At 38.7% G+C, this 220,622-nt stretch overlaps 4 protein-coding genes across 5 annotated transcripts; 1 reads left to right on the top strand and 3 right to left on the bottom strand.

The window, feature by feature from the left end:
• Nucleotides 1-1,036: 1,036 nt before the first annotated feature.
• Nucleotides 1,037-142,745, bottom strand: slc35f1 (solute carrier family 35 member F1). Its single transcript, XM_036582084.1, has 8 exons — nt 142,423-142,745; nt 80,253-80,428; nt 54,812-54,939; nt 36,347-36,506; nt 35,164-35,320; nt 30,621-30,673; nt 18,486-18,640; nt 1,037-2,690 (listed from the first exon to the last, which is right to left on the bottom strand). The coding sequence occupies exons 1-8, from the start codon at nt 142,548-142,550 to the stop codon at nt 2,466-2,468; spliced, it is 1,182 nt and encodes a 393-aa protein (XP_036437977.1). The 5' UTR covers nt 142,551-142,745; the 3' UTR covers nt 1,037-2,465.
• Nucleotides 142,746-171,477: 28,732 nt separating this feature from the next.
• Nucleotides 171,478-186,514, bottom strand: nus1 (NUS1 dehydrodolichyl diphosphate synthase subunit). Its single transcript, XM_036582083.1, is given in 6 exon segments — nt 171,478-173,690; nt 177,269-177,368; nt 178,107-178,194; nt 178,196-178,260; nt 180,828-180,950; nt 186,009-186,514. Coding segments are annotated over 6 exon segments (816 nt in total). The 5' UTR covers nt 186,358-186,514; the 3' UTR covers nt 171,478-173,599.
• Nucleotides 186,515-189,379: 2,865 nt separating this feature from the next.
• LOC118815743 (nephrocan-like) lies at nt 189,380-193,394 on the bottom strand. Its single transcript, XM_036582080.1, has 3 exons — nt 193,165-193,394; nt 190,377-191,278; nt 189,380-189,779 (listed from the first exon to the last, which is right to left on the bottom strand). Exons 1-3 carry the CDS (start codon nt 193,357-193,359, stop codon nt 189,380-189,382), a joined length of 1,497 nt encoding a protein of 498 aa, XP_036437973.1. The 5' UTR covers nt 193,360-193,394.
• Nucleotides 193,395-198,345: 4,951 nt separating this feature from the next.
• Nucleotides 198,346-219,437, top strand: gopc (golgi-associated PDZ and coiled-coil motif containing). Of its 2 annotated transcripts, XM_036582081.1 has the most exons (9): nt 198,346-198,837; nt 207,065-207,229; nt 208,216-208,239; nt 210,566-210,741; nt 210,860-211,025; nt 211,163-211,258; nt 212,320-212,484; nt 214,114-214,288; nt 215,756-219,437. In XM_036582081.1, the coding sequence occupies exons 1-9, from the start codon at nt 198,583-198,585 to the stop codon at nt 215,872-215,874; spliced, it is 1,341 nt and encodes a 446-aa protein (XP_036437974.1). In that variant the 5' UTR covers nt 198,346-198,582; the 3' UTR covers nt 215,875-219,437. The 2 variants fall into 2 exon arrangements, with proteins under 2 accessions (XP_036437974.1, XP_036437975.1); XM_036582082.1 differs by lacking the exon at nt 208,216-208,239.
• The last annotated feature ends 1,185 nt before the right edge of the window (nt 219,438-220,622 follow it).

Here is a 220,622-nt window from a genome sequence, read left to right as displayed (position 1 = left end):
CTAAAATTCCTAAAGTAAAAGTTTCAAAATGACATGAAAATTACATTACATTTTTACATTACATTTCTTGTTTTGTTTAGTACTAATAACATCTTTATTTGTTCAGATTGCATTTCTGAAATCAAAGTGTGTGTACTATAAGGTAAAATGGGTTTCTTTACCACAGCAGTGATGGATTTACCTCCTTAATGAGTGAGCTAACAGGCCTAGCACATTATTTTTTACCAACATATGCTATGGGTAATTTTTACATTTTAAAACTCTTATTTTGTTAAATTAATGCTTCTAAAGTAAGATGCAGTGAACAATGATTTGTGATCATATACACTATTCGAAGCAGTAAAACTTACTTTTAGGAACTCTAATTTACTATTAATGGAGCAATGCATCATTCTTTTAGTAAGACCCAAGAACACAGAACAGACTGCATGTAATCCTATGACTAGTCTTGAATATTTTTATATAGTTATCGGCTTCCGTACATCATCCACTTTCTCTCAATCGGAGGAACACCGGGAACTGAAGCTGGAACCTTTAGAGTATTTTTTAGCTATGAAAATAAAAGATAAACAATGATTTTGTACAAACACTTTTGGTTAATACATTGATTTAGAAATATTTAGCTATAATTTACAAAATAACCTGAGTGCATGATGTTACTGTAATGTTTCTAGGCCTCTGCAAGAGACCAATGGTACAAGATCATTTTGCGACTGACCTACAGCATAAGGCTGTGGAGGTGGTTTTGCACTTAGTTTATAAACACATTTATCAAAAAAGGGAAATGCTTTAAAAGCATTGTTAGTCTGTCATAGGCTATTAGTATTCTGTCATGTGAGAGGGATTTGTGATTTTCATCTTCTGTTAATCATATCAGTGTTCATATGTTTACAGTATGAGCTATATCTTATACTAGACTTTTGTAAAGTAAGAGTCCACCTTAGCACCCATATACTGAACACTTAGATTGACAGAAAGAGGAATAGTAACAATAGCAACGTTGCAGTGGTATCTTACACATTGAATCATTTTCAGCTTTAAGACAAAGATACTTTATTTAAAGCGACAACTCAGACACATTAAGAATCCAATATTTAAATGACAAATAAAAAAGTCAAATGATTTTTTAGAGGATCTGTTCAAAATAACTTTATACATAAATTTTATCCAAATGTGAGAATACTTAGGACTATGATGCAGCTGATGATCAGCCATAAAACAAACTAAACAAAACTTGGGAAAGACAAGTTCATTAAAGTTATTTTTTCTTTTCTTTTCTTTTCTTGTCTTTCTACAATTTTACAATCAATTGCTAGTACACATTTCATAATTAACACAAAGTGTTGTATATTTTCTTGACTGAATTAAAAGGAAACAAAACCAACCTAAGACATTCATTTTGCTTACTTAAAAGGATAACAACCAAGGAGAAACGGTTAAACAGCTAAAATATAATTGATGAAAGAGTCTCATGTTTTGTGTGTCTTCATTTTGTTCTTCAGAGGAATACTATCTAGAGATGGCACCGATCTGCAACAATGGGCTGATATCAGCAGAAATTTCAGACTGGATAGATATCAGAGGGAAAAAAAGAAATGTTGAATTCGATCCAATACTTTAACAAATCTAGCCTGAAACAGCACACAGCATTGTGGCCTCCTTTAGATGCTCTTAAATGCACTTTACATGCGCTTGACAGGGCAACCTGCAGCAGCGGACACACACAATATTTTAGCATGTTTTTTTTTTTCCAATTCAGTAACGCTACATCTTTCAATTTTAACCAAAATTCTTACATTGTGCAGCTTTAAGAGAAGTGGTTCAATTAAAAATGGCTAATTTTAGTAGTTTTTAAAGGAGAAATAATGGATTGATATTGGCCAATACTCAAGACTCAATATCAGTCTCAGAAAAGTAAAAGTGGTATCAGGCCATCTCTAACAATATCCTTTTTTTAGCACAGATATCCTCTTGACAACACTTGGTGTAAAAGTGATCTGTTTAACCAACAATAGCTATACATGGCAAGGCACTGGCTCTTGACAAATCAATATGTAACTGATCATAACTCAGCATTGCTGTTTTCCAGAAGACCAAGATTGAGAGAAACAAGTCAGAGGCAAAAACTATTCATGAGAGTAGCAAGAAAATCCATGTAAAAATTTCAAATACATTGAATCTTTTGTGCTCATATAAGAAAATAAAATAATCACAATGGCGCATTTGCACAAACAGTCAGCACAAATCCTTCTAAACACTTAAACTGTTGCAGGGGTTTGGGGGGGGGGTCATGTCTATACGTGGATCTGAGAAAGTCATTGATCACTGCTACCTATTCACAGTTTGTGATCACAGTGTACTTGTTTGCTACGTGGTTATATACATCATTCAGTGATTATCATCATTCACTTTCTACAGACTGTGGGAGGGGCAGTGGATGATTAAATCGGTAAAGCTCCATCCTTTCAGGCCACTCGAACACGAGGCTCATCCTCTATCTCCTGGCCCAGGCTGCTGTAGGTCACTGAGGGCTCCAAGGGCCCCACATTCGGCGTGTCTGGAACAGCGTTTCCTGCGTTGCGGAACTGTTTGTAGACGCGAGGATCCTGCGCTACGTAGGTAGATGATGAGGAGTAGAGCACCAGCCCAAGCAAAATGATGAAGAAGGACAGCAGGTAGAGCCCTGAAAACTAAACAGAGAGAAACAAATTTCTGAGCTTAACACAAATATATATAAACATCAGCCATATATTGAAGTATTTAAACTTGTCAGTGAGATTTAGGACACAATATGACCTACTGTGAACTATAAACATGAACAAAACTTCACTCTGTAGCTGAATACTACAGGTTAGACAGGTATTATACTGTACGCTATAGACTTTCCGTAGTTTCTTTTTATAAATTACTGTTAACGCTGAACTTGGTGTACATTTGCCTGCGCAACATACATGCATGTGAGGGGAAGCTGGAAGTCAGAATTCAGACAGCATGAATTGTCTAAAATAGCTGCCCCTAGCATTCAGCTACACAACTAACTTGGTCATTTTTTATAGTTTACAATAAGTCATACTGTGTCCTGAACCACATCAAGTCTGCATGACCTTAATAAAGACCTGGATGTTTGAGAGATGCTTAAAGGGGAATTCCACTGATTTTTCAAAAAATTCTGCAAGAGTGATTGAGATGTAAATAAAATCATTCAGAGTGGTTTGGTGTGAAATGGTTCATTGTAGAGACTCAAATTTCTTTACAGTGGTGCTGATAGGAACCATGGTTCGCCAAGTCTACTACACAAATATAGTCATTTTATTTATTATCCAAAACCACCAGTGAACCTACATGTGTCTTTATATGGAATATTGATGATGGTAAAATAGTGGTAAAGAAAATAGAAAATTTTGCCTTAGAACACCCTTGATGTATCCCTCCAGCATGAATAGATTAAAATAAACTGATTAGAATGTTTTAGACTAAAACTTTGTGACAAAACTGATCAGACTGAGTATTTCTTATAATTTAATGTTATACCTTTTTGTGATGGAGCTTTTAGAGGTTGCTATCACCATTACTGAGAAAAATTCTGACGCTGTAAGTTTCTCTAGAACAGAGTATTTCACACCAAAAACTCTGAATGACTTTACACCTTAACCATTTAATTACGTAAAACTTTTGAAAAATTGGTGGAGTTCCCTTTAACAAGACCTGGAGGTTTGAGCAGGTCAAAAGAAATTTTAGGGATGTAATTATGGCAAATTCACTTCTAGCATTTGTTAGCAATATTAGCTTCGTAGCTCAAGTTTAATGCTAAAGAAGTAAATGAGCATTTTGGAAAGAGCCAAACTAATCTGCAATGAGGCAAATTCATCACAAAGAACTTGTTTACACCTGATATTAACATCTGTCCGAAGTGATCTGGTTATGTGGACAGCAAGACTTAAATGTGACCACTTATGATCAGATTTAGTAACTGCAGGAAGGATGCTGTGCACATTTACTACATCAGACTCTCTCAGTGTTTGTCATTATCATCATTGCTTGTGTGCTTGTAAGGACTGTCAGACATGTTAAGATTGCACAGATTGTTAATGCAACTTATTAACAAGTTGGTGGTGGCAGGTAGCCCAGTGCTAGAAGCCAGCAGCCGGAAGGTTGTGGGTTGAAATCTCAGGACTAACTGGGTATTCTGCTTGGCAATGCTGTGCTGCTTCCAGACTCGGCATAGTTAAGCAGCAAAATTGCAGGATCCTTGTATGGTGTAACAAACAAAAAGCAGAAGAGGAGACTAAGTAAGAATGTATGCAAATCTGCTTCTGTCTCACTACACTACAAATATTATGTGGTCATACATGTATCAGACCCCTTGTTGGCCAGTTGCTTACGTCTCACTACACTACAAATATTATGTAGTCATACACGTTCCACCACTTCTTGGGCAATGTATCAGATATCGACCTTGACTGAGAAGTAACCCAATGTTGATGCTGCGTAAGAGAACTAGAGAGGACAAATTTCATTTTATACAGCTTGCTAAATAATATTAAACAATTTACGTGAGTAACATTTTATTCTGTTTTGTGGTTAAAACAATGGATTATGATGGGATACAGTAGAGCAAATTCCCCACTCAGTGAGTCTGAACTCACTGCTCATGGTTGGCTGTCTGAAGTTTCTCCAGCAGGAGGCACACAAGTTGCTTTTGTGGGTGTCATTTAAAAAGAAGAAGAAGAAAGAAAGAAAAAAGAAGAAATATCCACACCAGCAGGAGCTCATAAATGCACACCTGTACACAGTTCTGCCCACTTAATGCCAGGTGTGAACTGGACCTCAGAAAAATGTGTCATTAAAATTACTTCTAAAACAAAAGCCTGGGTGTGGAAACCCAGAATGTGACTCCAGCATACATTTTTCAACTAGATTCTGTCCTACGTAGCCCAATGACAGCTAACGTAGATGTCAGTTCTATTTCAAGTGAAGAGCTAGAAGTAGGTCACTTTAGGGTCACATATTGTGCTCTCTAGAGTATGGACACGTGGCATTCAGAAATGGAATCCCCAAGACATGACTATAACACCATTTCTGGGAATTAGTCGGTGTAATGAGGCCATGAAGCCATTTCATCAGTCTAGAGGGACAGATCTGTTTCAAACTCAAACCACGTTTGGCTAAAGCAAACTGAAAATAATTACTGGGATCTGATCACAATGATGAATATTTAAATATTTATGCCAGCAAGACATGGAAGAAGAGTAAATGGTTTGTGTTTCTTTCAAAGAAAGAGAAAAAAGAAAACACCACATCCCTAAGGCAGCAGGTCCATCTAAATACTAAATCACTACAATAATATATGTACCAGGCCAGGGGAACATCAAAACTTTATGTTTGTTTTGTCTTCTGCTATTTTATTCCCTCAGAGAAGCTGCATCAATGAATATCTGCATATACTGGATTTCTGGTTTATCAGGTACACCTGCCTTTTAAGTTTACTTTGTAGGTGTATAATTACTGATTGTAGCCCATCTGTTGTTCCACAGTTTATCAGCCCCTCTCTACACCATGCATCTGTGCAAAGGTGCCACGATTGGACCACTGTAGTCACTGTGTAAGTGGTGGATCATTTCTTCATTTAAGTAGATATACAGGTGTACCTGATAAAACAACCAATGAATATACACAGATAGCTTCTTCACAAGGCATTACACCTGTGTCTGGAGTCCTGTGGGCAATAATTTTATTTTTTCAAAGCTCAAGGTCGCCTTAAAAAGAATCAAAAATAGGCCATCAATGAAACACAAAAATATCGTAAGGAACACAAAACAAGCTCTAGAGCTCTAAAATAGCTGAGCTAAAAGAGGTAAACAAAGGATCAAATAATACACCAACATTATGGATTAACTGTGAAGGTTCAGTAATAACTCTAATAATACCTAGGGCAAAATTTGATATGTTTTGACACCATACACTAGGGGGCAACTAGCACATCACTGTTTTGCATTTATTTTAAGAATGTTGGGATTTAGACAGTTCTTTAACTACAATACATAAAATACATTTCATCAGAGAACTGGGTGGCAAATCAGCAGTGGTGCTAACATAAATCCGGGTGTCACTGGCATAACAATGAAAAGTAACACCATGCTGGCCAATGATTTGAAGCGGGGGTGTCCTATCTTCGGGCACAGCCTGCCCCTCCATTGTGTTTGAAGGGTAATGCACTGACACTAGGAGTGAAGCCCCAGAGTGAGTGAGTAACACAGTTATTTCAGCTGCTTTCATGGAGCTGTGCCACAGCTGCATGCCCTCCGAGTGCACACAATATCAGCATCTCACCACTACAGACAGACAGAGAGAACCAAGAGGGAGCTGGCATAAATGCACATACACATGCCTGCACATGGGGGAGGTGAAACATGATATTATTATTTAACAACAGATCAGCCATTGTTCTTCTTGTCAAATTCCTCACTTTGCACTGGTGTTTGATGGTATGCGTCCACTTGCAACTTGGCCTCGCTGCATCCTATTCATTTCGACAGAGGGCTCTGCCGCATCAGAATCACTTTATTTCACCAAGTATGTTACACATACAAGGAATTTGTCTTGGTAAGTGCACACATGTATGACATGTAACATACCGAACAAACCAAACAAGCACACAGACTAACAAATATTTCTCTAGCGATAAATAAAATAAAAATTAGAATAAACAGAAGAGGCAATGTAAAAAGTGCTAAAGAGATGTGTAAATGTCTGTACGTATGCGGTTATTTATATATATATATGCAGGCCTGAGCAGACACGTAACTATTATACATTGAATATTACAGAATGATGTGAACATTTGTAAAAAAAATAATATTTGTATGTTACAGAGGAGTAATACTGTAAAACAGTAAGGGAGGTTTGTCAAGTTCAGTCTAAGTTTAAAGTGTGAGGTATCCACTGTGGTTAGTAAGCGCTACAGCTCTGGAGAAAAAGCTGTTAGCCTGTCTGGTTATGCTGCCCTGAATCTTTCACCAGAGGGACAGTGGCTGGAAGAGGTGATGTCCAGGGTGAGAGGGGTCAGCTGTAATTTTGCGAGGGAGGGGCAGTTGGGCCTGAAGTTCACCAAGTGCTTGACTTCCTTTCTTATAGACAGACTCATCACCATTTGCTATGAGGCCCACCACAGTGGTGTCATCTGCAAACTTCAGAATCTTCACAGCTGGTTCCCTAAAGACACAGTGACTGGTGTAGAGACTGAAGAGAAGGGGTAAGAGCACACAACCTTGTGGTACTCCAGTACTGAGGGTCCAGGTTCTGACGTGTGTTTTCCTAGGTCTCCTATTCCATGCCTGTCAAGATGCTGTAACATGAAGTGCAGGTCCAAGCTAACCGTGTCATCGACAGACGGCTCTGCACGCAAACTGCATGGGCTCCAGCAGAGGGCCTTCAGGGGTCGTATTACAGAAACATCCTAAATGTAAAATCTTATCTGTTTATTCACCATGGCAACTTCGGTTAGGACTGAATTTAGGACACAATCTATTACAGAACAACAGTTCCTAAGTTCATAATCTTATCCTAACTCCAGATAAGACAATACTATAACAGAAGAACTAGTACTAGTAACTACAAAAAAAATTCTAAAAACTGTCCTAAATTAAGGACAACCCCAAAGGTGCTGTTTTAACTGTTTCTACCATTTTATGCAGTGACAGGCAGCATAGTTCACTATATATCTCACTAGCATAATGATGTTAGATGATAGCTCATACACCAGCTAAAGCATTTGGGAAAAACTGAAATGGGGGAGCATTTATAACATCTTGATTATGTGTTTACGTTTCAGCTGTGTGCAGATCTCCAGTTGCTTGGCAACAGGCATGACAGTTGATTATCAACTTCAATCAAGTAGTTTAAGATTTCCTGACTTGAGATCAGATGCTGTAAGATAAATTTCTAAATTAAGATTTAGTCCTGTAGAATTCGTTTTTTTTTTGAGGGACTGGTGGTAGATATGTTGCAGCATGTGGGAACAGAGCAAAGTTCCAGTGATTTGCTGAAGATATTTTTGAAAATCCATGCTAATTGGTCACAGTAGTGCTTTGGGGTGGAAGTCTGGCCCCTTGAGCTGTTCTCACCTTTGGTCTACTGAAAAGCCTGTTGACGTCCTGCTCGTTGATGGTGAGATGAGCAAGGGGCAGAGGTGAGAGAGCAGGGTGCCTCCTTTTCCCTCTGAAGTTGTCTGAGGTCAGCTAAAATCCATGGTTTATTTCACCCATGTTGTAGTTGAAATGCAGCTGTCATTGCAGAAACTGTTGTATGACGTAACTGTGTCCATGTATTCGTCTAATCCGTCTGTCGCCTCTTCAAAACCAGTCAAGTTTGTGGATTCAAAGCAGCCCTGTAGCTTTTCAGTCTCTTCACTGGTCCACCTTTTCACTGTTGTGACAACAGACTTGCTGGTTTTAAATTTGTGCCTATATGTTGTGATGAGGTGGACAACACTGTGGTTAGAATGCCCAATAACCATGCATTTTTAATAGTGGTGTTAATAGTACTTTAATAGAGCCGAAGAACCTAGATGGCTGCATTGGCACGGGTCTCCCACGCGTTGTGTTTGTTTTTGCCTGTTAATGTTGTCCACTGAACTGTCAAACTCAGTCAGATGGAACAGTTACTGACCTTCAGGGACTACGTTTCACCTGATATTATTCTGCTTATACAAAAACCTTCAAAATTGTTTGAAATCCTCACAACAGGTGTGCTGGCTCTGCTAAACCTGGTGAGGAGGCGGCAGAGAGGCAGACAGGCAGGCGCTCATTCACCTGAGATGACGTGGCCATCTTTATGAGATCGTCTTTATTCCTCTTCAATCTGTGATCTCTACGCAACAAAATGAAGGAACTACTTCTGCTCATCAAAGCCAAAAAGGACTTTTCAACTACATCTGCCCTCTGCTTTACAGAGACCTGGCTTTCTGATCTGACCCCGCACAGCACGCTGCAGGGTCACCCAGCTTCCAGCTGCACAAAACAGAGACACAGAGCTCACAGGCAAAACCAAGGGAGGAGAAATCTACTTCAATGTCAACAAACCCTCGTCACAGCCCTGTTAAAATCATGCACTCCTCATCTAGAGTCACTTTTCATCAAGTGCAATCTGTTCTACTTTCCCAGAGACTTTTCTTCTTTCATTTTGGTCATTGTCTATGTTACACTAGGGGTGCAAGAAACAGATGCACAGAAACTTCCGGCCAATCAGATATTGAAAGTAGTAGTAATGAAAAACAGAACTCGGACTTTCTGTTCATCATTCCGGGAGACTTTAACAGCGCAAATCAAATGAAGGAAATGCTCAAGAACAGACAGCATGTCACTTGTGCCACAAGAGACAGGAACATTTTTGGACCACATCATACATCAGTTTCACAGTGCATGACTAGTGGTGGCAGAGCTCTCCATTGAAATGTATAGGACGCGGAGAGGTGAAGTTGCAAGTGGCTGTATACTGTTTTTCGCCACACGGTGAGGCAGATTCCGATGAACTGCAAACCATGCAGCATGCAATGCGGCAGAGCTCTCCACAGAAACAAACAGGATGCAGCAAAGTGAAGTTGCAAGTGGACGCATACTGTTCTTTGCCACAAATCACGTACCGCATATTGCAGCAGAGCTCTCTGCTTAAATGAAATGGTGAGACAATGTTGCAAGTGGATGCATACTGTATCTGCCAAGTGGCGAAGCAAATATTGCTGCACTACAAATCATGCACTACATGATGCGGCACAGCTCCCCTTTGAAATTAAAAGGATGCAGTGAGGCAAACTTGCAAGTGGACGTGTACTGTGAGCAAATTTTAACCTAATGAAAATACTGTAACTGCTTCAATGCCTTTAGCCAAACAGGCAAAAAGTGGGCCAGGCTTCATCACAAATAGCAAACATTAAACATAATTTTCCCCGAAGGTAAAGAGGGGAAACCTTGGTTCTGTTTCTCTTCTTTTAACCCATGACTGTTTAACATAATAATGAAAATATCAGTTTTTTTTATATTCTCTGTTGACTGTGATGATTTGTAGGATATAGTTTACATTTTTCGATCAGGAAGGCAACATTTAAACCACATGGAGCTCCAAGGTTAACTGCTAAGGTAGCTAGTATGCCTGTGAGCTTAAGCGAGCTAACTTCCTAACTTATGTTTTTTGAAAATTATAAAAGCATAAAAAGCTCAAGTCGATTTTATTCCCATTACAACCTTCTGTGTGTCACTAAAGCCAATGAGAAACTGCCTCAGATCTGTTCGATATGGTTCCTTCATGACAAAAACGACATGGAAACACCCACCAGCTGTGAGCAGAGGGATTCGCCGCAGCAGAATGCAGCGAGGAAAAGTGAAAGTGTACAGTGACAATTAAACAAGTGGCAAAGGTCGTCAGAGAGGGTTCACTAGTCCTAAAAACTAGTGAGACTGCAATGGTTTATCATGCAGAGAAGACATGTTTTTCACAAGATGATAAAACAGCCTTAGTCCTGTTGCACTTCTGCACAGAGTTAAGGTTTCCACCTGTATGTAGACTACTAATTACTGTGACTCTGTACACAGTCATAGTTATTAAATAAATAAATAAATGAATAAATAAATAAATTAGGATAATAAGAGATTGCAGCAGGTTAACATGGATTATTCTCAAACGCTACAAATTAAATGCTGTTGCGGAAAAGAATTGCTGTGCTTAGAGCGACAATTCTCACAACCACAACATAGCAATATCTTGCCTGCTGGGATTCAATTTAACTTCCACTGAAGTAAACACTGAGAGTCATATCAATGCAGACCACAGGAAACAAATTAGGCAGATAGTTCTGTCAAGCCTTTCATTAACACACATGGAAACAGGCCTGGACCGTCTGCCCTTGCAGCAGTGCAGATATATGAGATGGTGAAAATGCAATAACTAGTGACGAGGAATATTTTCCACTTAAGCTGCTGAGGTGTCAGGATGCTAATTTACATTTATCAACTGGTGCTAGACTCCAGCATAACTATGATAAAATGGCTGCTATTTCAAGCCTGAGAAATTGTGTCCCTTATTTCTAATAAAAAAAAGCTTAAGGAGAATGGACATGTAACCATTTTCAATAAGGCATATGGATATGAATCTATCCCATAAAAATGTCTCCTCATAAATCATACCACAATATTCGGTGTGTCTTACATGTCATTTTTCAACAAAATAGTTTCTTTATAGGCTGAAGAGTTATTACGGTGTCCCAGAGATAGCTGTATGTTAATGAAGGCTTTGACTGAAATGTCTGTGCTTACCCAAGCTCTCTGCTGCAGTTCTTCTGGCCCACACTGAGGGAAGGCAAGGTCACCTTTACTATATCCAGTACCTTACTGCACTTGGTTAGTCACAACTTACACCTACTTTGACTAAAGACAGAGAGTAGTGTTGTAAATCTCTATTATCCCAGAGATGCAAAACATCTGAGCTCAAACCATGAGAAATAATGTGTACATTGCATATTTAAGTGATAGAGATACAAATGACTTCATAATTTGAAAAGGAACAAATGACTCTAAGAATAAGGTGCATTTACATGTGTACTGGGTAAGCCATGTAATACCTCCATTCAGTGGGACCAAACATAATTGGATAAATTAACATGTCTTGGGTAATACTGTCATGTTAATATATGCAGATCATTAGCAGTCAATGTCTGCCTGAAGGCTGCAGATATTACAGTGGCAATTCTAGGATTTTTTTTAGGTGGAGCCATAATAGGCCCATAGTTTCTGTTCAGGGCCCAAATAAATGCCTTAAGTTCCAAGAGCTCCATAATTTTCTCATAATATCTCTAACACTTCATTAAGCATTAACCACACTACTGATAGAGATCAGCATTTTCTCTAGTATTTTTTCAGCAGCAGTGGTAGGCCGGACCGTTGTTTCAAATTAAAAGCCCTCTACAGAGTTTCACAATTGCATCTGAAGCAGCGGCAGCAGTGCATATATATAGCGGGAACACTGGGCATATATGATAAATTATTTGGTGTGTTTTACATTCAGTAGCAGACATGATAAATTATCTAATCACAAGGCTGAACATTTCAAACCTACCATATTCAGATATGCAAACTTCTGAGCAGAGAAAAAGGTAACACATTCAGGGGCTTCAGAGGCTTGGTAACCCCAAGGAAACATTTTTGTGATTTTAGTGGAAAATTAAGCATTCTGGTGGACTTGGAGAATAAAATACAGGGAGAGAAGTAACTGCTATAGAATAATTTAGTTCACTGAGTTCAGCAACAATGAAAACATATCAAACAAAGTCGTGTCAAAAATTGTAATGCTTTGGCAGACATCAGTTTTTGCCTTCTCCTCTGCAATTATAATAAATAGAGGCATTCTAAAAACTCCACTTATCCTTTGTCTTCTATTTGCTAAGAGGCCTATACTGACTCCATAAGGCACGTCGTGCTTGGATCCGTTGGACCCAGAGGACGAGCACTTAATGGGCCTTTCAGCTTTTCACTAGGGTCAGTGTCCCTGTGGCCCCTCCCCTGGACCTGCCCCTGAGATATCACCAAATACTGTATATTTGCCATTATGATGCTCTGCCAGTCCTGTAAAGTTGGTCTTCTCAGTTCCTGTCTTTTTAGAGGACTTTTTGCCTGCAGTTGTCTCTTCAGTGAAATGCATGCTCAATGGGGATCAGGTTGAGTGATTGACTTGGCCAGATAAACTACATTTGTACTTGGCACTCTGTAGGATCGCTGTCCTGCTACAAGGTGAAACGTCATCAAGTGAATGTTGAGGCAATTGGTTTGATCTGAACAGATGGTACTGTTCACTTCAGAATTCATCCTGCTGCTGACATTGGCAGCCACATCATGAATAAAAACAAGTGAACCAGACTTACTGACAGCGTTACATGGCATCCTGCTTCACAGATGAAGTGGTTTGCTTTGAATCTTCGATATTTACTTTTTTTATTTACTTCTCTTTCCATCACTCTGTACCAGATTACCCTTCATACTACCTGTCAATAAGACTTCGCCCCAGAACTGAGTGAGTTTTTGATGCACTTCTTAACAAACTGCAACCTGACATTTCTTGAGGCTTAGCAGTGGTTTGCTTCTTAGGGTAAAGTCCCTGTGGTCTTAATCCTTGTCAAATAAACCAACACTCTAAAAGACACCTTTCTATAGGGAGGTCAGGTACTGATGTTGTATCCACTTATACTGTTTTGTGTCTGTGCTGTTATCCAGTGTCGACCAGAGGAGGATGGGTTCCCCTTTTGAGTCTGGTTCCTCTCGAGGTTTCTTCCTCCTGTTGAGGGAGTTTTTCCTTGCCACTGTCGCCAAGGCTTGCTCACTGGGGGCGTGGACCCAGATTCTCTGTAAAGCTGCTTTGTGACAACATCTGTTGTAAAAGGCGCTATATAAATAAATCTGACTTGACTTGACATGTTGGATGATTAGCTCCGGAACACAAACTCCACTCCATTTCATCCCAAAGGTGTCGGCTAGAGCTCCATCACTGCAGAGAACGCAGTTCCACTGCTCCACAGCTTAATGCTAGGGGTCTTTATACCCTTCTAGTGGATGCTTGGCTCAGTGAATGGTGACCTTAGGCTCATGTACTGCTGCTCCACAGCATCCTATTCTATTGGCAATGCTTTTCTTGGGGTTATATGTAAGTAGCTGAATTCACTAATTAGAAGAGGTGTCTAGATACTACTGCACATATAGTGTTTTCACATCCTACAGATGTACCAAACTGTTGATTCTGACACACTTAATGTTTTGGCTCAATGTCTTTATTCTGTTTTTTGATGTTGAGAGACAACAGCAACTCCACAAATGCCAAATCTAAAATCAACTCTAGATCTGTTTTTGCATGAACTAATGATGCAACAACACACAATTAGCTAAGAAATTAGCACAAGTGCACATCCATTTCCAATGGAGAATAGACTACTGTGTATCTATATAATCTCTTTATCTCCTTTCACGGGGATCACCTGAAAGATTGGAAACATACAATCATCCTACCTCTGGGAATTTCTGTCACAAAGCTAAATCTGTTGCAAAGAGCTGTCCCTCTTAAATGCCAAAAGTTAACCTCCCATCATCTGGCAAAATGAAGTATGATTAAGAGGCAATGAGGCCAGTAGTGTTGTATTTAAAGTCCTTTAGAGTCTTGAAGCCCCACTGTGGATAGAGAATAAGAGCAGTTAGCTCATTTCGCTCTCACTGCACAGTATCATTATCACTGTCAGAGAGTCATTCACAAGATCATTACTAGCCACCAACACTCCAAGACATACATGCTAAAGGCTGTTGCCTTGTTAACAGAATGTTCTAAGCATGTTTTGTGCTCAGTGATCTATATTCTTAATTGCTACAATGCAAAACACTCATGGGTTCTCTTGTGAATGGACAGGAAAGAAAAGGTCAGTCTTTTAATCCTATTAATAGAAAAAAAAACAGCTTCAATAAACTGCTGTTCTAGGCACTTCAAATGCCTAGCTTGGCCTTGATTGCTGTAGGTAAGTAGCTGATACAGCATCTCTCCTTTTTTTTCGCTCCATTGTCCAGAGGTTGAGAAAATGCCGCAGACGTCAATGCGCACCAGCTATAAAACTAATGAGCCACGCATCAAAATGAAAGCCAGCACACGTTAGGACCTGAAGCAATATGCACACCAGGGCCAACTCATCATTTCTCATTAGACAGCATCATGCTTTTTTCAGTGCAAGACATAAATGCATATTTATGAGCGTGCTCCAGTTTCTAACTCATTGTGGCATTGATTCAGACCACAATATTTGCATCCATCAATCACCAGGTGTGCTTTTACATCAGATACCGGTATGAAATTTTCAATCAATTCGTAAACAAACAGAAGACCTTTCAAACCAAGCCCAGCAAGAGTCTCATAGGTTACATGAATATTAATGTACCTGCAGATGTCAATGAAGCCACTGAAGCCTCATCCCCCTTGGAGATCCCACACACAATTAGAATGTGGTGGGGCAAGCTTGAGCCATGTTTATTATGATGCTGAACTAACTACTCACATCAACCAAGCCATTTCAGTTCAACTCAGCGAGTCACGATAATCAACATGCATACACTGGTTAATGTTATTGTTTAGTGAATCTGATTTAAAATATTCTTTTATCACAGACCTCAAATTAGAAAAATTAGGATAGTATGTGAAACAAAAATGATAAAAAAAAATGTTTGACATGAATTCAATTAAAAACTGTACAAAAGCATGAATTACCTTAATATACCTTCATTCCAACTTTGATGCCTGCCACACATTCCAAAGAAGTTGTGACAGGAGCATGTTTACCTCTATATCACCTGTCCCTTTAACAGCACTTAATAATCATTTCCATCAGGCCTTTTCAGATGAGCTCAAGCTTGAGTTGGTGGTATTTTTGGACACTGTTGAAATATGGCTTCTGCTGTGTATAGTACAGTTTTAACTTGAATTTGTGAATACAGTGACAAACTGTGTTTACTGACAATAGTCCATGTGCTGAGATCCATCACAGAAGCATACTGGTTTTTATTGCAGTGCATGGTCGTTCAGTTGTGTTTTTTAGCCTTGCCCTTTACACACAGAGATATATCTGGATTCCCTGAATCTTTTGGTAAAACACAGAGGGCAAAACAGACTGATGAGCACGTGCCATTTGCCCTGATATAATTTGAAATACCTTTCCTCAAATAATGTTAATTAGCGCAAAGGTCTGGGCAACACTCCGTGGTCCTAGATCACTGAAACAAAGTTAAGAAACAGCGCTGATCTGTGTAAACCTTCCTGGCTCAGCATTGATAATACTATGCAACATAGAGGGTGAAATACCTAAAATCCTTAAGAAGAAATTTCTTCTTAAAACCCACTTACGCAGTTTTCATGAAGATACCAATGTTTTCTTATTTGGGATTTGTTCTTAGGTAAAAATAGAATCTACAAACACTCAAGAGCACAAACGTGTGAACAGTTCTGCGGTTTAAGAACACGCCATGAATATGACAAAGACATTTTTAGGACCTTTCTCAAGAACAAATTTTGGAAGATATTGGTGAATGAGGCCCATTTTCGTTTTTTTGGCAAAGTAGTGAGCCTCGACCCATCCTTGTTCATAAACAACTAGACTTTTCCTACATGCTCCTTTAATACCCAAACATGGCTACATTACCTGTTTAAGATGGTTTTAAACATTTCACAATGTTCCTGGTCTTGGCCTCCGTTCCAACTTTTTTTTTTTTTTAACAAAAATCAATGAAGTCGAAAGGGCAAAACATTAATTATGTTGTCTTTGTGCTGTTTTTGTTTCAGTAACAGTCAAAGTGGATTGACTGCTCTCTGTTTCTGTTTACTTTTCATGTACTGTTTCAAGTTTTCTGGAATTTATGTTTATAAGTTCACATCTTAACTGCAGAGAAAGGTGTAGCACATGTATCCAAGATTTAACAAGATGTGGAAACTTGCTGAGAGCACTGCTCTATGTAAAACTGCTCGGCGTTCGCTAGACTTTTTTAATTTGCTCTGTCAGAGTCTAGACTGCTTCAGACTGTCGTGGGAATCTGCCTTCGCTCCAGTGTAATTCTGAACAATCTTTCCTCTATCTGTCTCCAATTAGCTGCAGATTACTAAAAGCAATATGAAAGCATATCTCCCAGAAGGTCCTTTACCACAAGAGTGCACGAAAGGTCAATCAGAAATATTAGTCCTCGGCAAATATGAGATTATATGTATTCAGCACATGGAGATGGACTAGAAGGAAGACAAAGTGTGTGAAAAATGCCTGACTGCAAAACATTCCACAGCCCAACAACACCCAACAAAATGTGGAGAGACAGAGAGAGCGCCTAATCATATTGGGAATGGCTTTGGCATTCAGTCCATGGCCCGACCGTAGATGGTCTTCTATGAATTGAAATGAATTAGAAGCATTCTGCCAGCCTTTGTTACACAAACATAACCTCTAGTCTGTATGCACTGGTCACAATGGAGGGGTTTGGTCATAAACACACAAAAGTTCCATCATATGAATTATATAAAGCTCTGCCATAGACCAGTAAAGCAGATAGGAGTACTTCATCTCTTTGCTTTCTTCTGCAATAACACTACTGTGAAAGCCAACCAATATGCTGTGCAGCCCTTGTGTCCAGTAGTAACATTTTGAGGGCACTTGGATCGATTGGCACGTGTCATTCGCCTTGATACATTCTGGAATATCCTACCTCAAATAATGCTGATTAGCACAGTTGACTATAAAACACTCAATGGTACTGGATCACTTTCTGATGGAAACAAAGTTTTGATCTGCGCAAACGGGCAACCTTTCTGGGTCAGCATTCTGATTCACAAGTTTGCAGAACAGCTTGGCGGATGAGGAGTGTATAAAAGAGATTAACACACAGGCTGTTTAATCCCTCAGTTTTTTCCCTCACTGTATGTCTGGGCACAAGAGGGCCCAGAAAGAGATTAAAATACTCAGTTTGTTATACTGTATGACAAATGGCTTTGGTGTGGCTGCTTCAGAAGTAATGATGGTGTCCAGAGATAGGAATTCACACTGTGGCCTCATCTCAAAAAAGAGGAAAGTGCTTCTGAAATCCTCTGAGAAACGGCTTGAGCGGCTAGTAATCAGGCTGCACCCTCTCAATCCTCAAAAGCCTGTGAGCTCAAAGCCTGAAGAGCAGCATGAATCAGATGGATGGATGGATGGATGGATGGATGGATGGATGGATAGATAGATAGATAGATAGATAGCAGATAGATAGATAGATAGATAGATAGATAGATAGATAGGCAGGTGGATGTATACATAGATAGATAATTAGACTGACCGATAGATGGACAGATGGCTGGATCGATACATACATGTATAGATGGATGATAGATGAATGGATAGATAGACCATTGCTGACACAGGTATTCAGTTGTTTACACAGAGTTTGTATAATCTCTATAGAAAAGTACTGACACATGAGCCTAAAGTCACCATACCCAATGCTAAGCGTCAGCTAGAGGGGTATAAAGCCCCCCAGCACTGGGCTGTGGAGCAGTGGAACTGTGTTCTCTGGCATGATGGAGCTGCATCCAACATCAGTACCAGACCTCACTAATGCTCTTGTAAAGCCCTCCCCCAAGAGTGGAGGCTGTTACTGCAGCAAAGGAGGAACAAACTCCCTACTAATACTGTTGATTTCAGAAGAAACGATGGATGAGCAGACATCTTGTTATGTTTCGACAAACAGCACAGCTAGACAGCAGAGCAGAAAGACCAGCAAACAAACAACAGTAAGAGAAAATAAAGAAAGACTCCAAAGAATGTGGGGAATGTGCACAGAATTAAAGTGGGCATAACTGTATTTGTGAGGACACAAAGCCCAGTGCTTTGAAAACACACACATACACATGCATACACAGGCAGAGCGAGACAGTTAGAGCACAAAGAACACACTCACCTTGTACTGGAACAGGAACAAACCACAGAAGAGGCTGTAGAGATCAGCGGTCAGCAGGGAGAGGTTGACCGCTGTTGCGCTGGTCCTTTTGATGACCACAGGCATGAAGCTGTACAGGCCAAACATGCAGGCGCTGAAGCCGATATACAGGAGTCCTAAGGACAGTCACATAGTACACATGGTCAATTACAGCTATTCATAATTCCCGATTACATTGACCAAGGGTAAAATCTGAAGTTCACTGTTTACCCTTAAGTCAAGTTATTACTCTCATTGTGTAATTACACAATTACATTAATTACCCAGCAACGTAAATCATTAGTGTTGCATTTGATTGTAAAGCTTTTTTTCTTTGTTCTTTCTGCAAAACAAAACTGTATGCATAGCAATAACTTTTCATCAGATTCAAAGCACAATAAAATATCTCATCTTCTATTTAACAAAACAAATGTGGGTTTAAATCGAAATAAATCTGCACTTTCGACGGAGCTGCTTTCAATGATATTAAACCAATTCTGTTGCCAAACCAATTTAAACCAAACCAAATTTAAACCAATTTTGTTTGACAAAGTACTGTGTAGAAGTTAGTTGCCACCTTTTGGCCATTAAATACAAATTATTCTTTTTTCAGCATCAGGAAAAAAAGAAGAAAACTTTTTCCAAAAATATGTTAGTATTTAGTGTGTCCAGTCTTGGTCAAAGCTTCCATTTTTTTCAGAAGACTTACTTTCAGTTATTCAAAGAAATCTACAGGGATATTTGTTAGAGACCTTCAAAGTTCAGTCTGAGAAGTTGGTTTGCATTTTCTTCTTCTCATGATCCATGTAATCCCTTCTCTTTTGTTTTTCTCTTTTCCATTTTTCTCAGTAACAGCTCAGCACTGAGTTGTCTTTTTATAGTGACATGTAGCATCAACACAACTGCTGAATTTCAGTTTACTTCTTTTGGCAATGATGTGTTTTAATTTATGTGCAACTGATAATATAAATTCAAAGCACCTGTGTGTTTCAGTGAGGGGGAAGAAGAAAACATAATGTTAAATACTGAGCAAGGTATCTATATACTGAACTGAAGTGCCACAGAAATGTAACTAGTAAGATAGTAAGATATAAAAGTCACTGACGTCATGAAGGACAGAGGGGTCATTTTGTGCAGAGATGTTTTGTTCATCATTCATTTAGCACAGGCGTAATAGGATTGAGCGTCGCCAAATAATCAAATTAGCTGCTTGTGCTCTCAAGCCATTCATCTCAAAATGCATCTGTAAAGGACATGACTTTTATTTCCACAAATGAAGACGCGACAGAGCTGGAGACAGATTACAGTCATTTGTTTTGAAACAAAAAAGTAAACAGCACCAAAACGTTCGTCGTTCCACCACGGTCATTTCCCAATTCAACAGTTTCAGTAAAAGCAATCAGAATCATATTGAATTAGTGCTCGCTTTGTTTTTTCAACAATATAATTATGTCCTGGGCTAAAAACAATGCTGTTTTGGTGATGTCTTGTTCTGGCAAGGGAAAATGGACATTACTCAATACAGCAGAGTTGGTTCCTCAAAGCAAGAATGCCAGACCTTTGCAAAAGTCTGTGGACATCTTTTGGTGGACAATTTTTATAAGCAATGTTTGATTTTCACTGTTACTTTTCTATTAATATACAAAAGTTATCTGCAAATGTTTTGTTAACATAATATAACTATGTGCTCATCCTTTTGTGTACATTTACCTTCATCAAGTGTCTTTTGTGGTGTGAAGAAGAGCTTTTGTCTAAATAATTATTTCTAAATTATTGTTAAAAGCACATATTGAAGCTCTTACTTCAAAGGTGGCTTGAATACCTGAAAGGTTTGAGGCTTTATTTCCGAGGTGGGACTTTTACCAGTTTTCTCAGTTTTCACCAGAGATGTCCCTGCACTTTTGATGGGCAGCATACACAGGTCTCAACACTAACAGCCACACAGTTGCCCTTGGTAACCAGTTTTGGGCAACTGGAAACCCTTTATGGCTTCTAGTTGCTCTGGGACAAATTTTTTTCAATATTTGACATTTAACGACAATTAAAAACAAGAAAATATGACACCACTCAAAATCAAATTTGCTGTAAAGTTGTCTTACAGTCTGAATCACTTAACACTGCGACTGCATGCAACACACTGTGGTGCAGCCATGTGTGCAAAGATGCATCTATATGCCAACGTACAGGCTGTAAAAATGGCAGCCATATTGTCATTTTCAGCAACCAAAATCTAGGTTTGTATTGAGCCCACAGGAAATCCTCATTCAAGCCCTCAATATAAACATAAGTTAACACTGCAAGACCAGATCTACATGTTTTTTGGGAAATTGCTTACAAAGTTTTAGTCCCCTTAGAAAACACAAAAGTATCAAGATGATGTGGCCAATTCTGCCCCCTACCAATCTGGGAGGTGAAGGCTAACATGCTTCCTCCAAGACAAGTGAAGCATCACTGCATCTCTTCAAACTGTCACTAACACTAGTCACTGGGCAGCTCAACACGCTTGAAGGAGAACACTAACACTGTATTGACATTACAGCGAAGCTATGGGAGCGGCAGCAATACAAAGCTTGTGGAGAGAGCAATAAAAAGATAAGCTTTCCTCGACTCTGTGCAAACTATCGGACTGATAAAATGTGCCATGGTGTGTTATGTCATGCATCCATGCATCATGTCCACACTGCAGTTAGCAGGAAGACATAAAGCGCATCCTCCTCTACTGTCCATGTTTAGCTGTTGGATTAACAGTAGATCCTATTCTATTTGTCCTCTGTTGCACCCTATTTGACTGCCACAGTAACACAGGAATGCACAGTAGTTTGTACAGAAAGACCGAGCTTTTCCAATGCATTGTAATTTGCGCACATTCTGCGTTGAGGCTGCGCCCGTATGTCCATCTGGCGCTCAGTCTTTTAGACAAGTGCTAATGGTCTGTTACCTTTCAGCGTGAAAACAGCAAGTCTGTGAAGATTTAGTAGTCTCACACTAAACATGATGAATAATGTTGAAAATGTAATTTCATTAAATTTATATTAGGAAACTGTAAAAATGAACTTGAGCGTTTATCTGTGCTCCCACTGCAACACATTCCATGTGGCATAGTGGCACTTTGTGCTGTGTGCAGTGGCCTTTAGACAGTTGCGACTATTGGAAGCTCATCATGGTTGTGCCTCACGCACCCAGACACACACACACACACACACACACACACACACACATATTTAGTCTGGGACTCGCAACTACTGAGCCCCAGTGCAGAAGCCTTCATGAGTTATTCAAATGCTTCGTATACTTTGTGTAGTGGTCAAAACACACCAGAAAATGGCGAGCCGCCACAAGTTTTACATAAAAGAAATGTCAGATGTAGAGCATCCATAGACTAGGCTTTAACTGTGCTCTAAAAGACTCTGCTAAAGAGACATCAGCACACACATTTGAATATCATGAATATTCAGGACAATTTTATAATTAGTTGGCGCTAATGACTACAAATTTAGCCACATTCCAGGGCATCGTCTCTGAGAGCAGCGTTAACTCTTTTGATCAGGATATGTGGCAGTGAAATCGTTTTCTCTCCCAAAGGGATTCAGAGCTGCTGTGTGTGGGTTGAGATATGACACATTAGCAAGTAAACATTTCACCAGACGACCTAAAGCCAGGCCTGCCCTTTCTCAGCTTTTCCCTGCAGCTACCGTTCCTCTGCACTTTCCCACTGCATGCCCGGACTTTATTAGGCATCAAGTGATGATAATTTAGGTTATGGCACCATTAGGAAGAGTTTTTACTGTGGCAGATAAGTTTAACTGTGCTTATCTGTACTTGCAAAGAAAGAAGAAATTATACATTTTAGCAAATGAGAATTTCTTAAAGCAATTTATATATGTCTATGCAAGTGTGCAATAACTTTAAAGGTCCTGCACAGTACTATTGCTTCTCACTCAAAAAAGACTAAGATTATCTTATATTTATGCTTTAGCACACTCACTGTGCACTGAGAGTTCCTAAGATGAACGCTGTAGTTTTAAAATATTGTTACACTGCTCCTTCACCACTGTTTCGAAATTACACTTTATTTGAGTAATCTTTGATGCCACACATTATGCTAACTGACTAGACAGAATCACAGACTACCTAATACTGCATATTCATGAACTGTGAAATCAACTCGTCCGCCCAGACAGCTCTCTATCTCACGTAGCTAGTGCGAGACGCGCCTGTTTTCACATGCTCAGTTTTGGGGTACAAGAGGGAGTACGGTCACTCTAGAAGTTTTTAGAAGTTCTTAGAAGTTGAAGAGTCTGTTGTGAGCATTTTACTGCAGACTCATTTAAATTTGGTCTCAGTACAGCTCAGGATTTGCCAGCCGACTGAAAAGGAACAGCTTCCCCCAAACACTCAAAGTTACTGCAGGCTGTGGAAGAGAATACAAGTTTTTTTTTTTGTAATAATGGCTGTCATGGCTCATTTAGCTCCATACAGCACAAGCACAACTTAACCAGCCAGTGTGCTGACAACTAGCGAGCGTCCAGCATGTATTCAGATCATTTTGTAGATACACAGCAAAAAATACAAGCGAAAAGCAAAACTTAGCTTTCTTTCAGAAAAGAAACTTCACTTCTGCCACCCTGATTTCACATAAAATGTTCATTTACAGATTTAAAAAACTTTGTTGCAAGATAATATGGAAGCCCATTTCTGCCATGGAAAAATTATATAGCTATTTAGTAAACCATAACAATGAATTTCTCACAATTTCGACTTAGTATCTCATAATCAAAACCTAGTATCTCATTATTAAGATTTATCATCTCATAATAATCACTTGGCATCTCAATTATGAGAACAATTAAATAAAATTAAATAACTTATGAGGTAAAAAATCATTATTATGAGACTAAGTCATATGAGATCTTAAGTCATAATTATGCAAAACTCTCAATATTATGCAATACTAAGTCGAAATTATGAGAAGTTAAGTCAAAATCGTGAGATAGTAAGTCACAATTATGACAAACCTTCTCTTTTTTATGACATATATGACCTATATTCTTTTTTTATCCAAGTGGAAGAAACAGGCTTATATAGGATACTGTTATGCCCACTGGCTAAATAATTCAGAACTGTCTAGCTGACTAGCTGTTGCAGACATGAGTTGAATAGCTAACACTAATGTCTGACCCTAAATAGCACCACTGAGAAGCTGCTTCAAGCACACAGGCACATTTTCTAGTCCTAACAGGGCTAACTCACGTCCTAATGCACTGAATGGGCTGCATTTTTGACACTGAATCAGCTTCTAACTAATATGCAATACACTGGAATCCCCATCATACAGCAGAATGGTAAAAGGCAAGAGAGAAAAAGCAAAATATGAAACAATCATTTAAGGCCATTTTTGGGAAAAGTTTGAAAAGTAACCGAAATACATGAAACGGTTTATAGAAAATAAGTATTTTTAAAAAGACATTAAAAAACAACTGTTCTGGTTCTTTTTCCAATATTTCTTCAAAAACTACAGAGCTGAACAAACACTTGACAAAAGTACTAGGAATATGCCAAAGCGCACACATTTTATCCCCTTGTGATAGGTCTGTCACTATCATGAAATTTTAACTGACGATTAATTGCCATAGAAATAACTGCACCCAACAACTTAGTTGTTTTTTTGTCCACTATATGCAGATATTAAGGTACAAGGCTAAAGTGGCACAATTAGTGGATTAGCCAATGTAGTTGCTTCCAATAGACGACAGAAACAGCTCAAGCTCAAATAAACAAACATTACTCACCGCTGCCCTCTAAAGGTGTTATAGCATCAGTCAGATCTTGTTTGTTTTTTGTTGCCCCATGTTGTGTCTCAATAAATGAGGTTTTTTCTTTTGTCTGCATGTATTTGCCTCATCGCAACATATAGAGTTGCACGCAATTCACATTCTGTTTGTTGCAACGTAAACATGATTGTACAAGTTAACCACTGTAGAAAATTAATACACTTAATAATTGCAATCAGGCAATTATATATTATAAAATGGATAGTTCAGGTCCTAAAATGTGATTTGAAGCCATTGTAAAATCCACGATATACACTTACCTATAACCGCCTAACAGCAACTGAATTGTGTTTTACTGCACCACAGCACGAAAAAACCCTTGTGATGTTAATGGAATAATCCTTGACTCTCATGCTGCTTGCATAGACCACAGAGTATATTGATGAAGTAAGAACGTGTTTTTTGTTTAAACTGAGGGGCTGGTGACTTATGTTCTTAACTAGAACTAGGCTGGTCAGCTAGCTAACAGGCTAAAATATAGCTAACAGCCTAAACAACTCCATCATTAATACCACAGGCTTGAATTAAAGTACTTACGGTATGATTAACTATAAAACTGCAATATAAAAGTCTAAAAATGTCACTTGAATGGATTACATGCTTTAAATATCCGTGTTTCAGTCAGAAGTAGCGTCAAACCCTGGCTGAATCCCAAACAGCTCCATACTCCCTAAACAGTGTTCTAGCTATGAAGGTTTAGATAGATTCATGAAATGACTGCAATATACAGCAATGGGCGACCAAACGTCCTCCTCGATACCATACTCTAAAGGAACAAAAATTCATGGCGGAATACTTGTTTATGTCGATTGTTATTAATAATAACAAGTTAGTTTCTGAAGAACTGTGTATTTTATCATATTTTATGTTTAGTATGTGCAAACATTTGGAAAAGAAAACTGTCACATTATTTACCTTGTAATATTTTTATCTTACAATATTTATCTTTGATTACCATGAAGATAAATCTGGTTAAATGAATAGCGCATAGTTGTTTTACGGTAATAAAACCTTCGTAGGTATTTTTCTAATTTCAATATCGAAAGAAGGCAAGGTGTCCCCAAACCTTTGACTGGCAGCGTAACATTCAGTCAACAGTTACAGCCATGTTTTGCAAGATCAAGCTGCCATTATTTTCTAGGGCAGCACGCTCTTGGCTGGTGACGTCTACTCTTCCAGCACATGGCGCTATGTTTGTGATGGCAGTGAGAGGTAATGACTCTGTCCCCCCTTGAGCGACCACAGACTCACTAATGTCACTGTGACAAGACAGAGTCCCCTGAGACACGGCCCAAATGCTGCCTTTGGCATGGCCCAACCGCCCAACAGCACACGCCAGGAGCTTGGGGATGAGCGCGGAGTCAGACTTGGCATCATAAAAACAGTGAAAATACGAGCTGGATGGCAGCTTCTCCACCTCCATACTGAGCCTCAGCCAAACAACATTTATCAGACTGGTCTGCTGTACGCCGGTGTGGAGCTGAAGAGGAGTGGTGCAGGGGCGGTTAGGACATGAGATGATTTTACTGGCATTTTAAATGGAGCAGTGAGGGTGGGTGGAGAGGTCAGACAGGGACTGTGGCGTATAAAGTTGAATAAAGAACTTAATATTGATATACGACTTGGATACTGCAGGAGCGGATGAATGTTTAGGAAACTGCAAGCTGGATGAAGAAGCAAAAAAAAAACCTCAAGGAGTTTTACTGACCGTCTACAGTGATGCTTGAAAGTTTGTGAAGGATTCAGTAGGTAAACTACAGCAAGGGGTATAAATGTAAATAAGTAAATAATCAGCTGTCATGGTCTGACTAAGGACGTGACAATGCACGTTCCATTTTGGTCCATTTTTGCAGGCCACATGAACTTATTCGACCAATTACTGTTGCCTCTCATTGGCAATGTCAAAAGGATTAGGCTATACATACTATACTAATGATCAATCAATTGCTTCACTGTTTTAACATTTCATTTAGTATGGTAGTACGCAGTTGTGGCTTTACTTTGTCTCCTGCTTCATCATGTGTAGTGATAGCATCTCCAAAAGCAGCTCAAACTGGGATTAGGAAATCTAAGCTAATGAGGTTTCAGCTCCTGAATAAGGAGGTAAAACTCTCCATTCTTCTTTCACAGTTCTAAAATGTAAAGTAGCCTACCCAGTGACACCGTTTGCCCCTTTTTGTGAGGAGCAAATGATGTCTTTTTGCAATTGAAGTCATTCTGTCTGTTTGTTTGTTGCTTTTGTGGCATCGTGAACTTTCAAAAAAATAGCGTTTCTTTCTCACTATAGCACACACTGATCAGGCATAACATCCTGACCACCTCCTTGTTTCTACGCTCACTGTCCATTTTATCAGCTCCACTTACTATATAGGTGCACTTTGCAGTTGTACAGACTGTAGTCCATCTGTTTCTCTGCATACTTTGTTAGCCCCCTTTTACCCTGTTCTTCAGTGGTCAGGACCCCCATGGAACCTCACAGAGCAGGTACTATTTGGGTGGTGGATCATTCTCAGCACTGCAGTAACACTGACGTATTGGTGGTGTGTAAGTGTGTGTTGCGCTGGTCTGAGTGGATCAGACACAGCAGTGTGGCTGGAGTTTTTGAACACCTCAGTGTCACTGCTGGACTGAGAATAGTCCACCAACCAAAAATATCCAGCCAACAGCGTCCTGTGACCACTGATGAAGGACTAGAGGATGACCAACACAAACTGTGCAGCAGCAGATGAGCTACTGTCTCTGACTTTACATCTACAAGGTGGACTAACAAGGTAGGAGTGTCTAATAGAGTGGACAGTGAGAGGACACATTGTTTAAAAACTACAGCAGCACTGCTGTGTCTGATCCACTTGTACCAGCACAACATGCATGGTCCGGGACTATGTGAAATCAATAAACATGAGAATTGCTGGTGTGCCTGTAAACAGGACTATAAATTGACTAGTATTTTACACAACTCATGTAAATGCCTTTGCTTGGTCCAGTTTCTTAGACTAAGAACTTAATCGTTCTATTGTGCACATGTACACATTGTCTTTCAAAACCAGCTCCTGCCGCACCTCCTGTCAGTCTGGTTCAGCTGCCCAGGTACGGAGCACCACATGATGGCTATCATGTGTTTACTGCCGGGAGAAAAATATCTCACACAGCAGAGAGGAAATGTGTTGTATGTGTGTATGGTGTTGAGGGGGAGTAGACAAGAAAAGGAATCAATCCCCTTCTGCAACACCTCACCCTCCTACACATACAGAACTAAAAACACCAGTTTTTATTTAGCCCTGCCTCTCACAGCACTCTTGTCTCCTGTGGCAGCCCCATTCGAAGCCAAGAGTCAAGATCAAGAAGAACTTTACTTTCATCTCATTTGCAAGAACACAGCGAAACAAACTAAGGCCCTTGGCATAAACATGCATCCAGCGTGATCCGATCGTAAGTGGACAGCACCAAGTGCAGATGTGAAATGGGTCTAATATATTCAAACCACTTTATGACCACATAACATCTGTAGTGTGAATGCTGGAGTATCCAGATGTGCCCACAACAACAGTAAAGCTTTTTTCTTCATCCTCGCTCACTTTTATTAATAAGCTGTGTTAGTAATTAACCACTTTTCTATACACATGAACAAGGACTCACTCAGTCACTAAATGTCTGACAAGAAACATAGCAAGAAACTGACGATCATGTGTGGTCACCGGAGAAGCAATCAAGACAGATGGAAAGGCCAGGAGTAAACAGCTGTATTTCTCACAGTTGTGATCAGGTCAGTCAGTACATATTACCAGGTTTTAACAGAGCCTAACTTGAGTTTGGTGGAGGAATGGTTAAGGCAATGGGGTTGTTTTTCAGGGGATTGACCTAGAGCCCTTAGTCCTAGTGAAGGGAAATCTTAATGCTTCAGCATACCAAGGCATTTTGGACAATTATAATCCTTTTCTGTTCCAGCATGACTGTGCCTCAGTACACAAAGCAAGGCAGAGCTGTGTGAGTTTGGTGTGGAAGAACTTGACTGGCCTGGAGATTACAAACTAGGCAACATCAGTATCTGACCTCACAAATGCTCTTCTGGATGAACGGGCAAAAATTCCCACAGACACTCTCCAAAATCTTGTAGAAAGCTTCCCAGAAGAGTGGAAGCTGTTATAGCTGCAAAGGGGGGGACCAACTCCATATTAATACCTATGGATTTAGAATGGGATGTCATAAAAGCCCCTGCAGGTATAACGTGTAGGTGTCCCAATATTTTTGTCCATACAGTGTATGTGTTTAAAAGTCTTGATATGTAAAATGTATAAATTTAATAGAGTTAGGGAATAACAGAAGTTTGGGGGGAGGGGCCTGAAACGCTCCTCTTTCCAATCAAGTGCCTTATATATTTACATCCTTACCTTCCACTCCCTGTTCCTCAGTCCCATGACAGTCCTACCACAGTTACAAGAGGGGTCCAGCCTTCTACCAACAGGCAGAAGCCACCCTGAACCCCAGTCCAAGTTCTCAGAGGTTACCCCCCCTCCATCAATCAGTCTTCCCTCATCTTACCACCACATGTTGAAGGCATGGTCCAAACTCGCAAACTGAACATTTATGGCAACAACCAGCTACCACATCATGAAGTTTAGATTGTAAACTCACAATTTCTAACTTTATCTACCATTCAACAGTGGTCTCTTCGCCAGCTAGTAACGCTATCTAACTGAGCTAACTGAGGATGAGCTCTGTTCGGATTTGCTGCATACTCCACCATAAAGGACTTTGGTAATGAAAGTATGACTCCTACACACAAAAAACACATTATACATGTATAGACAGCAGTGTAACCCATGACTGAATATTACTGGCTTTAAATTTAGTACAATATGCAGCATTTAGAGTACAGAGTTCATCATTTTATTACCTGTGTAATGTACTACATAGGCATTTTTTCAAAGCCATCGTCTCATAGCCATTTCAGATATGTTGATGGTAGAATGTAAGATAGAAGAGTCCTCCTGTGAACTCCAGCAGCATCAAGCAAGCGACAGAAAGATTTCAAGCATTTTGATCACTTGCTCACACTTTAATGAGGCGAGAGACTATAATGATGACTTATATGAGCAATACACCAATTGTTGAGCAATTGTTTTTATCCCCTGATGGCTAATGGTGCTTTGAAGCCATCCAGTAACATCTGCCACTACTACATCCATATGGATGGCAGAAAAATAACGTAGCTCACTGGTGTTACATGGGCCCACTCACACTTTGTCTGAACATCATAAACTGCTTAGGCCCACTGGGGTTCTCTTCACTCTTTAGAAATGTATAATAGGCTTATGGAAGAAACAACGATAAAATATATTATGTCATACTTACCATGGGAAGTGTATAGTAGTATAGTATGTAGTTTGTGTATAGGAAGAACCGGTACTGAATCAAGTCAGTGTTTATCAAAAAATAAATGAGTAAAGCATGTTAATGGCACAGTGTGGCTTGTTGGTTACAGGCTCTGGGTCATTGTGACTTTGCACCCACAGAGGTACCAATGAGTGAGTTTAAATGCACTTAAATCCAATCACAATCAGATTTCTGCAGTTATCTGATTATTTAAATGGTCGTGTAAACAGCCTACTCTGATTTCTTAGATCGGAGTAAGGTCTAGAAATTCCATAAAGAGATAGAGATTTTACTCTTATTTTGATTTCTTTCAGATTACTCAGTCTGCGCATGTGTGAAAACAGACTGCAGTACCAGAAATAAGCAAGCAGTGTTTAACACAGCACCTGTCAGATGGCAGCAAAACACTGTCGGAGCGATGCTGAAACCAACTACACGCATGACGAAATGGAGAATTTAAATATTCATCTTCTAGATGATGTATGTTCATTTTTTCAGGTAAAGAGGTGCAAAGTTTTCAAGAAAATGCGGAATGAAGTTTGAGTATTATCTTACATTCACATCATGTCTTCTGTGAGTTTATTGGCCAGTTTTAAAGAAGAAATCTGATTATTGCCTGACTCATGTAGATCTGGAGTTTTCTGATCTGATTACAAAAGTGCATGTAAACACGTTGATCGGATTACTGACAAGATCTAATTTTCTGCACTTAGTGTGGTACAGTGGAGCACATGGAAAGGCAAGTCTTGTGCTAACTGGCTAACCAATTGTTAGTGCAAGACAAGGGCCTTTGTTTGCCTGACCCCACAGAACATATGATGAAAACATAAACAACACAGTTCATTCAAACCAGTGTCTTACAATAAATTACAATAAAACAAATACCCAGTGGCTGTTCAAAATGATGGCTTACCTATCTGCCAGTCCCACTGCACCTTCAGCAGCTCCTTGTGCTCCATTATGGCTCTGAAATAGAAAAAACACTATTCACGTTAGCCACAGGTGAACTCAGCAGAGCAGAGAGGAATATCTGAGCAGCTGTAAAAGAAAAACAGTGTAGGCTCAGAGGCCCTGGCCACATGCTTCACTCTGACAGGCAGGCAATCACTGTTACGAAGTGCAGGGTGACGAATCCTTGCTGTCAGAGCACAGAGCGGTCAATCCCTCCGCCCTCCCGGAACATTTCAGAGGGATTTCTATTGACTCGATTCGTCCCGCTGCAGAGCGTCTTCACGGCACGCTAACAATCAACCACAGCACACCCACATACAATTGCGCCGGCACAAGAAACAATCCACACAGGCATCAGGGCTTCTCCGGAGAGGGATCACCGGGCTGCAGCACTGTTGCCAAGGTTACGGAGTGATCGGCCAGCGGTGTCGGAAAGAGCAGCGGAGAGAGAGATGGTGTTTAACTGCATTCAGCAGCTTCATCCAGGAGTCAAATGGGGCAAAGGACTTTCACTGACTATATTCACATTACAGCGCTGAAGAGGCACAAATCAGATCTTTTTGTCGAAATGTGATTTTTTTTGGAGCTGTGTGAACACAAATTAGGATTCATATGCAAATATGCAAAAATCGAAGTGTGAACCTTTAACATAAAACACACATAGCATTAACAAGCATTGCTGGAATGATCATCTTATTTATTGAAGGAAAAGTTTATATCAGTCCTGTGAAAAAGTAATTGCCCCCTAAACTTAGCAACAACTGCAACCAAACCTTTCCTAAAACTAGAGATCACTTATCTTTGCAGAACTGCTTTAATTCAGACACACTTGGGGGCTTTCTGAGCATGAACTACCCATTTAAGTTTCTGCAACAGCATCTCAATGAAGTTCCAGTCAGGACTTTGACTAGATCACTCCAAAACCTTTATTTTGTGTCTTTTAAGCCATTCAGAGGCTGACTTGCTTTTGCGCTTTTGATTGTTGTCTTGCTGCATAACCCAACTGTACTTGAGCTTCAAGTCACAGACTGATGACTGGACATTCTCCTGCAGGATTTTCTGGTAAAGAGCAAAATTCATGGTTCTGTCAGTTATGCCAAGTTGCCTCGAAGCAGCAAAGCATCCCCACACCATCACACTACCACCACATGTTTCACTGTTAGTGTGATGTTACCGTGGTATACTGTGTTAGCTTTATGCCAGATGTAACAGGACCCCTGTCTTTCTCTTCTGTAGAGTACTACTAACACATACAAAGCGATCCACACACATTACTCTCACTATTCACCATCTACACTGGTTACCTCTTTCCTGTACAGTTCTCTTTTTCACATTTGCAGTCCTTTAAGGTCTTGCTCTTGCATATCTTTCTGAACGTCTTTATATTCCTTCTCGTACTCTAAGATCCTCTGGCAGTAATGTGCTTGCTGCACCTCATACTAGACTTTCCTCTATGGGGGAAATCTAGTATGAGGACATTTAGAACTATGGCTGCCACACTCTGGAATGCACTCCCCCCCAATTTCTCTGTGAATGCTCTTCTGTAACAGCCATCAAATCTCAGTTGAGGACCTACCTCTTCACTCTCACCCTCAGCACTATTCCTCTTCTTCTACTTGGTAGTTTTTGAAATGTTTAAAAATTCCTTGAATTTTTTGTAAAGCTTTCCATTATATAAATGGAACTAACAAACTAAGAAATAATAAAAAATAAATAATATACAACGAAAAAAAATGAATGAACAGAATACTTCCTTCTAGGTTTACATTTACAGTAAAATTCATACATTATACCAAACTGTACCAAATGCACACAGTATACCACCCAGTAGTTTACAGAGAGCTTCACACAGAGCTAATGTTTTGTTACACTGTCCGATTGACATAAAAACACAAAACATTTCCATATGTCTGCCTATTTAGCCTACTCCCCCTATTCAAACTGAAGTTATAAGTAGTGTTTCAGACTGGACTGCGTTTTTACATGAAGCACAATACAGGACAGCCGGCCGAGCCAGAACAGAGATCATTACATATACCAGTTTTAAAGGCACCATAGTAAAAACAGCCGGTTTATTTAAAGGGATAAAGAGAATTTGGAAAATGGTCATGTTAAACTTCTTTTTGGTACATTCAACCATAAAAATTATAAGTGGACCTCAGGTGAAACAATGAAATACAAGAAAAATGTAGGATACGGGCCTTTTTAAGTGACTTTCTCCTGCAAGACATCTAGCCACTGACTCTGTAAAGGGGTTCAGTTTTGTGCCAAATTCTACTAATGGCCTTTTTACTAGCTGTGAGAAGTATTCTGACCAACTATTAGTCCTTCAACACAACTCCTGAAAATACTGACCAGGTATAGTACAGGTACATCTCTTTTAAAGCTGAATATCCCTTTTCCTAAACCAGGTAAAATTTAAAACAGGTCCATGATTCACATCTAAACTGTCACATGGATCCTGTGTCATCCTGCTTGCTTTTATTTTTAGGAGTAATAAAGAACTACACTAATTTGAGCAGGCTCTGTGCTCTATAATGATTTCTATACTGATAGTGCAGCATTAGCCATGGCCAGCCTCTGACATCTGACTGCATTTCAGTGTAATTACGGCAGAGATATAAGCGGCTGGCGTGAGTAAACAGCCCGGCTGGAGTGTAAATATAGCAGGATATAGACGTTTGTGTGTTGTGAGTGCTTCAGTGGGCTGGCATGGAGAAGAAGAGCGGCCGGTGGTCTCAGCTCCAGCTGGAGGCTGCTGGGAGCTTGTTCGGGGGAAGTGAGGGATCCAAATGGCCCGTGCTGGCGTATGGATAGAACGACTGGGGAAGAACACATTTCCAGTTGGCTCAGGTTTGCGAGATGTTTCCAGCTAGTTCCAGCAAAGGCCAGCTGGCTGCAGCAGAAACAGAAGCATTCAGGAGGAGAAGCACACTGTAGTGCAGACACAGCTGAGAAGGAAATCATGTGACCTCATGCTGACAAGGGCTTGCAGCTTGTTCGGAGCGGTCACTAGAGTTTATACATCTGAACCCCACTAAGGAACATACTGCACATTATCAGGCTCTATGTGAGTGAAATGGCGCACTGCCATTCAAAAATGTGGCATCACCTGTAATTTTTAACATTTGTTTACTCATTTACACAGAGACCCCATTGTGACGCTGTGTAAAATTGAAATAAAACAGAATGCAATTCAATTAAATATCGGGTTTAAATGACATGCAAATCATTTAAACCCTATATTTAATTGAAAATATTACAAAGATATTATATTAAAAAACATCAAATGTTGAAACTGAGAAATATTATTGTTTTTTTTAAATATATGCCCATTTTGAATATGATGCCAGCAATATGTTTCAAAAAAGCTGGGATGGGGGGCATGTTTACCACTGTGCTGCATCACCTCTTCTGTTATGCCTTGTGCACTAATGCATCCCCATACCATCATGGATGGCTTTTGAATTGTGTGCACATAACAAGCTGGATGGTCCCTCTCCTCTTTAGCCTGGAGGATGATTTCCAAAAAAAAATTCTAATTTTGATTCGTCAGACCACAGGACACTGTTAGGATTAACCACAAGCATAGGTATGACATGACAGTGGAATCAGCCAATTACAATTTGATTTCCAAAAGGTGGGACCAATTTCATGAGGAAAAAAACGGCACGGTAGGCCCTCTCGAAGGTCTAGACACCTCAGTGACTATGAAAACGAGCAGCCGCCTAATCAAATGGAAAACGCAACTCTATGCTAGAGCCCTCTACTGAGTCCTTATGAAACTGCTACGAGGTAAAATATATGCTAATATGTCTATCAAAATCTTCAAGTAAAACATGAAATGTCTTTTAGAATCTTCATATGTCTGTGTTTAATCTAGAACAGCCAAAAATGTTGAATAATTTAAACATACTCAAGTGAATGAACGTAGAAAGTGAATGTCTGAACAAATAAGCACTTTGAAAAGTTTGTTTCTCTCCTGGTAATGTTATTGAGTAAATGTAGAAGTATTCAATTCAATAATACTCAAGTAAAGTATCTTCCAATATATAACTTTAGTATAGGTACAAAGTACTCGCACCTGTGTTTTGTCTAGCTTAAAAAATAACAGGGTATCCTGTTCAGAATATCTTAGTTCTTCAGCATTTACTCACAGAGTTCCTTCTGCATGTTGACTCTTATTCTGAAGGATGGGGCTAGGAACTGTGAATGCTGCGGTTTTTGTAACAGAGCTAGAGAGAGCTAGACTAACAATAGGAGCCATGAGCTAGCCTGAGAACTATGCTTTCCCCTTTCTGTACACTGTTTTTGTGAGTTAAGTCAAGTAACACTAAGTTATAACCAAGAACCTTGAGTCGTCCAAGCTTCTTGTGAGAAACCCTGATGTCACAATATTTTTAACTATGTCAGCAGGGTCAGTTGAAGCTTAGTGTGCAAAGTGTACTTTCTGTATTTTTTCTGCTGTGCTCAGGACGGAGTAGACATTGCAGAGTGACACTCACAGCTGGATGCCACTGAAGAAGGAGCCGAAGAGGCCCATCATGCCTAGGAACTCTACACGGCTCAGGTTCTTCACGATGAACTCCTCACACACATTAGAGATGCCATACAGCGTGGCGCCGGCCAGAACCAGCAGGTCCCCCAGCAGCTTATGGTCTCCTGGAGGGGAGGAGATAAACATAATGTTAGAAATAATGTTGGGAGAATTAATGTGAAAAACATAGAAAATCTTATGCAGAATTTGGTCTCCCCTGGTCAAATCACATTTTGCACATACCATATTTCTTTTTTTTTTTCAATATGTTAAATTCAGAATGTAAATACAACATGAGATTTGCATAAGACTGCATTCCCAGACAGCCTTTGGTAAACTAATCTAGTTCAAATAGGGCTTAAGATGCAACTGTGTTCTTTGTTCTTCTGTGTAAGCTTGCAGAACACAGGGATTTCAATACTTATGCAAACAGCATATTTCAGTTTTTCATTTTCTTTATAATATCTGCAGATAACTTATTTTGGCTGTGGAAATTCAGTGTTGGAGCATTTGAGTTCGCAATAAAAATACATATTGGAAAACAGTGTATCATTTGTAATCCAGGAAATGTTCATTACTCCCAGCACACAAACATATGCCTTAGAAATACTACACTGCTATTAGCTCTTCCTCAGCGCTAGTCTCACTGGTATCTTCAATTTGGAGAAGTAGTAAATGTTTACAAAAATGAGCTGCACAGTACAAATATTGCTTTCACTGAAGTAAATAAGCAGTATTTTTACTGAAATCATCTAGAATAAATGAACCGCTCACCAAAATACATCCTAACCTTCCCTTCCAGTGCATGACATTACCTGTGTTTGCTGTGCAAAATAGGGGACTGATGAAATAACAGCTAATAGGCATCGTACTGTTAAAGAACAAGACCCTTGTGGGTAAATTATTCCACAAAATCCTAACCCAGAGGACTCCGGTCAACGCTTTCATGCGCTTTTCATAAGACCCGGGCCTTGGGGAAGCTGGCTGAGATATTCTATAGACAAACCTCAGCCATCATTCATATTTAATAACAAGCAGAGATTCAAGCTTTCCACAAGAAATCTCAGTGAGTGCTGAACACAGCTGGGTATGAAATGCCACACCACACTGGGGAGTTCTGCATGCAGTTTTGTGCTGCTGGATTCCCTTACCCAGCCCCTGCTGTCGTCCCACCAGCACGTCGGCTCCCACCATGCAGCCCATGCCCAGCAGGCACACGCCCACGCCCACAAAGTGCACCACCTTATACCTCACCAGCAGAAAGAACCAGGACAGCAGCAGAACGACGGGGATGACGAAGCAGTCCAGCAGCTGAGGAAACACCAAGACAACACATTAGCCACACAACTCCAGCAGTGAACTCCAATGCTAAAGCAAAATCGTCTGTGGAGAGATGGCCCAATATCACTTTCGTTTCTGGTGCTGAAACCAGACCACAAGCCACTTTCAAAAACCGCTGTCTGTGAACACAGTTGGTCACTGCATCCACAAACGCAAGTTAAAACTCTACCACTACTTTTAAGATGGGCATGTTTATCTCTATGGCCACTCTGGGTATAAATCTCTGCAAATCATCCTAATATACAAATATGGGCAAATCACAGTTGTAAACATTTTTTGTTCTTTTCCAATTACAATTTAGTAGAAAGTAAAGTCATTCCAGCTGATTTCCTCTTTCAATTTTAGCCATTTCACCATTTTGTGTCTGTTCCAGTGCTGAAAAGTTGAAAAAGGCTGCACTGATGTAAATCTTTGATCTTGCCATGGAGGAGACTCAGGAGACCAGGGTTCGCAGAGAGGATTTTATTTCAAAGATAGCTCTGTCCGTCTCTGCCACCAACATCTAGTCTAAACAGAAGTTCAGACACACAGCTCTTATACCTCATCATTGACCACCCCCCCTGGGGCCTTAGGTACAGTCATAAAAGACCACAGTCAGTGTTCTCATACATTTAGATCCTGTTGTAAAAGGTGCAGGGTTGGCCTTCTCAGATCCTACCGTAAATACATCAGTGTTCCTAGAGTCCCAGGAAGGCCAAATCCTCCTTGTCGTAAGGCAATTTGTTGTTATGGTTCAAACAATGAGAACAGAACACAGTTGACTTACAAGAACTCTTCAGCATTAATACTGCAGCACAATGAATAACAACTAAAACAAAGGAAAAAAGAACAGAAAACCAGAAAATAAAACAATTCCCAAAGTGTTTGTATAAAGACTTTGTTCACACTGCAGGGCAAATCAAATTATTTTCTTGTATCTGACTTTTTAAACCAAAAGTTCAGATTTTAAGTTACAAGTGATCAGATCTGTAGTATGGTCAGAGTATGTAGTCACATTTGTTTGTATATCCACACTGATTGTAACAAGGCACACATGTATATGTTGGCTAAGTATGAGCAAACCTTAGCAAACCTAATGATAATAATTAGCTAACACAACGATCATGCTATATTTCACAACAGCGTTTCACCTTATATTAACTACAGCATGAACAGAATGAGACATTAGTGTAGGTTGATCTGGTTAACAGATGGCTAACATGCTATAGGCTCTAGCAAAAATAATCAGACAGGATTTAAGTCCAAATCTTTTAATGCTCAAATCAGATATGCTGAAAAATCAGATTTGAACCGCCTGCCTGAAGAAGGCCTTTGCTGTTTTTGTGAAACGAGTTTTCACATTCTCAAAATTATGGAAGTCCAGAGAAGCCATGGGGTAGTTATAATTTTCTGGATAACAAAGGTTGTTATCTTGAGGTCACAGATAATTAACTCGTTGTTATCTTGAAATAATGAGTAACTTATCTTGTTTTCGTGAGTTATCTTGAGATGATCAAGATAATTTACTCGTTATCTCGAGATAACAACTTTTGTTATCTCGAGATAACAAGATAACTTACTCATTATTTTAAGACACCAACTTATTTTAAGATAAGAAAGTTGTTCACAAGATAATTAACTCATTATCTCCACATAACAACCTCATTATCTAGAGATAACAAGATAATTAACTCATAATCTCAAGATAACAACTTTTGTCATCATGAGATAACAAGATAACTTACTCATTATTTCAAGATAACAAATTAATTTAAGTTGTTATTTGAGATCACAGGATAATTAACTCGTTATCTCAAGTTTACAACTTATTTCAAGATAACAAAGTTGTTATCGGCCGCCTCATGTTAAACAACAGAGTACTGATTTGTCATGCTCACATTTAAAAAGCTGAAAAACAGATTCTAAGCCAAATGAGGCAGCATCTAAATGATTTACATATGCAACAGAAATGATCTCTGAATGAAGGGTTGTGTTTAATACATAGTGAAGTCAAAGGTAAGGGAACAATGTTCATTTCGTGCTGCTGTAAATATTACTATATCGTGAGATTTGCATGTCTGACTTCACAAAAAGCTTAATGTAAGCTACACTTTCATACAACACAGCACAACGCTTTGGACAAATGAATACACTCACAGATTTCTGACTGTTTGAGATTACTATTGAGTTCAGTGATCAATGTCTGTATCAGCTGACAACACACAAATAAAACACTAGCAGACATATTTTAAAACAATGACAGCAATAAGTAGAAAAAAAGTGAAAGCTGTATTGATGAAGGGCCTAAATAAAAAAGTAAAGAGTTCAGGGGATAGTGTTGGGGGGCTTGGGGGTGGGTTGGCTCATGTTTTTTTTATCAAATTCTACAGGTTTTCCATCACTCACCTCCATATTTCCCATAGGACACATATAATTGAAAGCTGAGTTTTCCTCACTCGCTGGATATAAAGGTGTTTGATGAAGTATGTCAACACTGATAAAATGTAAAAAAAAAAAAAGTAAAAAAAACACTCCTCAGTTCAAAACAGACCACAGCTGCAAAAACAGCCTGTTTCGATTTCACTTTTTGTAACGTTACAAAAAACAATGAATTTACACACATTTACACATTTACACAACAATTCAGCCCACTGTAGTTTAGCCCCACCCATTCACACTAAAAGTATAAGAAGTGCTCCAGTCCATACAACTTTTTGAATAAGGCACAATACAGGACAGCCAATCAGAACAGAGATCAGTGACAAAAACGGCTGATGACCCTGAGATGAACAAGAGAGCGATAAACAGAAGATAATAAGAGATAAAGGGCCTCACTCACCAATATCTTAAGTTTTTTCTTATATTTGATCTTGAGAAAGGTCCTAAGAAAAAGTCTACATCAGATTCATGACAAGTTTTCAAACTACAGAATTGTTCGCACCTTTGTGCTCTCGAGTGTGTGTAGATTCTGTTCTTACCTATGAACAAATGCCAAATAAGTAAAGATTAGTGAATGTCAGAATATTTGTGAGAACTGCATAAGTGGCTTTTAATAAGAAATTTCTTCTTAAGGTCGGTTGGTGAATGAGGCCCAAAGAGAAGTTAGTCAAGGGAAAAATATAAAATACATGAAAAATGTAAGATATGGGCCCCTTAAGGTGACAGATATGCACTCATAAAAAAAGAGCATTGGGTCTCATTCCTCAACTTATATAGTTTCCATGAAGATTCTGACATTCACCAGTGTTTTCTTGCTTGGGATTTGTTCTTAGGTAAGAACAGAATCTACACACACTGAAGAGCACAAAGGTGTGAAAAATGTTGCGGTTTAGGAACACATCATGAATCTGACGCTGACTTTTTTTAAAACCTTTCGCAATAACACATTTAATAAAAAACTTCATAAGATATTGGTGAATGAGGCCCATTGTGCTCTGACGAAATTACAAACACCAGTAGCAGTGCTTTTCTGACCACTCTGCGGCCATATCCCATAGAATTAGAAGTAAAACGTGCTGGCGGCTGAGTTAAAAATGCATCATGTGAACATGCTTCTTTAGATGAGTATTTGAATGTTTGAACACTTCTGTTTGAGGCAGAGGTTTCCAAACTGTTGAAAGTGCATGTTCTCTGCATGATCATGAATCAGATTCAGTTCAGGATGAATACTGCAATCAGAATTACCTGCTTCTGCCTAAATGCTGTAGCTGAAATCAAGAAATATTTTATCCTTTGCAAATGATGAACTCTGAGTTTATCCATAAAATTAGTGTTTCATTTCTGCGAGATCTCCCCCAAAAGCAGTGATGATTATCTTAATGGTTTTATTCATCTTTATAGAGACTGCAAAAGTAACAGCCAACATCTGCTCTTACAGCGTCCTCCACAAATATTGGCACACCTGGTAAACACGAGCAAAACTACCTGTGAAAAACATTCTTTATTACGTATCATTTAGATTTTGCATTTAAAATAGAAACAAAAATCCAACCTTTATTTGGTGTACAATGAAAGAAATAAACTAAACCTTCTCATGAAATAAATCCTTTTCTCAAATCTATGTGTGCCATAACTGTTGGCACCCCTAGAAATTCTTATGAATGAAATCTAGCTGAAGTACACACTTCATCATGATCATTAGTAAAGGAAGAGGCTCTATTTAGAACCATGAGTTCTATACAGAACCATTTCATGCTGAAAGGGTCCTTTGCATGGTGAAATGGTTCTTCAGATTGATGTAGAATGTGTTGTAGGTAGTTCTATAAAGAACCTTGAAAATGGTTCTATATAGCACCAAAAAGTGTTCTTTTATTGTTACAAGCTTGACATCGTAACAACAGAAGACGTGTTAAGCACGCTTTGCTCGTGTCCATTATTTGTGGAGGACACTGTATCTATCACATCAACACATATTGGTATATTGGTATATTTGAACACACAATGCCAACATACTTATAATAACTAATACACGTAAAATATATCCAAATGCAACCCAAAGCATGAGGATAATAAGTCACAGCAGTTTTTTCATTGAAGAGAAAAATAAGTGCTAATTAATACAAACCAAGACTGCAATGAATTATGGAATTATGGGAAATACGTCCTGTGCTGCAATATTTTTATTTCTTAAAGCTGCTGTTTAAAAAATGTTAAACTTATCTGAAACATTTCTGAAAATTTACAGTTAAAACCTGACAACTATGTCAGTCAGCTCTGTGTATCAAAACTAGAGGTGTCAAACCAGGTTCCCTCTGGATCACAGCTCTGTAGAGATTAGTGTTTTCCCTCTTCTAACACTCTGAATTCAAATCATGAACTCATGAACGCTGGTTTTATTAGATGATCAGCTGAAGCAGGTGTGGTTAATGAGACAGAATACTAATCTCAGGGTTGTGGCCCAGAAGGAACTTAGTGTGTCAGCCTTGATCGAAATGTAAGAATAATATCTAATAACTAGTATAACCTTTAAAATATATATAATAAACAAATAACATATACTTGTAAATATTCTTATGTATTTTATATACAATCATAACTTATACAATAGAGATTTAAATATTATAAACTAAACATCAAAAGGTATTTTTCTATGTTTTCAATATTTCAAGAATTTTGTAGCAACAAATGTCACAGAAAAATGCTGTAAAAATACTGTAGGAAACTAAAGAAAAATACTGTAATTGTCTACTTTATAATGATTTCTTTTTAGGTTATCCACCTGGAGATTAAATCATTATTTTTAAAAAATTATAATTATGAATGTATATTTGAACAAATTCAAGCTTTTAATATTACCTGACCATTACAAAAACGACAAACATCATAGATCATTTTGTGTATGCTAAATTACTACTCTGTGCTCATGATATTAATCACCTTTACGCAAATATCATTTGGGTAATTTATGAAAGAAATTCAGCAACAATCAGTCCATCAATATATACAAGCATTTAACTTTTCTTACACCTGCTTGTTTTGAAGTCTTTGGGCAAAGCATCTCTTAATATCGACAGAGTTTATTGCGTTGGGTGTTACAGGGTGGTGGAGAAGAGAGGGAGGTGTATGAGGGGGAGGTTTATGGACGCAGAGGAGCCATCAGCCCTCCATTCTGGGAAGAGCCAGCGGCACTCAGTGACGGCTTTAAAGAAGCACCTCCAGGGACGAGTTCTAGATGGGCTATGAGCAAATAAATTAACCTGCAAGACAGCTAAATGGCCTGTCGTACATTCAAGACTGAGAGCACTCTGAGGGGCCTCGCTGCCGTCCTTTGTTGAATGTCTAAGCAGTAGGAGTGTGTATAAATTCTTGTGAGAAAAAGTTTGTGTATCTTTTGTAGTTTATCGGGATTTCGGTAGGACTGGCTCTTGAAATCTTATCTTATCTAAGACATAGTAATAAATAAAGACAACGCCTGAGGGTCAGGTCCATAAATATCCAGTAGTCAACAAAGTTTTTGTTATTTTGGCTGTGGACTCCAGCATATTGAAATAAATAATGAATATGAGCTCAAAGTGCTGAGTATTCACAACCAAATTGGATGTAGGAATTACAACTATATTCATACATAGCCCTGGCCCAACTGTTAGAGGCTCAAAAATAATTAGACGAATAGCTGCTCAGCTGTGTGTTATTCCCTCATTATTTCACTCACAAGTAAGCATTTGGATGCATTTGGAACTGTTGCTGTTAACTCTCAGTATGAAGTCCAAAGAGCTGTCACTGCCAGTGAATGTACCAGAATGATGAGAAGACTATAGATGAGGGAAAAAACTGCTCATAGTTAGAAGCATATCACCTCAGCTGTCAAACATGGTGGAGGTAGTTTTATGGCATAAGCATGTATGGCTGCCAGTGGAACTGGTTCCCTCATTTATTGATGATGTGACTGAATGAATTCTGAAGTGTATAAAGCTATATCATCTGCTCAGATTCAGTCAAATGATTCAAAACATATTGGACAGCATTTCACAGATGGACAATGAACCGAAGAGCACTGTGAAAGCAACCTGAGACTTTTTAAGGCAAAGAAGTGGAATGTTCTGCAATGGCTAATTAAGTCAGTTGACCTCCATCCAATTGAGCATGCAATCCACTTGCTGAAACCAAAACTGGAGAAAATCCTCCAAGAATAAAAAGAACTGAACTGAAGACAGCTGTGCTAAAGGGCTGGCAGAGCATCACCAGGGAAGAACCCCAGCATCTGGTGATATCTAGGGGTTTCAGACTTCAGGCAGTCATTTACTGCGAAGGATTTGCAATCAAGTATTAAAAATGACAATTTATGATTGTTACTTTGTCCTGCCTGTGCACGGGACAACAGTGTTAGCCAATTTTACTATATCAATTAGTAAACATTGAATACAATATCATAGAAGTTTTGCTGTAAATTATTCATTAATCACTGATATATTTTAGCACATAGTATTTTGTTGTTGTTGTGCTGTGTCTAACAACATTCTTTAATTGTGGTAAAATCAATGTAATTCATGGTTTCACTAGGCTTTTTTCTTCCATTTCTTCAGTTTGAGCTGCTCTGTTGTTGATTATCTCCCATGTTTTGGATTATTTTCATATTTGTTTTCTACCTTTAAGATCACAAGTACGAAGACTTGGTAGCAATCTTCTGTAGAATTACAAAATACAGCTGGCACCCTCATCAGCAGTTACAAGCTGTTTAGGCCCTGAGGCAGCAAAGCAGCAAACGACACTACTTCCACCATGCTTCACAGTTCAGATGAGGTTTTTCCATTAGCATGCATTGTCTTGTGTCCTCCAAATATGACACTATACATTTTCCAAAAGCTCAACCTCTGTTTAATCTGTTCACAGAATATCTTTCTAGTAATGTTATGGAACATCCAGATGGTCTTCGGCAAAATAGTTCTGGAGAGCAGTGGTTTCCTCTGTGGTAACCACCCATGAACACCATTCTTGTTCAGTATGTTGCTTAAAGTAGGCTTATGAATGCAGACATTCTAAGGTGTAAGGGATGCCTGCAGATCTGTTACCTCAGGGTTCTTATATATAATTATATTATATAAAATAATAACAGTGATTCCAAACTTTTGATCCACAGAGCAGCAAAATAAAGTCTCAATTCCTGACTCACTGGCAGGAGTGGGAAGTAGCAAAGTACTTTTTCACTGTATGTTGGCAAAAAATATATGGCAGGAAGCAAAGATGGTGTTTTGTGTTTGGGGTGGTGGTGGAGGGGCTGTTAATTTTAAGCATCACAAAACAATGTACACAGTGACACCACATAGAATGACTGTCCCATCCAGGTAAAAAATTTTAAGCATCTGTACTTTACTTGATATTTCTGTCACTTAATACGTTTTACTTTTACTCACCACATTTCACAAGAAATATCTGCACATTCTACTCACTGCTTTTTACTCTAAGTTTTATTTTTACTCTAAATATTATTTTTTATAATATTTAAGTAACCTGTAATTATAAATAATGTGTAATTATAAGTAACCTGTATTCAGGCACCACATTAAGCACCAAACTGTTAGCAAATCAAAATCCTGCTCTTAGAGAATTTTTTGGCTTGGTTTGCTCATGGGGGCTTGGAATCGGATTTTTCTTTAAAGCTGCTTTGTGACAACATCTATTATAAATAAATAACATATAATATATAGCATACAAATAATCTTTCACTTGGCTTGACTTGTGAAAAGGAGGGGGGCCTGTGGATGATCCACTGCGATATATATCTGCATGTTTCCACAGGTCATCTGTGATTGGCTGCTTCTACAGCTACCAAGAACACGAGAAAATGATGAAAAGAGAAGCAGCATTTAATTAGAGCAATAGTGGCAAGCAGAAAGGTGCAAATACATCAGAGAAAAAAAATCAATCCATGGCCTCACCTGACCTGGTTGGCTCAAAAACAATTATTGGTGTACAAAACAAACAAAAAACAATACAAAATTGATATTCAAATCTGTCATTTGTATGATTTTGCTGATCTAGCATAAACCATTATTTATGCTTAATGTCACGGTTGTGCACATCTAGTAAAGAACACTTTGCTTCAAAATTAGAATTAGAAATGCTTTTTAAATAAATACTTTCACTTCTTTACTCTAAATACATATAGGGGCACGCACTTTTATACTTTTACTTGAGTAAGAAAGTCTAAACCGTACTTCATCTTCACCTGACTATTTTTTTTTTACCAGACTCCTTTTACATAATCCAATTTATGTCTAACATGAATAAAAGTTGAAGTACTATTCAAAAACCTCAGTGTCAGACAGTGCTGAGAATGAAGAGGGATATTTATGACAAACCAGTCACGAAACATCAAACATACCTGAATTACTGAGACAGGAACCGTGCTACTTTACTGCAGACTGTTTTTATTATTGTCAAAGGGCAGCTGAACAGAGAGACAATACCTTTGCGGGTACTGCAGTGGACGACGAGAAAATAATAATTATGGTGACATTGTTGTTCTAGTCTTACAAATGCCAGAAAATGAATGAAAACTGTATGATTACCACTGGCTCACAGAGGTGAGACTATTTAGTGACTGGTCCAGTTCTCATCTCTTTCACATACTGAATCTCACACTGCTTCCACTGCCTCCAGGTTTCATCATACGTTTTAGATTAAATCTAAATGCATGCAGCATAAAAGACATACAGAGACAGACAGACAGGGAGTCAGAGAGAGAGAGTGATGCTCAGTCATAATGGCCTATCACATCTGCATTCTGGACCCTTGCCAACCTCCATGACCACCCATAACAACTAATCATCTCTCCTTAATAGGCAAATCTTTCACGGTGCGGCTCCTGCGTGCGGCTGCTCATGCCTGAATATTAATATTAATGAGCCATTGTCTAACCTTGTTAGAGTTTGTATAAAATCGTTACAATGTGTTGTGCTTATTCTCCTCCCGAACCTCAGGGGGATCCGCAAAGATAGTGGCAAGTTCGGGAAGCCTGAAAACTTTCCTTTACCAAGAGAAAGAGCAGCAAAACTGTAAGATTTCTGGAGAGTGGGAGTGCACATTGATCTGTTCCCTCTGTCAGATAACTAGCAAACAGCCTGACCTCATCAAAAGAGCTGTCTTGTTACCACGGGAAGGTGGGAGCATTCCTGACTAATTGAGAGCTGAAAATATACCATCTCCTTCACACCTTTTCCTGCATACAACTTGCTTGCGACGTGAATCAGAGTGCGGATTTGTGTCATTCTGTCGACGGTTCTGAGATGCATTCTTATCTTAATGTCATTTATTCAACATTATTAAAGCTATTCACTGTACCGGAAATCATATCTTATCGTGCCTGAAAGAAAGCTCTGCCATCCATTTTAGCAGGAACAATGGCCTGTCTTGTTCTTGTGCAATTTCCTAAAAAGGTTAGACTGGATGATTAACTAAAAATCCATCAGCTGTGGTTGCTTCAAGATGAAAAGAATGGCTAAAATTAAATCTGCAGGCCTTTTAGTGGCCATTCAGAATTGAAATTCTGAAATAATATGATCAAATAAAATATTTTTTCCTGTAACTCAGATTTACAAAGACACTGTTAGCTTTCTGTGTGTAAAATGTTGAGCTGTTAGTGAGCAACGAGGAGTAAAAAGGGGAGGGGTGATAATCCCCTGCTGTAAAAACAGTACACACCTCTCCACAAAGAAGACAGCACAACTGCAGCTTTCTTTATAGTGAAAAAAGAGGGAAAACTAAAAAAAAGCATTTCAACACAATAAAAACAACTGTATACATGTTGATGTGTTTGCTCACCCATGAACATGAAAATCCAGCTCAGGTCCGGTTTTGTAAGATATACATACTTGATCAAAATATGTTCCTTTAGCATTATTAAAGAAAAAATGCATAGCAGAATAATTGAGGGGCCTCCAAAACATGCAGAAATTGCATTGATTAAATACACTTAATCCACTACAGACATAAGTTGAGTGATGCTTTATTATCAGCAATACTTAAACTGAAGTCATGATAGCCATGCCAGTGGTGCCGAAGCCGGTGATGTGTCTAAGTGGGGCCCTGGGTGGCAACAGCCCTCTTAAAAATTGGACTGACTACCATGTTGGTTCTTTTTCGGAATCCAAGTGGTTGTGTTCCTCTAAAGATTCCTCATTTAGATTCTCTGCACATGTTTAGCTTCAAACTGCACGACTTTAACTCTACTGGAAGCGACACGAAATGGCTTGCAAAGCGGAATGCTGTGTTTTCATGAATGAAAACCCTCTGGGAACGTTTTGTGTGCTTCTACTGGCATGATGTTCACGACAAGGCAAAGACACTCGCGTAGCTGAAAGACTGCAATCACTGCAACTGCTAACCTAGAATGTAATTCTGTTCTTTAACTACATAAAAATCACATCAATGTATATTATAGTACATAATTTCTTAAAGTATAAAAAATGTTATAATGATAATTACCTAACCTTTTATCATGGTTTATGACATTAAAATTATATTGCATTTAAAAAATATGTTTTAATATCATAAAGATACATTCTGAATGTCATCGAAATAGCACTATGTGTGCAATATTTACTCTAAAATAATCAGTAAAAGAAAAACATAATGCATAATGATGTTAACTGTTACCATGTTACCTGTTGCCATGTTACCATGGCAGCAGCGCCGAACAGACGTTAAAGCCTGTAAACGGTGGAAAAGCAACACATCTCAACTTTTTCGCCTTCATCTTGCTCTTATAATGAACAGCTGAGAGCTGATCAGAGTTAATTATCTTTGCAGCGAAAGCTCGTTCTGCTAGGTAGTTTGTTTGCTGATGATGCACGTGAGGCATGTGATTCATTCACTTGAGGTTACTGAGTAGGATGTGGGCATGCGGGTCATTTCAGGACGCCGGTTCGTTCACATTAATGACAGATTTAAATCACTTACATTAACGAGTGTGAACCATCCTGTCAGAGAGATCAGATTTGAGCAAAAAATCAGATTTGAGCAATGAGGCTTGTAATGTGAACGTAGCCATACAGGACTATTAGCAGTCCTGCCATAGAACACTGAGACCTCTACCAAGAACTGTGAAGCTGCTCCAACATAAAATATAGCACAGAAAATACTACCTCTACTGTACAGACGTAAATATGGCATATCCTGCACTGTCATATACTGATCATGTATATGCCATGTCAGCCATTATATAACAGTGCTTAATGTGAAGACCTTTCCCTTTATTAGTAGCCTGTATTTATCATTTTGGACAAACAAAGCTTGCAACAAACATTTAGGCAGCTTCTTTTTTACTCTGTATGTTCCAGGTTTACAGTCATTCATTTAGTAAATATTTCAACTTTAAGTTTTATTGGATTGGCCTGTTAGCTCATTAATAGCCTGCTGAACTGCTTGGTAACAAAACCAGGTTCTTAAGTAAGCATAAGTTCGGTATAATTTTGTGCCTTTTACTTCACACACATGACGTTAGTGACCGCAAACCAACAGGTATATTTGTGAGAATGTGATTTTTTTCCTTCTCTAAGCTGGCTCAGGTGTGAGGCTTCACATTTTTGACTTATAAAAAGTTCACTGTCTGCTCCCCCTTCTGCCATGCTGTGGCTCTGTGCATTGATTGTTTACAAGCTCTGATCAGAAGAGGAACCGTATCATGTGATCAGATTGTGAAAGCGCAGGGAGAGTTTGTGAAAGAAGAGCTGATCTGGTTCTCTAGAAAGTATCTGGTGAAACTGTAACTTGTTAAACTAAATTGCAGTGACTGTTTTTCAGAGTGTCCAATTCTATTTTTTAAATGATGTAAAGGCATTTTTTTTATCTGCAAGTTTTTTTAGTCTAGCATGCATTCTAATAACATTAGCTTAGCTAGCTACACATCAAGCTCTATACAAAGTAATAATTCTAAAAATAACAATCAACACAACAATTAGTGGTCAATTGATGACTTTATTCTCCCTGGAAGACTAAAGAATTGGCTAAATTAGTTAAGCTACTATGAGACTGATGGTCTGACATAAAGGTTGGCTTCAACTGCAAAAGTTACTGAAGATATAGGAGAACTCTGTCTGCAGAAAGACACAAGTTCAAACAAACAAACATTACCAAGTGCTGCCCTCTAAAGCTGTTACTGCATCTGTTTGAAGCTAAAACTTTAATTGTTTTTGTAAAACCATGACGTTTATATGCTAGCCTATATAATGAGCTCCCCCACTCCATCGTTAGATTGCACCTCTGAAGTAGTGGACCAAGAGAAGACAGGCCAGCAGAGGCACAGTAAAGCCTCTCTGAGAGACCAACAGTGAAGAATCAATATCACCTTGGGTTATCACTGAGTAATGGTGGCCCTTTGCTATAGCTCAGGCAAAACTTTGTCAGTTAACACAACATGGAGCTATATTGCATGGAGTGTAAATTACATTCCTCATTATGGAAACAGCTGCTTGGAGCCCTGAGTGGCTGTCAGCTCTTGGCCGCTGTCTCTGGGGCTCTGTAGGGCATTGGAGAAGACCAGCATGCACTTCTGTCATGTGAGCTGACACACTGACACAAGTAGGTTATACCGCTCTCCACACACACAAACACACCCAAAAGAGTGGCTTTTAGCTACCAATAGCTCCACTTTTCAGATTTCTGATAGTTCATGGGGAGCGTGCATCATCGTGTCCAGCACCTGGGACCATTCACTCAAATAGCCATGAAGGATATGAGTGGTAGCACAGCGAAACAGACTGCGCTGTGCCATCGGTTTTGTGTCTGATGGGCAGACAGTTGTGCTGTTTTATACTGGACACTGCAAAGCTCTAAATGAGTGGATCAGGTTGACTGGCTGCAGTGACTGAAATCAGATACAAAACAAAAGTGTGTGATCAAGAGAGGAGGGCAATACAATCAAGAATAGTATTACTATACACCATTTAATGTTGACAATTACGTAAGTACTACCTGCATTTGCTAATACTGGTGGTGCTGGCCTTTGGCAGCCGTGTACTGCCGGCTCTGCGTATGAATTAAGAAAACTAAACCAATTCCATACTGGAGATGATCTGTTTTTGTTTGTTTACTTGGTTGTTTATTTATTTTTTTTACCTGTTCATAACTCTCATCTTGTTCTGACACATTTTCCTTAAACCTCTTTTTCTCTGCATAATAGCTAGCTAGCCAACTCTCCTATATGTGCTGCTGATTTGTGCTGTTGTGAGTGAATGGCTAGACTCCTCCTTCCTGCCAGTCTAGCAAGTAACATATCACCCTCTAGTGTACCAAAGTAGTAACTGTTCAAAGTTTGAACCTTGGATGCTATTACTAGATTGAAAAAAATGTCTAATTTCAATAATTGTCATCATTGTTTTATCACCCAGGCTTAGACACAAACACGTATATATGTGAGTTAAATGTATCTATGTACAGAGATACAGTGAGAGGAAAGTAGTGTTTAGACATTTATTTTTGTCATTATTTTTAAATGTTTTTAAAAATGTTTTCTGTTTTTTGTCTTTGTACTTATAAATATGAACAAAATTAAGAATGTATTTATAATAATAAATGATGCCACAAATAATTAACATTAGTATTTACAAAGTTGTTGTTGGCAATTACAGCTACAAGAAGTCTACAGTAAGAAATAATTAGCTTTTTGCAGCATTGTGGTTCGTGGTCCAATTTTTCTGACTCAAATTCTTCAAAGTTACAAAGACCCTCTGTTTGACTGGGAATTTCCTTTAACATCTCCCAGTGTGTCACTCTATTCATGTTTTCTTCACTGATGTGTAATGCCCCGGTACCATTTGCAGAGAAGCAGCTCCATATCCTGATACTCCCACCTTCATACTTCAGTGTCTGTGATCACATGTGCAAATGTCACGAAATGGCAAAGAGAGAGATTTAATATGAACGTCGATAATTTGGACCTATTTGCACGGACCTATTTGTACGACTCTTTTATAGATAAACACTGGCTTATTGTTCTGGAATGTCCCTTTTAATAAGAACCATTTTTAACAACAAATGTGAATTGGAAATATTTTTACTGTACAAAATAGTAAAAACAAAACTGAACAATATATAAATAACCTATATCAGTATTGCTATCTGGCAAAATGGTGCTAAATACTGAGTCATGTCTGAATCTACAAAGCTGAATTTGGCTTTTTGTTTGGTAGCTTTTTGTTTGAATTTTCCATTCTACCATTCAAATAAGAATCCAACTTCAACTTCATTGAATTTCTCATGGTATCTGTCCTATACATGTGTTCCATACACTCTTGCCTCCGAACGTTAGACACTGCTAGAATTTGGAAGATATTACAGTCATTCATGCTATCAGTCCCCCCTGGTCCATGGCTTGTTGATGGCAAGGCCCTGAGACTCAGGGGCACCTGGCAGAGTCAGGCAGCACCATCGATCTGGTGTCCATGTTATGCTAAGGCTATGGAAAATTTGAACAAGAAGCTGGCGAATGAGAAGCTGAGTTCATTCAGCCTCGTAGGAAGTCGAACGTTGAGAGACATTTTACAAGAAACTATTGTACTGTTGTTTAAGAGTTTCCTGTCAGAGATGCAAGGAAAGCAACTATAACTGAACTAAAGCTTAAAGCAGAGCAAACTAAGTCTGTGTTTTTGTTTATCTTTTTTAGCCTATGCTAGAGGCACATACTGAGACATATGTACAGCCAAGATGGTAAAATGGACAAAAAATGTTGTGGCTCCCAAGGCGGTTTGATTTTTGTTGAAAGGACAAAATGGCTCTTCTTAAAATTTGGGTCTGGTCTAAGAGACCCTGGTCTAAGAGAAACCATGCATGGCGCACCTGTCTGAGGATGATGAGTTGCAGTTCCGCGAACTTTCCACTTGCATATTATCGACCTAATTGTACTGACAAGGATGTTTAAAATCTTTGCTAAGTTATTGCTCTGTAGTGTTTTCCATTGGAATGTGCTTTAATAATGTTGCCTCTGAGAACTTCAAGAAGCTCCTTGACCTTCACGATTACTACTTGTTGTGTGAAATCTTTCAAACTAATAGCTCCATCTTTTATAATGCTACCAGGTGCAATTAACATGAGAACATTTTATTTTTAACCTTCATGTACATTCACATTTTAATATAGTGCCTGAATACATTTCCTCCCATCTGTTCAATTTTTGAAACACATCTTTGTTTATGCTTACAAATACATACTTTCCTGTTCACATTTATGAATAAAAAGTCTAAAGACATTATGTGTGTAAATTTGATGAGAACATGCACTGGACGTATACTAAATAACAAAAACAAAATTGTCTGAATATCTGTCTCCCATCTGTGTACTTGCCTGATAACAAGACATGACAAGACTTGTGTAATGCTGACTCTCTCAACCTACGCTATCTTCTGCCTGATAAAAGACTGCCCTATTTGATCACCACTTGAATCCTAAATCCTGGAGCTAAGAGAGCAGGAGTGATTTAAAACCAAAAGGGATGCCAGCATAGATTGCCATAAACACTAACTGTCCATATCTTTACAGCCACAAGGACTTTAGCAATAACTCCAGTAATGGCGGCTTCAGGAAGGGAGGAGAAAATCAGTAGCGAAAATCAATCATTCTCTCTATAGGACTCTCTAATAATCATTAAGACCTCCTCTGGCCACTAATCAAGGTCTGTTAGTAATGCTGTGAATGAGGCTGTTTCAGCACTAACAACATTTTAATGAAGACTAACCGACAAGCACAATGGGCACCAGCCAGGAGGACTGTAATTAGTAAACAATCTTAACACACCTAATCACAGCCGCTATTGGTCAGATCATGACTCTTGATCTTCTGGGAAATATACTCACACACAGTCTAATGCTGCATTCATGGCAAAGGGGAAGATTTACTAACATTTGCAGCATTGCAAACCTTGTTTTGCCATTAAAAAAATGGCTGTCACAATTTACTAACAGGGGAAACGTCTCTTTAGCGCCTGTGATAAGATGAAAGGGGTGGAGCTGCTCGTTTGAGCTTTTGCATCATTGAATGAGCATTTATAGAGTTTCGCTTTCAAAGCACAAACCACTGGGAGGAGGATATGATAATGAAGCACTTATTCTGATTCACTAAGGCTGATAGCAAATACTGACTGTTTTATATAATGTCTGAGGAAAGCTGGTCTCATTTTGGGTGCTAACATGCCCGTCGATGTTGTTGCACAGAGAGAAAAGAGAATTTGTCACAGACATTTAATAAAATCAGTTCATTACTGATCTCACACACACAGTCATACACACGAGAACATGCAGTGAAATGCTTATACCACTCTCCATTAACATGAAAAACATAATATACAATAGAAAATTTTAAGGTAGATTATAAAAGACAAAGGAAGAAAAATATAAAATATAAAAATAGAGGCATATAATAAAATACAGGCATATGTGTATGTAGTGTATGCCCTCACAGCAACAAGGGCCTGGGTTCGATTCCCCGAGCTGGGTGACTGGGTTCCTTTCTGTGTAGAGTTTGCATGTTTTCCCCGTGTCCACATAGGTTTCAACTGGAGATACTAAATTGCCCCTAGGTGTGAATGTATGTGTGAATGTTTATGTCTGTGTGTCTGCCCTGTGATAGACTGGTGACCTGTCCAGGGTGTTTCCTGCTTTCCACCCACTGAGTGCTGAGATAGGCTCCAGACTGTCTGTAATTAGTGCCCCTTTTGGTAAATCTGTCCTTAAGTTAGAACTGGGATGTTTCTGTCTTTCAAGAGGAAAAACTACAGCATGGCTGCAGCTTTTTAAATTTCATAATGAACCATAATATAATGGTGTTTTGTCAAAATATTTACATTTTTGATTTGTACAGTTACAAATTTATGTCCTTTTTTGCACTTGACATCCCACAGATGCAGAGAGAGAGAGATGTGCTGTAACGTTATGTAATAAATAAGGACTTTTATTCAAATGTTGAGTCACTAATGTTCACAGCAGTAGTGGACAGTATGACCAAAATATATATATTCTCTAATGGTTTCAGTATATATCATGGTATATATATACTTTTGAAGGAACTCTTTTAGGTGCTTAGGTAAGACTCTTTTAAAGATAAACATTGGCTCTTTTAATAAGAACCATTTTTAACAACAAAAGTGAATTGGAAATATTTTTACTGTACAAAATAGTAAAATCAAAACTGAACAATATATAAATAACCTACATCAATATTTCTTTCTGGCAAAATGGTGCTAAATACTGAATCATGTCTGAATCTGCAAAGCTGAAGTTTTTTGTCTTTTGTGGCTTTTTGTTTGGTAGCTTTTTGTTTGAATTTTGCATTTTAGCGTTCAAATAAGAATCCAAATTTAGCTTCATCGAATTTCTCAAGCCATTTGTTCTATACATGCGATCCATACACTCTTGCCTCTGAACCCCAGACACTGCTAGAATTTGAAGATATTACAGTCCTTCATGCTATCAGTCCCCCCTGGTCCACGGCTTGTTGATGGCAAAGCTCTGAGACTCAGGGGCAGCTGGCAGAGTCAGGCGGCACCATCGATCTGGTGTCCATGTTAGGCTAAGGCTAGGTCTAACCCCAAAAGACTTCAGATGCAGTAGCCTAGATGGCGGGAGGTAATCGAGAGGCTGCTGGGTTCTTACTTTCATTTGAAATGTGACTGGAACATCTCTGGCTTAGCCACCCAGCTGAACTGACTAATGTTAGCATGGTTTGCACTGTTGTGCATTGCGTCTGTATCTGAGTATATTTGTGGCATAGCAGTGTAATGGTGCTGATGAAACTTATACCTGAGGAAGAATTTCAACTGGTCTACCAGATGAACCAGTATAGTGCTCACCACTAAGTGACAGACTTACCTGAACGCTGGTAAGCGTGGTGTACTGATAGGCTTTAATGACCAAGTAGTTGGCCTCAATATCGATCAGGCCCAGGATCATGTACTTCCACCATCGTCTTTTCAAGATTGCCAGTAAGTTTTCCTCTCCTGCAAGAGAACAAGTCAAAAGTATATGTAAGTGTTTGAGATACCAACAGCGAAGGCCCTAGGAAGAGCCAAGAAGGCCCTGACTGTTCCCCATTGGTAAAATATGAATTAAAATTTTATCAGTACTGTACATCCAAGCCAAGAACCACGTGGGAATCTTTATTTTTAAAAGTGTAGCAAGTATTTCAAAGCTTGAGCTGAACACAAATCCAAGATTAATTAGCTCCACAGTCAGAAATGAGAGCAGATAAACTAACAGCACACTAGTAAACAAATAAAGACAAATATCTCTCTATGGGCTGTATACACTCTCTCCATCCATCTCTGGAGAGCAGATTATGCAGTACCGTATTTGCTTTCAGTCTGAAGCTTATGCCCAGCCAGAGTCAGCAGTAATCACTTGATACAGCAAGAGAAATCCTGACATGGAATAAATGCAAAGTTTTTTATCTAGTATTATAATTGGCGAAAACCTCTTCAGAGACTAAGTGGAAGGAGGCCCAGAGCCCATCTGGAGAGGAACAGTAATTGGGCACTACAAAGACATCTGCCCAGGCCTTCAGTCCAGTACAGCCTATGTACAGCCATGTGTAGAGGTGAGATGAAATGTAATTAGCCTCTTCTTGCCTCTCAGGAATTACAGGGGGTCGTGAGAGGAGCTTCAGTTCCCCTCCTCCTCATGTCGAGCCCAGGATGACAGTCTTTATCCAACTAATAATACTGCCATGTCTTACTGCCCTGAAGAAACAACCCACCAAGAATCCAGTACAGTCTCCAAGTATCCAGTTCTTTGGTCTACACAGTGGCAGTCACTGGATCCCGAATGATAGCCGTCATTGCATTTTGCATGTAAATTGGTCTGTTCCCATGTAACAGGTGGTTAGGTATAAAGACAAGGCTGCACAGTATAATGTTTGTAAATTAACAATGAACGAATGAATGAATGAATGAATGAACGAATGAATGAATGAATGAATTAATTAATTGAAAGTATTCATGTAATCTAAACTAAAACTGTACGTAAAATGTAAACTAAATTTAATTATTTTAGCCAAAATAATACAGGCCAATCCTAACCATGTGACATTATTCATTCTTTAAAAGAGTTTTAATATATCATAATATGTAGCAATACAATGGCAGTACTGGTATTTTATAGATAACAAGCATCCAGTAGTTCAATATTGGTCTACGACTGCTAGTCTGACTGCGATGTGATCATGTGAAAAGAATGGCTTGACTGAAGGTTTTAATCTACTTTAACTTAGCACGATTAAAAGTGGTCCCAGCCAATATTAGCCAGACTATTCAAAACAGATTTGGACATGCAAACAGAAACTGCAAATCCAAGTCTGCACATCTCTAATAAAGATAGGATGCAGGTTGAGAGAAGGTTTGGGGATGAATTTATGATAAAGATTTAGGTGACCATTGACTTCTAGTGTTTGTTAGTAATGTTAGCCTTATGGCTCCTGTGCAAAACTAAAGAGGCAAAATTTGGACATTAAACACATCTTGGTTGATTGACTACATCTGTGAGAAGTGGAAAATTGTGTAATTTGAGTTTTTCACTGAACAATTCCTTTAAACATGTCAGGGATAGAAATTATTACATATTTAAATGGAATTAAAATAAGGAACGCTGATATTTTCAAAACAGTGAGAAACTGAAGTGGTCGTTTACCGTGTATCTTTTTATTCATTATCATTATCACAATATCAGCCTTTGACATACTGATATCACAGAAGGCTGCACTATGCAAATGAGCCTCACATTTTTTTACTGTGTGTGTGAGCATACTGACTAATCCAGACAAGTTTTTTAGTGGGGGTTGGACGAATTAAGACATTCACGTAATCCAACAAAGGTAGTAACTTCACTCAGAATAATGCAGGTCAGTCTTTAACCATGTCATTTGATCTATTTCACCAATGTGTTTTACTATAAGGTGTACCACAATCGCAATAGGTATCAATATAAATGCTATAACTGCTGTCCAAATAAAAACAAGTACCTCCAACATAGTAATTTTACAGGAGAAGGCAAAAACTTACCTTTAATGTAAGTAATGTAAACAGATTTGATTACAGGTCGTTTTGGAGCATTTCTTTTGGTCTATTCATCATGACATTTCTACACAGTGTAATGGACAGAACAAAATCAACAAAAATAGAGAATTTTTTTTGGACAGTGACGATTTGCTACCATGCACATAAAAGGGACTAATCATGAACTAGACTTTTAAACAAATCATGTAAAAACCTATCAAATGTCTTGGCTCAGTCTAGTTTCTTAGACTAAAGACTTCAGGCCGTCAAGCTGCTGTGCACATGTAGATGTTTCCAAATGGTACCCAACACTATATTTAGTGTGTAAACTGCTCTCTTGGTCCAGGAGTGGATGCTTATGAGAAATGATAGTTAACCTGATGACAACTGCAGGCAGACACTTCATATTCAGACATAAACTTGCAGACTCATGATACGATCAGCTATCCAGTGTGCACTGAACCATGTCCTTAGCAAATCTGTCAAAATCAGCCACAATGCAAACATGCGCTGACCATGGGCTGTAAAAACCTAAACATTAGAGAGTAGAGAGTAAACATTAGCCTCCAGCCAACGGTGAAGGCAAATGTTCCTTTCACACATACTGCTACTGTCAGAAGATATCAAATATTTGAAAAGAACAGTAAAAGCTCTGAAGGCTCCATATCATGTAAAACCAAATTATCATTGCTTGCTTTTAAATAAAAGAGCTTGATGTAGTATGTAAGCATCGTAAGTTTAAAGTTGTAATTGTACCAATTCATTGTACCAAGCGTACCAATGGGTCCATGTGTGTTAATTAAAATGCAGTTTAGAATTTAAAAGTATGTTTTGCATCTCCATATGCCACTAACCCCTACCCTACACCCCTGCAACCAAATCATACGCTGTCCACTGCAGCTTTGACCTCCTTTCAATTATATATATGCTTTTTGACTTATGACTCCTGTCATTTTAATAGATGTCACTGCAAACGTGCATGAATGAGCTTCTTCTAGTGTAGCTTCATGATGACTTGCGTGGTAATAGCGCTCCCTGCTGGAGAAACTGCAGATTCCTAGAGATGTCCAAAGCCAGGCCCACATGATTTACATATTTAAAAAATTAAGTGCTTTCCAGCTTTATAGCAGAGTCACTCTGGAGCGCAACTATTACACACATTAAACATTATGTGTACGTAATATTTAATATTATTTGTTACCCTTTTCTGATCCTCCATAGACGGGGACCAGAGGAACTTTCTTTACTTCTGGTTTAAGGGCTAGAGCTGGCCGCTCCAGGGTAACAGCGGCTAGCTTGGTTGTTTTTACTGTAGCAACTCGTACTGAAGCAGGTTGACGTTCCAAAGCATGTTGGCATTTATTTTGAGTTCCATATACTCAAGCTAAACCCAATGTAAAGTAAATCAAGTAAAAGGTGAAGAGCAATGTGGCAGGTAAAGCTAGCATAGTTCTTGAAGCAACATGAAGCTTAATTTTCCTACATATTTAGCAAGCTGTTTAACAGTAAATTAGTCCTCTCTAGTTTCCCAACATGACAATTATCAGCTTTGCATCGTACATTGTATTGTTACTTGTCAATCAACAACAATATCCAATTAAATTGCCTTACAGACCAGGCATAATGCCCACCTATTTAGCCTACAGCAGTTTGGCCCTGCCCAATCACACTGAAGTTATCTGCTGTTTTTCATATACATATCTGCCGATGCTGATAAACATTTATTAAAAGCAGCAGTTGGGACTAAATCTCCCAGATGTAGCATTCTAGAGAAATATAACACTTATTTCTATAGGATTAAAAATGTTTAAGCAGAGTAGTCAAACATCGCCTACACATTCTGCCCCTCCAGAGTACAATAAACACCTCATCACATATTCTAAATATTACTATACCTACTTACCTTAAGACAACATAAAATATCATAAAAACAACACAGTTTTGAATTCATACACACTGATATATAACAATGCAATGCTCATATTGGGTAATGATCATTATCAGCTAGCACCTGTGTGCACAATAGACATTTGTCTGTAAATCTTAGAAACACATGCTGCAACAATAACTAGGAACACCACTCAATAGTAACTATCGTAAATAGTAAAATAGTAATAGTTTTTTTTGAGTTTTGAAACTTGGTATTGGATACATGTAAAGAGTATTATCATTCACCCGAAGAAGAAGCTACAGGAAATTGGTTTACTGGCACAGGTAAAGCCACTGGAGAGAGAATATGAACCTGTCCTAGGTGTAACAGAGCACTAATGAAGCCAGCTCAGCAGCTTTGACTCCAGACACACCCTTCAAACACATTCACACACACACACACACACACAGTCAGAATGAATGCTGCTGCTATGGGAACAAACTTTCAGACACAGTTTTTTTCTCTTTTCTCATATATACACCCACACTAGGCTTAGGACAGACACTTTGGTGTGTACAGCCTGGGGCTGAACTGGTGAACTGTAAAGCCTCAATCAGGATGTTTTAGAACTAAACTAGAGCACAACAGGTATGTTTTACCAGAGAAGGTCCTACAGTATCGTTTGTGCAGGATTTGACTGGCCAATTTGTATGAGATAAAGTATCTGTGTAATTTCCCCTCATTCCCAAAGATAGACTAGACTGAAGGGTGATATCCCATAATCCATCAACCATAGGACACACTCAATATCAATAGCAACACTCCACAAATCTGTCTCTTTTAGCAAGTTTTGTTATTCAAGTAGCATAAAGTGGATTAGAACAGCACGAGTATCACTGAAGGTGCTCCTCAATTACTATCATCAGACTGTAAAAACTACACATACAGTCACACTGGATTAAATCACTTTCCATAATCATTACTGAAAGACTCTGAAAACTACACACACTGCAGATTCGATTAGAATAAAATGATGGATCATGTTAATAATCACTTAAATTCCAGTACCACTCCAGGCAAAACTAATTCAGCTCCAATAGGGCTGAACACATAATTTATGATTTACTGTGTGAAAATAAAGTACAGATTTAAAACTGGAATCAGTTTGGAATGAACAATCCAAGAGCATACTGTTAACACACCTATAGCAGTAAGACATGACCACATCAGGCCTAGTACACATACAGAAGTACATCCCATCCTATGTATGTATGTATGGATGTATGGATAGAAGGATGGACAGATGGATGGGTGATTGTATGGATAAATGGATGGATGGATGGATAGAAGGAAAGCTGGGTGGGTGAATGGGTGGCTGGGTGGTTGGATAGATAGATAAATGTTTACATGGGCAGACAGATGGACAGATAAGCTAGCAAGGTTCCATCTTAAATCAATCAATCATCTATAGTGGTTCAGAACGTATGGGTGGATGGATGGATGGATGGATGGATGCGTGAGTGGGGATGTATGGATAGATGGATAGATTGGGACAGATTGGTTAGTGGATTGGTGATTGGGTGGTTAAGTGGATAGGTGGATGAATGATGCTTCTCACCTCTCATTCATAAGAATGTTACAGTAACGGCACATTTTATTACTTCAACGTTGACTAGCAGCCTGAGCAGATGTGTGACTGACTGAAGCCTTTGTGCTTTTTTTTACACCAGAAGGGGGAAAAAGCTATGACATTCTGAGAGGCCACTGAGCCTGAAGAAAACAGGTCCAGCCTGATGGAATCCACTGCATTAACCCTACATCCTGTTCAAAGATGAACCCTTCAAGAGGCTCTTCGTGCGCCCACTCATCTTCCTACCAGCTGCAAAGCCCACATATCTTCAAAGATTTTGAGGATGAACTGGCATATGGAAGAGCTGGTGGGGGGAGGTCTAAAAACCAAGGAAATCTCAAAGAGCCAAGAACCAGCACAAGAGAAATGGACAGCTGGAGAGAGAGAGAGAGAGAGAGAGAGAGAGAGAGAGAGAGAGAGAGAGATAACAAAGTGAGAGAGAAGGGGAGGGAAAAGAGAAAGAGAAGCAAGACATAGAGAGACAGAGACAGAAAGAGGGAAGGGGAGAGCAAGACGAGAGGACAGTGAGAGAGAGAACAGAGAGAGATGTGACAAAGTAAGAAAGATAGAGGCAGAAATAGAGTTAAAAGAGAGAGGGAGAGAGGCAAAATGTGAGTGAAAGAGAGAGACAGTGTGAGAGAGAGAGAGGGAATGGGAGAGAAAGAATAGAGAGGAGAGTGAGAAACAAAGAAGAGAGAAAAACAGAGGGAGAGGTGACAGAGAGAGAGATAGAGAGGCATCGAAGTAAAAGAGAGAGCAAGAGAAAGAGAGATGGGAGAGAGAGAGAGAGACAGAAACAGAGAGAGACAGAGAGAAAAGAGAGAGAGAGAGACAGAAACAGAGAGAGACAGAGAAAAAAGAGAGAGAGAGACAGAGGAGAGAGAGAGAGAGAGAGAGAGAGAGAGAGAGAGAGGAGCGCTTCATTTTAGTCCCACTAATGACTCAGCAGCAATATCGGTAGGCTGGAGTAATGATGAGGAGTTTCTTCATCAGTCCACTTTCCTCTGCCTGAGACACACGACCGTCCTTCACTATTTGAACATTTGGGACTCTCGCTGGTCTGTGCCAAGGCTAACGAGAACTCTAGAAATCCGGCATTCATCAGTGGCAAATACATTTTCATTCCAAGTTGTTCATCCAAGCCATTTGCCAGCTGAGCCACTCAGTGAAACCTGTACGAATGGCTTTGAGAAAAGGTAGAACCCTTAGCTGCAGACTGCCTAAAACAGCAGACGTAATGGACTAGCTAAAGGAACATTACAAACATTAGGTAAACTTCAATGAGAGTACATTAGAGATGGCACTAATGTGATACCCAGTACCAATATGGGGCTGGCGCCAACAGAAAAATGCTGAATCAGATATCCCAGGAAAAAGCATGAATACGATCCGATTCTGTAATGAACCCAGACTGAAATATGACAGAATTGCCTAAGTAGGTCATGAGATAAAAGTAGTCTTCAAGTCAACATGAACTGAAAAATCATAACACATAACGTCTGGGAACAACTCTGAGATATTCTGGGCTAAATGTGGATGGAAATGTAGACTTATAAAGGTTATTCAATATTATCAGAATATTCAGTGCATGTAAACACACTTATTGAGTCTACTCTGGATGTTAAAAGAGAAGACTAGAGGAGTTTGGGGGCAGATTTTAGAGGGAGCGTACCCTTGTGTGCCACAATACAGCACCCAAAGTTTAACAAGATGTCCCCAGATATGTGGTCTTCTTATGAGATCACGTCAAGACTAATGAGTTAGCAGGATGTTTTCTATAGGTGGGGTTGGTGTGAGGTGGAGATGAAACATGGTATTATTGATTAATATTGGAAAAGAAAAACGGGTACAATGCCATCTCTAGCGTAAATCAATTTTCAGGCTAGTAGTAGCAGATGAAACTGCTGTCACTCACTCTCATCCACTTTCTGAAGATAAGCTCAGTCTGTAGCGGGCAGGCAGATATTGAACTATCCATTGTTTTTCTTAGAAATCACTGCTGTTCATGCTCACCTTAGTGTTTGCAGGGTCTGCAGTGTACCTGAGTGAGATAACTGTTGTAAACTGGAAGAGTTGCATTGACACGGCACTACCGAGAGCTGAGCAATATGGACAAAAATACATGCAATAACTAAAAATGCAAAATAAACACCATTAATTACCATTGCAGCATTAATACAGGGATGAATCTGAATTTTCAAACAGTCATGAAAGTTTTAAAAAATCAAAATCTAATAATAAATTAAAATTTAATAGAAATTTTTATAAGCAGCATTTTTGGCAAAGCTTCTCTATAACAGTATAGATTCTTACTCGACTCCAACCAGGGAGCAGCGTAGAGCTTTGGTTTCACAATTTGGTCAGAGATTAGGAGTGCACAGAAGTCACGGTTCGGTTCACGTTGCGGTTTGGACAGCACGGTTTGGTATGAGTTCAGTACAATAGGAAAAAAAGCAACACAAACACCAAAAAGCATAAGGCTGGGCTTCTTTTCATTTATTTTGAACAGACAGTAGTACAAGTTACAGTTTGTTTCCACTGAGGTAGTTGATACAGCTTGTAGTGTGTAATTTGCACTCGATGGGGAAAGTCACTAACGTTAATTAATTTGTGCAGTGATGGTTCAACTTCAGTTGTGATTCTGAAGTTTGGAGCAGAGAAAACATTAGTAAGGCTTTGGGTTGAAGCTTACAGCTTAAGGATTACGCAACTATTTTTGGAACTTGCACTTGTGAAATTTGGTTCCACAATACTTACATCAATCTTCACACATACCGCGTACACCATACACCAAACCGTAACATCTGGACTATGATGTTCGGTATGAATACATGTACAGATACACTCAGTTCACACAAAATGTAGGCCCAGTTACACACAGTGAGAGGCAGATGATATGTATCTCAACCCCTCTTCATAGCCTCATAACTCAGATTAAGATTCAGGAAATACCTGAATCGTATTTCTGTGCTGTATTATATTTTTATTGTATCATAATATTGTAATATGAACATAGCAAAAAAGTCTTATGTGGAACTTTTTTTAGGTTATTTTTTAGAATAATGCTTACAAATTCGAATATCAAATTTGACTGAAATGCCCTTCCCTAAAAGGACGTTGCATTTGTAAATCCCTCAGTAATAGACAATCACGTCATAGCATCACTAGTGCAGGTGGCAAGAACATGTATTCAGGCTTCTGCCTGAACTTTCTTGGCCATACGCTCCTTTTACTCTTTTCCAAGACTGCTTCGCAAATGAGGCAATAAATTTGTACGGTAGCCAATTATAGATAATTGAAGTCAAATTATGATCTGAGGGAGGAGGAGAGAGACGGGGTCTATCTGAGTCACCCTTTGCACCTTTTCAAATGAGACTCACCAACTGCAAATCAAATAAATCAAAAAAGTAACACAATGAAATGTTGACAACAGTGAAAAATCTAATTAGCACCCAGTTCTTTTCCAAAATAAAGTTTCTTCGCTCAGAGCTTTCACAAAACTGCCCATGTGAATCATCTCATGCACACCAGCTCACGCGAGGAAATCTGCGGAAAGAACACATCCAGAATCTGCTGTTGAGAGCTAAAACCAGCCAAAGCCCTGCCACGTTCTCCAAGGTGGCATGAGTCAAAATAAAGCAGCGACACTCAAGAGAGCACGAGACACTCTGGATAAAAGCATCAGCTAGATTAATAAATAAAAAGAAGATTACTGCAGCTACAGACACACTTCTTTGGCAGCAATTACAGTAGGCCGTGTAGGGATAACGCAGAGACTCAGGGGGATGTAGGCCTTTCCAAGAGACCATTAGACATGTTCACAAACCTCCCACAACACCAATGCTACTGATCGTTTTCCCAAAGCTTAGAACGCTCAAAGCACGTACAGCCTCATTTTATAGCACACCAGAGCAAGATGAAAACACACTTCTGTACAGGGTAATTATTTATATGGAGAATGATGTGAAAACCACATTTAGGAACACCAACGCCAATGAAGTTTTCTGAGCTGAAATATCTTTTACTAGCCAAGCCTTGATAGTTCAGCAGCTTTAGAAATACGATGCCCATTGACTGGCTGTCAAAAAGTAGGTGATGTAATCCGAACCCAACATATTTAGGTGGTACTTTCTATTAAGAGGCCATGTTCCATTACAAAAACACACATTTTAAGCACCGAATGGCTAAAAATACACTCTTGAAAAAGATGGTTCTTCGAGGGTTCTTCAGTAAAGAAGGTGGTTCTATATAGAACCATGACAACTCGAAAAATCGAAAAAGAGCAATGTGCTGTAGATGGTTCTATACAGAAACTTTTTGAAAAGGGTTCTAAATCGCACCAAAAAATGTTCTGCTATATTTCCTAACAAAACCACACATCACAATTGTTGGCACCCTTACATTTGTGTGTGTGTGTTTTGTGCATTCTCCCTAACAGCAGTAAGTCTTCTCCTATAATGCTTGATGACAGTACAGACTGAGGAATCTGAGAGTACCCAATACATAAAATCTCTCCAGAACCTCCAGTGTCCTAGGTTCTCTCTTTTGGACTCTCTTTTTCATCTCATCCCACAGACTTATCACAGGGTTTAGGTCTGCAGACTCGGATGGCCATGGCAAAAGCTTGATTCTGCGGTCACTGAACCATTTTGTGTGGATTTAGACATCTGTTTTGAATTACTGTCCTGTTGCAAGATCTAACCATGACCCAGTTTGGCTTTTTTATATTAATTTAAAATGGAATCCATGATGCCATGTATTCTAGCAAGCATCGTCAAGGCCTTTGGAGGAAAAAACAGCCCCAAAACATCAAAGATCTTCCACCATACTTAAAAGTGGGGATGAAGTTATTTTCTATAACCATCTTTCTTTTAGCAATAAATCCATCTTGAGTGTATGTTTTGCCAAAAGCTCTATTTTTGTCTCATCTGAGAACAGGGAACCTGTTTCTACTCAAAGTTCCAATACTGTCTAGTGAACTCCAGGTGCTTACATTGGTGCTTCCAAATAGTTTACTGGTATGGAGGCAGTCCCTCAGTGTAGCGTTGGAAACTTGGTGACTCCAAAATGCTGCCATCTTCTGCAAATCTCCAATCCTTGGAGAGATTTTTGCCTGTCTAACCACCCTCTTCACTGTGCATGAGGTTAAAATGAGCAGAAGATCACTTCCAGGCAGGTTCACTACAGCTCTGGTTGTTTCAAACTTTCAAAAAGTATTGCCCTAATAGTGGATATGGACATTTCCAAGCATTTTTTCTTTATAGCCATTGCCGGAATTATAAAAATAAGAAATTAATTATGAAAGGCGACACAATTGTGTTTCATTTGTGTATTTTCTAACCCCGATTGATGAATGACTAAGAGAACTTGGCTTCTGTGGCTCCCCTTCTTTATATCCTGGGGCGACAAGGAGTCATAGATGACTCCTTACGAGTTCCCGAGTACTCATGTGGAATATAAATGAGAATGTGCTTCAGCTTTTGTTTTATTCATTAGAAATCTTTAAATAATTGTGATATATGGTTTTGTTAAGAAGTGTCTCTTTTGATAAGGTTTTTTTTTTGTTTTCTTGGACTGAATTTGTCTCAATTAAAGGTTCGATTTTTCTCATATTTTCAGTGTGACACTGAGCTTATCAATCACAAAGACAATAATCATGGAACAGACTGTACAATTGCAACATATGTATACATACTGGACACTATCTGCAATGCAGAAGACAAAGGCACTAGCCTTGCAATACTCCTACAGCTGGTAACACAAAATATCTCAGGAGATAATGAAGTGCATTGGCTTGTGACAGGTCTGCTGAAGCACCACTGAAACACAGAAGACCAAACCACACCTCAGCATCTCTCTCACTCTCTCTCTCACTCTCTCTCACACACACACACATAGGAGGGAAAAAAGCTTTCACACACAATTTTCCCCAATCGGATTCAATTCAGCAGGAGGCAGATGACTGCCAAAAGTCTAATGGAATCACTCCTGAGGAAGATCACACTTGCTCTCCCAGCCTGACACATGAACTGCATTACATGGCAACTTGTATGTCTAGTCAATACGGCACTGTATGTGATAGAAAATACCATATGCTGACATTACCACTCCATTGCATCAGGCATCTTCAGTGTCTCAGCTAGTTCATTCTTCAACCACAAAACTGCAGAGCTCCATGCTCATTTTAGATCCCTGAGTGATAAGGAGTCTCAAAATAATGAATCTTTGTACTCATTTGACAAACAAATCAGAACGCACACAGACCTCCATGAATAATGTAGTGCAAATGCCACTTAAATTGCTCTGCCATTGCCATAGCAATTCGCAGGTAGACATGGTCGGAATAAATCTCTGATTTAATAAGCTCTGATATTTGCAATCTGAGCGATTACTGGCTGCAAAGTCTCTCAATCCTCCCCGCATGTCAAAGGAAACAAATCTTAGCAGAAATAAATCAATACCAGGAGCATCCCTTCAAAGTGACAGATTGAGTAACGAAGTACAAACCCAGTGGGAGAGCAACATTAATTGGACAAACATCCTCGGCTGCTGAGATGATGCATCACAGAGAAATAGCTTGGCAAATTACCAGCTGTTGCTTTTCTTTTATGGCTCAAGAGCAAATGTCATTGCACAAATGAAACTTTCCTCGCCGCTGGGTACAGTGAGGTTAACCAGTCACAATGAGCATGCACCCAGTCTGCCGACAGATTAATCCCTTAAGAAGAGAGTGGGCAGCTCTGAAACAGCCTCCAATTACAATATAATATCACCTGGAACCATAGAACCACCACTGTCTTCCTTCTTAGAGACGTCTTTTTTTTTTTGTTCTAGTCAATCAGTCACATCTAGAATGACTGAAAGTTGACGTGGGGGTTCAAACAGTTCGTAACAGCAGCATGAGCCACTAATAAACATGTCAAAGTATGTATCGCTTGGAAATCAGCAACAAAAATACTTTCATTGAATCAGATGAATCTGGTGTATCTCAAAATTGACAGACAATTTAACTGTTAATTTCAACTGTCATTAAAGTAAACATGAATCATTGATCACAATGCATCTTCCTTCTGCACTGTGATGTGTGACAGAATAAATGCAGTATTAGGGAGCATCTCTGAGACAGCATTTCTCACAATGATAAGTCTGGGTGGTAAGAGGGGGAAGTTTGGATCGTACCTTAACCTCTTAAATGACCAGGTTCCACTCTAAGTTTTATTAGACACATCTATAACCTAAGAATAGCTCAGCCAGTTGACAATGAAGTCCCTTTAGTAACTGAATAATGTAAAAAGCCTGGGATTTTAAGGGGTTAAGCATATGATGGTAGTATGGGGTGGGGGGGGCTGTGAGGTGGAGGGAGGGGCGAGAACTCAGAACTTAGGCTGGAGTTCTGTGCAGCTTCTGCTTGGAGATAGAAGGACAAACCCCCCCCCCTCCAGTTCAGATAGAACAGAGGAACAGGTAGGAGATCGGATGTTGGTGGGGATTGGGAAACAGAAAGTAGAGACGGGAATTGACCCTCTGGGATCTGAGGGCATTTTCTCAATTTTTGCATATCTTCTTAAATTGGCCTTTAAAGACTTGTGGATCAAACATGATATTCATGTTTCATATAAAAATGCTCCATTATCTTTGTCGCTGCTTTCCAAAACCACTGCAGAAACTTCAGCAGCTGTAAATCTTTGCATGCCATTTTGCATGTGTCTCTGATGTCGACTCCATTAAGATGATGGAATGGAAAAGGCGACTCTACAGATTAAGGAAATATTTGAAGCATATTTCTGTGCTGTATTATTGAAAAGACAGAGAAACATATATAGAAGCATTGAATTTGACGCACCCGCGAGTCTGTGGACCCCAGAGGGTTAATAGCATGAGTTAGACTGGAAGAAGGAGGGTTTTAAGCATAGTCCTGCCAGTTATTTCATAACTACACTTAATATTTTTCTCAGCTCACCAGTGCATGGTGATATAATCCAGTGGTTTTCAAATCGGTCCTCCACATTTTTGCTCACTCACTTTGTGAATTTGGTCTGTCTGTCGGTCCCAGAGAAAGAGTTTGAGTACTATTATTGTTTTAGAGGAAGGCAAAAGTCATTACATTTTGATAAAAGATTGCAGGAAAAGAAGATAATGTGTCTTTTAAATGGTATGATATGATAAATCATGCTTAATATGACCACTTTGATATTAGGTTGACAATAAGAAATTTCTTGTGGTGGCTAAACACTCAGCTGTCTATTTAACACTGCTTTTCTTGGGCAGTCTTAAATGTTAGGCCAGACTTTCTTTTGAAAGACAAGCCTTTGGAGCCACTGAAACCATCCAGATGCCGCTACGTTAAATTTCAGCTTACAATTTTCCTGTAACGAGATGTCATGAACATCTCTGTGAGCTCCAGATGGGTGCCAGAGGCGGTACAAAACAGTGCATACTTGTTGTGTACCTGCATGCAGATCAAGATCTTACACTGACAAAGTGTTGGGATGACGTGTGATAAAATAAAAAGTGTTGGGAAGGCCATAGTGACTCTGAAGAACAGGAGAATGTGCAGGGCATCGACTAAGCAGCTGCCACAGACACCCACCCGCAAAACATGTTTCATCCCCACTCAGGACGTAGAAATATTCTGGGCAGAGAGACAAGACACCGACCCAGATGGGGCTGCTGATATTTGATAACTCGGCCACCTTATGAACCAGAATGGCCATCTGTTATTTGCACCCTCTGTGACATTAACATCATGCTGCAATGCGATCGTGGGTCAGTTTGCAAGCAAAGGCCTGATTAAAACAATCTAGAGCAAGATAAGATGAATTAAACATGGCATGCTGTTAACAACACCCAGCTTTAAGAAAATACAGTCTGCTAAGCACAAGGGAAACCGGTGGTGCTAATTAGCTTGTGAGCTATGGTGCTGAAGCTAAGGAGAAAACCAGCTGCAAGGTGTGGTAAGATGTTGATGATAGCTCTGAGCTGACAAGCTCTAGGTAGCTCCTGATATAGGCTGTTGGAGCTGGGGGAGAACCAATCACAGGTTATTCAGTTTGCAACAGACAAAGTTATGCTGTGCCATTAAGACACAGTTTATGTGCTATGTGTGACATCATGGGTATGGGCATTGGAGCCAGAGAGACAAATAGCTCTAGCTATGTGAAGTGTCCTCTAAGCAAGCAGCCTCCTCAAAGTGAATAGCATCCGAGTCTTCTTCAAAAGAATGTCTGAAAAGAGCTGGGCGAAATGGTAAAAATGTAATATCACTATACTTTAAGAAGTTTTCATGATGCATACTACACCACAGTATTTTTTTGACATTTGGTAAGTTTGGAACAGACAAAGTAGGGCCACGTTTAAAAAATATCAAAATCAGTGAGTGTGTTTACATGCAATTAATAATCCGATAACTGCAGAAAATCAGATTTTGTCAGTAATCTGATCATCACGTTTACATGCACTTGAGTAATCAGATAATGGGAAAAGTCTGGGTCTACATCAGTCAGACAATAATCGGATTTCTGCTTTTCAACCAGCCGATAAACTCACAGAAGAAGACGTGATGTAAGCATAAAGTAAAACTCAGACCCCATGCCGCTGATTTTTTCATTGCGCCACTTTACCTGAAAATACCAACATACATCATCTAGAGAATGAAGAAAATGTAAATCCTTCATTTCATCATGCATGTAGTTTCAGCTTCGCTCCAAAAGTGTTTTGCTGCCATCTCGCAGCAACGCTGCTTGCTTATTAACCGCAGTCTGTTTTTGCACATGCACAGACTGAGAAATCTGAAAGAAATCAGAGGAAGAGTTCACAAGCACAGAGAAATCCAATTACTGAACTAAAATCCAGCTCTCTTTATCGTATTTCTTAATTGGATTCCTAGACCTTACTCCGATCTAAGATATCGCAGTATGCTGTTTACATGACCATTTGAATAATCAGATAACTGGAGAAATATGATCATGATCGGATTATTGAGTGCATGCAAACGTACCCAATGAATATACACTGATTTGTATTCAATGTTTCACTGCGCTGCACTACATCCAATGAAACAAGGATGCTCTTTTTGTAGTCAGACATGCAGTTGGGAAGTGTTTTAAGTACTGATGATATCCATGATATGTCAGTAAAATATATGGTTACATACTGTGATCTAATTTTTCATGAAAGCGACAAATATTATCATAGTGTTGAGCCCTAGTCTGAGTAGGTCCTTTATACCGTAGACAGACCATCAAGGCAAGTTGGATAAGCAAAGTTTCACTGTTAGTTAGTATCAGTGAAGAACCACAGAGAAACCTTTGTCTGGTACAGTAGTTGTGAAAGGGTTAGAGCCAAGATGTGAAATACTGAGGGTCCTGGACCCCTCTAATTAACCTCTTGGACCCACTGAATGTCTCAAAATCCTGGAGGGTTTCTGAAAATAAACATATTATGTTGTTATGCTGTCCATTGGGATATATTAGATGCTCAAATAGAAATTCAGGGAAAGGTCATTGCTTTTGTCACTGGTATTCTTAAATAACTAGAGGCACAGCACTGGTCTGCTTCAGGGTGGCGCTGCAACACATTTGTAAGAGTTTGGTGAAAAGAGTGAATTGTTACTCAGTTCTCAAACCAAAGACAAAAGAGATGTATGAAGGTTTCACTTAAAGTGTGGAAGCCTACATCAAAAGAGAAAAGAGCATTTCCAGAAGAAGAACTGTTAAACCAAACATGTTGTTGCTATTAAAGCTAGCATCAACAGCACTAAGGTGAGTCAGTTAGCAGCCAGCCAACACTGGAGCAGCCAGTCAACATGGGACCCGAATATCAGGGGGTACTATAGCAAGGTTCAGTGAGGGCTGTGCACCCATGACCAACTATACAGACAAAGCCTTGAGAACATAACAATATAATTGGTAAGCATTTTCCAGTGATTTGCTCTCAAAATAGAGTAGGGATCATTCCACTACCTTGTACATGGTTTGCTTCCATGGAATTGTACAGAGCATTTTCAAGCACTAATCACAAGGTGACTGACACATAATCATATCCCAATGACGAGAACACATTTCACTTTACACACACAGATAGAAGGAATGGTACTCGTTCGTAGTTGGATAGTGACCAGGAATTAAATCACTTACATTTTTATTATATAATGAAAGTGGCTGGCAGTGGAGAGTGAACCCAAATAGTGTACCCAGGAGTTAGGGCCATTTATAGCACTAACTTGGGGTTGGGGAAAACTATATAACAGCCATCTGATGGAAAGGAGCTTGCTCACACATGCATAAAAATTTTTCCCCAGAGACAATCATTACTGTATAATGGCTACGATTTTACTGCAATATCGCTGTGCTTATGCTAATAAGTATAAATATTTGGATACTATAGGCTTTATCCATTTTTTGTAGTTTGGAAAAGGCAAGCTCAGGCCCCGGTTGTTGGAGCACTAGTACTGCACTAATAAATGCAAAGCAGTGACAGAAGCATAAACAAGGAGTCAGTCCATATAAAGGAGTATCAGGAAACCAAAGATATCAACCCAAGCTAGCGATGTCAGCCAGAATAATCCAAGGTAAACGTGGCAAAGATACTCAGCATGTCTTCCATTTATGTGGAGTATTTGTATAACTGGCTGCACTGTACATCATGTCACCGTGTGTCTTTGCACAAGGTATATCTATTGTGCTTCATGCTTCCTCTGCCAGTCAAACGGAATGAAACAGAATTCAAGCAGCACGTTCTGAAACCACTAACAGCTTCTGTGCGAGGTTTGCACCATTTTTCCACACGTTTTCTCGCTGCAACTGTTTTTAGCTTCTGTGTGATTTTAGCGGTTATCGGCGTTCGCTTGTTTCTGTTGGATGGGCTCCACCTGGCAAGCCGTGGCTCGCCGCTGACAGATTGGGAAGGAGAGCGCTGGCACCACAGTCCATTTGGTTTTGATTCCTCAAACAATAGGGGAGAGAACCATATGCTGGTCACTCATTGTTCTGTTGGAAGGTGGCTGCTTTTGCCCTGCTTGCCTTCCCCTCACACTGCTCAGGAGCAGATGGCAACAGGAGACACCACCCCATGTCTGTCATGCTAAACTTAGAATAACAGGACATGGAGGACTTTTCCCCCACCAGGAAAGGTGTGTCTTGTTGAAACTCTGTAAGCAACACAATTGCATTACTGACAGACCATCTATAAATTAAACGTATAGTAGCTGATGCAGCAATATAAGTCCAATAAGAAACATCATATCACAGTATTTCATAACTGATTGAAAAGGACTATGAGCAAGGGGAGGGAAAAAGACTGTGAGCCAGTTTTAATATCATATGAAAAAAACAATATTCCTGAATATCACTCCACATCATATGATACACTGTACTGGGCAGCTATACTCCAGATTGTCAGGAGTCAGCATGACTGAATGCTGCCTCACCCTGTTTGGTTCTGATTCTGGGCACTACTAACTCAGCAGTCCCTGGTGATTGGAGAGGCCTACTGGGTTAGCATATTTCAAGCAGATCAGCAATGTATTTTGTTCCAAGCCCATTTAGTGATTTACGTTACCGGTACTTGTTATATGTCATAACGCAACAGGTGTTTTGCCACACAACAATTATTCTAGAACATTACTCTAGTACAGAGGTCGGCAACCCAAATGTTAAGAAGAGCCATTTTGCCTTTTTAACAAAAATCAAACCACCTCGGGAGCCACAACATTTCACATCCATTTTACCATCTTGGCTGTAAATATGTCTCAGTATGTGCTAATGTACTAGTATAGGATAAAAAAAATAAGCTTTAAGCTTTAGCTCAACTATAGCTGCTTTTCTCACATCTCGGCAGGAGACTTTTCCACAAAAGTAGAACAGTTTCTTGTAAAATATCTCTCAAGGTTTTTGATTTTTTCTGAGGCTGAAGTCAGCTTCTTGTTTGCCATATTCTTGTTTGAATTTTCCCGCTCCACCTTAAATGTAACTGCTGCACTTTTTAAGGTGGAACGGGAAAATCTGAACAAGAAGCTGGTGAAAAACTGCAGCTTGACAGCTGTGACTTTTTAGTGTTTGACAGTTTCTCAATGCAGATTAAAGGCATCAGGAAACCAGCTGGAGTGATTATAAATACAAATAAACCCATTCTTCTCATCAATGTTCGTCTGAAATCTCTTTTTGCCTTTTTGTTAGCTACTAGCTAGACGAAAATGTTGTCTGGCTTGCTATGGTGACCAGCAGTCTGTGTGCCAAGCTTCAGGGTTAAAGATTGGAGAATAAGCAGTTATAGGCTACATGATCTCCAGCATTTGAGACCATTCATTGTTAAAACTGTGTTAGAACGCTAAGCAGAGCTTTACTTTACTGCAAAGGAGGATTATTTTATTTTAACCTAAAAGTCTAATCCTGCTCCGGAGCCATGTGTTGCCGACCCCTGTCCTAGAGTATGGTGCAATGATCTTCAGCGATGAAAAAATGACTGGTATATTAAAAAAAATGGGGTGAACGTGGAGGACTCATAGCATATCACCTGTCGCATTACATTATTTCTCATGACAAGTACTGGTGTTGGTAACATGACACTGTTACATTCCTATATTACATAATCTGTCCTGACAGCTCATAGCATGTGACATCTTCCCTGACATGTTAATGGCATAGCTATGTCCATGTTATATAGCAGGGTGGAGTCAAGTAAAGTGTTAGCCTTTAACACTACCGCTGCACTAACTAGACTTTGGGAAGGATGTGATGTTCTGTTGAGCATGTCGTCAGGCTGCAAGACAGGCAGACACCAGAAGCTCGTTCTTTACCATTTAGAAAACATAACATTCAAACTCACAGCCGCAGCTTTCCATACAAGCATTGTTACGGCGCAATGATCTTCAGCAAGGACTAACTAATCAAACCCTGATGAAGGTGGAGATGGTTCAGTAGGACTGAAAGATAAAAATCTTAAATCTGGCTACCTATATTGTGAAAAACAGGATTCCTTTATGTCATTCCCCAGTTAGACTGGTATAATATAAAAAAGGAACCTAGCTGTTTTTGGTACTGAAGCATGCCTGTCAATTATAATTACTATGTATACATGATAAAATGTTTCTATAATTTGGCCACAGTGGCATGCACCCCACCACTGATGATGGGCACATGCCACAGCCACAATTTCAATGGCTTGGTGTCTGGAATTGCCAGTGAAAATATGTCATTTCTGCAAATAGTGGTTTTGACACAAGGCCTGCAAAAAGAATGAAACTTGTAGCAATAAAGAAAACAGAAGATGGCAAACATTGGACTGCCTTACTTCAGAGGCTTTCCAACAGACTTGTCAAGTGACTAAAAGCTTTCACTGCTTTAATTAAAAGCCGTGCTGTGTGGATCTAGCATCTCTTCTGATCAGCGGAGCACAGTCCTTCTTAATTGCCGTAATATAAATCAGCTTTAATAACGGCAGGCGGGCCAGAATGCATTTCGCCTGAAACTTTCCTATCAGCCGTAGCCATTAGGCCAGTGTAATTAATAACTGGCCAGCCACATTAATATGAAGAGTCACGTCTCGTCTCTTCCGCCGGTAAGTGAGGCACTTGTGAGCAAGAGAGAAAAAGAGGCTTGGAGGAGAGCCAGTTTGCCCTTCTCCAGTTCCTCCTTTTTCTGCTGACCCCAATTCCGCAGCGCCACAGTTTAAATCGAATTTGAGCAGGGCGCAAAGGGTCACGCAGACCCGTGAGGTGTGGAGGAGGAGAAGGGAGGAGAGAGGAGACCCCATTCACCGCAGAAGTCTCAGTGCGTCGAGTTCCAGTCAATGTTGTACCGTCTGATCTGAATGCATTTGGAGGCTTACACTGAGACCTCAGCCCCAGAGCAGGACAGGGGTGGACAGCAGCAGCAGAGTAAAGCAGGGTGGACATGCATGCTGCCCAGTTTGCGTAGCGTATTGCTGTGTTTACTGAAGCGCCAATCGACACTCCTCAGTCACTGGGGCAAAACAAAAAGAGCAAAAGCAATTTGGCAGAGTCTGCTTGGACTCGCTGTCTCGATGGCTCGCCTGCTTTGAAATAATGAGTGTGTTCTGTGTGGACACACTGAAAGTTCATAGGATACAAAACTTTGCAGAAGTCTAATTCAATTTAAAAAGTACAGTGCAAACAAGTCAGAGACCGCCTTTCATTTATTTTCCAGTCAAAACAGCCACAAAATCAGGAAACATATTTAACAGAAAATTACACTAAATTGTACAATATTTTTTCTACACCTCCAGAGTTCAGTCTTAGACGTTGGTTGCATTTTCTGCTTCTCATTATCCAAATAATCCCAAACACATTCAGTGATGTTGAGGTCTGGACTCTGGGGTGGTCAGTCCATTGTTCTGAGAACACCAGCAGCTTCTTTGTTTGATTTCTTCTTTTTTATTTATTTTCTTTTCTCAGTAAGGGATTCTTGACAGCTACACATCCTTTCAGACCCATAGCGCTGAGTTGTCTTCTCACAGTGGAAAGATGGACAGAAACACCTGTGGATGTTTTCAGATCTTAATCAAGAGTGGAGCTTGTTTTCTCCTCTCTCTCAAAGATAAAAACTTTAAGTGCTGTTTATCTGATGGGGACAGTTCTGGTGGTCTACCAGGTCTTGCATGGTTGTTAGGGGTCCCACTTTCCCTGTATCTTCCAATCATTTTCATCATTTTTTTGAACTCCAGAATTTTTTTTTTATTTTTATTTTATTATGTTATTTTTATATCAAATCTTTTCAGAAATATCTCCTGAAAATAAATAAGTTGGAACTAACAGCCATTTTGGTCAGAAATTAAAGAAGTAAAGGGTGGTCTCTGACTTTTGTGAAGTACCGTAGGTCAGGCACCTTTAATAATGCCGAATTAAAAAAAGAAAAATAGAATTTCTGATCACAGAAACTGAATAAGTAAACAGAATGATGCATTGTCAGCAGTTCTGTGAAAAGTATTTACTTTTGTTCAAATGTTTGGAATCACTGTTTTCAATAATAAAAGACCGATTTAATTGCAGAGAAGTCTATAAAATTATACTGATGTTAGTCCTGTGCAAATTCACAGGCGTCAAATAATAAAATTAATATCCAGAATTCATCACATTTGAAAAGTGGACACTGACAAAAGTAATGTATATAGATAATTACAGTTTATTACCTGTTCAGAATTCCTGAAATAATGAAAAAACATTGAAAACAACTAAAATACCTCTCGGCGAATAGTCTGCAATATTTAAATTCACATTGTATAAGTTACTGTGTAAAAAACACAAACTTTTAAATAGAGCAAGTAATTCCAAACTTTTGACCAGCAGTGTAAATTAGATAAAAACACCCAAGGCTGAACTTCATTTGCTTTGTGAAGGACATTTTGAAATGAAAATGTGTCTCTGAAAAATAAAACACAACCTTGAAATCTAGTCTATCACCATCGCATTGTCTTACTCAAAAGTGTGAATTATTCATTGACTCCTAATTAACAGAGTACTGAATATATCAAAGCAGCTCCATAACCTACTTTGCCTGTGAATGATGAATTCTTGTGCATTGTTATAAGCTACTTATCAAATCTGATTCGCAATGAGCCACTCAAAAACAGAACGCTACATCTAAAATAATCATCCTCCCATGACATTTCAGGCACATCATAACAGAACCTGTCTGAAAAAAATATGATTTGTGATCACGAGTGCAAGGGATTTTATAGGACTTGCATCAGGGACACACCTTTCATTTCACAAGTTCAGATCTTTAAAAATACACTGAGACTTTTATCTGTGAGAACGTACTGAAGTTTCTCATGTGCGTTCTTGACATGCTGAAAGTAAGACTGTCTGGTTAGGAAAGTTCTTTCCTCTTTGGTACAAAAAGTAATGACAATACTCAGCATATATACAGTACAGTGCAAAAGTCTTGGGCAGCCATGAAAAATGTTTAGAGCTATTTATGTTGGCAGTTGCTGTGAAAATACAAACAAACATACAGACAAACATGCAGATTGTTACTAATTGTTATTGTTATTATAACTGTCATAATTAAGACTAATATTATGATTAAGATCGACACAATTTTTATTTTTGACTTTGATCTTCTTGCTGCACCGTATCAGTTGTCATTAAAGATGCTTTGGTCCATTCTGATGCCATTTCACCTCAAGTGATGCTTGCTGAAATACAGATTTATGTCAGTTGTCATGAAAGACTCACGTAGGTGCTATGTAGCCTTATGAACACAGCCCTTCAATAAAGTGTTACCCATTCTGCCTATGCGACTGTTGTGGAGATGAATGAGCACTACCCAAAAATCACAGAAGTGAGACACATCTTCAGAAGTTTCTGAGACACATTTCATTTAAATACTGGCACGTAAAATGTGAGCAAGCAGCTATTGTGCCTCAAGTTGGCTTTACTTTACGAGTCTACACTTAGTGTGACTTAGTCTCACAGGCCAGACGTGATCTCGCAATGAGAACATTTGGGAAAAATCATAAGAAATTCTGCTCTAAATACAGTTTGTTCCCACCATAAAAAGTCTGAGTGTGGAAATTCTAATCCAATCCAAATTCTCCTGAAGGTGGAGCTCAAAGTAGGGGGCCATGGAGCACATTGCCCAGTAGGAAATTGTGCCTGTCATTAGCACCATGAGTGTAACATAAGTTAGCATGGCTGTCGTGTGTGAGAACGGATTACACGTAGCAAAAAAAATGATCTCTTGTAAGCTATAATGTTCCATTAGCAAGCTTGTTTTGTTTGTGTTATCAATTGTACTACATACGTTAACAAAACAAGCTTGCTAAAGGCATTTTCTTGATTTCTGCATGTCTTCTTAAATTGGCCGTTACGGGCATTTGCATATAACATGATACTCATATGTTTCATGTCAAAATGCTTCGTTTTCTTCGTTGCTACTTTCTAAAGCTGATGCAGCAACTCCAGACACTGTAAACTCTTTGTACACCATTTCGCATGTGTCTCTGATGTCGACTTAATGAAGGGTTTTCGGCGTGATGGGTCAGTCCTTAGTGAGTGTCCATTGGTCAGTTTCACACAAATCCACCTGTTCCACACGGTGAGAGGCAGATGACGTGTATCTCAGCCCCTCTTCATAGCCTCATAACTCTGGATGTCACGTCTGATCTCGCGATAAGATGGAATGGAAAGGGCGACTCTACAGATTTCGAAAATTTCTGTATCGTATTTACGGTAGAGAAACATATACAGAAACATCAAATTTGATGCTGAGTTTGTGGACCCCAGAGGCTTAAAAAAACACAGACTAGGAGAATTTGTTGGGTGTACCTTTATTAGCAGTGGATTTTAGGTTATGTCTCAGATTGTCTCCAGTCGTGTGTTCTCATTATGAGATCACGTCTGGCCCCACGAGACTCACACAAAATACACTCCCACCATGTTTCACTCTGCGCCATTCTTGTTTTGAACTGATGTTTACAGAAACAGCATGTTCAAAACAGAGAGTGAGCAGCTACTGCACAAATGATAGAGCAATATGAAATCATAAGGTATTCACAGCAATATAAAATGGGTATTTCACATCAGTCCACAAAAAAACAAACAAGATATTAGTTCAGCATATACATTACTATAGACATACCAAAAATGAAGTGATTTTACTACAGAATACTAAAGTAGCTAACAGCCAAATCATTAGGTAGGTCAGTCAAACTGGATCATAATCAATATTAAACCAACTACAAAATGGTCTTTAAAAATTAATTGGCAGCCTAGCATATCTTCTGTTTTAAGGCTGTGTTATTATCTATAAAAATGCAAATATCAGATTGGATGCATACTGGCCGATACTTAACAGAGGGGAAAAAAGGTGAACCGAGACATCCCTACATGTACCATCTATCTGTGATATCAAAATATGGCCAAATACAAATCATCAGCATATGCAGTAGCTAATATATGAGGTTTTCTAATTGCATCCAGTAATCTTTGTCTTAATTAGTATCTTTGTATTCTACTTGCAATATGTATCGTTCATTATGATAGGAGACATCACTGGTATCAGTTTGTGCCACATCTTTGGGAACATCTTTTGTTGGAGTCTGAATAAAATTATCATGAAGGTCACCCAGTCTGCCTTGGGTAAGGACGTTCTTTTCAACTGCTTGTCCTTGCTTGTCTCTGCACATCTCGCGTCTGAGTACTTCCAACAGACGGAGGGAGCCGTGAGAAGAACATTTTGGTGATTGAAGGGACGTTTATGGCCACATAAAACAATAATGAAGATAAAAGTAACTCTCGTCACTCCTCTACTGCAGCCTACCTCAACCACCAGAAACATGTTCCTCTTTACTGTATTTGTTATGATTGTAACGTATTAATTATGACAATAATTCAGATTTTTCACCCACCATCAATCCAGCGACATCCATTGTTAAGCTGAAGGTAAATATTCACCAACATTGGTCTTTGTGCTCCAAACAGGCAGTCTGAAATCAAACATGACCTGCTGGACGGCAGGTATTCGTCTGTTGTTGCTCTGGAGCGGAGTTCAGAAAGCAGCCTCCACAGCATGACTGACAGATTTCTGGATGAAAACTCCCTTTTTTGAAAGCTCTGCTAGAGCTCCCACAGAGGTCAAGCTCAAAGGCATGAACAACTGCTTTCTCATAACTTTTGGTGTGAAACTTTTGGAAAAAGTTGAACTGCATTTTCTGACTATTATGGAAAATATTAGGTGTACTCAGTTCTCCTTTACTATCCATCTTTAAATAGCACGTTTTGCATGGTTTGTTGGCCTCCCTTACCTTGTCTTACTGCGAGCGTGGTGGTGTAGACCAGGAACAGCAGGATGTAGTTGAGAAAGCTCTGGAACACTGGAGTGTTGGCATGGTAATCAGTAGCCAAGTACTTGCTGGTCAGGCCAATCCCGCAGATGAGCAGCGACAGGACCTGGCCCAGAGCCAGAGTGAGGAGGAGTTCTCTGTGGAGACGAAAAAATACGGACAGCCGTTACTGCACACATTACAGCACAGGACACGAGCAGAAACAAGCAGCATACACTTTCACTGCTTATCTCAAAGAGGAGACAGCCTTTTAATCTCCAAGTCTAGTCTAATTCAGTCCACTTTCACAATGCATAATCACCACTACTGTGCAAGTCCTGACTTAAGAAGAACACCAGCATCATCTGACCATATTGTTGTGGTCAGCACCATTGCTAAACCCTAAACGACATTCTCCTTTGGGGCCACCATCAATCCTATCCATGTTATTTTGTTTGAATAAATGAACTGGAATTGTATTCATTTTAATCAGCAAAACTAAACGTTTAATTAATGCCATGTTAAAGCATTAATTAACAACATACAACAGAAACCAAAGAACTAAACTGGCTATATAAATCAAATAAATAAATAAAAAATATGGATGCCATCAACAATTAGGGATGTGCATTTTGAGTAATTTTGATATGCAGGTACCCATAAGAGGTAACTTTATCTAGATCACTGATCACTGTTTTTTAAACATTATTTTTATGCATCAAATTGTCCAGCAATACAGTGATGCAGTATAACGTTAGAAAGCTTGAAATCTCAGTATTCAATTCCTTTAAACCATTTTATGATCCACTATTCACAGAGATATCATAATCCCAAACATGTGGTCCTCATAACAAGGCAAGAGTCAGAGATCAGTTTAGAGATCTATGAGTCAGGTGGAAATAAACTCCTCCACTCTAGGCTCTGTTACTCTGTGTCAGTAACTCACACATTTATTGATGATTGGAAAAAACCTTGAGAGTTTTACCTTTCAAATGAGACCAAGATCATGACTGTAGCCCAAAGTATGTAGGAACAGTGCTCCTTTTACCTTGGGTGTGCCGTTGCAGGCAAAAATGGGGTGACAGTTAACAGGAGCGAATGTTCAGTTAACAGCGGAAAACAAAAAATATGAAATGAATATAGAGCTCCAGTGTTGCACAAAAAAGGGGCAGAATACAGAGGAATAGATTTTGTAGATCTTGTGGATTTTCTCTGTTATCTTATAGGCACCTTGAATGGTTAACCCTTGAAAAAAGAGCCCTTAAAAACACACACACTTGTGGGCCCTCTTATGGCTCAGAGACCCCTAAGAAATGACCCTTGGTGCTGTCTTAAAAAAAACTTTTTCGCACCATTATAACTTCCTGTTATATTGTTCATTGTTTAAAAGTTATTATTTTTGGTTTTCTCATACAGTGAGTATATACAAGTATATATTGGATAGAAACAACATTCCTCAAGGGCATCAGCGCAACAGACAAGACTAGATCAGTGTTTACAGCATAGTGCTATTAAACAAGACACTGCAATACAATACCGACCACAACACAATGCATGCAGGATTTATTAGACTTAAAGTCCATTTTTCTCTCAGCAATAGGAAGTAAAATGTATGAGAACTTGAGTAGTTTAAAAGAGTTTAAACTGCACAAGTATTAAAGACATTAAATAAGTGTAAAAACAGAGTAGCATAGTACAAGTACATTGAGACTGCTGAAAATACAGCAGTCTGAGTCATTTAATGGGACAACTTTATGACCCTGTAGGCCAGTATTCAGGACACAGATCACGTCTACAATAAATTATACTATCAATGAGGAATCTCTATTAAAGATCATTACACCTAATGTGTAATATATCAATATTAGCAATATTAACTTCACAAAATCAAGCCTATAAAATAAGCCCTTTAAAGGGTCTTAGCAACTAAATGTCCTGCAGGGCTGCACAACATGAATATAATACAGTTTAGGTCCAAAAGTTTCCAGACACAACTTCTAATCAGCTACTTTAAGGTGACACAAGTGGCGCACACACAGCTTGTATAATCTCCATAGAAAAGCACTGCCATTAGAAAGAGAGCCTAAGATCACCATGACCAGTGTCAGACATTGGCTATGAGGAGTTAAAGCCTCCCAGCACTGTTCTGTGAAGCAGTGGAAATGTGTTCTCTGGAGTGCTGGAGCTCCATCCAATACCTTTGGGATGAGTTGCATTTATGATCCAGAACTAATCATCCAATATCTGTACCCGACCTCACTAATGCTCTTGTGGCAGAATGCAATCAAATCCTCACTGCAATGTTCCAACAAGAAATGCCTTCCTAGAAGAGTAGAGGCTGTTACTGCAGCAAAATGGGGACGACCTCTGCATTAATACTCTTAATGCTGGATGAACAGATGTCTATAAACCTTGGAGTAAATTAGCAACACTAAGAGTGCAATAATGATCAACAGTGAATACACTGAGTAGCCCTATCTGCCAGGCCTAGGGCTCTAAAGAGCAGGTTATAAGCACCTTTCCTTTCCTTTCCTTTCCTTTCCACAGACAGCTATAGCCCACATCTCATATCCGTCAGCCCCGTGACCTCATAACCAGGCAGCCTCTCCAGAGCTCTCAGGCAGAGCACTTCCTGTCTGCTTTTATATCTGCGTCAGTGTGGGTAAACACACACTCACCGTCATTGTGATAAGCAGCATGGTTTCCGCTCTTTCAACAACAGGTGGCCACAGAGATTGAGCTTCCTCTGCCTGGAATTAAGACCACCGCCGGTTATTGCTGTGAGTGTGAGGTCATCGGAGACTGACCGATAGATACCTCTGAGAGAATATGTGAGTTAACGCTACACTTCAAAAGTTTGGAATCGCTGTTTTCAACAATATAAAAGTCATTTTGTTGCAGATAAATGTATTAAATTATTCTAATACGCTAGACCTGCACAACTTCACAGTTTTGAAATTATTAGGATGCTGCAAAAAAGAGAACATTTATAGAAAGATAAAAATCTTAAAATTAAAGTTCTAAAGTTCTAATGAAATGAATGCAGAAATGGTGAAAAATAGATCCCCTTAATTAGTTTTGTACTTCTATCTGAATCATTATTTCACTGAAGCAACAACACTTTAACCTGAGTGTGGATTAGTCTAGTCAACTAGATTAAAGTAACACAAAACGTGTTGTGGGTAACTGAACACACAGATATGTTAAAACAACTGTCACCTCAATTGCAAATGTTAAAAATATCTCAATGATCCTGTAGGTTTGTGACCTACAACCAAAGTCAGATGTGAAAACAATAAATCCTAAACATTATTTCAAAAGAAGGTGAAAAGCTACAGCCCTGGCTGATCAGGACTGTGTGGGCGTTTCCGGCTTCAGTGATTAGCAGTAGTGTAGCCAGACCTACGCAAACAGGAGCATCCACACATCCAAATATCATTAGCAGTGTGAATAGGTGGCTGTAATAGATGACAAAACGTTCAAGCAACATGAGCATTTGTTGGCTAAGTTAGACTAGCCACAAACTATGCAGAAAGAGCTCTGGAGGTGGACAGGCACAACTAAAAAGACTTTGGTTTTTTTGTGTAGGACAGTTGACAAGAAATCTGCCCTGATTCTGATATGGTAAAAGAAAACATGTTTTTTTTTTTAGTTTTTTTTTCAATTTAGTTGTATCCAGTTAGGACTAGTTAGGACTCCCCCAGTCACACAATACCACCAGCGCTAGGAGGGCGAAGGCAAAAACAAGCTTTCTCAGAGTCACGTAAAACCAGCCACCACATCTTTTCAACTGCCACTAATGAAACATCATTGGACAGCTGAATGCGCTTGGAGGAGAATGCTAACCACCAGTTCTGTTACACCAGCTAACAGATGCCTGCGCTGGCTAGCATCACACTGAATAATGGGGGGGAAATCAGAGGGCCATCCTACCCATCCAGAGACAGTGAGGACAACTGTGCTGTCTTGGACTCTCAGCCAAGGATGGCTGTATGATTACCAATTCCCTGATAATAGGGTCAATGCTTAGAAGGTTACACCACTAAGGTACAAGAGAACAGTTGGCATTAGTGTCTTCCAGTATAGTCCCACCCAATTCAAACCAAACCAGAAAAACAAAAAGAGCAAAAATATCTTAATCAAAATAACCAACATTGCTCCTTATTTGGCAGTCAAAAATACATTCATGCAGGAATCTACATCTAAAATCATAAACAGATAGAAAAGAGTGTTAAAAAAAACTTTAAAACACAAATTACATGTTGGTTTCAACACATCTGTTTTGATAGTGCCCTTTAGGCGGGTAGAAGATATTTTTCACAGAAATAAACTCTAAATTTTTAATTATCAGTCCACTACACAGAGGACAGTCGTGCACCGACAGATGCAAAAACACTGAAATTCTAAGATGCAAGTTCTAAGATGATGGAAAGTTCCACATAGCCTGTGGAAACAGATGAAGGTAAAAGTCGAGCGTAGCCTCAGGCACCCATCCACTCCAGCAGCCATTACTGGACACCAAGCTGACAGTTCAAACGCTCTAAAAAAAACACTGTTTCTTCACCTTGGTTACAAAATGGAAAGCAATGCTACATTTCTCCAGCTTGTTGGTAACTCTATTTGATATTAATCGAGGTGCTATTAGTTTTGCAGCACTCTGCTGGTTTGGGCGGTAATTGAGTGATGGCCAGTCCCGTGATAACAGCATTACTGTGATGGAGCTGATATCCTACAGCTCAAGCTGCTCTCCCTCAGGCTACTACAGCAGCTTAGCTTCTGATTTTCTCTCACGTTCGTTTAATTATGGGTCTACACTGCCGGCGTCACTGCACGCAAGTAAATGCAGTGAGAGTAATTACCTCAATCACATTAAACACCAATAAAGCAGAACAAACAATGGCATCGGAATGCAAAGGGCTAAGTATGGTCTGAGAGACTGTGCCTGCAAACAAGAATCTGATGTTCTGTGACAAATAAAGAGGTTGCACTACACAATGTGCTACAACCTAGAAATATAGAAGCAGACCGTGAATAAGCAAACTTACGAACAATGAATACAAAAATGTATCTCCAGAAAGGTAACTTTAAAGGAGAAGGCAAAAACTTTCTTAACATGTAATGTAGGTTAATGTAACAAAATTTCATTCTATGTCATTTAGGATCCTTCACATTTATCTATTTATTCTGAAAATGTCTCTCACAATGTAAAGGACACCTATGGTATTGATATAATATTAAAATAAATACAATCTGATATATATATATATATATATATATATCTTTGACAGCGATGATATTTATTTACATTGTTTAAAGAGACATTTCAGCATATTTCAACCTAAACTCTATCAAGTGCATTTGTAGTATATCGCTGCTGTTGGGACAAAACCTTGTATCTCCATTTTTGCCATTTTATATACATTTTATATTTTTTGACATAATCTGAAAAGGCCAGTTGCCCTTTATGATGTGTCAAAATTTCATGATGAACAGACCAACACAAATGGTTCAATATTGCTTGGGAAAAAATATTTCTCCATTTACTTCCATTAAAAGTTAATAACGTTCTCCCTTGTCCTGTAAAGTTACCTTTTCGGAACATACAAGACCACAGACAATAATTTCAACAGATTTCTTTGTACTTAAAAAATGAACAGAAAACCCATTGACTCAAAACACATTTATAATAGAAGTCAGTGGGCAGATGCTTCAATTAAAAGGGTGATTTGAGTCACTGGGTTTTCTGTTCTTTTTCTTTTCTGCTCTAAGTCTGTAGCATAGAGTGGTAATTAGTTGTAATGCTGGAGTATAGTTTTAACCTAAAAGAAATGTTTCCAGAATGTTCCATTATTTTGGAGTGGTTACACTACTAGTGTATTATATAGCGCTGGCAACAAACCAATACCAGGTATCAGTAACAGGCTGATGTCATCAGAAAATGCTGGATCGGATTTTTTAAAGCAAACAATGTCAGTATTGGAGCTGAATACTGTCCACACAAAACTGACCTGAACTGGCCCATCAACACATAAAGTGCCAAATAAAACCTGACAGGATACTGCTGGTTAAACTACAGCGCAGCAACATTAGACCACGGACAAATGAAATAAAAAATACACATAAAATAATATGATATAATAAGTTGATTAGCTGTCCACATGTATGTTTAAAGGGCCAAAGAACAAATTTCTCTCACTTTTTTGAAATAAAGTAGTTTATGAAAAGATTTCTAAGGCTTCAAAACATATCAGTTACTCTTCAGGCCACACAGTCCATGTATGGAGACTATGTTGCAAAGACAGCCCTTTTTTAGTTTATTGTTTCTGCAATGTCACAAGAACCAACTCACTTACATTTATCCACCTATTCAGCCTAAAGCAGGAGGCAACCAATCAAAACAGAACTCATTAACAGATATCAGTCAATGTTTTCGAACATCCCAAATGTTAAGTCTGGATAGACTTTCCATACTGTGCTGCTTTAACTTCTGCAAGTCTATATACTCAGAAGTGAGTGACTCCAGGGTTCAGATTAAAAACTGTTTTAAGGTAATAACAGACGAGAGGAAGAAACTCAGGGTTAAATCTGTGAAACTAAAAGTTAAACTAAAGCGGGGGAAGGCGAGTCGATATAGATATCAGTATCAGAAAAAAAGTGATACTAGAAAAAGCCTTCACACACTTAACACCTTTAGTCACATACTCTCAATATAGCACACCTGATTAAGTTGATGAAGCCTTCAGAGCATCTGAATGGAGGAATCAGGGAATCAGATTAGAGCTGCAATAAAACTCTGCAGGAGAATCAGCAGGAGCTCAACTCATTAACTACCAGTTAGTTGGGCACTATTGCTACACATGTTCAGCCAAACACATCCATTATTAACATATTACTTTTTATTTTTACAAAGTTAGTTTCCAAACTTTTAGCCTATAGTATATTTTGAAGGTGAAAGTACAAGACAGTGTGGTCTGAGAGATGACACTGAAAGATCAGACAGGAGACAATACAGTGTTACATAAGATCCTCTAAGTGCTCTCTTTATTATCCATGAAAGGTGTTATGTATTATGCTTAATCCAGTTGAAGTGCAGGTTATCACACATTACATCAGCAGGTTCAACCAGTGCATGCATTAAAGCCAGTCAAAAGAACAGTTCAGACAGAAACGCTGCTAACAGCCAATGCAAGTAAACTGCCACCAATGAGCATTACGCGAATAAGATATAGTACAGAGGTGGGAGTGTCTACTCGAGTAATGCACCACCTGTACTCCAGAAATGAGTACAAATCACGTCACAACATGTACTTCAGCCATTATTCCATTTTCCTAACTATCTACAGCTGTCCTAAGTAGATGCACTGTATCATTAATGTTGTCATTAGCTTGAGAATTTACAACTAACAGTCAACATCATGGCATAAAATCAATTTCTTTCTGTAATTTGTGCATGTTTTAATGCTCTGTTGTGCACTTGTGGGGATGAATGTGATAAAATTTTACAGACATGTCGATTTGCATGGGATTAATCTAATCTGAGGTGATTTCTACTGTTGATTTTATAGAAAGTAAAATAGTGAATTCAGATAGAACTAAAAGAAAAACAGAAAAACACCTGTAAAACTTACATTACCCCACCTCCTCATGTAACGTTTTGACGTTAAGGGTGGTTTCACATTAAGGTTCTCATGTTTCGTAGTAGCAAAGTGTCACGTAATAGACTTACTCACAAATATATAAACTCGCCACATTTTAGAGTCGTGCTGAACCAATAAATAAGTGTTTTACTGTATATTGTCTCTGTCTTTCTGTGATAAAACAAAACTAATGCCCGAACAGCATTCAAATCCTGGCACTTCCAACAGCTAACCAAGTACTCGAGTACCTATTTGAGAATTAAGTATAAAGTAAGTTAAATATCCAGAATTCCCCATGTTTCACAACAAAAGCCACATAATCTGATCCAAAAAGTAATCAAGTAAATACATAAGTACAGTGTATTATTGATCACTTGATAACTTTTGTTCACGGAATTCTTAAAATATTGAAGGAAACATCTAAAAATATCTTCGCAATATTTAAATGCACATTATGCAAGTGATTATTGTATGTAAAATAGCAAAAATTGTTAATACTCCCTAGTAATTCCAAACGTTTGAATGGCAGTGTAAATATGAAATTATCTCAGACAATATTACAACATTACTCAGCTCTAACACACCTGATCCAGCTCATCTGTTCAAACATTTCTGTCAAAGAAAAGGTCCAACATGCCCAACATAGGTTTGCATATTGCATATTCCACAGTGCTAGCATACTTAGTTGGGTTACTTTTAAGGACACCTAGCTGGCATTTCCATAAATTACTAAAAAACTGTGAGATATCACTCATTTACACTGGAATTATAAATGTTCAGGGACCGTCTGGGTTCTTCAGCTTTAAAGTGAGAATAAAGTATTTAGTATTTTGAGACAGCACCATGTTTTTGGTCTCGTCAGTCTGTGGAGATTAAATATTGAATACACACATCTGAGGCTTTCTCTGCATCTTGGAGAGAACTAAACCCACATGTGCGATCTTATTGTACAACACTACACAAGAGGTAAAAAAATTAGCATTTAGATAGAAACCAATTTGCTTTCCTCCGAAGCAATTATATTTCAGATGAAATATGGACGCGTTTTCCCTTTCTGTGGCTGTGTCAGACTGCCCAGAGTGGCATTACCTGGGCAAAGGTTTAAATGAATTTAGATTATAGCTACTGTAAAGTCTTTTTTTCTATCACAGGATAGAAAATGATTGAGGTTGCTATATAATAAAATGCTATATATTCAGCAGAGAGATTGATGAACACTTGCTTTCCGTCCCACAGCATGAGCAACAACAAAGACACAAATAATTCACACTCGGACACTTTACATGATCCAGTCATGCAAGACATCACTTTAGACGTCCTGATACCTCCAGTGAACAAAAGAGCATATCGCTGCCGTTGGAACAAAACCTTGTATCTCAATTTTTTCAGTTTTTGACATATTTTGAAAATGCCTGTAGTCCTTTACATTGTTTGTAAATTTCATGATGGATGGACCAAAAGAAATGGACCAAAATGATTTGGAAAAAAGTCTGGCTCCATTGACTTATATTAAAAGTAAAGTATGTTTTTTCCTTCTCCTGTAAAGTTACCATTTTGGAGATACGAGGTTTTGTTCCGACAACAGCGATATTCTCCAGATACTGGGTGGACACCAGCAGGATTTTGCAATAGATCTACATTACAATACTGTCCAAAAGTCAGAGACGACTTTTCATTTATTTAATTCCCAGTCAAAACAGCCATTAAATAAGGATAGTAAGTTATTCATTTTGTAGGACGTGTCTGAGGAGGTTAGATATAAGACTTAGAATAGTGCATTTCCTATAAAAAATGCAGAATGATTGTGCAGCGGAAGCTTGTTGCTAGGCGGTTGGTAAGGTGTTCCTAGGCAGTAGTTGTAAGAGGGTTGCTAAGTGTTTGGTAGTTGTTGTGAAACATGAATGGGAGTCTATGGGACAAACAAGGGATGAAAAACGACACATAGAGGAGTGCAGGTCAGTATGGCTGTGGATTAGAGCTTGGGGACCTACCCTGTGTGAGGGCATGCAGTTTTGTGGCTGTCAGGCAAAGAAATAATTGGGCTTGTTTGGGGGCAAACATGAATGGGATTCTAAGGGAGGAACAAGGGATGAGAAAAAATAGACAAACAGATGAGTGCGGGTCAGAGCAATATTGAATTCATGCTTGGGGGCCTGCCTTAAGATAGAATATACGAAACGGTGTCTTTCAGTCAAGCAGAAGTACAGTAGACAGATGTGCAATTTTTCAGCCCATTCATTCCTCTGGGAAAAAAATCATAATTTAATGAAGATCGTATGAAAATGTCAGATCAAAAAGCTGTATACAAGCACAACATCCCCCATCAGACTGAACAGTTGGAACAGTGTCAATATCTCAAAAACTGCAGGACGAGTTAACGGACAAAAACAGGAGTTCAATTAGTCTTAAAAGATACAGAGAAAGTGGGACAGATAAACAGATAAACAGTAGATCCCCTTCAGATAAACAGCACCTAAAGCTTTCATCTTTGAGAGAGAGGAGAAAATCAAGCTCTACTTTTGCTTCAGATCTGAAAAAATCCACAGGGGTTTCTGTCCATCCTTCCACTGTGAGAAGACTGAGTGACGACAATGACAATGCTATGAGTCATGCAATAATGCAAGGCATCATTTTAGAAGTTCTGATACATCCAGTTTACAAAAGAGCATGTTCTCCACATACTGGGTGGACACCAGCAGGGTTCTGCAAAAGATCTACATTACAGTCTTGTGATATATATACATAGCTATGACTATGACAGCACTATGAGTCAGCAAGGATGTGTAGCTGTCAAGAAGTCCTTACTGAGAAAAGGAAATAGACAAAAAAGAAGAAAATTTGCAAACAAAGAAGCTGCTGGTGTTCTCAGAACAATAAACTGAGATTGATTCTCCCAGAGTCCAGACCTCAACATCAATGAATGTGTTTGCATTTTTTGGATCTTGAGAAGCAGAAAGTACAACCAACTTCTAAGACTGAACTTTGGAGATTTTGAAAAACATCCCTGCAGATTTCTTTGAAAAACTAAAAGAATGTCTCCTGAAAAGAATGGAAATAGTTAGAAAGGCAAAGTGTGGACACAATAAGTACTGAAAAAACGTTACTCTATTTAGTTGTTGAGGCTTCTGTTAAATGTATTTTCCTTTCTTCTCTGATGTTGCAAAATGAATAACTTGTACTTAATGGCCTTAATGTATAACATTACAGTGAAGCAAATCTGGGCATTTAACTTGCTTGGTTGGAGCGTTAAGTCCAAACACACTCCATACACACATACTCCAACATACAGCTCAAAGGCTGGTCATAAAGAGTGTCTCTACCAGGGTAATAGGTCAAAACGACCAGAAGCCTGACAACTACACCTTTTGGACTTTTCACTTACTTTCCTTTGACTTTCTTCTTCCTTACACAAGTGGATTTCCTCAGAAATATTTTCTGAAAGATGGATAACTTGTGCTTAATAATCATTTAGACTGGAAATGAAATTAATGGCGGGTGTTCTCTGACATTTGCACAGTACTTTAAGTAGATATACCACTAAATCCATTCAGCTCAGCCAATGTAAGTACAGTTGTTACTATTCTCACAGTTTTGCCAGATGTGGTGTCTGCACACCAGATCTCGGAGGAGGCCAGAGTGTATTTGTTTGTATGTGTGGAGGTGCTGTGGTTGAAACTTCCTGCTCAAGGACATGGGAAGGGATGGGATGATAAGTGAGGACAGTAGAGAATATACAGCTCGTCTGCTGATGCAAACAGAACGAAAGTCGAACACTTTCACAGAGGTGCCTTTCTCTTCTGCCCTCCAGGACCATAAAACAGGGCTTTAAAAGCAAGCATGACAAATGTGTACCCAGCCTTAAAGGGGCATATCCTACAAAATACAAAACACACAGGAGTTTAGAATGGTGATCTGGCTTATTTGTGTTTCTGGAGTACAAAAGGTGCTGATTGACAGGACGAGGTTCTGAGGGACTGTGAAGAATCACAAAACAATCACATCCTCGGAAGCCAAAATGATAGATGGCTCATCTGGTGTAAGAAGACATCATCACAAATAGGACTACTTTGGTACGTGCATTTGCATTTGTATTTGCATCCTAAAATAGGACACTACAATCTGGGATATGTTCATAAATGCTGCGTATGATTAGAGGAAAGAAAACAGCAGAAACATCGAAAAGAAAAAAAGCACTAGTAGCTTTTTGTAGTAGTTTGAAGCCTTGGCCCACTTTTGAAAAAATGAAGCAGAAGAATATATGGTTGCCAGAGATACACGCCTTTGATCCAAGCTTTATGCTGTAAATACAGGATCATCAATCTGCCAGTTTATTATTTTTATTTTGGCCAATCTGTGTTGCAATTTTATGAGGTAAACAAGGTGAGGCAGGTGCCTGCACTATTGTCAATGTAGCACTATGTTTGATTCATGCTATTTAAGTAGACCAGTGTTTTTTCAATTGTTTCATGTGTTCATTTAGTCCACACAGCATGAGCTTCAGGTTAAAAAATAAAATAAAATTTGGCCAGAATCTGACCAAACAGGCCAAATCTTCAGAAAGTTACCTAATGTATTCATTTTTTTTTCATTTTTATATGTGCTATTGCTAAATTGTTACTTTCCTTTTAAATTTTTAGCAACAAACTATAGTGTAATTATTAAAAACTGTAATTATACATTTTAAAAACTCAATTTGAAACGTACTTATAGCCTACCTGAACCCTCCTAACAGACTCCCTACCTACCCACAGGTTAAAAAAAAAATAAAATGTGGCCAAAAAAACAATTTGGCTGTAAAGAAATCGGAATCAGCCATAACAAGTCATGACCAGTGCACCTCTAGTGGCTTTGTACTGATTCTGCATTAGCATGTTACTGTTTCCATCCGTTCATTCATGGACCCAATTACTTTCGTGGAATGAGAGAGACAGAAGGACAGAGCGTGTTACACACCTTCTGTGAGATCTGTGGCTTAAATTGGAAAATCAATTACATTACCTGTGAATATGATGCAGCTCATTTCAGTGTTTCACACGTTCATCATTAACCTTTTAAAGCAGGCGATGAGTCAGTCTGTCTCTGAGTGAAGAGCGGGGCTTTGAGCTAAACATCTACCTGTACGGAACTGACACACAGATCAAGCATGTTTTGAGGAATAGTCTTTGCACCTTCATGCAGAAGTTGCGATTATCTCCAATGAAAATCCAACAAAATCATGGTGTCATTTTATATTCTTTATTCATTAACCCCTTAAAATCACAGACTTATTACACATTAAGACTTATTATTATTTAGTAACTACAGAGACTTTAATTCAAACTGACAGAGCTATTCTTAGCTTACAGAAGTGTGTAATAAAACTTTGGGCCTGTCAGTGGGCCCTGGACATTTAAGGGGTTAAGTGTGGTTTCTATATTTTTATCTGATACTACATTTGTAGAAATAGTAGATTTTTTTTTTATTTGATGGAAAATTATTGCTACGTTTTTGTGGAAAAAAAAAACATTCTTCACATCATTTACATTAAAGCAAACATAAATAAAATCATATGCAAAGGTTTAAACATACCTGGTCACATTATGGTTGTTGATTTTCTAAGTGAAAATAAGTAAACACTTCCTCCACAGAGAACACACTTAAATATGGCACTTTTCTATGTATTTTCTATACACATTTTCTATTCATTTTTTGAGTTTAACATGGTGGAAAAAATTAAATATAAAACATAAAATGCACCAGAACTTTTGCACAGGCCATATTTGCACAGGACATTATGTTACACTCAATAAATAAACATTAATTATGCATTAAAATGTGCCTAACTGTGTTCTCTGTAGAGAATGTGTTCACTTCTTTTCACTTAGAACCAGGGGCCCCAAACGTTTGCACGTTTGGTCAGATTTTGTACAAAAGTGTCAGATTGCAAACCTGTTGTCGCTCCTAAGTGACCTTTTTCGGTCAGCAGCCGTGACACATAAATAAACCAATTATCGAGAAACTAACTGAATACACTTCAGCAAAAAAGATGGGCTGTGCATGATTTATAGACTGACTGAAAAAAAAACATTCAGGTTAATCTGGTGTGGAACAGTTAAACTGAATCTGATACGGCGACAGTTTTTGGCTCTATCTGTAATGGAACTGCTCATTTTAAAGGACATTTGGTACAAAGTTCAGGGCTTCTGTGCTTTACTTTGTTCTTAATTTTGCAGAACTGCTGTATAAAATCATCAGGACACTCAAGGTTGTGTGCCATCACAAATCACATCACGGCTGTGATGATCTACCGTACCCATCTTCACCTTGTGCCTGCAACCAATTCACAGCTATTCTAAGGGCTCTGTTTTATTGTGTGTCATTCAGTAAGCTAATAGCAATAAAAGAATAATTTCTAATATTTCAGAGACCATTCCCTTCTTGGTTATTCCAACAGAAAAACAAAGCGAGCTTGGCTGAAATCAACAGGGTTGTTTTTTTTCCGTAACAAAGGCAGATCACGATTCCAACTGCAACAAGCGGCACAAACACATCAAGGTCAATTCTTCAAAGGCTGTGTTCCACTGGTAATCTACGCTGACAGTCCTTTCTTTGAGAGAGCCGAGCAAAAGTCTACAAAGCTTAATTATGGAGCTGCTTTGGGGTCCCAGGACGACGGGAGAAAAGGGAGAAAAGACAATGTTTACAAGGATTGATTTTTTTTTCCCCCCACTTCCATCTCTGGGTGCCTTCCCCTCAGGACTGAGCCTGAAGGCCTGAAAACAAACGTCATTTTCCCCCAAATTACTCCTGTCCGGATCGATACGGATCAGCGGGGTGACCTAGGGAGACTCCTCTGAAGGAGTAAATATAGGCTCCATCAAGGGCTAATTTCATTTCCATTCATGGCAGGTACTGAGAGAGACGCCTTCTTCCCTGTAGATAGCACAGCACATCCACAACAACACAACAAAGAAAGCCGAGAGCCAGCAGCGAGAGAGCATGAGAGAAAGAGAGAGAGTTGGTAAAGGAGGGAGGGAGAAAGCAGCATTAATACTGATCAGTATAGGCGGCATTACAGAGAAGCAACTGTAAACGTAAGTAATTTTATTTTCTATTAACTGACATTATTTATACCAATACATTTCCTTTGGTCTCATTTCTGGGAGTTTGTCAACAGTAATTATAAAGCTTTTTTATACTTTTGTACACATGACACCCCTGAAAATGTTTTGACAGAATTATTGAAATGGTAAACACACTGTGAAAGAAGGCAAATAGCTGTAAATAAAAGGAACCTGACTGTAACTGCTTTTACAGATATATACTCATTTATAGAGACGCACCGACTGCAGGTTTTCTCTTCTGATACCAATTCCGATACCAGAACTCAGGGTATGGGTCAATGAGTAACAGTTCAATAACAGTTCTTCAATTTAATATCTACAGTACTGTACAAAAGTCAGATGTTTTTTAAAAGATGAGAAAATGAGACTCCTAACACCTGTACAAGACTTGGCAGATGACCAAAACTGTCCCCATCAGATAAACAGCACTTTCATCTTTGAGAGAGAGGAGAAAATCAAGCTCCACTCTTGTTTTAGATCTGAAAAAATCCACAGGTGTTTCTGTCCATCCTTCCACTGTGAGAAGACAACTCAGCACTATGAGTCTGAAAGGATGTGTAACTGTCAAGAGGCCCTCACTGAGAAAAGGAAACAGACAAAAAGAACATTTATACTAAAAACACTGAACCTGGACACGTGGAGTAAGGTTTTATGGACTGACGAGTCTAAACTTGTAATTGGAATTACTTGAAACTTGAGAAGCAGAACATGTAACCAACTTCTAAGACTGAACTTTAGAGGTGTGAAAAAATGTCTTTGAAAAAAAAAAACTGTAAGCAAGTCTCCTGAAAAAATGGAAGCAGTTATAAAAGCAAAGAGTAGACTTAATACAGAAAATCTGATCTGTTTTTTTTTTCATTTCGACTAAAACAAATGAAAGGGTGGTCTCTGACTTCTGCACAGTATTTTATGTACCTCACACTGCCTCTATGTGTAACTATGTGTAACATGAGGCTGTAAGTACACATCACTTCTGAACCGTGTGACACAGTGAGCTACTGGTGAACGCGCTGTGCAGTTTTATAAACATGAATAAAATACAGTACTGAATGTGGGTCAGTATCTGTGCTGATACAGTGCATTACTTTATACAGAAGTATTTTGTAATTTAACCGTTCTGCTAGCTATCACCCTATTATATTTTACAGTTTTCTGTGAGGGATGAAGGGTAACGAGGGAGAGAAAGTTCCGTATTTAAAATTACACTGCCACTCTTTGCGGGGAGTCAGCAGGGGGGGATGTATCATGAATACAGTAATGAGCTGAAGAAGCCCGCGAGCGCTATGTGTGAGTGGAACCGCGGTTAAGCCTTATCCACCTGCTTCCTCTCAGCTCCTCTCATGACACTGGAAGATGCCAGCTGCCCCCCGGCACCCAGGTCTGCCAACACATACACACACACACACATACACATGCTTGTTTTTATACAGTGTCAGGATGTGGGCTCATACATGTGTCTATATATAATAGCATTAGCAATATATATATATAAAAGTTCCTATATGTAATAATAATATGTCCCATAAGTATATATACATATACATATACAGCTCAACAGTATGTCTCATATGTGTACTTAAGTGTCTATATGTAATATAGATCTATATAACATGTCTTATATGTATTTTACATATGAAGTGTTTATTTGCAAAAAACAATAAACGCCATCCTTTAAAAACGAGCTGACGGTCATGAGTTATTCTTAACACACAGCATATTCTGAACCCTAAATTCGTTTTGTCACAAAAGCCATTACTGTTCACTGTCACAACACTGCACACAACACCAGTGCTGTTCTTGAGCGAAACCCAACAAATCTGTTCAGCAAATTCGAGTCAGGTGATGCAACACTGCCACAAACTGTTTTAGGCAGAATCTCAAATGGCTCCCTTCTCCCTACAACGTGCAGCATGTAGGTCTTAAAATAATGGCTAATACATCTAAACAGAGCTCAGTGTGTCTAACAGAGAACCACTTTGGATTCAGCCATGTGTGCACAATTCATACTGGACATAAAGTGTAATATTTTAGTTCAAGCCAAAATTTCTTAACTCACACAGTGCACTATAAAGAGAGCAGTGAGGCACTTCAGATTCAGCCTTAGGATTTTCTGAGGTATGATCTTATAGATGTTTAATATTGACCATTAATGCACTGTTTTTCTTAAATTTTCAGCTCTTTACCTGCTTGTTTTATGTTAAAGAATGTTAAATATTGCACTTAAAGGAAACTTGTATCCATTACATGGCTTTGTATACCTCTGAAACATGAAATGGCCATTGCAGTTATCTGCTTTTGGCAAAAAACAAAATTTAAATAAAAAAAAGTCATTGAGTTTTTTTTTACTTAATCAAAACAACCCAACATCAGTTTTATTGACATTACCAGGAGTGTACAATAAAAATAACATGATTTATGAAAATTCTTTAAAATGGAATTATGTTCTCTATTTATATATAAGTAACATTTGTATGTTTATATGTTTATTTGTATGTCTATGTAAGCACCTATATATCATCATATGTCCCATATTGTGTCCTAGTTAACAAGGGATGAGTCAGAATTTTCACATTTTTGAACAGTCTTGAAAGTCTAAAACTTGACTAGTAATTTTAAATTTCTGATAAGATAATCTTCTAATGCTATACTTTCTTATCGCTGCTGTCGGAAAAAAACCTCCTATCTCCATTTTTGTCGTTTTTCAGTTTTTGCCATAATTTGAAAATGGCTGTTTCTCTTTACATTGAATGTAAATTTCATGATGAATGGACCAAAAGAAACAGCCCAAAATTACTTTGAAAAAAGTCTGGCTCCATTGACTTACATTGAAAGTAAAGTAGGTTTTTCCTTCTCCTGTAAAGTTACCACTTCGGAGATACAAGTTTTTCTTCTGACAACAGCGTTATACTGAGATGAGATGTCTCTACCCCACCTGAGGGCAGTGAAGTGCCTGCGTATTACGTTTCCGTCAGAGGTTTTAAAAAGCCTGGGCCTGATGACAGTTAACTGAGTTAGTGTGGTAACAGCCCTCAGTAAAAGGAGAAACTCATTTACAATCAGACTGAAAAAAAAACATCATTCATTCATTTGTTTATTTCAAGCCAACATTAGCAACACACTAACATTTCCACACTAGCAGGGCTTATAAACATGATGCTGATCACTGGTTTGTTCCTGTTTAACTGTTTACTGTGGTTATTTTCCACATGGTGACCTGTGAAGACGTGGATTTTCTAACCGGCCTACATGCCTACATTCTAATTTGTTTAGTCTAATGAAAGAAACATAGAAAGTCTACTGCAGCCACCTAAAAGCTACCACACATAAGATGAGAACACTGTGCAGCACTAAGGTTAGGTTAGCAATCCTCAGTAACCAAGAAAAAATATTTTTGCCTTTTCAGTTTTCAGCTACACCACATAAGAAGCATTGCAAAAAAGTACAGATAAACATTAACTTCAAGCTCATCTCACACTCTACTCGTGTACATCGGCAGTGGTGTGTGCACCTTCAGTAAAACAATGGTGTTGAATATTTGGTGTGTCATCCTGATGCATCCAGTAACCCAATGTGGAACTCCTTACAGAAGGGAAATGGAATGAGGTACAACACAAACAACCAAACCAGTCCCTTACATTTGTTTTGAATGTTTTTTTAAATAATGGCTCCCAAATTTGAATATCAAATTTGACTGAAATACACATATCCAGCAAGAAACTATATGTCATTTTCTATGCCTAACTCTAAAATTAACCTTAGTGACCAATAAGAAATAGTTTTGCCCTTTCAGTTTTAAAAAAAGAATGTGGGGCTTTTCTAAAAGTCAAGCCCATTTGTTGGCTCTGTGGGTTAGCCCTCTTTTTGTCTGGTTTTCCAATAAAGTCAGGACATTTCTGTCTTTAAAATGTACAGAAACAAACATGCACACACATAACCAAGGATCCTACAGGCCTAAGCAAATGACGGTTTGACAGGAAGTAGGTCACCTCCCACCGGAGCTTGTCAGCTTACTCCATTCTCAATCGCACAGATAAATGTTTCTCGGAACATGAGCCGCAACGCATCGCGCCCGCATAATAGACGGTGCTCTTCCATAAAGCAGGGATTATATTTAGGAGAGTGACTCTGACGGCTGACCCAGCTGGGCGTGGTACAGACGGAGCTGCTGCTGTCCCTTCGTGCCATCTGTGCCCCTGCCACCATCACTGCCCGGGCCAGAGGTGGTTCTACTCCTACAGATAATCACCCAGATAAACATCCACTAATGGGGCACCTGAGAGCACACGCAGGGAGCAGGTAGATAAATTATACACTGCTCTGCAGTCTCTGTCTCAGCCTGGATCATACTCCATACTGCTCAGTATGCACCATCCACTCTCATTATTCAACTCTCCTCTCGCCCTCTCTCGCTACGTTCTGGACAACCTAATGCATGCTTTAATGGCAGTGCAGCACACTAGCATAGTTTAAAACAATAGTTAAGCAAGTTTGGTACTGAAGTTTGCTTCTCTAGAGGCTAAAGTAGCTAACAGGTCAGGCTGGGACTAGAACTGTCACAATAATTACACAATACGGGTGTAAATCACAAGTTTCATCACAATGCGATCCTAAATCGATTCTTTTAGCCAAAGATACGACAATTTTCAATACCTCAAAATTTGCTGTGGTACGATTTGGTGTACGATTTTCGTGGTGAGGACTCTTATTTTGATGGGCAGGGTTACGTACTGAGGTAAACTGTGGGCCTAGCAGTAACATCAAACAGAGTAGCCTAGCCTGCTGGCACTGAGAGCCGAGTGCCAGTTTCCCTTTGTCTTAGTTATGCCGTTTCTGAGTTATTCGGTAAAGCCGAGTTATGGACCAGGGGCTGTATAACACAACAAAGTCTGAAATCTTATCTGCTTAGTCACCATGACAACTTAAGTTAGGACTGTATTTAGGACAGAAGCTATTACAGAACAACAGTTCTGAAGTTCATAATCGTATCCATTAACTCCAGATAAGAAAACAGTATTACAGAAACAACCTAACTTGAAAAAAATTTTCTTAAATACTGTTCTAACACTAAGACAACCCCAGAGGTGTCATAAAGTCTGTTTTAACTGTCTATTTTGATTGTTTTATGCAGTGACAGGCAGCATAGTTCACTATAACTAGCATAATGACGCTACATTTATCTACACTGAAAACAAGGCTTTGACTTACTAGGATTTTTCTAACAGTGTTTTAAAAACCCCAGACACTGCAGACACGATTTTCACCATCCCCTCTTATTACCTCATGTTGAGGAAAACTGGTCACATAAAATATTACAGTGATGGTGGTGAATAATGAGGAGACAGAGCTGAACGTGTGTCTGTTTATTAGGAGGAATAATGTTAGCATGGTCAGCAAAAGCCTTTGGGAAATGGAAACTAAAACTGGAGAGCAGTGATGCTCTGACAAACAGCACTGACACAATACTCTTGATGTTTATTGCACTTTAGTTTTGTTTGACCTTTTTTTTACATCAGTAACGGTAGCCCCCCAGGGGCCATATTACAGAAACATCCTATCTTTTTGTTAAGATTTGACAGGTCAAGATAAGACTTTTCACAAATTCGAATTACAGAAACAAATCTTATCTCAATTTAGAAATCGTATCATACAGCATCTTATCTCAAGTTAGGAAATCTTAACTTACTTAATCGAAGTCGGCAATCAACTATCATGTCTGTTAACTAGCAACTGACCATAGGCGCACAGCTGAAACATAAACACACAATCAAAATAATCAAGTTGGTTAGCCAGACAGCTAGTGTTAGCTACTGTTACTGAGGTAAAACAACTGAGGTCAAACAAAGGTGTAACTGAGGTCAAACAAAGTTAAAGGGTGATAAACTTGAAGTTAAGAATATTGCGTCAGTGATTCGTGCTGTCAGTGTCGCCACGCACCAGTGTCAGTTTTACTTTCCAAAACACTTTAGCCGAGCGCTAACATTACTCCTCCTAATAAACAGCCACGTCCAGCTCTGTCTCCTCATTATTCACCACCGTCACTGTAACATTTTATCTGACAAGTTTTCATCAACATTAACACACAAAGGTAATAAGAGGAGATGGTGAGAAAACGCTGTGAGAAACAAGAAGCTCACAAGTTTTCATTGTATATAAATGTAACATCATTATCTTAATAGTGAACTGTGCTGCCTGTCACTGCACAGAACAATAGAAACAGACGGTTAAAACAGAAGTTAAGACACCTCTGGGGTTGTCTTAAAATTAGTCCAGTTAGGATGTTTCTGTAATACTGTTTTCTTATCTGGAGTTAATGGATAAGATTATGAACTCAAGCACTGTTGTTTGTGGCAGTAATAGCTTCTGTCCTCATTGAAGTTGTCATACTGACTAAACAGATAAGATTTTAGAGTTAGGAAGTTTCTTTACTACAGCCCTGGATCTATGACTTGTCTTAGAGAAAGCCCCTCACGCCACAATATGATGAAATTCCACTCAATCGAGCCACTGGCTTCAACACCGTGGTGCTTTTTCAGGTGAGCAGACAAGTTTGTGGTATAACCCGTAACGAGTATCTTAATTCATACTTTCATTGTTTGCAAACGGCAAAGGTTTTGTTTGTCTGCCCGTTATTTTTCCAGAACCCAAAACGTTTCCATATCCATTGTTACCAACAGGACTGTGTAAAACCTTGTTTTCTTGGCTGCTACTGCTCAGATGACTAGTGGTTTGCTGCTGCATCGTTAGGTGCTTTAATATGTGGACACAGACATGCATGCAAGGCTCTTTTTGGTGGACTGCAACAATCTTACACCGCATGCTGCCACATACAGCGTTAGGAACGGGCTGAGCCGAATCACGTGGAACAGGTTTGAAAATAAACACGAATGCATCAATGTTTGTACGTCACACCGATGACAACGCATTGGTTGCTATGTGGTCGATGCGTTTATACAAATTGATGGATCCCTTTTACATAATCGCAATAATGTAAGCTGATCTCAATTGTTGAAGTTAATCATAGTTATTTAAGCTGACTGCAGTCATTTTCCATAGTAATTCCAAAGATTTCACAGTTACATTATGCTGCAATAAACAAAATGTGTATCAGGTGTGTTAAGTTGAGGCAAATAAATGCAAATGAAAACACAAAGCAGTAAATGCATTTCCTAAAACACCATGGGACTATTAACTTGTTGCTCTAACAGGCGGCACCAAGTTAGAGTTTAGAGGGCAGCGCTGAGTAAGGATTGTTTATTTGTTAGCTATGTAGCTAATTCTGATGTTTTTAGCATGTATGCTAGCAGAATGAGTGTTTTCACTCTCATGAAGAACATGTAGCTGTGCTAAACTACACATAGTTCTGTGTAACTGTAGACAATCCGTGTTAGCTATTAAGTAAACATAACTAGCAAGTAAGGTGGCTAATCAGTGACCACTTTAGGACTGTATATTAATAGTTGCAAAGAATAATAAAAGAATATTAAATCATTAATCACAATTATTTATATGACAATTTATAACTTTTACTGACATTAATCATTTTTAACATCAACTGATTCTGTCTCACTTCTCGCTTTTTAAAGTTGTGACTCCAAACACACACAATCGTAATCGTTTCTTCTCTTTAAATGATGCACACAAAAGTGAGCTTGAGACTGCTACACATTCTCTGCTCAAGTAAATAAGTGAGTTCCAAAACCGCATGCACACGCTTTACACGTTCAAATAAGCAAAGTGTTTTCCATCAAGGTGCTCTGGAATTCAGCTATACATTCTGACGCAGAGTTTGTTTACTGTGGTTTTGGGACTTTCACTTCATGCACTTTAAACTTATGCCCCATCCATAACTGCAAACATGCTGGCGTTACTAAAATCCTGCTTTTTTCCCTCTTCCAAGACAGGCTACACTAAAATTTCTAATGTCTTTGGAATTGTGTGCACTTATTTTACAGAAGGGGAAACACAGATCTTACTTTAAAATTCAATTATGACATTTTGTGAATTGATCTGGATTCTTTCAAGAGAGAATTGAGATGCAGAATCGATTATTTTTCCCACCCTTACAAACAGGTAATGAAAGGTTGTACCCAACAATTAGTATCATGCATCAAGTACAAGTGTGTGATGTTTGAGGCAGGCAAATTGCAGAATGCTGCCTGGTGGACTATGAGTTTACATTACTTGGCTGATTACATTTTGGGCTGAGGGTAAATTATGTAAATTTAGTTTTCCAAACTATTGCTTAAATGGCAGCGCAATAGTGAAGCATCTACACAAACAAATCCTCAATACACTTGAAATACATGTTCAGAACTAGCTGAGGTCTTCAAGACGTCTTTTCTGCTCTAATAAAGGGCCGGAAAGTCTCCCTGTGGGGTCTCTGGGTCTGTCCCGGCTTTACCGAGGGCCTCACACAGAGCACGCTTCATTTAACTAATTCACCAAGGGATTAGGAGAGCACAAAGTGAATTTTCACAGGGGGAGAGAAAAGACCCTTTAATCTGCGTGCTGTCCGGTCCCTGCTTTGTTTAAAACATCAGTGCAGGGAGTCGACTGGCTGGTCTCACAGCAATAGAAGAGGGATTTTACAGCAGGCTAGGGAGCTGTGGTGAAAGGATCAGAGCACCGTTACAAATACCACACAAAAAATTCCACTGCATTCCCGCATTGTCAGGAGAGTCTGTCTCAACCCGGCAGTTATAGAATGCAGTTCCAAATCTTTAGGTGAAGTTCTAGTAAATTCTAATACCCAAAAAGGAATATTTCACACTACAGGTAAAAATGGCCCAAGTCCACATTACTGGTGAATTCAGTACCACAAATTCAGTTTTTCTGTTCACACTGCCACACGACAACCAAATTGGATTTGGGCCATTTTTACCTGCAGTGTGAATGTAGTCAAAGTTGGTGGGATGTGCTGGCAGGTGATGCCATTATTTAAAGCTACAGGTACATCAGAGTTCCAAATTCAGAGTATCCAGGACGGTTTCCATTCGCACCAGAGTGGGCATAAGGCCTTTTCAACCTTTTCACACACACACATCATCTAAACCGCTTATCCTTCTGGGTCGCGGGGGGGTGATGAAGCCTATCCCAGCTGTCATTGGGCGAAAGGCAGGATACACCCTGGACAGGTTGCCAGTCCATCACAGGGCAGACAGACAGACATATACATCCACACACACAATCACTCACACATTCACATTTTAGCATGTCCAATTGGCCTGACTGCATACCTTTGGACTATGGGAGGAAACCGGAGTACCCAGAGGAAACCCCTGCAGACATGGTGAGAACATGCAAACTCCACACAGAAAGGACCCTGGTCGCCCGGCCAGGAATCGAACCCAGGCCCTTCTTGCTGTGAGGCGACAGCGCTACCCCCTGCGCCTCAACCCAACCTACACTTACAAAAAAGGGAAAAAAAGTACAGATTATGTACACATTAACACTAATGCTGTCTTTCAAATCATAGCTCATGGTTTCTCCTGTAGTTTTTCACTCATTTAAATGCTCGGAGCTTCAAGCTGAAGCAGTCCCTGAAGATCCACCAGAGCTTCTGCGAGTCAGTGGATCTCCTTGTGCTGTTTGTTGAGTTTTTTTTTTAGCAGAATGGGATGTTATTTGAGTCACACTTGCTAAAAGAAAAATGATAATCCATCACTGTTACTACTTTAATTAATGTCTTCTTTCTCTTCACATTCTTCCCACATTCTCAGTGTTAAATATAAAAGTACATTGGATTTGATGTGAAGGTGTCAGTGTGTTAAACCAGTGTTGAAACTGGTGTTGTGTGAAAAACCTCACGATGAATCGATAAGCCATGCCAGAGTGGGTAATAATTATATCTAATTTCTGTACAGCGGATAGAGATTAGATGAAGCTGAAGTTAGCTCCTTACCACCATTTCCAGTTCCACCTTAACATACATACACATATACCTTGCTAGTATGTAACTGCTGAATTATTTAAGGTGGAATAGAAGTTTGACTGGCTAACATCAGATGTGAAAGATTAGCGTCTCAAATTCAGTGCAATAGTGTGAATCTGGTACTGGCTGACAGAACAGGCAGTGCTCTACAGATTCATTACTTTTTTCCATTTCTATGTAGCAATTTTCATATGTGAATCCTGTGAAGATGGACAGCAGCAGCAAAACTGTAAAAAACTAAGGTGGCACTGAGAAGACAATAATAAAGAAGCTACTTAAGGAAAACGAGGACATATCCGAGCAGGTGGCCAGTGAGAAATGCTGATTTTACTGACTTACTTAGCAAACATTAGTTCATAGCATATTGACTGTCATGATTATGTCACATTTAAGATAAAACTTTTTACCAGTTTTCATTTTATCACTATCTAGCTACCTGTGTGTATCAGGAGAAACACATTTGGAGTTTGGGGTGGGCTGGTCTGCATCATGTAACTCCTAGTGTCAAGTACCACTCTGGCCCTGTCAATAAGTGGTCCCCGTCCTACAAGCCACACATTTTTCACCATTAAGCCTCAAAATAATCAATCAACCAAGATGAGTTTGCTTCTTTAGTTCTGCACTGGAGCTACGAGGCTAATATAGCAAGTAAACAAGTAAAAATACCTAAAAAAATTATTTCATTCAACACCCATGAAATACCAACTAGACAAAATTCAGGTGAAAAGCTATAAGGATTTGCCTCTTCTGAACTAAAGACAATTACTCTAACGTGCACTAGAAGCACTTCACTTATACACACATGTAAAACGTGCAGATGCTGCATTTAATGATATGCAGGCAAGCACCTCATTTTGAACTTCCAATGACACACAGTAATTACCTTTAAAAAGGCTTGAGAGGTTAAGATCTTAATTGCTCTTCAAAGTGCAGTGGGGATGGTATTGCAGACAGCCCTGATTTGATCGCGGCTGAACAACGTGAGGCCGTGAAGCCGTTTATAGAGCTGAGACAGGTAGCGGGCTCTTGAGTGGTGTATAATGGGGGCAGATTTCATTTCCGTCAGGAGACCCTGGAGTGCATTCCCTCACACCCACCCTTCACACTCATACCAGCAGAAAACAACACAGCCCGTGTTCCATATGCACGTTGGTGGACTATCACACCATTGTGAAGAGCAGCCGCTCTGCCGGGGAATAACTCAACCGCTCACTTCATTCCAGACAGTGAGGCAGGCAGGAAATAAATGCATTGACTATACACATTAGGCTGTGGGCTGAGCCTCAAAAACGTTCATTTCATCAATCCCTGGCAAGAAACTATGTTCTTTTTTGTATTTAAATATTTTTGTTAACACAGGAAAAATGTTGGCAATAAAGATCAGCGTGCATCTTTCTAAAAATGCTAATGTAATTTGCAGTCTGTACAGGCAAAATGCCAGGACAACTATACAGGGAGATCCTATCAGAGCTCATCTCTGATACGTCGAGAGGAAACAGGCCAATCTGATTAGTTGGCAGTTACACAAGGAACATAGTGATTACTGCAAAATACTTTTTACTGCTAAATTATATTTATTATCTTTCTAAATTTTCCAAGAACTGCAAAAGGTAGGCTACAAAAGAATCACTATGAAGTGTCATAATACATTAAATTAAATGTCCTCTTAACACATTCCATGTTATCTAAAAGATTGCTCTTTAAGGGTTCTTTAGTAAAGGCAATGTCTATATAGAACCAAGAGTTCTATATAGACCCATTTCATGCTTAAATGGGTCTTTGCATGATGAAACGACTCATCAGATTGATAGAGAATGTGTTGTATATGGTTTTATATAGCACCAAAAAAGGGTTCTTCTGTTGTTGCAAGCTTGACATTGTACCTGTATTGTATGTAACAGTGTATTAACGAAAAGACAGAGAAACATATATGGAAACTTTGAATTTAACGCAAGAGTTCATGGACCCCAGAGGGTTAAATATGTATACATACACTCATATGTATATATATGCTAAATGATTATAGTCAGAGGCCATTAGTTTCCTATAGAACTCTTTTAGATCCTATTAGAAAACCATCAAATGCATCTAGAAACAAGCACAGGTCACCTGTTAAATCATTTGAATCCTTTACATTGTGGAATCAACCCATCCGAAAATAACAAAATACCAATAGAAACCCACCAGGAACCAACAGAAACTTTTAATAGTTGTATGTTTTTTAGCAAGGATGGAATCAAAATCTTCCAACTAGTAGCACCTGAGCGCAAAATAAAGTGTTGGCCCTGAAGTTAGGAGATTGTGAGTTTGATGATGCCACAGCCATCCCCAAGAGTGGCCTTCCCCTATCATTTAGCACGATGCCAGCCAATGTGGACATCTGTTAGCTAATATAAGAAAATTGGCGGTTAGTGTTCTCCTCCAAGCATGTTGATCTGTCCAATGATACTGCATTACCAGCAGTTTTAAAAGTGCTGCTTCATGTGTTTTGGATGAAGCATGTGCTAGCCTTCACCCTCCCAGCTTGGCAGCATTGTGTGATAGAGGGAGGCCTTAGTAATGCATGGAATTGGACATGATTAAACTGAAGAGAAAACTGGGTAAAAATCCAAAGGAAAAAATATATGAATATTCCACATATGAGGACCACCATTTGCACTTTGCAATGCATGGTGGGACAACAGTGTCCATCAACACCATGTTCAAAAATCAACTGGTTTTCAATATTTGTGTTGGATTTTTGGAGCAAACTTTGGTACTTTTAAATATACTACATAGTACAGAACCTGTAACAAAAAACAATACAAATGATTGCTTTGCATACAACTGGGACACAGTTAGAAACTTCTCAGGCGGACAGCGAAGCCAGAGAATCGGCTTTACTAATGCTTATGAGCGCCTCCGTTCCGCTTTATAATTCTACCATGCAGGAGCTGTCAATCAAGTGCCTATCAGGCCAAGATAAATCCAGTACTCGCTATTGTCTTTAATCAGTAAGCGTTGCGGTTAATTGTTGTAATAAGGCAGGCACCAGCATACAAAAATAATTTGTAATAACCTTGTCAACATGACAGGTAAGGAGTGGCGCTCTGAAAAAGGAGGACAGGCTGAAGACAAAGCGACAGCGGATGTCTTTCTGAAGTACAATGATATGCCAGCGCTCTTCACCAGAGTTAATTAATGGTTTCCGGTCTCGTGTAATAAGACGCACAAAGGATACGGTTCTTAGCTGAGCTGAGAAGACGTGACTGACAACATGGAATGCATGCTGTGAGACAAGCACATAAAACTTTCATCAAGGCTATGCCGTATGTGCAAAAGCATGACTTATGCGCTTTAGGAGAAAGGGCTGGAAAACAGAAGCATCTAATTACTCTCATGCACCCTGTTATAATGCTGCCTTTAATGAACCCAGACCCAAAGAAATGAGAGGCTTTTTTCAGCAATTAACTCCTACTTCACGCATTCAGACTACTCTTTAAACATTCAGGACTCTTTAAACAGGTTTCAAAATTCAAAACAGCTTACAAATGTAACACACGACTGACGTGTTGGGATTGTATCCTTAAAGCAACTACAGGCTTTTTACAATGATTTTTTAAAACTGTTTTTAGTCTCCAGCTCCCAATAGCTGCACTGCAAAGTGCATCCACAAACTTTGAAGAGAATGCTAATTACTCGACTTGCAATGTAATGTGTGGACTATGCAGAAGGACATAAGAGATTCCTGCAAACAAGCATGTGAATGTAACAGCGCCTGAAGATCAGCAGGTAGCCTTAAGGCACCTAAAGGCAGTTCAGATGCGTGAACATAGTCAGTGTTAGCTACTCTCAAGATGAAGGCAGGCCGCTAATGTTTTTATTTATTTACTTTCGGAGAGAAAAGAAAAGCATCTAGCAGAGATGTGAACTGCTGTTCTTAAAGTGGGTGTTTTCGTTGATATTTGACACGTCTAGTTAGCAAGTTTCCCTTTCACAAGTTTTCTTTGTGGGTAAATACAAAATTAGTAAAAATGGAATTCTGCTGTTTACCAAAATCAAAGAATGGTATTAGCTGTTCGAGTCTCAGCACACAATACAGCCCAGTAAGTATTACATCTTTCATTTTGAATGTTAAGTACAGGATATCTGATGCGAGCCCTTTTAATGAAAGGGTTAAAATACAAAGCATATTACTACGTCCACTCAATGGCCACCAAGGCCAAGTCCCATTTCACCCTCGCCCCTACCACTCAGCCCCTTACCCCTCTGTTTTGTGCTTTTACACCAAGGGGTAGGCAGCCCCGATTTTTGTTGAGATAGAGGGGTAAAGTGAAGTGTTAGGACTACACGGTTTTTCAGAGGCACACTCCAAACAGAGTGTTATGAGAATAAAAGAAAAACTGGCAAGATGGCTGCGCAACCAAAAAACCCACAAAATTGCTTAAAGTATGCTACTGTCTTGGTAGCTAGCTAAATTTCCCATTCCAATTTAAATGGTGCAGCAGTTAGATTCTGGCGTCTCAGCTGTCAGAGCTGCTGCATCACTTAAGGTGGAACGGGAAAATTTGAACAATAAGCTGGCGAATTAGGGGTGGGCAATAATAAATCATTGTTGCGTCCCCCCTCTTTGAAGGCATATGATGCCCTAAATTTAACTAAAGCCCAACAGTGAGGTTGCTGAACTTTAACCTCCTCTGCTATCACTGCAGACTGGCAGGGTCGCCTACAGAACAGCACTAGTGGCCTGTTAATAAAGTAATGTATTTTCATTTGAGGGTTGTCCCATTTGGTAGGGGAAGATTTCAACCACTACCCCTCGTAACTCAGTTCCAAGGGGCAAATTGACACTTGAAAACAAGGGGTAGGAGTAAAAATAAGAAATGGGATTGGGCCCAAGTCTTCATTATATACAGATGGGTGACAAACTAAAGGAAAAACAGCAAAAAGTGTATTAGCAAGGTGCTAAACCACCATGACCCACCAGAACTGCTTCAGCACCCCCTGGCAAAGATTTTACAAGTTTCTGCAAGTGTACTGGAGAGGAACACCATTCATCCTCATCAAACCTTTCTGTGACCCCTCATGCCTTATGAATCAGGCATTGTCATCCTGGAGACCATTCTCAACATCAAAGAAATGTTTTATTACAGGATCAATGTGATCAGTCAGAATGACTACATTGATTTGCAGTGATCATTTATGCTAAAAGAAACAAATGGACCTAAACCATGCCAGCAAAATGCCCCCTACAGCCTAACAGAGGCACCAGACCCGCACTGTAGGTGTCAGGTATCAGGCCTGTACTGTCCTCTTGGTGTATGGTGCAAAGGACAGTTTTTTTGTTTTTTTCATTTTTGTAGACCAGCATCAGCACTAGTGAACACCTATGTTCGTTTGTCTTTGTAATGAGGTGTTTATGCACTGCAGAGGTCTGATCACTGACATTCCGTCAGGTGGTTTTCTGTTTTTTTTTTTTTTTACAGAAACCCTACCCTGTTTATTGATGGCCCTTTCTTCATTTATCTACATCCAGAAGTTACTTTAGTCACTTTTGCTATTGAAACACTAGCCAGCTAAGCAGTCTGAAGCCTGAAGTCTGAAGCTCCTGCTATCCATGCCACAATAATGAACCCTCTTAAAAGTCAATTAATCTTTTCCTCTTGCCATTTTGATCCAAAGTTTAGGTCAGCTAGGTCTGCTCAGCATTTTTATACGAGCTACAAAGCACGGCGCAATGTTCACTGCTTAAATGTATCATGCAGTTCACCTCTCTGGAAGCTTCTGCATTTGTTATGTTTCTCCATTCATTTATTCAAGTTTTTCCTTTAATCGTCACCCATTGTCTGCATTTGCATAAACGAAGTGAAGTCTGTCCAAAGTGCAAATAAGCAGCACGCACCTACTGATACCAAGAGCGGTAGAACCGGGCACATACACATGGTTACCCTTCTGCTTTGCAATTCTTGTTCAGTAATTGTACTTTTTACAACTGTGTTTATATTCACATCAACCCACTGCATTCCTTTTGTAGTGACTTTTCACCACTGCCAAACAATTTCCGAGGAAGAAGAAGGCAAAGAACATTTTGGCCTCTGCCAAAGCCGCTGGACGCTCTTCCACAGTATAGAGACTGTTTACACTAACATCAGCATTCTGCTGAACCTTTGCAGGGCAATGGCCTGTCCTGTGCTGGCCAGACTATGGCGACAAGCATCGTGGAGCAGCAGCATATGGGAGCAGTGCCCGGGAACTGGCATGCAGCCGCAGTGCTTAGCCCCATTTGGAATAAGGAGGGACCTTTACACCAGAGCCTGGAACAAGGACGGGAAGCAGAGTCAGAAATAACCAGGAATAAAGGCCAAAAATGCTCCTTTCAAGTTTTTACAAAAAATCCCCCATTTTCAGCACGTCTGCCCCTTAAAATGTTGGCCAAAAATGGCCCCAAAATAACAGATTGTAAATTGCATTCAATTGTACAGTCGGAAGTAAAAGTTTGAACACTCCGGGTTAATTGCATGTTTTATTGATGACAATTTTCTGCCAATTTTAGTGCACAGTTTATATTTATTTGCTTAGTTTAACATAGTGGAAAAGAATAGAACAAAATATTGAACATGTGCCACAAGTTTTTTCACTATGTTAAATTCAGCAAATAAACAGTCATTGTGTTATTAACATGTTCTCTGTGGAGGGTGTGTTAACTATCAACAAAACATGTATTAGACCAGGGGTGCTCAAACTTTTGCATATGACTGTACATAAAATATCTTCTTCCATGATTGTAAGTATGAAAGAACTAATTTCTAACTCAAACACTATAAATAGGAAGTACAGCTCTAAGTGTGGCGAGTTAACACATTCATCAGAATTGATTTTGTGTGGACCACTCAGCCAAATCAATCTCAGGGGTTTTTTGTAATCAAGTGAGAAAAGACATTATTCTTAAATCAATTATGCATTCACTAGTTATGAAACGCTTAATTAGGCATTCGTTAGGCATGGTGACGTGCAATGTTCATTAAATCATAATCAACTCCCAACTGAGCGCTCTATATGAGGTAATGACACAACTTACAGTGAACAAAAACATGAAAATCTCAACTGATTTTACAACCTCAAAATAAGTACGTCTCCATAGCAAGACTGCAGACCCAAATCATAAAGAGCAGTGGGATGGGCCTGCACTGCTAATGCGGGAGTCATACACTATCAGCATTACACAAGTTTCCAAACTTAAAACTGCGCATGATTGTTCCTATAAGTCATAATCATGAGAGATCATCCTGATGTTTAAACTGCTAGAGAAAACAGCATAAACTACCATAGCTGGTCATCAGTAAAACCAGCAAGTGGGTTTTGGATGCTGGAATGCAGGTCACCCAGCATGACCTTGCTGTGTACTTAAACTGCAGATTTTTGGTAGCTAGTTAGCTAGCCTGGTCATTTTTACTAGGGAAGGAAATGTTATCTATACTGAAATCAAGCTAGATCAAGTTAGCTGACTAGCTAATGTTAGCAGTAGAGTTACCAAACAGGCTCAGCTAGCAAACAGACTTTAATGACACATTACATTAAATAACATGCATATGCCTTGTACTCTACAGCCTATGTGTCATACACAAGGTCCGCAAAAGTATTTTAATGTTCTATTAATATTGTCCCATTTCACAATGCGCTGCACTACAGTCCCCAGCATGCATTGCAATGTAAAGTGCACATTGACTCTCCTACCCCAACAATCTATGGGACAGATATTACATCTCAATTTTACACAGTTCTACACAATTGATTGACAGTCATATCACCAAATGCATTTCAGCTGCAGATCAACCAATATAAACACTTAACGTCTGCTTGGAAATTATGCCCAAGTCTTAATGAACTTGCAGGTGCCTAGTTCAATTAAATAGGTAGGTTTAAAGGACTGAGCCCCTGGGGACATTTACATTCTGAATATTTCAAGTGTCCATGTAACATTTCAAGGTGTACTACAAGTGTCTGTATTTTACAGGTGAAGTTTTTACATATTTTGAATAAACAATAGCTAGTTTGGGTTACAGCACAACATTAATTAAAAATTAATTAAAAACATTTTTTTTCTCTGACCCAGAGATTTGTTGAGATTTTTTAATAAGGCCCTTCTACTGGTTGAATCTGACACCCCTGTTCTACAGTACTGCTAGTTTTCATTCGTGACCTTATGGTCCTACACTGGCACTCAGAAATGACCCAAAATAGTTTCTCAAACATGCACAACAACTTTTCCATTACAAAGCACTTGCATGCAAAGACTTTATAATTATGACTTTGCAAGTGGAAAACAGGACCATCCTATCAAAACAGGAGCACATTAAAGCAGCACAAACGCCATCAGCACCGAGTCAATAACTAGGCTCAAAAGTGTCAGAGGAGGCCTCTCCAGATAACGAGTTAGCGCATGCCTTTAGAGCATCTCTTTCCTTTCGTAACGCTAATAATTAAAGTCGCAGAGCCCAAAGTGCAGAAGGAGAGCATCTGATAGACAGGTAATGAACTCTACATCTTCACCGGTCGAGTAACACGTGTCGGGGCGTGAGGTCTTTGAACTCTATGATCTTTTTGCTTTTCCAGAGATGAGCGGCTCCCTGCAGTCAAGATGACTGATACATAACATTTCTCTCATTTGAGTTTTTTCTTCTCCAGCAATCAGAAATTTTATTTCGGCACTTTTCCAGATATAATCTGATGCCTCTACTTTCATGAATAATTCATCTGCTCTCAACAGTAATAAAGAGTTAGTCAGGCATACTCCCTTCATGAATAATTTAAACTGACAAAACTGCACTTATCTGAAAGAGAAAGGTAGACTGATTGTCAAAGTCTCAAAACTGAAGCCTTGGCTAATTATATAAGCCAAGCTGGGTAGGCAGTGGAGGCGGAACTAGGGATGCAGTACATTGCGTGAGAAAATTCAAATAATGTGGTGTTTTGTGCGGTAATAAGCAGTGGACAGTGGTTGCTGAGGTGTTATTGACAGGCCGAGGCAGCCACTGTTCTTCTCTATTACCCTTCATTTCCTGCTCCACTGCCTGTGTTTTCTTCAGACAAACACGTTTCCGCCAGCGAAGGTCAGCAGCAACCCGGCCTGCCTTTCTCTCACTCCACTAGCTGCCCTTTTTCACTTCACACCTTCAAACACATGTCAACAAACGAAAACTTCAGAAGGAGATATAGTGACAGCAGCAGTTAAATCTCCCAAATTTTAGCAGCTTCTCAAATTTTTAGCCTATTTTGTTGATAAATACAGAAATTGTATATCATACTACTGTTACTAATACTGAAATAATAATAAATACACACACACACACACACACACACATTTTCTAATTTGTTTATCTTCCTGGGTTGCGAGGGGGAGCTGGAGCCTATTCCAGCACTCATTGGGCAGAAGGCAGGAAACACTCTGTACAGGTCACCAGTACATCACAGAGCTAATAATAACAAGCAAGTTACTAATATTACATTTATTTAAATGGAGGATTAATGTAATAATTTGATTCCCAAGTTTGATATAACACTGTATCTAACACTATGTCATGAAAGACTGGCTATAGTCTAAAACCTCTATATACATCCAGCATTGATAGTACCTTTCCAGATGTGTAAGCTGCCCACGCCATAGGTACTAATGCAACCTCATACCATCAGAGATGCAGGTTTTTGAACTGTGTGCTGATAACAAGCTGGGTGGTCCCTCTCCTCTTGAGTCCTCAGGACACAGCGTCCATGGTTTCCAAAAAGAATTTCGATTCATCTAACCACAGAAAAGTTTTTTATTAGTACCACTTACTTTTCCAGCCTTTTGTTTCCCTGTCCCAACTTTTTCCTTCTCTAAGTTCTCAATGAGTTAATGTTTTTCATGAAATGGTAAAATGTCTCACTTTCAACATCTGATATGTGTTCTGTGTTCTACTGTGAATAAAATATGGGTCTATGACATTTGCACATCATTGCATTCTGTTTTTATTTACATTTATTTTACACAGTGCCAAATTGGGGTTGTATGTATATGCCAATGTATGCCAATATGCATATGAAATATATGCACATATGTAGATGAAATATATGAGATACACATTTTAAATATTTACATATATGTCAAACATACGAATCAAATATTTAGAAAACTATATATTTCCTTTGCATATGAGACAGAATGTCACAGCGGGTACTGGGCAATTAGCCACAGGTTTACCTTTTACAGCACTAGGAGTAGATGTTTGGGTCAAATCTACATTGCCGTCATTTTTCTATTATCATTATTATTTTCTTTTTTTGTTTCTTTGCCACAGTCAACTACACAGCTAAGTAGCAGCTTATGTTAAAAACTAGCACAGGTTCCTGCAATCTGCAGAAACAGCTGAGCAGGCTAATGCTGTGTTTACATGTTAAAATGTAAACACAAGAAAAGTTTTGAGCCTCATTGCAGAATTGGTATAAAACAGCGATGGTTTGCAGCGGCATGCAAATGTTGCGTTGGTGTTGCCATTGGCCAAAATGGCGATGATCTAATGAGAGCTTTATCAGTCAAATTCATTTTTGAAGTGAAAAAAAGGCTGCAAGAACTCAGTGCCTTTGGGTTCAGCCTGTATTAGAGCGCAAGCTGAATTCCATTAAAATTTTCATTGCCATTGTGGGCTTTTTTTTTTATTTGATTTATTTATTTATTTATTTTTTTGAGAAGTCAGAAATCTGAGGGGGAACTAGCTTTAAACTGAGAGGGCCTAGCTTGGGGTGCACAGTTTTAGTCCTGGAGGGTCAGTGTCCAGCACACCCACTAAACCTGGCAAATGAATCAGGTGTTTTTGAGCAGGTAAATCACCAAAGTCCACTGGACACCAGCTATCCACGACTGGAGTTATGCACCCCTGGCCTAAGCCCTGTAGCCCGTTGCTAGCTGTAAGATTACTGGAGAATACAGCTGAAGTGCAGGGTCAGAGGTTACACACTCACCTTTGCTGTGAGAAATTGGATCGATCAGTAAGTTATGTTACGTTTGATTATGATTTTATATTTTCACTCTGTCTGGTGGATGAAGCACATCTACCAACGCAGTGTAAATATTTATGTGTATTTGGTGGCACCCAGGTGTTCATTTGGCACCCTGGGTCTAATCATCAGCAGAGCCCTAATTGATCTCAGACGTCGGATGTAATGATAAAGAACTGGGGCGGATGGGTCTGTGCTATGCTTTAGAAGCATCGCTTCTCCACATGGTTCTCAATTAAGGTCAGGAAATAAACAGAGCATCTCAGTCGCAAGAGCCTGGAGAGAAAGTCAAGGACAGCAGGAGCAGCAAAAGCGTCAGATCAGAGAAATGCAGCTCCGCAGGACAGACACATATTCACCCACCACTGTATTCTGCTCGCTGCAGCCTCTGGGAGGATCTCTGATGGATTAAGTTGAATGAATAAATTAATTTCAGACATTTTCCGTAGTGGCAAAAGGTAAAATTGCAAATAGAATGTAGAAATGTGAAGCCTAAAAGAGTTAAGCTTCTAAAAAACATGACTTTAAATGTGATTTTACAGTATTTTTTTGCTTTAACAGACTCTGTTCTATAACCTCTGAACACTGAACAGTAAAATAATACCATTTTCATTGGTATTATTACAACTCCATTTACACACAAAATGCCTGGGGTCTTGAATAGATGACTGGTGAAGTTGCATTATTTATCAAAAGCAGACCAAGAAAGCAAAAATTGTGAGTGAGGCTAGCTGAGGTGAGACCACAGTGGTACAAATGGGAATAAAATGCCTGCAGGTCAACCAGGAGTCTCCCAATAATCATGATTCAAGAACGCTGGGCCCGCCTCTGGAATGCACTCATCTAACAATATCCAAAACACACGGGAGAGCATGAGGTCAGGCAAAATAATCGATCAGCACCTTTCTAGTTGAGCAGATGAAAACACACCGACCCTCCAGCCTGCTTATAAATAACCAATTTTCACATTGTCATATTGGGCGAGTAATAAGAAACAATTCTGGCACAATACAAAAGCACAAGCATTAACGCAAATCTCTTTTAAGCAAGTCTTTTTTCCAGCACTGTCACAAAAATAAAGCTTGTAGTGCAGCGCAGACATCGCGTACGTCTGCCACTGTGAAAAAAGGCACCAAGAACGCCTAAAAGAAGAAACAAACCCGATCTTCTTTATCTTCCTCCAGGCAAAAGAAATCTGTCGCTATTTACCACAAGCAATGTGGCAGCTGCCATTGCAAGCTGTTCCAGTGAGCATGAAAGGCCATTTTCCATCAGCCTGCTTCTGCCAGACAAACAGAGCCGTCGGAGCCTACTGTAAACATCTAGCGCGCAAATCGACACGCACGGACACCTTGAACCAGAGTTCGGGCTCCAGCAGCGGGCGTGAATCCGCTGGCTTTTCAGCATGAACACAGAGTTACTGCTGCGGAGGCGGCCTCAAAAAGACACAGCGGCTGTCCACTGGCCCGTCTGACCTCAGGCTGACAGAGAGGCGGACAGGCAGAATGTGTGCTAGGGAGAGCCCTTCATTCCTCCACCTGCTTCAGAACATGCATTTTTAATCTCACACTGGCAACCCCTACAGCCTCCACAATACATCACCACCCAGGCAAGGAAGGCCTGCAGCTTCACGTTTCCCCGTTTCTGTAAAATCTCTCTGGAGCAAAGACTAGTTAATCCTTATAAGTCTAGAATTATTTTTGTTATTTTGCTATTCTATTTACATGCAATTGCATAAACATGTATTACTTAATTACTTAAGCTTTTCATCTTGTCAGTGATATATTCAAAGTTTTTGGCAACATCCCATTTACTTCATTAAAACCTGACCCTACAGTCTTTTGTGCATGTGCATGTACCCATTGGTCATTGCAAAATGGATCAGCAAGTGGAATCAGAGCTTTCTATTAGCTACTTAGTATTACAGTATACAAGAAGCTTCATGCTGTCTTGATTGTTGGATGCAGTGCAGTTTATCCAAGTGAGCGCATTCATTTATCCAAATTGGTGAGAGCTTATTATTGTTTTGTTTAATCAGAGTAACAATAAAACACAACTGATATGTGAAGTATATTTCTATTTGTGTTTTCTTGTTCTAAAACGTAAAAGTTCTAAAAGGTAAAATACAATTTTACTGATTTGTAGCTTTATAAATCACATTCTGTACATTATTAAAGCTGTACTATATATTTTTTACATCATAATACGTTAATACATAAAGACCTATAGATAGATAGATAGACTGATGATTGATTGATTGATTGATTGATTCAACATTATGACAATAATCTATCTATAAGTCTACATGTATTAACGTCCCACACACAGGCTCTGGAAGATTCACCAGCTTGATGTTTAGGTCTCAAATGAAAAATCAACGTACTGATGAAGATATGATGACAAGGAAGATCATTCACTCACATCCTCGGAAGACATGACCTTACATCCCTCACTCCATTCAGAGCTCTAATTCCCAGAATCCTCTGGGGGAACACATGACCACAGACTCTCAGTCATCTACCTATCCACACTCCAGTTCACCCGGTTATTGATTGTTGTCACCTGTTCATGTGCCCATATAACCTGTTTGTTTACACAGCCCTCTTTGCAAAGTATTGTATCAGTCTCCTGTGCATTACTGAGCCTTTTGTTCCAGTGTTTGACTTCCCGGTTTGTCTTCTCACTCGTTTTTCTCATTTGTGATTCTAGCCTGACCCCCGTTTTGACTCTGTTTTCCTCTTTTGTGTTGTGACCTTTTGCTTGTGTCTTTGATTCTGACTTAGCTTAGCCTCCACTGCCATATTCGCCTGTGTATGACCCTTGGCCTGTTTTTGTACTTCATTTTTAGATTATCCTTTATTAAACATTTTAACCACAGCCTTCTCTGCAAGCATCTGACTGCTACAAAGCCGTCACAACTGGTGCTTTGATTGGAAACACTTTTTGATACAGCAGAAATTCAGAGTGCCTTGAAAATGTGCCATTATGTTAATATATTTTCTGTTTATGACCACATTCCACATTATACAAGTATGATATGTAAAACAAAAGCTGTGCTTCATAGTGTGGCCATCTAATGCTCTAGCCTTAAGCTAATACGTTCAGCCCAAGCCAACCATGCTAGTCATGATACCACACTACAATATGATAATGCTGTGATAAATTCGATACAATATGATAGGTTACATTGTTACAGCACAAGAAAAGATATTTTTTTTGCAAAACTTTGTAGGTCCAACAATAGTTTTTCATCAAATTCAAGTCATAATAAAATATCTCCTCTTATACTTCAGAAACACTACTGAAGTCCAGAGAGGCCATGAGGTAGTTATAATTTTCTGGACTATTATTTTAAGATAACAAGTTAATTATCTTGTTATCCCAAGATAGCAAAATTGTGATCTTGAAATAACAAGCTACTTGTTATCTCAAGATAGCAAAAGTTGTTATCTTAAGATAACGAGATAATTATCTTGTGATCTCAAAATAACAAAATTGTTGTCTTGAAATAACAAGTTACTTATCTTGTTATCTCAAGAGAACAATCCAGAAAATTATAGCAACAGCTTATGGCCTCTCTGGACTTCAGTACAAACACAACTGTGGCGCAGATTGAAAGTTTAGAATCTGCACTTTCAACAGAATTTCTACATTTTTTTTCAATGAGCTACAAATGAGAAGCAATTAATATACAATTACACCACTTGTTTGTTATCGGTGGCAATGACTGTGACTTCTAAGAACAATTCTAAAATAAGCCATCAGTGAAATCTGCAGCTGCATTTTTTTCAAGCACATCTAAAATCTGGTACATGCATTCAAACCTTTTAGCATGATGGGATAAGTGTCTCTAAAACACCACAACAATACTTGGGACTTGACTAAGTTGATCCATAATTCATGGTTTTATAGCCTTTTGGAGTCCATTTAGCAGATTCCTGCCTCCAGTCGTACTAATGGGAGCTCCAGCGCATTAGCGTCTCTGTCAACAGCATCGGGGGATTTTGGTGAGAGTGTATTACACAACGCAACTCATCTCTGCTCTGCCTGCTGATAACAACACACCTGCCATACTCAGAGAGAAATTCAATTCAGCCTGTGGCGGTAAAGAGAAGAAGTCTTCTAAGTCTCTCTGGGAGACGATTTCACTTGCTAATGATGCTAAAATTGATTTGACACCCAGATTTAACTTACAATGACCTCATATGGCAAGAGACAGACACAGACACAGAGAGCCATTAATGAGTTTCACAGAGACCTCACAGTGAGGCTGGTGCATTACTAGAATGTCAATACAATATCGAAATAGAGGACCCTCAAAAGAATGTCTCCTGTGAGGGTCGCTCATTTGCCGTCTTTCATGGAGCCACTGTCAGTGATCAAAACTAGTCATCTGGGGGCATCCTGTCAGAGTAAAGTGGGCAGGGAGGGGCTTTTTTTGGTTAGGTCATTTTAACATGCAAAATCACAGCAAACCTGTATATATGTGTATCGATTCACCTCTGTACAACACTGTATCTGGATATGAGGTTAATAAAAAGTGGAAGTCTTAGTAAACCTAGCAGTCTGAAGAGATGTACGGCTATGGATCATTCTACCGAACTGGTTTGAAGTGAACACATTTCAGACCTTTAACTGAATTGGATTTTAGACCAAAATCCTTTTGCTATGAATGTCCCTGTACCTTTATTATGTTTAGTTTTATTAAAATAAATGAATAAACATGTCATTTTGAGACAAACAAAAACATTATAATTTTGCCAAAATGTTACCAAATGTTTCAACAGTGACTGTTTCGGTAGTGACAATATTAGCTCATTTTGAGCAGAACTCAAAACCGCTAGCCAGTACATGACTACCAAACACAGCTGTGAACAGCTGTACACACATAAAATCATAATATTTTATCAAAACACAAAAATGTTTGCTTAATTTATGAAGATTTTGTGTTTCAGAAGTGACAATTTTAATGTTCCACACTGATTTACTTCAAAAAAATAGGATCCAACTGCTCAACATGTGGCCATGAGGGACAGGATGCAACCTCACTTCCTGCTCTAAAATGCAGGGTCGTGACTAAAATAAGGCCCGCCATATTTGTTGTTTTGTTTTGGTAGTGATTTAAAAATGTGGGACAGCATTTTCTAAATAAAAATAATAAAATTACAATCTAAATCTTTCAAGTTCAATTTAAAAGAAAACAAAAAGGTCTTTAAAAAAAAACATTTAAATTAATAAGTAAAAATGTAATTCATATTTTCTCAAGTTCAGAAAAATGTAGGGGTTGGGGTTTGGGACAGACATCTCCCAAAAGAAAGTACCCTATAAATAATCTTTTTGTATATATTTTGCTTATTACTATCTTAATTATTGCATTGGGTTTAAATAGATCATAACATAATGCCTATAAGCATATAAGGTCTGGATACTTAATTATGTAATTAATTAGATAACTATGTTATTTCCTAATTATATAAATCTGTCAATACATAATGTAATTGACTGTAAATGTAATTCATTACATCTCATCCCTTAATAATATTTATACCTAATGACTTGCTATGCAATTAAATTTCGAATTACATAATTGCACTCAAACAGCATAGCAAAATGAAAGTAATACCTGGAGACCTCCAGGGGTCAAGGTTACTGTAATATTAGTGATGCTTAATTTTAATATTCCACTCATTTCAATTATCCTCTATTAGATTTCAAGGAAGCATCACTGTCTGGAATTCAAAGAACTGCAGTTATGTTTGTAACCACTGTCAAACAAAAGCACGATTCATAATCTGATTTGATGCTATTTGGTGAAATTTCTCTCATGCTACCACTTTTTAATACTCAGTGGGTTGTAATTTCAAGAGCAGATGATTTTTTATGAATATACTTTATTGTTGTATTGTTACATATTTTAGGTTTATTCACTTTGTAGAGCATCTTATTGCATGACAATAAATAATAAAGCATTTTACAGATATGTGTGATTATTTTTGTTCAACAATAAGTGTGACTGAGTAAAAAATGAATGGAAAAATAAATAATTATAGAATATTTCTGACAAAATAAATCACGTAATAAGCCAATGATGGAAACACCTTTACCAAATCATTAAATGATAATTAATTGCCCAGTAAGCTTTTATTGTCGTGATCTGTGCAACATTAAAATCTGACCCATCTCTGGATGATGATCTTTGGATAATGACAACACCAAACACTGTGAGGAATGAAACTTTTCTTTGTTTAACTGAACTAAACACATCCTCAACTAAACCCTGAGACTTCAAGTCATAAAGAAGAGCTCAAATGAAATTGACAACATGGCCAGTGACAGATATGAGCTGGCATTTGACTTGTACTGACCCTCACAATAGCCATCCTTGGGTTTCAGAGCCTCTACTATCTTCTGGCCCATCATGGACAGAGCTGGTGTGTGTTGTGTGTGATTTCATCCCCCTCTCTCACAAAATGTCTTTGTTCATCCTGTTCCAGCATTCATGACCCCATGAGTAGAAGGCTGGGATTTTGGAGAATCACTGCTTCACAAATACAGCCATTCATTAACTGCAGGCACTGTATGTCTGTATGGAACCATAAAGGAAGAGGGGCTAATAGTGGGCTTGTTCTGTCTCTATCTGTCTTTATTCCATTCTCTCCTTCTTTCTTTCCTTTGCTCATTTGCATTTCTTTGCACATCTTCCATCTCTTTCTTTTAAGTCCTATGTTTAGCCTTCTGCTGTCTTTTCTCTCCTTTTGTACTGACTATGACTGCACTGTGTTATTCTTAAATTTGTTATTTTGACATCAACCTTCACAATACTGATGTGCGGAGGTATGCAATATGCAAATGAGCCTCTACCACATCACTGAATGCTTTATAGTGTGCTAAAAGCGTCCTGACGAATCACAGATGTTCTTTGGGTGATTGGACGAATCAAGGCATTCATATTCAACATACATAAATGCTTTTGGATCAATAATAATACAGGTCAACCTTCTCAAATCAAAGGTTTACTAACAAGTTTTCAATCTATCAGACAAGCATATTGCAATATGTGGCACTATAATTGCAATAGGGCATCCTGATTATATCACTGAGCGATACACGAGCCCTTAAAAGATTAGTTTTGTGAAAAATCTAATTTACATGATTATCCACTTGAGACATGTTTGGTGTCCAAATTTTGCCTTTTTAGTTCAGAACTGGAGCTGCTAGGCTGATGATGAAAACAAACACTGGACGTCAATAGTCACCCAAACCGTTTCCACAAATGCATGCCAAAATCTTTATATACTTGTTTCAAATTATGTTGATAAGCTACGTAGGCTGGCTTGCGTTGCCACAGTAATACCTAATAGCAGAACAAAGAAATCTACAGGTACTCTGATACATTACTGACTTCATACTGATGCAGACACATCCAAACTGTGGCCTCTGGCAATGAACCACAAAGTAGCAACAGAGCTGATCAGTACAGTTATCGACTTAGTGCGACCTTAAAGAACAGCCAGATGCAATTTAAGCAAGCTGAGAAACATTTTAAGCACATGTTTACGGAAACAGTTTGGGTGACTATTGAATTCTAGTGTTTCTTAGCAACGTAAATAGTCGAAGGGTTGCATTTGGGAATAGTTATCTGGGAATATTTTTTCTTTCGTGTTTAAAATATCACAATATTTACTGTAAAAACACAATATGACTTTCCCCAGTATCATTCATCTCTTGTATTTTACTGGCTGTTCTCCCATATCTGTAATCTACTGGAGGCATTTTCACTGTGTCCGTCACACATATACACCCACACCTTCCCTTAAGGGACTACTTCCCCCTCGGTACTTTGCAGCAGGTGAGAGATCACGGTGGTCATTCCAAGGGCCTGACCCACTTAGTTGAGCCCAAGCCTCATTAGCCACCGCTGGCGATGTACGGAGGCACTCCATCGGGGCACTGGAGCTAAAGAGAAAGCCAATCAACTGAGAATAATTGTGTAGTTTAAGGCTAGACCAGCGAGCTAATTAGATCCAGCCAGTCAAGGATTCTACCCACTCGTTTCTTCCACAGATCCCTATTCATCAGCAAAGCCATGTGCGTGGCCCAGCTGAGCTTAGCTTGCTACTCTGCCGAGAAACTGGCTAGCTCCATCTCAAGAGCTCATTTTCATGTAACAAGTGCCTGCATGGCTGCTCAGTGCATCCTGGGAAACACTCAAGGTCAGGAATCGAGTTATTACTGTTGTTTTCCTATACAGTTTAATTACATAATTAAGTATATAGTTATATAAGGAACTACATTTACGTCGTATACTGAAAGGTTCAAGTCTGCACTTCCAACTTTACTATAAGCACAAACCTTTTCAATAAATCAAAATCAGAATAATATACTTCCTTTTCTACTTACAAACACAAATGTGGTAATACTGAACGTTTTGAATCTGCACTTTTCTCCACTTTTTTCAATAAGCTACAAGCAAAAAATAATTTATATCAAATTACACTATGCTTTTGTTACTGATAGGGGTGATATAATCAGATATTGGTGATGACTGACAAGTAAGTCAGTGACGACATTTCAAAGGTGATCGTGTGTTGGGACAACTGATAAAGTACAATTTAATCTTAAACAGTTTGCTAATAATATACAATAATATGTACATGTAACATTTTATTTCATTTTCATTGAAACAATGACATTGAAACAATGGTTTATTACAGAGAATAATTTACTACAGTAAATCTACTATGGTAAAAAGCTGTGTCACGCTTCCAGGCTCTTAGTCGGACTCCAACCACTTTCCACCCAAATCCAATTCCTAAGAGTCTCCAGTTTGTCATGTGACTCTGCCAGCCAATCATCCATCAACCAGCAGATCCAAGTCGCCTGAATACTGATTGCTTTCACCTGTTTACCTGTGTATATATGCCTGTCTGTTTCATCCTCTCTTTGCAAAGTATTGCTTCTTTTGTTTTGCTGATGTACTGTTATGACCTTGGTTTGACCTTTGACTCAGTTTACCTGTTTATTGGCTCTTTGGCTTCGACCCTCACTTGTTTAGCTACTTCGATATTTGCCTTATCCCATGTATCGTGTTTTGCTGCTCTGGTTTTTGACCTGGTCTGTTGTAAACCCTGTTCCTTTGGTTCATCCTCCTTTTAATAAACCCTACAGTTTTATTTCAGACCCACAAGTGTCTGGTGTGTCAACCCAGCATTACATGAGATTACAGAGCATTACTCTGAGTTTCCCAGAGTGTGACATGTCATCTGAGAAACATTTTAAGCATGTTTCATTCTGCTTAAATTTCTTGATCGTTCAAATGAGTTGTAAAATCAAGAAAACATAATGCTTCATGGTTTCCCACAGCTGAATTCCAGAATGGCTCTGCTATAAGGACAAAGACATATAGGTATATACATATATTTTTATATATATATGTATGTAAAGCATGTGGACATGGCTTTGGAACGTGGTCATATATTGTGCATATGTGGCAGTCTGAATTTTCTCCAGCAGGGGGAGCTATTAGCAACAGTTTTAACACGCTATTAGTAACGGTTTTTACTGAGGGGTGAAATAGTTTTGAAAAGTGTTATGATTTGACGTATGGGCTATAGTAATTAATGCTTTTTAATGAGTTGTTTTTATGTTACCACCTATCTGTCATTGTATGAAAGGTCCGGCTAACGCTACAGGGAACTGAAGGAAAGGTCTAGTGTCTGTGCTTCTGCTCTGAATAACCCTCAGAGCCATGGCGAAGGGTTCAAACAGTGCCTCTCACATCAATGCCTTGATTATGTGTGGATGCTCCTTGCCTTACATCACTTTTTGGCAGTCATGGAGACACCACTGGGGGAAATGAGTGGTGGAATACTGGCTGACTGCCATCTTCAGACAGGGACCTTTACCACTCTCAGTGACATTCTACTCCTCTCTGTAGATTTCCCTGAAGACAGGACTTGCCACATACGTTAAGAAACTTTCTCAGACTGCCTCTCTATCTCTGACTCACAAATCTTAATGTTCCCATCAATTCATGTTCAATATTCCCTAAAAGCATTAGACTATTACAGCAATGCAGCATTTGATTTTACAGAAGCCTTGAACTGCACTGGCCTTGTGCTGCCTACATATGGTACATTTTGACTAATGGTGAAATCCTCTGCATTGAAAACTACACCGTGAAGACTGTGAGAGTGGCTACCATTTTAGCATGGTGCTGCATGTTGTGGTCGACACGGCTTCTGTACTCAGCCCTTAACTCAAAGGGCCTGTATGTGGGCACCCACTTTCATTCCTCCCTTTCAAAACTACATAAAGCACTGTGCAAAAGTCAGAGATCAAATATAAGATAATCTACTTGCATAAGGAAGGAGAAAGTCAAAGGAAAATAAATGAAAAAATTCAAAACTGGAGTTCAAATGAACCATGGAAGACCTGGTAGAGCACCAAAACTGTCCCCATCAGATAAATGGTACTTCATCTTTGAGAGAGAGGAGAAAATCAAGCTCCACTTTTGCTTCAGATCAGAAAAAATCCACAGGTGTTTCTGTCCATCCTTCCACTGTGAGAAGACAACTCAGCGCTATGTGTAGTCAAGATGCCCTTACAGAGAAAAAGAAAACAAAAACATTTGCAAATCAAACAAAGAAGCTGCTGGTGTTCTCAGAACAATGGACTGACCACCCCAGAGTCCAGACCTCAACATCACTGAATGTGTTTGGGATTATTTAGATGATGAGAAGCAGAAAATGCAACCAACTTCTAAGACTGAACTCTGGAGGTGTGGAAAAATATCCCTGCAGATTTCATTGAGAAACTGAACGCAAGTCTCCTGAAAAGAATAGAAGCTGTAATAAAGGTAAAGTGTGGACACAATGAATACTGAAAAAAAGAATATGATATTATTTTTGGCTGTTGTGGCTTCTGCTAAATGTGTTTTCTGCTTTTTGCCTGACTCTGAAAAAACAAATAACCTGTACTTATTTGCTGTTTAGACTGGAAAAGAACCTTGGTTTCTGACTTACCCAAGACTGTAACATAAATATATTAGTGTACTAAGTCACACATAGCACTTCTTGAATACTTCTTAAGATTAATGACTGAATAACAAGCCTGCAGTTTAAGAGGTTAAAGACCAGCACGTTCAGCCCAGCCCTCATAATTAACAAGTGAGGGGTGATGAATCTCACTGCATCTCTCCGCTTTCCTTATTTCCTCCTTCTAATCTCTCATGGCTAAAGCTTCTGGCTAACTCAACTTCAGTTAACAAAAACATTTCATCTCTCCACCTGATCTTTTTTCTTATTTCTAATGATGTGAAAAACATGTTCTGCTCTGCACAGAATGTGTTATCAATGCCTAGCAGTTTGTTGCCTGTTTTTGTGCTGAGCAACATAAAAAGGCAATGCAGTGATTCAAACTCCTCTGCTGGCTTTCACTGAGTTAATATGGTAGTTTACACGCTCAGCTCAAGAATTTTAACAAGCCATGGTGTATCCATTATATATAATGCAGACTGCTGAATACACTGATCTTGTAGGCGCCAAGAAAAAACAACAAGCTTTGTTTTTCCACGATTCAATGGTGGAGATGAAAGTCATTCAGAGGCCCAAATCCATTTCTTATTTTTACCCCTACCCCTTGTTTTCAGTGTCATCTTGCCCCTTGGAACTGAGTTACAAAGGGTGGTGGTTGAAATTTTCCCCTACTAAATGGGACCCTCAAATAAAAAAGAACATTACTTCATTAACAGCTACTAGCGCTGCTCTGTAGGCGACCCTACCAATCTGCAGTGATAGCAGAGGAGGGTAAAGTTCAGCAACCTCACTGCTGGGCTTTAGTTACATTTAGGGCATCATATGCCTTCAAAGAGGGGGATAAGACAATTATTTAATATCCCTCACCCCTAATTCTTCGGTGATATGAAGCTTCAGTGATATGAAGTCAGCTATGCATCAGCTTATTGCTCGAATTTTCCCATTCCACCTTAAATGGTGCAGCAGTCACATTCTGGCATGAGAACTGCTGCACCGTTTAAGGTGGAACGGGAAATTTAGCTAGCTAGCTACCGAGACATTGGCATACTACTAGCAATTTTACAATACAATGGTTATCGTATTATTTAACAAAGAAAATAATTACATTTGTGGGTTTCTTTGGTCGCTTGCGCAGCCATCTTGACAGTTTTTCTTTTTTTCCCTCATAACACTCTGTTTGGAGTGTGCCTCTGAAAAACCTCCATTTGGAGGGCCGTAACACTTTACCCTACCCCTCTATCTCAGCACCCTACCCCAAACGGAGGGCTAAGCGCTAAGTGGTAGAGGCAAGGGGGGAAATAGGATTGGACCAGAGTGGTTCACTGTAGAGAAGCTTACCAACTCAGATTTCTGTATAGTGGTGGTGATAGGAACCAGGGCTTCCAATATCTACAGCTCAAATATAGCCATTTTATTACAATCCCAAACAACCAGTGAACCTACATGTGTCTTCTGAGTTTTTATATGCATTATTGATGTTAAAAAAAATGGCAAATCTGAAAAAGTATGCTTTTGTTGTCTTACAATGGGTAATTAATGATTGCTCATGCTCCTCATTAATTTTAATCCCATCCAAATCTGTCATGTCAGTAGGTATTTTCTAATTGCATGATTTAGTGTGTTTTCCTAAGTATGGAGGCCCTCATATTTTTTCTGCATAATTCCTTTGTTGAGTTTGCTGGTGCCGATATTGGCACTTAAACACAATTTCTGATGCATGCAAGTGCACCAAAAGACAGAACTTAACAACGTGAAAGTCAACAGCAAAAATGCTCATGGCAGAACCTGTAATGGCAATTTTTGGTGTTAAGAACACGCTAATGGAGCCACTTACCTGAACGCCTGAGCTGCTTCTTTTAGTAATCACTTGTCTGCCACTGTGTAGCAGACAGTCTAAGTTAATATAATTGAGAGTGGAAGGAACCGCCAAAATCTGTGCAATGACACCTTTAGCCTCGATTTAGCTTTTAGCATAGCAGCCCACTAGCCAGGCCTGTACGTCCCCTAGCCCTGCCTACAGTGCGCCTCTATCGGTCAGCTGTCACAGCCCGTCATTTCAACCAAGTAAGAAAAAACATGTCGAAAGTCACTGATACTGACAGCGTGAACAACAGTGATATTTACTGAACTGATGCTCAGAGATGCAGCGTTAGTAAACAAGAAGAAGATACAAGACAAATGACTTGAGAAGTTTGGATGTGAAACAACATTCAGCTCCGTTTTTGAGCCAGAGAAGCTGCTGTGTGCTTCATGTTTTGGCTGTTTTGCACAATAAAGATATTTTACATTTACTTAAGTTGTTAAACATGGTTCTTTTTTCTTATTATATAATAGTAAATACTAAATATATACAGCAAATAAACAAAAATAAGTTTTCTTAAGCATCTAATAAATATAACCCAACAAGTAAATGCCACCTAGCCCAGCTGAGTGTGTTTTATTAGTGATGCTGCACATACATTTTACTCAAATAAAATATTTAAAAAATGTAATTGTATACATATCAGGACTTATAGTTGAGTTAGGTTAGACACACTTAGTATCAGTATTGGTACTTGGTATTGGCCAATATAAAAGAATCAGGTATCAGTACCGATATTGGAAGGGAAAAAGTGGTATCGGTGCATCTGTAGTAGTAAACAAAATCATTCAAGTGGTTTGACGTGAAATGCTTCATTATAGAGAATCAGATCTGTGTAAAGTGGTGTTAATATGAACCAGAGGTTATGATGTCTACAATGCAAATATAGCAATTTTATTTACTTTCCAAAACCACCAGTGAACCTACACATCTTCTGAGTTCTCATATGTGACATTGATGATGGTAAAACAGTGATAAATCTGAAAAAATACATTTTCTCTGGGGACTATTTTGCCATACAACACTCTACCAGTGTGTACCTTACTGCCATAAGAGGATTTATAAATGTACATTTTAGGCCAAATTCTTAAGCCAGAACTGCCATAAAACAATGTTTCAGGCATTAGTCAGCATATTTGTAATCACTTCATGTAATAAACCGGTAGAGGCATTGAACGCTTCAGACGTCTGTTTCCTATCACCACCACTGTGAACAATTCAGACATGGTAAGTTTCTCTAGAAAGGAGTATTTCACATCAAACCACTCTAAATGACTTTGTTTACATCCTAACCACTTAATTATGCAGACATTTTGAAAAAGTGGTGGAATTCCCCTTCAAATATCTTTCCAGGTAAAACTAATCTAGCTTCAGTAGGGCCTCAGGCAGGTGAAGGTGGCTGCAGTTCTATGTCCACGTATGGCAGTTCACACTTGCACTGTGGGCTGAAGAGTTGCATGACTAACTTCCCCAGCCTTTTTACTGCTTGAGTCGCGATGATAAAAGCCGGCTCTCAGCAGGGATCCAGACGCCGCCGGGACTTTTATAGCTACGACAGCTCTTTCATTCAAGCCTCATGATAATCCAGGGACGACAGCCAGAGACTTCTGGAGCGTACATCAAAATCTCCCTTTTTTAGGTATTGTGGCACTTTTCTGTGATGTTTTCCAATGGAGAAAAATTTTGGAAGAAACTGTAATGAAATACATGATTTCTCTTTGAGATCCACCATCGCTCATATCAAAGCTGATCTGGCCGCGTCCCGGCGGCATATGCAGAGACAAATTGAATCCAGGGTGTCCTTCATTCACCAGCAAACTGACATATTGGCGCGTCACTCTTGGCTTCACCTTGATTAATCATTTTCACCAGAAGGAATCCAGCGTCAAATGAGCGATGATATTTGACTTCGCAGCGACACAGTGAGGATAATTAATAGAAGGGAGCATATATTTTGCATGGGGTATGTATTATTTGCTTGTTTAGTCAAAAGACAGCTCCCTTGGCTGTTGCATATTGCATGAGCACCACAGTCAAAAGGATCAGAGCGAGCTGCAGGGTTTGTTGCACTGATGCAATCGAAGGCACTCACTGACCTCTCGCTAATTCAACAAGTGCAGCCCACACTTCGGAGCTCCAAAGACCTGCGCTAGGCTGAGAAACAGAAGGAACTGAACAGGGCAGGAAGCACAGGCCAGGGGTTAGAAATGGTACATGGAGAGTGAAATTAAAGATGGAAAACAAAAACAGGAAAAAAAAATGAAAGTAAAAACATTGGTCATTTTGGAATGTTGTTAAGGAGTCAAACCCTAAAGCAGTCAACCTCAGGGTAGGTTAGGTCATAATCAACTTTTAACAGACAAAATTCATAATTTACATATCTTTTTTTTGGTCATTGTACGCAACTATTAAAGTATAAACCTTACGTGTCAGGCAATTTGCTCCATTCAGTCATCACAGCTCTTAATGATGTGTTTATTGGGAAAGTCATACTGCAATAATGATAAAAAATTATAACGTATTATGCACCCTACCTCCCTCTGTAGTTGGCAACCAGTTAAAGTGAAATAAAAGAATAGTTCATCATTCTCCTGATAAAGCAAACTGTGCATCTATTAGTCACTGCTGCACTTATTCAAGTTTTTATTCAAGAAGTGCTTAACTGCATTTTAAAATAAGTTTCTCACTTTGCAAGTTTCCTGATTTCAATAATCTACTGTTCTGTAAAAAAATACTACTTATTTGTTATCTGTAATTCCTGCCGCAGGCTGACCAGTCATAAAAAGAGGTTCTAAATTGACTACATACAACATAGCAAGTGGATGAATAGCCCAGACGTTGTACTGCATTTGTCTTTTACTGTGCCTAACCTCTCAGCTGCTGAACTACCATCACACACTATATGTCCAAAAGTTCATACAATCTGTACAGTTTAGTGTCTTCTATGCTCCAGCACACTTGACTCGCCCATGGAGGGCTTGATAATTACAATATGAGCTGAACTTGATGTTTTAGAGCAGGAAAAACACAAAACTGTCCACAGGACTGGAACTGAGAACCACTGCCGTAGCAAATAACTTGCCTGACTTGTGTGAAACATGTCGGCACATCAAGAAAAAAAGAACGTCCTGCTAAAATAAAGCCGATTAAGGCAGTTGGATTAAATTGCTTATAAATGTTCTATGAAGCTTGTCAAGACAAATGCACATTATGCAGTAAACAAAACTGTGAGGCTCGTTAAGGACTTGGGAGTTTCACAATGCAGACTAAGCGCCAACTTAATTGTAGCTCAGCCCCTGCTGAGTAAAGCAGTGCGATTCCTTCCGACCAGACTGAATTACTAATTAGAGACAATGATTAAACGGCCAGTCACGCTGTGGAGAAAGCTTCTAGAATAGCTGTTCCGTGAACAGAAATAGGTATCAGGATGGTTTAGTCATCACTGTGCCGGGATGTGCTTCTAATTCTTGCTAATATGTCAGCCAATCATTAGAAGCGATTAATAAGACATGACTGCCTTTTGCTTTCAGTAGACTTCTTATCTATCTCTGTATTTCAACTTGTCGGTTCCATGTTCATGAGTCAGTTTTGTTCTCTGTATATGCTAATATACTAGTGAACTGCAAGAAAGCATGTGCAATCAATGTTTAAACTGTTCCCTGTAAGGTACACGACCCATCAAAAGGTTTTAAGGCTTTCAAATAATTAAAATAATCAGTCTTGATTAATTACATCCGTTTGTATAGTTAATTGTGATTAATAGCATTTGTCTTACTTGCTAAAGAAAGATTTTGCCTTTTATAAAACAGTGCATTTTGCTATACATAGTTTCATTACAATGTATTTATTACCTTCAATAATTCAGTAACATTATATAGAATTTACAACAGCGACATCCAGTGAGAGCAACAGTGGCTCCATGTTATAACCACAGAGTGTATATATTTGGTGTGTTATATATATATATATATACACACACACACACACACACACACACACATACACGGACAGTCAATAATTCCTATTCCTTCTCTATGGTTCTCACTCTCGTTCATACAGTTAATGGATTCTTGCTACAGTGGGTTTGCTGCTCATTGACTTAACCATAGGTCTTCTATAAGGACTGTCCAGCCTGCCGAAGGTGCTAAAGATATTGCATTGGATGGAGAGGGCTAAAATCACAGATTCTATCACAGCAACATACAGCACACTGCAGCTGGGCTTCAGCATGCACTATTTTGGATGGTTCGAAGGGTCAAACTACAGAAGATCTTGCCATTTTTGTGAAAAAGGGCAAAACTGAAAGAACAACTGATAACAGGAATGGAACTTGCTTTTCGCACTCATCTGCAGTCAAACCGTTTAGGTGTTTAAACCACCTCTGGTCCAAAAGAGCTTCAATAAGTGCTTTTAACAACAGTTAGGAAAAGTAAATGATCAAATTATTATTTAGATGAAATCTGCTATATCAATGAACATGAAAGTGTTGAAGTGTTGTTAAGGATACTTTTTTTATACTCCATTAAAAAAGTATCAACGAAAATTAAACTAAAATTGTAAAAATTTTAGAAAAAACAAAGGGGTGGCCAGTAGCAGGGTGATAGAAGAGGGGAGCTCATAAGCAGAAGGTTGTGGGTTTAAATCCCAGGACTGACTGGGTATACTCAGCTGTGCTCTTGGGCAGGGCAGTTAACCTCAGGTGGCATGGCTCTGCTGGTGAAGCTGTGCTTCTTTCAGACTGAGCTCAGCAAAATAGCAAATTTCCCTTGTAGGATCAAGTACAAAACAAGTGTCTTCAACGTTTTAAGGGCAGTTTTAAGTGTCCAAATGTGACAGCAGAGATCTTGTCTGGCTTTGTCAAGAATAAATGAAGAGACGAAGGTTCTTCCAGCCAGACACTTTCTATGGGTCTTTGTCTTAAAGGAACAGATGCCACGTTCTCCTCTGTATCTCCACAGTCTTCAGCTGTTCACGGCACAGTCATGGTGCCCCAGGAAATGAGAAAAGCACTGCAAGTTTCCATGAAGTCCAGACTGCTGATGTGAATGCGCTGGACGCCCCAGAACAATGGACGTAGTCTAGTCTCTATTCCCCTCAATGCAAGCAAATGCATTCCACCTATTATGTGCCAGGTTGCCAGGCAAAGGTCACCTTTTTAAGGCTACAAAATGACTTTTAACAAGTAAATGTGAGGAAAATAACGTTTCAAATCAGTCCTCTATAAGTCTGCTCACATGCAAGAAGAAACTGTATTGGTATTGATTTGGTATCAGTATTGGGAATTGATTTTAAGAATTGGGCACTGTAGTTTTAGAGTAAATCAGATGCATGATAAAACTGCATTTAATCTTGTTTGCCAAATGATATTACAACATACCTTAAGCGAAAAATAAATATGTATGAATGGTATTTACTTCACTGCATCTAGTTTGGCCTATAAAACTTCATTTAACGCTGTAATTTTCGAACATAATTTGTATGTTAGGTCATGAATGCATCATAAATAAGCCTAACAAATACCTGAAATCTTTCCCTCAAAAAATAATCAATATGTTAAAAGCTCTATGAACACTGTGGGCAAAAACATACTTCTATCCAGCGTGTGGATATAAAAAGAACACATTTTAAAACCCAATGGATCGTCTCCCAAAGTGAGAGCCATACAGTGAATCTCTCTCCTCATTTATCTATGTAGCAGTAGAAAAAAAGAATGCAGGCGCTTACCAGAGTTTTATTGATTACTACCCGCGCTGCTACAATTACCGAGATTGTTCTGTTTCATCATTGCACAATAGACCAGCCATACGTCTTATTATGAGCAGAGCAGAAAACTCAGCCAAGTCTGTAATTGAAACAAAAGAGCGCCATTGAATGAAACACCACCTCCATTTTCTACTGTATGCCATAATTGCCTTGTTCCCATCAGCCCTATTTTACCCACGAGGCAGCCATGGAAAAGACTGCACGGAAAGTAAAAGATTTAGAGGACGAGACCTTTTCACTCAGGCTTTTACTAACCATGCAGAGCATTATTATCACCTGCTACATCGCACATTCGGTCTGAAGTTTCATAAACCCGCCTTTGCGTGTCAGATCATCTAAGCAGAGGAGCTTCTGACACCACTTGTCACAGATCCCCGAGCCTGTGAGCATCCGAACATGAAACGCGAAGTCAAAGGCACTCTTTGAACTAGATTTTTCTGAAAATGCTGAAATGTCTTGATGGGAACAAACAACAGTCACAGTTTTCAACTACTGATATGATGGAAGATTTTTATTTCATAAGCACAGGGTTTGGATAATATTGATACGCAAATGACTGCACATATTTCTATAGTCAATTTGAAAAACATACAGTCCAAAAACATACAGTCCATATATGGGAACTCATGAATTTATTGTTTTTGTGAGGTCATAAAAAATGCATTCACAGAATGTAACATATCATGCATATAATACTTTTAACATTAGACAAGTAGAACATTAGGGAAACACAAAGCACAGTTTTAAATGATCATTTAATTTATAGAAGGAGAAAAGTTTTACAGCACCTATATCACACATGTGAAAAAGTAAATGCTGCCTAAATTTACAAACTGATCTTGCCACCTTTAGCAGCAACAGCTGCAATCGCCTTCTATAACTAGAAATCAGTCTTTCACATCACTGTGGATTTTGGACCACTCTTCTTTGCAGAGTTGCTTTAATTCAGCCACACTGGGGGGGCTTTCAAGCGTGAACTGCCCGTTTTAGGACTGCCACAGCATCTGAATGGGGTTTAAGTCAGGACTTTGACTAGACCACTCCAAAACCTTTATTCTGAACCATTCAGATATGGACTTGGTCTTGTGGCTTGGATTATTGTCATGTATAACCCAACTGCCCTTGAGCTTCTGATCACAGACTGACATCCTCCTGCAGAAAATTCTCGGTTAGCTGGAGTCCCTGAGCCTTAGAAATGTTTTTTAGACTGATCTATTTCAATAACTTTCTCTCTTACTTCTTCTGGATTTTTTTTTGACCCTTGAATAGCGTGTGGCTAGTTGAGACCTTTTAGCCCACATCAATTTGCTGGAAATGTTCTATTTAAGTGATGTCTAGATTCAAGAAGGCTGGCAGTAAACATTGTCTTGTGTGTGTCAAGTTTAACTGATTCTAATTATCAACTAAATTTAGTTTATTGAGTGACTAAAGGGGGCAATTACTTTTGCGCATGGGGCCATTTGGTGTCAAATAGCTTTTTTCCTTCAATAAATCGAAAACAGTATTTTCCGTTTCCTCAGGTTGTCTTTGGCTTATATAAAACTGAAGACCTGAAAAAAGTAGATGTGACAAACATGCAAAAACAGATGAAATCAGGAAGGGGCAAATACTTTTTCACAGCAATGTATCCACCTTTTCAGCTGGCAGTTTAGCCCCGCCCATTCACTCTGAAGTTATGAGGAGTGTTTCAGGCTGTACTGGCTTCTGAATGAGGCAAAGGTCATTTACATATATCACTCTTAAAGGTACAGCAGCAAAAACCCAAAGAAACCTTATAAGTGGGTCTCAGCAAGAAAAAAAAAATACACGAAAGATACAGGATATGAGCGTTTAAGTGTTTATTAATAAAAGTAGAGAGCTACTATGACCAGCAGTATTTGTACCTTTATGCAGTGCCAAAAGGGTTTCCTTACTATGCGCTGTATTCAGAAAAGGCCTACAATAATTGCCACTCTGTCATTACATGCTCTTAAACAGGCTTTTCATCATACTCATTCACAGTAAATTACAGAAAGCAAGTCACTCTTCTATACATTGGCTTCAGTGTAGTTAAATAAATGCCACCTGGCCTATATACACAGCAGGAGCAGAGGTAATATGGAAGCTCCTCCACTGAATGGCTCTGCATGTGCCATATAACAGCCATTCTGAGACACACTTCAGTATCACACTGTGCCCAGCGCCCACATTATCACTAAGAACCTTCCAGTGTGAGGAACTGATGTTAGTAATGCTTTCACCACTGCAGTCCTGAAAGCCAGTTTCCAATCCTCTTTAGATTCAATACATGACCTTATTTCATGTCCATATACATCCATCTACATCCTGGCCAGGAGTAAACCCTGTCCTGCACACGTTTTTCCAGCTGCTTCAGCTCAGGAAGGGCTTGTTTATTAGCTTATCTGACCCAGGGTACAAAGGCAGAGAAAACACGAAATTGAGAGGGGGTTGGACCAGGATTAGAGCTCCAAACTAAAATATACATTCTAATAAAAGTATATCGACAGGACCATGAAGTAAGTCTAAATTACCGTGCTGGTAATTCACCATTGATAGTCAGTTTTAGTCTAGGCTTAGGCTTAGGCCCAATCCCATTTCACCCCTTTCCCCTACCACTTAGCCCTCTGTTTTGCACATTCACGTCTATGGTTAGGGTGTTCCAATTTTTGTTGAGATTGAGGGGTAGGACGAAGTGTTAGGGCTACATGGCCCTCCAAACTGAGGTTTTTCAGAGGCCTCCAAAAGGAGTGTTATGAGAAAATAAGAAAAACCGGCAAAATGGCTGCACGAGCGACCAAAGAAACCCACAAATGTGAGAATTTTCCCTGTTAAAAAATTACGATAACCATTGTATATTCTTAGTTTAATATAATTTCAATGTATTATGCTAATAGCATGCTAATGTCTCGGTAGCTAGCTAGCTAACTTTCCCGTTCCACCTTAAATAGTCCAGCAGTGTTGACACTTGAAGCGCCAGAATGTAAATGCTGCTTCATTTAAGGTGGAACGGGAAAATCTGAACAAGAAGCTGGCGAATAGCTGACTATAACTTTGTATCACCAATGAATTAGCGGTGTGGTGACCGATAATAAATAATTGTCTTATACCCCCTCTTTGAAAGCATATGATGCCCTAAATATAATCCAGCAGCGAGGTTGCTGAACTTTTCCCTTCTCTACTATCACTGAAGACGGGCCGGGTCACCTGCAGAGCAGCGCTAGTAGCCTGTTAATGAAGCAATGTTTTCTTTTTTTTTTTTTAATTTGAGGGTTGTCCCATTTCATAGGGCAAGATTTCAACCACTACCCCCTGGAACTCAGTTAGGGTGATACTCAAAAACAAGGGGTAGGGGTAAAAAGAAGAAATGGGATTGGGCCTTAATCTGGGTCTGGGAAACCAGCCCATAGACGTATGAGGACTTGTTGTCATTCTGTAGTTGGCAGCATGTCTAAATAAAGAACTTTGATTCTAAGCAGCAAAAATTTCCAAAGCTGGTATAATGGTGTGTTCCATTTAGCTTGGAAGTTAGATGCTGGAGCTAGGAATGACATTCATAAAACCAAAAGGGGTGCCTCCAAGAAAACCTTTGTTGTGGCAGTTGATAACTATGCATTACATAGTATTTTGCAAATCCAAACACTGTAGCAACATGTCCACAGATAGATGTTGAACAGTACTGTGTGTACAACTGATTTAATAAGACATTAAATAGACATAAGTGCTAATAAACAGTAAAATACTACAGCTTTTATTAACTGTTGTTGCGCAGTGCAGCCATTTTGGATTCTGAGGTCTGGGTTGGAGAGGCTCTCCTGAGTTTCTCAATAGGAAATCTGACTTGTGGGGGCGCTCCAGTTGAAACTTCCTACTGAGAATTCGGAAATTGCGACTTCCAAGTTCAAATGGAACGCAGCATAAGTGTCACTGGGTCGATTTAGGCAACCATGCTACATGTAAACTGACAATGCCACGCACTGAACTGACTAACACCAAAATATCCCTCACAAACTAGCACAAATGCAATAATGAAGTGGCTCTGGTAGACATAGTCTACAGTTTGAGTGGCTGAAGCACAAACGTGTTAGCTTTCTTGTAGCATGTATGCATTAGCGATGTGCTTGAGTACTCGAGTACTCAGTTATCTATGTGAGTTGCCAGTATTTGAATACTGAAATCACTATTCGGGTATTCATTATGTTTCATCATAGGAGCACAGAAAAAACAGACCAGCTAACAAATTGTGATTTTATTTTTAACAGGACTGTAAAATGTAACAGCTTTGCTCGTTTTTGTGAGTGAGTATGTTATATTACATTTAATTACCACAAAAATAAGTGCCTTAGCATGAGTTTATGACATGACTGAGGAGTCAGAGGTAGCGTGGCTCTATATCGCTAACTAGGCGAACTACTCTCCATTAAGCGGAAAACACAGTGTGTAGAAGATGGTAAGTCCTCATTAGCATTCAACATTACCCAGATTAGCTTTGTTGTTAGCTCATTAGCTAAGCCTCTGTTACTGAAGAAGCCTTTATTACTCATTCAACATGAAAACCTACCAATTTGCCTTGGCTATTTTTCAATTAAAAAATCGTTGCTGTTGGAACAAAATCACATATCCCTTAAATGGTCATTTGAAGGAGAAGGAAAAGCCTTGTAGGAGGCTAACGTCACAAGATTTTTCCGAGTAATTTTGGACCATTTCTGTTGCTCTGTTGATCATGACATTTTAACACAGCGTAAAGGATAACTCACTTTTGGCCAGTTACTCCAATATCAAAGTTAGTCAGAGTGCACATTCCGAGTATGTAGCAGTATTCAAATTTTTACTATTTAACATCCTCATAACGCAGAGGATCCAGGGACATTCGGGGTAAAGTGCACGTTTTAGGAAACATTTATTTCTCCCATAAAGAAAAACGGTTTAGAGCTGGACTTTCTTATTTGAGCATGTCGCCGATTACAAAATGATGCATAACCACAGAACTCTACTGATCTATATGTAGGCCCAACCTGCCATTCCTCACTCTCGCTACTATATAAAGTACATATTACTTTCATAGTTGTTACTGACTAAATCATTCTTTGTGGATAATAAGTCATAGTGAGCCCATGTTCAGCTCTAGAACAGATTCAGATTCCTCTCTACACTCTCTACTGCAGTGGCCCCAGAGGACCCCAGTGGGCAACCCGAGCTGTCCGCACGGATTCCACACCGCCGGACATTGTTGTGGAGATAAAGGCGAGTGGAAGGGATGAAAAGGACCAGCAGATGGCAAAGAGAGCAAACAGGAGCGCCAATCTGATTCAGGACCACCAGCTGTCAGCACACACACAACATTCCACATAACTCCAATCTGACCGTCTACCTTAGAACTCTCTGTCTCTCTCTCTCTTTCTTTATCTCAATCTGTCTTTCTCTATCTCTCTACCAACCTCTTTCCTCTCCTTCCATCTGTCTTTTTATATCGCTTTGTCTCTCTCACTCTCTTTTCATCTGCCGCTCTCTCTCTCTGCAATCTCGCAATCTCTTTTCTCTCTCTCTGTGTCTCTCTCTGCACATATCTATCTCTCCATCTCTCTAGTTTTCTCTCCCCCACTCTTTTTGTCTCTATCCACCTATTTGTTTTCCTTCTCTCTTTATTTAACTACCTTTCTTCTTCTTCTCTCTCTCTCTAACCCTCTAATTTTTTTGTCTCTTTCTGTCTATTTCCATCTTTCTCTGTATCTCCCTTTCTCTCCCTCTCTCCCTCCTTTTCCCTCTGTTTCACTCTCTCTCTCTCTCTCACTCACAACTGGAATCAGTCTGCGTGAGCGAGGTCAGTACTCTACCGCTGACACTGTCTAATCACAGGCTTTAAGACGTTCAGCAATTGTTATCTGCCTGCCATCCTCATTAGGCTCCACACGCGAGTGTCTGTAAAGTCAAGCTGCTGAAGGCTCTCAAGCTGAGACTCTCCTGAAGGACGGAGTGGCGGCTTAGAGGAGTTCATCATTTTTGTTCAGTCTGAGCGCACAACAGGTCCTGTGTGCAGGGTGTGTGAATAGGCATTTTCAGAGAAATCCCCTCAGCACCAGCGGGATCTCGTGAGTGATGGGGACATACACCGCAAGACAAAAGAGAAGCGCTTTGTAGTGCTCTTCAGGACCTTTCAGCCACGGAGATGATGGAGCCGATCCATGCGTTTTTCAAAAAATAATAAAAATCCGTGGCACCGTAGCAAAAGCATGAACACTGAGCACAACTCTGCACTGCAGAAAATGAAACCATGGCAAGAGACAGCAATTTAAACAAAGGCAATACATCTAATACATCTCATTATGAGACTGTTGTAAAAATATTACATGACTTTTCAGCTTATTTCAAGTTATAATATAGATATATTGTACTATGCTACACTCATACTACACAATATTATATTTATACTTCACTATGTTATATTACTACTATACTACACTATACTATTCTCATGCTACACTATATTTATACTGTGCTATACTATATTTATGGTACACTATTTTATACTATATTATACCTTACTTATACTAATATATACTATACTTACACTACACTGAACTATACTTTAACTATACTACAGTACACTATATTACTACTATACTACACAATACTACACTATACTTATACTGCACTTTACTATACTTATGCTACACTATTTTATACTATACTATACCTTACCTATACCAATATATACCACACTTACACTACATCATCCTTATACTACACTTAACTATAGTTCATCATTATACTCAATTACTACTATACTACACTCATGCTATACTATACTAATACTGCACTTTACTGTACTGATACAGTATTTTATACTACATTATACCTTACTTATACCAATATATACTATACTTACAATACACTATACTTGTATTACACTTAACTATACTTTAGCTATACTACACTATATTATATTACTACTATACTACACTATACTATACTCATGCTATACTGTTTTATACTACACTTTACTATGCTTATGCTATACTGTTTTATACTACACTATGCTATATTTTAACTATACTACACTACACTATACTTACATTATACAATACTAATACCATAGTATAAAATCATCTTATTAGGTGAAATGATCTAACTGCATTGATAGACATGACTTACTTCAGATATTACTTATTTAAAATCAAAATGATCAAAGCACTTTTACTTAATAAAAATACTCAAAATACACCATAATGTCTAAAAAACAGATTTAATAGTCTTGCAACTACGTGAAATATTAGATATATTGCCTACAGGTGTTTTTCACTTGCCAAGATATATTTTTTGCAGCATCACGCTGTAGTTAAGTCACCTTATAATTGCATTAATAGATGATATGATGATATGAAAGGCACATCATCCAGCGCTCACAGCTCATTCTGAAGACAAAGAGGGCTGGATTAAAAACCAGCTCAGAGACAGAATGACTGAATTTTGTACATTCTGACAAGACAAATCTCCACCTGAAGCACATTTAACCTACAATCAAAAGGCTAATTTGGCAGCACAGTGATCTCCCACCACAGTGTCCCTTAATGGCACGCGCGCTTATGGCTGAATTCGCCCCGTGCAGAGAGAAAAAAGGGGACTTGGGAGTAAATTCAGCACCCAGGCTGCCATCTCAGTGCAGCAATGACGTTTCCATAAACGTGCACAGCATTACAAAAGTTGGAGGGAATTGGAGAAGCCCACAGTAGAACAGTTTGCATTGCGCCCACTGTGATCCATCCATCAGCAGACCCCCCTAAAGGAAAGAGAAAGTGGCGCGCAGGTCTGCTTACCTGTTAAAGACTTTCCTCAGCCGGTGCAGGAGCGTCGGGGAGGCTGTGGCTGTGTCTGAGGGAACCGTCTCGATGGTGCTAACGACATGATTGTGCTGCTCGGAAATCATGTCTGCGCTGAAGGGCATCGTCAGGGCTCCAGCCTCAGCTTTCCATCATGCGGAGAAAACAACACCAGGAGGTCGTCCAGGAGCACAGAGAGGGGGAGACAGAGAGATGAGGAGGTGCAGAGTGCAGGGTTAAGCGTGTAGAGCCAGATTCCTCCTCTGCTCCGTGCTGTCTGTGTGCATGCTGGGAGCAGCAGCGCTGCACTGGCGGCTCTGGCTGCTGGAGCGAGTTGCGCTTTCAGCTGCAGTTACAAACAGCCACCGGCAGGGGGAGCAGTGGACACAGTGACTGTATGTGGGGGGAGGAGATTCGGTCTTGTAGAGTTTGGGCGCCTCTACTCAGATCACATGTTTTGTTGATTAACAGTTGAGTCAAACAAGTGAACACACCCTCTACAGAGAACACACTTCGTTTATTTGCTTGATTTAACATACTGTGGGGAAGAAATAAAATGTGGCCTGTGCAAAAGTTATAGCAATATATATATTTTCCAATATGTCAAACTGAGCAAATAAATAGAAATTGTGCCGCAACATTCACACATTTACAGAAATATTTAAGTTTGTTAAAGTTTTTTTCCCTTCACTTTAAAATCAACAAAACGTGTAATTTGAGCCAGGGTTTCGATAGTTTCATTATATTGTCACTGTCTGAACAAAACTTCCATGTCGTTTTTAAAATTTATTTTTACATAACTAAACTTTTGCGTCTGGCGTTTTCGAGAGGGAACGTGGTCAAGAACCGCCTACTTTATCACAGGAAAGAGAGTTTGACTGACATGCTAAGTAACCAACCACAGACTGTTGTTTATGTGCATCGTGAAGACCCGCAGACAATTATTGACACTGATTCATGTTTTCATTTTGCAAAATAAAGTAAAATAATGATGTCCACATAAAACAATAGAAATAATTACCAGAGAACTTGTAGAGAGGAGAATTGCCACTCTGTAATGTCTTCCAGGTTTCTGAGCAAGTCTAAATTGGATGAGTTAATATGAAGCATTTGAGCAAAATCATAGTTTAGAAATGCTTAATTTTTAATATAAAGGAATACATTTATTACCTGAACACAGAACAGCATAAAACATTTTTACGTCGCTGTTATATTTTTAAACGCTTTTAAACTCGAGTTACAGGAGTTTAAAACAGCCTCTCATGTACGTTCATGACGTCAGTGAGTGCCAACAGCCAATGAGCTGCTCCGCTCGGCCACCAATCAGCACTCAGTAGCAGTAATGCCAGCGTTCTGCTGCCCAAAACCTGTAGAAAAAAGGGAAAACATGCAGGTAAGATTTCTTTGCTTTTTTAGTGAAATACATCCTTCCACTTTCTAAAATTAAAGGAAAGTTCTGGGCAAGTGATTACAAACTATTTTAACTTTTCATTTTTAGCCATATAGCTCTATTCACCCCCATTCATTGAGGACTTGCTCACGGACTCCCTCTGGTGTTTTGCAGCCCTGTTTTTAATATAACACGGGTAATAGGAAGAGGCCACGCTCCTCATAAACTGGCTCTGGCAGAATGTGAATGTGGTCAGTTCGGATGAGTAGGCTACATCTTCATTCCGAATGTGCATGTACCGCACGCATTTCTTCAGTTCGCATGAGCACGTCTTCATTCCACAACTGCATGTTCTGCAAGCTTATCTTCATGTTGAAAGAGAATATCAATAAAGGCAGAAATGACCCCCACATACAAATTGACATAATTATGAAGAAAACAACCGCAGAGATCACGTGGAGGCTTTGCTCGCTGTGTCACGCATGTGGCAGCTGGGAATGACGGGACGAAGACGCTACGCAACAATACCTCTGATTGGCTCTTTTCACAAAGAACGGAAGTGGGTAAATGCTGGGTAAAACAAGTTCCGCTACTGCCTTATGGACAGTTACTAACCTTAGAAATACAGGCATTCTTATCGCTTCAGCCACCACAGAAAGGTGTTTCACTTTATCTTTGTCATAGTTTTCAAGATTGAAATTTGAGGATGTGACCAGAATGGCTGGAAAACACCGAACACTCAACAGTGTGGGAGTCCAAACTAAATAAACAATAGAAATGGTTCATGGAACAGTTCCTTCACAGCTATTAGAGTACAGCAACGTCAGCTAGCATTTACAGAGTGATAAATCGATGGATAGGTGAAAATAACTATAACCAAAATGTCACGTTGGAGATGTTGAAACAGCTTGCTAAATATAAAGCTAAACATGCGCACATTCCTGCAGGGGCCACGGCGGCTCATCATGGTCCGTAGCACCACTGTAGACGTTTTCCACAAATACCAGTACCACTGTTCTTCTGAAAGTTGCTGTAACGGCAACTGTGGAGCTCAAACTGCATTCAGTTAGCAGCGGTGAAATGCTGACACAGAGGTTTATTCCTTTATTAATTACACAAACTCTTTTTTTCTTTGCTCGTCGTCAGCTGACAAATATTTGAAACTGAGGTAAAGCTGTTTTTGCTTCAGGCTCGAACACGTGTAAGCTGTACACGCTCTACTCGTCATCGTTGTTATTGTCGTTGCTTTAGCAGAAGCAGCGTTACCCTGCAACGAGAACTGTGAAAAGGTCCTACTGGTCAGCAAAAATGAAGCGTGTCATGAAACAAAGATGGACGACTTTGATGAGTTCTGTTTCACAAGAAGTATGCTGAGCGCTTTTGGCAGAGACACTAATATTTCACTGTTAAATGCAAATTAACAATAAAATACTTCCCAAATGTAAAATGTTAAGTTTGTTATTTGGTAGTACAAACTAGTAGAAAGCACCAAAACATACAGGTTATCTTTTATTTAGGTTCACAATGGGACAAGGCTCAAGTTGGCTTCTTGTTCGAATGTTCCTGTTCCTCCTTCAATAGTGCAACATTCTGAACTCGCATGTCGCTATAGTTAGGACTGTGATAGAATCGTTTTCCACTAGTCATGGAACTTTTCATAAAATGTCATAGTGTCACCTTCATTAGTGGAGCATCCGCAACAGACAAAACAAAACCACAGAAAGTATGCAGGCTTGTAAGCTTGCAAAGGCACTTTTGCCTTCGCGCAACCCTCGAGCATTCGTTTAGCAAGACATGTGCTGAGGCCTTAACTGCTCACCATGTGGCCATGAGGGACAGAAATGCAGTCTCTGCTCTAAAATGCAGGAGTGTGGCTAAAATAAGGCTCTGCCTAGTGACCTGGAAACATGGGACAGCTTTTTTTGATTTGTTTTTTATTTAAAAATTAAACTCATGAAAAAACAAAATCTTTCAACTTCACTTTAAAAGTAATCAAAAAGATCTTTAAAAATATTTTTAAAAATGTAAGCATTATTTTCACAAGTGGGAACTTAAGGGTTAGGGTTTGGGACAGACAGCTCCCAATAAAAAGTATCCTATAAATGATGATTTTGGATATATTTAGCTTATTACTATCTAAATGCCTTGGGTTTAAATAGATCATAACAATCCCTGTAAATATCGAAAGTCTGAAAATGTAACTTTTTTAAATGATTTTTTTATTACTATAATTTTTTTACTATGGGAGTGCAGTTTGAGCTAATTCGGTAGAATGGTAAATATATATATTACTATACATAGTCATGAAGAGTCCTAGACTCACTCTTGAGCTTCTGTAGCAGTTCAACAAATCAAGGTAGGAATGTCATTCTTGTATCAGAGTCAAATGTTATGGAGAAATCGTATGTTAAATATTAACATTGTATAAGAAGTTAGAACCTATTTAGGTGTTTGACATCTGTTTCTTAAGTGTAGTCTACCATTAACAGAACCACATATTAAAGAAAAGTATTAGGCTGGTCTTAAACGAAAGTGACTTCAGTTTAGACTTCATTTTACTTGACTGAAGCCATTGTGATTACTCAGATGCCATTTGATAATGAATGTTTTTGCAAAGTAGTTGTAGTGAGAAACTAAGACAGTTTTGGGGTAGTTTCCCCTGGCAGCAACACTCTGAGCACAGAGAAACTTCAACAGTGCAATAAATTCACTAATTGACCAAGTTTAGGCCTAATTACTGTGTGGTCTTCCAGGGCAGAGAGCAAGCTATGGAGCTGAACAAGATAATATGAATTTAATTTTAGCTGCTCACCTCACACCTCTTCATGAGCCACTGATAGAAAGGATTTCATGCAGTGATTAAATCTGTTTCAGAGGTGAGGGGGTCCAGTTCCCAGTTTCAGATTTCAATCCTGAAGATCTAACGTGATTCTGTGAGTTTAGAAACAGTGCTGTTTCTAGATTTGGAATGCATTTTTTTGTTCAGTTGTTTTATGCGTCTTCTTGGGATTTCAATTTGCACAAAGAACAAACAGTAAAAAGCTGAAGCCTGCTCTAAATCAGGCCAGCTGACGGTGCACTGACCTGAGTCCATTATATTCAAACACCTTACATAAAGGGCATTTTGCTTATTACGTCACATATAGTGCACACTCTTAATAAATAGAGGGCTCTTTGGAGCAATGCATAGAAGAACCTGTACTGGTTCCCTAAAGAACCTTTCAATAGATTTTTTTGTCTGAGAATTATAGTTATTAAGTACATTATTTTTATTTTTTGAGGAGTAATTAGTCAGCCTGCAGTTATGGGAAAAGCGCTAAAATTTGAGAGGTTTTAAAATCTTTTAAAAGGGCTTAAAAGTGTTCTGCTCTTAGTTCTGCCAGCACTGAAAAATTGACAAATAGGCCTGCTAAGACACTTTCCCATAACTAATGACTCACTAATTACCCCGTTCCCCATCTCTGTGTTTGACTTATTGAGCAAAATGGCTGCAGTGCAAATAAGGTGAAATCTAAAGACTAAGTTTTCACTGAACATGTAGTGTCTTTTAAAGTGACCAGCAGAAAGAACAACTATTGTAACTACCTTTGGCCACAATTATGCCCTATAATGAGGATTAATAGAACATTAAGTAAAAAGACTTAACATTAGAGTCATCATACATCTTTGAAGTAAAACTGACCCATAAATATAAAAGGGTTACAAGTGTTTTAATGGCTTTATACTAGTTAGGCTAGTCTTGCTAACTATGATCGGTAGCGTATCTTATTGAGTGAGATTTGACCCCTTTTACCCTGTTTCTCAATGGTCAGGACCACACAGGACCACCATAGAGCAGGTATTGTTGGGTGGTGGATCATTCTCAGCACTGCAGTGACACTGACGTGGTGGTGGTGTGTTAGTGTGTGTTGGGCTGGTGCGAGTAGATCAGACACAGCAGTGCTGCTGTGATGTAAAGTCAGACAAAGTAGCTCATCTGTTGCTTGTGTTGGTCATCCTCTAGTCCTTCATCAGTGGTCACAGGATGCTTCCCACATGACGCTGCTGGCTGGATGTTTTTGGTTGGTGGACTGTTCTCAGTCACTGCAGTGCTGAGAATGATCCACCATCCAAATAATACCTGCTCTGTGGTGGTCCTGTCTGTAATTGTACTATAAAGTACACCTACATGGTACATGGTAATTGGACAATGGGCGTAGATACAAGGAGGTGCACTTAATAAAGTGGCTGGTCAGTGTTTATTAAAAGTAGCTTTCATATGGGGAGCCCATTAAGGAGCTCATAATATCCTAGTTACGCCACTGAACATGAGCAAGTGTGTATCATAAGCAAAACAGCAGCAACGTGAATAAGGTGAATAGACTAAAGTCTTAACTGTAGTTGATTTTAGGCAAAGTCTAGACCCAGTATGCTCTTTCTTGACCTTAACTAATAAGAGACAAACTGCAAACTCTTCACAGTTCAGCAAAAAGAGACTAAATCCATCAATACCAATCCATACTGAGTAGCCTGAACGAGGCCAGTCTTCAAGAATTCCACACTGATGTCTGGATTTCACTGAGAGACTGAATTAAATCTGATCTCTCCTGCACTATAAATGAAGAATGAAGGCAATAAATCCCAATAAATCCTACCTCATTATATTTCTACAAGGCTACAGACCTTGTCCCAGTACTGAGTTGTAGAACTCAATTAATTTCCCAAGGTCTCTGTAAGCTGCTGTGCTGAGTAAGCATAACTACAGTACTTTCACTGTACAACAACTGCTGCATACAAGTCTAAGAGTAGATTGAAAGTTGTCTCGAAAAGCGCCAATGATGGCAGTAATAACGGTTCACTGCTTACTGGCCAATAGGAAAGCATGTTAAAGGAATATAGTAACCTAATCCATGTTTCTGCATTTTTGCATGAGGTGTAGCATAGGATTACCATGGGCAATAACTTTCCAATACCCCAAAGAGAAGTGAAAACTGACTGATTAAAAAAAAAGCTCCAATAAAAGACAATGAGCAGGTGCTACAGTGTGTTTATAATAAATGGACTTTTAGGTCTTTTACTAAGAAAAAGAAAATGTGAAAATTCATTTCTGTGCTAATGAACACAACTTTGTAATGATTCAGGTGCAGCAGATAGAGATTAGGTTGAAAAAAGCTGGAACATTTATTTAAAGGATTGATAGCTGGAAAATTTTCCTCAATTTTTTTATTAAAAAATTTAATGTAGTAGATAAAACATACCAGTCACTCCCCAGTCCATACATGGAAACTAAGCTGCAAAAATAGCCTGTTTTGAATACACTGTTTCTGTGATCACATTTACATAAATCTGCCTATTCAGCTTTCAGCAGTTTAGCTCCACCTATTCGCATTGAAGTTGGGAGAGTTTCAGCCTGGACTTCTCTTTAAATGAGGCACAATACAAGGCAGACAATCAGAACAGAGGTCATTTACATGTATCAGTCTTAAAAGCTTAATAACAGACAAAGCCTGTTTAATTCTAAAGGCTAAAGTGAGGATGTAAATGGTCATGTAAAAGTAAATTATGGTACACAAACATGCAAACGCTAAGTAAAAAGTGGACAAATGAAGAGCAAGAAAAATATAGGATATGGGCCCTTTAAAATATGCTTTTTTTTCTTACATGAAACCCAGACCAACAAGCCAAACTTATCCTTGTAGCTGTCAGTCCAGTCAAAGGGCTCAAGAGGCATGAGTCAAAAGCTATTGACAGTTTGAGGCAAACACTGTATTTGCAGAATTGTGTTTCTGAGTGGGAGATTTATCTTCAGCTCTCTGAGTTCTGGCATGACGAACAACCACCCGAGAGAGCTGCTTTCACAAAGTCAGAGGAGTTGTTGTGGACCAGCATTCACAAGTTCAGACTACACTCTTAGTAAAAAGGCTTCTAAATGGTCCCTGGCTTGGATGTTCAGTTCTAATTAAGGTAGAACTGTTACATCATGTCGAGGGCCTTAAAAACGTTCTTCAGACTCACACTTAATAATGGCTCTTAAAAGAACCTTCTATTGAAGCATTCTTTAGAAAATCTATAAAGTGGTTACACTACTGCATTGCGCCAAAGATCTGGCACTCTGTTTTCTGTATGGTATCTTTGATCAGTAGATCACCATCAGTGTCTGTTGCTAGGGCTCAGTGCTGTATCTTTAATCATTAATTAGTTTGAAGGCTCACAACCTACTTTTTTGCACTTTATTGTTCCCACTTATGATATGATGGTCTGCTTATGATATTTTTGGGGACCTACACTATATGTCCAGCATTAAGGTGCACTCACTACTGACATAGGAGTTCAAACTCACACATAGCTTGTATAGTCTCCATTGAAAAAAGACTTGACAAAAGAGCAGGATGCTCTGAAGTTGCCACACATGTCCAATGCCATGCATAGGTTAGAGAGTTATGAAGCCCCCCAGCACTGAGCTGTGGAGCAGTGGAGCTGTATTCTCTGGAGTGATGAAGCACTAACCAACACTTTTGCAATGAGCTGAAGTGGCTTTTGTGATTCAGAACTAATCATCCAACATCAATACCTGATGTCACTAGTGCTACCGTTGCTGAATGCAATCAATTCCTCACAGCAATGGTAGAAACAGTTACTGCAGCAGAGGGGGACAAACTACTTTTTAAACCCACTTGATTTCAGAAGAAACATTGGATGAGCAGGCGACCACAAACTTTTGGTCATATAGTGTAATTACCAAAAACAGTCATAATTCATATTATATGACCATTTTCCAAACTCTCTTTATCCCTTAGAATAAAACAGGCTGCTTTTGTTACAGTGTCTTTGAGACTCATATATGTAAATGGCCTTGGTTCTTATCTTGTGTGTCTTATTCAAAAAAGTACAATACAAGGCAACCAATCAGAACAGAGGTCATTTACATATATCAGTCTTAAAGACATGGCAACAGACAAAGACTGATTACTTCTAAAGGATAAAGCAAGGTTGGAAATGGTCATGTGAAAATATATTATGACTCATTTTGGTACATCAACACACAAATGCTAAGCAAAAAGATGGCAAATGAGGAGCAAGAAAGAAATCATAGTCCGGGATTCTTTTGTGCCACAAATACTAGCACAGTTAGCTTTTGCATGACATGGGCCTTTTTAAACATTATCCACTGGGGATCACATCATTATCTCAGTGGAGGGTGAAACTGACTCTGTATTAAACCTGTGGTGTTTTCCATAGTGATCTGTAGGACGAGCAGTTACATTGATTAGCCTTGTATGTTGTAAACATTAGCTCCATGATAAATACCAATAAAACACTGAATAAAAACATTACAGTCATCATTGCTGAAAAAAAAAACAGGTTAGCCAGCTATGGTCAGCATAGGGTATGTTTTGGATTTTGGTTCAGCTTGACCAAGCTGGTCTATCAACCAAGTGTAGGTGAATAACCAGCTAGTCAACCACATTGACAGTCTTAGACCAGCAAGAATCTAGCTAATGGCCCTCAATGACCAGCTTAGACTGTCTGAACCCTGCTGAAAAAAAATCATAGAAACCATTCAAAGTTTCTGTTGGTTCCTGATGGATTGAAAACACAGTGTAAATATTCCAGATGCATTTGATGGTTTCCCAATGGGATCTAAAGGTGTTCTTGAATTTACACCATAAATTTAAAATAGTTGCAGATATTTAAGTGTTTTAGTTGCTTTGTGCTTGCTAGACTAGCCTTGCTAATTGGGTCACCACTCGTCCAGGATTCTTCTGTATTTCTTGTCCAGGAAAGAAAATAATTTGATTTCTGAAAACCAAATCCAATCATTTTCATGCGTTAGCATTTCTTATGAAGTGCTAACATATGAAATGCTAACATATGAAAAGCTAACATTTGAAAATCATGGAACTCTGGGCCGTCATAAGAAATGCTAACATCAAATGTCGCAGAATCCAATTATTTCTTATGAAGCTCTTTTTATCCAGTCAGACCACTTTATTTGACAAAGAATGGGTTTGATTAGTTTAAATGACCTTCTGCATAGTGACAGTTGTTGTGGAAATGTGCACTGTTAGCTACATGTTTAAGCGCTAGGCTGCACAGCTACATGATAACTGAGGAGATTAGGTTGAACTGACGTCTATATACCTTAGATTGCATCATGAGGATGGATCTCATTGAATTTAATAAAATATCAAGCCACTTATTGAGTGTCCAGGAATTTTACAGGGCTGAGGTGGCAACTCTACCTGCTAACCATGATAAAGTCAGATAGTTAAAGTATAGACTAGACTATTTTTGGAACATTGGTTCTGTTCCTGTTAATAAACCCTAATCATTCAATAGCATACAACATTAGTAGGCTTATAGTAAAGTTGCATTTATAAATGTTTCTTCACTTTCAAAATTGATTGCTCTCAGAGTTATCCCAGAATTATTTCAGTCTTGTCATCATTTTGATTTTGAGTGGACTGGAAACCAGGAAGTTCAGCGTTTCTGTACCAGGTGTGCAATTCCTCAATCAGCTGACAGCATTGCATACACTGTGTGGTAATTAATCTTAACTGGCTTTGTTTTGCCACTTTTTTGCATCACAATTAATAATTTGTCTCCCAGACAGCAGAACCAACTGGAAGAAACACCTAAAATAGAACCACAGCTAAACTTCAATTTGCAGCACAGACAATGCATGTGATTCATTATTGCACAAAGACATGATAATGAGGGAATGTGAGGTTAGCGCATTAGCCCAGGCGGCTTTCACAGCCCTAACATCCAGATAGGGATGGAGGAGATAAATAGAGCTGACACTGATAACTGAGGTTGGGCTTTGAATTCCTCTGAAAAGAAAAATTACTTGGTTTTGCTCTGGCTCTCAGATAAACTAGGATCAAAAGAGAGGATAAAAAAAACACAAAGTCAAAAAATCACCTCCAAAACTACCAGACCTTTAACTACTTTGAAGCACATGTAACAAGCCAGGCAGTAAGAAATGTGGCCTGAAACTATGAGTATAATTGCCTGATAATCTGTTGTAGCTCCTTGAATAGTCATACTTCAATAAATGTTTGGTCTTTCAGCCACGGACAGTAGACCCTGACCTTTTCCATGAAGTGGAAGTGCATCCAAGTTTTTATTTATACTAAGTAACAGATGTTATTTAACTGGTAAAAATCCATTATTAACCCTTAGAAGTCTTTTTGACTGATGTGTGTGTATCTTTTGACTATTTGAACTCTTTAAGGCTGCTGAGAGATCATGATGTTTTGTATGTAGCCTTTAAATGCAGAGTAGAGAACTTTTGTCAACTCCTTTCAGACATTTTGGATATATTGATCCAAATTACTAAGAATTTCACTGGCTAAATTGTCAACTATGCTACTAGTGGCTCAATAGCTTGATAGCAACAGTAACCAGGGAGAGATGGGAAAATGCTTCTACCTGCATTCGTTTCTAATTGGATACAAAATTGTTCATAACAAATTATATTATTGGTATAACAATTTGAAAAATAGAATCTTTGAAACTTTACACAAATCTTTACAAAATTTCTTAATATTTAGTATTTGGTTCTCTTTTTGTTTTAATGATGGCAACTGCATGAGCTCCACAGGTTTGTGCAAAAGCCTGTGGTGAATAGATCAAATTCACCTGAACACAGTCATCTGAAAACAGATGAAGGGATAAGACTAAAAAAAATAAAAAATTTTGTGGGCCACTTATGAGATGTATGTGGTTTTGTGTACCAAAAACAGTCATAATTTATTTTAACATGACCATTTTCCAACGCCTCTTTATCCCATAGAATTAAACAGACTGTTTGTTACTGTTCCTTTAAGACTGATATATGTAAATGAGCTCTGTTCTGTTTGTCCTGTACTGTGCTTCAGTCAAAAAACAGTCCAGGCTAAAAACACTCCTTATAACTTCAGTGTAAGTGGGCAGAGCTAAACTGTAAGCTAAATAAGCAGACACACACAAATGCATTGGTTTTCTTGACATCACAAAATCAGTGAATTCAAAATGTGCTGTTTTACAGCTTAGTTTCTATATATGGACTGTATGAACTGGGGAGTGACTGGTATGTTTTGAAACTGTAGTAATGTTCATCTACTACATTAAATTCATTAAATTTAACAACATTAAACTCTTATTTCAAGCATGCAAGGAAACCTTCCCATCGATAGCGACCTAGAAGTGCAGAGAATATTTCTTATTCATTTTACTTAAAGTAAAATGAATTAAAGTATGTTCCAGATGTTGCATTATAAGAAAATACTTCTGTACTTTAACTTAAGAAGAACCATAAATAGAGCACTTCTACTTTTACTGGAGTAACGTTTACAAAAGTCATCTCTACTTTCACTCAATTACAGGATTTGAGTCCTTTGTCCAGCACTACATGTAGCTCAGTGGATCAAGTAGAGAAATTGTGTGGAGAGTGCAGATTCTAAACTCTCAATCTATGTTTGGGTTTGTAAGTAGATAATAAAAGATTTTATTATGATTTGAATTTGATGAAATGTTATTGTTATGTGTACAGTTTTGTCCTGTGTAAAGAACCATACTTCACACTTTTGCCATATTTTCACTTGATATCACAACAAATGGAATAAAGTCTGAAGTCAATGCACAATGTAAATTGAAAGTGAAAGTAACTCATTACATAGCTAATTAAGTTTGTTACTGTGTAATCAGAATTTGCATTTTGACTAATTTTGATATTCGAGTATCCGTAAGGGTCAATCAGCTGTGAAGATCCTGAAGTTTACAGACAACACCACTGCGGTGGGCCTCATAACCAGCAGTGACAGGTCTGCCTACAGAAAAGAAGTGGAGCAGCTGGTGTCCTGATGCAGCAGCAACCATCTGCTGCTGAACACGCAAAAGCCTGAGATGGTGGTGGACAGGCACAACCCCCCCTTATCAACATCAGTGTCTCTGTGCTTTCCACTGTGGAGTCACTCAAGTTGCTGGGTGTTACATCCTAGGATGTGTTCTGTAATGTTACTTGAACTTGTGACTGGTCTGGTTTGCCCCTTTCACTTTCTCTCTGTTTGTTTGACATCTGTCTTCCAGACTGACCTTTCTAGTTATGGTGATGATCGTGCCTTGTGATTGGTCCATGACACTGCCATGATGCTGAAAAGGCCCAGACCAATGAGAAGTAGCTGCCTGGGGTGTTTCAGGCTGGCGGCCATGTCAGTTTGGGCTTTTAAAGTGCTTGTTGTTCTTTTGTTAGATCATTAGTCTTGTTAGCCTTGTTGTCAGTGTCAAGTGCTGTCATTAAGCTATGTTAATCTCTTTATCTCTTTACTACAATTACTGAAAAGATGCCATAATTTTGTACATCTAGCTTTTAGACTTTCTATTTATATTGATATTAGACTTACATGAACTGTAGGAGTGGGTGCCATTTATTTTGATCCCTTTTTCTCCTGTTAACCAGCTAGGGAGCAAGGGAAGGAGTTTGTAGCAGTTTTTATTTTTCTTTGGTATTGCTTGAGGGAAGGAAGCATCATGGGTTGGTCTTTTTGTCTGTTGTTTTGGCCTTAGTCCACCCTGCTGCCATATCTTCTGGTGACTGAATCTGTGATTAATATAGTTCATGTAAACTTTAAATAAGGTGCCTCTTTTTGACAAGAAAATGAGAAAATATAACACTTTTTGGCTTTAATCTGGCTTTCTGTGCTACTCTTTTATTTTTTTATGTTGTAACCTCTTAAGCTCTAGACTCTAGAGTGGGGTTATTTTCTCCCCCATGGCAGTGAGGTTGTAACACTGGGCACCACCATATCCATCTACCTGAAGTGGGAGAGGAACATGCTCTTTATAACCATGAGAGCACAGCACAGAACGTTCTTCCTGAGACAGCTGAAGAAATGCAACCTGTCTGAGAGTCTGATGATCCAGCCCTACATGGCGAGTGAGTCCATCCCGACTTTTTCCATAACCATCTAGTTTGGCTTCTCACAAGAACAAGCCAAACTCCAGTGCATAATCAGGACAGCGGAGAGGAATATTGGATATAGTTTCCCAAAGCTTTAAGACAGCTACAACAGCAGGTCTCATCCTGGACATCACCTCTTCCAGTCACTCCCCTCTGGTAGAAGATTCAGGGCCATCAAAGCCAGCACAAACAAACATGCTCACAGCTATCTCCCTACAGTCTAGTCAAAGTTTATTTATATAGCGCTTTTTACAGAAAGTGTTGTCACAAAGCAGCTTTACAGAAAAAAAAATCCAGGTCCAAACCTCCAGTGAGCAAGCCAGTGGTAACAGTGGCAAGGAAAAACTCCCTAAGAACAGGAGGAAGAAAACTTGAGAGGAATCAAGACTCGTCCTCTGGTCGACACCGGATAGCAAACAATAACAGCAGAGAAGGTTTGACCATCAGTATAAGATACGGAAAAGGGGAAAAGCATGAGGAGCAATCTCAATGATTAAAAATGCCCTGGGTTTACCAAATTTCAAAAAGTACTACTTTGCAGCTCAGGCAAGACCCTTAATTGTTGCATGCAACCCTGCTTACCAAGCAAGATGGATGGATATAGAATTGTCATTGATAAAGAACCCCCCTATCCAGGCAATAATAGGAAATAGTGATTTAGTTAAAAAAGTAGACATCATAGAGAATCTGTGGATAAAAATCCAATTAAAAATCTGGACTCAAGTAGTAAAAGAATACAATTTAAGTGAAATGTTGAAAGTAATTAGATGGTGCACCTAAGATTCTGAGTTCATAGCAAATAAGCTGGATAGTAGGTACAAAATTTGGCTGACAAAGGGTACAACAGTGTACTACAATATTATGGAAAGAGGCAGATTGAGAGATTTTCAGTCTCTGAAAGAAACATATAACCTTGAAAATCAGGACTTTTACCATTATCTTCAATTACGACATTAATTTGATAAAACAATTAAAGATGATACACTCAACAGTATTAATGATGAAATACTAAATTTGTTTATCAGAGCTTATCAGTCTGAGGCTCACAAAGGAATCATATCCAAAATGTATAAAGGCTCAATAGTAAAGGAAGGAAGTTCGACAGAGTATGTAAAGCAAAAATGGGAAAAAGAGAGCAGTATTACCATTTCAAGTGAAATATGGATTAAGATATGTGAACCTCAGTGGAAATGTACTAATGCACATCTTTGGAGAGAATTTGGGTGGAAGTGTGTTACTCAATTTTTTATTACCCCAAAGCCAAAAACCTGCGGAAAATCAAGGATGTTGGAGGATGTGTGGGGTGCGGGAAGCCGGTCACTGGCATGTATTTTGGGAATGCTCAGTATTAAGACATTTTTGGACAGAGTTGCACAAAGTACTGAAAAATATATTTAGTTTAGAATTTCCCTGTAAATTTGATACACTTTTTCTAGGGGTACTGGGTTTTGATGTGGCAAGATCGGACAAATATTTATGGAATATTCTATTAATTGCAAGTAAAAAAGTTATAACAAGGAAGTGGTTGTCTCCTGATCCCCCTACAATGGATGACTGGATAAACCTAGTCAATGAAATATATCTAATGGAAAAAAATACTTTTTCTATTGGACTGAAGATGACAAAATTGGTAAAATTCTGGTTAAAATGGGTTAATTATATAAAGTCTGTAAGACCAGAGTTTGTAGAAATACAATGTGAGTGAGTACTCCCTTCTTTTTTTTTTTAACCCCCTCCCCTTTCTTCTTACCTGACCCCTTTATTTTTTACCAAAAGGCATCTCCTCAGGTTTTAATATATATAGTTATTTGTTTACTTTTACAGAATGTCAAAAAAGATTTTTTAAAGAATAAAAAAGATGGAGAGATATAGATCACAAGGTGTATGAAAGAATATATATATAATTGGAAATTAACACATGCATGGAATTGTATGTTGTCATTGCATGCTTTCGAATGTCTCCCCTGGAAAAAATACAATTAAAAAAAAAAAAAGTATCATGTATCATGAGGAGGGTAAGTGGCCTGCGGATGAGGTTTGCACAGCATTGTACAGCAGAAGCTCCATGGTGGTCAGACTGGTCCACAGTGGACACCTTGCACTTTAAAATTAAACTGGAACCAGCAAACCTCCCTAATTATATTACAGTGAAACCACTCTGTACCTTAGTGCTTTTTTATTCAAACATTAATTTTTCTAAATGTTCATATCATTCTGTAATATTCTGTGTATAACAGTTATTATATTATTATTATCATGTCTCGTCAGACCTGCATATGTACATTTTCAAAGTCATCTCTTTAGCTCCTTTCACATGGGCTCTTTATTATCTACTCTCTTATTAGTTATTCTAATAATTCTATTTTTTTTATTTGTCTCATAGTTAAATATTTTAGTTTGTGTATTTGTCCAGAATGTTTATTATGTTTTTAATGTAACACACGTGACAAATTCCAGTAACACTGTACAATCAGATTATATCACTTAACTGTATTTAATAAAGTTCAGTTAGAAAAACTAAAAGACCATATAATACTGATGATATAATGCGCAGTAGGGCTGCTTGTTGGGTAGGACACCAGCTGCGCTCTCCCCGTCTTCTCAGTCACATCATTAACATGCTCATGTTCAGGAATAGCGAAGTGTAATAGGCCTACACAGTCTCCAGCACATTCAAATGAACTCACCACATCTTGCAATCCTATTAAAACAAAATTGGTGTTTCTGTTTACTTGTAATTCTCTGTACATCTGTACATTTTCTCCATCATTCTGTGATGAAACATAACAAATACCCAAACAGTGATTTCAGCATTTGAATACTGGTACCTTGAAAAGTTATTTAAGTGCTCAAGTACTCATGCACATCCTTATTGCACAATTATTTAAATATCTTTTAAATAGTGAAGCAAAACGTCAATAATCATTCTAGACTTCTACGGATTAAATCATACTTAAATCAGTTGAACTGAGTGTTACTCATTAGTTCTGGCCAAAGCTGGACTGTTGGGTGAGACAGTACACAGCTGATGTGTCTCACCTATGGGGCCTCAAGTCTAAATTTAGCAGCTTGTTAGTGCAGCAGAAGACAGACAAGGTTAACATTGTGAAAAGAGAAGATCGGTACATTGATCGGCAGTGTTCTCAACACATTCTGCTTAATGAAGCTGACGGTTGGTTGCTGTATATGAGATGCTTTGCTTCTTAGGCCTCAGTGCCTCCGAGTTCATTATTCGGGTCAATATGTCTATGACGTGCTTTAACATATCGGATTAACAGGCTACAGAATGGTAAGTTAAAGTGACAGTTCAGTGAAAAATCTAATTCACACAATTTTCCTTCTACCCTCGATGTAATCGATCAGCCAAAACATGTTTGGTGTCTGAAGTTTGAAGGTGAAGGAAGGTTGCTTCCTTAGTTTTAGCACTGGAGCTACAACATCACTTAGAAGTAATTTGCTATCTGTGTCACAGGCTTGTCTCAAACCACATTGAGTTGTTAGGTAATCTTTAATAGACATGCTTATGTGGTTTCTGACACTATGACAACTTTTGTACAAAATTCTTTGACTTAGATGAGAGTTTTTACTGTTTTTAGCTATGCAAAATACTTTTGTTCATTTTTGCTGATAGTAGTTTGTCACAGTGTTAGCAAGTCTATTTGAGATGTCTATATATCTTGACATGGTTTATGTATTTCGGTATTGGGATTCTATTATAAGCATCCACAGAGTTGGGAGAGTTTTCACGTGTTACTGATTACCTGTTAAAAATATATGAAGATTACTACACTAAAGTAATGTAATCTGATTACTTGTATTTTTACAGAAAAAAAGAAAAACTTTTTCAGCAAGGTGACTTTTAGAACTAAGACTTGAGTTTGGACGATTAATTTCAAAACATGGTCAAAAAACAAAAACAAAAGCTAATTTCTGGGATTTCTAATAGTGTGTTAGCACTACGCTAATAATGATGACCATGAACATATTTTGGTCTAGTCAAAGTAACAATTCAATGCTGGGAGTGGCAAAAAAACAAAAAGTTCATACGCATCAAGGCAGTTTGCAGGTGATGAGAAATCTTGGTATAAATGACAGAGATGAGTGTCTATTCGATTTCTGCACTGCTCTTACCTTGGAAATGGAGTAGAAACTGTGTTAAAACATTTAATTTATCCAATATTCCATTGACGCTAATTCCATTGTGTATGTATATGTACAGTAATATAAGTTATGAAATGCAAGCTATAAGAAGTAAAGCTGTATACATTTTCATATATGCAATTAGTGAGTCTGTGGTAGATAAATGAGGTTCACAGGGGCTAGAATATTTATATATATATTCCAGATTATACAAGATGTCAATTTGTATGTGCAGGTATAGATTTGCTGTGGATTGTCCATGGAGATCATCATGATGATGACTCAGAGGTGTAGTGTCAGGCTTATTGACTGATACACCATTTTCTGTCATTATTACACTTTTTAATGTGAGGTGTTCACTTGAGGTAAGTCATATTAGCTTCATTTTCGCCACAGAGGAAAAAACAGCACATAACAGGTCTATGGTGGTCTATGCTGGTCTAGTGCTGGTCTGGTTCTGGTTTAGCTGGACACCCCAGCACAGTCAGTAACTATATCAAAACCCAACCTATGCTGGTTTTGTTGGTGACCAGCATATCAACTTCCACTGCAGCTGACCAGCACACCAGCATCCAAAACACAACATATACTGGTTTTAGTGGTGACCAGCCAGGCTGATGTATGCTGTTTTTTCTAGCAGGGAAATAAATGCTCCTTCGAGAGCCTCCATACTGAAAAAACTCCTTTTCTACAGAAAATTCTATTAGGATTAATATAACCAGAGGTGATTTCTATAGCTTGGTTGTAGAAAGTAAAATCTGCTGGAACCTTTACTAACATGGGAGCGCACACTCAGTAAAACTGATGGTAACACTTTATTTGGAGTGGTAGGCGATTAATAAACTCTTAACAGAGTATCAGTAACACATTAAAAACATGTCAGTGCAGCAGTGAAGCATCTGAATACACTGAGATAAATACCCTGAAGATGTACTGTTGATACATTACTTACATTAAGTTGATGTAGTGTTGATATGTTACATGAAGTAGCCTTAATATGCTACTTCCATTAAGCATAACCTAACCCTAACCTTCACCCTGGCCCTAACCCTAAACTTAACCTCAACCCAAAACCTAATCCTAACCCTAACCTTGACCGAACCCTAATCCAGTTAAGCTCCAGTTACAGAATGGTGTCAGTAGTGTCTGTGACAGCTTGTTGAAGATGTTGAGATGGTCTGCATTATACCCGTTACGTGTCCACTGACCTCTCGAGTTAACATCTACAGATATTAATTTGGACACTTCAAATAAAGTGAAATGCCAGTAATGCTCCACATGTAAAGCTAAAATTCCATCTGAAAAGTGTTCAAGAATGATTTTAATGAAGTCATGTTAGTGATCACCATATTTGTGTATTTGTAATTAATTACTGTCCTTTTTTCTGTAACTAACAGAATACAGTTACCTTTATTTTGTAGCCCTGTTACATGTCTGATACCACTCATCTGAACTTCCATTACTTTAGCCTCAATAGCTCCAGTGCAAACAAGCAGTTCAAGTACAGACACCAGACGTCCTGGCTGATCAACCACATTTGGGGTAAGAGAATGATTTTTTCATCCTCGCTCTCCATATTCACCATTATGCTGTATTTTGATTTAGATCCAGACGCCCCAAGCAGGAGCAGCTGAAAGCAGCCCCAGCATTGGCTCTGAGTCAACTGACAGAGAACACAGTGAATGTTCATGTTGTACATTTACTAGGCGGGTGTTATTATTCAAAAGCCTTTGTCGTTTAGGTACTAAAAGCTGGCCTGTATGTTGCAGCAGTTCCTGACTGGAGCTTTAATTGAGGGTCATGCGTAGGTTACAAAGGTTGTTTCCACACAGACCCCGGCCACCCATCGCCTCTCTGTTGTCATGGAAACGCATTTTGACTCATACTGAGCTCCCTGCCTGGACCAGAGGGACAGCTGAGGCAGCTGGTACCTGTATATATCCCTGAGGTACAAACATGGTATAGTCATTACACCTACCTTGTGCTGATCATGTTTAATGCCCTAAACATTCCTCTGTATTGATCTCTTTGTCTTGAGGCAGCCTCTACCTCCCACTACACCAAGCTCACCTCACAGCATAAATCTCACTGCAATTTCCTGCAGCTGTTCAGAAGCAGAGCATGTTCAAATCCATGTTCTATTGTGTTCTCATCTATTCTCTGTACTGGAGATGCAACCTTGGGCGTGGGGAATGAAACAGCATTATTAAAGCAATAAGGCCAGCGGACTCCATCGGTCAGTGTCTGATAATTGTGTGCCTGACCGAAAGGCTATCAATCGGCAAAACCCATTTAGAATTTCAAGCCTTGTGCGGTGCAACCATACACGAGGGAGAGAATGTTCATCTTCTGAGCTGAGAGGGTTCTGTTACTGGAGCATAGCTGCTCCGCTGGCTTAGTCTACCAAGACAAACACCCTGTTAGAAAAAAAGGCCTCATAGTGCCTGCACTATAAATAGATCTGCATTCAAATCAATAAAACAGAGCAAACGGTGGGGATTAGAAAAGCAAGTCCTTGCATTTATTTATGTCTCTGCTAATGGGATCTTGGCTGGACTGCCTGTTCCCTAAATCAATTCAATAATAATTCAGGTTGTAGCCAATCAACTCAGAAATGTATTAGCTGAAAATTAAAAAATACATGTATTAACTGAGACTGAGACCATGATTCATTTATTTAATTTCCAGTCCAAATTACTTAGGAACAAGTTCTTTATATTTCAGCATCGGAAAAAAAAAGAACAAATCTAACAGAAAATTACACAAGACTATGAAATACAGTTTCATATATTAAATGTAACAATTAAATGTAATGACTCTTTTTCCTGATAATTATAATTAGTAATAGTTGTAATAGGCAAATTGTAGTAATATTTTGCTCTTATTACAGCTTCCATTTTTTTGGGAGAAGTTCAGTCTTAGAAGTTAGCTGCAATTTTGTCTCTCACGATCCAAGCTTTTTTGGTTTGCAAATGTTCCTATTTTGTCTATTTATCCCTCAAAGATGAAAGCTTTAAGTGCTGTTTATCTGATGGGGACAGATTTTGGTGGTCTACCAAGTTTTACATGGTTGTTACAAGCCTCATTTTCTCTGTGTCCCTTTAATATATATATATATATATATATATATATATATATATATATATATATATATATATATATATATATATATATATATATATATATATATTGGTTGACTTAAAAATGTCAGATTTCTGCATATTTTAGTGCACATTTCTATTTATTTGCTGAGTTTAACATATTGGAAATAAGTAAAACATGAAACATGATACCTGATGATAATTCTTATTGATAGTAGAAGCAAAAAAAAAGTATGCTTGATGTATGTAAATTGGTGACCATTTTCCCAAAAAAACAAAACAAATAAACAAAACAAACAGATGAATAAGATATTGCATAGCAGTCATGATATGCATTATTATGTATAATGTATAATAACAATATTATTATTTTTATGATAATATTATTATGATTATGATATAGATTATACATAATAATGTATTATTATTATTATTATTATTAATATGATTATTGTTGTTGTTATATAAAGCTTTGTATACTCTGCCTTGTAAGTGAACGCATGTTACTTGCACAAAGCATTAACACTGTGGGTTAATTAGCTCTTTCAATCAGTTGGTCTATTACCATTCCAGGTGTTGGTGTGATGTATTACACAGTCTGTTAGCTGCAGGCTGGGTGTTCGTCTGCGCTCTGTTAATCTGCGGATTTCTGTACATGAGCACGTCCCATTCCTAGCCATTTACTGCTGCTGCTTGAGCACAACATGATAAATGGTTGGAGTTTTCCACTTAACTTGACCAAGCATGTTTTTTTTTTTTCCTTCTTTCTCTTAAGCTGCCCTTGCACTTTAGGTCCAAAAGCCGTTGATACAAGCCCAAAAACTGGATGAAAATATGGTCTCATTATCATTCAGTTCAGCCATGCACTGAAGTCCAAACTGCTGACCAACAGAAGCCTTAAAGGGACCATATCCTGCATTTTTCTTGTGTTTTGTTTTTCATTTATTTTTGCCCTGAGGTCCAGTTGTAATGTTTTTGCAGGTTTATATACCAAAAACAATTCATATATATTCACACACATATATATATGTATATATTCATAATGTTTTTATGACTGTTTTTCTTCTCTTTATCCGCTAGAATTAAAGGAAAACATGGGAAACTTGATGTAGTATATAAACACTGTTAAAGTATGCCATTTTCCTGCTGATTTTAATGCACCACTTATTTTGATTTATTTATAAACATAAAATATAAAATGTGCCAGAACTTTTGCACAGGCCAAATTTTATGTTTATTTAGTTTTTATTTTAATTCTAATATGTTAAATATATCAAATAAATAGTAAATAAATTGTGTATTAAAATGTGCAGTGTGTTCTATGTGGAGGATGTGCTAACTTATTTTTACTTGGAAAATCAACAAAACATCATCTGATAAGGGGTGCCTAAACTTTTGGATAGAACTGTATATCCTCTTATTCAATACAGCAGTTTAGCTCCACCCATCCACACTGAGTGTTTTAGCCCAGACTGCTTTCTCAATGGCACAATAAAGGACAGCCAGTCAGAACAGAGCTCATTTACATATTTCAGTTATAAAGTGCTGATACGTTAGAAGTATATTTTTGATTAAAGTCATTTTTTAATCAAAAGCAGCAACAATGCATAAATAGATTCAAGACGTAAAGTCTTAGTTCAGCGTTGTTTTCATGGTCAGTTCAGCTGTTTCAGCGAACAGACAGTCAAGTTCATATTCCATTGCTGATGTTGTGCTCCGAGTTTAATTAAATCACAACTGAAATGATTTAGAAATAGAACATAAATCTAATTCAGGACTGATGATTTGGTGAGTTATTTCAATGTTTTACACTAAATTTGTATAGAGTTACAGCCGTTTGTAACCTTTAGGAATCAATAAATGTATAATTGGCTAGTTCTGCTTGTTTAAAGGCAACCCTGACTGTTAAGACTTGTATGCCTTACATTATCACACATGCCCAATATTATTAAAATATGATGCATAAATCAAAAGGAAATATTTTGTTTATTATAAAAAACAGGCAACAGCCCTCTACTCGTATCCCACTGTCACACTATGATGTCATTTAATTACATTAATCTCAGTCCTACAGAAAATAAGACCATCACAAACGGCTCTCTCTTGAGCGTCATGCTGTAGCTGAAGTGGAAGAGGAGGCTCAATAATATATATTTGGCTCACTGTTTCTCACTCAGCAGATGAGTGAGCGAGCGAGCGAGAGAGAGAGAGAGAGACCATTTGATGCTGCAACGAATTCAAAAGAATACAAAATAAACATATTTTTGCTGGTGTATACAACATATTTAAATAGTACTGCAGCCAGGTGCACCAGCTGAATGTAAGTTCGACCGTTCAAATTACGTTCAAGTTTACCAGCTACTAGAATTTAACCGGTTGCACTAAGTAACAGTTTCAACGAAGCTTTAAGTTATAACTTCTACATATAGCACGTTTAAGTTCTGCCATTTTGTCGATGGGAAAACTTGCAAATAACGACTAAATACGTTTCGGTTTGCGTCAGCAACCACTTCAGCAGGATAGATTACACCCGTTTTCGTCGCTCGGAGATACTAAACGTCACTGACCTCTTCACCCCATTAATATCAGAGCCAGTTTCACGCCAGCGTTTTCACTCCAGCAGGTTCAGGCCACTGGCATTCAGCGCATGCGCCGACACTTGTTTTGGTTTTTCGTAGCGAGTGCTAGGCTAATCAACATTTCAGTCGTTTTCGTGGGTTTCCAATAAACTTGTGATACATTTGCGTTGGGCTAAGGAGTTTGACACTGATATATGTCTCTACAGGGTCATGCCAAAACCTGGTGGGTGACTCTGTTCAAATACCCAAATAAACTGTGTGCAGAGCAATAAGAGCAGCTTCATCAGAGCTGACGTGTGTGACGCTGACCTTATTACCACAGAATATATAACAGATTATTTTTAAAATATAACTATCATAGCTAACATTGCCTTTTTAGCATTCAGCAGATTCAAATAACGATTACATTAGCCACAGCTTCACGACCGTTCACTGATAAAGTGCCATATTGTGCAGAGAACCAGTTTGAACAAAAGAAAAATTCCAGCAGCAGAACTGAATAAACACACATACAACAGATGGACACAACTTTTGAAAACATCCTTTTATTGTAAAACAGTCTCTTTTTGAATTATAGCTAACTGGACCGACACACCTTCAGCCAAGTAAAATGTAGATTAGACCATCTATAATCATTCATCAAATAACAATAATTATTATTTGATTGTAGACCATCCCGCTTTGTCTTCACCTCAGCTGGTAATCAATGATAGAGAAACATGATGCTGAGAGAAGTCTGTATCTCACAGCAAAACTCCTGGGTTTGGTGTTGTGGACTGAAAAAAAGGTGACGCTCAGATTGCAGCTCATGCTTGCGTCGCGTTATGAAATGCGTTGTGACGTTTTTCATCACATTTTTCTACGCCTGAAACCCCTTTTGCGTAGTTTTAAGCATCTGCGTTGCATCCTTGCGTGAAGCATGTTTCGGGCCTTACTTTCACGCACGGGACCGTCTGCTTACACTCTGCTAACGTTAACAGTTTGCTAACAGTTACTGAAACGTAAAGCTACTTTCAGATACGAACACTACACCTCATACCCCTGACGTTAACCATATTTACACTGATAAAGGACTCGGCTACAGGCCGATTTTGCAAGTCAACATGTTAATTTAAATGAACTTTCTTGTAATACCTAAGCACTGCATTATGTACTTCAGCTTGTCAAAACTGTAAAAGACAGATGTAATGGGCTGGTAGTTCAACATAAATCCATCGTATTTGGTGTTATACCAAAAGCATGTGTTTTTGTTTGTTTCAAGCTAATATGTTACTCACGCTCATACAGAGCCATCTGCTCCACTCAGCCGCTGTGAAATTATGTCCCTCAGCTTTGAACGGCTCCTCAGCTCCAGTGGAATCATGGGATTGGACAGTTTGCCGTGGTCGCATACTTCAAAATTTCTGCTGATGTGGTACCAGAGCCGGTTTATGAGGAGCCTGGCCTCTTCCTAATTTGCATGTTATATCAAAAACATGAATGCAAAACACCAGAGGGCGCCCGCGAGCGAGTCCTCAATGAATGGGAATAGATGGAGCTAAACAGCTAAAAACGAAAAGTTAAAATAGTTTCTAATCACGTGCCCAGAACTTTCCTTTAATTTTAGAAAGTTGAAGGATGTATTTCATTTAAAAAGCAAAGAAAACTTACCTGTATGCTTCCTTTTTTCCAAAGCAAATGGGTTTTGGGGAGCAGGACGCTAGCATTACTGCTACTGAATGCTGATTGGTTGGCAAGAGGAGCAGCTCGTTCGCTATTCGTGCTCGCTGACGTCATGAACGTACATGTCATTAACTCCTTTGACTAAAGTTTAAAAGCGCTCAAAAATATAACGGCAGTGTTTAAATGTTTTATGCTGTTCTGTGTTCAGGTAATAAATGTATTATTAATTTTAAAAATATTTAAGCATTTATAAACTATGATTTTGCTCAAATGCTCCATCTTAACCCACTGATTTTGGACTCTCTCGGGAGGGCCCTCTAGCTTTTGAGAAACCCGGAAGACATTACCCGGAAGAGTGGTAATTCTCCTCTTTACAAGTTCTCTGGTAGTATGTCATCTGGGGAATTTTCGCATACTGTTTTATGAATACTACATATTCAGACACACTAATAATTCTTGTGTATTAAATAGTATGGGAGTATGCCATTTTGGATGCAGCCGATCACTTTACGCACTACTAGTTAAGATGTGCTGTAAGTATCTGTGGTGCAACCGAAATTCTGTGTTGCTAGTTTTAAACTAACTACTCTCAATGTAAGGTTTAGGATGGACTTTACACTCCAACTTACAACCATTCAGCTGGTGCAATTGGCTGCTTGACATATACACATACTGGACAGAAGGCAGGCAACACCCTGAAGAGGTTACCAGTCCATCACCAGTCCAGCACAGGGCAGATATGCAGACATGTACATTCATTCACTCAGACAATTTTACTATCTCCAGTTGGCCTGACTGCATGTCTTTGGAATCTGGGAGCACCTGGAGGAAGCCCACACGGATACAGGGAGAACATGAAAACTCCTCACAGAAAGGACCCTTGTAGCCCGGCCAGGAAAGCGAACCCAGGCCCTTCCTGCAGGGAGGCAACAGTGCTACCCACTGCGCCACCATGCGCCCCACGTGACAATATTCAGCCATTTTAATATTTTTTTAAGAATAAAAAAAGGTCATGTTGCAAAACCATAGCACTTAATGTTACTTAGGTGTGACATGAGTTTTTATAGCCTAATATTACATTCATCATTAAGTCACTGCCATTTTCTGCTGGTTTTATGATAAAATGTTTCGTTTTAAACCATGATGAATAAGCCGCCAACTCTGAAAATGGTCAGGAGTTCTCAAGTGTGATGCAGAATCCAGGAACAGTCAAAAGGCTCAACAAAAGATGAAGCTCCTCAACACAAAATAAGGTACCAAATACCAAAATAACGAATGAATATTCAAGCATTCAAATTATTTGGGCCAACCTAGTAAATGTATTTGTCTTTGTGACCTCACAAATGATAGATTTTATAAAGACAGTGCATATAAAGGAATGTTTCTGAACAGTTAACATGACCCACACACATCCATAGATTAATCCATCATGATCTGTACTGCACAAGAAATGCTTAGAAATTATTCATATGCACACAGAAGACTGAACAATGAGAATCCTCACCGTCACTCCTGGCTTTGCCCTCACTGTCTCGCCTGGTAGTTTTCTGTCTGGCCTTGAACAAAAGGATGTAAACATTCAAAACATGTCCCGTCTTCATCACTGCACTGATTTTATTCTCAGAAAGTAACCAGGGCCCAATTTACAGCCTCAATCAGCACTGAGTCTGAGAACAACCCAGCAGTCACACAGATCACATGTAGATCAAACCGCACTGAGAAGATGAACAGGGAACTCTGCGTCTGCAAAAACAACACATGATGCTGAACATACAGCATTTAAAAACAAAACAATACAAACAAATCTTACTAATGTTAGTTTCTGAGTTGGGTGATTTAGGTATTTTACTGTTGACCCCTCTGGAAAAGGTTTAACCTTTCTACAATGAGCTCACACAGCTGAGAGAGAGAGAGAGAGAAAGAGAAAGAGAGAGAGAGAGAGAGAGAGAGAGAGATGGATGGGGAGGGAGAGAGAGTGTGTGTGTAAGAGAGCAATGAGGGGAAGGAGGGTGGAAGAGAGGGAGAGGGGCAGAGAGGGAGAGGGGAGGGAAAGAAGAGAGAGGGAAGGAGGGAGAAAGAAAGAGAGGATGACAGAATACGAGAGTAGAGATAGAAGAGGGAGAAAAAGGAAGAAAATGGCGAGAAGGAGAACGAGGTGACGGGGAAGTGAGGGAAAGAGGGTTACAGAGGGAGGAACACGAGAAAACAGAAAGAAAATGGAGCGAGAGCGAGAAAACAGGGAAAGAGAAAGAATACAAGAGAACAGAAAGAACAGGAACAGAAAGAGAGAGAGGGAGAGGGAGGGCAGAGAGAGAGAGAGAGCGAGAGAGAGAGCGAGAGAGAGAGCGAGAGAGAGAGCGAGAGAGAGAGAGAGAGAGAGAGAACACGAGAGAACAGAGACAGAGAGAGCGAGAGAGAGAGACTCATTTGGGCTTCTGTCATCTGTATTCATGTTCAGCAGGCTGACAGAAAAATAAAAAGTGCCATTTTCTGCCAACAGAGACAACAGACACAGAGCTAATACATTTTCTAAGAAGCTTAAGGCAATAAAGAAGTCCTGTTCCTCACAAACTGCTCTAATAACCTCACACTGCTTTCCTGTGACTCTGAACAAACAGAAACAGCATGAAGTAAATATACTTTACAGTATAAAGAAAATCATCATTACTACAAAAATGACTGATTTAAAGGTTACGATATAAGAACATTTTAGAGCATAACAAACTGTACATATTCAATGATAGGGAAAATACAACCATGAATTAATTAGCACAGCATCTCTACTAAAGCGTCATATTCGGTATTCAGTATTATTAACTTTTTAGGTACATTGAACACAGATCAGTCTGAGGTCATTTGAAATTACAACAGCAACTCACACTCAGCGCCAGGCATGAGAGATAATATTGCAAACACGGGTCCCACTTTCACCAGACAACCCAAAAACACGAAGCACATGGAGGACAGCTTAAAAATACTGAAAAACATTTTAGAGCACAGTCTGATGTAAACCAGCAAAAATCAAGATATATCAAGAAAATTCTTTAGTTTTTCATGGGTCTATATCAAATTTCTCAGAGTAAAACACTGAACTCAGATCGGCCCATACCTTCAATTTGACATTGAATTATTTTTTTTAATGCATAATGTCCAATCACTTTTGTTCAGTTTATAAATCGCTGCTGTCTGACCAAAACCTTGCATCTCCATTTTTGATATTTTTCAGTTTGACAATTTGAAAATACCTACTGTCCTTTATATTGAGTGTAAATTCCATGATAAATGGAGAAATGGCCCAGAATTACTTGGTAAAATGTCTGGTTCCATAGACTTACATTAAAAGTAAAGTAGGTTTTTTCCTTCTCCTGTAGAGTTACCATTTTGGAGATATGAGGTTTTGGTCCGACAGTAGTGAAATGTTTGTTTTGCCAGTTTCATTGTACTGTTTTAATTGTCTAATTGATAATCCATTAAGTCATATAAAAGATGTTCCGAGTTTAAACCAAGGTCTGAATTGAATATAATGGCATGATCTGAGAAGAACTGATTCAAGATGAGAGCTCTTACTCTGAGATGCTTGATAAATACAGGCTGTTTATGTGTAAAGGCCTTAGCCTCTAAATTAAGAGGCTTTTCTCAAACAAGCAGATAGTGGGACACTTTCTGTTTAACCTTGGCCATATTTAGGGCCTGCATTGTCAGATTTGATAAGTGAACAGCTGAGGAATTGCAAATGCAAATATCAAAACCCAACTAATGGAACACAACTAAGTACGCACCCCATCTTTGTGGCCGACGTATTTTTGCAGATAAATAGAGTAATGTCACTCTGATACTGGACAGCCAATGAGTACACATGAACACCACCGCTATGCTAATAAGAGTCCTTGGGCAAGACTCCTAATATTACTTTCACCTACAGTTGTGAACGGCTTTGGATAACATTTTCTGCTAAAAAAAATATTCACATGACAAAGTTAGCAGTAATTGTCATGCCTGATTTTGCTGTCATGTATACAAATGGCATTGTTATAGTCCTATGCGTATTCCACTTCTTATGGATTAAAATGCAGAACAAAAATAAAGAAATAAAATACACACATTTTATTGGTATCTGTATTGTCTACAATTATTGGTGTCAATTATCACCCCAGAAGTATGATATCAGGACATCCTTAAACACATCAGCAGACAATGCTCCCTCTTCAGAGGAAAACACCTGCCATATACTGTAGCACAACTGAGGGGAAACTCAACTTTTATTTTGGGTTTCAGTAACATTTATTGGGCATTCACACTGGACACTATTATACCAACCCTCCTATGCAGCGACATGAGTGACAGGCCGCTCATGTTAAGACTGGTGACATTAGAGCAGGCCCCTGTGGTTAGCAGTATGGTGTAAAGTCTGTAGTGTTCCTCCACCACAAACCTGCTGCATACTGATATCCGTCTAAGACGTCTTCAAACAAATATAATCAGAATAAATCAAAAATAAATCATTGTACTATTGGACGGAGCAATAAATATTGAGGAAATTTTTGCAGTTTAAAAAAAAAAAGTTTCAGCAATTTAAAAAAAATAACAAATGATCATGAACATACAGAATTTAGCTAACAATCCAGAGAATCTGACTATAGATCACCGTCAAGTTTATTTGTACAATCATGAGTAGATTGAACACAAATATAACGCACACTGCCGTTTACAGCTCATTAAACCTCACACTGAAACAGTTCACATGCAGAGCATTCATCCACACTCTCGTACCTTTGAAAAGAGGCTGACGGACTTGAAGCACGATTATTGGAAATGCAGTAGATTCATTAAGAAGGTCCTTAATGAGTCCTCGAGACATTAGAGAGAAGTAGCAGATGAGCTGGGTGGCTGCATGTCCATCGTAACGTTCAGTGCACACGGCTGAATTAGTCAGTGCGTCCCAGACTGCAGTGCTCCAGCAGCCTAACTGCTTCAGGCCTACAGCAGAGGACAGTTGGGACAGTAGATTTACACCATATCACTAATCGCACTGACCACAGCCCAGGGGCTACAAGAGCTGCTTCGAGTCTGGGCTGTATGGCGCAATGCCGGAGCTCCGTAAGGTCAGTGAATGTAGCACTATGCTCAGTAACCTTGGCAGGGTATACGATGCACCCAGCAGCAGAGAAGGCGCTTACATATGCTAACTAATGGACGATGACTCACGTACACGCTAACCTGCACACACTAAACCACACTTGCGCACGCTATTTTGCACATGCTAACCAGGGATGCACGATAATTATCAGTATCGGCAGCTAATTGTTTAAAAAAATATTTGCAGTTTGGTTTTGACTGATATTTCAAACCGATATTTGATATTTACTGTACTCTGTGAGAACAGAATGTTTAGGCCATACTGGGCTACTATGGTAAAACATCTGCATTTAAGTATTATAATTATTATTATTATTATTAACTAGATTTGTAGCCTACATTAAAAAATGCTTTATTTATTTATTACAGTAATCCAGGTAGATCCAGCCCCAAGTTTTACATTTTATACATGTTTAAGTGTCGGCACATCAGCACCAGCCGACGTTCCCATATTGGCACATCCCTAACACTCACTGGTGCTCTTGCTAACCCTTTTTCGCGAACTCTTGCTTGCTAACCAGTGCTTGCTCTACCACATTCGCTACTATAAAAAAGAAAGTGGTCAGGTTGCCCCTTGCTGTCTGCGTTCAAAACAACAAAGTGGATGTGTTCCACATTACATGACCAACAAAACTTGCCGTGATATTCCCATATTCAGTTAAGTGTGACATTGTGTCTGGGATCCAAATGATTAAATGATAATAAGACATAAAATACAGTTTTCACAAGCGTTACCCAAAACGGACCACAAAGTTTGTCGCGCCGATGTCATCCATCACACATCGCCCTCAAAGCAGCACTCACTGAGCCACTGGTTTTGTAGCTCAACCGTATTTTACTCTTCACAGATATAGCAAAATGTTCTGCTACTGTAGTGTACGCATAGCTACTGTGCTTGTATGTTTGCAAAATGCCATGGCAGCCTTAAGCGATTTTTAATCAGAAATTTCCCTATGGTGAAATGATTGGTGTTTGAAAACGTTCTGAACGAAACCAGCAGATGGCGCAGGTCTGCACTTTTCCGCTCCATCAGACAGAGCACGGGTGTCGCAGACGAAGGGACGAGCCACGTGTGTGTGTTTGTGTTGTGTGGGAAGATGTACTGTCTGGAAGCTGCTGCTCTGCTGCTTGTGCTGTAAACGTAAAGAGAGAAGGATCACGTACTCCTCCTTTTCTCTCTTCTTATCTCCTGTGTTCCTTCGGTTCTGTTCTTTTGGTTGTGTTCTCTGGTGTGGAGGTTCCTTCACTTCCCCAGTCTCTGCTCGCAGACTGCATAGCACCGCAGGGCACTGAGTAAGTCTTCATACGAGATGTCTTTGTGGGAAGGCAAAGAGCTGCAGGAGACACACAATCAGACAATTTAACCTTAAGACACAAGCTGATGAATGGGTCGTGAAACTGTCGGAGGAAGCAGCAGTGAAAACTGGGACTCGACACGACTGAATGAATCATGAAAAGAGGGCATTTACCACCATCTAGTGGACAGCCAGGAAAAGACATACAACAATGCTCATTACCAGCCTGAGCAGTTTATTAGTCTGCACGTGTATGTAAGGAAACACCCCCCCCCTTCCCTTATATGCCAAATGTGGTCAGCCAAGATATGTTAGGTGACCGAAATTCGCTTCTTTGGTTTTGCTCTGGAGCGACAAGGATAGCGTAACGAACAGTAAAGGAAGCATATTACCATTCTGAAAATTGGATGCATAGACATTTACACATGTGCCTCACATATATATTGTTGCAGACACTGTATGGCATACTGTTATATATAAAAATGGACAATATTCAACACTGACAAAATTCAGACTTCATCATTTTTACCTATGAGAGGCACATTTGTTTTTTATAGCTAAAGTTATGTCATACAGTGTCAGAAACACATATCCAAGTCTATCTGAGATTACTCAACTGGGCATTAAGTAAGAGTATAATTTGGGTATGCAGTTTGTATGATGCTAATTGGTCGGCTATCGGCTTCCATTAATTGTTACATTAGCCTTGTAGCTCCACTGCAAAAGTAAAGAAGCAAACGTTCAAAAAACTTCAGATTTTTTGCTGAACTACTTTTTGTGGCTGGGGTGGGGCTTTTGAAACTCTGCAATAACCTCAAATGATACATCTTCAAAATGCAAAAGATAATGCAAGTTCTATATTATGGTCTACATAACAATTCTATGTGCTTTTCAAAGTGTTTGCATGATTAAATGGTTAAGATGTAGACAAAGTCATTCAGAGTGGTTTGATACTCTGTTCTACAGAAACTTGCCAACTCAGAATTGTTCACAGTGGTGGTGATGGGAATCAGTATTTAATGCCTCTGAAAGCTTGCCCACAAAAAGTTAATACATGTTTAAGAATTTGCAGCCTGAAACAATGATTTATAATAGTCTTGATAGAAGCATTTGACCTATCTTTGTTAAAAGATCCATTCATGGAGAAGCAAATGTAGGGTGTTGAGACAAAATAGTCCTTGGAAATAGTTTTTCAGATTCAGCACAATTTTAGCATCATCACCATTACATATAAAACATCAGGTGACAAGCATAGGCTCGCTAATGGTTTAGATAGTAAATAAAATGGCCATTTCTGTTGTAGCCATAACAATCTCTGCTTCCTATCACCACCACTGCAAAGAAATCTGAGTCAGCAAGTTGCTCTACAAAGCACCATTTCACACCAAACCACTCTGAATGACTGTTTACATTTCAACAATTTAATTATGCAAAAATTTAGCAAAATCTGTAGAACCTCTCTTTAAACTTCAAATACAGGAATAACATCAAATAATAAATAGAATTTAACAGGATTAAAAATTATTTCAGTAAACATCAATCACACCTCCAGGATGTACACCTGAGCATCACTGGCTTGTGCATAAATGTTCCTATTACCATGCCGACTCCTGCTGTTGTAGCTGTTATAGATAAGTTACCAAGGCTAAGATGCTGGTGTGATAAAAGTTTATCCTGACAATCGCAGAGAGAGGAAGTCAGTGTCTGTTCCTCTGAGCTGATCTCAGCCAGACGCTGCCATTTTAAACAGTCGGTCTCTTCTGAGTCCTGAAATGCGTGAGGCAGCACTCACTGGTTTAGCAGGTTTAATCTCCACAGATAATCACAATACAAGACCCTACTCCACACAGGAGGAGCAAGCCATTAGACTTGTAAATCCTTATTTAATACAGTACTGTACAAAGGTCTTAGACAAGCCAAGAAAATATGTTTAGAATGATTTATCTAAGGGTGTTAGCATGTTCTTGCTGATTTTAACACTGTATAACATCAGAACATACAATTACAAATAAACACTCTTCAAACTAGCTGTGGAAAACAGTACTGAGAATTATAAAACTTATTCTTGAATGGGAACTGCAACAATTTAAAATGTTCTGCTTAGCTCAATTGTTTAACTGTAAGTCATTCACAGTGGTTTGATGTGAAATGGATCACAGAGAAACTTGCTCAATTTTTCTTGACAGTGATGCTAGAACCAGACGTCACATCTACAATGCAAATATATTCACTTTATTTACTATCCAAAACATCCACTGAACCTACACACGTCTACAGAAATTTTATTTATAAATGTTAATAATAATAGTGGTAAGCCCACAAACAAAAGTTTTCTTTAAGCGCTATTGTTCTTAACACCCTGCACATACCACTTTGCCAATATTTTTTATACATTTTAATACAAACCATTCTCAAAAATATTGTAGAACAATGTCTCAGATATCAAGCAGTGTATTTGTACCTTTCTGTGAGGGCGCTTTTAGAGTCATTAAACTCTTCAGACATCTGGCTCCTATCATCACCACTGAACAATTCTGACTCAATAAGTTTCTATAGAATGGAGTGTTTAACATCAAACCACTCTGAAGGATTTTTTAAAATAGCTTAGAGATCTAATTACGCTGAAACAGTGGAATTACCCTTTATGCTATGAGTGAGGAATGGAGGCCTGGACCTGTTAGCCGCTCCTGGCCATGTATGGGGTTAACATACCAAAAAGTAACATGAACTTCCTGTTTTTCTTGATATTTTAGGATATTTTCTACAGGTGTTTTTTCCTCTTTAGTGGACGGTGTGCCAACATGTTAGTTTGTCAGAGAAATATATTCCGACTGTTTCTGGACCCAACATCAGTGATTCTAACGTTCAAATACGGACACCTTGAACAGTTAACCAAGTACTTGAGCACCTGTGCACATTTTACTGAATATCTAAACCTCTGCCATTTTATTTACCATCCAAAGTCATGCAATAACCCTGCATGTGTCTTCTTAGTTTTTTTATGGGTAATGCTGGTGCTGGTAAAAATGGTAAATCTGAAGAAGAGTTCTCTTTGGTGTCATTTTGCCTTAGAGCACCCTTCATGTATCCCTCCAACATGGAAAACAATGTATTAAAATACATTTTAGAGCAAAACTATCACTAAACTACTGTAAAACAATGTCTCAGACATCAGGCAGTGTATTCATAACCATGTCATTTAGTAACTTTCTGTGAGGGAGCATTTAGAGGTGGACATCTGGTTCCCATCACCACCACTGTGAACAATTCAGACTCAACAAGTTTCTCTAGAAAAAGCATTTCACACCAAACCACTCTAAATGACTGTTAACATCCTAACCATTTAATTATGCAGATATTTTGGAAAAAATGTTCCCGTTTAAGGAAGGACTGATGAACTCAACCATGTATTGGATGGTAACTGTAAATATGGGCCTACCTCAGTATTTCTAACACAAGGACAAACACAAAATCTGTTTTATTAATGGTTATTTGTATTTAAGTTAATGTTAGTGATTACTACAATAACATAAAGGCTTATTGACCAGACAAACAGCTTTATACTAGTGCACAGTATTACACTATTGTATGTTCAAACACCCACTGTTGATACTCACATGAACTCTGTTAGTCTGATGTGCCAAGGCAAAAAACCCAGTGTACTATCAACTGGACCAAACTTCAGCACCAGGTCTGGGTCTGGGATGTTCTTCGACTCTAAAGTGAGAAATAAAAAACAAGTGTTTTGTGTGAGCGGAAGGCTAAGGGGCTTAACTGTCTGCTTCATAAGCTCTGTGGTCTCTAAGATGATTACAGAGTGTCTTTCGACATGGCCACTGGACAGCTGCATGGCCAGAGAGGAGCGAGCAAAGAACAGCTGCAAAGAGATAGAATACAGAGACTGACAAAACTACAGCCACAGTCCTGTTTAGGAAGATGAAGAGAAATCCTGTTAAGAAAGCCCACGTGCTCATTAACTAACTAACTTCAGTTTCAAATTGTAAGAAGATTCAGAGCAATAAAAAAAAGCTTTTTGTACAGCTCTACTCTCACTGACAGTCTATAGGCCAAGTTATCACAGTTTTAAAAGTTTCAGTAGCTTTTATTAGTTTATTTGATTTTTCTATTTCAGGAAAGTTTCAGTTAGTTTTCAGACTTTTGTTTTCCAAAAAAAATTCAGTTTAGTCTCAAATATATTGTAATTGCCTGGGTATTTAAAGGCCACATATTCTACATTTTTCAAACATCAGCCCCCACCCCAATTATAATGGTTGTGTAGGTTTTTGACCCTTAGAAGTAAACAGGCTGTTCTTGTTACTGTACCTTTAAGACTAACCTGTACAAAAAAAACTGCTCTGATTGAGAGATAAATATTTAGTAAGATTGATTTTCACAGTGATCCCTTTTAAAACATAAAGGAGAGCAGTGTTGGTTAGCAAATTAGTGGTCACTCACCTCGCAGTAAAGAGTCCAGCACAGTGACGTTGATGTCTTTGGACGTCCTCTCTTTCTGCTCCACAGCTTTACACAGCTGCTGCGCTGCCCTGAACAATACTGAGCTTTCCATCATCTGGAGACAACACCTTCACCACTGTTGGACACGTCAGCGCTACACACAAGGACACAACCAGTGAGTACAGCTCCCCTCAGGGCAGGATATTTCGATCAATGCATCAATATCAATAACTTCATTTCGATACCGGTGCCTGACTTTTTCTGATACCTTCTTTTAAATAACAACCTGGAAGTGGGTGTGGCTTAAACCAGGAATAAGTGTAAGGTGCTAGTCTAATGGACTGATGACTAATCAAGACGCTGAGGCTGACTACTTAGGCGCTGAAAATTGGTACTGTATGACAATTTTTCAACACTTATTATAATTCAGGTAACTTGTAATTTCAATACCTGGCCCTAGTCCCCACGACTCAGGGCTTTTCACATTTACAATTCAGTCAAACTGTTCTTAAATAAAACATAAAAAAAACCATTTGGACCTATACCAAAGATAAATCTACACATAGCAAGTTAAGACTCTTACATATGATGCTGAATCTGCACTCTGGTATTTCCTACAAACTAGCATTAATTACAGGCAGCTTGCTGAGAGAGAAAAAAAAACCTTTACAGGTGAAGGAAACGTTGCATTAACATGCATTGAAAGTTAAAGACAAGTCTTTTTGGACTTCTATTGGTTTCTATTGGTTCATTCTTCCTGCAATTTTGACACTGAAAATGGCAGCTGACATTTTCAAATAAAAAAGCAGACACAAGGTTTTGTTCAAACAGCCATGACATACAAATGAACAACAAAACAAGGCTATTAAGACTGGACAACTATCTGTAGTTCTCCTTTTATGGAAATGCTGAATGATATTTCTGTATCTGTGAATCTGGCAACATGTGCAGACATCCTGCACAGATGTTCATATAAGTGACTGCCAACATACTTGCATGCAACATGTGCACTAGGGGGAGCGTCCAAATCTAAAGGTACAGAAAAAGAGGAAAGTGTTCTTTTTTCTTTCTTTCTCTCTCCCTCTCTATCCCAGCATTAATACTCGCTTCACTGTTTTTGTAATAAGACGAGTTGCATAAATTGCAATGTCACATACTTTCCACCAGCCAGTCCTCAAAGTGCTCCACTATATTTATGTAGTTTTACATTTTGGAGTTGTGCACCTTGGGGCCTCCGCAGGCCTCTGTGAGAAAACCTTACCCATGAACCTCTTCTCGCTCTAGATAAAGCTACATTTATGTACAACTTGACAAAAGTGTAAATCAGCCTGAACACTGAACCATTTAGTAATCAATCACAAAAAGCCTAGCCTGGCACATAGCCTCTGCATGAACATTAACTCTTTGTAACTCTTTTATTGCTAATAGTAATGCACAAAATGATCATTTCTGGGCAAAACTGAAACTGAAAATCAGGACACACTGGGCCGAAAACCAAAACTGAAAAAAGCTGACAAACTAGAACAGCTTACTGAAAGTTTACTACCTAAACTATTATAGTATGTAGGCTGTAGTGTGCCACAAACTCCAAAGTCCTCGACAACAGAGAACAGCTGGTCATCCAGAATCATATGAATTCCAATACTTTTTTGATTATATTTTGCATTTTGGCTGTCGTTTGTGATCTTTACCATCATTTCAAAAACTAGGCAACACATGGTGTTGTTTTGTTGTATTCTGCGTTTTCAAATGGTATCAAACCTGTAGCGTAGAAGTTGAGTGTATCTCCTCTTGATTCTCAACTTGAACAATGATTACAAATTGCTTGTCTAATGTCCCTCATAGATACTGTAAAACAGTTTGACACAACTATTTTCAGTGTTGCTCTGCTGCCGCTCAAATTGTTGGAAGGCATCTGTAAAGACCGGCGCAGGAAAATGGCTGAAACTAGGCTGAAGTTGGCTCTGTTCACCCTTTCCACTTTAAACAGTGAGGCAGTCACGTTACAGCGCCTGAGAGCACCAGAATGTAAAAGCTGCTCTATTTAAGGTGGAATGGAAAATTAGAATAAGAAATTGCCAGGGAAAGAAGCTATCAGCTTTGTGGAATATAAAGGGAACAAACAGCACTTTTTCCCCCTTTTTTTAATTATCATCAAAATGATAGTAAAGTGCCGTTTTTGACATTTTGACACAAAATTTGGGGTGAACGAAAATAATGGTGTTGTATGTTGAGTTGAATGTAAAAGCTCTGTGAAAGTGCAAATGGACTTCAATTTGTATTGCTTTTGTATTTACTTATTGTAAGTTATATCGCAATAAACAATTTCATATAGGCTTAAAACTAAGTATTACAAAATGCAGATAGACATTATCAATAATTACTGATATTGAAGGATATGGGAAATTACATTTGGATGTAATCTTATCATCCAACCCCACCAATTTCCTACACATTTTGGTGTTTTCCTGCTCTAACACACCCAGTTCAAATCAGGAAGGACTTGTTAATGAGCTGATTGGTCAGGTCAGGCAAGTTATAACAGGAAAACCCCCAAAACCAGCAGTGCAGTGGCACTTCAGGACCAGAACTGGGGAACACTGATGTAGCGCAAGAATTTATAAAGGTAAAAAGTATCATAACAGGTCATTCAAGTCAGCATTTTCTGGCATAACCTGTTTTTACACACCCTTTATTGTAGTGATGGGAGTTGACTCTTACCATGCTGATCTGTGCCATTATTTAGGAACTCCAGTGAGTACTTGCAGCTCTCAGAGCCCAAGAGCTCCTGTTGCTGCTTTAAAATCTCTTCCATCAATCTGGAGTTATTCCTCCTGAAGACACCTGCAAAACAAACAGTGGAGATCAGCGCTGCAGAGCTTCTAAACAGCACTTTACTTTCAATTGATTTGCATAAAAAAACCAAAAGACTGGTGATGACTGCTTGTGTAGAATGAAGCACAAGCAGTCATCACCTTTCACTTAACAGAAAAAAAAAGAATAAAAAAAAATTCAGCTACTTTAAAGGGCCTTACTGACACAGGGGTTTAACTGTGCACACACAGCTTGTAAAATCTCTAAGGATTACAGGTTGGTATTTCTGTACGGTCATGGTTTTAATTTGTTTTAGTTTGCCATTTTATTTATTTTAATGAGTTATTTTATTTGGCTAAACTATTATTTGAACTAAATCAACTATAATTTACTTAGGTTAAACATTTTCCATATGTTAGCATTCACTGTTCTACTTAAATGCATTTGCTGATCATTTATTGTAGAGAAGCTTCCAAATGCCAGAAAATTGGACTGTGGAGCTCTGGACTGCTCTCTGGAGTGATGGAGCTCCATCCAATATCTTTGGGAGGAGCTGGAGTGGAGTTTGCAATCCAGAAGTAATCATCCAACCTCAGTACCCCACGTCACTAATGTTCTTGTGGCTGAATGCAATCAAGACCTTATAGCAATGTTCCAACATCTAGTGTAAAGTCTTCCCAGAAGAGCAAAGGCTGTTACTGCAGCAAAGTGGGCAAAAACTCCTAAATCTGGAAAATTATTGCGTACAGTCTTTTGGGTGTACAGTGTAGCTTGGTTAGGAGGCTATCAGTTTTACCATCTGTGACGTAACTGAGAACCAAGACGCCGCCAACATCTGCAGGATCTCACACTTAGAACAAATTTAGACATTGTGATGGCTTTCATCCAGTGAGGAAGCTGCAACACCTAAAATTAACCTCTTATGAGTCACACATGAACAATTCCAAATGAGTCCTGCTCATCAGGATAACACCTCCCTCAGACTGATACATCACACTTCTGTATGCTAGACGACACGTTGCTGACTATGGCATCAGTGCTGAGCTTTGAGAGTTGCTTAATCAGGGCTAAAGGTAAACCAGCCCGCAATTCAGCCCATACATTCCCTCCTACTGTTCATTGCAAAAGTGGAGTTGGGAAGGATTTATATAGGCCATGGTGCCAAGCTGGAGTAACTGAAGAAGACAGAAAATTAGAGGAGAAGTAGAGAGTAGATAGCCTTCTACAACTATGGTCATTCATATGCAAAGTCCAGAAAAAATAAACGTATTTTTCAGTATTAAATGGCCCATATCATGGAAAACCGTAATTGTCTTAACTTTGTGATAAAAGCTACTGTTAAAAGTTTTAAAACATACAGTTGACTTCAGTCCATACAGTCCAAATAAAAAACTAAGCTGCAAAAACAGCCCGTTTTGAATTTGTTGTTTTTGTGATGTCACAGAAATCACCACATTTACATACACTGACCAGCCACTTAATAAAAAACACCTGGTTGTTTCTACAATCACTGCTTCTACAATCATTGTCAAGTGCTGCTGGAGTGTTTAATAGAGATGGACCGATCAAAGTTTTTGGGGCCAATACTGATTGCCGAACGACTTTCAGTACAATCGCCTGATATCAAATACCGATCAAAGCCAAGGCTGGATGCCACATTTAAAGGCGTAGTAGTGATTCTCAACAGCAAAACAAAAACACCCCTCCCTTCAACAGCTCTGCTCCCAATTTCATGAACGTGCACTGCCAAGGAAAACAACACTTTAAGATGTTCATGGCCATATAACCCTTCGCAAACCTTGTACGGGCAAATACCATGATATTACATTATCACAAACAACAAAGCAAGCAATGTAACTAACCAACATTAGCTAGCTTGTGGGTTAGCAAACTCACTACAGTTGCTACTGCGAAGCTAATCACAAACATTAGCAAACAGGACAAAATAAAACTGACCAAAAATAACTCATGTTGAAGCTGAAGTTGGCTTCGTTTTCTAATTTCCCTGTTCCACTTTAAATGGGGCAGCAGTTACATTCTGGCGCCTCAGGCCAGCATAGCCTTTGAAATAAACAAAGTCCACACAACCGGCACAGGTAACTGGACAAAACAGCCCTCCTGCTTAATGGATGTTTTTTTTCAAATGTACTGAAAAGGCTAAACAGGTTCACAGTGAAACAGGAGCCAAATATGTAATATACTTCAGGAAAAACTGTTTTTCATTAATGAAATAGATATGACGAGACTGAAGTCTGCTTCCTATTTGCCAGCTTATTGTTTAAAATTTCCCGTTCCACCTTAAAAGGAGCAGCAGTTACATTCTGGTGCCTGAGGAGAAATATGGCTCATACATTTTCATGTCACTGATCAGCTTTCAGGATCGGCTAAGTTAGAGAAGTATCGGCTGATCGCATACTTGGAACGAAAATCCTTTCAGTTTGAGTTTTTAAACACCTCAGTGTCACTGCTGGACAGAGAACAGTCCACTAACTCCAAACTCCAGCAGCACTGCTGGGTCTGATTCACTCGTACCAGCACACTAACATGGCACCACCACGTCAGTGTCGCTGCAGTGCTGACAACGATTCACCACCCAAATAATACTTGCTCTGTGGTGGTCCTGTGGGGATCCGGACCACTGAAGAACAGGGTAACAAAGTATGCAGAGAAACGGTTGAACGTCAGTCTGTAACTGTAGAACTACAAAGTGCTCCTATATGATCAGTGAAGTTCATAAATTGGACAATGAGTGTAGAAACAAGGAGGTGATTTCAAAGAAGTGGCTGGTCAGTGTAAATCCTCCTATTCAGCCTACAGCAGTTTAGCACCACCCATTCACACTGAAGTCATAAGGAGTGTTTCAGCCAGGACGGCAAAATACAGGACAGCCAATCACAACAGAGCTCATTTACATATCATTTTCAAAGGCACATAGACAAAGCCTGTTTAAAGAGTGGTTTGAAAATGTCAAAATGAATTGGCTCATAAAAATCACACAAGTGTCATAAATGGACCTGGGAAAATAAAAAATACAAGATAAATGTAGGATATTGGTGTCTTAATATGCAGTTTAAAAGTGCTGCCCACAAGGCCAACTCTGAGGCAAACAGAGACATTCTTTAACATCTAAAATCATTTGCATCCTTTCAAGAGAGATAAATATTTCATGGTCTTCATGTCCACATCAATCATGTCCATAGCATGTTTAATCATTCCAAACTAAAACTAATTCAGTCATTTCTGGAAGTGTCAGGACGCATTTATAAAACATTTAAGAATTTAATTCTTAATTTGCGTACGATACATTTAAAAAAAGAAAATGTTTACCAGTCGAGTGCTGTAAAGCCTGAAGCTCACTGGCACTGCTGTCTGCACATCAGTCTGGACATTTGGGTTCATCTCAAATTATCAAAAGAAAATTCACACTTTTGCCAACTGCTACTTACACACGAACATACAGTTTCCACATTTTAAGATCAGATCTGTGTGTATGAATGTTATATAGACGAGGCTCTTGGGCTGCCCAAAGTGGCCCTTGTGGAAAGTTACCCTAACTCCACCTCCTCACTAAAAGACAGAATACTTTTATACAACACAAACCTTATTAGATTATTATTTTACTTTGAAACTGTATTTTTATAATATTTTTAAAAATATAATGTAAGCTTGTAAAATACTTGTTTTAAATTAATTTTAAACCTTCTTTATTAGCATGCTGTCATGTCTTTCTGGTCCTCAGCCCACCACAAACACTGCAACTTGGACCCCTAAGACAAAAAAAAAATGGTCCTCCATGTCTAAATTATAGTTTAACTGGCAAATAAAGCAGTTTTACCAAACGGTTTTAAAGTAAAGCCTTATTCTGACATTTCCTTGTGTGCAAAGTTTGTTCCTCAGCTAAGTTTAGCAATTTCTAACCGAAGTACACATTCAAAGATCTCCAAGCGTTTTTTTATTTAATGACGCAAAAAACCTTTTACTCATGCAAAGGGTTATTTGAGTGTTCATGGTTCTATACAGAACCATTTTCTTTACTAAGAACCATGATTTTTAAGAGTGTAGTTCAACATCTATACAGAAATCAGACACATGGCAATATAATGGTTTCAACTATATATGTATAAACTTCTCTTGTATCAAACTTAGATTTTGTCATATATGGACATCTATGTGAAATATATGCCAACTTACGCCATTTTCAAATTATGGAACATATATTTCAGCCATATATCAGCCTATACAAACACGTGTAACACGTTTTTAAAAAGATATACTAGAAAACATTATTTATGTATTAACGGGAATATATTATATATACACTCACATATGCTGGCTTCGCATTATGTTTTTTGTATTTCATTTTGATTTTGTTTGTACGAGACGTATATTAGATATACAGTATAATCACCAATGTCGAAACAAAACCTCGAATCTCCAAAAAGGTAACTTTACAGGAGAAGGAAAAAACATACCTCACTTTCAATGTAAGTCAATGGAACCAGACTTTTTTCCAAGTACTTTTGGGCCATTTTGTCATGAAATTGAGAAACAATGTAAAGGGCAACAGGTATTTTTTTTTAATTATACCAAAAACTGAAAAACAACAACAATGGAGATGCAAGGTTTTGTTACAACAGCAGTGATATGTATGATCCATATTTTATACAGGTATGTATTCATCCACCTATCAGACATATATGAATATGTACTGTCCATATATTATGTATACATGTCCAATATGTGATACTTACTACCACATATTTTAGAATATATGCCTTATCCTTTATGATATATGGGCATATATGGCCATAGACCTATATCAGATTTCACAAGCATAGACACAGCTGAAGAAGAATGAGTCCAAAAAGGACATGTATGAAGAGCAGCTGCTCTGAATTCTACCCTAAAACTTTACAGGTCACAAATCTACTGACATTAGAATGAAAGGTGATTTAAGAGGGAAGAAAAAAAGCCACAAACTCAACAAGTCTGGTGACTCTAGTGCATGTGATTTCCTGAGCGTAAGACTTCCCTTTGGCCTCGTTCATTCGTTTTCTACACGTTTATCCAGCTGAACTCCAGCCTTACCTTCATGATCATAAACACTGACATATGAAATCCCCACTGCCATGCACCACACCACCAGGTTGGCTATATCCGTGTACTGCTGCTCCTCCTCGACCACCAGCAAACCCACATGAAGGGGCAATTTTTCCAAAGCCTTGTCGTCCGCTACCCAGCGATACCGGCGGGGTTTTGCCGTCTTCTTCTGGCTGCTGAAGCCCATAGCTTCAGGAAGCAGCAGCGCGGCTCCGGCTGTCCTCCACAGCCGCCCGCCTCGCCTCCACACGCGGCCTCGAAACCAAGCGGCGGCCGCTCGCTGGAGCTGGAGAAGGCAGTGCAGGAGCCGCCACACCAACTCATACAACAACGCCATGATAAAAGCCTCTTTAAAAAGCGCGTCTGTCAGGAGTTCAGACGACACCGCATGCTCAGGTTTTTAGGAGCCAACTCAGTCATTAAACCCGCCTATTGCCACTCCGCTCAGCGCCAACGCCGCAGGCTGCCGGCTGCCATTCCTCAGCCTTTCCACTTTGAACCCGCTGTGTTACATGGAGCTCTCTGATTGGACGCAGCGGACAAAGATGCTGAAGTAAGGCAAGAGGGTTCACTGAGAGCGCTTCCTGTTCGAGCTAAGAACAGAGAATTTGTAGAGAGGAGAGTTGTCACTCTGTAATGTCTTCCGGATTTGTCAAGCACTAGAGGGCGCTCCTGAGCGAGTCCAAAATGAATAGGCTCCCTTACAAAAATTAACCATGTTTTTTTGGCAGAAAGAAAACTATGACATGGTTACTATGGTTTCTCTATCATTGCTTTACTATAGCATGGTATCATTATTTTTTGGCAAAAATTAAAATATGGTAAGATAGTATCTCTTCCATGATTTTTCCATAGTATGGTATCCATGTTTTTAGTCAGAAAGAAAACTTTGGTGTAATTACTATGGCATCTCTACCATGTTTTTCCTCTAGTATGGTATCATGTTTTTGGCTAAAAGAAAACTATTACTTACAAAAATTAACCACAGTTTTGCTAAATTCAACCATAGCAAAACCTTAGTAGAGTCATGTTATAAGTATATAATTAATACTAAGGGAAAGCACCCTACACCAAGACACCTAACACTACCTTCTCCTACCTGTGTAAAATGATCAAATCGTAAGTCGCTCTGGATAAGAGTGTCTGCCAAATGCCATAAATGTAAGTGTAAATAAAAGTATTGATTAACTATAGTTACTATGGACCACTATCGTAAAACCATGGCAGAATCATAGTATAAACATAGTTACAATAAGGCATCATAGTAGTTCATGGTAGGATCATGGTTAACTGCTCTAACCTTAGAGACTATGAACCGCCATAGCAAAACCATGAATAATTTATATAAGAGTCAATATGGAGCACTTGAACACCATTGTTATGTTTTTGAGTGCTTTTAAGCTCCAGTCATAGAAGTTTATAATGACGCCAGCCAATCAGCACTCAGTATCAGTAAAGCTAACCAATCAGCACTCAGTAACTGTAATGCCAACCAATCAGCACTCAGTAACAGAAAAGCTAACCAATCAGCACTCAGAAGAAGTAATGCCAACTAGTCAGCACTCAGTAACAGAAACAGCTACCGATCCAGCCTCAGAAGAAGTAATGCCAACTAGTCAGCACTCAGTAACAGAAAAGCTAACCGATCAGCACTCAGCAGCAGTAAAGCTAACCAATCAACATTCAGTAGCAGTAAAGCTAACCCATCAGCACTCAGTAGCTATAATGCCAACCAATCAGCAGTCAGTAGCAGTAAAGTTAACCAGTCAGCACTGAGTGGCAGTAATGCCAACCAATCAGCACTCAGTAGCAGTAAAGCTAACCAATCAGCACCGAGTAGCAGTAATGCCAACCAATGAGCACTCAGTAGCAGTAAAGCTAACCAATCAGCACTTAATAACTGCAATGTCAACCAATCAGCAGTCAGTAGCAGTTAAGCTAACCAACCAGCACTCAGTAGCTGTAATGCCAACCAATCAGCACTCATTAACAGTAAAGCTAACCAATCAGCACTCATTAGCAGTAAAGCTAACCAATCAGCACTCAGTAGCAGTAAAGCTAACCAATCGGTACACAGTATCAGTAATGCTAGCATCCTGCTGCCAAAAACTTGTTTGGAGAAAAGCAAATATACAGGTAAGTTTTCTTTTAGTGAAATACGTCTTCTACTTTCTAAAATTAACGGAAGATCCTGAACGATTTTTACCTGTTTAACTCCATTAATTTAGGACTCGCTCGCCGGCGCCCTCTGGCGTTTCGCAGTCATGTTTTTTGATATTACGAGAGAAACAGAGAGTGGACAGACTCCTCCTAAACTGGCTTCAGAAGAGATTCAATTTATTCACATATGTGGCATATGAATAGGGAATAAATAGTAATATTGATTCTGATCACATTTCCAATAGCATGGTAAATATTACAATATTTTTATATTGATATTCATATGTATATAAACATTTCTAAATTAATGATGAAGTTCGTTTTTATGTTCCCTCTTTTTTTAAAGCAAATGCACCCTTTTCTTTCTTTATTGATATCTAGAGTGATAAAATATGATCATTTAGGTTGCATTAAAATTTTGAATTTCGTACGAGACGTTTTCTAATTTCATTTTTATTTTAAGACTTTTATGCAAATCAAGTGCCACTAAATGTCTGTGAATGCTCTACATAATTTCTTTTAATAATACATATGAGATGTAAATCGCGCCCATTAAAATAGTAGATATTAAATTGATTGTGCTTTTATATTACAAAGCATGCAAAATGTAATGTACTTACAGGTGTAGCATAAGAGCAGAAAATAGTTTATGTAGAGTTAAAAGAAATTAACTGATGTAAGCTCTGTGGCGAAATGGCGCCCTCTGCAGTTGCAATTTGGTCTCGCAGATGAGATACAAAACATGGTCCATACTGTGTGTCATAACTCTGAAGATTAAAATACAGCAATATAACCTCCCCAAGTTTTAATTACATACCTTTGATACATAATTACATATTGCTGATAAATCTACAAATAAATCTACAAAAGGCAGTTACAGTCCGAAATGAAAACAAAACACTGTGGTAGTTGTGAATACTGTCCACACTGAAAAAAGTGATGTGTCGGATTTACTTGGTTCAAATGTGTTCATCATTTCTACATGAAGAAAATATATTAAATCAGCACAATTCTTTCTTTTAGTTTACTGTTTGCAATAACTGTGCAGATGTAATATTTTTACTTACATTTGAAAATGATTTACACATGTTGATCAAGTAATTTCAATGCATCACTTTTTCAGTGAATCAACAGTAGATGTACAACAGTGAAGTGGAAGTTGCAGGTGAATTATACATTATTATGATTTTCTATGTATATTAAAGATCATAATCGTAGTAGTCCTCATTGTCTGTGTGCTCAGGTTGTTTCTCAGGTATTGACTCTTCAGTCTCCTCACACTTGTCCTGCGTCATTACGTACGCTTGCCAAATGTCCACTGATGTATGGACAGTCTCACTGCAGAAGTCTGAGCTGATATCTACATCCCTGGCTAGCAGTGACCTCTTGACCTTGAGCAGCTCACAGCTGCAGTTCCAGGGGTTTCCGTCCACGTACAGCGTCTGTAGTTTGGGAAGCAGGCTCATGGCAGGCAGTGAGGAGAGCCTGTTGTTGCGCAGATTCAGCACCTGGAGCCGCTTCAGAGACTTCAGTTCATGCTCCTCAATCGTGATGATGCGGTTCCCCTTCAAGTCCAAACGGACCAGGGTTTCAGGAAGCCTGGAGTGATACAAATATTCAGTCAGTATTTGTACACCTATACAGTGGACCTATAAGGTAGATGGAGCTCATAAAGTGGCCAGTGAGTGGAAGTACAAGGTAGGTGTTTCTAATAAAGTGGCCAGTGAATAGAAGTGCAAGGAAGTCTTTCTAATAAAGTGGCCAGGCTGAGAAAGTACAAGGGAGGTGTTTCTAATAAAGTGGGAAATGAGACAACATAGAAAGTGGGGATTTCTAACAAAGTGGCCAGTCTGAGGAATTATAAGTTAGGCGTTTCTAATAAAGTGTCCAGTGACTGAACAAACAAGATAAGTGTTTCTGATAAAGTGGCCAGTGAGTGGAAGTACAATGTAGTGTTTCTAATAAAGTTTAAATTCTCTTTATCATTTGCTTTACTATGGGTTGTCTTCCCAAACAGAGATTAAGCCTATTCCTGGACCTCACTGCATTCTGCATAGAGATTCTCCACGGAAAAGGAAAAGGTAGTTAAGGTGATTGTCACCATTAATAAGAATAAAAAAATAGTTGAATAATCAATCATACAATACAACATTCAGAACAGTAAAGCATTAGTGAATATGCATGCATAAACTGTACTCGTTTGGAAAGGTGGAGAGAAGGTTCTGCTCTAAAGCCAGGTTGGTTAGGTGAAGACAGTTTCTCAGAGCATTGCTCTCAAAATGCCGAATGGTGTTGTTCTCCAAAAAAAGATGTCGCAGTTGCTTCATTCCAGAAAGCTGCTGATGGGTCACTTCCTGGATGTGATTCTGTCCACAGTCCAGCTTCTCCAGTCTGGCTGAAAGCCGACCAGGCAGCACCCGCAGATGGTTGCCTGCCAGCTCCAGCACGGTCAGATTGGGCAGGCGAAGGCCTCCGTCCACTGACACCAGTCTGTTGTGGCAGACAGTAAGCGTAGCCAGGTTGTGCAGCTGCGCCATATCACGACTTTTTAGTGTTCTTATGTGGTTCCTATCCAGGCTGAGGTGGAGCAGAGCTTGTGGGAGGTCATGGGGCACCTTGTTCAGGAGGTTGGAGGACAAATCCAAAGTTTTAAGAAGCTGTAATGACGAGAAGAAAGCTGAGGGCAGTGACGAGATCTTGTTATTTGCTAAGCTAAACTGATTTAGATTTGGCAACCTGAGGGCACCTTGCACTGTCTCGATTTTATTACCCTCCAGATAGAGACCCTCCAGCATTGTGAGCGTTGAGAAGGTGCTGGAGCGTAATGTGGCGATGAGGTTATTCTGGAGGTTCAGCAGGCGGAGCTTCTTCAGGCCCTGCAGGGTGGACTCTTGCAGTGTGTGGATCCTGTTGTGGCCCAGGTGGAGGCTCTCCAGGCTGGATGGCAGGCCACGAGGGATGTTCCTCAGTTTATTCTTCTGGAGGTCCAGAGTCTTTAAAACTCTCTGGGCCCTGAAAGTGTTACCCTCCAGCTGCTCCACTCCACAGGAGGACAGGATGATCTCCTCAAGGCCTGGCAAACTGGACAAATCTCTATTCTAGAACCAAACAGAACAATATTTAATCCTTTAAACCATTGAACTATAGGATTATTATTCAGTTATCAATCTTGGGACTTATTTATTCAGTAATTGCAATAAATTATTTAGCTGCTACTTTGATACAATCCATTCAACTTATGTAGTTAGGAGTGTGTAAAATTGGGCTGATTTCCTAAATCCTGAAGGGGAATTCCACCAATTTTTCAAAATTTCTGGTCAAGACAAAATCATTCAGAGTAGTTTGATGTGAAATGCTCTGTTATAGAGAAACTTACCAAGTCAGAATTGGTCACAGTGGTGGTGATAGGAACCACACATCTGAAGAGTTTAATGCCACTAAAAGATCCCTCACAGAAAGCTGTTAAATGATTATGATGTCTGGTGTCTGAAATATTGTTGTATGATAGTTTTGATAAGGTTTTGGCCTAAAATGTACTTCTTAAAATCAGTTCATGGTGGAGAGGTACATGCAGGACATTGTGAGGCAAAAAAGTCCCCAAAGAAAGCTTATTACTCCAGTTTTACCTTTATTTCACCATCTTTAGCATTACACTTAAACTCAGTGAAGAGTTCACTGTAGGTTCACTGGTGGTTTTGGATTCTAAATTAAATTCTTATATTTGTGTTGTAGACATTGCAACCCCTGGTTCCCATCACCACCACTGTAAAGAAATCTGAGTTCTTTCTAAATTTCAATATCAATTTCAATGAACCATTTCACATCAAACCACTCTGAATGACTTTGGGTCTCAAACATTGAGTGATGATTTAGGCTTAAATGGACTGAACTAAAAATAGACTAAAATATTTTCAATTGTTAACCAGTATAAGCACTGAATTTAGTCCAAAACTAGAGTTAATTCATGCTCACCAAACCATGCAGTCAGTTTCCCACACTGTAAAAAAAATAATAAGACAACGTTCTGCATAGCTTTCATTTTTAAATGTCTTAGTTAAGTTAAAGATCTCCTCTGAAAAAACTCACCTTTTTAAGTAGTAAACAGTTTAGGTTGAGCGCACTCAAAAACAAAAAATGAATGTGGTTGGCTCCCTATATACTGAAAAAAACAGCTTGTTGTTTTGTTTGCAGGATCATTAGGAGACAAGAGATCATAAATTCAAATCCTGGTGATGCATCAGCCCCCAGGCTGGGGTCAAAAGTCTGGGGGGACATAGTCTGTGAGTGAGTGTGGCAATAACTAGAGGAGAAACTGAATAAAAATCCAACAAATCCAACAAATCCTGACAGCCACTATCACTGGTTTAATCTCAACTTAAACTGTAAGACCTAACTAAGATGTGGTACTGTACATGTAAGTTTTGATTAAAAAGCTATGCAGAAGGTTAATTTAAAATTTAAATTGACCTGACTTTTGTACATTACAGACCAAAAAATAAGCCTAACTTGAAAAATCACTTAGTTAGAGACCTGAAAGAAAAACACATCTGAATGTATTGTACAATCAGTTAAAATGATCAATATATTGAAATAAGATGAAATAAGACGAGCAGATGAAATGAATGCAAAAGCAATGTTTTTGAAGGAGATGAATACAGCTGTATGCAAAAGTTTGAGCAGCCTGGTGAAATTCCTTGTTTTGTTGATAACACAGCACCTCTACATCATTGCTGTTTATTTGCTGAGTTTAACATAATGGGGTAAATAATGGGGTAAATAAATAGAAATTGTGCACTATAATTTGCAGAAAAATTCGATGTTTAAGTTTGCTTCCTTTAGAAAAAACGTTAACTTATTTTCAGTTAGAAAATCAACAAAACATGTCATTTGCCTGCACAGGGTCACAAAAAAAGCACAGAAAAGTTGTTCAACACTTTGCCACAAACGTGCTTACTGCTTACTGAAAGTGAGAGAAAACTGTTACCTTTATCTCCTTAATGTGGTTGTGTCCTAAGTTGAGTTTCCTCACATCTCTCGGGATGCCTGAGGGTATGGCCTGCACCCTGAAGCACTGCACTGACGCTGTCTGTTCACAGATGCATTTCTCTGGACACGTTTGGCTGCAGAGAGAGTGCAGAGGGAAGAGTAGACTGTAAAGGAAAATGTGAAGTGTCCACATTGTGCAGACATTACTGAGGCTGCCTCAGTGCTGAAGGAGCATTCTGAAAGGCTTAAATAGCTCAGCGATTCAAGCGCTGGTGAGAGTAGACCTTCTCTGCTTTATTTGGAACAATGGCCCAGATCATTATCTCGGTTGGAAAACACTGACAAGGAACCGGCAGAGCAGTCATGGATTGTCCTGCCTGTCCACAGATGTGAGAAACTTGCTGATAACCTGTTTACAGCCCATTCTGTCTAACAAATGTGGTTTCCTCTGCTCAAATACCTTTACCAGAACCTTTATCTCTTCATTCCTCTCCTCAGATACCTCAGCTTTTTTTGGAGATGAATGTTTCTCTAGTGTCACAAAAAAGAGACTGTTTCTCAGGCCCAGCTTAAGTTCATGCTTAAATTAAAATGGAGATTTAATGGTGAAATACCAATGACATTGCAGTTTAGTCCAAGACTAGGCCTAATCCAGCTCCACAAAACTAAACTGGCCCAAAGTGTTGTTCTAAGCTGTGACAATCTGTATTTTTAAACAAAGACATTCCTAATAGTCACATAGGGTTTAAATGTGTCAAGTAAAACTATCTGGACAGATAGTGGACCAGAGCCTGGCATCTAAACCTAACAAACATTTGTCCCAACAATAAAGATTTTTATGCCAAACTCTCTTTGCAAGATTAAAATTGTAATTTTCACAGTAAATAAAAAGTGTCAGATTTTAAGAACAGATAGATAGTCTGATTTATTTTTTTTAAAACATCAACTTAATGATAATTCTCATGTGTTCTCTGATTTTCAATCAAAAGGGTTTTAAAGGGCTCATATAAAGGAAAAATGTTTTTTAAAAATTTGAGCTTGATGTAGCATGTAAACATATTTACAGTTTCAAAAATTATCATTCACTTCCCAGTCCATACAGTCCATAAATGGAAACTATGTCACAAAAACCTTGGTATTGACATATAATCCACCTCTTCATCCAATAGCGGTTTAGATCTGCCCATTCACAATAAAGGAGTGTTTCAGCCCTGACTGCTTTTTTGAATAAGGCACAATACAGGGCACTCAATCAGAACACAGCTTATTTAGATGCATGTCTTAAAGGTACAGTAACAAAAAACAGCCTGTTTAATTTTAAAGAGGGATAGAGAGAGGTTGTAAACGGTCATGTTTTGGTTCATAAAACCACACAAACAGTATAAGTAGAACTTATAAACAATTATAAATAACAATAAATTTGTAAGACATTGGCCCTTTAAAGGAAGACTGGGTAACATTTTGGTATAGGGGGACATTATAATGCCCTCATAAAGCTCTAATTATGCCTTATCAAGCTATTAACTGGTTATTTATTACTACTTTATTATCATTTATCCAACCAATGACTGCAAATGAAAGGGCTCAGTGCTCATTACTGTTTTATTAAGCCATAGCTGTGTGAATTATTTGTGTATTATAAATCATAATGTGGTGCACAACCTTTTCCTGAACTTTGTAATCATTTTCTTTTGATTCCATTCAATACAAAAATAATTTACGAATGAGGTCTGCGTTTATAGTCAATAACTAACATGTTAAATTCAGTCTCATACAATTGTCTGAGGAAAGCTCCAGCTGTCTTGTGATTACAATATATAACAGACAAAAATGCTCTGGAAAAACCCTAGTTACTGTTTAATAAATTAGTAATAATCAGCGAGTGAAGTGCTAGCTTGTGGTCTGTTATAGCCCAGTAAGAGCATTACAAGGACATTATAATGTCCCCTTACTCTGAAGTGTTTACTGAAGACTGCAGTGTCAGCATAAGTGACTCAGAGGGAAAGAGGGCCAGAGTGGTCTCTACACTCCACCCATCCTGTTGAGACAATGTGGTAATGAATACTCAACAAGGGGGACAGAAATAGGATGACAGGACTATTGCAGCTTTTTTGAGCAAATGACATTTCAAAGCACATCAGCTTTGTGGTTTCTTCTTTATGTTTTGACAAAGTGTAGAGTAGACATGCTGATTTTTAGGGACGTAACTTTGGGTTGAACATTAGAGGGGTTGGGAGTGGGGGCTGCAGGGGGACACAGCCACAGGAAAAAAAATCACAATAGCTATTAAATAGTTTTTGGAGATACACAAAAATAAAAATCACCACAAGAATTCTAACCAGAAAATGCAACAGTTTTATTGGTTACTACAATATGTTTAGAAAATAGTGGTCAATTGATCAGCAGCTATGGTCAATTGGTTTGATAGTCACAAACTGTAGATATTAAGGTATATAATTTTTATTGTAGCATTTTATAGAGATTTTAAGTACGCAGAGTAGCTCCAGTCTCCCTTTACCGTGATCTCACGTCTATTAGATGTTTGTTTGATGAGTTATTGGTCTGAAAACCTTCACAGCTCACAATAACAGTTGCAATTCCACCTATCCTTTCATTCTCATTGTGCCAACTCCACCAATTTCTCAACTGTCAGGCATAATTAAATCATTAAGGTGTAAACAAGGTCATTCAGAGTGGTTTGATGTGAAATGCTCTGTTTTAGAGAAATATGCATTGTTTTATGAATTTTTGTCATAAGTTTTAGGTCTAAAATGTATTTTTATGTACAACTCCATTTCCAGAAAACTTGTGCAAAATGTAAATAAAAACAAAATGCAATTATGTACATATGATTTAAACCCTAGATTTCATTGAAAATAGTACAAAGACAACATATCAAATGTTGAAACTGAGAAATTTTATTAAATGTATGCCCATTTTGAATTTGATCCCAACAACATGTTTAAAAAAAAGTTGGGACAGAGACAACAAAAGACTGGTAAAGTTTAATGTATGTAATGCAAAAAAAACACTGGTGGTTGATTGGCAACAGGTCCGTAACATGATTGGGTATAAAAAGAGCATCCCAGAGAGGCTGAGACGTAGAGATGGGGAGGAGTTCGTCACTCAGTGAAAGACTGTGTGGACAAATAGTGCAACAATTCAAAAATAGCATTTCTCAACATAAAATAGTAAAAAAAAATTGCTTTTCATCATCTACAGTACATAATATGCAAACAGTCCTTCGCTGCATCCACAAATGCAAGTTAAAACTTTAAAACGCAAAAAAAAACACATAGAAACAGGATCCAGAAATGCTGCCGCCTTCTCTGGGCCTGAGCTCATTTTAAATGGACTGAGGGGAAGTGGAAAAGTGTCCTGTGGTCGATAAATCAACATTTGAAATTCTTTTTGGAAATCATGGACACTGTGTTCTCTGGGCTAAAGACTACTCAGCTTGTTATCAGTGCACAGCTCAAAAGCCAGTATTCATATAAGGGTGCATTAGTGCCCATGGCATGGGTGATGTGCACATCTGTAAAGGCACCATTAATGCTGCATGATATAAACATGTTTTGGCAACATATGCTGCCATCCAGACAACATCTTTTTCAGGGAAGGCTTTGATTATTTCAGCAAGACAATTTCAAACCACATTCTACATGTATTACAACAACATTGCTCCATATTAAAAGAGTCCGGGTGCTAAACTGACCTGCCTGGAGTCAAGACCTGCCACCCACTGATAATCTTTGGCGTATTATGAAATGAAAGATACGACAAAGTAGACCCCAACTGTTGAAAAGCTGAAATCCTATATCAAACAAGAATGGGAAAACATTTCAAATTCAAAATGGGAATAAATAAACAATAAAATTTCTCAGTTTCAACATTTGATATGTTGTCTTTGTACTATTTTCAATCAAATATAGGGTTTAAGTGATTTGCACATCATTGCATTTTGTTTTTATTTACATTCTGCACAGTGTCCCAACTTTTTTGGAAATGGGGTTGTAAATTCTTAAGGGAGAGGTACATGTAAAGCAGGGCTTTGTAAGGCAAAAACGGTCTCCAAAGAAACTTAATTCTTTCAGATTTACCTTTATTTTACCACCATCAACACTACATATAAAAGCTCAGGAGACATCATGACTCTTGGTTCCTGTCACCACCACTGTAAAGAAATCAGTCTGTAAGTTTCACTACAATGCTCTATTGCATATAAAACCCGTTTGAATGATTTTGTTTACATCTCAACCATTTAATTATGAAGAAATTTTAAAAATCAGTGGACTTCTCCTTTAAGACTGTCAAAAAACAGGATTCAAGAAATGAATGAAGAATGCTGTGCCATTATACAAAGTTATTCAGACACAGAACTCCCCAAAATATATATCCACCAGCATTTTACTGTTAATAAATAATGACATTCAGAACACTACATCTGTACATGTAATATTTTACACATGCAGTGTTTTTTTCATTATACAATATTGTAAACCATGATGAAAGGTTATAATTATCATGATTAGTGTAGAATGGTGTATGAACCTCATATTTTGATTTTTAGTTAAGTGAAAGTTGCTTTAAACTCTTTGGTTACAAACCAGTGAGGAAAATTCAGTTTTACATAATATGCACATATTTATTCAGTATTGTCATTATATTCTGTTACCTGCACCTCCTTGTACAGTCATTATTGCACTGCCTTTTTCATCTCAGGTTATAGATCTTATTCCAGATTTTTGTATATTTCTATTTATATAGATGCCTGTAGATTTTTTTTATATTTATTCTTCCTTTTATACTGTTTCACCCTTATTATTATTGCTGTGCTGTGTTGTGTGACTGCTACTGGCTGCTAAATTTCCTTCGGGATCAATAAAGTATCTATCTATCTATCTATCTATCTATGTATCTATCTATCTATATGGGCCTTTTAAAGAATTATAAAACAATCCCCACTGACATGGACCTGAGTAAGGAAACATTCATACAGAAAGCGGAGTTAAAAGCAGGATCTTTTAGTTTGAAATGCAGTGGAGTGAAAGTAAAGGTTTCAAAAATTGGAAATACTTTAGTGACGTACGATCGCTCAGGTCGATCGATTAGATCGGTAATCTTTTGCTTTGTTTCTCTTTCAGCAGGCCTAATCGTGTGGCAGACCAGTGTAATCAATTCCGGCTCCTGATGACGGACATCCTGCTCAGATGAGAAGGAAGATCTCCATTATTTACTCTTCCCTAGAAAACGAACTTGACTCTGTTTATCTCTTAACGTGCTAAACAGAGGTCATAAAGAGCCGAACGTGCGCGGTTACGTCGTGTGAGATTCTCGGAGTCGCAGAATTAAAGGTTTTCTTTGGTTTCGTTGTGCCCGGATAGCCGCCCGGTCGTAGCCGGCCTGCAGGGCGGGGATGTCGGCGAGCGTCGCGCAGGGAACCGCGCTCGGAGCTCCGGCCTCGGGCATGTCCATGTTCCGCTGGCTGGAGGTCCTGGAGAAGGAGTTCGACAAGGCGTTCGTGGACGTGGACCTGCTTCTGGGTGAAATCGACCCGGACCAGGCCGACATCACGTATGAAGGCCGCCAGAAGATGACCAGCCTCAGTTCGTGCTTTGCGCAGCTTTGCCACAAAGCGCAGACAGTCTTCCAGCTCAACCACAAACTGGAGGTAACTTAATACAAATAACCCACATTACACCGAGAGTAATGAGCTAGAACCAACATATACTAGCTATACTCTTTCAAAAATTAACCTGGAGGCTAAACAGTAAGACATTGAATCTCCAGTGAACTTAAATGTGAGGTATGTGTTAGAACTATTTAGAAATGTGATTCAGACGTTTCGAAAATCTCCATAGTTTTCTGTAATAAACCAGTTTTTCAGTTCTTGTACAATGGTTTCCCTACTCTCTTAAAAAAAGGTTGAAGGGTTTTTAGTAACGGCAGTGGTTCTGTTTAGAATCAGGAGTTCTGTATAGAACCGAATGTATATGTGTATATATGTTGTATGTATTTTTGAAAATGGCTCTGTATGGCACCAGAAAGTGTTCTGCTACGTACAACGTCACGCTTGTAACATTAGAGGACCCCTTTTTGGTTCTGTGTAAAACTTATTTCAAAAAGGTTCTTATGGATCATGTAAAACACATTCTCCATTAATGTAAAGTTCCCTTTACTAAAAGTAGGGCTATTTGGGTTCATTTTACTTAAGTTAGCTATATTACCAAAAGTTTGTGAACACCTGCTCATCCAATGTTTTTTTTTCTGAAATCAAGAGTCTTAATATGGAGTTTGTCCCCCATTGCTGCAGTAACAGCCTCTACTCTTCTAAGAAGGAAGGCTTTACACCTCTTCTGTTTCACTGTTCTAATCAATACTGCTCTAAGTTTAGCTCTGTGTTGCTTTATCATTCAGTGGTCAATACATTTCCTCTTTCTAGGCCCCAAGACAAAATGAATATCAGGCTTTACACCGGTTTAGTATTAAGATTTTATTTAGGCCTAACACTGAAGAGTCACATATGGCCTGTAACCCAGTCCTGTAAACCTCCTGTGCTGGACAGTTCCATGTTTTTCTGTTCCGACACCTCAGCTACCTCCAAAAGATCATTCACGAATGATATGACTCAGATGCAAAGGAAACACTAACCCATTTTCATGCAGGAAACTGCTGTAGGTAGCTTCTGACATTTACTGTCATATTGTTGCCGTATTCAGTAGCATGCGTCTTAAAATAATGCCTTAAGAGCTCTGAATTTCAATTACGCGTGATCCACCACCAATATTGACTCAGTTCTCCCGAGAAGCTCTTCTTTGACTGTTTTTGATAAACTCAGGGTTCAAGGGTAAAGTTAACAAATCTGATAAGCGGGGTTGCTAGAATTACAGTTGTATGCAAACGTTTGCAAACCTTACTTTCACTTTACTGGAGTAATAAATAGTAGCTTGATCAGGAACATCTGCTATGTTGTAGGTTATTGAGTTAGATGTATTAGTTTACCTCAGTAGTGCTCAGCACTGATACTCTTTTTCCTTAATAGCTGCAGCTTCTCTGATTGTAAATTAAGAGAGTTTAGGTTTCTGCCTGGGTTAATGGACACTAACATTTTTAAACAGTTCAGACGATGATGATGCAAAAATCTAGAGTGCTTTGTTAAATAAACTAAAAGCAAAAACATGCAAATTAGGGGAAAGTGTTCACACAGGTGACAATGAGTGGGATTAGTTTCCATCTGGCCACATCAGATAGTGATGATAGAAGCTTCAAGAGCACAAATGGAAAAAAAAGAACTGCTTGTTGCGATTTTTCCAGTTCACTTATTATGTCTGGGTGATTCTGAACTGGAAAGAAATATTCAGAATGAATAGTCTGATTGTAATATTCAGTGTGTATGAATGCTTCTGCGAACTGATTTTTAAGCCTTTTGTTTTAAACAGCCAATTCTCCATAGTGACCTACAGCAATAGGATGTTGGCATATAATCCGCTGATAGGGCTGGCGATATGAATAAAATTCAGAAATTCAGTGTCACATTTTCTGAATGTATAATGCTGTCGGATGATAAAAGTTAACATTTATAAAGTTAATGACCTCATTCTTCCTGAATACTGTGAGCCAAAACTAAAAGAACAAACCTGACATGGATTAATTTTGTTTCCTTATTTTTTTTGCTTACAATTACACCACAAGGAGCCTTACATAGTATTGTAAGTAAGTATTGGCCAATAATCTTTTTGTATTTTCTTCTAAGCAATTTAAAATCCATAAAACCCATTAATGAAATGTCCTACATTGGAGTTGTCATGTGCTGGTCCTGTATTTGATGAGTAAATGAGATGAGAATAAAACAGCTGAAAACTGCTTGGTAACAGGAACACCGGTAAATCATGGATATAAAGCTTAATAGGTCCATATCCTACATTTTCCTTTCATTTTTTCCCCCAAGGTCTTCTTGCATGAGTTTTTATACCAAAAAAGTCATTCATTTTTACATGACTATTTTTCCAACACTTTTCATCCCTTAATTACACAGGCTGTTTTGGTGACTGTACCTGTAAGACTGATATGTGTAAATGAGCCCTGTTCTCATTGGCTGCCCTGTATTGTTTCTCATTAATAAAGCAGTCTGGGCTGAAAGACTCCTTGTAACTTCAGCATGAATGGGTCAGGCTAAACAGCTGTAGGCTGAAAAGGCATATATATGTGCATTAGATGGTTTTTGTTGACATAAAAAAATGAATTGGTTTCCACAGATGAACTGTATAGACTGAAGAGTGAACAGTAGTTTTTGAAACTTTCATAGGTTATACACTACATCAACACTTTCAGAAAAGTACAAAAAAAATCAGATTTTTGTCATATGGGCCCTTTAATCACAGAGATGATGCTCATTATCTGTCCAATATATGACTAAAATATCACATAGTCATCATATAGTATATTGCCCAGCTCTGCCTACTGAGACAGTGTGGTCTGAGTGGGCTGGCCAAAAAAACAATGGCCTGCATGCCTAAAGTTTTAAAACCAGTTCCATCATAATAGACATTCTGTCTTAAAAATCAGAATGTAACAGTGCTGGAACCAGTCTAACCTTCTTTAAAGCTCATTCCTTTTTAGAAACACATGCATGTTTAGGGGGAATATGCCTGTAGAACCTGTTCAGCCAGTAAAAGCCCTCATTCAGGTTATTGTACCCTCAGTGTAAATAGTAGGCTGACACTAAGTGTATTGTAGTTCGAAAAGACTAACATTTCCTGCCGGGGGGTTCACACTGCATGTTCATTAGCTGGCAAGGACAGTCTTTTGCTGTTTAAAGATACACAGAAGCTGGTAGATAAAACTACTCAGTCAACATGTCTGGCATGAAACAGAGTGTGTACAGTAATTTATCATTAAAGAGGTTAAATGAAGTCGCATATCGTGTATTTTTTGTGTGAGGGGTGCAAAATTCTTTTTTTGTTAGATAAAGAATCTCCCAGTAGCCTCTATGAGGTGCAACGGTGTATTGTCTGTTAGTTATTTCCTCTTTTTGGTCTTTTTTACCAAGTTTTTAAATATCTAATAAGCCCCTCAAGCAAATCTTTAAATGTATTATTGTGTACTCTGACTATCCTGAGGAATTCTCATGAGTCCCAGATGACTTTCTTTGGGTGTTTTGTTGACTGTCAGCCAACAGATATAAATTATTTTTGGTCTAAATAATGTAGACCACTCTTCATCATGTCATATTAGTGTTTCACCACTATGGTTTTAATATAATATTGAGGCATGACGCAATTGTAGTACACTGCAATATCACAGTTAGGCTTTGGGCCAAGTTTGTTTGCACATACAATACTGTGCAAAAGTCCAAAAACTGTCACTATCAGATAAACACTATTTGAAGCTTTCATCTTATGAGGGATAGAAGTAAATCAAGCTCCTTCAGATCTGAAATAATCCACAGGTAGCAAATATTGAATAATAATGTAAAAATGCTGCAGTGTGGCAGCACCACATCCAACACTTTAACAAGCAATATGTTTATTTTTTATAATGGAGCTGTAATGTGGAGTATTGCTGCTGTAGGACAGCTGTGTCTGTGTGTTTAGCTGCCTTGTTTCGCTCTCTGTCATAAAGTCAGAGCAGTTGGCCTCTTAGCTGTGTGTCTCCTGCTTCAGCATTCTCAGGAGAGCAGCTGAAGTAATCTACTGAATGTCCACCACTTGACAAATCTCTTAAAAGGTTCTTTATCTTAATGCTTAATGCTACTTTAAAGGACTGTCATGATTGCTTGATTTAAAAAATGTAATTGACTACAGTGTAACTAAAAACAACCTTCTTAATGATTAGTTTGTAAAAACAGAGCTTGGTGGCCACATCGTTTATGTACAGTATTTTGATACATTTTTTGTATATATACAGTAGCATGTGAAAGTTTTGGCACCCTAGTCAGATGATATGTTTTTGGTGATTTGAAAATGATGTGAAAATAAGTTAATGCATCCTCTGCAGAGAACACATTTTAATGCATGTTACTTTGCTGAATTAGACAGGTAGGGCACAGTGTGACTGGACTTTTCAAATTATGCAAAAAATGGAAAAAAGAAAATGCAGATGTAAGGTTTCTGTGAAACAGCGACAATATGCATGTTTGTTTTTCTAATTTAAAAAGTCAAAAATGGAGACAGAGATTTTGTTCTGACCATTTCAGTTGAGTCTTTTTAAAGCCTTCTTTGTTTATCTTTTTACAGTGTTCTGTAATCTTTGAAACACACAACAACATTTATTATTCTTTGTTTAGGTTTATTTTTATCCTTTGACTTGGTTTTATATATGTGATAACTCAGTATTTAAATATATAGTGACAGCCCTTGAGCTGTGGCTACATTGTTTCTGCAGAGAAAAGAAAAGGGATTGTTCAAATGGAGAAGTGACTTTGAAAATGGTGCATTATGGTGTTGTGGCATGACTCACGTTCTGCGCCGTTGCAGCAGGAAGATGTTGTATTTCGTCAGAGCTCTGGGAAGAAAAGACTGGACCATTCTAGTAATAGGCAGTACTTCAGCATTCTCAGTCTTTATTATAGATGTCTAAGCGTCTACACTGTTGTTTCTTCACTCCAAGCCTGCTTATTTAGTGTTGGGACTAGTGCCATAGTCCAAAGCCAACAAAGACAACCATCAAGGCTAATGGCCAATCACATTAGATCACTAATGAGCAAAGAACCTGAAAAGTGCCAGCAGCTAAATAACTAGCCTGTTTGAGATACTGCTTTACCAGTCAGATTAGCCTTTGCAGGATTATAAGAATTTTAGGATTAGGCTCAGGCGAGTTATTTCATGTCGCTGAGTTAGCTTGCATGACCGAACAGGTCTGCAGTAATGCCTACCTGAGTGTAATCAAGTTGTTGGGGAAGGCAGGGGTGGGCAGTATGGTAAAAATATAACAAATATAACAAAAAAATCACAGTACTTCAAGATGTAATGCTTTTCTGAGGTTTAATTAAAAAGAACCAGCAGTACCACATGAGAAAAAAAAAATCTATCAAAAACTATGAACATAATGATTTTGCTTCAGTGTTTCACACACTGCGTTGAGCTCCTTGTAATGAAACATTCAGCTGGTCAGTACTGGCAATATCCATGATATGCTCCAAAAAAGTATTTTGTATAGCAGTGTAACAGTTTTAATGATGATTATAAGTGTCATCATATTGCCTATCCCTAAGTTTGGAATGGTTAAGTTATAAACTGTTGTCAACTTACAGCGTGCTAACTTGTGTAATCAGACTTAAGCCAAAGGAGAAAACTTTCATAGGAATTAGAGCTGGCCAATACAATGAGGGGAAATGGGGAAAAGGTACTCAGACGCTTGTTTTTTATGTTGTATATTTCCAGTGCATTACCCTCCAAATTTACTTATGTTTTTTGCTTTTATATTTGTACATATGAACGAAAAATATGTAAAAAATAAAAGATACTTTTAATAAACAAATTGATAGGGGAAAAGTATTTAGACACCAAAAATGAACCTTAATACTTTATTGGAAAGCCACTGTTGGCATTACAACTTTGATATATCTGCAGGAAGAAGTATTTTGCTTTTTGCAGCATTCTGGTTCAGTTTTGGTCCATTCCTCTTGACAAACTGTCTTCAGTTCCCCAAGGTTATGAGGGTCCCTCTGATGGGCTTGCAGTTTAAAATTCTCCACAAATTTTTATGATTAGGATTAAAATTGAGTAGGCCGTGCAAACACCTTTACCTTCTTTTGAGAAACCAGTCTTCTTAGAAACCAGAGTTATTTTGGCTGTATGTTTTAAAATGCCCAGCTACTTCCCAGAGATTAAATTCTCCTCTAATATCTACTCGTGCACTTCTACATTTATGGCTCCTTCAATGACTTGTAATGGCCCAGTGAAGCAGCTCCATGTCTTGATACTCCCACCTTCATACTTCAGTGTGGATGTTCTTAGGATCATATTTGCAACCCTTACTTCTCCAAACATGATGAGCTGAACTATTACCAAAGAGCTGAACTATTATCAAAGTGCCAAACTATTACCAAAGTGCATTGTTCCAAGAGTTCCCTTTGGTGTAATTTTAACGAAAGAAAACAAAACAAAATAGATCTATTTTAGCTTGCAAGACATTCTTTTAGCATCGAGAAGCAGACTAATCGGTAATACCATGACGTATCTGCAAAATATTCTGACATGAAATTTCATAAACACAACCACAAACTAACAGGAATGCTATCATACTGTTTTTTGCTGCATCATTTGTTTTCCACTGAAATCAGACCAATTTATGTGAATAGTTATCTGGTCATCATGTAGTGTAGAAACAATTGCCACCATGAGTGTAAATCATTAAGCAGTGTCGTGGTGATCAGTCATCATTCTTTTCGCGCCGTTATTGTTAATAATGGGATATCAGCACGGATAAATATTCAGTATCAATTTTGTGTTTTCGGTGCCAAATACAAGGATGCTTGAGAGAGCCTTTACTGTGGTTTTTAACGTTAAGTAAATCAGAGGTTCGTCTTTCTGAGGGCTGCTGTTCATGTCTCAGGCTGCAGTGCCTCTGAGAGACAGACTCAGTGGGGTCTAGGAGGGTTGAGCTGTTCTTTGAGGAAAGCCATTAGTGCTGGATCCACCTTTATTAACCACTGGTCATAAATGCCTGAGTAAGTAAGAGCTGGCTGTATACTCCACCAGAGTAAAGTGCAGGAGGAAAATACATAAAGATACTGCAATAAATGTCATCTTGTGTAATAGGAAAGATTTAAGCAGGGTTCTAACATGCTGCGCTGTGAACTGATGTTAATCTTTATCAATGTATATCATTTCTCCTGGTGTACTGGGTGTCTTCCAAAAATCAGACAGTATGTCTGAGCGCTATTTAAATTTTGTAGTTGACACGGATTTTAAAGAGCTAAAAAATTACATTAATGTTCTACTGCTGTAATTTTATGTTTTAGATTATAATTTTATACTCTAATAATCTTAGTTATTTGGTGCTTTACTGACAGATACAGTCGTATGCAAAGGTTTAAACACAAGTAAGTTAACACATCCTCTACAAGGAACAAACTTCAATATGCCATTTTTCTGAAAATTTAATGTACAAGTTCTGTTTTATTTGCTGAGTTTAACCTATTGGAAACAATAAAATATAAAGTATGCCATAAAATGTGGCCTGTGCAAAATGTTTTTTTCCCAGTATGTTAAATTTAGCAAGTAGGCAGCAATAGTGCGTTTAAAGGGAAGTGTGTTCTCTGTGGAGGATGTGTGAACTTTTAAGTTATAAACTGTTGTAAATTTGTGAACTTAAGTTGTTAACTTAAAATATCTTTTATATACAACTGTACGATTCAGTTCTCAGTGGTCACAGTTCTTAAACAGCAGGAAACATATATATATATAATGTGTATGTTATACATTTTTATCTTGGCTAAAGTTAGGATTGGAAATTCTGTTTCAGGACTTGAAATACACTTTGTCATGTTTGGTTGGCCAGCCAAGTTTGTAATGGTTATGGTGGTTGTTAACCCTAAAAGTATTATGAAACTGATCTGAAATTTATAATATCTCTTATCTCGTGGTTTTATAATTGGTTATAATGATCAATAAAGTATGCACAATTTTTTTAGGACAAAATCAAATGTGCTTTATGCATTGGTTTTATTATGTGTGTTCCACTACTGTGTAAATAGGCTTGGCAGTGAAATTTGTTTTGCATATATATATATATTTAATACTATTTCCCACCAAAATAATGAAATAATCAGGTTGAATTTTGGGGAAATTTCAGATTTCATGAGACATTTGAATCGTTTTGTTAATAAATTAAGGTTAGAGATTCGCACCTGTACTAATACAGTTATGTGGTGTCTCTTATGTATTTGTCTGCAGGCTCAGCTGGTGGATCTGAAGTCAGAGCTGACGGATGTACAGGCAGAGAAGGCTGTGGTGGAGAAGGAGGTTCATGAGCAGCTGCTCCAGCTCCACGCCCTCCAGCTGCAGCTCCATGCCAAAGCTGGCCAGGCAGTCGACTCCAGCTCCATCAAAGACAGGATGGTGCGCTTCAAACTCACTCTACTTTCTGCTCCGTTTTCCCCTTGCTTGAAATACAGTCGATCAGCCATGCTGGGTTGGCAGGTGGTGGGGTTGGGTTGGTGGTTTGGGGAAAAATGTGTAAATTTGATTTGTGGCTAAATCATTTCATTAAGGGAGAACTCTTTTAGATCAGGTCTTTTGCCATTAGTGCTTAAAAGTTTGGAATCGCTGTTCAGATGTTTAAAAGAAAATGTTTTTAGTAATCTAAAACCAGTTTGCTTGCAGGCAAGTGTATAAAAGGATTCTAAAATGTTAGTTCTGAACAGCTTTACAGGTTTCTAGTAATTAGTAGGATGTCTGAAAGCCAGTAAATAAAAATGAAGAAATTTGAGATGTGTCCAGAATGATGAACGGAGCTGTTGAAGATTCTAGCCTGACCGAAATAAACCTGTACACTAGACTCAAGAATTAGGTTATAATAAAATTCTCTAGAAGGTGTCTTGTTTTAAAAGTGGAGATCAAATCTCAAGGCAGATAACTTGACAAATGAAAATACAAATAGATAATTACAGTATATTACTTATGATTTTATTGCCTTATTATTATTTACAGAATTTTCAGAATATTGAATAAAATGTAAAAATACCTTTTGGCAAATGGTTTGTAATATTTAAATAAAGTTATTATTGCATACAAATGAACAAAGAATATTAATATAGCAAATGATTATTCCCAACATTTGGATGGTAGTGTAATTTTTGCATGACTACTGCATTACAGAAAATGAAAAACATTCTGTTATTATAGGATTTTACATTACTTACAAAAGCAGTGAATGAGCTTATTGCTAACATACTGTTTGGTTTGATCCTCTGTTTTAACTCTTCTCTCCTGCTGAGTCTATAGAGTTATCCTGAATGATTACCTATAATGCTTTTTTTACCTGCTTGACCCTTTAACACTGCGTTTCTAACTTTTGACATTCTGTTTCTCTCCTTGGCTCTAAGCCTGTTCCTTCCGTGGAGGAGATGGTAAGTGCTTCGTAACTCTGTGTTATACTTTCTCTGGGGCTGTCACTGTTGATTGTTAGAAATCAAGAAATCTGCCAATTATTTTAAGAATTAATTGAGCAGTGAAAGTTAAAGTCCAAGCAGTAAAAACAGACTTAGCCAAAGCTTGCAAAGTCTCCAAAATATTGTATTGGATAAAGTTAACTTGGAAAACCTTAAAAGACCTTATTTAAAAATGTTGTGTAGCTTATAAATGGATCATCAGGCTCTGTTTCTTACTGTAAGATAGACCAGTAAGAGATTTTAAAATGTGTATTATCATCAACTAATCATTGCTGATTCATTCAAAGTCAATTTTAATCAGTTATTTTTTTTTTCAGTAGTTGAGCATTTGAGTTTGAGTAATCGTGACAGCCCCAATGCTCTTGTGTTCTGTCTATACTGCTGTCCTTGTAAAGGAATGGTTCAGTGAAAAAGCAGATTTATACAATTGTCCACTTACCCCAAATGTAGTCCATCAGCCAAGACATGTTTAATTTGCAAATTTAGCTTCTTTAGTTTAACACTGGAGCTGTAAGGCTGACGTTGAAACTTCAACCCACTTAAACCACATCCAGATCTTTATTAAGTTCATGCTGACTTGATGTCATTTAAAGCACATTATGACAGTGTGAATGTGGCATGCAGTCGTTTTAGATAAAACGTGTTTTGCCAAATTTTGATTCCTCAGAATTCGACTCCCTTTCACATGTATATGTCACATGGACATGTATACTAGGTGATGTTCCATTTCTGTTGTTTCTATTTATAGACATAAATCTTCATTTGTAAAATTCAAGATAAACGGTTATTTTTAAAAATTGACTACAAAACTCATAGTCTGTGACATCTGTATGCGTGCTTGACATGCATGCCCATAAAAAGGAGTCAGAATTCAGCACAACACCTGCGGTCTAAAATGTCTTCCCACTCGTTCAGCAACAAAGTGAAGTTTTTTTTTTCATTTTTAGAGTTGACAGTAAGTTGCTTCGTGCTCTAAACCACATCCACAGTTTTATGTACATTAAGACCTGGATGTGGTTTCAGAGGGTTGAGAGAAGTATTGGGGTTGTATATATAGAAAAGCTTTGGGTGACTATTAACTTCTAGTGTTTGTTAGCAATGTTAACTTTCTAGCTCCAGCACTAAATTAAAGAAACAAAATTTAGACACAAAACATGTCTTAGCTGATTGACTACATCTGAGCTCAGTGGAAATTGTGGAAATGTGATTTATTACTGAACCATTACATGTCTGTTATAGAAGTGTAGCTTTGTACATGTGTACTAATCCAGTTGGTGTGCTTTACCGGTGAACAGTCATGTTTGTCTTTGTTCTATATGTTTGCATTGGGCTTATAAATACAATGTCGCTATTGACGCACTGGCTTGGATTTAGTCAAAGAGCTGGTAGCCTCTGTGACAGAATTCTGTGCCAGTTTTCTTTTGAGATTCATTCCACCACTCAGCCCATGCTGCATCATGAAGGCCAATGCTTTGGACTAAAGCAAACCTTTGTTAGTCTGCAGTCCTTGTGTGTCTAGACTGCTGTTGTGGGTGGGGTCTAGCTAGCAATGTGGAGTGTGTGTGTGTGTGTGTGTGTGTGTGTGTGTGTGTGTGTGTGTGCGTGTGTGTGTGTGTGCGTGTGTGTGTGTGTGTGTGTGTGTGTGTGTGTAGGGTGGCCCTGGTGGAGTCTGAGGGATGCTCTTTTTATTCTGGCCCCAGTGGCTTGCCTAAATAGAGCTGCAACTAACAGTAATGAGGGGTGACTGTGTGTGCCCCAGGTGATTATACTGCCTGTGTGTGTGTATGTGTGTGTGCATGAGGAGCTGCTGGGTCTCCTGCACACTACAGCAAGGCTGCTCCACAGCTACAGAACGTCCTTCCACTCTTTCGAGTGAAATCTAGCTGCACATTTGCAAATCAAGTCCCATGGGTTATTATTAGCTTTTGGAAATTGTTAAAATTGGACAGAAAATATACTTCAGTGCCTCAAGAAGAACATTGTGAGCGTGTGTACTGCACACAATATAGAGTGTGAAGCTCTGTAGTCGTTCAGACCTCCGTGTTTCAATATTTTACTTATTTTCAAAGTCCAGTTTCTGTCATGGTGCTGTTTACATTGCCATGGCCATGTCACTGCCTCTGAAACATCCACTCTGTCCTGATCAGGCAGACAGTCTAGTAGGCTGACATTCACCAAAGCTGGGGCTGGTTCCTGGGGCTTGGTCTGCAAGTTGCAGCTGGACTTTTTTTGATAGCTTGACAGCTTTTGCTTGTGTGCGTCTGTGTGCGCATGTGTACAACAGGAGAAGGAACTGGAGGCCAGTAAGAAAGAAAAAGTGAAGGAGGTGAAGCTGGAAGCTGAAGTGAGGATGCTTAAAAAAGAGAACGAGGCCCTCCGCAGGCATATCGCTGTACTACAGGCGGAGGTGTACGGAGCCAGACTGGCCGCCAAATACCTGGACAAGGAGCTTGCAGGGAGGTAACTGAAATACAGAGAGTCTGTTTCAAAATGGCCAGCGGGCAGTTTCTAGAAACCAGAGACCAGGCTGTCCATTGGGAAGAATGCAGATAACTGAATTGGCAGCTGTGTTTCGCAGGGTTCAGCAGATTCAGCTGTTAGGCCGAGACATGAAGGGACCAGCTCATGATAAACTGTGGAACCAGCTAGAGGCCGAGATCCATCTTCACCGCCACAAGACAGTCATCCGAGCTTGCAGAGGGCGCAATGACCCGAAGAAGCCTCTAGCATCACCAGCAGGACATGTAAGATTAACACTCATAGCGCTGATTTTCCAGACTCTTATTATGCCTAAAGTTGGACTAATACAAAGTCAATGCAGGTACAACCTCCATAGGATAGTGTCCGCTATGTCACTAGCTCTCTGCTCTTCTTTCATCAGGACCCAGACTCTCTGAAGAAGACTCAAGGAGTCGGCCCCATACGTAAAGTAGTTCTGTCTAAAGAGGATCATGAGGGCCTTGGAATCTCAATCACAGTGAGTGCAGACTGATCTTTTTCAAAAGAGCTAAATTTCTTCCATCCTTTTCTAAGAGAATTTTGAGATTGCACATAGGAAAACCTGAATGAAAGGAACAGAAATTTGAAAAAAACATTTAAATATCACAGAAGAACAGCTTTTATGTTCAACTGAGGTGGAAAAGTTGCTCTATTCCTCTAAGGATGAGATGCAAAAAGAGTCAAGCTGACCTAGTTTAATCTACAAAAGCAACGTCCGAGCAGTACTACATGGAAAAGAGTGAAATGGCTAGATTTTTACAACAAAAATGTTGGCTTAAGCTGTGGGCCATTTGTGCTGTTTCAGCTCTCAGTAAATGTCCCACTCAGCTTTTCCCACTCAGTGTCTCTGAGCTGCATGAAACACAGCCGTGTACAGATGACAGAGGGCTTTTATGACTCCTTTACACAGAGCAAATTCATATCACACCATTAGGCTACTGTTTGTTTGGTGATATTTTGTTTACATACGTTTAATCTTGTTTTGTCATCTTCAGGATTTTTACACAAAAGTAGATAATGGAAACACAGAAAATGGACTTTTCAGATATTCCCTTAATATAAGTGTTTGAGAGGGAACCTACTGTGTCACACAAAAGAGTGTAGAAGTTACTATAAAACTCAAATCTGCTGAAGTTTTTACTTAAATAAATTAAATTAAATTAAATAAATTTAATTTAAAATTTTGAATATTTGTTACCTTTCAGATGTTTTTAACAGCATAAAACCAATTTGTTTAAACATCCAGAAGGTCTTGTGTGAAGAGCAGTGATTAGATCTCAAAGTAGATAACTTATCAAGAAATCACAATAAATGAATATATATGTTATAGTATTTATAGTTTAAGTAGTTCTTGGTGTCCGCGAAAAATGCATATATTGAATAAAAATACCGTCTGGCATCAGTCTACACAATATAAGTTATTATTGAATAAAATAAAAGCAGTGATTAATGTGGCCAGTGAATGTTTGAAAGGTATTTCAAGATCTGCAGAAGCTGAAGTTTTGCATGTGTTTCTGATATGATGTCTTTGTTGCTCAGGGAGGTAAAGAGCATGGCGTTCCCATCCTGATCTCTGAGATCCACCCTGCCCAGCCTGCAGAGCGCTGTGGGGGGCTGCATGTGGGAGACGCCATCTTAGCCGTCAACAACATCAATCTGAGAGACGCCAAGCACAAGGAGGCAGTCACAATCCTCTCCCAGCAGGTTAAATCCTCTTTCAGTGCACACTTCTCAAACGAAAGGAGATCACTGAATGCATGGCCTTTATTTACTGTGAAATGCTGACTTCAACCTTATTTGAGCTCAATTAATTTTACCTGGTGAGGTGCTGTATTTCGAGTGATTATCAATGAGAGCCTTGATTGTAATCAATTGCGAATCTGCCATGTCTGTAGTTTTTACAAGTCTGCTGAGTAATTACTCCAAAGCTAATCAGGCCACCTTCTATAATTTGTCAAACTCAGAGCTCCTTCAGTAATAGTAGTCCTGTTCAAATCGACCTCTTGGTAAAGTAATAACAAATCCTGGTATTAGACATTAGCACCTTTGTTTTTTGGTGACCAAGAGACAGAGCTAATTCGGCTAATTGGAAGGAGAATGAAATTAAATATTGATTTGAATAGCACATTCTGACCTGTTGGGTGACATTTGTTAAGTTAAATAAGCCCACTTTACTAGCCTAATGCTGTTCTGTCTGGGAGTTAGCTTTTGTTATTTGTATGTTTTGGATCCTTTTAATTTTAGTTGTAATGCTGAAGTGAACATCCTGGCTATGATGCTTCAATCTGGGTTACCTGAGATAATTTAGGGAAATCACAGATACTTTATCGCATACGAATCAGTCAGTTGAATCCCTTACATTATTAGACCTCCTCAGGTAAAACTAATCCAGCTGGAATACAGTTTTAGTTGGACTTAGCACTGCACTGACATTTTACTATGTGTCCACCGTATGTATGTAACGTGTATGTGTTGTTTACAGTAGCTCATGAGAACCTAGATGTAAGCAGTTTGATTTGGGAGAGTAGTTGTTAACATTGACTGAGGGTCATATCTTTTAAAAAATATATATTTAGGAACCTTTTATGATCTTTTATAGAATGACCTAAGGTTAGGAGTAAGAAATATGGCTTAAAACTTGACAATCTTGTAGTGGTTGCATACTGTTGCTGTTTGAACAAAACTTTGCATTTCCACATTAAGTGCCTTTCAAAGATAAGAACGTTTTTTCCTTCTGTAAAGTTACCATTTTGGAGATAAAAATTTGTACAAACAGCAACAGTAGAGCAACATGTCTCTGTCAAATTAAATCTTTGGAAGTTTGTTTTTATCCAAAAAAGTGAAGGTTTAAACCAAAAAAGTGAAGGTTTGCTTTGACCACTGATTTTGTTTGACTTTTATTGGTCAGTTGTTCATTTAATGTTCATACATTTTAATGGGCAACTGACATCTTCAAAGGGTGGAAAATATTAAAACATTAGAAAAATTGAGTTGGGTATAACAACTCACAATACATTTTCTTCTCCTGTAAAATTTTCTGTTCTAGAGATCTTTCATGGTTTTCTTACAGCAGTGACGAATAGTAATTGAAGTATATGATCAATATTGTTATTGAACACATTCCAAATCACACCTACCTTCTGAATGTTGGAGATGTGGAGTGTAGTCCATGAGTGGTCTTTGTACTTGGAGTCCTTCAGGCTTAGTGCTGTGTAGGCGAGTGTTTGACAGTGAGGTTGTTCAGTTTAGTTCACTGAACAATCACGTGCCGCTGCAGTAGCACTCAGTCTCACACACATTCACTCTTTCCTGAATTTTTCTGCTCTGTTGCAGAGAGGGGAGATTGAGTTTGAGGTGGTGTATGTGGCTCCGGAGGTGGACTCGGATGATGAAAATGTGGAGTATGAGGATGACAGCGGCCATCGCTACCGCCTGTATCTGGATGAGCTGGAGGAGGGTTCAGCCTCCAGCCACGGTAACGGCACTGCTGAGTCTGCCTCACTGCAAGGCAAGTTTTCACTGAGAGATAATAGCTGTGGTACAGTTTAATGCTAAGTGCATAAGATGCATTAGTGTTTGGGTGGACTATGATGTTACTTATATGAAAAGTGTCACCTGCATAGAGTTTACAATGCTAAAGTTCAGATAACCGATAAAATTGACTGATTTATTTTTGTACAGTGAGTAAATAAACATTCTCCAGTAGTTGTACACATTTTTCCAGTTTTCAGATATGAGTGTCAACCAGATAAATAGCATAAACTCTTGTTTCCCAGACATTTATTAAGCCTGGTCTTAGACTAAGCTACAGTGCCAATGGTGAATCACCATCAAATTTAAGTGTAGGCTTAGGCCTAATCTGGGTCTAGGAAACTGACCCATAAAGTCTTGAACAATAAGGGTGAGACAGTTTTGAAAAAGTGAAAAGATCAGTATATTTATATATATATATATATATATATATATATATATATATATTTATATATATATATATATATATATACACACACACACACATGCACATTTATACACATAATGTAACTGTAATATAACTAACCAATAGCAATGAAAACATTTATACTGTAAATGGATATATTGTGTGTGTATATATACATACATACATATACACACAATATATCCATTTGCCAGAAAGGAAGACCGAGCTTCAGGCTCTTGTGTGAGTTGGCGGAACTCCTGCTAAACCTTTTGTTTTGGACTGAAAGAAAAAATGTTAGCTTTGTCTGCATTACGTCTCCCATGCTCTAAGTGCTTAATAACAAAGATATTTTCCATCTGTGGGAAAAGACATCATGACAACCAAACATTAAACTACAATTAATAAAGAAAAATATTAGTTCTGATGATGGTTTCACAGTGTTAAAGAACACAATGACCAAAGGCATGGTTCATTTAAAAGAGAACATGTGTGGTCCTTTTTCATTGGATTTAGGGCAGATCAGTATGTAAAATGTTGAGTAAACATGTACCCAGAGTTTGATGACTGTGTTTAAATGTGGCAATTTTAAAGCACTGTGTCTGTTTTTCGTGAAACTGTGTTAAGTATCATAATGTTTGATACATCCCGCACCCATACTGGAATATGGTTTTATTATCTAACGTTTAAAAACGAGTTTCAACTGATGCTGATGAATCTGTGGAACCTTAATATCATCCAGTTTATTGGCTAAGCAACTTATCATGCATCATGGCTGCATTCATTCAGTTACTCTTTCTCAGTTCACTACACTACCGGAAAAATCATATGCTTACTTTTTAGGCTACTCTGCAACACTTTTACAGTCATGATGTCCTTACCTGCATCCTGTCTCCTGAATGTCTACCAGTTTTTTTCAGACATCAGAAGGGAATCGTTCTGAAAATGTGTAGGGTGAATGGGCCCTTAATTGTTTTTCTGTGTTGTAAATGAAAGTATGTATGACATCTTGGTTTCCTGATGGTCTCTCTTCCTGTGCAGTTGTGGAGAAGCACCTGATGGCTGATGGAGGTGAGAACGGAGACACGGGCATCTCCAGCGAGAGTCCTTCAGAGGAGACGCCCTCAAAAACGGCCGAGTCTCCAGAGAGCTCCTCCTAAAGAGATTACAGCGAGCTGAGGGAGAGGGAGAGAGAAAGACTCTGTCCATGTATGATATGTAACATACAAGATGTGTTTTGTACTATATGGAGAAGAGACCATTTCAGAGTCCACTGGAGATTGCATGGAGACACAAAGAAGAAATGGAGGACAGTTTCTCACATGGTGGTCATAGAAAGGCACAAGGAGCATTTGCAAATCCGTCACCATTTGTGGTAATTACAATGTAAAACAAATGCAAAGAAGCAGAGAATTATCTGGGTTTATGATCTGCTGTTTCAAAGCATGAATCTGCTCCAGTTCCAATATGGTGCAAGGGATGTAGGGCTGCACAATATGGACAAAATACCATATTGCGATATATACTAAAAACACATTGGTGAATTTTTAGTGTAACATAGTCAACAACTGGCCTGCAATATTTCATCCAAAACATTTGTTGGATGTTGTCTTTTCTTGATTGATCGAAATCCAGCACATTTGTGATTGGTCAGAATGCTCACAGCATACAACAAACTATTGACAAATATTATATTGTGCAGCCCTAAAAAGATGGGAAGTGTTTTTCGTACGTTGCATAGTAACGGCTGTGTGCAGTTGCTGATCCTGAACAGGTAAGCGGTACTGCTGTGGTGATCTAGAATCCCTTTATTCCTATTCAAATACATTTAAACTAGCAACAAGTTGATGTCAACCTACAACATATAACCATTATCAAACATAAACCTTTTTTGTCTTTTTAACCTAGTCTGTCCTGCTAAGCCTTCTGCTGTTCAAAGCCAATGAAAATCTGATGACATTACCTCTCGTTATGGTTTGGTGGAATGTAATGACTCTATTTAAAACACACCATACACTATAAAGTACATTGGAGACATCACTAGGCCTGTCACAATAAATTTGAGTTGAAGATTATTTGTCATGTGTGAGTTCAAATAACATTTATTCCCTTTTTTGTTCTGTTGCAAGCCATAAGTGGTCGGATTGGCTGATTAGCTGTTCATAGCTGTTGTGGCTTAGTAGCTCCCAGTCGTCCTTGCCGTTCTTCGAGGGTGTTAATGCACATCAAATAAACAAACGTTACTCAGCGCTGACCTCCAAAGGTGTTATAGCACCAATCAAAGATTTTTATTGTTTTGGTAACACTCATGATTAGTCTCAATAACTGCTTTTTTTTTATTTACATGTATTTGCCTCAAACCCTGCAGATGAAAACACACCGAACACAACATAATTGCGATCCACTCAAATAATTGCGATAGGGAAAGGACATAATAATTGTGACAGGCCTAACATGACGTCTCAATAAATGCATCTTCAACTTCTTTTATTTACATGGATTTGAATGAAAACGGTAAACGTATGATTGTGAAAGCTAACAGCTGTGGAGAATAATTGTGTTCCTGCTAATATATAATATTTGTGACAGACCTAGATATCACATCACTCTCAGTGTTTCATCCTGTTGCTGCAATACCTCTTCTCTCACAGTATCTGTAGCACAGTTCGATGGATTTAGTGGGGTTTCTTTGGTTAAAGGACATGTTCTAGAGCAATGTGTAAAGCACAGAATCTGTTGAGTATTTAATATGAGAATGCATGAGAGATTGTGTCAGGACAGTTTTATGCACAGTATGTTAAGAATGCTTCCACAATGCAACACTGATGATGATGATAGCTAGATGGTTATTATAGTTATAGGATGTTTAAAAGGCTAGAAGTAATGTGAAACAGTTTAGTCCATTAGTTTGTTTATTTTGCTGGGAGATGTCAGTGTCTGTGATCCTGAGAATGAACTGGGAGACCAGGGTATTTTTGGACAAAGCAGGATTTCTGTGTAAGCTAGATAACTTAATGGGATACTCCAGTGTTTTTCTAATGTCTATCTGCTGCATCTGTAGGATATGTTTGATCACTGAGGAAAATAATTGTACAGAATTTACAGAACAGAAAAAACATACTTGAAACCTACTCATAATAGAAAGCAGTGGGCAGATGCTTCAAATGTTGTAAGTATATATTAGGTTGACTGTTTTTCTGTTCTGTTTTTTAAGTACTGGGATGCACATCTACATTATTATCCACAGTAATGGACCGAATGCTACAGATGCAGTAGATCAGTATGGAAAGTCACCAGAGTATTCTAGGGATGCAGTGATATTGTAATTGTGGGCAAAAGCAGATATGCAGTATTTTTGTACATAGCTGTTAATGCCGATGCAGATACATACATTTCTAAAATGTAGAAATGTAGCCTAAATTTACTTGAATTAGCGCATCAGAGAAATCTAACATTTCTGTAGTGTTAAATCAGGTAAAATGAATAAATTGCAGATATTTTAGCATTAAAATCCCACCAGCATCTATCTGATGCTGGTAAATATTTGAAACAATTATCTGCTGATACTGATATGATTTCAATATCACTTCATCCCTTGAGCTAATAAAGTGAGCAATGTCCAGTAGAAACATTCCCGACCTCCTATTGAACAGGCTTGATTTTAGGCTTAAGTTATCTGCCTTAGAGGTTTGTGAAATACCGTCCAACACAGTGACCATCTCTTCCTTTTCTGCATGTCCTGCTCTGGTGTGTCACCTGAAAAAGTGCAATATGTGTGTTTTAGGTGTTGGGAGAAGAGGTTTCTTGTTGCTCTCTCCTCCACATATCGTTTTCGAGCCATGCTTTGTGACCACTCTCTCACTAATTTCCTCAAAGCTAAACCTTTATTTTGATACACAAAACCTTACAGTGATGTCTATAAGAATTCATTTCCAGATGACTATAAACCTAAGAGAACATCTGTTTCTTTCTCAGATGCAACCTAAACGAATACCCACTGACAGCTGCATATTTATGTAGAGTTTATCTGTAAAGAATTTTAGCTAAATAGCAATAAAGAGAAACTCCTGTACCAGTATTTCATCTGTTCGCTGCTCTAAGTCCTGCAGAAATGTCACTTCACCTGTACACATAGCCAGCGTGTGTGTCTTTTGCACTGTGGTTCTCAAAACGGTCCTCAGGGACCCCCAGACAGTCCACATTTTTCCTCTGTCCCTACAGGTCCTCTTTTCATTGGGCGCTGAGGACCGGTTTGAGAATCACTGCTCTAGTGAACTTAGCCTAGTTCCTGTAGGTTGACACTGTATTTCTGAACTCCTCCATACTCTAAAGCTCCTTGAAAACAGGACAGTGTTTCAGACAATCGGCTCATGGCCATTTCTTGTCGGGGTGTGGGTCTGTGTAGGGTGAGTTGGCTCAGTGGAGAGGATTTTCAGTTACTGATGGTTGGGTACTGTGGTGTAGGTAGGGGGGAGCAAACTGCATGCCGTAGGAAACACCAACAGGCAGAAAGTAGCCTAGAGGAATAAATGCTCCTGTAGTTTTTACCATTTTTACCCTACCAGTTTTCATATGGTTTGTGTGGTTGTTAATCTTTCCTCTTATTTTCCCCTCTAGTGTCATATGATCTGTATTTCTGCAATCTAAAGAGATTTCGTATAAATGTCTTATATCTGTAGTTACTGTATAACAATATTTGAATAAACTTAAATTTATTTGCCCATTTAGATTCCCATTTTATTTGCTCATATCTGATGATATTCAGCAGAAATTAAAAATATTGTGCATACACTTTGCAAACTGACAACATAGTACCTACAAAAAAGTTCTTTGACTTGGTGATGGAACCATTTTAAAAGGTCCTTAAAGAAACATAAACAACAAGTTTTTCATTACGAGGAAGCATTTAACCATGCATGGAGCCATTAATGGTTCTTTAAGTGTTCTATATATACCACCTTTGCTAACCATTACTAAAGAACCTTTGAGAAACCATTTTAAGGGTCTAGCTTGATTACATGATACATGAAGGATAAGGCTTACTGTGAAATTGTTAATTGTGTTGTTCCAACACTAGAGGGCGACATGTAAACATATCAATCAGCATGATGGTTCTTATCACACCCAGTTTAAAAAAACCTTTATTATGGAAAAACTACATTTTGTTTTGAGGTATGTAAACATTAAGTCTCAAAATGTATTTACTCTCCACTTGCAAAAAGAGCTCATTTAGAAGTTGTTTTTTGTGATGTCACAAAAACCAACAGATTTTCATATCCTCCTACAGCAATTCAGCATCACCAGTTTCGCGTTGAAGTTATGAGGAGTTTCAGACCAGTCTGGTGAAAGGCACAATACAGAGCAGCCAATCAGAGCTGAAGTCATTTACATATGTTACATAAAGGTACAATAACAAAAACAGTCTAAAGAGAGGTTGGAAATGGAAAAGTAAAATGAATGGTAAGGGTTTTTGGTACATAAACCCACACAAATGTAATAAGTGGACCTCAGGCAAAATGATACAGTATAACAAAAATGTAGGATATTGGCTCTGGTAATCAACCACATGCTACACTGAATCAAAATATTTGCTGAATAATAGTGAATAATCTAGTCTATTTATGAGTTTAGGCCACCTGTGCCAGGCTCCAGTCCTCGCAGGCCAAAACACTGCAGACTTCAGAACAATACTTCATTATGTTCACCTGATTCAGCTCATCAGCTAATTAGCAAGGTCTTACTGAACTGAATTCAGAGTGTTAGATGTGGGTAAACGCTAATCTCCGACGCTCTTTGGCCTGGAAGGTCCCCAATTTGACATCAGCCTTTATATTCCACATTATATTACACCCTTAAAAGTGGGGGTAAACAGAATTCCCACATCAGTATCTGGAGTATCTGTATCTGT

Source organism: Colossoma macropomum, unplaced genomic scaffold (genome assembly GCF_904425465.1).
Source record: "Colossoma macropomum unplaced genomic scaffold, Colossoma_macropomum, whole genome shotgun sequence".
NCBI lineage: Eukaryota > Metazoa > Chordata > Actinopteri > Characiformes > Serrasalmidae > Colossoma > Colossoma macropomum.
Note: the sequence above shows the minus strand (reverse complement) of the source record. Positions and strands in the feature narration are given on the sequence as shown.

Coding starts and splice junctions, on each gene's coding strand:
- slc35f1 (XM_036582084.1), bottom strand. CDS start 142,550: ATGCCCTTCAGCGCAGACATGATTTCCGAGCAGCACAATCATGTCGTT. Junction 36,507..54,811: donor CCACGCTTACCAGCGTTCAG/GTAAGTCTGTCA, acceptor GTGTTTCCTCAG/CTGCTGGACTGCTTCGTCAT. Junction 35,321..36,346: donor GGGACGACAGCAGGGGCTGG/GTAAGGGAATCC, acceptor CCTCCCCTCCAG/GAGACCATAAGCTGCTGGGG.
- LOC118815743 (XM_036582080.1), bottom strand. CDS start 193,359: ATGTGGACACTTCACATTTTCCTTTACAGTCTACTCTTCCCTCTGCAC. Junction 191,279..193,164: donor ACCACATTAAGGAGATAAAG/GTAACAGTTTTC, acceptor GTTTGGTTCTAG/AATAGAGATTTGTCCAGTTT. Junction 189,780..190,376: donor CTCTCCACCTTTCCAAACGA/GTACAGTTTATG, acceptor GTATCACTCCAG/GCTTCCTGAAACCCTGGTCC.
- gopc (XM_036582081.1), top strand. CDS start 198,583: ATGTCGGCGAGCGTCGCGCAGGGAACCGCGCTCGGAGCTCCGGCCTCG. Junction 211,259..212,319: donor GCCTTGGAATCTCAATCACA/GTGAGTGCAGAC, acceptor TTTGTTGCTCAG/GGAGGTAAAGAGCATGGCGT. Junction 214,289..215,755: donor TGAGTCTGCCTCACTGCAAG/GCAAGTTTTCAC, acceptor CTTCCTGTGCAG/TTGTGGAGAAGCACCTGATG.